Genomic DNA, 242,885 nt, shown 5'->3' with positions numbered 1-242,885 from the left:
CGTTAATTTTGTGTGGTCAGTTTGTGGTTTAAAAGGACCTGAGATATCAGCGATGTCAACTAGGACATGCTGTTACATCACCTTCATAGGCTAAATGGTTTCCTTTCTTTATCCTTGCAAGCTCAGCTAAAATTTTAGTCCCCGACTTGAAAACATATTTACATGTCATAGTATTAAAGTTAGGTGTTTGCTTAATTACCTGGAACCTGCCCAGCCTTAGTCTGGGTGTAGAAGGTAGGGGATGATGCCACTCAAGGAAATAGGGCTATAAAACACCTATGAATGTGCTGAATGCCTGGGTCTCCAGCAGACTATAGTAGCAGCAGACCTAAGCACACTGCACCTCAGAGGAATCTGTACCAATTGCTGTCAGTACCTCAGAAGAAAGACGTGTCAAGGGACTTCACTCACTATTGCATGTAGATATCCCCTGGAAAAGAAGCCACTCATACACAGCTCTCTAGATGACCTGCTGAACATCATCGCTGAATTAATTTGAGCCTCCTGCAGTTATGGGACCTGGAGCAACCAGAGCTGGAGCCTCATTAGGATTGGCCTCTGGGCTTGTTAGTTAAAGGGGAGGCGAGGTGTGGTGGTGTTACTATTTGAAGTGAAGCCACTGGGGATCGATGCTAAAAAAACCTCAAAGGGGGTGGGAAAGAATCTTGCCTCAGGCTGTTGATGATCTGAGCTGCAGCCCTCTGTTCAGGGGCAGGAGCGATGCAGCACACATCCTGCACAGCGTCCTTGAGCCTACAGAATGCCCCTGCAGCATCAAGATCTGTGCCCTGCAGATAACATGTTCCCCATCTTCTCTTCTGCTCCTCAGCCCTCTGAGACTTATCCCTGCCCTTGCCCTACCTCGATACTCTACACAGGTTCTCCCTCACAACAAAGGTAGAGGTTTCCCCAGGGTTTTACTTCAATATACTGTGTTGAGTATATCTAAGGACTGAGTCTCAGATGAGATGGGGGCTCAGGTTCCTGCTTGGAGAGCAAGAGGTGGGGAATTCAGCACCACCATGAAGTTGGCCTTTAGCAAAGTTCATATCTGCCCCATTCACTTCCCAGGCCAAGCCTAGATTTTTGTTGTGTTACCTGTGTCCTGGAACTTGCACAAGAGAAACTCTTTTGTGAACAAATCCAGCAAAGCAACCTGGTGGCAGTTAGATGCTTCCTTTCTGTGGATGGCTTACTCCAGAGATTGTATTTTTGCTGCAGGTGGGACAAAATCAAATCAAAATCAGAAAATCAGATTCATTTATTGCAACTGCTGGAAATACAACTTGGTGAGGGGCAGAAGCACCACTTCAGTAGAGTGTTTAAACACAAGTTTTTTGCTATCTATATTGCTGGACTGCCTAGCTGGAAGAGCCCTAATCCTGAACTGGATGATCTGTATATACAGAGTGGAGATGATCCTTGTGTTGCACATTTAATTGGCTAATTTTCAACAGGCATGTAGGCCCATGGACTTCAGCAGATTGGCGCATGTGTTCCAGTATTCCTCATTACCCTGTTTCCTCCGTGTTTACAGACATTTCCTGCCAGGCTACTTCACAGCCCTCAGAGCTGTCAGACCAGGTATGAATGAGGCCATAATGACCCATTTTCTATCCTCTTCTTTTTAGGACCAGCACTGAGAAACTTCAGGTTTTCTAGGAAACCATAGCCTCTTGTGAGCAAACCTTGGCTGATAGTACTTGTTGCTGTGCAGGTTACTGGTGGGGACTGCTGGGCAAACCTGAGCCGGAGGAGTTAGGAAGACACAGGGACATTTTTGAATATCTGCCTGTTTGTCTGAAAGGCAAACATAGAGTCCAAGAGAAACCTTCTGTCAAAGTTTTGCGCTGCTTATTTGCCCTTCCCGTGGACAACCAGACATCAGGGAGATGTTTCCTTGCTGCTCTGCAGGGCAGGACCCCATTCCCTGCCTGCCAGCCTGCAGCCCCCAAGCACTTCCATGTTAGGTGCTCCCCAAGCATCTCCTGTTAGCCTCCCTGGGCATCTCCACACAGTTAGGGAGTAGGGAAGGTCTGTGCATGGAGTATCTGCTTAAAAAAACTACAAGTGTAGGTCTAGGATTTGGCCTCGGAAATTTTCTTGAAAGTTTCCCAACCATGGAAGAGAAAAAAACCAAAGTCTGCCTTTTGAATCAATCTCACTTACTCTTGAAAATCCACTGCCTGAGTCTCGGCTCCTTCCCTGTAGCAAGTTACGGTGTCGTGCCAGCCCTAGGACATGTCCTGCCAACCCAAGCTCTGGAGCTCCTAAACAGCAATCCCCCAGCTGGGGATCTTTGACCCAGCAGCATAACGGAGCAGTTGCTCCATTACAGCCTTCCCCAGCCCAGAGCAGTTGGGAATATTATCGCCGTGAACGCACTCCTGTGTGTAGAGCAAATTCACAAGGATCTGTTGCAGTCATCAGCCCCACAGTGTGACAGTGCCAGCCAGCCTAAGCGCATTTTTAATTTCCCTCCAGTTAAATACACAAGCTCAGTGAAATCTAAGTCCAGAGGTTTTTTGGGTTTTTTTTTTAATTGTTAGACCATTTTTCCCTCCTCCCCTCCTCCCCACAAATAATGTGAGGTTTATGACCCCTGAGTAATGACTGTGGAATGCGCTGCATCCTACAGCCATCTCAAGGCATCTGGCAATGGGAATCTTCACAGCATGTCAAAAATACACAGATAATACCACTGTAAATAGCTCAGATCAAAACAAGTCAAATGTCAATGCTAATTTGCTGTCAAGTATATAGCCCAAGACCACTTCCTCCTGCAAAAAGAGAAACCCAGTTCCCAAGTGTGACTTGCTCCCCACCAAAAGAAGCTTGTTCTCCACCAAAAAGCTCCCCAAACTCTGAATGAACAAGAGTGGGGTTTTTTTTTCCCCCTTGCTGATTTATTTTTCTGTAGCTTTTGTGCCTGTCTGCTGCTGAGTCTGAGGCTGGGAAATGAAACTTCAGTTTTGCCTGCCATTTTTCTATTGTAAAAAAGGACTCTTGGGAGAGATATTTACTGTTTTCTATGGCTCAGTCAGAGGGCGAGAGAGAAAACTTGTTCCAGGAGTTCCCATTACAAAGCATTTTTTCACATAGGCTCACTTTTATTTTTTAAGGAATGGGAGATTAAAGAGCCGGCAGCACTGAACAGGAAGTTTGCTGTACGTCCAAAGGTCAGGTGGGTCTCAGACAGCCACTGGTTCCAGCTCTCTTTTATATACACACTGCAGACTAAAACGTGCATCCCGGACTGGATGTTGTCATGGTGGTGATGGGGGCCCAAGGGTTCAGGGGGAAAGAAAGAGAGGGGGAGCTGGAAAACGGCACAGCACAGCCTCTCCTTGGGCTGTGATTTCATAAGACAAAGCGCTGGGGGGCTGTTCAGCGAGCTTAAGGTATTCCCACGCCCCCACAGCTTTTTCCTTCCATCAGATATGTCAGCATGACTGCTTGTGGGGTCGCTCTCAGTGACATTCAGGAACTGATCTTGCTTAAAAAAACATTTTTTACTTTTTATTTCATCACACAGAGTTGGGGTTTTTTTTCCTTTTTTGAATGGAGTCAGTTCCCTGCTTTGATTTAAGCAGTGGCCTCACAAAGCAATTGGGCTGGCATGAAAAATGGGGTGGGCGCAAGTGGACAATGGGGTCTGAAGAAAGAGTTAGAGCAGAACACATTAAACTGCTAGGGATATTGCACACTTTGTGTCATGAAATCACAGTCTCGAGTCCATGGCAGAGAGGGCAGGTGGTGGCCCTCCCTTAGTTCCTTCAATTCCAACAGTACCATCTCACCTTCTATTACTAAGTAGTCAATTAAGAAGGGTATAATTGTCTCCAAGGCCTTCGAGGTTCACACTGCTGGAGTCAGATGTTTTTGCAAAGTCAGGAGTGTTTCAGCTGTCACCCCAGCATGAAAGAGGGAAGCAAGGAGGTGGACTAAAACCCACCTTCGACTTGCATCCTCTGGAGGAGATGGCTGTTCTGCTGGGAGAGTGAGCCAGGTGCAGACTGGCCCTGCTTGGAGAACCACTGTACTGGCATGTTATCCTGTGTCCTGAGTGTTCCGCTCGCTCCAGGACCGTGCTCGAGTGCGAGGCGATGAAATACCGATGTCTTTTTTTTCCCTTTGGGTATTCCTCATTGTCTTGTGGCTGGACAGCAAGTCAGGAGACACAAGTTCAATGGTTTCAGCTTTCTGAACTTGGGCAAGTCACTGAAATTCTCTACACTTCAGGTTTCCCTCATACCCTTTGTGGTCTGTTTTTGCCAGAGATAGCCAACATGTGTCCCATGGATCAATCCAGTCTGCAAGGCAGGTTAAGCCCCGCTAAGGCCTTTGATTGAGCAACGCATCAGCAAGCGTGGCCAGAAGCTTTTGCCTACTTCTGCCACTTGCCGTGATAGACTCTGGTCAAGAGGGGACAATGCAGACAGGGTCTGTGGGCCAGAGGGCTAAGGCTCACGTTGGATAGTTAACTGTAGAGAGCGCTGAAGATTTTGCATTGTCCTTGCGTTACTGACTCTGCAAGTGTCTTTGCTAAGCTAGAGAGTCTCCATCCCCTGTAAGGCTGGGGGAGTGACATCCTGAAGAAGGGTGTTAGAGTGGAAGGAGAATGGGCTGAGTTCTGAGAGCCATACGGTCTGTGTTAGGTTCGTGTTCAGGGCAGAAGATGGGATAGAGCCTCTGCTAGGCACGCTTGCCTTCGTGGGTATTATAATGTCTTTGCTAAAACTGTGGCAATATTGTTTAGACCTCAGTCCGGAGAAGATGGTCTCTACAGAGTAGAGCCCTTCTTACTGAAATTCGTAGTCTTCATAGTTGGCAAGAGTAAGGGGCTGGATGTAAATTAATAGTGCATCCCTGGGCAGCCCAGTGAAGAAACATCAAAAGGCAAGTCAGGTCTGGCAGGAGCAGACTGACTTGGAGGCTGACTCTCCTGTTGGGGTTTCCACGCTTGGGAGTAGTTCCATTATCTAGTTCCCGTTATTTGGGCTGTCCCAGCCCCCACAGCACCAGGTATTGGAGAGAAGAGTTGATGGCAGGACCAACCCTCTCTTCAGGACTAGCCCAGTAACGCTGCCAGAGGCAAACGGTGCTCCCCCTTGGGCTGACTCTTCTGGGTTTAGGCTAGCTACTTGCAGAGAAAACAAAATGCAGCTGAATCCGTTCAAGGAATTCATTGACAAATGCTTTGAGGTCTTTATGCGAACCTAAGTGTTTGCTGTGAAACAGGAGACAAGATAATAATCGGAACAGGTTTTACAATGAATGAACTGCTGCTGAGAAATGCCTACTTTACAGCCTTGATACTATGCTGGATGTTAAATGACTGCCAGGAGCAAACTCTGTGGTACCTCAGTTAGCTCTTACCCTAATTATCGTTTACAGAGGAGTCCCAGCTAGATGAATGCGGACTGCAATATAAAAGACTTAAGTAAGATTTATTGATGTGACTACATGAATAATTCCCCTTGCAATGATGCATTTAAAAGCACAGTTATTGTGGGAGGAGGAAAGCCAGTGTTTGATATTTTGAATCATTTAAAAGTGTGTGTTTTATTTTTATGTTTTGGCTTTTGCTGTTCCCTCTACCTGCCCCCCTTCCAAAAAAAAAAAAGAAAAACAAACAAAAAAAAGGTTTAATCCTGTTACTGGCCAGGTTTGTGAAACAATAGTAGGTAATTGAAAATGAACCTCTGCTGAGGCCAATAGATATTGGATCTAGTAAATGGTCTGCCATGGTGCTCAGGCAGCCCTGAGTACACCACTTCAATGCTTCAACATCGCTCCGAACTCTTGGCACTCAAAGTTTGGTTTTTCCGTAACTAACTAATTGTTCAGCTTCCTGAAAAGCACGTTTGTGCTCTTTCTCCCTCAGGAGCGATCCCAGCAGAGGACCCTCCGGAGAATTTTCCTGTGTTCTGCCAGTTCGAGTGACAATGGAGTTACCACCAGGGCAAGCAGATCACCCATCTGATCAGGGGAAAAGCTAGCTGAAAAACTGACCCTGTGAGGGAAAAACGAGTAGCTTTTAGTCATATCAGCAAGCCCGTCAGCCTCAACGTGCAGCCAACCTGTCGCCAGTGCTGACATAAGGGAAGGGGTGAGGGAAATTACCATTCAGTGGCAACGTGTTTTTAAATAACTTGCAAACACCTCTGGCAGTGCAAGTCCATAGACACGTAAGCTGAAGCCACAGCTGCTGCTCTCCTGCCAGGCAGCCCTGGCCCGTCCCGCTCCCGCCGAGGCCGTGATGGAAGAGTGCCCTGAGCCACCATGTCGGCGGGCACAGGGAGGGCTCTGCCCCATGCCCCGTCCCCGTGGTGACCGCACTGCTGAGCCACCTGAGTCTTCGAAGGAAATTGTAAACCATTCATCGAAGACTGGAGTCAAGAGTGAGCCTTCAGGAGAACATCTCCCTAGAGACAATCTTGCCCTAGTAAGGGCTAATGCTGCCCAAAGGATCCCTGCCTGTTGGGGCTGCCCCCGTTCTGCTCTTGCCACTGGAGTCACCTCCCTCCAGAAGGGATGTTCCTACGACTCTCCTTTCTCCACAAACCCTGCTCCCCTTATCTCATCTTTCTTTCCTCAGTCAGGCTGTTACATACGGACAAACATGCCCATTACCCTGCTTTATCTTTGCCTGGCAGACTCCTAGCAGTCTATGTCTGCTCCCACAGGTTTGGCCTTGCCCCACCACAGTTCCACCAAAGCAGAATCAGCCCCTCTGCAGGTCCTGGTATTCAACTCATTCTTCTCCTCATGGGGACACCCAGGAAGGTTTACCCAAAATTAACTAAACTAAATTTACTAATCACTGCCCCTCCCGGAGTTATTTTCCCCTTCCCTCCTTCTCCTTTTAAGCTTCTATTTATGTTCTCTCAGTTGTCACTGCCAGAAGATTTCATGTGGATACATTAGGCCTTTTCAAAAGGAAAGTTCGATTACAGCGATTTTTCTCCCCGTAGGACACGACAGCTTCATCGTTCATAACAGAACAATACACTATAACTTCATTATAGATGGCACGAAGCTGGCCTTGGTGGTTGAACTGCAGTAGCTTTGTGCTGAGAACGAAGTGCCACAACAGCGGTAGGATTTGGTGGGTGGCCAGTGAGAAGCAAGGAAAGAGCAGAACCTGCACTGCACAGGCTCCTGGGCAAGATCTCTTGATACAACTTCAGTACTGACAATCACCCATCAGCAGAAACCTCTTCCTGGTAGCAGGAACCCACATGTCCCCTTACTCTGTCTGTCTGTGGGGAAAGGTATGGTCCAAGATGGACCATATCCACTTGTACAGTCACCTTCCACCCCACATTGTCTGCTGTGGCTGCAGCTCTGTGCTTCCTGGGGACTGGCAGATGATGGCTTGAGTATACAGAGGCCTCGGGCATTGCTGGACACTCTTTGCTCCTGCCACTTGTGCATGAGGTGACTCACACCGTTCCCTAACTTGGCCGGTAGCGACCCTAATGTCCTGTGCCCCTGGGCGGCTCTCCCAGTTGCTCCCCCCCTCCGAAAAACCCATTTCTGGGCACCTGGCCTGCAGTGTGAAACAGCCTTTGTGTGATATTTTGTCAGCTACAAATAATTGAAAAAGGCCTACATAAAGTCCTAATTGTGTCACAGAACAGGCTCTTCAGTCATCCATCTTCCTATTAAACTTGTGAATTTCAGCTACTCAGCCCTGTTGGAGTTATTTTCCCCTTCCCCTCCTTCTTTCTTTTAAGCTTCTATTTATATTCTCTCAGTTGTCTCTGCCAGAAGATCTCATGTGGATACATTAGGCCTTTTCAAAAGGAAAGTTCGATTACAGCGATTTTTCTCCCCGTAGGACACAACAGCTTCATCATTCATAACAGAGCAATACACTATAACTTCATTATAGATGGCATGAAGCTGGCCTATTTAAACAGAATACTTAATGATAGTCGGGAAGGCAGGAGAAATTCAGCTCCACCGGTCTATGTGGGAAAAGGGAAACTGCATTTTTTGGTATTTACTGAGGTGGATTTCTTGACTCTTAATTAAATCTCTTTTCACAGGAACAAAAAAAAGAGAAGTGGAAGACTCAACTGACATGGGTGAGATCTGTTACCGGGTAGTTAATTCCACTTTGGCAGGTAGTTTGACATACTCTAACACCTAATATTAATAGTAGATGTGGGGGCCAGGGAGGAAACTTGGACTCCTCCGTAGTACTTAGACCCCACTGAAATAAACTGCAGTTTGTTGGTGCTTTCCTGTACGGACCACAGGTTCTCCTTCTTTTCCCTTTCCCTCTTCAGCTGCGCTGAGCTCAGAAGCATGCTCTGCGTATTGACTTCAGCTGAGTAGAAGTGGTTTAGGCCTAAAGAAGAGCTGCAGCCTGAAAAAAAACTCCTTTTTGGGAGAATGCCAGAATAAATAGCATTCTGTGGGCTCATAGTTGACATCAGACCACAGTTTGCGGTGATGATGGGGGAGGCTTAAAAAAATCGCAGTGAAAATGTAGCAAGACGTAAAAATTAATGTTTTCCCTTATTTTGATAAAACTCATTTTTCCTCTTGCCTGGGTAAGTTTTAGTGGTGCTGAAAGGCACCAGGAGTTTAGCTCTGTCGAGGCAAGTCCTCCACTGGCAGCTTGATATTCCACACAAGGTTTTTTTGTACCAAGTTGGGAGAGATTTTGATCAATACTAGCTTACTGGTAAAATCCGTAAGTGTGGATGAAGTTTCTAATATTTGTTCAGCTGAAAGCCATGATTTCCTATCCAATCCCCTCAAAAACTAGGACCATGGCTAGTTTTGTATCAGAAATCTGTATCAGAAACTGTTAGGAAGCTGATAGCCACGTCCTGCGGTGCCTGTGAGTGTTCCATGCCGAAATGCTGTGTATTGATACCCTATGAGGTCTGCTGGTGTGAGCGTCCCCATGTGGAGTTTGGAGGGGAGTGGAACAAAGGCGGCTTTTTACTTCTTTAACTGGTATTGAACACTGTCGAAGGAAAGCTGAGGGGCTTCTCTGGAGAGGGGAGAGGGTCTGAAGTGGAAAATAAGTTTAAGGAAGAAATGGCTCCAGGAGGAACAAATGCCCCGGCTGTTGAGCACACTGTCTGGTCAGTATGTCTCATGCTTTGGCCAGAAGAAGGTACTCTATCTGTTGGGGGAAAGAAAACAATTCATGCTATTAGAGTTCCCTGTAATTTGGTCTAGAAGCAGTTTGGACTCAACAACTGAAAAGGAAATGTCAAAGAATGAGAAGCCAAGAGAAGCTCATCAAAAAGACATCTGGTCCTGCTGTCCTTAGTGGGAAATCCCCCCCCTCCCTCCAGCCACCCTCTTCCCAGCCACGCTCTTTTGAAACAGTTAATGTCTGAGAGAATCCAAAACATTGCTGGAATGTATCAGCGATGAAGCTGTTGTATAGCTGAGCAGCTAAACAGCTCTGGTTTTGTTTGTGTTAGGGCTGATTGTCTTGCCTTTCATCGGTGAAAGTCAGAAATGGTTGGACAGAAGTCAGTGGAGCAACACCAGTGTAAGGCCAGTTTAAGCTGGGGGAGAATTTGGTCATCTCTCTTATGGCCAGAATTATGAAGCGCTTCACAGGGAAGCAAGAAGACCTCAAAAGGGACGTCCATAGACAGGATGCTTGCAAATCTTGTAAGGTGAAAGATTCATGTCCTGTTCTCCAACAGAGTATTCACTCCTCTTGCACCGAGCAGCTTTGTTTGCAACAACCATGCCATCCCAGACAGTGACCCATCTGCCTCTGTTTCTTCTGGCCCCTTCTTCACTGACGGAGCCCTGGTAGGCTCCCAGTGCCTTCCTGGAACCAAGGAACTAGCCTGGTCTGCTATAAAGCACCCATAAAGGTTATTTCTGGGGAAAGATGTTTCATTGCTGCTCATGCTCTTGAGTTGATAGCCTGGGATCCTTAACACATTTCTGCAGTAAGCTGTGTGGCAATGTCATTTATCACAGCTCCTCTCACAAAATCACGTTCCGGGGGCCTGGGTGGCCTAGGGTTTTGGAGTCCTTGATCACATGAATCAGGACAGTTGGTGGAGTCCAACTATTTAGACCTCCCTGGGCAATAAAGAGAGGCCTCAGTGTTCAATTTCCCAACACCAACTGTCCCTTTCATCCCCCAAATCAGAAATCCTGGAAGACAGGCAGGATTCAGCAGATCGCGGGCCAAAGACACTGGTGGGAGCTCCATAAACATACTGAACTCCTGTCAGTGTCTGCTCTGTGCTCCTGGCTAAAGGGAAGATCAGGGAGGACTTTCAAGAAGACAGGTGAGCTTGTGACTGGTGATCCCTCTTAACTAGTCCCAGCTGGGTGGTCCCACCCGCCTGCTTGTGTGGACATGTTCAGGTGGTCTCCTCCTTCCTTCCAGCTGCAGGTGCTCGCCATTTACCTGGTACTGCCTCAGTCTTCCCTGACTCTACTGTGGCCCAGCTTGGCTTTCTCAGCTGGGAGAAGAATCCGCCATTTTATTTTTCTACTGTTTCATCATGGAAGTTGGTCCAATAACTGTGAAAATGATACTAGGAAGAGAGAGATCATTTGGTCAGAAGCAGGGGGAGGAGAAAGAGACTTCTCCCTTTCAGAGACAGCAATATTGTTCTGCTGGCTCAGCTGTCCCTAGGTCCGCAGGCTTCATTGCTGTTCAGAGGGATCCACATAAGGACAAAAGTAATTCCCCCCCTCAAATTATGGCTGCATTACAGCCCAGCATTGTGGCCAGGGGTGTCAAAGTGAAGAAGACTTTGGCTTCCTCGTTCCTTGGCATTTTGCAGGACACAGCTTTAATCTCAGCTCAGATCTGTCACAAAACCCACCTCTACTCAGATCTCTCATGTCAACTGCTCTGAAATAGTTCTATGCCTGCTTGACCACAACTGTCCACAGAGACATTACACCCTTATCTAAATGGGTACCTCAGATGATATTTGGAAGAAAAGAGGACACCGGTGCACCACCATTGATCTGAGCACATCTCACTGCTAAACCTGGTCTGCCAAGCCATCTTCTTTCTCCATCTGTCCTCCAGGGACCTGCACACATGGAGTATTTGGCATGGCTCCCCATCTTTCAGGAGCTTAACAAGACTAAGTTAATTGTACTTCTGACTGAGCTTGGTCTTGCTGAGTAGACTCCTGAACTAGGTTTTCACAGCCTTCATAAGTGCATGGGGAAGAGAGAAAGACAAGCCCTGTGAAACGACAGATACCCTTCGTGTGTGGAGGAAATTTCTACCAGCTGGAATATTTTCCCCGAAGAAAGGCAGAAGCCTGACCACTATGGACTGCTGCAATTGGGATGGTCAACCTCTGGGAGAAAATACCCCAGAGAGCAGGTCCGCATAGTCCACGTCAGGTGTGATTCTTCGTGACAGTCTCCATCAAGCGTAACTTCCCTGAAGTCGGTGGAGGGCACCTGCACACAAGCTCTCATGGTAGGATTCCCCCCAGCTTTCACAACGGAGAGGTCAATAACTTTCACCAGACTTTGACTCATGCTCAAACCAGGGAATGAGCAAGTTAAATGCAACCAAAGAGAAGAAAGGCATAGCAAAGATTTAGGCGAATGTTAGACATTAAAGACTTTGCTGATGCAAAAGGTAAGTGTTAACATCAATGATATTAATGAAGCAATGTACACCTGCTTAGTGTCAATATTTGGGGAAAAAAGAAAAGCATTTAGCATCGCCAGTGGATAAAAGAGAGGATCAGGATCATGCTTCTGCACAAGGTATTTAGCAAATCTTTGTAATTTTTTATAGAATTTGTTTAGGCTTCTAAATTTATACTTGATTCCTTCTCTGTTTCACAGGAAGCGAAAGTGCTAAAATGACAGGATTTAAGGCCAGACAAGCAGAATCACATGAGTTGAAAGCCACAGCATGGTACTTGAGAACTTTAGCCAAAGGTGATAGATAATCTCACTACCGGTCAGACTGTCTATTAATACAGCATGAATATGCAAGGAAAAAAAGCATAAAAATGTGTAATCTATAGTATCATCCTCTGCACTGAAGGATAGGATGTCAGCCACATAAGAAGACTGGAACAGGATGAGCTTGGCTGTCAAGGCTTGTCACATCTGAGTCATCACTAATAATAAACATCACTAATAATCATCACTAATAATAAGCAGGAAAAAAGCAAGGAATACATAGGTACACAGGTAGATGACTGTTATTTTATTGGCTTCAGGAAGCTCCACTAGGAAAACCAGTTCGCAGGTATTTGCTCTAGCTGAGCACAGTGGCAAACATCTAGACTTCAGCACCAACAGTGGGAATGTGAATTCCTCGCACTAAGCAGGGTCTGAGTATTTCCCAGTTTTATTAAACCCCAGAACACAACAGCCTGTTTGAAAAAGAATATCCCAAAGTATTTTAGGTACTTCCTACTGCAAGAGGAAGGGGACAAACAGGAAGAACTTGTATTCCTCTGGCATTAGTATTCGTTCCATTGTCACTTGCCCAGCAATTGCCATGGGCCTAACCAGCAGTCCTGGGATTCCAGAGCATCCTTATCACGGCTGGGGAGGGAACGAAGGGACAAGCAGGGGATGTAAAGGCTCTGGGGCCTGAAGACAGGAATCACAGGTATCTGACGCCTTGATCTTTCAAATCATCTTTAATTAGTTTGTTTAACTGGTATTATCCTTAATTAGTCTCGCTGAGTTCAGAATGACTACTCACCTGCTTCGAGGTACAGGCACACTTCAAAAGTTTGCAAGATCAGGGCCTACTCTGCTAGATTTTGAAAGCTAGAGCCAAGAGGTAGCTGGAAAGAGCTCTAAGAGAAGTATTCCTACATGACAGATATATTTATTTAACCTGTTTTTTCTCCAGTCGTTGAGGACTGCTATCTGCTTGCTGGATCTGACAGTTCAGGCGTTTGGCTTGCCTGTCTTTTTGTGCGGTAGTTATGTACTGGCAAGAGACGAGACGTGCTCCAGCTTCAGCTTCCTTGAGCGGCAATAACCCTTTATCTAAACTTGGTCTCGTATGGGAAGTTTCCATGCGGCAAAAGTCACTTTCCGGTTCCACCTGACGCACAGATCCTCTGTGAGGTGTCACCCCCTTACTCAGATGGGTGTGTGGAAGTTACCTGTTTGTGAGTACTCCGAGCTCTTTAGGTGTGGGTTGATGGCCAAGAGCTCGGCTTGCAGAGCAGAGTCAATGTGCGAGGGGCTGCGTGGTTTGGGGAACCTGCCTGTCTGTCCCACTGCTCTCTGCAAGAAAAGGTTCGTTTCCAATGCAGGCCACACCACCATCTTCCTGCCCGCGCTTCAAACCCCGAGCCAGGCCCAAGCCCTGTTTTGCCCAGACCCCAAAGCCTGTGAGTCCCTTCAGCGTCAAAGCAGTGGGATGAGGATTAATTTCAGACCAACGTGAGCTTGGTGTGACCATCGTCCTTCAGTGGAAGGACTAGATGCCCACAAAGAGAGCCAGTGGATATAGCTCTGGTGAATGATGCAGAGCTGACTTCTGGCTCCTTATTTTTCAGCTCCCAAGGAGAGCGGTTGATTTTCTGGGTAACGGTTCTATCTCTTTCCACAGGAACAGTGGAGCTGCCCAGCCAGGTCAGACGCCTAGCCTCTCCTCTTGCCAGAAAGGCCTTGTAATAGGCAGGTATGGCTCCCTTGTCCCCACACCGATAGCTTAACCTTAATTCTGAAAACTTCCTCTGTAATCCTTGTGTACCTTGTCTATTGTAACTTCTGATGTTTTCATTATTGATATAAACATTAAATTCCTGCAGTGTCTCCAAAATACCGGCCTCAGGACAGACTGTCACCTGTGCCTTGTACTGAGGTCAGACTGGATGCCCACTTCTCCATTTGCTATTGTTTGTGCACTTTGGGCATGCTAGCTCTGTCTGCGGTGGTGGAAGTCAGGCAAAAATGTTACTGGCACCCAGGGAGAGGAGCATCTTCCTGAGAGACCTGCTCTATCCAGGAGACAGGTCCTACCCAGAAGCCTTAATGAGGCCGCTGGAAAGGGAGAGTGCAAACTCGCTGGCTCGGTGTTACAACCCCGGGAAGGTGGAAGGAGAACCCGACTTTTCAGCCTGCCAGCCCAGAGCAGGGCAGGAGGTGGGTCGCTGGCGGACTCCCGCCGGGGGTCTTAGCACCGGGACCACACACGGCTATTGCGGGACGACCGAGGCCTTTCTCTGGCCGTGCCCGGAGCCCCGCTGCAGCCAGAGCAAACACCGTCCCGCACGCAGGGAGCAGACAGGGCACCCCCGCCCCGGGCACAGCGCTGGGGAGCAGCAAGGGGCCCCAGGAGCCACCCCACGGCCCCAGCCCGGCACCCCAGGCACCCTCCTCCTCCTCCTCCTCCTCCTGTCACCGGCCCTAACCCCGCTCCTTTCCCCGGGGACCGGCCGCCGGAGGGGACCCACGCCGAGGGGGAGGATGCGTGCCCTGCCGCGCCGTGCGGGACAAGGCGGGGGCCGGGGGGAGGCCGGTCCCCGGATCCCCGACCTCCACCCCGGGCGGAGGTCCCCGTTCCCCCCACCGCGGAGCGCCGATCCCGGCCAGCTCCGCGGCTCCGGGGCGGGGCGGGCGGGGCGGGGCGGCCCGGGCCGGCCGGGGGATCCGGCGCCGCCGGAATAAGAGGCTACGGGAGCGCGGCGGAGCGGAGCGCGGGCAGCGCCGTGTCCCGGGGCCCATCGGGAACCGGCGGGCTGCAGCACCCATGGATAAATACAAAGGTGAGGCGGCGTCCCACGCGTGCCCGTGCCCCGCGGCGGCCCCCCACGGGGACTGCCGTCCTGTCCTGCCCTGCCCTGCCCGCCGGCGGCAGATGGGGGACCTGCGGGGGCGGCGCTGGTGGGGAAGGGTCTTGGGGGGGCGGGCAGACCGACCGACCCACTGACGCGGGACCGCTGCGGCTCGCTGTCCCCACGCTTGGGAAAGCGCGGCGGCGGTGGGTCAGCTCCGGTGGTGATGTTTCCCGAGAGTCGGACCGGGGGTCCCCGCGAGTGGGGCCCGAGCTCAGTTTCGGGGGGGGGGTGTTGTCCCGCGAGTGGGACCGAGCGGCGAGGGTCCAGCTCCGCAAGGGAGGAGGAGGAGGAGGCCAGCAAGTAGGGACGGGAGCTAGCTCCTGGGGGAAGCGATCTCCACGAGTGGGGCCAGGGACCGGGGTCCCCACGAGTGGGGCCGTGGTCGGCTCGGGGGGAGCGGTCCCCAGGCAGCAGGAGCACGGTCCTGCTCCGGGGTGCGACGTCCCCCTGTCCCGTCCCTGCCCCGGGCACTGGGCAGCGAGGGAGGAGTGGGGGACATCTCTCGGTTTACACCGTCTGCGGATCGGGACCTTTTTTTTGCCACTTAAGAGCGGCGTCGCGTTTTGTTTTCTGCAGCCGCTGAATTTGGCTAACATTGCCTGCTCCGTCTTTCTTCCTAAATTGCCGATCTGCATAGACTTCCCACCCTCCCAGGCTTAACAGGCACGACATTGAATGTCCTGCGGTCTAAATGCAAATAGGTTTGGTGGTTAGGGAGAGGGTAGATGAGCATCCTCCCTGCTTGCTTTCTGGCAGATCTCATCTGGGCTGGTGGTCACCCACGGCCCATTAATTGCCCCGCAATCAATGGCTCTGGCGCTTCCTGCGTGATGCTACTTGGCCATTATCACCGAGAATGGCTCATCTCGGATCTGCCGTGCTATGGGCAGCTCTGGGAGACTTCTCAAACTTCAGTGCACCTTGCCAGCTGAGGAGGGAGGAGGTGGGGTGAGGTGCCCGGGCATGGGACACTCAGACATGCGTGGATAATCTGCAATTTCTGCTCCTGCTAGCGTGTAAAAGTCTCCCCTGGAGGAGGTGGATCCAGCACTTGGGTAGCACAGAGGAAGTCTGCAGTAAATTTTACCTGTTCAGAGCAAGCGTGTCTCTCCTTGTAACTGCTGACCTCCTTATGGAGCTTGAACATTTAAGCGGGGAGCTTGGTACTAGACAAATATATTCCTGCCTGACCCCATTTGGACTTGTTACTATCAAACTGGTAAGGTTTGGTTAGGCCTCAGCAGATGCATTCGAGCTAATAGCCCTTGTTCCCTAATCCTCCTTTGGTGGGGACTTGATATGTCAAGGTATCCTATTGTGTGAAGTTAATTTTTGCCAGGACTGTGTATTTTTATGACTATGCAAGTACTTTAGTATTCTGACAGGGCTGGCACTGTGCTGCCTCTTGTATTTTCATCCTTTTCCTCCTTACAATCGGTACTTTACAGGCCTGATAAGCACAATAGTAACATACTGCAAAAGTGATGTTAAAGATTATATTACAAGTCAAATATTGTGTAGTCTTTTTTTTTTTTTTTCTCTCCTGGCAGGGTCTGTACAATTCCATTCAGTTCCAGTAGCAAAGCAGTAGATTCATTAAGATTCAGCTATGTTTTGTATATTGTCTTTTTAAATATGCACACTGCTCCCTCAGAGCAGCGGGGATGTGTTCCGCACATGTGTAATGAATAGCAAGTGCAACTGACTGCGGAGCCTTGCCAGTCTTTTTTGTGTTACTGGTAACGAATGTGCACGCGTGGGAGCGGGTGTGTGTTAATGAGGGTACCCAGGCATCTCCAGCTCTGCAGGGCAGCCGCAGGTGATGGCAACAGCTCGTTTAGTGGGTGGGAGGTGTCCCCAGTGTGGTGGGGTGGCTGGAGAGCCCTGAGGAGCAGGTGGAGAAAGCAGGCAAGTAAGTTGTTGTTAATAAGCACAGGGAATATGTGCCTGTTCTGGTGAGGATATCTTGTTGCTGCTGTGGCTGGTATGGGGAGTCTTCATTCTTGCCACTAGCTGGGCAGAGTGCTTGTGCAGGGAAAGCCTGTAATGATAGGGAAGGATGGATTCAAAGAGGGCTGTTGAGCAACGAACTGGCGCGCTGGGAAGAGGAATTTGACTACAAGATCTTTCCTATTACTTAAGAAAGGAAGGTTGCAAGCATCAGCAAACAGCAGCATTTCTTACCTTTAAACGCAGGCAGGGATGTGCTTTAATCCGAGCTCTAACCTGGCACGCACAAGAGGTGTCCCTCCTGCTTCAAAGGCAGGGTGAAGCAGCCCCAGGGATGTGGAGGGCCCGGTGGGGCGTGAGCCGGGGACGCTGGGACCCGTGGCCTGCAGGGTGGCACCCGTGGAGCGGGAAGAGCTCAGGCTGTTGGACTTGCGTGGTGGGAAGTGAAGGAGGGATTGTGAAACTCTCCTGGGAATGGGTTTCCTTTCCCAGCCTCTGCAAATGGGGTTGCAACGCCAGCTGCATAGGAGGACATTGTCTCTTGACTCTTGTTAGGCTATTAAAGCTCTGAAGGATGTGTGGCAGGGCTTTTTTTTTCTGCTGGGCCACAGTAAAGAGTGTCTTGCGTTGGTGAAAGTGCTGTTTAAAAATCCACCTTCTCCCTGCGATTTAGGAAGTATGGGTGAGGCATAAAGAGCAGCAGACCCAACAGCCCAAGGGGACAAGAGTGAGACCTGCAGGGGGCAGGTGTGAATGAGGGTGGTCGCTGCACCCACAGCTATGTAGTGACAAGGACAGAGCTGCTCATCTCTTGCTCCTCCTCTGTTCCCTGCAAGTGCTCTCCCCCCTCCTTCCCATGTGTTTTGCCTTTGAACGAGATATGTACAACTGTCCCATCTTGTGCTCCCTCTTAGAGTGGCCCTATGGCTTCTTGCCTACTCCTTGTCCTGCTTGTCAGATGTGGCTGGGTGGTCTGTGACCAGCCACCCCCATACCCCAGAGAGGAGGGAGGAGGTGCTGAAGGCACCGTTACTGATGAGGGGTGTGTTGGTGGCACCCTTGCTTATCTGCCATCCCTGTCAAGTTCTCTCAGACCAACCCCTTGTCACCGCGGTCACGGGTGGTTCCCTTGTGATGCAGCTCCATCTGTGTAGTCTAAAATGTCAAGTGGTGGGAGCCTTGAGAGGTTTGTAAGATTATTACTGTATTTTTAATGTGTTAGAGCTCTGTAATGGAAATCAGAGTGACTTGCAGCCCGGTTCTTCAAAGAAAGGTGTTTGGCGTTCTTGTTTTACTGTCTCTGTTGAGCAAAGATACAAGCTTCACATCTCTTATCTGAGGGTCTCCCAGGGCTCTGCAGGGCACCGGTAGTGTTTGCAGTGCTCCCCTAAGGAGACAAGCGTTGTTTGTGGAGGAGATGATGTCTTCTAAACAGAAGCCGACAGTTTAGTGTTGATAAGGATTAAAATGGTGACTTGGTAGAAAGATGAGGTGTTTGCTTGCTAGTTAACATGTTTTAACTGGGAGGGGAAAAGGGTGTGGGTCTGTTTGGCACTTTGGCACGTGTTCTTTTTAACAAGTTATTGCAAATACAAGGAGATATGCTTGAGATTAAACCACAAAGTGGAGACATGAATGAAGGATGTGAGCCCTGGTAACAATCTGAGGCCCTTTATAAACTCCTGTTAATCAGAGTCAGAAATGGATTGATTCATATTAACATGATCTAGGCTCTATACAAACACATGTGGTTTCTCCTCAGCTGAGCATCAACACAGCTGTTGTGTTTAGCTAATTGTCTTGGTGTAATTGGCAACTGGAGAAAACTGCCCTGTACCAAATCCAATACAATTTTCTGCTGCTTGGCTGAGCATTCTTTGCAATGCAGATGAAAATTAATGTCCTGCATAACTTCATAACATATACAGTAACTCTCACTTATGTGACAGTGACCCTGGTTGATTTTGGAGGAAGGAACGGACTCTGTTGGGGAATAGGCAGCAGGAGTGCAGAGTGATTTACTCAGCAGGGATTTAGGAGATGAAACCTTTTTCTGTGACTGAAACCACAGCCTGTCTCAATTATACATCTACCATGTCTACCCTACCAAGCCATCCTACACAGTCATCTGTGCCAGTATAATATTTCTGTCTCTTCTAGCACAGCTGCATTTCTTATGTAAACAAGGCACCTGAGGATGCTCTGAGTTGTGTTGGGTGCACATGAGCCTCTCCGGTGCTCTCCAGACCAGGACAGGCTCACTGCAGATGGGCATGAGGCTGTAGGGATGCTGGCTTTAGCCTCATTTGATGAGCAGTGATGGCCCTTTGGGGGGGGGGGGGGGGGGTAACTGCCAGGCCTGGGGGTGCTCCTTTTGCTACCCCCAAAATGGTCACTGGGGCTTGCTCCGTCTCCTGAGAGTAAGGGGCAGGGATCCATGCAGGGATGTGGGAGCAGTACCCCTGTCGCCCCGCCACCCCGGCATCTGTGCCCTGTCTGCATCTGCCAAAATCGCCAGGAGCCTGCTCCTAAAGCTAGCAGTGCTCACAAACCCTGAGCCTTTGGGCTCCTGCTTTTGGAGCGCTCCTGGCAAGGCATGAGCCCTTGCTTTTCTCTTGTGGCGTTGACTAGTGTGTCGGGCAAGTCTTGTTCCCATTCCTTCACGTACCTTTGCCGCTCCCCGCAGCAGGCTCTGGGCGCACCGTGCCCGGCCGGGGACCGGAGATGCCATGTGAATGAGTTTATTGTTCAGGGGGTTTCACTGATTGCTTTCATTGAACACCCACAGCCCAGGAACACGGGGAGTGTCTATGCAAAAATGCTTGTACCGCTTTATTTTGGAGGATGGCTGGCTCTTTCAGCTCCCAGCAGTGGTGACAGACTGGGGGCAAGCAGGCGACTGGGGGCAAGCAGGCAACTGGGCAGCCTGTGTTGCCCAGGCTCTGCAGGGCTGTGCACCAAGGCACCACAGGCTTCTAAATCTGAATTCTGGATGCCTGCTCAGCTGCATACTTGCTCAACAATGTTTCCGTCTCAACATACAGCACATGTGAAGGATTTAATGACTTGAGTGAATCTCTTAAGATTTTTATGGCAAATCCAGGACCTGAACAGCAAGCTCCTTAACCAGTGGCCAATGCCTTCCTGGCAACCATCCTGCCTGGATCAGGGGAAATTAGGGATGCTGTTCTCTTGAGAAGTCCCTATAAACTAATTTGCTGTATCCTCTGGAAAGGCAGGAATCATCTAAGGCAGGGAAGTGCATCTTCAGGCAGTAGCAACTGGAGAGCCCAGAGCTGTAGGGGACATCTTGGGGAACCAAAAATCAGAGGTGCATCTATGATTAAAGATGATGCAGAGCATGTGCACCTAGGACATAGGTGTTCCTCTCTGAAGCTGCCTGGCTGAAGCACAGATCCAGACCCAGCAAGTAAATTGGGATCCTGCAGTCACACAGCCAGTTTGATGACCTGCGTGTTGTTTACTTCATCTTGGAAGTTGAGTCATTTGTGCTTTTCTCTTGGGTTAGCAGACGAGACAGACGGGTCCAGTCTGTGCTGCAGACGGTCAGCAGAGCTCTGTGGGTCAGAGATGTGTCCGACGTGGCCTTGCCCCAAGGAGCTGCTGGTACAGGTGGCAACACAGCCAGTTTCTGGGCTGGAACTGCTTATTTGGCTCTGGTTTGGGGGTGGATAGGGAGGTGCCAGTGAACAGGCAAGTTCCCTGGCACCAGCTGGGAGAAGGCATTTCCACTGTAAGAGCTATGCTGCAATTTGAAGAAGAGGGGTTAAATTTGGGAACTTCTTGCTGTGTGCTACAGTGCATGGTAAAACCTTGTGTGAACTAGAGGAAGACTGTAAAAGTTCACAAAAGAAAAATCTGTGTAGAAGCGTTCAGTAGGAAGACACCGACCTCTCAGTACCCAAAGTTCTTACTTTTTTAACAAAACAAAACAAAAATTACTTGAATCCAGGGAGCAGCGCTTTAGGAGGAAAAAAACCTCCAAACCAAACACAAGTTGCTAAGGGTGGCCAGAAGAGCCGAGCCCTTTGAGAAGCTGCAGCGAAGCAGGGCTGGCACTGTGCCTGCATGTGCCCCTTCTGTGGGACTGAACCTTAGGTCTGAATCCGGCTTCCTGCACTGGCCACAGCCGAAAAAGAGAAAAATCAGGGCCGAAACCACCGAGAGCAGTTAAACTTGTGGCTGGTGGGCCAGGATGGCCAGCTGTCGCTAAAGGAGGCGTGAGCGTGGTAATTCCTGCTGGCAGGGAGGGTTTGGCTTGCCATTGCCCATGCTGCTGCAGGCTGGGGTGCAGCGGTGGAGGTCAGCTGTGGCAGTGCAGCACCCACAATGTAGCGGGGTGCTGCAGAGGGGAGGCCTGGGAAGCATGCTCGTTTGGTCTAAAGTTCAAAAGACAGGGGTCAGGACTCACTAAAATACTTCTTTTTCTTTTTTTCCCCGCTGACCTATCACCGCCTTCGTGGGCAAAATTCCATAGAAAGCACGGCTGAGGATGGTTTGGTGTATGGCAACATTGTCTTTGGTTATAAACAGCTCTGTCTGGAAGTAAATAGTCTCAGAATTATGGGGTCAGACTGAAACTCCCACATAACATACAGACTTGGCCACTTGCAATTTAATAAAAGCCAGTATTTTCCCCCCTTGGGTGGACTGTGCTCTGTCTTGCATAAAGATTTTTCTGATGTCTTTTTTTTTTTCTTTTTCTTTTTTCCTTTGGATCTGCTTAGGATAAAAGGGTAGTGCAAGGCTTAGAAAAAGCCTGGGAAATAGGGATCCACAAGCCTTAGCTGGCAGTTCAGCCTGTGGGCTTCTTATTTCTGAGTGTAGGAATCTCCTCCTGAGATAACCAGGAGCAGTAGCTGCCCCCAGCGGGGGTGATGCACGTGGTTTTTTCACTTGCTTTTGTGACTTAGGAGACTGAATCTTTTAAAAAATATCTTTAGATTCCCAATCTTGCTGATAATTAATGCACCTAGGCTTTCCAGAGTCAGCACTGAGTTTGGGGTGTAGAGGTGTGCAGCTAAGCAGTTGGGATGCTTTTTGAAGAAGTTTGTGTAACACTTTGGCAGCAGCGCTTTGAGAGCAGTGGGTCTGAGCCAGGAGATTCTTGCAGTTCATGCTCAAGCTGTTGCTTGAGCCCTTCCCTCTTGGACTGAGTTAGATGGGGAGCAAGTCTTGGGCTGCTGCGAGGAGGGGATCTCCTTCCTGGAGCCTGCGTGTGCTCCGAGGCAGCCAGCTCGGGCAGGTGGCGAGGGGAAGCGTGTGTGCAGGCTCCTGTGAGCTCAGATAAGGTATCTGCAAAGAAATCTCTGATCCAAAGTCCCTTCTGCAGATCTCATCATTGCTATTTGTCACCAAAGTATGACAACTACTAAGGCTTGGGAAGAAAGAGCTGGCTCGCAGAGAACACGAGTTGCACAAGGTTTTGCGATGTCACTAGTGGCTTCAGCTGAAAGTCTCTCCACAAGTGTGTGTGAAATGTGGAGCTTGCTTCTGCTGAGGAATGCAACCGAGCCAGCTGCAGCCTCACAGCCTTCCAGTAGCGCCGTCAATTTGTCATCTCTGGAATAAGCCAGTGCATGTGTCTGGTCAGTCCCAGTGCCAAACAGCTCCGACTTCTGGTGGTCCCGCTGTGAAGGAGCTGAAATCAGTAGTAATGCAGAGACGCTCTTTGGTGTCTGCTGCTAACAGGTATGCAGTTGCAGCAGTTCGGTGGCCACCACTTGCAGTAGCAAAATACCACAAATGCAGAAATTGGGGCTGCCTTTAAAAGCAGGGATGTGGCAAGCCCAGGCTTCTGCAGCAGCTTGTGACAGCTGGAGGCTGTCTGCCCCATCCATCCCATCAGCAGCTTCATCCCTGCTGCTTGGCTGGGGAGCATGTCCTGTCTCCTTTGTTTAAATCTGGTGTCTTCAAGGATCTTTTGTGTTTTATTGCAATCTCTAAAAATGTGCCATGTAGTCTTGAATGGTGGGAACTTCTGCCGGTTTTATTGTTGTACTTTTCAGACTTCTCCATCACCCTGGGGTATACAGAATCAGGCAGAGAGCTGGGATTGTAATGTACGGTTCCACATCTGCTATAGGATGGCCTGATCTTAGCAGCTGCTGAAGTATGATAAAGCCCTGCTCGAGAAGAGAACTGCTTAGACTAATTGGGCTCAATCTACAAAGCAGCTGAGATATCTTTACCTTGCTGTGGTTAGCTGGGCTGAGGGGTAGAATGTGCATCTATCTCACCTAGCCACAGCCAGGTTTCTGGTCCCTATTAGGAATTCATTACGTGTGCACGTGGGTGAAGACAGCTCTTTGGTAAAAGACGAGCTGTGAAATTGCATGAAGTGGGTCCGAGAGGCAGGCAAGCCTGGCTGCTGCCTGTGGTCCAGGAGATGTCCTCCCCAAGCCTGAGGCCACAGAAGAGCTGGCTGCACACCGAGCAGGGTGGCTTTCACTCCACTGTCTGCTGCTGCAGGGGTCTCGAGTCTGCTGGGCAGCAGGGTGGCTACGTGCTTTTTCTCCTGATTTTTTTCAGGCCATGTGGGTGGTTTGCCTCATCTGGGGCATGTGGCACTTGGTGCCTGGGGCTGTAAGTGTAACCGGTGCTAGGTCTGTAGGTGCTTTTGGAGTTCAGCAATCTCACCTGTCTCATTGAAAGATGGTCACAAGTACCCCAGAGCAGTGCAAAGTCACCAGTGAAATGCGTGTGTGACTGTTTTGGGTGGTTTTGGTTTTCCACCACCCCGGTATTTGTGCTGCCTGCTTACTTCTGTCCTGCTTCCCTGAGCAGCAGTGTCAGAGCCGAATGCGGTTGTCAGTGATGCTCAGCCTGTGCACGGTCGCGGTACCTCTAAAAGCCAGAGATCTCTGGAACAAGTCATCTCTGTATGGGATAAGGAGCAACCCAAATGTTCTGAGGTTTACAGCAGAGATGCATTCACCTTAATACAAAACCAAAAGGTCACGTTTCTTTTTACCGATAGGAAACACAAGTCAGCTACCATTTAGCAAAGCAATGCTTGTAAATGATTTACTCTTGAGTTAAGCATGGTATTATTTTACATAAACACAGGTTCTCATTACTGCTTCAACGTTATCCCATCTTCTCTCTTCCAGTCATATTATAGGATACATACACATCTATCCATGCAGTGTCTTTCAGCTTTCTCTAATGAGCAATGCTAGCTGATGATATCACCTAGTTGTCTAGATGCCATGTCAGTTTAATTTGCTGTAGCTAGAGCTTTGAAATTGTTCCCCTAGTGAGATGATACTTCTTGGAAATTAGGTTGCCTGTCAGGTGCTGAAAGGCATTATTGGATTGTTTGCTACTGGTTGCCCTAATGCAATACTGTACAGATCCTATAACTGATAAAAGTGTGTCAAACATATCAACGCTCGGCAAGTGTGGCTTGGCTTATATCTGAGTCTGTGTGAACTCTAAGGCCTGGGTCTAGGAAAATTCACCAGTTTTGTAAATCAGTCTTGAAGTGTATTCATTATGCTAACCTATACTCTTGATTTGTGGGATATCGAGTTGTAATTCTGTCTGTGATTCTGATCCACAGCTATTGAGACACTGTTAATGGAGTCCGTCATCTGAGTGTTTGGATCATGGTAGCTAGTCACACTTTCAGCTCAGCAGGCTCTTGATTTAATCACCTGTATATGCCAAAATACCTATCAAATCTATTTAAATGGGTTACACTGGCTTATACTGAGCCCATATAAACTGGCAATATATGAAGCAGAACAGACCTGGGCAAGGATGTAGTTGCTTTAAGCCTGTGTCTGTTAGCACTCTGCGCTAGTTAACTTAGTGAACATAGTTTTCGGATCAGGTTGTTCAAACAGATGCTCTCTGAGTGTAGAAGAGGTCTATTTCTGGAAATGGAAGTGGGAGTTGGCAGGGTGGGGGGAAGCAAAATGGCAATCAAAATTCCCGTGTGTTATCCTAAAGGCTGAATTCCCATGTCTGGCTGAGAAAAGAAAGAAATGCTTTCTAGACCCAGGAGGCTCAGCATTCCCTAAAGCAGAATGATTTATTTTTAATTCTGATAGTTCACTGGAGCTCTTAAACCAAAAGAGCAATGACAGTTTTATGATACTGCTTAGAAATAAATGCAGCGAGCTTTGGGCAGTGCTGAGGTTGAAAATCCTGGGGTGCTGTAGGGAGGGAGTACAGGTACGCGCGGCAGCCGGGCACCCTCACCGCCTGCGAGCCCAGCCCAGCCTGAGCACAGCTGGGCACAGCTGCTGGGGCAGCACCCAGAGGCAAGGTTTGACTCTGGCTGAAATTCTGTATTAAACAGCATGGGATTTCACGTTTGTGTTTCTTTGGACTGGCTACGTCAGCCTTCCTTCAATTCTTTCACTTAAATAATGACATCCCCCTAAGGTTATGTGCTGGTTTTTTGTTTGGTTTTGTTTGGTTTTTTTTTTTTTTTTCTTCATTTGCTACTGATATCATTTCAGCTGTGGTGAGTCTTTTATTCTTGTGGTGGTCAGTTACAAATCCCACAGGAACGTCAAAGCCATGGGTACCAACAGGAGCACAGCCAGGTGTCAAGCACAGAGAACGGTTCTTGTGTGAGAGGGTTTGAAGATCATACATAGAGTGTTCTATTAGTGCTGTGCATGTAATAAAATGGAGTATCCTTGCAGTTAACGTAGGCTGTTTACTGTCTCTTTGAAGCTAGCGTTACTCCAAAACCAGGATAAGAACTGTGGGCTGTTGTGTACCACTTCCAGATCACATGTTCTTACTTGCAGTTGGCTGCTTGGTGTCTCCATTAAGAAATGTGTAGGTCTGGAAAATACTCCAATGCTTTCTTTAAGGTATTCTTATAACGTTTAATTCTGGTCAGACAACCTCACACTGATGCTCCGGATTAGCTACAAAATCTTTGCAGTTTGCTTTTGTTCCCATGCTGGACTGAGGTTTTTGTTGGAAATGCTCTGTTTTCAGCATATGTTCTTGTTTTTCCTGATAAACACAAATGTCTGTTGGCCCACATTTAGAGGTGGTGGGAAGGGCCAAATTCATTCCTGGTGTCACTCCAGCGTAGTCAATGGGCTGACCACAAGGATCAGACTGGATCTGAGATCTAGACTAGGTTTACTGCAAGTTTTACCAATTTTTATTGACACATTACTTAACCATATTTCTGATGCAACTGATAAAGATGCATTTGACATGCCAGGAAATCTAATTTTAACATAACAAAAGCCGACTTGTGATAGAGGAGGAACGTAGAGCTGGCAACTCCTTCGCCAAACAGAAATGCTAACGGTTCCGGGTGCTAATAGCACAGATGTGGCTGACCCTTCCTCCAGACATAATTATTTGGACCATGAAAGATGAGGAGGCTCTACCGCACTGGAGACACACTTTATGAAAATGCAGCCAAATCATCTGCGGAGACCTCGGCAAGGGCTGAGGGTCCCTGCTGTCGAGGGCTGCAGAGCTGATAGTGGAGCCTGCACTGCAGCATAGACCCTGCCGGTCCACGGCATCTTCAACTTCTCTGATGCTTTGGGTTGAAGCCTTTTCAGCTGCTGATGAAATGGTGCTCCTGAGAGTGTTTGCTAATCCCAGATTCTGGGTTGGAATTTCAAGTTTTCTTTCAACCCTCGATTGTACAGTTGCCTTCCCTCATTCATACATTTGCTTTTTGTCTGTTGTTCCCAAACGTGCAGGCCTGCTGTACCATAGTACAGACAGAAGAAAGTAAAATATTCCATTTTGAATATGTAAAGGGAGCTGCTGCTTAGCACAGACAGAACTGGCTTCTAGATGAAAGAGTCAAATGCCAAACTGTTTTGTTTCAATTTGAGCAGGAGAAGCTTTGATCTAGAGGAGATGACTCAGTCAGTAGCAGGGAACAATTCTTTATAGTGAGTTTAGAAATAAAACCCGAAGATTTAGGCTATGATGGCTTTGACACGTCAGTCATGGTGTATATTATGTGAAAATGAAAACCATAACCTCTGAAATGAAGTGTGGAGGCTTTTCTGAAAAGGGAAAAAACACTTCTCATGTTGGTTGCCAAGAGTTTTCCTGAAGCCAGAAAGGACTGGGACTGGGGGAAGATCATTTCTATCGAGATAGGAATAATGAGCAACGTGGACAAACCGGGAAGGGGAAAGACTTCCTGCAGCACAGCTCAAGCCAGAGATGGGGCCAGGATGAAAAGTGGGATCTCCTGGCCCCAAGTCGGGCTCCGTAATCCATGCGTGCTGCCTCCTTTTCACCCTGACTCGATGCATCCCCTTTGTCACCGCTCGCAGCACTCTGGATGAGAAGGCAGATGTGGTCAGACCCCGCTCGGTCACAGGGTCGGCTCCAGTTGCATGGAGCAGGGATGGCCAGCTTCTTGCTACTGAGCTGCTTTTATCTGGAGCCAGGTGTCCGGACCCAGATCAATGCAGCTGTGTTTTGCGGCACCGCAGCTGACCGAGTAAACACAGCTGGACCCAGTCTGGGTCTTTGCGCCTGCCGCAGCGCGAATGCGTAGAGCGAGCTGTGCGATTTGGTTGGCGTGCTGCGTGGCCAGGATCCTGGGGATGTGGTGAAACTCATCTGGCTTGGTGCAGCAAGCTGTTGGCAATTCCCAGTACGAAAGGAAAGTGTCACTGGTGTTCATTATTTCTGCAGCTTTGTTCTATGTCCAGCCACCGACCTACACTTTGTTTTGTGCTGCTGTCCTCTATAGGCTAAGAACAAATGGGTATCTACCGGGAGAGGGACTCGGAACACTTTATTCTTTTTGGTGGCTGCATGCAGTAGGTGATGGAGACTTCTTTGGCACAGTTGCCTTGTGAAGTATCCTGGTGTCTAACAGTTTATTCCTGCTGAGAAGGATGGCCCAGCCCTCAGCCTGACAATCCCACCTCCTCGCCTGCACCATCTCTGGCACTTGTTCTCCTTCTCGCCAGCAGACAGCTACTAGCTTTTCACCAGGTTATCTTCCTGCTGGCTTGGCTTGCTGACAGACTGGGCAGCAATGGGAGCAGGAGCAGTGTGCTGGGGAGAGGGACCAGTCCATTGAGCAGCAAAGCACTGTCAAGTGGGCTCACTCAGGATGTCGGGGATGTGCAGGTCCGTCGGAGATGCCTGGTGACAGGGGCTTCCCTGCTCCGTGTTGTAGCCCTGGTCACAGGATTTGTTACAAAACGGTAGTCTGATTAGGTGGCCCAAGCTATGCAGGTATGGAGGTGATGAAATTAGAGAGGGAGAACATCCTTTAGCTCATCTAGTTTATCCGATGTTCCAGAAAGTGTGCATCTTCTGGTGTTCTCCCTATTTAGATGTGGAATATTCCCAGTGAGGTGACTTGCCTCAGTTCTCTTGGGGATCATTGCATGGTCTGGGAGGTCTCGTTATTCTTGTGGATGCGATGTATGAGGGCATCAAATTATTAGTATTGGATGTACACAATGGAAGAGTAAGATAACTTCCTTTCTTGGCATGGCAAAAAAAAAAAAAAAAAAAGCCATTTTCACTGATGCCCAAGAACAGCCAGCGCTGTGACGTGAGAACTGGAGAAAGCATGTCTGCACCAGGGGATGTACTGCGGGTGCAGCTACCCACATTGCATGCTGTCACCAAATCGAAACCGTGCCGGCTCTCGCAAGCGTCGCAGCCAACCTGCGCTCCACAGGCAGCGGCTGTCCTCCTGTAACGTCACCGCGCAATTGTTCAGGCTCGTGCACGTGTTGAGCGCGGAGGTCGTGCTCGGAGATGGTTCAGAAGCTGAAGCCTTGCAAACGAAGTGGAGAGAGTGTGGTTGGAGGGAAGCAAGGTCCCCACCGGGCGCTGAGCTGGCCGGCAGGCAGGCAGCAGGGACTACCTGTGCTGTGGCCAGGAGGGCTCTCTCCATGGCCAGGAGGGCTCTCTCCGTGGCCAGGAGGGCTCTCTCCGTGGCCAGGAGGGCTCTCTCCGCTCGCTGCAGCCGGTGGGGAGGTGGACGGGGCAGCCCTGCCTGCCTCTGGCAGGGCGTGCAGCTGAGGGACTGGCCTCTTGCTGGTCCGGAGCAGGGCTGAGGGATTGCATCCCTTCCTCAAGGAGAAAGGAGCGGGGTCACAGGCGCTTTCACCCTGGGGGTGTGCGGGAAGGAGGCGGCACCTGCTGCCCGTCCTACGGCAGAGAGGGCCGAGAGCTCCCAGATGTCACCAAATCCTTCTCTTCCTCTTCCAACTTCCCTTCGTACATACCATTATCGTGGTTTGTTTTCCTGGTGTGTTTCCAGGAACTGACACCATTTTCCAAGGCTTGCAGAGACGGAGGGAGGTTCTTTCTGTGAAGGCTTGAGGAACAGATGATTGCGTTAATTTTTATTTTTTTTTTTAAATAGCCTTACTGCGGCAGTGGCTCCCCTGCCACAGAGAAGACTTCTTCAGCCCAAGAATCCTTCTTTTAGATTGTGTCTTCCCCTAAATCCCAATCTCTTCAATAGAATAGTTCTGAATGTATTTTTAATGAGGCTTTACTGTCTGACTCCAAAGGCACTGTGAGAAGTCTCAAGCCCAGCCTTCTGCTCAGAGCAGAGCCAACACTGAACTCAGACCAGGTCACCTGAGGATTTGTCCGGTCAGGTCTTGAAAGCCTCAGAGGACAGAGCTGCCACCACAGATTTTCATGGAGGAATTTTTTTCCCATGTATCCAGTTGGCACCTCCCTGTTTCATTTCAGTTTAAGTCCACTTCTTGTTCCCCCACCATGCACCTCTCTGGAGAGCTGGGTCTTCTCGTTGGTGTCCTCATAGGTGTTGGAGTGCTGCTCTTAGCCCCCCCAAAACCTCTCCAGACTGTGCAAGCCGTGCTTAGCTGCCACTTGTGCCCTCCTGCTTCATATCAATTCCTTAGTGCCAGGGGCTGGATGCTGCTCATGCGGTTGTAGATGCTGTAGCCTTTCCTACAACTTTCTCAAGTTACTTATCAGGGCTGCTTTTGTATTCCTGCTGAACAAAGTGCTGATCTGACAAGAAATCTGAGCCTTGCTCTGCCAGGAATTGTACTTGTTGCCTACACCTGGACTCCTGAAATTTGGGAGGTAGGTGTGAATATAAATAAGATAGGGAAGGAGGATGGGAAGAGAAGTGTTGGGTGAATTTAGCCTGTTCTCTGACTAGTATTCTCAGATGAGATCAACATTGTACTTGATCTTTTAAACCTTAATCTACAGAAGGGCTGAAGTACTTCTGCTAACTTCAAGTATGTGAGTAGCTCTGTTGACTCTGGTGGAGGCTTGCATGGTTTCTTGGATTAGAGTTAGCATAAAGGTGGAAAATAAGTTCAGTGAAGCTGGAAAGGAAAAGAAGGGATATTGTAGGGATGCGAAAGGGATTATGTTTAATTGTGTCAACGGATATTAAGACAGAGCTAAACTGACCATGTCGTATAAACAGATGAGAAGCTGATGGACTGAAAATGCATAGCAGTTCTGGCTAATCCCAAGTAAACCTCCAGCAGTATATAGCATGGCAGTACAGATATACTCCTAGTTTCTGGTGGTACTTTTGATATTCTCATGCTTCAGTTTACTCCTGTCTTGAGTGTACAACACTGCCTTTACTGTAAAGCAATATTGTGAAAATTAATGGCTTTACCCAGTGGCACCATGTGAATGTTAAAGGAAGAAACCATTTTCTTGTGAGTAGCACTGGTAATGTGTATGTTAGCAAAGAGATTGGAAATGTGGGCTCCAGTCCTCCAGGAAATGGCCAAAAGGACCTGACCAGGGGTGTCACTGGGTGTTGTCAGGGTGAAGCCACTGGGAGCTTGTGATAGTTTTACCTCTTGACAGAAACAGTCGTGTCTATTGGGTGGACACACACAGTGAGAATATTCATCTACAGCTATAAAACTATAATCTTTGCAAACAGTTGCGGTTTTTTGCACAACTTCCTGATCTCATAAGATTGATGTTCATGAATTATAAATAGCGGTAGAAGTACCTGAAAACTTGGGTGCCATAATGGTTATTAACTACTCTTAACGTATGTTGAAACAAAATGTAACTTCAGTCCACAGTTGGCAGCAATCCTCAAAGCTATAGGAATGTCCAGTACTGCAGTATTGTTGTGGAGGTGTCTTTTAGACGGAAGGAAATTGATGTGATAAACGTTGTATCAGAAAACCAAAACAAGTCTGTAGAAATTTCTGCTTCCAGTGAAGACCATAATTTTTAAGTATAGGACGAAGAGATAATAAATAATAAATCCAGCAGGGAAGAAGGAAATCATGTAGCAACTGCAAAAGATCCAAACATATGGAAAATTCAATTCTATGGAGAATTAAGTCACTATTATGTAATCAGGATCAATGGAAATGAGCTGATGTCAGTATTGGACAGGCTTAATGCATGGCTGGAAAATTGTGTCCTCTCGGAGAGACCTGCTAATAGGAGTGGAAGCTCCATGCATGCTGCATTTCCATTAACCGTTGGGGTTTTTTTACCTAGGAGGGGCCTGATCCAAATCCAGCAGAAGTAAATAGGGTTTCCACTAACCTGAAACTGATTTGGGGTCTGAATCTAAAAGATCTGTAGAAGATGGCAAACAGCAAGAGCCTGTGGTGAACATCTACCTCGTACTGGTTGTTCGGGGTGAAACTTATCCCTTTGTTGCCATCTATCTGAGCCTTTTGCACTACGGGTTACCTGCTCGTCCCTCCAGGTAGGGCTACAGCGGCCCAGCAGCCCAGGAAAGCCCCTGCCCAGGTGGGGATTTCCTTCCCAAACCCCCAGCCGCAGGCTGGAAGGGGCTGTACCTGGCACCAGGAGGAAGGGGTGTCCCCTGTGCCCAGGGCATGGAGACTCCAGCAGTGTTGCACACTGATAGTGTTGCAAAAGTAGCCGAAGACCTTCTCGCCTTCTTATGGTGCGACTGTGGTCCCGTGAGACAGAGCATGTAGTGGTCAGGGAGTGCAGAGCAGCAGAAAAGCCCCTGCAGCTGCACCAGGTGTCCTGGGGGGGGGCATGCAGCCGAGGCACCCAGGATGGTCCTGTGCTTGGTTTTCTGTCGTGACAGGGCTTGACAGCAGCAGCAGTCTTGCAGCTTGTCCCTGAAAATAAGGCATCATTGGACTGGCAGCTGTGCAGGAAACACCAGAGCATGCTCTTTGGGGTGAGCACATTCTGGTTGATGTTACTGAAGTATCTTCCTTGAGAAGGAATGGCAGCGACGCATATATTCCTAGAAACGCATGTGTATGCTCTGGCTAGTGTAAGGGAGTATGCAATACAGCTGGGGAAGCACACCGTGTGGCAGAGCCTCCCTCCTGGAAGAGCTGCTTGGGTTCAGCACAATTTAGAGCAGTCTCACTTTGGCCATCTTGAACAGTGCTGGTTATTGGGCACTTTGGCCCTGAGGATCCAGCCAAGCATCCTTGCTGCTGATTTGAGAGCCAGAAGGAGGTTTTTTGGAGTGTGGTGGTTTGGGTTTTTTTCTGGTTTGTAAGTGAGGGTGATGATGGGGAAACAGCATGTAATGGTTTAGTGAGAAGTTCATGCTCTGGGTACCTTGGACACTGAGATAGTGATCAGGGCACTGCACTGTGACTTACTGAAGGTGTATTTTAGTGATGAGCATCAGCCATGTTAACTAAAAGGGTTCTTCTATTGGGAAGCAATGGGCTTCATGGGAGACTCTTCCCTGCATGAAATAGGCTCAATATTCTGGCGTGTTACTGTATAAGAAAACATGCCTCTGAATCAACAAATTGGGGAAGAATGTCAGCTGTTAAATGTTAGTGGCTGGAGCTGTTGCATGAAGTGAGCGTGTGGGTGGTTTAGAATTAACAGAGATGCCAGAGGTGGGAAGAGTAATGAGGAAGAGGAAGGGATGGGATAGTCTGATCTTTGACAGTTTCCAGTACAGTGAGAGCCTGAAGAGAGTGAGCGAAGTGAGTGTGAGGTCTCTAAGGCTGTCATCACGGGAGAGGACCTGAGCGGCTGAACACCTCACACTCACTGGAAGGGGGAGCTGCCATGTGTGCCCTTAGCTCTTTCCCTAGGCAGGCACTTCTGCTGCTTGCTTTATGCCTGCTCTCACAGCCAACCCACCCTCGGAACCAATTCATCTGGTCAACCTAGCAGGGAAAAAAACAAAAAAGAAAAAAACCCAACCCTTTTGTTGTTGCAGATATCTTCCACTGAATTAGAGTTGATATGGCTCAATGCAGGGTGTGATGGATACCGTTGCAAGCGCAAGGGAGGGCTGAAACTATGTTGACAAAGGTAGGGAAAAGAAAGAGGAGCACAGGGGTCTCTTTAGCTCTGTGGATTCCTCATTTGGAAAGCTTCTGCGTCCCTGAAACAACCTTGACATTTCCCACTGTGAACTCATGGAAGGGATATGGAGGGGGCTATGACGTGAAGAGAGCAAACAGACTTATCTTCAGTTCCTTGGACACTTCTGTGTTTCTATTAAGCTTGTTCAGCTTAGCTCAAGAAACATTTTCTGTGCTATGGAATAATTCCTCTTAAAATGGTGCTAGAGGGGTGAAGGCACCCTTGGCTTTGTGAGCAATGTTAAAGTGATTGCCCTGCAACTATGCAGATCCATTGAAAGTTGGCCAGTGTCTTTCCTGAGAAACAGCTGCTCAGAAATTTGGGAGGAAAAATATTTTATTCCTCACATTCTGGTGAACTTGAGGCTCACCAGCTGGTTGAGAAGCCTGCCAAGGCTCTGTGCTGTTGTGGAAATGTACAGTAACTGGGCATAAGTAGCTCTAAGCCCTTTTTGGACTTAAGTGTGAAAATATCTTAATGCTGGGAAGCTGTTGAATGTCTCTTTCAAAGTAGAAATAAATCAGAAGGGAATTGCTCTGTCTTTGCCAGCAAATAAACTCGTTCTGGGGAATTTACTGTCCCCATTTCCACAGCACCTCTTAGGCTCTGCCTGTTGGCTGGAGCTGTCCAAGCCCTCCAAGGCCCTCATGCTGTTAATGTCTGTTTGAAATAACAATATTCAACCTAAAACCCTGGTTCTTAAATTGGACTTTTTGACGGTTTGTACCCATAATTTGTGTTATTTCAGTCTGAGGACCAAATTCTGACTATAGTGAGGAAAGTCTCCCATTGACTTCAATGAAATTAGACTTTAGCCCTAGCAGGCTGAATTAAAGGAGAGGTGGACAGAAGATTTCTGTCAAAATGACTCTGCTTCAGCAAATGCAATTTCTGTCAGTGTTTTGGTCTGGTTTTTGGTTTTCTTCTTTTTACTTTTTACCCTGAGTAAACTGTTCTGATTTGCTTTTCTCAAGTCCCCACCCACAACATGGAGAAAAGTTTATATGAAGTATTTTTTTTTGACTGCTGTAAAGCAAGTATTTTGTTTGCTGTAAATCAAAAAGAAATATGTTTGCCCCAGTTTTAAAGCCTGTCTCTGGATGGAAAACTGGATGTTTTTTGGCTTAGGATGGAGTGGTGGTGCTTAGCAACAGCGACAGCCTTGTCCAGCCCAAATGTGTGCCCAAGTTGAGATGTTATGGTCCAAGTGGGTGGGCTGTGGATGGATGGGTTGTAGATGAGTAAATAACTGGCTGGATTTTGAGGCTCAAGAAGAAAACGGTGGTGGTTTTCACTCTGCCTGAAGACCAGTTACCAGCAGAATTTCCCAGGGATCTGTCCTGGGGCCTATCTCTATCTGTGACCTGGTGGAAGAGATAGATGCACCTCATCAAGGGGTGGATAGTTACGACCGAGACACTGAATTCAGCATAAATACATGATACTCGTATCATTAGGCAGCTGCCTTCAGGGTATGTGAGGAGGGCCCTTGCCTGCAGGGAATGGTTGAAGGCTATGTGAGCTGTATTTTGCCATTTTGTGAGAGTTCTGCGCAGGCATCCTATCTGGACAAAGCTGCTCTTCCCTGGGGCCAGGAGGTGCTCGTGTGTGGCTTTTACAATGGGACAAAGATTGCGGGGGCTGCAAGTGTAGTAAGGGATCTCCAGGTAGACTTCCTCCCTCTGGTTGGAATCGGCCAGTCTCCTTGTAGGAACCCTGTCCATTGGTGAAACTCAAATCAAGGTTTCTTTAACATAGAGTGACTTGTTCTCTTAGGATGAAGTTCAGGCTGCAAAAGGCCAGAGCTTCCTTGGATCTCGCCCAAGGCTTTAACAAAGCAGCGACAACCTATTTGTATGATTTTTGTATACACTATACAAAATTTCTGAACAAGATGTTCTTCTAACCCTATGAAAAGAAAGGCCAAGAGAGAAAGTGTGATGCACTAGTGGGAGGCATTCAGATGCTGCCAAAATGGTGTGATGTAACTTGATACGGTGCCAATGTTTCAGCTGTAAACTGAATGCAGGTGAATGCTGATTAAAATGAGCCCACACAATATCTCTCTACTGCAACTGTTGTTTGGTTTAAGGTAGCATCTAGAAATACAGGTGAGGGAAACAGATTCTGTCTGTCTGGTGATATATGAGTATTCTTATCTCTGTATTTTCATCCTAAAACAGAAACACAAACAACCCACAGATGTGCAATGTTACTTGCTCTTAATAACTATAAAAAGAACCACAGACACACCTTACTACTTATGTTTAGTTTCTGATGAGCAGACAGCTTGGGAAAATGTTGGCTTTATTTATTACAGCCTGTCATCTTACAGTCTTGATGTGTGTAAAACTCCGATAACTGGCTTGCTGGCTGAGGGGAGAGCAGTGGATGTTGTTTATCTTGACTTCATTAAGGCTTTCAACACCCTCCCATAAGGACCTCATAGGCAACCTGATGAAGTACAAGCTAGAGAAGCGGCCAGTGAGGTGAGGCAAAAACTGGCTGAACTGCCATGTTCAATGGGTTGTGACTGGAGACCTGAAATCCAGCTGGAGGCCAGTCACTAGTGGTGTGCCCCAGGGGTTGATACTGGGGCCAACCAACACTGTTCAACATCTTCATTAGTGACTTAGCTGAGGGGGCAGAGTATGTCCTCAGCAGTTATGTACATAACACAAAATTGGGAGGAGTGGTTGGTACACCAGATGGTTGTGCTGCTGTTAAGAAGGACGTCACCAGCCTGGAGGAATGGGATCTCCTGAAGTTTGTGAAAGGAGGGCAGACTCCTGCCCTTGGGGAGGAATAACACCATGCACCAGTACATGCTGGGGCCAACCAGCTGGAAAGCGGCTTTGCAAAAAAACCACTTGGGGGTCCTGGAAGACACCAAGTTGAACATGAGCCAGCAATGTGCCCTTGTGGCAACAGGCCAACAGCCTCTGGGCTGCGTTAGGCAGAGTGTCGCGAGTAGGTCGAGGGAGGTGGTTTTTCCGTTATTCATCCTTGGTGAGACACATGAGGAATGCTGGCTCCAATGTTGGCCTCTCCAGTACAAGAAAGATGTGAGCATGCTGGAACTGGTTCAGGTAAGGGCCATGAAGATGAATGGATTGGAACGTCTGTCACAGGAGGGGAAGCTGAGAGAGCTGTGACTGTTCAGCCTGGAGAAGAGTCAGTTCAGGGGGATCTCATTCGTATGTATAAATGCCCAGTGCGGGGAGTAAAGAACATAGGCAGGCTTTTCTCGGTGGTATCTGGTTAAAGGACAGGAGGCAACGGGCACAAACTGGAATACAGGAAAATTCTATTTAAAGGTAAGAAAAAGCTTTTTCCCTCTGAGGGCTGTCAGAAACAGGAACGGGTGCTCTGAGCAACGTGCTGCAGCTAGCTGTGCTCCAAGCAGGAACTTGGATTAGAGTCTCCAGAGGTGCCTGCCCACCTCTCCGACGGGAGTAGTGAACCTCTCGGTTGTCAGCACAGTGCGCAGTCCCTTTGAAGGGATTTCAGTGATCTGTGAGAAATCTGGGACGGAGCATGCATTACTCCAGCCCTAGCAGCTGCTCGTGCTAGGTACACCCTTAGTAACAGAGGAGGAACTTTTAAACAGAAGCGTATGTAAGCCGTCCTATGATGCTTCTCCATAGAGGCACAGTCTGTATCAGTCAAGGGAGTTTCAGCTTGCTGGAGCAGGGCCTGTGTTCCCATGACACAGCTGCGTGGATGAACACCCATCCCATTGCGCTGGATCTACTTTTGGCACACTCCAGGTATGTGTGAACTTGTGGCTCTTAAGCTGTTCTACAGATGAAAATCTTGTGTGTGGAGAGTGTACTGTCTGGAAAAAGAGGCTTTTCTGTGCTAATGGATTTACTGCCTCTCTGATTTCCTCGAAGCACTGCTAAATGTGTCATGCAGAAAGGTGGTTTCATCAACAGTTCTGCTTGGCCGGAGGGAAAATGCTCTCTATTTTATTTATATGTTTGGTTGGTTCAACATGAAGTCTCCCTTGGCAGGTCAGTCGCTTCCCAAGCACTCGCAAGCAGCCGTTTTCTGTTCCTTTGCCATGAGTGAAAGGTAAGCTTCCACCCCTGGCCAGCCATGGTTGGTGTGGGCAGAACTGCCAGCCAGGTTACCTTCCAGCCCAGCCAAGCACGGTGTTTGCCATGTCGATCCTCCTTGGCTGCCCTCTATTTTCAGAGGTCTGGAAGTGTCTCTGGGATGTTCCTCGCCAGAGAATCTGGCACATCAGGTCTCCTACACGTACTTCAGCTGGGCAGGAGGGACTTCTAGTGGAAAGGCACATCTGTTACTCCTTAAGAGTGACCACTGTCAAGGTTTCCATCCCTTCAGCAAAGCAGTTCTTAGCCAAAGGCTCGGTAATCTCTGATTTTTTTCAGGAGGAGAGGGAAAGGGAGTAAGTCTTCAGGGTAACTGATTCTTTTTTTAACTGAAGAGATTAGTTTTGTTTTAAATTACAGTATATTGAGTCAGTGGCTTGGACAGCCACAGCTGTGTTGGAAAGCTGCTGGAGGGCTTGGTTGGGCAGGATCCCACGTGTCTACTGTAGCTTCATGCAGGATGCACCTTGCAAGGGGCCTTGCACAGCTGCTCGCGGAGGATGCCGCATGGCTCCTGTGCTTGGCTTTGCTTCTCCGGTGGGAGCGTTCCTGTCGGAGGGTTGTGAGTCTGCCCAGCAAAACAAATGACATTGTTTTCACATGGTGTAAAACCGCTCCCTTCACCTTCCCCTGCACCGCTGCCTGTATCCCGGTTGTAAATCCTGAGGGGAAGCAGTGGGCTGAGTCATCTGGCGCTGCATTTGTATTTACGAAACAGAAAGGCTGGAACGCTGCAGAGGCTGGGAGGGGAAACCGATGCACAAAAGATCTTGGCCAGAGATGATGGGTTCCCCCCACGCTCCTTTCCTGTCCTCAGACTTGGTTGCTGACGCAGATTGCTAGGTTTCAGCTGTGAGGTGATCAATAGGAGCCGGTTCAAGAAAACCATTGATGAGGCATCAAACTGCCGGGCTGAATTTGCTTGCTTTTTCCTTGAAAAACCGCACATGTCAGCTCAAGGCTGGGACAGAAGCATGGAAAAAGGCTTGCAGAGGGAAGGGCTTTGAAGATTGGTGATGCTCGCAGCAAAGATAAGAGGACTGGTTGCGCTCGCCCCACAGCACCCAAGGTGACGGGGAGGCTGCCTGTGCAGCTCTGGCCATTTCAGCTGCTCCTTGCATTAACTGCAGCCTGCAGCAATGTAACTTTGGTCTCGCTCGCACAAGGGTAAGCGAGAGGGAGCACCAGGGCTGCTCCCGGGGCTGTTTTGGAGTGGGGTAGCCTGCTGCGGTGGGTGTGCAGCCTGTGCTGTGACACAGAGGGGCTGAACCTAGCATGGTCCCGCACCCTCAGGGTTAGCTTGTTGTTTTGCAGCCTTCCTACATTCCTTCCCGTCCCCTCTCCTCCTGGAATAACAAAATCAGAGCAGGGAGGTTTGGATTACTCTGCGGGGTCTCTCCTTCCTCCACCTTCTCTGGCAGCTGATCTCCTCTTAATGAGCAAAGTTGCCTGGGGATGCCATTTACGCAGGGGAGGCAGTTCCCCCCGCACTATTGCATTGATTTCACGTGGAAGCTGCATGTCCATCTTCGCTTGTGGGTGCTGCTATCTCTTTCCATGCTTTCCCTGGAAAAGCTGCTTTTCAGCAGAAGGGCTGTGTTTGCAAGCTTCCTCCTTCCTGGAAGGGGCAGGGCGAAACAGCTCGTGGTCCTGATGCTGTATGATGGGAGGAGGAGAAGTACAGCGGGGAGGGATTGCTCCTTTCCTCTCCATATATCCCACCCACACTCTGAGACCAGGGAGTTTGCTGCTGAAGCAAATGGGCAGGAAATGGGGAGTGAATAAAGGAAAGGGCTCCTTTGCGTGCTGCGAGTGCTGTGGGACATGCTGCTTGGGCCAAAGAGTCACTGCTGTTAGCCTAGCTTTTAGAAAGGGCTTGCTAACTGGATGTAACCCAAATCTGCCAGACCTCAAAGCAGTTAAGGCTGCATTGTGCCTTGTGGCTAGGCAAAATCAATCTGCACAGTTGCAAGAAATACAAAACAAGTATGTCATGGGCTCCTTGGGCTTGGGAGTCGTGCAGCAGCTGACGTGGAGCAGTGTGGTCTTGCAGGCAACACCTGGAAAGCCTGAGCCTGTCCTTCAGTGAGGCAGTGCAGCCCAGGGTGGAAGACGACCCTCTGTAAGGTGCACTGGCAGCATCTCAGTAGAGACTCGCTGTCCTATCTGGCTGGAATTGGGTGCCATGCCGAGACCCAAAACTTCCTATGCTGAGACCCCAAAATGCAGACCCAAGCCCTGAGCCCTGTTGGATGTTTCGCAGGTCGGTTGCTGCTGCTGCAGTGCAGCTGGTCCACTGTGGAGTGCCAGGTATCAATTCGGGCTTGCTGGCCCAATGGTTTCCACTACTGCATCTCTCTGGCTCCCCAGTGTCCTAGTCTGGGATTTGAGGCCAGGGGATTTCTGTTTGTTTGTTTAAGAATGTTTTATTCATTTATTCCTAATCGCATACAGTTCTCATCACTGCTCAGGCCGTGGCTTTCAGCTATCTTGAAATGAAAAGAAAATACATGTTTGTCTTCCAGCACCTTGGGAGCCAAGGGAAGCCTCAGCCAGAGCCAAGATGTAACGTGGCAGTACAAACACTAATATCCGATGTTCCCCCAGATTTGTAATTAAGAGCCGATGATTTTCCCAAGGTTACCAGAAGGACACCAGCCTACAGGACCCAGTTGTCTGGCTGCCATAACACTAAACCTGTTCCTATGGCAATGAGCTGATTGCTGTTGGGTTTTGTGCTGATTTCAGGGTTTTCTTATTCTTTAAATTTTTTTTTTTTTTTACAATGAGCGCTGCTACATATCTCCCTTTTTCCTGACACAGCCAGGATCTCAGCACAATTTCTCAGCACCGCAGCATCCCGTAAGGGCCGCAGGCAGTGCCAGGCACTCTGCGGGGACGTTGTGAGAAGCAGCCCTTTTCCCAGGGGTCCGTCAGTCCCAATACCATCACGGAGGTGAAGGGGGCCAGTGCAGCTCCAGTGGCTTCTGCGGGGGGCTGCGCTGGGGCTGCCGCTCGGTCATTTTTTCTCATAGTATTTTTGTCAGAGGAATGCACCTCCTGACCCGCTGCTTGCAGCTGCCTGGGAGAGCGGAGCGCCGGGAAGGGGGGGTCCCGGCCATGCTCCAGCCGCAACTCGCCAAGTTGCTCCTATTTTGGGAATGGGTGGGTGTTTCCAGGTCCCCTGGGTACGCGCTGCGTTTGCCTTCTCGCCTTTGTTAAAGCTACTTGGACAATAATGAGGACCTGGAAACCAGCCATAATTTATGATCTATTTTTTTATTAGGTAAGCAAGAGACAAAATGCATCCTGCTTACCCGCCTCTCCCCTTTTTGCAGAAGGGATGCCTGTCTGAGTGGGAAGCATGCGGGGAGGGCTGTGCTGGTGCAGGTACCAGGCAGGTTTTTTCACCTGGTTGGTGTTCCCAGGCCACACCTAGCATAGCGAGGGAAAGAAAAGGTTTTTTTGTCCTATTGAAAATTTGGATCCTGCTTCCTGCCTCTATTGGAAGGTGAAATGTGTTAGGAATGAGCACAGTGTACGTCTCAGGAATTCCTCTCTGCTCACTGATTGGGGTGCTTTGGCAGGTGTTAAACTGACTGCCAGTTGGGAAAGCACAGGCATGCTCCTGCCTGCTCCTGCCTGCTTTACTGCTGAGACATCCCTCCCCCAGCCTGAGCACGGGCTCAGATCCCATCACAGACTTGCTTAAAAGAGTTGTGTGTGCAAAGACGCGCCATCAAGGGATGGAGTTAACCGCGTGCTTGACTTTAGTTGAACCAGTGCCATAAATAGGCCAGTCACAACAGTACAGCGTTTTGTAAATGTCTGCCCTTCTGAGTTGCTAAAAGATGGGCTTATTAGTCATGGATTAAGGGAAATATATGAATTTAATACAGCCTTCAGATCACCCACCTACTGTAGTTGGTACGTGGAGGGGCTAGAGGACTTTGCTTCAGGTTACATCTAAGTCTAACCGCTGTGCTGAGGGGGGATAGCCATGGGGATGGCTCCCTCAGGGCTCTTCAGCTCCAGCTCCAGGTCCTCCCTCTGCTGCATGACTGCAGCAGTGTATCCCGGGCTCTTTGTTTCCCTCTTTTTGTGGGCATCCTGAAAAGTTTTTCTTCAGCACAGCTCCATCTGAAGTCCTTCTGGAAACCAGATGTGTGAGCTCAGCAAGATATCCTGCCTAAATATTTTCAAACAGAAGTTTAGGGTTGCCTTGTGACTCTTGGTTCGGGAGTTGTTTGTTTTTCAATGTTGGTTTTCGGTCTTGTGGCTATCCCTCTGCAACAAGGCCGGATCCTGATCTGAGTTTTACCAGTCGGACCAGGAGCTGCTCATACTGAGTTGGGTGGCATGAAGGGGAGGTGGAGCAGATTCCTTGTCCACAGGGCCTTCTGAAAGGTGACTGAGAACACAGCGGCTGTTTCCTAATCCGAATATCAGCACGGGGCAAGCCCTTGCAGAAGCTGCTGGGTCTCACCCCAGCAGGGTGTGCTTGCTGGAACCACGGTTGGCAGCAGGAGAAGGGACAGAAAGCAGGCAGGTTAGGACATCAGTGGGGATTTTCCTTTTGTAGTAAGAAAAAGGAGACCATGGAAGGGCTTCTTTGCAACAGTCTGTAATTTCTGAGACGGGCTGCGATGTGCAGGAAGAGGCTGGTTTGGGGGTTCCCAGCTGCAGCCCCAGGAGAGGGCCCTCACCGTGCACCAAAGCAGGTTTCCCTGTGGGATGCTGCTCCAGGATCCTGACCCCTCTGCCAGAGGAGAGAGCACTGCCTCTATGGGAGATGAACTTAAAAAATTTCCAACCTTCTCCTGTCACTGGGAGAGTAAGGGATTATCGGTAACACAGCTGGAGTTCGTAGGCCAAATTTATTGGTAATTCCCAGCTGCTTTGGGCTAATGCAAAAGGGCCATAAACCTAGTCTGCTAGTGCAGTTAACCAGGAGCTATAGGGCTTTGTAGCACTGCTCTGGGATGAAGCCGTTGGTGCTGTCCTGTTGAATCTGGCCCAGGGGAACTCTACTGGCATGAAAAAGTCTGATCCTTGCACTTACAGCAAGTAGAAAGATTTCTGCTGGACTCCCCCCCCCCAGCCCTGAAAATCCTGACCCATCGGGAGCTTGCTGGGTTTTCTTATTTTTCTTTTTTCTAAGTGAAGCTGCACAAAAATATTTTTCAAGAAAAGTTCCTCAGGTCCTGGCTGGTATTTCTGATCATAAACAGCCTTTGTGGTGATGGTACTGCTCAGGAAACCCAGGTCCCCAGGCCTGAGCCTCAGAGATCACTGCCTCTGTCTTGGGGGGGCTCCTACCCCAAGGAACAGTAGTAGCATGTATACGTGTATATGTAAGGGAATGACTAAAATGGGAGAGAGCAGCTCCAGAGGAACTGGTGTTTGGTCTGAGGAGGAGTTGCCTGTGGTGTTGCACAATCTGAGCTCGGTTTTGTCCTCAGTCCTTCCCATCCTAGAGGAGAGCCCCGGCAGCCTGGTGAGGTTATTGGCTATTGAAGGGTGGTGGATTCTGTCTGTCTTTTCTTAAAAACAAACAAAATCCCAAAGTTTGGGCTTTGCACTGAACATGGAGTGGTTTGTGGTTTCCCATTTCAATGAAGTACAGCTGGCATTTGTTTCACTTTCATCTTGGTTTTTCTCTGGTGTTTTGGGATCCCCAGAGCTGGACATCTGGATCTGATGTGAATTGGGAAATTTCTGCACTGTCTGTTTATGCCTGCATAAAACTGAAGTTTCCTGAGAAGAGGGCATCCTCTTAAATCCTCTTAATTAAAACTTTCGTGGTAGGCTTCAGTGGGGCTGTATGGATCTATACCAGATGACGATACAGTTCAGGTAGATAGCCATGGTGATTGCACAGCAATAATGTGATCTTCATGTATACTCTGAGCATTTCCATGCTCTCAAAGGAATGCTCCTTCTATATGTAACCCAATTTATTTAAACCCAACCTTCCCACTTCCAGTGCAAGTCCAAAGATCCAGGTAGACCTGCCCAGCCTGTTGAGCTGCCACAGCTAAGGAACACCCATTTCCAGCCAGTGACTGCAGAGGTGAGCATGGTGAGCAGTGTGTCCAGTTGCCTTTGATTCATGGCCCAAATACCCACATGGCTGCTTGCATATGGGTCAGGCTGATGTTACCACTGATACCTCCTGGAGCAAATTTTGAAGTGGTATCTTGTCTTCCGTAGCAAGATGCCTTTGCCAGTCCGCCGCTATGTCCTGAAATGTGGCACTGTTAGTAGACCTTCTTGTGATAAGTCTTCGTTCAGGAGTAGCTGTATTTGCACAAAGACTGTTCTGTTTCCCTCGAAATTACGTCAGGAGCTTGTGAAAGAGAGGCCCCATGAGACCTGTGGGGATAAGTGACATAGGGTGAAAACTTCTGTGCCTTTGAGATTATGGTTGGGTCCACAAGCCTGAAGCAGATGGGATCCAACACAGCTTGAACTAAATCCACAAAGAGCATTTGAACGCTGAGACAATTTTCAGTAAATACTTTGTGTTATGACATCCTGTGAGCTTCCTCAGAGTGTTACTGGAAGCCTGTTTAAGCTTGCCAAACTTCCAGCAAACTTTTTTCTTGCCCACTTGACAGATAAGCAACTCAAGTGCTTAACTTGACTTGCAGTGACCCACTGAGCTGGGAGTGGGGTGGTCTGGAGGGACCGGCTGCACCAGGTGCTGCTGTTGGAGCTCATTCCTTCAGCCTGACTCACCACATCTCACCTGCACCTGGTGAGACAACAGGAGCCCTGTTTGCCTTTGGAGGGCTGTTGACTCATTTTAGTTGTCTCTGTCACTGTCTGGATATGAACCGTCGAGCAAAAGAGTCTCTACTGTAGGGGAAAGGGTCAAGAAAATGGGCATTAATGCTTTCAGGTAGGGAACAGATGATGGGAGGAAATGGCCCTGGTGGAACACCAGCTTTGGCTTCACTCCAAAGCTGCAAAACTTTTGGCCTTGGATGTCATTGCAGACCTCTAGCTTTGGCTTTTTTCTTTCCCAGAATTGTTGAGCCCTCCTGGTGAAAGGGGCTAAACGTTGAGTTTGTTGTGAGCTGCTTCAGCTTGCTGAGGAAAACCAGAACAAACGTTTCTGCTGGTTTCAGCTGCAGTTTTGCTGTTGCAGCCTCTCATTTGTTTGAACTGTGAGTTCAAACCCTCCTGTGGCATAGCAGAGACCTCAAAGCAGCAGAAATTTAGCAAGCATCCTTGGTGACTGGAAACCACTGAGTTTTTTGCATTCAGTTTGATCTCTGACTAACATCACACCTCTCCAGCTAGAGCAGTGCTCCTGACCTGGCAGGTCAGTCACCGGCAGAGCAAGCATCAGTGCTCACGGACCCTGGAAGCCTTTGAAGCCTTTGCTGCAACCCCCCCCTGTGATGTAGGAAGATAGACTGTGCCATATACAAAACCAGTCCTCTAAGAAATGTCTTATCTCTGAGAGGTTTGCAGAAACCCTCTCCTGTTTGGGAATGATGAAAGCAAGACAGCTATTAATAAGCTGAAAAGAGAAATGGGAGCAGGAGGCATCTAGTTGTTGACGGTGGCATCTTTCTCATGTTTTCAACAATTGCAAGGGTTTTTTGTAAAAATGTTTTGAGGCACAGATACTCATGAAACTGCATTTCTAATATGGGCTAAGGAGCACTGGGAAAGCAAAAGAAACTTTTTTGGCAGCAGTTCATCTTAGCCTAGTGTACTTGCCCAATCTGTGTCCTTTTTAAATTCTAATGACTTCCTCAGGCACCACAAACACTCTGGCCTTGTCACTTCTCCTTTTGAAGTTTGCTTCTCATAATGCAGCCTTTTCTGAAGTGCTCCTGCTGTCAGTCAGCTAACTAGTCCAAAACACTCCCCCGCTTCAAAATCACTTAATTCCTTTTCAATTACAAAGAACATCTCTCCTGTTGCTGGCTGCTGACTCATGCAAGAAAGGTAGCATGCATGCCTTGTGTCAGCCAGGAGAGAAAGTTCCTGCAGCCACCTAAAACTGGGTGGAAAATTTGAAAAGCGAGGTGGCTGAGGTGGGAAGCAGAGCTCTAGATGCGGTGAGGTGTGTTAAGAGAAAAACACGTCTTGGTGAGGCCAGAGTCTGAGCATCAGTCAGTGCTGGGTGTGTATCTTCGCTGAAACTTAGGTTATCAGCCCCATTGCTGAAGTTTTGTGCTTTGACCTAAAATGCTGCCTGCGATGAAGGGTGAATATTGAAGCAAGTGCACTTTTGAAAAAGTCTCTGAAGTATTTAACTGCACGGTAGCCTTTCCCAGGTTTGCAGGACCAATTTATCAAGTGTTGCAAAAGATGAGTCTGCAGTTTGGCCCAGAGATACCTGAGCTAGCAGGGAGGCAGAGCTTGTGAGCACCACGCTGTCCCAGGACGCTGTTTCCAGGGTCTGAGCGTGCTCTCTGCATGGTGCCAGGTTGTGTGAGCGTGCTGGCCTGCTCAGGGCCAGGTGGAGATGCTGCAGCACTGAGGGATATAAGCTGTCATATGTATTTTTCTTCACTGAGCTTCCTTCCACTCCCTCCATTATCCCCCACTATATCTGCCTGCACCTAGCAAGGGGTAGACTCGCTGGTCCTCACTGAGGTGTCTTAGCCTGCATCAAGGATTTCACCTGTCTTCTGCTGCTTTATACCAACATGCAGCATTCATCCTCAAATGCCCTTTTGAGATAACACCCTGAGGATGCGGGTAAAACATGCTGGAGCATTGCCTCCGAAGCAATCTGGGTGAGGATGGATAACCATGGGTGGGGAAAGTACAACGTATTATTTTGTTGCTGAGAGGTTCCTATAGATCCAGTTTCTCTTCCACATCTCTGAAACCATCTCCTGCACTTTCCTTGCCCCCCAGGAGGGGGAATTTGAAGAAGCATGAGTTGGCATGTCTCACCTGGAAATTTCAGACAGATGTTATTCAAAATGGAAGGGAAATTTAGATCATACGTTTCTTGAATGCCATGGAGGAGCTGAGGAGTTTGATGGCTTGAGCAGCGCTCGAGAGCTTGGCAGCTCTTGTGCCTGTGGTTTTTGGTCTGCGTTTCGTGCAGTGTATGACCTGTGCAGCAGCTTACTCAGGAGGCTGTAACAGATGTCCCTGCTGAAGGCTGAGATGGAGGTAGTCGCTGCTCCCTGCCCTTTCTGTCTGGCTACCAGGCCAAACATTCCCCCTTGGGTAGTTTCTCATGTAGGCCAGTGTCAGGAGGCAGCAACTGTGGGTAGGCAGCAAAGTCCCATCAATGCCAGTGTGAGAGAAATTACTTCCCTGGGGTGACTGCCAGACAGAAATCTTGTTTGGGGGCAAACAAAATACTATGTTCTTCTTTTTAACTAAAGTCAAGTGGTGAAGGACTGGGTGCAACGATAAGTAGAAGCTTTTCAGTGGACCAGAAGGAGATGTGTGGTAGTTACATCCCAGTTGCTGTTTGAGGTGGGACAGCCCATGCTCCTTCCCCTCTGTAGTAACATAAGTGGATGGAGCAGCCTCCAGATAAGACTAATTCCAATCCCTTGAGTCAGGGGAGGGATTTAAATCCACCTCCACACCTCGGAGGTAAGGGTGAGAGGGCAACTGCCTAGTCTTTGGAGATCCAGCCTTCTCCCACCCCCTCTTTTTTTTATTTTCTTTTTTTCCTGAAACAAATGAGTAAAATCAAAATTACTTTATCTGAAAAAAGTCACATTTTTTTAATTGTTTTCAGTGAAACCTGCAACAAAATATGCCTAGCCCTAAAAATGGGGAGTGTTTTCCTAGTCATTTGTCTTTCCTTCACCTGCCTGTCTGCTTCTTAGAAAGCCCAGGCAAGCAGGTAACAATAAAACAAATGAAATTGCAACAAACCACAACAAAAACAATCCTCGTGTTTTTCCTAACCTGAGAAGGTTGAAAGGCTTTGTGGCTTTGTGCTCCCTGGCTGCCTCGGCTTCGCCTTTGGGGCTGGAGCTTAAGCGCAGAGCTGGTGGAAAGAAAGTCAAAAGTTGGAGTAGACGTTTGCAGTGGCAGCCTACAATCCCTCCCTAAGCAATATCCAAGATGTACTGCTCCCTAAACGGGTAGGCAAAGCAATGTCTCTGCCTCCTCTTTTTCTTCTGGGCTGTCAGCAAATTGAATGGCCAGCGGTTTTTGGTACCTTCTCTGCAGAACTGGAAGGCTGCTGGGTTGGCTGCGGCTGGCTGTTCCTTACCAGCTAGCCAGCAGTTGTGAGGATGTGTGTCTTTTTATGCCTGTGAGTACTAGAAAACTATCTCGAGGGCAGTTCCTGCTTGCAAGATGCTAATCATGTCCTTGATTGAATTGCTTCCAGTGCTGGAGGCAGAGCGGTGGACTAGCCAGGCTGCGCTTAGCGGTAAGTAAATAGAGAGTTCCTTTAAGTTATTACTTTCATTAAAAGCTATTAATTTGTTAGTGCCAACACTTAACTGTATTATGTTCGCTTTTTGGATGGAAAACACAGCAATGTGGTTTTAAGCGAGGACAGCGTGGCCTGCCCTAACTGCAGGGAGCCAGGCATGAGCTGCTGATCCCAAATCACTGCTACCCAAATAAGCCAGGTGGGAAGGGATCCTCAGCTACTAAGGGTGACATAAGTGTTCATTAGCGTGTAGTGCCAAGAAAAGAGAAATGCTAGGCCAGGCTGGTTAAATTACAGCCAAGCTACAAGGATGCCTCCGAAGTCTGTTAAGAGGGAGACGAAAGAGTCAAACGTGAGTTTAGAAAAGCTCCAAGGAAGCTGAATTTGCTGGAAGGGCTTGAACTTGTTCATCAGCAGTTTTTTGTCACAGATTTTCTGCTGAAATGGTAAATGAAAATAATGATCTAACTCTTAAATCTGTGATAGGATTAGTGATACCTTCAGCATATTTATGTAATGGGTTTCAGAGATTTAATTCAGAGTATTGTTCCCAGTCTGGATAACTGGCTCTCATTCATGTAAACAAAGTGCAAGACAGACAAAGAAAGAAAATCTTTTTTATCCGGTAAATGGTTGTTTTGCTGGTTTGAGAGCTGTCTTTCATTTCCCATGCCTCACAGTCAGGATAGAAAGGGAAAAGTTTTCCAATTCACATGGAAAAAAAGAAACACCAGTCTTTGTCCTGGTTCTCCGCTGCCTCAGCCCCCCTGGCCTCCTGCGGGGCCCTGCTGGGGAAGAAGGCAGAGGTGTGGTACGGTTGTCTTCTCCTGAGCCTCTTCTTTCCCACCTGTGCGTCTCCGAGTTTGACTTGCTGCTGCTCAGTGATGAGACTCAAGCCTTGGGTGCAGGTGGTGGCTTCTGCTGTGACCCTAGTGGTAAAACAAAGGTTTATTTCTCAGTCTTGGCAGCTCTTCTGGTGCTTGACGCTACCTACTGTACCTTGTAAGAGATTCCCCTGTGCAGCAAAGCAGCTGCGGGCAGTGGGACAGGTCCATCACCATGCGTCAAACCAAGAGCCGTCCATTAGGTAGGTCACTGCAAGTGTTCCTTATCTCAGTAGGTAAATACATGTCCATGGCTTCTCTGATCCCTACTCTACGAGGCTGATCATCACACCATGTGGGGCCTGGATCCGTACAGAGACAAACGGGAGCTCACGTCGTAACTCCTCATGCAATGATGTGCGGCTCCAGCAGTCTCCATGGCACTGGGATCCTGACCCTTTATCTTCACTGGTTCCACACTGGTTTGCACATTACTGCATCACTTATTCCAGTACACTCCTGGCTTATGAGGAGTACTGTATCACCATTTTTCCTCCAAGTATTGCCACCTGTGTTTTAGCAGGATGGATGTGTTTCTTTCATGCGGTGAATGGGACCTGTGTTGGAAGAGTAATGTGCCTGCAGCCATTGCATAAATTGGGTGGCTTGGGAGAGGCTCTCTTCTGAGGCTCTTCCCCATGAGTGACACTTGTTTTCCCCAAGACAGCCGATACTTGTTTTTATGAGTATTGGACAGAGAGGCTCTACTAAGAAAACATATTTGGGAGTTTCTTGGGCAATGTGGATTAATAACACAGATGCCAAATGGTACCAAAGAATTTGAAAACCCGTTGAGTGACGAAAGCGATGTTTGGGGTGTGAAGCAGGGCAGAGCCTCTGTTTCTCTGGAGCATCGCTGCAGTGTTAGGACAACATTGGTGTTTCTCCACAGGGCATATGTCTCAAAACAGCTCATGTGGTGCCCAGCTGCTTTGGTAATCCATAGCAAACAAGGGAGCTGCCTGCTTCTGGGAGGCTACTCTTCCACCCTGACTTCAGTGAAATGTCATGCTGGAGGTGTGGGAGAAGAATAAAGGTGGCATCTCCTGAATGTAAGAGTGAGGACATCCAGCCCTGTCCTCGGGTCACCTTCTGGCATCTGTGCCTTCCCCATGCTTGTGGGAGGGTGGGTGGGAGCTGTGGCCTCCTGTGGTGGCAGATGTTGGAGCCCTGCCGGGAGATACTGGCTGAGCACTGGTGACTCAGGGCAGGAGGGGGTTTGTAATTTGACCTCTGAAGTACTGCGTAGTCATTCCTAAACCTTCCCTTTCCACGCTTCTTAACCCTGAACTGAAGCTTAGGAAATGCTGGCTTGCTTTGAATCTTGTTAGGAAGGGGGGTGAGCTTTGGTCCTCGGTGATGTCTGTAGATTGCGGCAGGGGGGAAGTTGTTTTGGGGGAGCCGGTTGAGCAGATTTGTCTGCTGATGGTTATACACTGGCATTCCAGAGAAAATTTCTGGTTTGCACACTGCTGCATCAACACTGCTCAGTGCCTCAGCGGCACGCTCCCTCCCGATGATTAGGCTCCCAGGTTACCCTGAAGAGGATGGATAAGGACCACATGCAATGTTTGGAGAAGGGATTGAGCAACATTATTAAGAAAGAAATCTGGCAATCAGTAACAATGTTGCTGTAGGCTTTGCCAGCCTACCCTGATATACTTGTGGATACTTTCAAAACCTGTTTTTCCCCTGCACTAGTGCAGTAGCCTGGTGTAGTCATTCTGCTTTTCAGCTGTAGGAACAGAGGGCCAGCCCTGGCTGTTGTGTGCGACATGACTCGAAGAGCCCTTGCTGCAGAGGAAACAGCAAGGAAAAGACTGGGGACTCCAGGGCTGTGTGTCTGTCTTTCTTTCTGACCCCAGAGCTCTTGCTTTTGCTTTCTCAAACATAATTGCTTTCCCCTTCTGGTATGTTTCTATTGTTCGTTGGAGAAATGATGCCATTAAATCAACAGAGAATGGTGGGAAAATGCTTTGATATGAGGCCTTCAGTGGGTGTGTGCATGTGTATGTGTGTGTGCATGTCCTTTCTTAAAAAGAACAACACAAGCCTCTATGTATCTGGCAGCTTCCTTTAATTTGTTTCTTGCCTGCGAGAAAGAAATCCATCTACAAATATTTTTGGCAGTTAACCTTTTTTATTTGTATTGCAGTGGTACAAACTGCGGGGTGTTGTTCCAGGGCTGTCATTCAGCATAGTTGTGATAGTTAATTTCGTTAGGAACCTGTGTTTTCCCAGTTGCTGTTTCGGGGACATGGTGTCCCAGGCTTCCTTTTTCCACGGGAAAGAGGGGTGCTGTGGCCACAGGCTCTGGCAGGCATTAGGACAGCAGCGTGCACTCTCTTCTGCTGCTGTTCTGTAATGCAGAGAAGGATGGAAATGTGCTTTCCTCTAGACATAGCCCAGCAGAGTGATGAACAAGGATGATGCAAAGTCTGCCACAGCACTTTGACTACAATCATGCTCCCTAACCGAAGAGACTTGGCTCCAGGAGCCTTGGCAAAGACCTGAGCTGAGGTGCAGGAGCACGTGTTGCCACCTTCGTGGAGCAAAGACTGCGTTAAGGCATAGGAGAGCAAGGCTGGGCTGCGCGGGAGACTGTGGGATGCCTCCTTGCGCTGGGTTCGAGCAGTAGAGCCCCACGTGCTTGTGTCACGTAGTTGAGTTTTTTGCGTGTTTCTTTGTCTTGAGGACAGCTGTTGTATTTGATCAAACGCCTCTTAGTAGCCCCTTCCTGGCTATAGCTATGTGCTACATTAGATAGCAAACAACGGATGTCCTTTAAGTTGCAGGTCAGGTGGTCACCGACCCCCCCAGTGAAGTCAACCATGTGATGGAGAGGAGAGCAAAACTTCACAAGACAGGAAAAAAAAAAAACCACGCACCAATCTTAGCTGAAAACTGAAGTAGTAAGGGGAAAAAACAGCAAAAAGGACTGTGGGGAGAGAAGGGGATCAATGGTGGTGGCAGCTTTAGAGGAAATTATGTCTCTCTGTCACGCCACTGTAAGATTCAACTCTGGGGCTTGGCAGCAAACACGATTTCTGCTTTGTAAGAATTGTTGGGATTGTTTTCTTCCCTGCTAGGAAGGGAGCCCGCTAGGGCCTGCTTTTGGTGATATTTACCTTAGAAAGAGGACCCTCTTTAAAATCCTGCCCTGCCTGACTTGGTCCAATTTTTTCTAGTTGACAGTTATCTTGATTTGGTTTGATCCCTCCTTACCCTCTTGGCTGCTGCGCTGACGTTTCTTTGGTTGCTTCCCCGATGTTTTCCTAGCTTGGTCCTGCCCCAGCAGGAGTCCCTGTGTTACACAAATGATATGTGACCTGGTCCCCTGCACGGTGAGGATGCAGCACTTCTCAGGGTGACGGTCAGATCAACCGCAGGTCCCGGCACGGTGTTCCATGGCACTTTGTGATATGTCCCCGTTTGCTGATGCTATGTGCCTAGCTAAGCACCTGAGCACAGACCTGCAGTCTGTAGCCTAGTAAAGCTTTGGGGGACTGCTGAGTTTGGTGGGCAGTCTGCTAATACGGCATGCTACAAAGGGAAGAGGTGCTGCCTTCTCTCAGGTGTCATCCAACAAATTTGTTTGGCGGTTTGAGACCTCCGGTGACTCACCAGTTGCTCTGTCATGGAAAGACTGAGACCCTTTGCAAAGAAAGACATCACTGTATTGCCCTTGAAGTTTCGTGCATATGCCCTTATTGCATGTAATGAAGCAGTATGGCACTAAAATACAAGACTGCTCAGTAAAAACTCCTTACGACACAGTAATTTTCATGTTTTGCTTCTCTTCTCTCTTCCTTCTTTTTTTTTTTTTCCTTAATTTTTCTTGGATGCTGTTTCCCACCTTCCAGCGGAGGGAAGAGAAGTCTGTTGTTTGCTCAGCTAACTGAAAAAAAGCTTTGTGTGCATTTTCTGCTGCCGTTTTCTTAAAGTTCAGAGTTCCTAGGTTAGAGCTGCTGCTTCTCAATACAAGTCTTGTTCGAACTTCCAGAGCAGCCCACGCAGAGCTGCTTGGGTTCATCTGTGCAGTTCACAGCCCACAACGAACGAGACACATTGTTTGCCTCTCTCCTTCCATGATTCATACTTTGCAACAAAGACGAGCCTAATGTTCCCAACTTGAGTGTGAAGCCAGGCGGTACTGAATTTTAGGTACATCAATAGAAGCAGTCTGGGTGGGTTTTTTTTTTTTCTTTCTCTCCTCCTTGTGAGCACTCGTTATGTCTGTGAGTCAGACAACTTTGTGACAGCGGTCATAACTGTCTGACACTTGTCTGATTTAATAGGGAAGCTATGATAGAAGTTCGCCAATTTTACAATTTTCTTATCTTGAGGGATTTTAGCTTGTCTCGGGCTTGTGAATTTTGCCTTTCATTTTGTTTAATCTAGCAGTGATTCTCCAATAAGAAAGTTCACTATTTACCAGAAGCTTGGTGGGTTTTTTGTGGGGGTTTGGTTTTGGGGTTTTTTTTTTTTTCTTTCCTTCGATAAACACAACACTTCTCACTTTGCTGTGGGGAGCTTTTTTCTACAAATATTTATATATTTATAATTATTTTTCTGTGAAAAAATGGAAGAGTTTCAACTGGGCAACAATGGGCTGGGCTTTTTATTCTTTTCCCATGAAAAGCTAGAAGAAGGAAGGCTGGCCAGTCATTGCAGGTGCAACTGTGGGAAGTAACGCCTGTTTTCTGATGATCAAAACCAAGCTGGTAAACTTTAGTCCTCACTTGTCTGCTTTTTTCTGCTCATCACCTTGGGTGAATGCTGGTGGGGTTTCAGTGTGATGGGGCTGCTTCTTGGAAGAGCAGCCTTCTGGGGTTCAGCAGAGATGTTGGTTCTTCCTGGTGCTGTATTTGGGCGAGCCGTTCACCATGCACGTCCTTCCTTGCATTACGTGGCCCGTGTGTGCCAAAGCCAGCAGCATCCAGAGCGGGGCAGAGGAGCCGTAACTGCTGCAGACGGGCCGGAGCATTGCTGTACCCTTTTCCTCACTGCTCCTCTGCAAGACCCTGAAGCTGTCAGGATGGGTAAGGTTGGTTTGCCTGAGGAAGGATCCGCTTTGCTGTTTTGGAAGGTGGCCCCGTATAGGGGTCATCCAGCTGTTACAGCTGTCACCATCCACACATCTGCCTTTCCTCACAGCTGGGGAGAATGGCCTTCTCTAGCTGTCATCGTGGGCGACTTTTCCCTCTTGCAAAGGCCGACTGTTACTGTAAGACTCCAAATTAGCCAAGGAGGCCTGGGCTGGGTCCTCCCGCTCTGCTGACAGCGCTCGCTATTCAGCGGCCTGAATGCTGTCTCTGTACCCGCCTGTCCTCTCTGCACACTCATCAGCTGCTCTATTGATTTTAGCCAGGGAAGGAAAAAAGAAACCAGGGCAAGAAAGGAACTGCTTTCTGCCAAAGCAGCCCCTGGGGAATCCCAGTGCTGCCAGCTGGGGCTGGTCAGTGGGAAATGGGGGCCGAAAGGCTGCCATAGGATGTACTGCACGCAGGCGGCAGTCCGGGGAGCCTGGGGATGTGCGGGTACCTCAAGGAGCCCCGCTGCTCCTGCAGCCTGACGCTCGCATGAATCACGGCGCTACTATCAGTTTCACCATCTCTGGACTTTCCAAGGTTTTTCAAGTGAAAAGCTTGGCATGACACAGGCTGCAGGTATTTACCAGGTGCCTGATGCGTGCTGTTCGCCAGCAGCTTAGCCCAGCCCCCCCCAGGAGGGGTGAAGCCAGAAGTACCAAACCCCAGATCCTGCTTTCGGCAGGAAGGTGAGAAATCTCCCAACGCTTCGGGATCCAAGGAAGGGTGGTTTGGGAGCGAGATCTGCGGGCTGGGATGCAGGAAAGCTAGGTTGTATTCCTGATCTGCTGGAGAATACGCCTGTATCCCTGGACAAATCGCTTAATCTCTCTATGCCTTAGTTTCCTGTTAGCAAATGATACTCCTTATCTTTCACCTCTCATCCCAGTAGAGGAAAGAATTTGTCTTTTAGTATGTATCTTATTACAGTTCTTTGTCCGGTGGCTGGGGCCCCTCTACCTTGATAAAATAAATAATTGAATTTAGATTAAATGGTCTAATATAATCCTACCCAGTGGTTACTAAAACACTTGAATGAAAGTTCATTCTGAGCCTGTCTTTCCATTTCCTCATAAGGCCAAGACATGAAGTAATTAGATGTAGACATAGGTTGTTATTGTAGCACAATGACAAAGATCAGTGGTTATTGGTAGGAATGGCTTTTATAATCTAGTTTAATGGTCATTTACCTTTCGGTGACCTTGGTGTCAGGCAAAATTGGCAGCTCTTTTGTAAGGAATGTGCTTCCTCAATGGGGGCTTTGCAAGCTGATGCATTTTTGGCTCTGGCTTCACATGAACTAGGATAGGCACTGCTGCAATGCAAGAGACTTTCTGTCTGCAAAGAAAGGCCGTAGACTCCTGCCAAAAGAAGCCCTTTTCAGTGCTGTCCTACTGCCACTGAATTGCCGTTGAAACAGATCAGTTGTGTTTCAAGCAATTCTTTGCTTATTGCTGTGACCAAAGTTGCAACCTTCAAACAGAGAGAGTCTGCTGTTGTCGGAGGGCTGCCCTGGAGCTTCTGTAAAAAGGGAGGGAGAACATCTCTCATCATCCAGTTACGTGCATGCAAGAGGACCTGGTAGTTCTGGTTCTGGTAGTTCAGTTGTAACCCCCTGATGATTGTCCACTCATTACAGATGCAAATCAGTCAAGTTTTCCATTGACTATGATGCTTCTACACCTCTCTTCATTGTCTGTTTTGAAATCCTTGTGGTTTTTATCCAGTGACTGATGCCTGTGGCTATGGAGAAGAGCATGATATGAGCTGTGCTGTGCTATCTAATGGTACCCATATCTGTGGCCATGCTTTGTAAGGAGATGGAGTAGGTCATATCCTGGGGCTTGAGAGGACTGGATTCAGTAGAGGTATTCACAGTGACGTTTGGCTAAGTCTCTTAATTCTTCTGGGTCAACCTTAACCTTAGAGTTGATCTCCTGTTTTCCATTAAGTAGGCTGAATTTTTTGCAAGTGCTATGGAGGTATTTATTTGAGATGGTGCCAGAAAGATTACTTGAGTCACATTGTACTTAGGGGTTCACAAAGAAGTGCTATGAAAGTTGAGAAGAGTAATGTAGCTGTGGAAGGAGGTTTCTCAAAAGCAGCTCTGAGAATTGCACTGCCTTGTGAACTGGGCTTCTGTCTACTTCTGATCTCTCATGCTGCTGCTCACAGCTCCCAGATTTTGCGAACACGTTCCTTGCATCTGTAACTACTGCCCTGCAGAGCAAGCCTAGTTACAGGAATTGTCTCTTTATGTGCTCTCATTTCTAAACTGCTAAGATAAGGAGAGCAATACGACGTAGCTTGGAGGGAGAGCCATTTGTTTCGGGCTGCTTTGGATAACCACCAACCTGGTTTTGCCATGAGCATGTTCAATACATCATCACCACAGCATGATAGGTCTTTAGCTGAGATCAAGCAGTGGTTTCCAGCATTTGAAATTCTGAGATGGTTTGAAGTACATGGGCTCTCTGCTGTTTTTAGTCCTATTGACCTGCTGGGACCTGCTGCGATACTTGCTTGCACAAGTATCTTACAGACCCTCATTGTATTAATTCTTTTTACTTCTCACATTCATCACTCTCCAATAAGTATTAGCTTGTTCTCCTTCTGATATGAGAGAATAAATGGTCACATTCATTTCAATGGCAGTTTATTTTTGCAGGTATCAGGTTTGGATTGGGAATGTCCAGCTGAGATCAAAGAAATGCTTGCATAGAAGCAGATGGTTTATATGCTGCTTCTTGCTGAAGAAGAGCAAAATGAATCCCTCTTGAGTCCCTGAAGTCTGAATCCATTGAAGCCTGACAGAGTCTTTCCACTGACCTCTGTGGCCCCAGGATCGTGTCCTAAATGAGTTGCTTTGAGTCACTAGAAGCCTGAATTCAGCTTTGGTGGGCTGGAAAATGTAACCTACTGTATGGGCTGTGCTATTCATAAGCACTCAGCCCTGTGTGTGTGCTAGCTGTGAATGCCTGGGAGAAGAATAAAGTAATTTTTTGCAGTCATGGGGGTGGAGGAGGGAATGGGAATTATACCCCCTTCCCTGCAAACCCGGTATCGTGACATCCATGTGGGCAGCTGTTGGGAGCTGAGTCGCTTCTGAAGCTTCAAATTAAGGTTAGGTATTTTTTGTTTTGTTTCTTCTGATATCATTCCTGACACATAAATGTCCTATCCACCAGGCCTGACCAGCAGGAACTGACCTCAATTTAAACTTTCTGAAGTGGGCCACTGAAGCAGATGAGTGAGTATAGCAAGGCTGTGATTTACCCCAGTGGAGTTTCCTTAAAGAAGCAGGTTCCTTGAAGCTTGAGAGAAGCCGGTTATGAGCGTGTTTGACACCAAATGCTCACAGGTCATTGTTTAGTGATATCAGTGGCATCTACTATTGTTGTCAACCAATACTACCCGTTTCCTTACAGTTTTTGAAAAAAGCTGTTGTTTCTTGAAGTGATTCTTGCTTTCTCTGGGTTGCAGTGGATTATAGCTGGGCAAAACAGCAGCTAGCAAAATCATTCCAGTTAACACAGCATGATACAGGCGTTTTCCATTCCCTACTGGTCCCAAAACAGGCGAGAAGAGAATTAATTGGTGTAGAGGGTATAAAACGAAGTGTGAAGAACTACCAGTTGTAGGTTCCTCTGGAGCCGTTATTGATTGATCTGGGGTCATTAGACTGTTTTACAGTCAAGCTAGTGGAGATTAATACAGTTTGAGAGCAGTAGCGTGTTTTTCAATTAATGGCTAGCAACATAAACCTTTACAGTATAATTTATGGTTTATTTATCAGTCTTCTAACATGTATTCACCCAAGGAAGGGTTGCCTGGTAGCTAAAGATGGGGGAGTAAGAAGGTGATGGCTCTCTCCTGCTCTTACACAAATGTTCTTTGACCTTGGAAGTGGTACCACTTAAACTAGATATGCTTCAGGCGCTTTGCACTATGAAACCAAAATATTAACGCTTTTGTAGTTCCTGGGTGTGAAGTGTGACTCACAGGGTACCACGGGAGCACACGGCATGGAAATGCTGTAAGTGAAGGGAATTGCCCCAGTTAAATTCTCCATATGTCATGTTCCTTGATGGTGTGCTGAGGAGTCACAGCCTGGTTTGCAGCCTGGCAGTGGCAAACCTAAGCTTTGCTGCCCATCTGCCCCGCAGCTCCTTAGCATCAGGGAGCGATGGAGTGGGGTAGCAGGGGAGCCTCCAAAGGGGAGGAACAGCCCTGGCTGGGTTTTCCGTGCGTTTCCCACACACCATCATTCTTGTGCAGCGCTTCCTCTCTCTACATAATACTCTGTTTTTTCCTCCCTGGAACAGGCTCCTGCCACTGCTGCTAATTAGCCCATGATAAACTTCAGTGTGAACAAAAGCAAGCAATTAAATGCCTGTCGCTTCAGCGTGAGCTCCGTCAGAGAAGTGATTTGTCGGTGGCAGAGCTGAGTAGCACCTCCTTAGGAGGAAAACAAACCTATTAGCCTGGCTCAGCTGCCAGTGCTGGGGAGCGGCGTGTCCAAGTTGCTTGTTGCGGGTATGCAGGGATGTCTTTGGTATGGCAGGTTTTCCTGAGGTTGTCTGAGATGCTGCTCAGTCTTGGTTTTTCAGTTCCACGTGGTACGACGATCTCTGTGGTCACTACCCAAGCAAGATGGCTTGAGAAGATACTGAATTATGATTTATGGGGGGGGGGGGGGGGTGTCTCTTTTGGGGAGACACACATAAACATTTTCAAATTGTTACAGAGAGAGAAATAAGGAGAGGCTTGGAAAGAGGAAGCAAAAAGCAGGGTCTTTGGTAGATCCCGATCCAAATGAGGTTTGAATGATGTTTGCTGGGACTCAGGATGCAAGTATCAAGAACTTGCTAGCTGCTTTTGTGTAATCTCATGCCTAATGCTCAAAATCCCTCCAGGCTTTCCCCAGTTGAGCAAAAAGAATAGGTATTTACATGGAATTTACTGATGTATGAACAGACTAAGGGAAGCTGGAGGCTTTTTGGTTTTGGGACCCACTTTCTTTTCAAAACTAGAGGGAAGGTTCAAGCTGGAAAATGAAATATGAATTATTCCTGGGCAGAAAAATACAAAGGATCTTGGAAAATACAGAATTAATGTATGTCCTCTTTTGACATGCCACCCAACTGCTTTGCCAACGATTGTCCCTGTTGCTGTTGTAGCTCTCGAGCAGCTGCTCACAGAACTTGAAGATTTTCTGAGGATACTGGACAAGGAGAACTTGAGCAGCACTGCTGTTGTGAAGAAGAGCTTCCTCTCCGACCTTCTGCGGGTCTACACCAAGTCCAGTGGTATGGGCAAGGACAACCAAGAACGGGGTGGTGGGCTCTCGTGGGAATTGCTATGGGGTCTTGAAGCAACATTTTCTTGGAGGCTGGTGGGAAGGGGAGACATGAAAATTAAAAGGAGAAAATGAAACGGAGATTATTTTTGCAGTGACCTCAAATTGTTTATGTAAAATTACTATAGTTATGTGTCCAGCTTTACAAGCAAAGGATTCCCAAGATTCCTGATCCTTTCTGTTTTCCTTATTAAACCTTAAGTTTATTTAATCCACTTTGTAAGATACACAGGATGTACTGTTTGGCCAAGTTAATGTTTAAGTAGAAATTTTAACTTATGGAATTTCCTGACTATAAAGCATTTAATTTTTCTGCCTTTTATTATTGCTTGGGGTTTTTTCTGCACATTGCCTCAACCAACATGCTCTCCCCAAATGTACTGAGCAGAGACACGTTTTACATCTGTCTTTGTGGAAAAACTTAACAACGTGAAAGCAGCGGGTGGGTAGAAAGTTCACTTTTCCCTTTGGTTGCAGGTGGTGATGAGGAATATATTTATATGAACAAAGTGACCATCCATAAACAGCAGGGTGACCAGGAGAAACAAGACAAAGGTAGGGAGCTGAAGATTAATGGTTGCATCATGTCTAACGGGGTGTTGAAGGCACACGCGGTTAGAGCCTTGCTTTACCGGTGGAGGCTCATCTGGCAGCTCTGAGGGCTGAGGCAGTTGACGGTGTGGAAGGACTGCCATTTTCATAACATTCCCTTAGAAATAGTGGTCCTTGCCAACACCGTGGGGTTATTCCTGGAAGTAGCACTTTGGAGGGCGTTATTTTGGGATAAAAATGTTGCCTTCTAAGGCTCGAAGCTCCAGTGCCTGAAATATTTAAGGAAGCCCTCATGTTTCCTTTGGCCACAAAACAAGTCACTTCACCTCTTTGAGACCTTGAAAGCATGTCGTCTTTAGCATGTTGCTCTGCACTAGCCCAGAGGGCCCACGTCCTCACAACCTTGTGAGGCGAGTTCATGGGTGCAGCCTGCACCCTCACCGTCTGCGTGGGCAGAGCGCCTTCATCTCCTGGGGGATGCGAGAGTTCTGCAGTGTACAAGCCAAGAAATTAAACGTAGATAAAATATTCATTTAGATTTCCCAGCATTTGAATTTGTAACATGGCAAAGAACATAATTGTCTAAAAATGTTCCTGCTCTTTGAAGTTCCTCATAAAAGCTGGTTTTGATAATTGCATATAGTGAGATTATTAGTGACACGCATCTCCTTAACGCACACCTAGTCAGAGGCTGACCCTACCCCAAAGTTTTCAATCCAAATAGATGAGACAAGAGGATGCATCAGTGCAGCATGCTGTTGATGTGCTGGTCCTGCAGTAGTTATAGCTCCACTTCCAGAGTTGTTTGGTTTGGTTTTATTGTTTTGCGGTGGGGTGTTTTGTTTTTTTATGCTACCTGCAGCTGAATTTAGGTTAACTTCAAATACCCTTGAAGACAGGATGTCCTCCCAGATTACATGTGCAGCCCCAGTGTGATCTCCAGCCAGGGCCCTCTGGGTGATGCTGTAATGCTCTATAACAGGATTGCACAGCCTCCGGCTAGCTCCCAGCAGCTGAGCAGCAACAGAAATATCTCTTTATACAGGTTCTCATTTGTGTGAATAAAACAAGGCTTGCACTGATCCACCATGCTGAAACACGGGGGCAAATTTCAGATGATTTATGTCTAGAGTTGGTGCTTTTATTTCAGACTTTTCCCTATCAAGGCCATGAGCCTACCCGTTCAGTCGCTCCCTGTCGGACCTGGCAATTCTCTCTTTCTCCATTTTCAACAACCTCCCTATTCCAAGTAAAACTTCTGAGTTATTTGGAAATGCTGAAGTCGGTGAGACACATGCATGGGATCTTAGCCATAGCTGCAGCTGGGTGTACAGCCCTGATCCTGCCTCTGCAACTGGATGGAGAGGTCTGTGCCTGTCTGCTCAGTGGTGGCACCTGCAGGTTCAGGTTTAGCAGATGGAGGGGGCCCTGGTACCCACTGGTACTGGGGGGTGTGCTATGGATCTCCCGGTGATTATGCAGCTCCCTTCACCCCTTTATCTACTGCCGCTCTGTGCACTTCGTTTCACCGAAAGCCTTTGATGGGACATGGTGACCACACTGTGGCTGAGGCCAACAGGACCTCTCATGCCCTGCAGGGTTTCTTCACCACCATAGCTGTGCTCAAGTGTGCTCTAGCAGCACAGAGTGAAATGCTTTCCAAAGTGATAATACATCAGCTGCAAAAGTCCCCCCTCCAAACCTTAAAATATGCTATTTCTGCAAAAACCATATTTCACCGCTCACTGTATCTACTTCCAATTTCATCGGTAAGGATTTAAGCTGAACAGTACGCTGCTTTTGAGGTGCCTTTTTATGGCACAGTAATTGAATTCGCTGCAGTGAGTGATGAAGGCACCATCATTTACTTGATCTCATTGTACTTGAGGAACACAGCAAGCCTCCACCCTGCAAGTCCATGGGGCTCTTCAGTTAGCCAAATGCCATCTCAGTTGGCACAGAATGATTGAGGTGCAGGAGTCTGGGAGGTGGGACTGATGCACAGTGTAGGGCTCCCCGTGGTGCACACTGCGGTCCTTAGCCTAAATACCAGGAGACATTCACTTTTACAAAGAACACAGAGCACAGATAAGTAACAGTACAGATGCAAGTTTTAGCAGGCTTTTGCCTGTTTTTGCTTCCTTCCCTCTTCTAAGTTCTCTCCAAATTCCAGGTTTTAGAGACATCTTTATCAGAAGACACCTACAAAGTATTAACGCTTGTCTAGTAAGAAGCACTCCTTCCCTCCCACCCCAATAAGGAAACAGTCTGTGATTTGTGGTGCTGACGTGTGTAGCAGGAGAAGGAAGGGGTATGTACAGCACGTGCTGTGTGGGCTCTCCATACAGAAAGCGTGCATTAGGTGCTTGTCCCCATATGCTGAGCACAGCGATAGCTGCCCTCTGCAACCTCAGAACAGAAAACACCGTAACACCTCCCAGGGGTCTTGTCAGGATGAAGGTTAAAGGGGTGGTTCTTCCCGCACAGAGCCTGAAAATCAAAGCTCCATCACATCCTGCTTTGCTCCTCAGCTGGAGTACATGGGCATGTGTCCACGGAGGTGGGCAGGTTTCCAGCAGGGTGAGGACCGAAGCTGTGGTCTCCATCCTGTGCTCCAAGGTTGGTGGGAGGAGGATGAACTGCTGGTACAGAAATCAAACAGCGTTTTCCTGGCACAGTGAGGCTCAGTGGGATGATTGCTAGGTTTGCTGAAGAGTTGAGAACAGATGGCCACCACTTGTGAAGGGCTTGGCAGTGGATTTTGCTGCTGCAATGATTTCTCTTCTGTGGAGCTGAGCATGGGAGGTTCTGCGTGATGCAGGAGGATGCAAGTTGGCCTGTCTGTTTCTCCCTGCTAAAGAGGCCCCTAAAAAGTTCCCTGTGTGGACAACCATGAGTGAGGACATAATCCCCTCCTGGGGAGTAGCCCACTGGGGATTTAGGAAATCTCAACCTCATTTCTGGTGTTTCCAAAAGTAGCAATGGCCTCAGCAGCTGCTGTTGATGGAAGCTGTCTGCTCTGAGGGTGCCATCTCCTTGGTCCTTTACAGAAAAGGCCAACCACTTAACAGCAGCCTGTAGATATGACTCTGGCAGTATAATCATGGGGTATTTTGGTAGGTGGATCTCCCTACGATCAGTCTGTGTCATAGGCTCACCTGCTTTACTCTGGTTGAACCTTACAAGACATCCAGCAGTCCTTGCGGCGTGCAGACAGCTGCTGAGAGTTGGTGTCTATTGATCCACGGATCTCCTTGTCTTCCTGACTTACTGAAGTTAGCCAGTGCTGGTGACCAGGAGACCTGCGTTACAGAGAGTGATTTGTCACAAGAGATGTGTTTTGGGCTCTTGCGCCATCAGGCCAGGAGCTGGCTGCAGCATGGCAGGGCAGAGCTGTCATTGTGGCTTCCAAGCCCCAGACGTGAACAAAGTAATGTGGCTTTCAGCTTCTATTTTTAAAGCCCAGAAATATGCAGCAAAGTTCCTGCCCACGTCTTCTGAGCGCAGTGCTAACCGCTGCTGGGCACTGCGTGATGCCTTGCCGGTTTCTGTGTGTGCCCGAGCAATGTGGCTGGAGCATCAGCAGGTGACTAAGGGAGCTGGAGCATCAACTTGCTGCAGATTTTGGACCTAATTCCCTCACTTAATTTACTGGACTTGCAATATCTGGATACCTTAGCCTCATTTCTCCCAAGGTATTTGGCAAGAGACACTCTGTAAAAGGGGACTTCCCCTCTGCACAGTATAATGCCTTCAAAGTCCTTCATTTTTCAGCCATTTGTGCCTTGCTCCCACTTGTTCCTGAGCATTGCTGCATTGCGCTATCTCAGAGGTCGTGGGATTTGGGCACTCGTTTGAGGCCACCCAGGAGTTCTGTGGTGGGGGAAGAAGGACTGAACACAAGTTTTCTGAGCCTTCAACCTACCCTCCAGCTACTGAATCACTCTGCATTCAGCTGCTTGGAAAAATCTGTCTTTCCGGAGGCAGACGCAGATCGCCTGGAGCAGTTCTGCTGCCATATGCCCTTTCACATGTTTGGCCCGAGCTGCTTCAAGAGCAACTCTTCCTTCAATAGCAATTAAATTATTGTTGTTGGCTGGCTTTGATAAACCGTTGTGCAGCCCAGCTAGGCAGCCACCTTTGCAGTTCGATCTGGGAGCAGGGTGGCATTAGCTCCAGTTTTCTGGAAAGGCAGCAGAGGTGGGGACAGTCACTGAGCTGTCTGCTTGCAGCAGCAGGGATCAGAGCTAGCAAGGACTAAAGTGCTATGGATTTCCAGATACTGTGTAGTGTCTGCCCATGCTGCTTCTCAGGACCCTTTAAAGTTTCAGCAGGAGGTCTGGGCTTCACAGTTTTCCATCCAGAAGGATAAACATGCCCTAAAACCAGAGGCCAGCTCTTTTGCTGGGTCTCCTAACGCCACATTCCTGGGCATGGCCTGAAATGACATGGTGGCCCTGCAGCGCTGCCTGTAATTGTCACTCTGCTTCCTACTGAAATAGCACCTCGCTGTTCCTGCACAGCCCTGGGTAGCGAGTGCTCTGCTGGGAAACGCCACGTCATTGATATAATCGTGTTTCTGGCTTGCAGTGCTGGATCGGAGAAACTCCCTGACCAATGGAGATTCAGGATTGCATTCATCCCCTCCTCAGAAGAGCCTGCCGGACCTCCCCCCTCCAAAGGTATGTTTTGCACATCCTTTGCTTTTCAGTGCTTAGCCCTCAGCCTGGGGATCTGAACCCCTTGAGGCTTCGCTGTTGTTATGTGTTGTGCAGCATGACCAAATGGAGAGACCTCTGCCCATGTATGTTAGTGAGGCAAATAGTCCTGGTAAGCTTTATTTAAAAAAAAAAATTAAAAATAAAATACTCAGCTAGGGGCTCCCCGGTGTACGGGTTTCCAGCTGTACGTTTAGTTTTTATGAACGCTGCAGGGCAGTGTGTGGCTGGTGCAGGCACTGCGGCTGGCTGGTGGCCCAGGCAGGGTGGCCGTGCTCCGGGGTGGCTGGGCATCCAGAAACCCCTGTGGTTCCCAAAGCTCATGCACAGAGGGAGCAGGCAGCTGTGGGAGCCTTGGGCTTCCCGTGCGTGTGCAGGAGCACTGCGTGAAATGGGCTGCGTTCCCTGCCAGGGAAGCCTGCACCCATCGCATGGCAATCCAGGCTGAAAGAAGGAAGAGAACTGAGGTTTTCAAAGAGACAAAGGTGGTGATGGCTCTCAACTGTTGCTTTGGAAATCTCCCCTGAGCTGTAAAGCAGCTCTGCCTGGGCTGCTGACATGAACTTATAAAAGCCAGAAACCCTTCAGCTGCGGGGCGGTGGGGCTGTCCCTGGGCAGTGCCAGGATCTCGTTTGCTGGCAGAGCCCCGCACAGTTTGGTCATTAGCAGAGAAGATCAGATTTGCTTCCAGTTGAAGCGCCTGGTATTGTCTGTGCATTGGGTGACCGTGCTGGGCGTTATGTTGGTTGTACAGCCCACAAGTCTGCGAGGAGGAATCGCTGGCGCTGTAGATTTTCCTGTAGGGCAACTATAAATCTAGCCGACGTCCAGTTCACCATCAGCTTTCAGTGGGATTTTGTCTCTGTGCCAGCAAGCCAGCCCAGCTGTCCTTGAGAGACACGGGTCATCCTTGAGACCCTGGACGTTGCTGTTCGGTAGTTGATCCAATGTGGGAATCGCTGTAGCTGGGATTTTGGAATGTGAAAGGAAAGGAGGGCAGGGAGCGTGCATGGGGAGGAGGGGGAGGCATGGAGGAGGATGGGTGGTGCATCCATCAACCATAGAGGAGGATCTGCTCCTTTCCCAGGAAGGAGGACGTGAGGTGAGGCCCCAGGGCTTCTGCCTAGGAGGCTGTGTGGCTCAGCTGGAGTTAGCTGGAGGAGCTGGGAAAACGAGGGGGGTAGGATGGGATGCAGCTGACAAACCCTCGGACGCGGTGCAGTTGCCTGCTGGGAGCTGCTCTAGCCCCGGGGGGGGTCTGCCCACGCAGCCAGCCATACGGTGCTGGGGCTGGAGTCGCCTAGGAGCAGCGACCAGAGCAGGAATCGCTGTTTGGCTTTGGGTTTCTCAAAGCCGGAGGGGGTGGTGGATGTGGCAGGGAGGTGGGCAGGAGGATGGCAGTGTGGTGGAACGAAGGCATGACCGGGGAAGCGGCAGCTGGGTTTCCCCAAGGCATCTCTACTTGTGCTTGGTGCAGCCCAGCTTTGTACGGCAATGAGGAAGTTAAATGAGGGAATTAGGAAAAAAACAGTCTTGGATTTTAGCAGAGAAGGGTGCCTAAGCCACCCATCTTCTCCCTGTGCTGGGAACTACCTTCTCCCACCTGCGTACCACTGGAACTAACCCCCCTTGGATAAAGCAATCAAGTACCTCCTCACTGTGAGCATCTGAGTGTCGGTGAGCTGCTGGCAGCAAAGATGTCTGAGCATACTTTAAGGAGTGGGGCTGGGGAGACCTTTAATGTGGTCCCACATTAAAGGTGTGTGGAAATTGCTGCTGTGGGGAAATGAATCTTCCCTGTCCGTGTTGGCCGTTCCTGGTGTGGGCAGGAGCCATGGCCACCTGGGCAGTGGAGGAGGGAGCACAACTCCTTACACAGAAAGAGGGAGGTTAGGAGAGGACTCAGAGTACATCTGTTTTAGCTCTGTGGAGTTTTCCGTGGTTTGGTGACGTTAAGGCACCCTGTGGTGGTGTTCTACACTTGTCTTTTGAGGCACAGGAGAAATTTGGTGATGAAGCTCTGCACAGCAGATTGTTCCTGGTATTCACTGACACCAGCATTCAATGGGCAACCCAGCAGGGGTGGCCCAGCTGGATCCCACTAATTTCTTTGGATTTGTCCCAAAGCAACCTTCAAACAATGAGTCCTGCAGGCTGTGGCTCAGACATCGGTGACCTTTCCTCTGCGGTAGCCCTGGCAGCTCTGCCGCTTTCTGCAGCCATCCACTGAGAAAGTCACGGGGTGTGGATGCAGATGCCCAAGATGGTTTTATTTGCGTGCTCCGTTGTGCCGTAATGCAACAGGCAAATGTTCTGCAGGGGCCAGCCTGGGTTAGATAACACAGTGTATACTCTTTCATTTAAGCTAGAGACAAAACAACTCCACGCCTTTAAGGAAAGAGAAGAGAAAAAAATAGCTTTTTGGGGCAGCTGAGGTGCAGTCCCACCTAGTCCCTGTTGGCTTCCATTGTCTGTAGGAAACAAAACAGAGCAGCCCCTTTCCCGCCCCGCTCCTTCCCTGACACTTGTGGGATGGTGTCAAATAAACCCACAGCGTTTCTTTGTGTAGGCAATTTGTTTATGGTCGTAGCACAACGTGAGCTAGCTCCAGGCAGGAGGCCACCACAGATGGCAATTGCAGACACATTCCCTGGTCAGGGAAGGGATTAAGTAAAGCTTTGGAGTGGCTGGGTTTTTGTTTCTTTAATTTAACACATTAGGACAAGTTCCTAAACCTTTAAGTGTTTGGAGGCAAGTGTTTTCCAGCAGTGTGTCCTACGTGGCTCTGGAAAGCAAGCTCAGAGTCTGCTCACAGCATCTGGCAGACCCGCATAGGAAGGAGTTTTCATCCAAGACACTTGAGAAGTTTGCAAGGTTGGCAGAGCCACGGGCTGCTCACCCTTGTGGGAGCAGAGATGGGTGACTTTGGCCAGTGTGGTCAGGGTACCTAGCTCCCACAGGCTCAGCGGCATCCCCCTTCGTGGGCAGTTGCTGGCCAGAAAATCTTTTCCTTCAAAGCTTCCACTTCTGGGCAGCAGTACCTGTTGGTGGAAATATACAGGGCAGGATGGGCAGCTTCACACCTGCATTGGATGATGCTGGCATGACCTGCAAAGGGACTGATCTTGCCTTAGACTGCTCTGCAATGCTCGTGCCCAGCTGGCCTCTCTTCTTCAGGCCACCAGGAGCAATCATGTGGGCTGGCATGAAGGATCTTGCATGGTCCGTGACGTTCAACATTGCTGCCTCTACAGAGAGAGACCTGCTCTTCTGCCTGTCCTCCTGAGAGGAGTGGGGTTTTAGCCCTGCACGCACTGAACGTCCTATCTAGGATTTGCACAGGTCTCGGTCAGAAGCCAGTTGAGGTATTGTGAGCCAGATCATACCGTTGTCAGATGACCAGAGATGGTTTGACCTGGGCGAGGAGAGCGAACATCTCACTGGGGAACAGTGAGATCCTCCTGTTGGGTCATGATGGGAGATGGGATGCCACATATTTTGGGAAAAGCATAAGCTGTGTGCTCATCCTACTGTGATCGCTGGCTCTGCTGTCTCATGTTCAACAGCTACGTGAATTACTTGAAAAGTAAAAAGGTTGTTTCTTAGCCCCCCCCCCCCTTTTTTTTTTCTCATGTGTTGGTATTTCTAAAGGATCGAGGCGCTGGTTTTCCTGTCAGCCCTTGCTTGTGTTTAGGGAGGGGTTTGGCAGGCACCACAGGGATTTTCCAGCACTTGGACTCTTTTCAAAGACTTATTTTCCATCAGTGTTGTTTATCCATTTACTTCATTTTTTGCTGAGAGCACAATTAAAGATTCCTGATATAGTTCCTGAAGCAGAGATTTTTAGCTGTTGGTTTGCTATCAGTCAGAGACTTGGAGACACAACCGGCGACCGCTCAGGCTATGCTTGTCAGTGTAAAGCCAGGATTGCACCAAATGTTGGCCCTTCTGGTTCCCTGTTATGATAATCAATAGCACAGCAGATCATCTCCAGTTACAATGAGCAGCTTGTGGGGGTTGGTGCAGCGGGCAGAATTCCCAGTTCATGGTAAGGCCAATGGTTTGCAATTGCTGCTTTTGAGGAAACCTATGAGTTGATCTTCCTAGGGCTTTCAGCAATATTAAAGAAAATAACATTTATGACACAATTATACAGTAATTTTGAATAACTCCTTTAATTTTGAGCTGACTGTACACTGGAAACCCTCAGCAGTCTCTCTCTTCCCCGTCATCTCAACCAGTTTACGTGAAAATCCTGGTGTACATATCTAAAAGATATCCACTAGGATACACTTTAGTGCTAAAAAAAAAAAAAAAAGGATGCCCCATTGTTTTCAAGGATCTGTTTTTACCTTAAATCATCCTTATTTTATTTATTTATTCTGCAGATTCCTGAAACAAAACAACCTCCGGTCCCCAAGATCGAATCCCCAGAGGGATATTATGAAGAGGCTGAGCCATATGATGTCTCTGTAAATGGTATATCACCGCTAACTCTCGGGGGGGGAGGTTCGTGTGGGAGATGAAGGACTTGAGGTTTATGAGAACGAGTAAAGCGTGGACACTTCTTACAGCTTGTGTGACAAATTTGTTTTCTGATGCTGGTCACACTGATATTTCAGATCTAATGCTAGTTGGAAAGAAAAGGCTACTGAATTACTCAAATTGTTAACTGTCCTGTAGAAATAAGGAGCATGCCTGGGTTAATATAACATCACTGTAAAATATTATAAACCATTGGGGGTTCTCTTTGTCTTGATGGTTTTCTGGCAGATAGGCTGTAGTCAAACGTGGGTTTCTGTTCAGGAGTGAGTGGTGAAGCTGTGGTAGCTTGCATTCATGTCCTAGTGCTCTAATCATCCCTTTGGGGTTCAAAATCCATGACTCTCTTGGTCTGTTAGACGTGATAACCGTTTTTATAATTGGCTATTTATTCAGCTCTGTTTCTTGTGGCAGTTTAACCATCTGTAAACTTGATTAAAAAGCCACACTTAATGTGAGGGGATGGTGTGTGGGTTCCCTCCGCGCACACTCGCTCGCTGCCTGGGTCGGCACCTCCCAGCAGTGTCCTCAGCAGTGCCACCGATACCTGTCACCTGTGGGCTCCCCACGCCTTCGGGAGGAGACTGCTGCACGCAGGCTGAGCTCCCACATTCTCGCTTTTTAAGATGTAGTCCTGCATCCTTCTTTTGGTGAACACCCTTTGTGAGAGATTACTTTCCTCTGATCTGATAGCAGAGCTGATCTTGTCATCGCTTTATAATCCATTTAAGCCCAAATGAGACAGATTATATAGCTCTGCTGCAGAAGCAGATCTCTGCTCATCAGCCTTGACTGCAGCAGAGGTGGGTACGATAATGTACGTGGTGTGGGGCAGAGCTGAGGGGGGAGAGTCGAGGCAAGCAAAGAAGTGACAGTTAAGGGTAAAAGATTTTGATCTCAACCCTTGGTTGTTGAATCCGAGCTGCTTATGAGAGAAGCCGAGTCCTCTCCAGCGCCAGTGTGCACCATGGGGCTTTGAAGCTCCCTGGCAGGGGAGTACCAGCGGTGCCACTGTTGGAAGCGGCCGGGGCTTGGTGTATCCGAGCAGCCCTCGCTGCACGTGTGTACCGTGCACTCCTGGACAGCTCGTATCTCGGTGCGGGTTGCTGTTCTCATGAAGGCTTAGGATTTACAGTGCTAAACAAAAAAGGGAGATGTAGAAAGACCTTCGTTTCCCTGAGCCATCCCATTTTGGCTGCAACCGCATTACAGTGTTGGACAGGAAGATCGTGCCCAGCTCAGGTGGGAAAAGGTGCAGGCTCATCGTGGCTGGGGCGAAACATGCCTTTTGGCGTGGAGGAGAGGTCTCCCTAGCTCTGCCGTGTGTAGATAGGTGCCAGCTTGGTTTTGCCAAAACACTCTGGGCTGTTTGGCTGAGGTCAGGGCTGTGATGTGCGAGGTGCAGGGGGGTGAAGCCCTCCTGCAGCTGGGGCAGAACAGGTCCCTGCAGCCTCCTCCCCACAGGGGATTTCCAGTTGCCTGCGCTGCAAGATAAATAAACTTTTTTTCCCTGCTGCACACTGGGAAAGCGGATAACATGCTAAGAGCCATGGCATGTAAAGGCATACACCGGATTAGCTGGAGTACGGCCACGGATCTGTGTGCTGGGAAACCCAGGTTATGTTATCCAGGCAGCTCCATAAACTCACGTTGTATTCGGAGCCTTGGCTGGCAGGAGCGATAAGCACACACCCAGCTTAAACCTCTGCTTTTCCTTGGTAACCTGCTGCTCAAAGATGCAAATACACCCACCATCCACTGAAATCCAGGCCAGTCAGATGCCTAAGGAAACGAGAGATCAGAGCCCTGCAAAAAAGAGAGAAAAAACCCTGGTATGATTGGAGCACTGTCAAAACGAGGTAGTTCTGGGCGCCGATGGGGCAGTCTGTGGCTGCTATGAATAGCTGTTTGACTAGCAGGCTGGGTGTTTTACCAAGCAGTATCGCAGCTGTAAGTGGAGATAGGAGCCTGTGAAGCGAGCAGAGATGGGACGTGCAAGTCCAGGCAGTCCCTTGCCGCCGAGCTGTGTGGTGCCTTTGCCTCCTGTGACTGCTCCACCACCGGTCCCCTCTGCAGGCCCCAGCAGGTCCCTTCTTCTGCACAAACCACCTGGCGTGCTATAATGCCGATGGCTTTTAAGGTGGTTTGAGTGAGAAGGAAGGCAGCACCGTGTCACCGGGAATCTCTGTGCTTTTTGGCAACCTCCTGTTTGAGGTGGTGCCTTGGGGTGAGCGAGGAGGAGGAGCAGGGAGAGATGTGGAGCAGCAGGTATGTGGCAGGAGGCGGCTGCAGGGGCTCAGGAGAGGGTGAAGCGTGGTGTGCTGTGCAGAGGGGAGGTCGGGCAGTGACGCTGGGAAGCTGCTGGGAAGCTGCTGGGAAGCTGCTGGTGCCCCAGTTTGCCTTGAGATCAGGCTTCAAATCCCACGGCACATGGACAAACCTGCAGGTCTCGGTCCTGCCTGTTGGTTCAACAAGTACAAAACTGGGGGTCCCCATCCCTTTCCCCCCCTGCCTCGCCCGATCAGATGGCAATAGTACCCTGTACCTGTCCTACGTGGAGTGATGCTCATTGCTAGTAACTGCCTTGAGACCTTGGTGTGACCGCTGTTGCTAAAGGGCAGTCTGGACATGCATAGGTTTGCCCTGGCTAAAGATGCTAAAGCCTGACCCCAGTAACCCCCCAAACCCTCTGTGCTCACCCCCCTCTCCCCACAAGCTGGGTAGGGAAGGGGCTGGCGATCCAGGGAGCTGCTGGTGGTGTTTATGGCAGAATTGCAGCACAAGCCTTGGAAGACACCCATGTGTCTCCAAACAAATGGGTGTAGTGAAATCAAACAAAAATAGGAACACCACTAAAATTAGTGGGTGTACTGCCAAGAAAGGACATCAAAGCAAGCCTCCAGATGGGCTGAGGAGATAGAGGATTCGTGCAGCGTCAGAGGTGGGACTGCGAGGCACTGTAACAAACCATGGGTGAATTAATTAAAATGAAGCAGGCGGGCGAGACCATGGGGTCTCAGGGGTCCCTCTTTCATCAGCAGGATTCCCGCCCCTCTGGTGGGGATGCCTCTGCCTTTCATTTTACAGCTCTGGCAAATGCTGCTGCTTCCCTTTCCTCCTGGGCTGAAATGTGTTAAACCGTTATCATCCTCATCCTCGTCTGCATTTGCATAATTGAAGGGTGCGATAAGAAACAGAGTGAAAACGCAAGGGGCAACATGACTGCCAAGTGAGCAGTAATTATTCTGGCTGAAACAGCTCATCTGCCCTGGCTGATTTTAATTATGATGACGATGATTCTGTTTTAAAGGGAATTGCCTTGTTTGAGGGGATGGGTTGAAAACGTTGCCCCTGTTTGAAGTCTCACCGAATGGCATGCTCCTCCTTTGGCAGCAGGGACGGGGCAGCCTCGCCAGCCGAGGGGGGAGCGCGGGGCTGAGCTGGACTGACGCCCTTGTTCTCCACATTTGCTTATCTGTGGCTTTCTCTCTTTGTCTCCCTTTCTCTTTCCTTTTGACTGTGCAGGTCTTTTTGGTAGGCTTGCTGCGGCTGGACCCAGGCCAGGGTTGCAGGTTACTGAGGGCGTTATTTATGCCACAATAACGATGGGTATGGCATGCTTTCCAAACCTGAAGTGCCTTTTTTAAAAAACAAAACAAAACAGCAACTCGGTTTTAGCAAAGATGATCAGGTGCCTCCCCCTGGCATTGCCAATTACATGCATGGAGGGTAACCACCTCTCCCCTCTCTCTGCCTGTGCTGGATATATGCAAGGCGGCATTTTTTTGTGCTTTTCCCCGTGCTCAAGATGACAATGAAGAGAACTTCCCTAGCCTTTATTCCCCTGGTTCTGGTCACTGATGTGGAGCTGATATGTGGTAACGTTGGCTGTATTGACGAGTAGCCGTTCAGCGAATGTTGAAGCCGCTCCGCTCAGGCAGAGGCAGCTCTGTCGTACAAGATGGTTGGGGCTTCCTGCATCATGGTATTGATTTAGCTCCCTGGGAGGTTGTGGGAAGACAAACAGGGAAGCAGAGGTGGATTAAAGACATCCAAGAACGTGGCTGCCACTGATGTCACGGCAATGAGAGGATAAAACTGTGGTCTTAGTTGAAACTGCCAGTAGGTGGAAATGGAGACCTTGTACTGAAGTGCCTGAGCTGTATGACTTGGGATTGAGTGTTGTCTCAAGCCACCCAAGCAAGGTTTGTCCCAGTTTGCCAACTGCATGGCCTGGGAAATGCCCTTCCATCATGAGGCCGTAGCAGTGTCACTGGGCCAGCAATGGCTGCAGCTCTTCAGGTAGAGAAGATCTCATCTCATGAGGCACTTGTGGTTGTGTTTGATGCACAAAAGAGCAGCTAGGGCTCCCACTGAGAGCATGGAAGAAAAGTCTTACTCCCCCAGGAGAAAGGTGGCATCCTGAGACCTAATGCCTAGGTGAGGGACACCCAAAGGGGCCAGAGGAGCAGTTAGCAATAGCCCTGTGTTGGTAAGGAGGGGGATTTAGAAGATGAGGTTCACTTAGGCATCCTTGCTGCTGCATAAGGAAGGGTACCTAGCAGTGCAGAGGTTCAGCTTCTTGGTATTTCTAGGGATGAGAAACCTCAACATTTTTATTCCACCTGAATATCTGCTCAGGGTGCCTGTGGAAAGGGTCTGTGTAATGATAATGCACCAAGGGGTAATGTTTTCCCATAAAAGATGGACAGTCCAATACGTTGAGGGTATGGAGATGGTGAGCCAGTAGTGTGCTGTCAGCACCATTCAGAGACTTTGAAAGGGAGTATTTGCTTTTTAATGAGTTTGTTTAATTGGCATAGCTTTGATCACTTGAGGGATGTTAAAGTGAGATTTCACTGGGGGTGAGGCTGTAGCTTGTTACTGCATCTCAGTTCCTTTATTTTAAATACAAATAAACCCAACTTAAGAAATGCTCTTCAGTGAAGCTCCTAATGCTTTTTTTTCCTCTTTTCTGGCTGCTTTTCCTCTTTTTATTTTGCACCAATCTGATAATGTTACTTTTATGTGGATATCAAGATTTGATGATGTGGTTTAACCTGGCAGGCAGCTAAACACCACAGAGCAGTTTGCTTCCCCCCGCTCCTCCCTGCCCGCTGTGGGATGGGGGAGAGAATCAGGGGGAAAAAAACCTAAAATTTGTGGGTTGAGATAAAGACAGTTTAATAGGACAGAAAAGGAAGGGAAAAAGAATAACAATAAAAGAATTAGAATATACAAAACAAGTGATGCACAATGCAATTGCTCACCGCTGGCTGACTGATGCCCAGCCAGTTCCCAAGCAGTGGGCCCTGGCCAGCTTTTGCCCTAGTTTATATGCTGAGCATGACATCACATGGTACAGAATACCCCTTTGGCCAGTTTGGGTCAGCTGCCCTGGCTGTGTCCCCTCCCAGCTTCTTGTGCCCCTCCAGCCTTCTTGCTGGCAGGGCAGTATGAGAAGCTGAAGAGTCCTTGACCACTGCTTAGCAACAACTAAAACATCAGTGTGTTATCAACGTTATTCTCATCCTAAATCCAAACCACAGCACTATACCAGCTACTGGGAAGAAAATAAACTCTATCCTAGCTGAAACCAGGACAGATGAGAATCAAAATTAGATTAAATTCTGGTGAGAGAAACGTAACGATATTTCTCTGTGCTGTTTGGTAGGACAAGAATGCAAAACCCTATACAGATGCTGCCCAAATCTTACCATCTTGCTCTGTGAGCTTACCTTGTGAAGAGCTGTCCTGTAAACACCAGCAGAGCATTGCAAATTCCCCTGCAGCCAGCGGGAACATTTTCATTGTTTCTGACAAGTCTGGTAGCAATGCCCAGCTGTTCCTGTCAGCTGAAAACTCCAACAACCTACAATATGTTAGAGTGGGCTGCTGAAAATCCCAACTCATCCTAGTAACACAGCAATCCATTTAAGAATGAACATGAAAAACATGATTACTGTGATTTACAGTTAAGCTTCCAGTTATGACTAATTTTTGCTGCTGTAACAGTGTATTACTTCAAAGCCCCTTGCTGTCCCTTAGATGCCGAGTAGAGAGAGAGACCTGTTAGCCCAGAGAGGGGAAGTGGAATGCTGTCATCAATACAGTAGATCATTGCTTGCTGCATGGCCTTGCAAATACTGTTTTTATTTCTGACATTCAGAGGGCAAGGGCTGATTGTAGCTTGCTGTTGCCCTAAAAATTGTGAGTGAGTGTTTGGTTTGAAGTGGAAAGTAGAAAAAGCATCTTTTTGGGGGGAAAAAAAGCAGCATACATCAGAAAATGCCTAATGGAATGTTTTCAAATTTGTGGTCAACTAAGAAGTGTCTTTTGAGTGTTTGCTAACTGAGACTATTAGGCACAAAACATTGCAATGAGGTTAATATTGGGCTAGAAAGAAAAAGGATCTATGAGGGTTATTTTCCTATTGATTATCCTCCTGTAGCAGAGCCTCAAAAGACACGTCCCTCACCGAAGCTTTTGCATGCGTGAGCATGGCTAAGGCAAGCAATAGGCTCAGAGTTGTCCTAGAAATGTATTTAATGATAGAGCTTTGCTTTTGTTATAGAAGATGGTGAAGCCGTTAGTAGCTCCTATGAATCTTACGATGAAGAAGAGAGCAGCAAAGGCAAGTCAGCAACCCATCAGTGGCCATCCACAGAGGCCACCATTGAGCTGATGAAGGATGCCCGCATCTGTGCGTTCCTGTGGAGAAAGAAGTGGCTGGGACAGTGGGCAAAACAGCTGTGTGTTATCAAGGACACCAGGTTGCTGGTGGGTAGATCATCCACTCTCTGCCTAAAACAACCTATTTTCATGAGCTGGGGAGGGAAGTGGCACCTCGGGCCATGTAACTAGCTGGCAAAAACAAAGTACCTCTAGAAGCAACGCTTCAAAAACCATGTCCCAGAGATTTGGGAATTGCATTCCATTTTCAGAAGGCATGTGGGCATGGGGCTGCTGAGGGGGGCACAAGGGCACATTTGTGGCCAAAATCCCAAACTCCCAAAATGCCTAGACATGCTTTTTGGGGAAACTTTTTGAGGTGGTTAAGCAGAAGGGATGCTTATCCCACCGGCTAACCACACACTTGACCCTCTAGCACTACCTGTGAGAGGTATTTCAGACTATATATGCATGTATGTAGATGTACAGGTATCTCTATACATATAGAGATGTCCTGTGCGTAGTCTGTGTAGACATTGCAGCCTTGTAGTACCTATAGCACCTTCTTGTGTTCAGCGCACTTAATGCACGTCGTTGCACTGAGCCACTTCTAGGGATGAGTTCGCACCAGCAAGCGGGAGGGAAGGCTCCTCCTCAGCCTCTTACCTGCCCTCCCATCTTCCTTCCCCAGTGCTACAAGAGCTCCAAAGACCACAGCCCTCAGCTCGACGTGAATTTGCTGGGCTGCACTGTCATTCACAAGGAAAAGCAAGTGAGGAAGAAAGAGCACAAGCTGAAGATCATCCCCATGAACGCGGACGTCATCGTGCTGGGGCTGCAGAGTAAAGACCAGGCAGAGCAGTGGCTCAGGGTCAGTGGTGCCTTCGGGGCTTGCCCTGCTGGTGCTCCCGTGCTTCTACCCTGGCTCTGCTGGGAGACCGTATCTTATCTCAGTCCTGCCCTTGTGTGCTCTGGCTCCCTTCCTCGCTGCAAGCCCGTATACAAATACACCCCTTTATTTTTGTGTCCCGGGATAGCTTCTTCCCACAGCTCCCTGACGCCTTCTGCATGTGGGAGGCCGTGGAGGGACCTCCCAGCCCCGCTGCTGCGGCAGGAGGGACGTCTGGGGTGGGTGCCCGACATGAATTGGCTGAGGACGGGGAGATACAGCCCTTTCCCTGAGATGGCAGCAGAAGAAGGAGCCTTCGCGGAGCCCGGGGCGGCAGCAGGGCTGCGAGGCGCCGGGGCTGCCTTTGCTGGCAGCCTCTCCCCGGCTGCCTCGGATCCGGCAGTTTCTGCTGGCTGCCTGCTGCAACACCAGGAAAGTCCCTGGGGTCGCAGGGAGCCTAAACCGCGGCTCTCCCAGGCTGCTGCGGTTTTGCCTGTCCTGGGTGGGGAAGAAGTACTGATGCCGTTACTACAGCTGTCTCACAGACTGTGGCTTCCCCTTCTGCACAGGTAATCCAGGAGACCAGCGGCGTGCTGTGCGAAGGAGGCAGTGAAGGCAACCAGTACATCCCGGATTCGCAGCGTCTCAGTTACCCAAAGGTACACTTTGTCTCCACAGAGAGAACTAACACTTAGGCTTTTCTACCCTGTTTCTTTAATAAATAATAGTTGTAGGTGCAGTAATTTTATCTGAGCAGAGACTGATAGGAGTGTAACCAGACCCCGCTCTGCTGAAAAGGAGCATTATTGGAAGAATCCTAATTTTCCTTTGCAATCTTAATTTTGTTGCCCCATCTTCCCCCCAAAACTGACTCAGCATTGGGCTCCCCTCCACAGAGGGCAGCAGCCACTATCTCATCCAATGGGACAGTTGTGCTCACCAAGAGCTTTGAAAGGGACATAGACCCTTGGATGCTAGGCCTTGGGCCAGCCTCTAGTCCAGGCTTAGGTGGCACTCCCCTGGGAGCAGCTTGTTCCAAAACCGTGGGAGAAGAAAGAAACCTTCATAAGTCTCTGGTGGATACCAAAAATGGACCTTTTTGGGCACCTGGCCAGTTCCTGTGCCCGTGCCCTCCTCTGGGGACTGGCAAATGCCCCCACCAGCCAGGCTGCAGGGCAGGAGGCCGTAGGGTGGCACCAGTGGTGCCACCGTGTCACCTCGGAGGTGAGCCCAGCCGGGGCGGTTCATGTGCTGGATCTGCCCATGCCAGGCTCAGAAACGATGGGGAAGGCACAGCGTGAGCGGGCAGGTGGGGAGATGTCTGCGTGAAAGCATCTGCTGCGGAGTGGGTGGAACCTCGTAATTTAGGAGGGGGGAAAAAAAGCACTTGTGGCGGGTGCTGGCTGGAGGAACGGGTCACGTGCATCTGCGGAGCTTGTGTCTGGTGCTTGTTTACAGGTGGAGGTATCCGAGAGGTACTCTGCAGCCTCCGAGAGCGGGAGCAGCACAGACGGCCACCCGGAGACAGCCGAGACGAAAGATGGTAAAACCTCACCCTGGGAACAACAGGGAAACTGGGCCGTTGACCCTGCTTGTGGTGAGGGTTTCTGTAGCTTCTCCTGCCACCTCAAACTGACCTGATGCAGGGTGAAAGCTGTGTGTGAATTCACTGCCTGTGAATTTGATTTCAGTGCTTTTTCCTATAATGAAGTGACAGGTGGACGTTGGGATTTCTCAGCAGTTACAGAGTTAGGATAGGGCTTGAGAAACCTGGGTGTGATACCCGCCCTACCACAGAGATCCTGCATGACTCTGGGCAAGTCACTTTGGGACAGTTTGAGATGGCATAAATGCAACCTAAGTGACTTTTCTCAGAGATGTCTGCAGAGAAACTTGGAGTGCTTGTGTGAAATGCTGAGCTGTCTCCAATGGCAGAGTTATACCTTCACACTAGGGTATCTGAGTCTGGGCTTTAAGCTGCATTCCCCACCTATAAGATGGGGCAGGTAAGTACATTAAAAGAGATCTTCTTTAGAAGGGTGGTGGGACCCATCTATGTAACGGAGACAGAGAAAGAGAAATCCATGCTGAGGACTCACTGGTGTCACCCAACAGATGGAGCTCAGCTGCTGAGTCCCTCTACACTGGGACTTCATCATTTTGTTATGATAGCAGGAAGGAAAATCTGGACTAGAAAAATCCAACTTGATTTCTTACCAGGATTACTTGATGATTACACAGCCATATTCACACAGTGACTGATGTGCTTGGTAGCAAAGAGGCTCTTTGGGCATAAGCTTTCCCCCTCCCCACCTTGAGTCCCTCTTTTAGAAAGGAAAAGACTTGAATGCAGTAAATATTTATAGGTAAGGGTTTTTAATTCAATTCTTTGTAGTGTAAGAAAGTGAAGGGAGGTTGGCACCTGCAAGACCTGTGCAAACAGCCTTCCCACAGCTCCTGCTGCGACCGGTGTTTGGTCAGAACTAACCCAAGTTTAAAGCAATATAGATTAAGTATCTTCAGCAAATTACTTAACTGAGATTACTGGTGCCATCTCGCTCATCATCTCCCTGGGCTGTGGACTATTACAGCCTGTCCCTGAGTCACAGGTTTGCCCTCTGCAAGGGATGTGTGTGCCGCAGTGCTGCTGGGCGCAGGACGGCAGCACAGGCAGCTTTGGGGCAGGACACCCAGCTGGGACAGCAGACCGTGTATGGCTGTGAGCTGGGAAAGCCACGTGTATGTCTCTTTCTTTTCCGGTAGTTAAGAAGAAGGGCACAACTGGCCTGAAACTGAGCAACCTCATGAACCTCGGGAGGAAAAAATCTAGCTCCCTGGATAGCCCAGAGAGATCCCTGGAGACTTCAAGTAAGTGGCAGCATGAGCCCCTCTGCAGGGACTTTTCTCGGAGCTGGATCTCGGCGCGCAGGGCAGGATGAGCACCAGGCATCACTCTCCTCGAATGCCCATGTGCCAGGCTGTCCTGCTGGGGGAGGCAGAGAGGCCACAGCCTGCTTGGCCCATGCCAGTGAATCCATGCAGGTTGTGGTGCCTCCTACACGTTAAGGTGACTGTGTGGTTTACAAGGGCGGGCAATAGCTCGCAGGGCGACACAAGAGGAAGGACAGGTAATACCAGACATGCACGCAGAGGACATCTGTGCTGCTCGTCCTGGGTGTCAGCCCAGGGTGTGGGAGTCAGCAGGGAGAGACTTGTGTGGGTCAGCTGGTATTCACCATCTGGGATCAACTTTGTCCAACCGTCTGCAGCCAACTTGCTGCTCCAGACCTAACCTGAATCTCAAGGATCTCATTTTGAACAGATTTTTACCCTTTTCACCCTGTTTCATATGGATAGGACAGCTTGTCATTGTGCTCTTGCTCTTTGTCATTGCCTGTGGCTTTGTGTTGTGTGGTGATCTCGGAACTTACCCATCAGACATCCCCATGCACATAAATAAGTTTGGATTCCCTCTCCCCCTGGGGTGGAAAATGTGCTTAAGTAACCTGTTCTTGCTTGCAGGTTACCTGAATGTGCTAGTGAACAGCCAGTGGAAGTCCCGTTGGTGTCAGATAAAAGACGGTCACCTCCATTTCTACCAGGACAAGAACCGAAGCAAACTGGCTCAGCAGCCCCTGAGTTTGGCAGGTTGTGAAATTATCCCAGAACCAAGCCCTGATCATCTCTACTCCTTCCGCATCCTGCACAATGGGGAAGAACGGGTCATTCTGGAGGTAGGGTGCATATCTCCAAGAAAGCTCTGCTTTAAGTCATCAGCTTGGGTGTCTTAGTAGGCCTAAATGCCATTGAGGTCCTCCAGAGGAAACCTCAGTCCAGCAAAACAGAACCTGAAGCGTGGGACTTTGGTTCATCTGCCTGTGGTCACCTAGAAGGTGTTCCACCTCACTGGTAATCCAGGCTGTGTCTGATGCTGGTGCCTCCAGAGGACCATTCAGCCTTCATCTTAGGCACTCATCTTAGGATGGGATGAAGGGTCCTCTGGAGGTGCCCATCTCTCTCCACTGACTATAGGATAACCTTGGATGATTAAGTTATACAGGATGCATTTCAGATGGCTAATGTTAGATGAGAGGAATGCCACTTTAGGGATTTAAGTCTGTGGTTAGGAGGGACAGAGAACTTTGTCTTCTGAAAACAGAGTCCAAAAGCCACGGGTCATGCATCCCAAGTAAACTGATCACAGATCTGCCCCCGAAAGTGCAAGTGAATTCATCTCCATCTGTTACTTTCCTTTGCCTGCATCCAGAACTGTTTATCTCCTAATCTTAGTTCTCTCTGACGACAGCATGATTACAGTAGGAGGTGGACAATGTGAGCAATTTCCTGTATTTTTCCAGAGTGTGGAGTATTTATAGCTAAACAACTGACTTCGAGGGCCTGCCATGAAGTTTGAAGGTGTTTTTGTTTAGCTTCTGATTCAGGGTATGTCTGTGTCTAAGAAATTGTGCCTAATTACAGATGTGAAGAAGAGGTGCTGGAAAAATTTACATTTTGTGAAAGGAAGAATCTGTATTTTGTTGGGATGTCAGACTCGACGTACAGGCTGGCTGGCGGGCTTCCCAGGGATTGAAGTCTCTGCTAAATAAAACAGATTGAAAGTTTAAAATATACTTTCCAGTTTGGGATTCATGTGCCCTGAATTTTACTTTGTGCTTACTGCTCTAACTCCTTAAATCAAAGCAAAAGATGGCTGCATCAGCCCACTTCTTTTTGCTTCAGGTAGAAATCCCCCAATACTGGGAAGTGCATGTGCCTGTTTGCTAGAGCTGACTTCAAGGCACCATATTTAACTCTTCATTTTGCAAGATGTCAGACTGTTCACTGCAGCTGGGAATTTGGTACTGACCATGTTAAAGTGAGGGGCTCTCTTTGATGATCTCTGATCCCACTTCAAAGACTTCCCTTCCCCTCTCCCCTGTGCAAACAGCCCTGGAAGGGGTTTGGGCTCTAGCATAAGGAACTCGCAGGCTCCCTGATGTGCTTGGGTCTCCTTGCACATCTGCATTTGGCAATCCTATTGCTGCGCTCTGCTGGTGCAAAATAAAACCCGCATGCTTTCCTCGCCAAAGCCGGTTCCTGGCCAGCATCTCCAGCCCCAGAGACTTCTCTTACTCTTTGTAGTCGGCTGAGTTGATCACCATTGAAAGGAAAATGGACACTGACTAGAAATTTTAGGAAGGACTTAAGCAAAGAGCTGCATTCATGTATCTGCCAAATTTACAAAGCGGTCCATACATGGAGCGGTACTGCTTTCTTCTTTAATGCAGCCTTGCGTTTAATACAAATACCCAGCAGTTCATCTTTCCCCCTGCGAGCCCAGAGGACTGCCAGCATAGTTCCCGACCCAAGGCTAAGTCAGCATGAGCCTTGGGAGTGCAGAGAAACTGCTGTTGCAACCTGTCCTATCTGTCTGGTCACCTTGTAGGCAAAGTCCTCGGAGGAAATGGGCCACTGGCTGGGCCTCCTCTTGTCGGAGTCAGGTTCAAAAACGGACCCGGAGGAATTTACCTACGATTATGTGGATGCTGACAGGGTTTCCTGCATTGTGAGCGCAGCGAAGAACTCCTTCTTGTACGTTTAGCGGTAACGGGTGGGACTACGCAAGGCTGGTAGAAGGGAAGCAAGCTGGAGCGGGGGGTCCCTCTGCTTGCAGGAGGTTGGCTGCCATGGGAATAGGTGGTAAATTCACAGCTGCAGCTCAGTCGCTTTCTTTGGAAGCTCGGTGCGGGGCAGGAGAGAACTTGTCATTGTCTCACCATGATGCCATCTAACCTGAGCTGCAGCTTGCCACGGGGCTAGGGACACGTGCCCAGGTGGCTTTTGCAAAGGCAGGTTGGTGGGGTGGGCTTGGCTGGGGGGGTGCAGGGCGGTGGGCACCCAGCCACGCGGTTCACCGTGCCAGCGGGGCAGGGTGGTTGTGCTGCTGCGGTGCTGTGCCCGAGGGCTGGGCGAGAAAGGACAGAGCCGAGGGGAAATGTAGCCCCACTCTGGTGGGTGCCGCTTAATGGGCAGCGGCAGCAGTGATCACATTGCACGGCTCTACCTTCTCGTCTCCTGCGCGGGGCCGTGTGGCCCTGCCCAGACCCCAGGACCACTGTGCTCCGATGCCCCAAAATGCAGCACGGCACGGCCGCGCAGCGAGACCGATCCCTCCTGATTGATGGGCTGTCCTGCTGCCTGTTCACAGCTTAATGCAGAGGAAGTACTCTGAGCCCAACGCCTACATCGACAACCTGCCAAAGGGCAGGGTGCAGCAGGAGGAGCTGTACGATGATGTGGATCTGCCAGACCTGCCTGCGGTAAGATGCCCAGTGTTGCAGGCAGCTGCCTTGCTGCAGAGAGCTCTTGTGGAGACCATGGGCAAACATTTGGCCGGGGGGAGTCTCCAGCAGTGACGGGGGAGATTTTTCCAACAGCCATGAAGAGGATTCCCAGCCCCTGGGGCAATCCAGGCTTTTGCAGTGGAGCAGAAGTGAGTGCTGCAGAGGAGTCGCTAAGGAATGGAGGAGAAGTTTCCAGCAGAGTGTTGTAGGGATCCTCAGGCAGCTGGGATAAAATCTCACAGTTTCCATTCGCAAACAGCATGCATTATTTGGTGATAGGTAGTGGGTTGTTTGGAACCTAATCTATCAAAATTCCTTTTGATGCCTGTGAGAGCAAGTCCTGTGTGTAAGGACAAGAAAGATGGGCCATGCTGGGGATGGGACTGTTATCCTGGGAAAGGCAAAGAATCCGGCAGGGATTGCTGGATGTACAACAGTGTGAGATCCTTGTGTGGGGCTGCTGCTACCATTGGAAGGACCTATTGAAGGAGAGGAGGGGCCTTTCCTTCAGTACACTAAAAAGCCCTGTATGGAGTGGCTTAGGGAATGGGGTTTTAGTTCCTGTGAGGTTTATGGAAGATACTCTAGATTGCCGAGTTGATGCTGCTCTGCAGTGAGATGTTCCTGTACTTCTGGCTGCAGCAGATGGTCCCTTTTCAGCAGAACATTCTCCTTTTGCAGGAGGAAGTACCCAAGAGTGAGAACAAATTGGAGGGGGACCAAGACAGAGTGTACCTGGATCTCACCCCAGTGAAGTCCTTCCTACACTGTGCTGGCAAGAAGTCATGCCAGCCTTCACCCCTCAGCTCACCACCTTTAGAAAGGGCTGCCAACAAGGCTGCAGTCGAGAGCGCAGCCGAGACAGCCCTCGTGGCTAAGGAAGCTGAGCCCTGTAGTAAGGCGATGGAGACCTTGGAGCAGGTACCGTCCTGAACTGTGGTGTGGGGCCAGGCTTCATCAGTTCCCCCACCACCACATCATCCCACTTCATTTCCCCCCCACAGAAACACCCAGAGAAGCCAGAACCCGACGAGGCGCTGCCACGGATACCCGCCGTCAAAATCCAGACGCAGCAGCAGAACATCGCCTTCCCCCAGCCGGTCCCGGAGCTGCTGGTGGGCCCAGTGACGGCGGGCAGTCCCCAGCTGGTGCCCGCACACCGGCCCAAGATGCCACTGCCGGGTGAGTGGCCAGTGGGTCCCTGCAAGCAGGTGGGGCTTGGAAGGAGCTGGTGCGTGAGCTTTGCCCTGTGGTTCAGCTTGCCGCTGCTATACAGTAGCTTTACAGGGCCCAAAGGGCTGGTTGGTGACTTTCCAGACCCTCATTCGTTTTGTTTCCAAGCGCCTGAAGAGGTTTTCCCTCCTGGTTTTTCCCCTGGCTGAGCTTGGTTTGGTGGGTTGTGTTTCCAGCGGCAGCAGTGGAAACCAAGCTGGGCAAGAACCGGACGGAGGCAGAGGTGAAGCGGTTTACAGAGGAGAAGGAGCGGCTGGAGAAGGAGAAGGATGAAATCCGGGCTCAACTCACCCAGCTGCGCAAGGAGAGGCGGGAGCTGAAGGAAATGCTGGGGAGCAGCACAGGTAGAGCAGGGCAAGGGGTGGTGTGTGGAAATGAGTCAAGGTGGGACCATGGGGAAAGAGGGGGCAATGAACCTGGTCCACCTGGGACCAGGAGGAGACCTGGTGCTTTGAGCCGAACCAGGTAGCCCAAATTGCACTAGAGCAAGAGTTTGCTCTGTCACAGTCCCTCTTGAGGCAAAATATAAGGAAAATGTACAGGACGTGCCCCAGTCCTTGCTCCCCTCACGAGTTCCCCAAGTTCCCAGCTGGCACCAAGTTACCCCTCCCTTCACAGACAAGAGCCTGGAGCAGAGGCTGAAGGAGGTGGAAGAAGAATGCAGAAGGAAGGAGAGCCGGAGAGTGGACCTGGAGCTGAGCCTAGTGGAGGTGAAGGAGAACCTGAAGAAAGCAGAGTCTGGCCCTGTGACTCTGGGCACCGCGGTGGACACCACGCACCTGGAGAACGCAGCTCCCCGGGTATGTGGGGGGGCACCCCTGGGATGCGCAGTGGCTTTCTGGCAGCTGGGCTATTTCAGCCTGCTTAATATAATAATTAATAACTATTATATTATTATTATATGTAATCTTATACAAATGTATAGACTATATTTAACATAATACTTAAATAATATAATTATCTATAATATACATATAATAATATAATGAGGTAACAGCAGCAATGGGGAAGTGAAAGGGGGCTGGGGCTCAGGAGAGCGACTGTATTTCCCTGTGGGACCTTGAGCAACACCCTCCGGGGCCATGGATGTCTGGACCCAGCTCCTTCTGCACTCAGCTGAGCCAAGGGATGTTTTTGGGGGGGATTCAGGCATCTAAATTCCTTCTTGGGAACTTGGTTCCCATGAAATGGAGATGATCACCACCTGGGCCCTGCTCAGTACCTCTGCGCTTATCCTCAACACCCAAACACACCACACACACATACTAGTGGTATTTTGAAATTGGCATGTCACTGAAAAAATGTGCCTCAGTGCAAGTGGGATGTGACTGTGACCAGGAGATGGTGGGGAATGGCAGCACTCCCTTGGTAGTCTTGAAGTCATGACCATTTCTATTATTTTTATTGCAGATTCAGGTAAAAAGTGCCAGTCCAGCAAATAGCGCAGAGAACTCACCAGTCAACTCAGCAACGGCTTTAAAAAACCGGCCTTTATCCGTCATGGTGACGGGGAAGGGAACAGTCCTACAGAAAGCTAAGGTAATGTGCGAAAAATCCATCTGGGACAGCCACTGCTTTTCCCTTCTGGCAGTGGAGCAGACTGGCTGTAGTGGGACAGGGTTGTGGGGGGTCTTATGTCTGGGAAGGACCCTTGACTGAGCACCACTTGGAGCAGGCCAGCCTGGTTTTCCTCTGGTCTTTTTACCTGGGTTTGCCCTGGCTGCAATTTAAATGAATAAATGTGTGTATTGCTTATAACAGCCAAAAAACCTCAGGTACCAGATGATCGGGTTGATCCTGTGCACGTTACAGCTACTATGGCTTGGCACATATGCCTTTTGACTAATTTGCCTTTATTCCTTGGCAGGAATGGGAGAAGAAGGGAGCTAGTTAGAACCATGTTTTTCAGAGATGGACTAAAGACTGGAATTGCCCATGCATGGCCAAGGGGATTCAATCACCTGTAGGTGGAGGTTGGGTGTGCAACACAACCACACACCAAGTGCCTCCTCCATGTCACGCCAACTGCTCAGATGCAGCAATGGAGTCAACGGCTGCCGATGAGAGTTATCCCAAATGATCTTGCTCTTTCCAGACAAGTCCCAATCACATAGCTAAAACAATAACAACCAGTGGCAATCCTTGCATCAAATTCCTAACCCAGTTGATGTAAACAAGAATGTTACTGTACATAGGGGTGTTTTGTGTATTTCTACTCTGAAGGTTTATCAATGAGTTATTAAGGTTTCTATATTAGTGACAGTAGTGGGTTCAGAAGGGGCCTCTGTTATTCTTTATACCCCAGTGGTTTTCAACCTGTAGTGGCAAATTGCAGTCAACTGAAGTCTCACCTGTCTTGCTGCCAGTCATCGCTCAGCTGCATTTCATCCAGCCTTCAGTCAAGGGCAATAACCATGCCTGAGCAGTGCTTGAGACACAAATGAGAAGCACACAGCAGCCTGTCCAGGGGATTTTTTAATTCAGTGTCCTGATGCATCCCAGCATGTGCTTACTCCTACCAGGCTGCTGCAGATTTGCCAGAATATTGAGGAAGATCCCTGCTCACCTTCTCATGCTATAAGCTGTGTTACAGACTGATGTCACCAAGAGCTCTGGGCAGATTCAGTTAATTTTCTTGAAGATCTTTGTCTACTTCACCTGAGGACTTTGTTCTGAAGAAAAAAAAAAATAATCATCATATTTGAAGGTTTGTTAATAATTTACTGAAGGCCTAGGCCTGCTCAGCTGTTGGATGGGGAAGCTGGATCCCAGTGTATCCTTCAGGGCTTGCCCTTTCCCAGGGGAGGGGAGGTAAAGCTGTCCCTGTGCTCCTGCCCCAGCTGTGAGCACCACTTTGCTGATGTACAAAACACCACAGAGCCCACCTGCCTCTCCCCTAGCCAAGCTTTCCAATGAAAGATGTTGGACATTTGGGACCACTAAACTTAAAAGACATTGAAATTTGAAGGGGGTAGGGGGAGTTTCAGAAATCCATGCACCCTCTCCTCCCTGTACCCTGCTGTCATGTCTGATGGCCTGGAGGCTCCTCAGCCTGTCTCCTCTGATGGTCCTTCAGCCCTGGAGCCCAGGCTCAGTTGCTGTGTTGGCTGTGCCAGGGCTGCAGCTGTTTTCCAACCGTGCAAAGCTAAAGCAGCACTGGCACCCTGGCTGGGTTGTTCCTGGCCTCCTGCAGCTACACCGATGAGCAGCACCCAGAGCCAGGGTAAAGACAGACAGGCAAAATGTTCTGCCTTCCTAACCCTTGAAATCCTTTGACGGGCCTGAGACCACCTCCGAAGGGGTGTTCCTTCTTCGCACAAAGGCCCAACAGCCAGGGAGGAGTGCAGGGCTGTGACACCCAGAGCTGGCAGTGGCATTGGGGCGAGTGAGGATGTGCTGACAAGGGGCTCTGGGGTTGTTTGCCACTGCCACAGAGCCAGGGTGCAACAAAGAGCTTGGTCAGAGTATCCTGGAGGCAAGAAAGGTGACCTCACTCCCATTTTTTTTTAATTTGAAAGTCTCTGCTGCAGTGCAGATTGAAGAATTGCTAATCCCAGGCCTCAGGAGGAGTACATCAGCCCCAGCTGTCAGGCTTGTCCCTGTGCAAGGTTTGCACACAGGAAAAACTCATGCAAATAAACCACTGAAACTTCTGGTTCAGGACCCAGGGGACTTTCCAAAGCACAGGGAGGCTATGGGCACCATGAAGCTTTTGTTTTCACCCATGATGAGCTGGCAGGAGAGCCTCTCTACACCCTAAATATATGTCAAACATGCCCTTACTGTACACACTCTGCTGTCATCCTCCAGGAGTTGTCCAGACATTTCACAGTGGTACTGAGACAGCGATGGATGAGAGCAGCTCTGCTTTCCCCACCACAGCCCAGTCAGCTTCAGTGGTCCCACTGGGCTATCTCCATCAGGGGATGGTAAACATAGGCAAAGTCCTGAGCAACACACGTTCCCCAGACAAGAAATGTTAAACAATGTCTCTGCATCCCCATTGTTTTCCTAACTCAAGGCATTTCCTTTGTTGTAACTGTGACCTATAAAGTGGCGCTTTAGAGGGTTTTATAATAAAATGTTGAGTATATTATGTTACCAGTGTTTTTTCTTTGTAATGGGGCTTGTCCCTGCTCTACTTGCCAGTAGATTTAAAGTACATCAAACCCCCAACACTGTTTGTTAGTTACTACAACATTCCTTAGCTATGCACTCTACAACTGCAACGGACTACAGCTTAAAAAATTTAGTCCTCTATAGTGACTGCACCATCTACTAAAAAAAGTTTTGGACAGCTAACCCACTGAAAAATAGCAATAACCCTGAGAATTTGCATGAATACATGTAACAGATTCCTACCTGTATCTCCATAGCACAGTCCTCTTGCACAAAACCAGCAGAGAAAAATGCATCCACTACCTTCCTCTGGCCACTAGATAGCAACTGTATGCAATGCTTAGTGCCTGCTGCAGTCACGAAAGGGAAAACCAGGATGGGGTTTAGCTGGAAAGGAATAGAGTTACTAAAGAAAGTGGTTGAGGCCAGTCTTTACAGAACAGACACCCAGCCAGACACGTCTGTGAAATATCTTTTGGTGGCTGTACCACTACTCGCTCCACTCCCGCAGAAAGCTTGGGAAGGCACTGTAGCTACAGCACAAAATCCTGGGGAATGTCCTGCTCCCCCGCCTTTCCTAGTCCACCCATTGACACAAACCTGCCAACAAGCCCATCAGTGTCCTGTCAGCCTCTGAGCCCAGGAATCCCAAAATAATAACTCGATTTGGGATTGCTGTTTTGTGAGCTGAAGGGGCAGCAGCAGTTGCTTTTATCCATCCTCAACAGCACTGCCCATCACCTATGGCTGCTTTGTAACACCGCAGTGTCAGCTCCGGCTATCCCCAGCACACCTCTGCCTTTTGATCCCCATGGAGCATTGTGGTAGCAAACACAGCTGCCAAGGGGCACAGCAGCACCCAGATTGAAGAACTTGCTCACCCAAGCACAAAGCCCTCATGCCTGACACAAGTCAGTCTCATCCTACAAAATACCATGTTGAAGGATTGGGCCCAAAGACACAGCTATGTAGGGGAGGCAGAGCTCCTACTGGATATCTAACACACAATTTAATGCTTATTGTTATTGCTTTGTTAGTTATTCCCAGCATAATTCTCACCTGTGCACAATGCAGCCAGGCCACTATGGGGCCTGCAGTGTGTCACAAGCAGAAGCCCATATTCTTCTGGAAGGAAATTTGCTGCTACAAACCATTTTTCTTAGCAAGTTTCTCACACCTAAGTACACTCAGTTCTTGCTTTGGATACAACAGCTACTGGGGCACCCTGCCTAGCACACCAGGAGAGCTAGCGGGCACTTTGATTTTCAACTAAGACACAAGTGCCAGATTTTAAAGGAAAAAACTACCTCTTATTGGTGGAGAAGTTGACCTAAATGTTTATATAAGCTGTCTTGGGTATGAATCAAATTACTTCTACCAAAGAGAATAAGATTGCAGGTGTTTTGCAAGCTGAAGAAGCCAGCTGGCTTTAAGGGGAGCGTCAGCAGACCCGGTGCCAGTGCTACGGTACCTCCCTCAGGCTGGCCCTGGCTGTTGGTGCCCAGGCAGAGTGGCACAACGGGGTCCAAAGCCCAGCTCCCTGGCTGCAGCCTTTACAGTACAGGCACCAAACACATATACTCATCACAAAGAGGCATGGTTTTGCTCGCTGAGGGAAGGTAAGACTAAAGAGGGTGAAATTCACGGTACTTACTTAAATCCCAGTTTCTTAAAGGAGAAACAGGCTCTCCCCTGAAGTCAGCACATGGCCCGCAACCAGCCACGGCTCATCCAGCGATCCTACGGAGCGAGAATAATTCACAGCTCCCTTAGTAACGGCAGCCCAGACATCTAATGACAACCTGGCACAGACAGCATCCCTGATGCCAGACAGGATTAGCACTGGCTTCACAGGGACCCCACCTCCTCGGTGGCTGTGCTAGCCTCAAACATCGACCCAGCCTTAAGGGAATGAGCTCCCATCAGGTAAGTTCTCATTAAGTATTTCTGATTGAATCAAAGCAAGTCTGTGAGAGTGAATTGAATAAGGGATCATGTCAGAGACCCAAGCCCCTTACTCTCTCTTTTTAAATTAAAATTTGCAGGAGAAAGGGCCTAGAAATTAGCCAGGATCTTCAACTCAAATTTTTAAAAAGAAAAAGAAAACAGCTCCAACAACTGCTCAGCAGTGTCCTGCTTGCCTGTGGGATCAGCTGGTCTCTCCAAGAGCATCCCATATATCCTGATCTTTGTTATCAGCTTGGCTTTTCCCATCTCCTCCCAATGCCCCAACACCTCCTTACCTTGCAAAGTGCTTTGTCTTGTACAAAAGGAGAGCTGGTGGGTGCTGCCACTGCCAGAGCACATCTGAGCAACAATCCAAGGCTTCAGCAATCAGCCACATTTAGGAGGAAGGTCACAGTCACAGCACGCGTAGATCCCTGACTCACGGGGATCCCTGGGGCATTTTGGGCACTGAGACCTCAGTCAGACGCACCCGGAGGCTAAGGGCTGGGCTTAGGAACCAGCTTTCCTGAAACTCCTTCATGAGTTTCCAATCTTTCATACCGTCTCTACTTGAGAAACTGATGCACAGGGCTAGATGTATCCCATCCAGCATTAAAACGTTGTCTCCAGCATGAGATTTCACAGTCCACAATTCCTGAATTCCACAGAGAGGTTTGTCTGTCTGTGCTTAAAACCAGCAGGATGGTACAAACGCAGGGTTTGCCCCCCGTTCAGGACCCAGGCAAGCATCCTTTGTCCCAGTCAAGCCCATGCACTCTAAAAATGTACTTACTAGCTATGTGTTAAAACAAAGAGAACTTTTACAAACAAAGATTACACCAAACCACATTTGCCACAAGGCAAAGTCCTCAGCAGCACTGTACAAACTGTCCTGCAGGCAACAGGGATACAAAGAGAAGGCTTTAAGCACCTGTACAAGGCTAGGAAAGCACATCCCAGCTCCAGAGCTGTGTGCCAGACGAGGTAAATATGCTTCCATTTGAGAGGGAAGACTGATCGTGCAGAGGACAAATGCCTGTGAGGAGTGAACTAACGATGCTGTTAGACCAACTATAGCAGAGAAGCCACCAGGGAGCTGCAAACCCAACAGGGCAGTGAGGGTGAGAAGTCACAGTCTCTCTGACCCTTCATGCAACAGAGGATGCACAGGGAGGCCAGGGAGAGTTTTCAGAGCAGTCTGGCTGGAATCCAGCCAGCTCCATGGGCACTTCTGCACCATAAAACACAAACCACATCTTTGGTGTCAGCTGTGAGTCTGATCTAGCCCATTCTCCCTACAAGAGATGACTAACAGTTTTACAGCAGAGGCAATGCTTAGCTACAGCCATGCCTAAATAAGTAACATTAATAGATTAGTTTCTCTTTCTATCCCAAATGTTAGCTCTTCAACTAAGCCTCTATTTTGCTGTGCCTTAGGACACGGACAATCTACTAAAGTGACAGTGAAAAGAAAGAGGAAATTCTCCTTTCTCCTAGCCTTGTTTGTCCCACAAGGTATGACAGTGCTGCTCCTGTCTCAGTGCCAGCTTTCATCCCCAAGAGTGCTTTTAGACCATTCTTCTTTTGACAACAAACCTGCAGAGTAATTTGTGTCTCTCTTTGTACATCTAATGTTACTATTCAAACATGGGGCCAGGACATCTGGGTGAAGGGGTTTTTCTTCTTCTGGGAACAATAGACACTATTTTCACGAGTGCTGGCAGTCACAGTTAATGTCTCTGCCTCAGCCCTGTCCAGAGCTGCTCCTGCTCTCCCAAGGTGATGGACACCATGGGAAAGGCAGCAGAGAAAAACCCAACAGTGTGAACCATGGGCCCTGGGGGAGCAATTATGTAAATTTTACAGCTTCATGGGCAAACTGATCTGGTGATCCATCGATGCTGATGCTCTGAAGGATGCAGGCATGTGGCCAAACTGTCTTTGGAGACACATGAACCATCACAGCCCAGCAGAGGCCCAGCCTATGCTGCAGAGACCACTGCTGCGCCGGGGACAAGATCAGCTTAAAACAACGAGGGGAGGCAGAAATGCCATTCAGCTCACCCGTCCAGGTTCAGGCCAGGACAAGCACACTGTTCTCCCCAGCCAGCTCCAGAAGGAGAGCAAAGCAAAATGGCAAAGCTCCGAGACATGGAAACAGCACCAAAAAGAAGTGAGACTTGACCTGGAATGGGCAAAAAAGAAGGAAAAAAGAGAAAAACACACACTGGCAAAGGAGAGAGCAGAGATGTGGCCAGCAGCAGGAGAAAGGAAAGGGTGAATGAGATCTGGGAGGAGAGGTCCAGGCCTTTTCCTCCTCTGACCTGCACGTTGCCTGCCGTGCTTTGCTCCCAGCACCCGTGTGAAGCCGCTCAGGAGGCTGTCCGGGTCCTGTCCCCTCCAGGTCAGACTGTGGCTGGCAGGTAAGAGTGAGGCTGGCAGGGGATGAATGGAGTTAAACCTGAAAGCAGACCAAGGTCCAAAGACCAGCGGGACAGTACAAACCATGGCTCCGTCCAGAGCCTACAACAGACCGGGACCTTTGTTTGCAAATGGCTGGGGGATTGCCCTTACTCGGTGTCCTTGCAGCATAGGTAACTGGATTTGACCTGGGTCAAATCTAGGAGAAAAATAGTCAACGCACCTACTAAAAACAGCAACACACACTGACTGTCACAGCTTTGATTTGGAGTTGATAAATCATTAAATGCTCTTGCAAAACCAATCCTTTTCAAACCTCTCCTTATCAAAAATAGGTGGCTACCAAATGTCTATGAAGCTAAACCATATTCAATCACTCCAAATAAATTCAGAGAAGAAAGTGGCATGGACAACTTACAAAACAGAATAGAAGCTCGTAATCAGTTCTCCTTCCTCTTCCTCTTGTCTTTCTGCATGTAACAAGCCATTCACTCCAGCACCTGGCTGCCAGTGCGTAATCTATGTTATACCACTTCAGCAGGAGCTCCAGAATTGTTCAGACTTCTACATATTTTTAGGTTAACTCAAAGATCTCTCAAGAAGTCTGTTTAAAAAAAATAATCACACACCACTAGAATCTGGATGAGGAAATGCAAAATGCCAGTAATAAATACTTAAACACAAATATTTACTTCAAATAAAAAAGAAAGAGAGCACTGGGAAGCCCAGTTTGTGCAATGCAGGAACTGGGAATGGCTTCAGCACAGTCCCTGTGCTGGAGCAACTCAATCACTGTCAAGGACAGTGGTGGCTTCCTGGATTGTGCCTGCGAGTGGCAGTAAGCGTTCCTGGACAGAGAACTGGAGCACCCAGCACATCTGTGTCAGTGTCTCTGATCCACATGTCTTTTGGTGTGCCAGGGGGCTCTGGAGAAGTGCTGCAAACCGCTTGAACTCTGCTGCACGTGGGAGTGCGGAGGAAGGACCAGGGACCTCGGAGAATTGCCCCAGAGAACTCCTGTTGCGGAACAGAAACAGAGATGTGGGATAGGGGCTTTAGGACCAAGTCATAAGTTCACACTCAGTCCATTATGACCCAAAAAGCATCCACTTGGCCTTAGCTGACAGACATTAGAGGCCATGGGGTAGAAGTCAGAACTCCTGGACTCAGGTAAAGAGCACAATACTAGGGGGGAAAAAACACTTAATTGAGAACTTCTCACCATGGGCACAGGACCACCTCTAGGGAGCTAGAGGCTCACAACCTCCTGGCCATTGCTCCCCTGCTGAAGAGGAGGAAGGCAATGGGGAGGCTTTTGCACCATGGGAAATGCTGAAAGCAATAGAGGGTCACACTCCAACAGAGATAGCTCCCTCCCATTAAAAGGGAGCCAGAGCTTTCCACCCCAGGGGTCAAAGAGGGTTTGCTTCTTCTAGCAAGGCAGAGGGAAAAGAGGAACAGAACAGAGTGGAGGAAGATTACCAAAATTATTACACCTTCTTGGGGTCCCCTCACAGTCAACTCGCTTAGTAAATATGTAAAACAGGGCACAGCTTCTTGAGAGAAGCCCTTGTTCCCCTCAGCAGCCCAAACCTCTCCACTTTCCATGTGACAAAGGCCATGCCAGCACCAAGACCCAGCCACCAAACAGCTGTCCAAGAGTTACAGCCACATATCTGCTGGAGGGAGAGGTGGAGATGTGGGATCCGTTCAGAGGGGCTGGGCAGAATGGATGACATCTGCAGTGGTTGCCACCTGCTGATCCTTACTGCTCTCACAGTGGGGTCCTTCCCAGCCGTGGCATTCGCACCGGTAGCTCCCAGGCCCGAGGATGCATATGCCCTGGTTCATGCACGGGTTGGGTTTGCACAGGTTCACGGGGCTTTTTGCTTCTGCAACAAACACAAACAGAACAGCAGGCTCAGGCACATCCATCAGGAATGCTGTGAAAATAACAGCAACTGTATATTCCAGACATCAAAAAATGTCATCTAGGGTTAATGGGGTTGGAAAGCCACATTAACGTGGCAGAGGGCGCAAGCTCACAACCCTGTCTTGACACAGAGGACAAACTCCTCTGTGTTTAACCTAGGCAAGAGGAAGAACGGCTTTGCTAGATGTTCTAATCTGGAGGAGAATTTTCATAATAAAGCTTAAAAGAGTGGCATCATGTTAGGCTGCATATCAAAGAAAAGCAAAATGGATCATCTTCAGAGCTGTGCACTGAAAACATGAGCGCCTCTAAGCCCCCCACATCCAGACACTCCCAGTGCAGAGCAAGACACATGCCCTGCTCCAAGCAGTTTACAACCCCAAACACCATTGGAGTTTAAACCCCTTTGGCCTGGAGAGGACCTGAGTTTCCACCAGAGAGGAGCAAGGACAAGAAGTCAGCTAGGAAGCAGGAATGGCATGAATGGAAAACAACACAGGAAAAATTTCTGGGCTTCTTTTGTAGGAGGTTTGAGAGAAAACCCTGCAACCACAGCCCAAGCTGTTATTAGCCCTGTTCTTGCGCAGTATGTGACAGCTTTCCCAACCCTCTTAACACAGCAGAGCCCAGCTGTCAGCAGGGCTGGCAGTGTTTCATGCTGCCTTGCTGTGAATACATTAGGTTAAGTAGCAGCATCCCAGAGGGATTTGCTTCCAGTCTGCTGGCAACACCAATGCAGTGTTGGTAAGGGCGTGAAATTCCTCTGCTGAACAACTACGTGGTGTAGAGTCTGGAGCTGCTAGCCTTGCCCTTTGCTCTGCGGTAGAAAAAGCACAGAGGGAGTAGAAAAAGGGGGAGAAGGAAATAATATAAATTCTATCCCCTATCCATCAGGACGGCTGCTACAGCTTACCACACATTGTGCTCATTCTCCCTGTACAGATAACGATATGTGCACATCAACTCTCAAACTACACCCAAGATTGGCAAAATTATCATTGAAATTCAGTTTTTTGACAGTCAAATCCTAGATCTGAGACATCTCAATCTTTAGTTCCTGTTGATTTTATATGGAGCCAAGTTGGGTTCAACACCATTTTTCTCATCATGGGACATCTCAGATGGGGTCCTGCCTGACAGTGTATCCCCAGGGATGGCCACTTCCACTTTCATTGTAGTTTGGTAGAGCTGCTGGCAATGAAAGCTGGATCTCTTGGACACACCGCTCATCTTCGAGGTGCTGGCTGCTCCCCAGAGAACTTTTCCATAGTGCTCTGCTCCACATGCCATGCATCCACCACCTCCTCCACGGCTGCTCCACAGCATAACCTCACGGTCCCTGTTTGGGGGAATCATGCTATTCTGCCCAGATGCTGTTTCTCTGAACTCAAGCCTACTGTTAACACAGTATCAACTTAAACAAGCTTCTTGCACTTCAGGGATTATACCCTTTGATGATCACAAGAGCTTGTATTTCCATTAATCAGATTCACACATATTTAATGCTTGGGATCTTTTCTCCTAGACCCTGGATTGTTCCTTTCAAGTCTGTTTTCAGCTGAGCCTCAGAATAAATATGATATTCCAGGTGTCCAGAGGCAGGGTCTGTTTCTCAAATACTTGTATCATGAGTCATAAATTTTTTAAAGTCCTTTCACAGACAATGATTCTGTTATTGAGCCTTGGACTTGGGAGTAGAAGACTGAATGAAAGGCTTATCTTTACATCGCCCTTGGTCTCAGCCCATCTACTACAAACAGTGATTACCTGCACATGAAATGAAAGCAGCAATTCAGTCTCAGGAAATTATATGTTATTACCCTGACTCATTGAACCTTGCCGCCTCTTCCCCTTCATCCATGGCATTGTAGTCAATTTCATGGTACAGTAGATTGTTTTTATAACAACACAGCTGAAAATACCACTGCAATAGGAGCACATTGAAAAGCTCCAGGTAGAAACCGTCTGCAGAGCCTGCCAGGAGACCAGCTCCTCACCCCAAAGAGACGGCACTGTAGTTCTTTCTAACCCTGAAGGAGCCACGGGCATGCCCAGAGATGAAAAGGACCTTTGATTGTGCTGAAACTCAACATACTGCTTCATTTGATCTTACAAATGGGTTAAAACATAACAAAAGCAAATAGCTAGATGTTAAACTCGGACTATTTTGAATGAGAAACAAGGCATGGCATAGAAGAACTTTCGCCACCACTAATGCCTGCAAACCAGGGCTGCTATCCTTTCTGAAAAGCTGACTTCCATCAAACGCAAGCACTCACACTCAGCATGCAAATGTTTCAAACTTGGTATCAGGGTCAATTTTTTCCCAGCTGGAGACTGGCTCTCAGGACTCAAAGTTTTGAAGAAAGTGCACTTTTTTTTTTTTTCTTTTGCACAAACATGAGCTTTTACATGAATATTTGAAAAGTGTTCCCTCCCACTTTGGAGATAAGCATTTGGTCCTGCAAACAAAATTAATTACAAGTTGTCTGAAGGCCTCAGTTTAACTGTCTGCAGGCTTCAAAATGGGCAGATTCTGATTTTAGGATTAAATCTTGTGCAATACAAATAAAATCTTGAAAGCCTACATGATAACTTCAGTAGCGGGACACTAAGGAGGAACAGGATTAATAAGGTTTCAGACCCACCACTTTGCAAACAGCTGGGCACAAACCTGTTGAACAAGACAGCAGAGACCTCACTTGGGAACCAACACTGTTGGCTGCAGAAACGTGTCCCATTAAGCCCCCCCAGCAACGCTGCAGGGGGTACAGTAATGCGCAGCAAATTCTACAGGTTTAAAGCAACATCAGAAAAAGAGTAAACTTCTTTTTCTTTCAGGGAAGGCAGAACCTAGACCTGGCAGGGCTGGAAAGAGCCAGTCACGCTAAGCCCAATCTCACCCACTTGACTGAATCTTAGGAAAGTTGGTTCCTACTCCTATAGAATTGCTTTGGACAGTCACCAGATCTCTATGCCATAGTTTCCCCCTCTGTAAAATGTGAAAGATAGTATCCAGCTTACTTGGTAAAGCATCAGAAAACCTACGATAACAACAGCTGGTGGCACCAGCATAAAGAATGAGGATGGGACATTCTCTCACCTTCACAGATTCTTTCAGTGATAAGGTCTTGGTAATACTGCAGGTCTTCATAGGAGGAGATGTGGACCAGGTAGTTGGGAGACCCAGCAACCCTCAGCAGCGTGTCCTTCCGCGCGTCCCCAATGACAACCACAAACACCAAGATGCCATTGTGCCTCAGCTGCTGAGCTGGGGCAGCTGCATCCTCCATCCCGCCTCCGTTTGTGAGCACCACCACCACCTTGTTGACACCAGGTCTTGCTCCCTTCTGCACTGTCATCACGTCACCATAAATATGCAGCAAGGCACTGCCAGCAGAGGCCGAGTCCCCAAGGAAAGGCACCTGGTCGATGGCTTGGAGGACAGCTGAATTGCTTGTGTGGGTGTCCAAAGCGAACACAGTGTGAGCTTTGCTGCCATAGATCACAAGGGCAATTTGGGTGACATCGCGGTTGATGCTGAAATGCAAACAGCTGCTCCTGACAAAGCCCCTCAGCCGCAGAAAATTCTCCAGGCCAACTCCAGATGAGGCATCCACTGCAAATGCTAAATCAAGAGACTGCGCCTGGCAGCCTGGATAGAAGAGTGCAAACACAGTATTTTTCAGAATATATATGTAATCCTTTCTGACCAAAAAAAAGCATGGGGGGGGGAATGGTGGGAAAAATTCATCTCTGCTGATCACTGACTGTGAAGGGTGATCTACGACCCTTTCACACCAAGAGAGATCCATCATAAAAAGCAGTGATGGAAGGTTAGTCCCTGGATCTGTGACTGACACAAACAAAACAAGCACAGTCATACTTCTGTCCTTCCCTCCTCCCCAGTGGAGTTCATAAGAACTCCTCATGGCTTGACAAAGTCGTCCCACAATGCCCATATCACAGCCTTACCTTCAGGATTGTCCACACTGCAGATTCTTCTCTGCAGCTCTGGGATCCTGTTGAACAGGTCCTGGGGGTCTGAGTAGACAATTGTCTGCTTCGGACTGCCAGTCACTTTGGTCAGCTCTACTCTCATGAAACTGCTGCCTACACCGATCAAGAAGAGATCTCGGTCCCTCGCGTACTTAGCGGCTTCTGTCACCGGATCCTGGGACTTGGAGTCAGTGAGCAAGACAACCACACGTGGGAGATCATCCTGCATGTCTGCAAAGACTGGGGTGCTCCTAAAACCATGCTGTGCAATGTACTGCAGGGCTCTGCCTGTCAGAGTTCCTCCTCCACTGAAATTCAAAGCATCAATGCGCTTCATGAGACTGAATGCATCCTTGTGCTGGCCCACTTCAATGGGTATCCTGACATCATTATCGTACTGGGCCACCCCCACGTTCATTGGCGAGTCCTGGCCCATCACTGCTTGGAGGAACCTCTTGAGGAACGCCTTGTAGCGCAGGAACCCTTCCAGCGTGACCCCTGCCGAGCTGTCCATCAGGAAAAGGAGATCCACACCGCACTCGAGGCTCAGCTTTGGTGCTGAAAAGGGAGACAGCAATTTGTCATTTGCAGGACAACAAGACAAGCATGCTAGGCACCTCAGCTGGGGCCTGCTGGAAGCCCTGTGGTGTGGAGAAGGAACATCGTGTCCAGTAACCTAAATGGTTTGCCAGACATGTCATGAGCTGGAGGACAACTGTGCCAGAAGCGTGCTTTATTTTGGTTGGATGCCACATAAGCCTTTAGAGACAGGAAATATCTATGGGAGTCTGGGGGGATTCCTGAACTTTTGGATGGCAAACTTCAAATTAGAAATGACAACTCCACTCTCTTAGTACTCTGGGGAAAACACTCTGAGTTTCAGTATATCGCTAGGTTTACAGTTGGACTTGATGATCTTAAAGGTCTTTTCCAACCTATACAATTCTATGATGCTATATCATTTATCGGCAAAAGGAGGGAGTCCAAGCACCAGACCCTCTTCTGTAACACCCTGAGACACTTTAAAGTGGGAGCCTTGATTCTTGGGGAAGTAAGTACAAAGCATTTTCTGAAGATCAGGACCTTCTCGGGTTTCCTACACTGAACCCCCAAAATCAGGAGTCCCTCACGGGCCCATGTGTGCAGGGAGGAGACCAACAGACATACCTACGTGTCTTTCCCAGTTTCTCTATTCTGCTGCTCACATGGCACCTGCATTGAGAAACAAAGGCAGCCACACCAGGGTGAGACTGTCAGTATTGGTGCTCTCCATATCCACAAGGTTTCTAAGCAGCAAGACTCAGTCACTGGGCCTGACACAGTCATAACCAGCATGACAGAAAACTCAGCCTGTCTTCTAGAGAAAAGCCCAAAGGCTGCAGCCCAAGCCCAGTCATCCCTATGGCTGTGCAACAGGCACCACAGAGGCAGGACACAGCCAAGAAAGGAGGAGGGAGAGCACGGGTTCACACCTACCGCAGTGGATGTCTCCTCCGTACCCCAGTGGGCAGAGGCAGTGGTATTTGTCCAGTCCCTCTGGGACACACGTGCCCCCGTTCTGGCATGGCTGGGAGTCACAAGGGTCTAAACGGGACCAGGGAAGGGAAAGACAGGGAGTCAGCAGGGAGCCTGCCCCTTCCCATCCTGTGCCAGTGTGAGCATCGCCGTTAGTGGAAAAGAGGCCACACCGCTGCCCCTCTTGCTGTGGAGTTTGAACTAATGCAGGGCCACGTGCACCCTCACCTCCATGGCAATTCCATTTTGGGAGGGCTCTCCAACAGGCAGTGGTGAAGAAAGCAAACCAGGCTGTGACCTCAGTTCATTTGCTTTGGAATAACGTCAATGAAATTACATTCGTGTAAATACAGAATTGCTAACGGTCATGCAGCCCTGCCAGATTTACACCAGCAATGAAGGGATCAGAGTCTGGCCTGCTGCTTAGACAATGTTGTACTGACAAAGAAAATAAAGCCACTGTCACCTGAACCAGCCAAAAGGTGGGGTTAAGGGCAGAACTGAAGGGCCATAGCTACTTCCACAGTCACAAACCCAGGCTGGCAATCAGCAAGTGTCAGCTTCCCTGCTAAACTGATGATGTTCATGGTACCAAGTGAATGAGTGGAGGCATCTCACTGCATACTCCCCTAGCTGGAGAGCAGTGACTCCCCGCAGGCATCGGGAAGCAGTGCAAGCCTCTGCCCCAAGAACATGAGCAGCTGAGGATTAACTGGCTCCTCAAATGGAAGGAGAAATGATGGGGAAATATTTTAATCCAAAAGAACTCTGGTCATGGATACCCCTGAGACAAAAAAAACCTGAACATAGTATCAACTTCTTGTTAAGGATCACAGTCTCTCACTCAGAACAAAATTTTTAGAAGTGAAAGTAAACCCCATCTTTTTATTCTTTAGTTATTACCTTTCCTGCTATGTAAATCAAATTTTTAAAAAGGCTAAGTCCTACCTGGACATACAGTTCGGAAGCATCTGGATGAGTATTTTATCAAGACTCTCTTCCATCTGAAACAGGAAGAATAAAACCTATCATGAATGTAAAGATTAACAAGGTATCTTCAAGGCTGACTTTACTGTGTTTTCAATGGAACAAATTTTCCTTTGAAAACGCAATTTTTCAAAACAAGTATTTCAAAAGAAAATGTCCATTCTGAGTGGGGCGGCAAAAGAAAAAACATCATTTCATCAAATCTACTCTTTTCGTTTTTAATTCTACTTTAACGTTTTCCATTTAAAGATTATGGATGTATTTTTAAGGCTACAAATTTTTTTTAGTTGCTAGAGAAGAGATGTTAAACTTTTTGCTCTAAATCGGAATGAAAAGAAAATTCTACAGCAGTGAGAATTTCTTATTCAATATTAATTCTAGCATGTAACTTATCCAGCTGTAACTAGTGGACAACCAAGGTTTAGACTGGGAAGAAATCCTCAGCCCTCAGCTGTGCCTGCCAGTGGGATTTTTCAACTTCCTCCCTCATTTCCCTGCCCTAAAGTGACATGAAAAAAAAACACCAAACCCTAGAGCAGAGGTGTATATTTGCCACACGTAAGGTGGCAGATAACATTGGTTCCTGACAGTGAGATGATTTCTGCATTTTTTCATCCCTGTTAATGAGGTTTCTATTTCTCTAATACCTGCAGCTTTACTATGCCACTGATTTTTCCAGTGCTCTGCATTAGGGCTGCTCAAACTTGCAGCAACTGTGGCCAAATCCATCACTTTGGGGATGCCACAAGCAAGCCACAAGCTGCTCTGCTTTCCCATGTTGGCTCTGAGGTACAAGTATCTGGAAACACTCACAGACATTAGGACATGTCTGAAATTATCCATACAATCATTCCCATTATATCTATGCAGCAGGCCATCAAGGCACAGTCCAGATCTGGGGTGATTTTCAAACATTAATCTGAATGCCTGGTATTAAAACAAACACATGAAGCATCTCTTCAAAGGAAAAACAATGCCCCCTACCAATTTCTGTATGACACCACTTTCACTCGGCTATTTTTATCAGCAAAGAGCATGAAACTGCCTTGCCCTTCACAGCTCATTTTTAAAGCATTTCTCCCACTGTACTGACTGCAGTGACAATATTATTTGATGGACCTGACAAGCTTTATGGGTTTCCAGCTCCAGCGTCCTCTCCCTGAGCAAGAGGACATTTCCCTCATGCAATTCAATGCCATTGACCTGACAAGGCAGCTCTTTGTGTGCATCCTAGTTTTGGCACTGCTGCACTACGACTTGGGGGTACTTTCTGCCAGTCACTGAAGCCTCGCCATAGAAAAGTCCTTCCTAAGCCCCCCAGGGCAGCCAAGCAAAGGAAAAAAAGGAAAAGGGGCTTCTCTAAAAGAAAGCAAGCCTGAGTGGCAAAAACAGAACTAGCACCAACACAGGGAGCCAAACCTAGAAACCCTCTGCAGCACAGAGCTGGTACACAGGTGTAAACTTCAAAGCATCTCTGTTCAACAGGTAGGAAACTAATCCCAGTTCCATTTATAGTATTTATGGTGCTCTTGGTCTAATCATCTTCTGCTTCTTTGTCTCAGCTCCTCCTCCTATCCTTTGCTTCTCAGATCAGCCAATGGTCAGAGCAGGGAGAGCCTCCTGCTAGGTCTAGAGGCTATGTTTGTATCAGTCTTCTGAAGGATCTTCATCCCAGTAAAGAGTCAAGGTCAGATAAAAGCCTCATTACCGTGTCTCTCATCTTCTCTCAGCCCCACACACTTTTAGAGATGCAGGTGTCCAACTTACCTGTAGAAAGGGCACAGTGACACACGCACTGCATTTGGCTGCTTTGAGCCTTTCCAACACATATAGTTTCCAGCTAGCTCTTTCACAGTCTCCAGGGTCCTGCGTTCACAAGGGTGGGATTCAACTTTGCAGCCTGTAGCAAAGAACAAATGCAAACTAGGATCAATTGCCTGAAAGTACAAAGTCTGTGGGAGTGGAGCACCATTCTGGAATGGGTTAGTCTTCCTCAACTACCTGCCAACAGCAGACCAGACAGTACTTCAGAGACCCTCCATGAGACCCCAGAAGAGAAATTTTTTGTCAACAAGCTCACCAACCTACCCCACTTTCTGGGGTGCTCACTATTCATCCTCCTTTGCTTTGCTATAGAACTTGCACTGCTGAGTTCAGGGTTCAGTGACAACTTTTCAGCCCCTCTGGTGCCTTCATCGTTCATGTACTTGATTTTCTGCTACCTCTGGACAACTCTAGTTCTATCTTTTCTATCTCTTGCAAGCCCCTGGTGGCCTCCCCCTTAACACACAGCCAAGTCCATTAGAAGATTTAACACAACTGTGTTGATCCCTCTATCCCCCACGACATGAACAAGGACCATTATTCCCATTTTCAGAGGTGAACTGAGGCACAGAAAGATTTAGGATCCTGCAGCTTGGAGATATTTGGAGAGGTAGCTGGCAAGCATGCCATCCAGTCTGGGCACTAGCAGCAGCTTACTTCAAAGTGCAACTCCTGCTAATTCCCCTGTACGCTTTCTGACACTGCCTCACCTTTCTCACTCAGTGACACGGTCCAAGCTCAAAGCATGGGCATGAAGGTGGAGCCAGGACGGGGGTTACCTGGAGCGGTGGCACTGCAGACAGAGCCGGTGAGGGTGCTGTACAGGCCGTTGGCAGCATCGTCGGCATCTCCAGCAAAGAGCACGTGCTGCTCAGTGGGCTCACTAGCCAGCACGTGCAGCTCCTCCCACCTGCCGAGCAAGGCAGGGGTTCAACCGCTTAGTCAACCCCAAAGAACTGAGTATCAAAACACACCCTGCGCAGCAAATGAGAGAGCTGATGCAAAACCATGACACCCTTCAAACAGTTTTCAAGATCCTGGTGTGTTTAGTCTCAGGCAGTAGCATACCTCTACTCAGTGGAAGAGCCTCCTTCACCAACTCTGGTCCTCCTTCTACACCAGCCACCAAATTAGTGTTTCCTCCATGCCTGTGTTATGCCACAAATTCCCCTTTTCTCTTTCCAAAACTCATATCTAGCACAAGACCATCCCTCACTCACTAGGACTTGCCATTTGCCTAGCTGGGCCTCCATTTCCCACTCCGTGGAAAGTTTCCTACCTTGGAAACTTGATTCCCGCTGCAAAAACTGTGATGTGTCTCTCCTTCACCTGCATTGCAGGCATTGCGGTACTGCCCTGGGACTTTCCATCCGAAATGATGATCAGGACTTCAGGGACGCTCGAGTTTCTGCCACCAGGGAATCCCTTGCGGAGAATGTACTTCAGAGCCTGACCTGTCTCTGTGCTCCCACCTCTAGAAAGAAGGGAGAGAAAACCAGAAAAGCAGAAATCAGACCTTCTCCTGCTATTGAATTTACCATTTGATTTTCAAATTTCCACCCTCTGTTAACGGGGAACTTAGCATATTTCTGCCTGTTGCCACACAACACATCCACAGAGATGTCTAGTCCTGTCATTCTTGTCATCTTTCTATCCATAGGTCCCATCTACTCACACTTACCTCCCTCCAACCCAGAGTGGTCTCCAGAAGACTTCTAACGCACAGCAGAGTGTTTCTGCAATTAGAGCAGGAACCAGAGCTCTTGGATATTTGAGTTTTATTTCCAGCTTCAACAAATGTCTCAACTGCTTCTGTTTTTCCATCTGAAAATTGCAGTCCCTTCTTTAAGAGTTCCGTGGAAAAGCTGTTTTACAACAACCTCTTGTATTCCAGTCAGAAACACAGTACAAGTGGGCAAAATGAACAAAGACCAGCATTTCATAGAATCATAGAATCATTTAGGTTGGAAAAGATCTTCAAGATCATCGAGTCCAACCATCATCCATGCCTACTAAACCATGTTATGGAGTACCCTGTCCACTCGCTTTTTGAATACCTCCAGGGATGGTGACTCAACCACTTCCCTGGGCAGCCTATTCCAATGTCTGACAACCCTCTCAGTAAAAAAATTTTTCCTAATATCTAACCTAAATCTCCCTTGCCTCAACTTGAGGCCATTTCCTCTTGTCCTATCTCCAGCCACCTGACAGAAGAGACCAGCACCCACCTCACTACAACCCTCCTTCAGGTAGTTGTAGAGCGATAAGGTCTCCCCTCAGCCTCCTCTTCTCTAGACTAAACAGCCCCAGCTCCCTCAGCCGCTCCTCATAAGACTTATGCTCCAGGCCCCTCACCAACTTGGTTGCCCTAAAAGTGGTTTCCCTTCTCTTGACGCATAAACGTGCTATAAATTTTTGTCATGTATCATCCCTTTCCCTCCATGGGACCTTCTGCCATTCTTAGACCAAGAGCTGAGGCAGGGAGCCGTGCGTCTCAGCTTGTAACTGAGAGTCTGCAGTCCAACAGTGTGCAGAGAGTCCTTGCCTTTTTCTACCTGGTTGATCTGCAGGTTAATCCGATTTTCTACAAAAAGTCATTTGTCCATCCTGTAGTAAAGCTCCTGAAAATACAAATGCTGAAAGCTTCTTAGTGTATCCCTGGAAACTCAGAAGGACTGAACACAAGGCACGCTTTCTTCAGGGTTTCACCCGTACCTTTTACATGAGTAAAGTAAACATTAAGAAAAGCCACCTGGTGCTCCCATTGTCTAAACCCATGCTAAACTCAGTTAAAAGCAATACTTTCATCTGCTATGTTGCTTGCCAGCAGCACTGGTATGATAGAGAAGGTGCACCAGCCACTGACGTTCACACAAGCTGTACCCGTCACTTCTCATTTTGGAGACAGGATCACCTGGAAGCAGCACAAGGCCATTTAAAATGTGGCACAAGTTATCCGCCTCAGCTCATTTGTGGCTCAGATGCCAAAGCTGCCTTATTCCTCATACTGCCTGCACTGCAGTAGTGTCCTGAAGTCCTGGCAGGGCCTGGGAGCCCTTGGGGCTGGGGTTTGTGCCATCATGGAGCTTGCCTGGGGGTCTCTCCTGTCAAAAATTTCTTACAATACATGTAACTCAAAGAGTGGGATGAAGACAGTCCTGCCATCTTTTGCTTACGAATGAATGGGATATCACAAGATGAAGGGCCAGACTTGTAAAAGCGTCAGATGATCCCATCTGAAAACCCGCACATATCCATCCGCTCCAAAGAGCTGACTGATGGGATGCTCCTGATGAGAAGTCGGCCTGGGGAGCAGGACGGAGGGGTGCGCAAGCTGACCTCCGAAGGAATGAAAACTAAGTGTCATCGTGGACAAATATGAGAGAGGCAGATTTGAGTGCTGATCCTGGGTCCTTCCCCCAAAAAACATCTACTCCCTCTTGCCTGGCCCCGCAAAAGTAGTTTCTGGTAGCGCAAGGAACCAGCCACCTCTGTATTTTGGCAGCCCTTGAATTCTGCCCTGGAGAAGGGAATGTTTCTGAGGCAGAAAGCGATTAGTTCAATACTCAGCAATCCTCTCAGTAGCAAAGTACTAAACCCACACCCTGCCTCAGATGCCAAAGGGAGCACATTCCAGCGGTGACACATGCCAATGGTGACATAAATCGGCAGGTAAAATGGGCTGCTGCTAAGCATTAGGGAATGGCAGACATCAGGCCTTGCAGCTATGCAGTAACTCCCAAGGAAAAGCAACCTTGAATGCCATATTAGTAGAAAAAAAGCTACAGCTTGCCAGAACAGCTTTAGTCAAAGATGCCTTAGAAATCCTGAGACTCATTTCTTGTGAGATTATTAAAGAATAAGATTTGCTGACTGCTGGATGCCTCCTCAACCTAAGAGCCTGATTGCCCTGGGTTATGGCCAGTGTCTTCACAGTGCTAGGGTCTCTTTGGTGATGGCATACTGGATGTGAACTGGGAAGGAGCCCCTCATTGCAGAGGGTGCTGAAAATAAAGCAGAAGGGAAAAAAAGGGGAGTGCTATACATACAGAGAGGTCTAGGAGGGGAAGGACAAGGTGTGGGTATTTTTATGGGCTGCACATTTACTCTAGTTGTTATTTCTTGCTAGTGAGCTCTGTGGGGCAGGGACTGTACTCCTCTGCTTTCAACACTTAACTTTAAATGACTGTTAGAGATGCCTACTCAAGAGTGGGCTCCATGTTCTGTGAACCACGAAATGTCATCAAAACTATATATAAAATCATTATCTCTGTCAGGCTGAGGCAGGAATGACTACACCGTGAGCCAAACACTGAAGTTCTATTTAAGTAAAAGCCATGGGTAACCTATGAGAGACCTTGGAGACAAGGTAGGAGATGTTCTCACCTCTGTCTCGCAGGGTGAGGTTTGGTGGACTGTGCAGCTGGATCCCAAGGTGGCTGGGTGAAATCAGCTCCAGCTGCCCCAACTCCCTATCTGCCTCCCACACTCAGAGACTTAGCCTACCCAGGCACACCGGCCCCTGCTGCTGGCCACCTAACACAACCAACTCTAGCTTCACATCAACCACCTACGTTCCCCACCCAGTCATCACCAGGCTAAGACCTTGCTACAACACAACACACTGGACAAAAGCCTTTTGTCCCCTGGGCAACCTACACTGCAAATTCTTCAGCTGTTGTCGCCAGCTTTGATCCCTGCCTACAACACATTATCTCTTGTTGTTGTTGGAGGGCTAAACATTTGCTTATCTCAAAGGGGTAAATCCTGCATGGACATAACTCTCCCTTTTCCTTTCGTGGTAGTTCTCCATCTGCACAATGCGAGAGGTCTGTAATGTGCCGTCCCCAACTGGACATTTGATACCAGGGAGAGCCCAGCTCACCGGGAACATGATCCAGACCTGTTGATAATTAAGCCACTAGATCAGAGAATACATTTCCAGCTGTCTTCTAATTCTTCCAAGGAGCTGTGCTACAAATCACTTCCTTTGATTGCCTTTTAGGGCTGCTTTTATTGCCATCCAGAGCAAGCAAAGGGAAACAAACCACAAGTGTTACTCCTTTCTTAGAGGCATCATGTTCTCCTTCGGCTGCGTTGACACAAACATACCCCATTTACTTTCTGAACATCCATCCTTTGCTTTAGTACCTGATTCCTGATTTGCTTGTTCTAGAAAAGCATTTGATCATGCCCAAAGTCATTATTTTCCATCTACTCTCTGATTTTCACAGAAACTTTTTAATTCAGTACCTGCCAGGCCTTTTTGCTTTGAACTTCTTTCTTTAGGTACTTCCTCCTCTGCACTCCACCATTTCAAAACATACTCAATGACTGTGTGTTCATAGCATGTCCAAATCTGCCTTTTCCTGACCAGATGTCAGCAGATGTCAGATGCTTCAGTGAAAAGTGCTGTGCATGAGGGAAAATATATTGTGCATAGTCAGTCTGATGACTAAATCTTGATGAACCCAGTAAGCTGTGCCCACGTGAGCCCTGAGTATTAGAAAAAGTTAATAAAGAGTCTCTGCACCAAAGCTCATTAAATTCAGTTTCTTATCAATTTGCATTTTGAGGTTCACCATTTTTTGACACAGCAGATGTGTGTTTAAGGCATTACTCCAGTAAGGATTTTCTGAAGCTGAAGGAGATCTGGACTTTACCTGCTGCCTTTCCTCAGGAACAGCACTAAGCAGGTTTCTCTCCTGCAACCAGCCATTGACTTGTACAAAAGAAATTAATAAGAAATGTAGCTTCTGAGATTACCGCCAAATTTGGTTGAAATTGGCCAACGAATTCAAAAGCTATTTAGGTGGGATTCACAGAAAGAGATCACAGTCTCCAAATAAATCACAAAAGCTTCACTTCAGTCTGGTGCTGCCTCCTTCCAAGTGCTCTCAGCTCCGTGCCTGGAGCACAGGGCTGAAGTCCGGAAATGCCTCGCTGGCCAAAGGCTCATCAGAAGCACATCAAGGAGCCTCTCAACCAAGATGTTAAACACCAAGTTTTTTCAGAAGCCAACTGGAATCCATTTGTAACTATTTTATCTACTTGGAAATGTCAGCTTTTCATTTAAACTAGATGAAACGGCCAAGCACAAGGTCATTACTTCTGTTTGATCTGTCAGCATCCATGTGTTGTCATCAAAGAATTTCAGTGCCAGACACCAAACACTGCTTCACTTTCTCGGCTCCCACAGACTTTCAAGCAACAGCCAGAGAGGAGGAGTGTATCTTGTTTTCTGGCAAGTTTTTCCTGTAACTTTACATGAGAGGTTTTTCTTGATTTGATAAACTTATCAAAAGCAATACAACAAAACTCAGGCAATTGATCTTGCTTGAACAAGTCAAAAGTGATCACATTTGCTTGCAATATGTACAGCATGCCGAGAGCAGCAGACATTCATGAGAAACGTTGAGCTAACCTTTAGTCCTAATGCAGATCACCTAAAGAAAGAGTAGATACCTGCAGGCCATACTAGTATCTCATCTATCATCAAAACAAGTGTTATTTTGGGGTGGTTGTCGGATCCTTTGTAGATCTAAATGTATTTCTCCGAGATGAAAAGTTTGGATTTTGAGTGCTTCTTTGGGCTTCTGGCTCCATTTCCTGAGGTCGTGGGAAGACATCCAAGTCTTAACATTCAGGAATAAAAAAGGTTTCTGTCTGAAAGCCTGATCCTCCTCTTGAATTCAGCAGACACACATGCACAGATATCTAGGGACCAGCAATTCATCACTACCTCATAGGACAAAGTACACTGTAACCACCAAAAAATGAAGATGCAGAATGTCCTGCCTTTTCGCAGCCATGTGGGAATGCCACACTTGCTCTTCCCTGGAAGGATTTAACCCACCACCTGGCACAAATGGCCAGAAAAGCCTGCCAGAAGGGTCAGGGAAAACTCTCCCCTATTTACCACATTATAGTGGGACACTGACAACTTTCTCCCCTATCAACTTTCACTGACAAAGACAGACCAGGTTGCATGTTTTTAGCAGACTGTGGATTATGGACCACAGACAGTGTTCGTCCACCCCCCTCCCTGGGGGTGACATGTTGGTGTATGCACAGCAGAGGCGAAGATGTCTGGACCTAAAAAACCTCTCAGTCCAGAGATCATTCATAGCCCAGAAAAAGACAAGAGCTGTAAAATAAGCTGACCTGAACACAATCCTCTTGATTCTCTCTTTCACTTCTTGTTTGGTTAGATACGAATCCAGTGGGAATTCAAGATGGGGAGTTGAGCTAAACTGTATCATTCCCACGCGGACCTAAAAGAAAAGGTTAAAGATTATGAAAGGGGCCTGTCAGAGTTTTAGTCTTTTGATCAATTTACAGATTTGGGAAGACTAAATTGTATCGAGACAAACTCTGTTTTCCGTGTTGAGCCACTGGCACTCTAAATGAACTTCAAAAAAGAGCACAAACCACAGCATTACCTATACAGGCTATAAACAAGGCAAAAAAGTTCATCTGCAAACAATGGGAGCCTCTGCTGCAGTTACAGGCAGCTCAAGATCTATATTTATCCATTCAGAGCAGCTAGTAGCCTCAAGGACAGTAAGTTTATAAATAACACCTTTTATACCAAGCCATTTATACCCTGTGCAGGCAATCTTTCCATTACTAAAAGCAGCTCCCTCTGGCATTAAGCACAGTAGGCAACACAAACCAATTATTTTTCCACTACCTCCTCTAAAACCATTTTCTATAGTTGAAAATGCTTGAAAATGCAAACAGACTAAATTGTCTGTATTGGGCAATACATCCAGAATATTTCACTGAAGTCATACAAGAAGTCTTATGGAATGTGACAGCTTCGAAGGTGAAAAGGCTACTGATTTTCAATCCAGTCTATGTGAGGATTAAGAGGAAGACTAGGGGAAGAATAGTATTTTAAAAAAAAACAAACCAGCCCACCAAATCTGCAAATATTAAATGTTCAAATTCTTTTGCATAAGCCTACATTGCAGTTGGTTCCTAGATGCAAGTCTCTACTTTCAGTCAATTTAGTATGAGCGACGAAAAGGGGATGCCCATTTAACCTGAGCCACCTAGCACACCTCTCAAAGCCTTGCACACACACTGTGACTCCTTACCGTCACTGCCCAGGCTGCGGAAAGCTTCCTGTGCTGTGTGGCTGTAAGCCGAGATCTGAAGGGTGAAAGATTTCTTAGATGAGAAAATGATGGAGAGGAATGGTGATTTCAGCTTCCAAAGGACCCTGCAACAGGGGCAGAGCAGCAGCTTTCGAATTTAGGGCCTGGAACAGTGGTCGTGGTTGACCTGGAGGAGGTTTTCAGGAGCCTCTAAGCATCCCTGCTGTGGGAACCAGGAGCAAACACAAGACCTGCCTCTGTTCCTTTGCTCCCAGACCTCTCTGGAGAATCAGACATGGACCAGGAGTCCTCAAAGCCACAGCAGCAGCCCAGACCCACTCTCTGTCCTGCCTCAGGTTCCTCTTCCTGCTACACAGAGACCTTGCGTCCCTGCCACAACCTTCCCAAAGACCTGACATTTATTTGGAAAGGCTCTGGCAGGCAATCAAGCACAGCAACCATCCCAGCCTGCTCCAAGGCCCCCTGGCTAGGAGAGCGTGATGTGGGACTGGATGCGCAGCTGGAACTGCAGCTGGGTCTGGCTTGAAATCCCCTCAGACGAACCCCGGGATGTGTCGTTCGGGGCCAGAGGTGCCTCAAGGATGGCTCCAGGAGCAGGTAAGACCTGAGGGAGCCCAGACTGTGGCTACAGTAGCACAGCTCCCCTCACTCCTTGCAGACACATGGCACCCAAAATTAGACTTTGATTTGAGCCAAGGTCCAGAATAGGAGTGGACAAGAACTTGGCATAGCCACACCTGTCCCTTTATTGTAGTGTGTTTTATACTAGGTATCTGTAAATACCAGCTGCGTGGACTCCAGCTGGCCAGTTCTGTGCTCTCTGGTGAGTACCAGCATTAAGCGCACTGCACCACTAGCAGATGGAGAGCGTGGTGATATCTTGGAGATCTACAGCAGCTTACAGATCCCCAAACGCCTCAGTATATAGCTAGTGCCTTGCAATGAACTCCTTCCCTTCTGCCCTTTTGGCTTATTTTGCAACAGACACCTTCTAGGAGAAGCAGAGCAAGCAGACTGTATCACTTACCTCTGTACAGAATGGTGATTAACTTCCCAGAGACTAATTCTGCAACTTACCAGGGAAAAACAACAAAAAGATCCAACTATTTTAATCTATGAGCATACAAACCAAAATAAAAATTGGTAAAAAAAACCCAAATCATAATCTTTAACCTGACAGGTTGTGTCTTTTCTCAAGACCAAATGGAACCGCTTAAAATCTGTGAAGAATCAAGAAGTATCCTCCAACCCCACTGCTTTGCAAACCTCCACTGCATCTTTCTGAATAGATACTGTGACCCCATGGTAGCTGCTAGGCTGAATTTTGCCATTTCACTCAGCACGTTATCACTGGCCTTTCCACACATCACCAACCTGCTTGCAACTAAAATGAGACATTCCTGACACTCACCCTGTCTGGATGGATGTCCAAGGCATCACAGAGCTTGCCTGCAAAGTGCTTAGACCTTTCAAAGCTTCCTTTGCCAATGCTGTAGGAACCGTCCAAGAGGAAAAGGACATCTAACGAAGCAGAGCACTGCATCACTAGGAGAAAAAGATACACGCTGTGAAACCGCACTTTATTAGTCTCAATCTCTGGAAGCAGACAGCCAAGAGCAGAAAATCTAGACAAATGGACTTGCTGAGGACAGACCAGGGCAGCTCAGTGTTCACAGCCCAAAGCCCACATGCACTCCTGCTCTGGCCTGCAGCAGTGCCAGTTCAGCCCTCACAGCCTGCAAGACTTTCACCTTAGATTTCAGGTCCCCAGCCTGGATTTGGCAGTTCAGTGAAAGCATGGGAGCAACAACTCCATGAGCCAATAAAGAGATATCATTAACCGCAGAGAGAGCTACTCTCCCAGCGAGGACACGGAGGGGTGAGCAGTGGGGAGAGGCGGCCGTGCCTGGCAGAACCTGCAGCCTCTCCCAGCCCAAGGCACGGACATGAATCCGGGAGGCGTTTGCAAAGCGAACAGAGTCCCGCAGAGCCAGATGTGTTTCGTCTGCAGCACATTTTTCAAGACACGCTCTTATTTTTCTAAACACAAACTCTCCAAACAGCTCCAAGGCTCTGACAGAAAGACTTTTCACAAAAATCTGCCTTTTTATCCCACCTTCAGAGATGTGTCCTTGCATCACCTCTGCCTGCATGAACATGACTGCTCCCAAGTACAAGTTTCCGAGATGCTTACACTGCAGTGGAAACCCATAATTTCACTGACAAAAATTAAAAAAAAAAAAAAAAGGTAGTCTGCAGACTCTGAAGAGACATTTTCAAAGCATTTACACAGAAATTTTAAAGTCACCTCTGCAGCATTTACCAGAACCAACTTCAAGGGAAAATGAATCCAGAAGCTCAATACAGGCAGCAAGCACACCAACCTTTTAAGAGCCCTTTTGACCCATGCCCTTTCTCTATCCCCATTATCATCATCATCATTTTATTATCACTACTTTTTTCCAAATCAGTCCTGCTAGCAAACCCCTGTATTTATAAACAGGGTTTTCTACTACCAGATTATGAGGGATTGAAAGTTGTAAAGCATTCCCTTTTGGGTCACTGGGTTTTCTAATAGGGCAACCAGCCTTGCCCTGGAGCACTGTATTGGGGACGAACTGGAGCACAGCCTCTCTGCCAGTGCCATCCCAACTTGTCAGCCTTGCCCTCACAGACCATATGAATGTGGAGATGCAACAACCCGGGTACTCGCCCACAGTCACTGACCCCAGCTGCCTGCCCAAGCATGCACAGAGAAAACTCCTGTGCCCCTATCCCAGTATGGGCTCAGCACAGAGAAATGGTCTTCAGGTTGCTCTGGAGTTCAGCGCTACAAGGAACGGGGATCTCTGTGTTGCAGCTGCAGCAATGCAGCTCTTACAGAGACTCATAAGCTGGATGTCTGCAGCCCACCAAAGGGCTCTTGGTGATGTGCATCAGTGAGAAACATCCAAATACAGCATATCAGGATGAAAAGTCTGAGCTGAACACGTGGTGCTATGGGATGGGGCTGGAGGGCAGGCCTGGCATAGGAAAAAAATGTAATTTATCACTTGACATGCAGACAATAGAAAATAATGGCTAGCAGGAGAATGCGTGATACAGTTTATAAGTAACTGACTGCATGTACGTCGTCAAGGCATCTTTAGGGGAACAGTCTGCTGGCCAACCGGAGCCCAGTCATCCCTACTCACCACATCATGGCTGGTGCTGGCTTTACAGCTTGAACGAATCAGCCACATGAGAGGTCTGATCGCAAATCAAGTCTGTAATTAAACACGGCTCCTTAAATCAGGATTGCTTGAAACATGCTCTGAAGGAACTGACAGAAACACCAGCTGGTTGGCAAATACACAATTTAGGAAAAGCAGAGTAGGTCGGCATCCCAGAAGAGCTAAAAACCAATGAGGGGAAAAGCCGGGCTAGGGCAGAAGCAGCCACATTGCTGTGCTTGCCAGAGCATTGCTGGGGACTTCACGTACTGAATGGGGTCCAGTAAACAAAAATATAAATTAAAAAAAAACCAAACTGAGAAAAACAAAGAAAGAAGGAATTCAGAAAGTAGACGACTTGCTTTAAAAAACAAACTTACACTGGCCAGCAGCTGAGATCTTGCCAATCATCTCCTGGTCAGCATGGATTTCTTGTACACTCAACGCCAGCAAAACTGTGGGATCAAACAGATAATCACGCATCAACACCAGAAACTGCCTTTAAAAAAAAAAAAAAAAATTACACACAGGCTTTAATCTATAGCAGCAAAAATGCTGTTTTGCTGTGTAGATTTCACACTCGCAAAAAATAATTTGTTGACACAGCACAGCAGCGTATCATCTATAGGAGGAAATTCCTTCTAGCAGGGACACAGAGAGCACGAAAAATGCCAGGGACCTGACTCCAGCACATGGGAGGACAGTCCCTCTGCTCACCACATGCAGGGATGCAGCATGGGAACAAGAGGCTAGGCTAGGCTTAGGCTCCAAAAATTACAGTCATAAGCACTGGAGACACCAAATAATTGCACTGGAAAAATTTATGAACTTTTAATATCATAGTAACATCAGCTTTTCCCATATCTATTAGACACTTCACATACATATCAGTCACATGTGTTTAGACTCTCAGAAAAGCTGTTTCCCCGGGTATTATTTTCTCCCCTTCTACATGAAACTATGTTTCAGAGGTTTATCTGTAAATCTCCTGGAGAGGCACTGATTCAGCTCTTGTTCCTGGGATCGAAGAACTCCAGCCAGAGACAGGGAAGCATCTGAGACAGAAAACGCTGATGCAAAACGACAACTTGAAACGTACTTTGTGGAAGCAGGAAAATGCAGATGGACACAAACGACAAGAGGCTCATGGTGACAAATCTGAAAGAGGAAAAAAAGAAGAAAAAAAAGAAGAATATTAATCCAATTCCTAAAGCTGGTTTCTTTACCTGCAGCTGATAATCTCTCCTCACTGGTTGTCTGATGTGAAGAGTTCAGAAACATTTGGTCTGAGGGACAAAAGCAACTCCTACCCTGGGGAGAAGGGTGGGAAACAGATAGAAGGAAAAAAAACGTGAAAACGAGGGAATGATAGAAAAGAAAGTCTCCCTACATACTCAACTCCTTTCCTACCAAAACCGGAGAGAGCAGGCTTCGCAGGGGAGGGAAGGATTGCCCAGCCTCCCCTCCTCTCCTTCCCTCCATGGCCACCTGGACCTCTACTCTCCTCCGTCCACCTCCTTCCTCTCCACTGCATCTCCCTCTCAAAGCCAAGTCCCGCCAGGGCCCCCACCACCCTTCGGCAGCCAGTGGAGAGCCAAACTCCGGGGGTTCATCGAGCACAGGGCAGAGCCGTGTCCCCCCAACCCCACCATCGCTGGGGGCTCTGGTGGAGACGTCCCTGCCGTGGACCACAGCAGAGAGGGACCTGTCCCGCGGGGCCTGCCTCGGCCAGCGCTGCTGCCCATCCTCATCGCTGGTCTTCAACAACACTCAACCACGGGCTCTTCCATGCCTTACATTTTCCGAGGACTGGCTTTCTGGGGAGACGTTTTTATGTATAACTGTCCAGCAAAGTCAATTTTCTGCTCATTTTTCCTTTAAAATCAGCAAGACTGCCATCACATTGTAGCTGGACTTCAGTAATGCTTTCAAGCACACCCAGATTTAGACCAAGCATGTCTGGCAGAGGCCATGGCCTTGTATTTAAAACACGTATATTTATTTTTTCTCCAGATTAAAAGCACTGAGTGCACTCACTAGAGCAAATTTGACCAGATTCACGCTGGGTCTCTGCCTCTCTCATTGCAAAAGCAGACTTTCTTCACGTAGTTAAAGACAAATAAGTGCACTTCTTGAAAACCAGCTCTATTAACCAATTGTTTTTCCATGAAAATAGAGAGGGCTTTTGCTCAGGAAAGACTTGTCTCTGCAGCAAATGATATATTTAATAAGCAGCCAGGAAGAACTGATGCTTGTTAGCGAAATTGCCAAAACAGGCCCATTCCCATCACTCCAGGTGCCAATTCTTTGCAAGCGTAATCTGGCAAACCTTACAAGTCAGGGCAGCAGGAGTCGGGAAACAGCTTCCCAGGGTGCCCCATGGGGCCCCCACGCTGCCTGTCCCAGTCCAACCTTGGACTGCTATCGCCCTCAGACACATCTCTGTATATTAGCTCCTGCAGGAAGGAACATTTTTAATCAGAGGAAGGAGCCAAGAGGTGGTTCCTCTCTGTCTTATTGTTTGGCCTTGGACTTAATGTTCAGTGCTGGTGTCTCGCTTTCTCAGTTTCCCCAATTTTTGAGACTGGGTGCCAGCACCCCCTGTGTTTCCATAGGTGGGAAGACCCTATCAAAACACGGCTGTACTCCCAGGGACACATAAAACTTTAAACCCCAGGACACAAGCCAAGCTTTAAGCAACAGAAACTTCTCCTCTGGGCAAGCTTTTCTCTTTAGGAGCGGGTGAGACACCTGAAGTGATGGGCTTGTCTTGTACTAAAGCATCAGTCTCCCACCCTTCCCTCTGCCAGGGGAACCTCTAGCACCCATCCCAGACCCATTTGCTCAGAGCAGGGGCCCATTAAGCCCATGCAGCTGCCTGGACTTTACACCCCTCGCGTCAGACAAGGCAAGGTACCTGTGGCAGGCCATGCTCAGTTACCTGCATGGGTCCATAATGAAGAGGGGATTAAGGAAGCGTCATTAGGGATTATAGACACAAGAACACTCTGTGTCTTGCAATTCTTTACCCAGCTCCAGGTACTTTACAAGCATCACCCTTCAATGCATCCTCCCAACACCCCCACCAGACTGCCACTGCCAAATTAACAGATCACAAGCTTGCTTAAGTAAAGGGAGGTAAACACAAAACATGACCTCATCAAGGAAGCCCTTGTGTCCCTCAGTAGCTTCAAGCCCTGGCACATGCCACGGAGGTAAGGTCATCCTTTTGCCATGCCCTGAGGATATTCTTTCTAGGAGCTAATTCCAGAGCACACAACACCCAAAGGAGGACAAGCCTCTGCTTGCAACCAGATGTGACAGGCAGGGTTAGATTTCAGGTTGTTTTCATACAAAACATTGACAGGTCGAGATGTTTCTACAACTTGGGTCTTATCTTGGACTTAAATCAACTAATTCACAGGATGAATTCTTTGCCTTTCAGCACAGCTAGACTCTCAGCAGCAGAAATTAAAAGAAAGCTTCATCCTCACCCACTGCTCATCAGCATCAGCCCACGATTAGCAGCAGCCTAGGAACTTTAGACAGCAGCTTTGCTGGGGGATGGGGTGGTGAGTGAAGGACCTTTTCATTTTATCTTCCTGGCCATTAGGAAAGGGAATTTCAAAAACGTCTGCATTAGTACTGAGTCAGAAATAATCTTTTTTTTTTTTTAACCTCACTCAGTCAAAACTCATATTGTTTGCACCCAGATTCTCACTTGGCCACACAAACATGATGATAATTTATGCAAAGCTAAGTAAGAGTGTAACCACGTGTACCTTATTTGGAGGAGACAAGAGAGGGGAGAGAGAGGCAGAGGGGGGAAAAGCTCTTCTTGACAAGTATCTTCCCAACATGTCCCTCACCATCTGCAAAATATCTGAGCTTACTTATTCTTACTAATGAGACAGAACCAAACTGTGATCTGAAAACACAGTGAACCCAACACCACTGGCCACCATGGATGTGGAACCAGGTCTGACAGCACAGCTGTGCCTACAACAGGGCAAGCACCTGGCTGAGAAGGGATCCAAAAAATACTGTGGGCTGGTGTCTCTGTAAGAAGGGGAAAGGCTTGCAGCTGATGTCATGTACCTTGCCAAACTTGCCTGGCACGAAACACCACCATGAGATGCTATCCTGCGTACACCCATACGAACACACCCCATTTTTACAGACTGTTACCACAACAGTTAATATCACGTACACTACTTTGGGGCAAATGTTACTCTTGTACTGGGACAAGTAGAAGATACTTAAAAGTGCCAGTCGGCTGCTTTAATTAATTACCACTTCTTCTCATCTCAGAGACCTGGCTTGCAACAAAAGGCATTTCCAGCTCATTTTTCAAACTGTCCCCCTTTTATTTAACAGTAGGGGAGAAAGCAGAAAAGATTATGCTGCATATTCATTAAAGCATATTTTTAACAAGCCAAGTGACCCCATCACTGCAGTTGTAACTCTGTGGTTCCCTTCAGCGCTGCGCTGTCTGCTGAGGAGGACGTGGCATCAGCTTGCTGAGGGGTGTCCCTGCTAGGGGCTTGTCTGACGTTTAAGCGTAGGGAGGGAAGAGAGGAGGCCAGTTTTGCTGCCCCCTCTTTCAGTCTCCCTCAGCCTGTTTTCCATAAGTAAATGTTACTTTTTTCTTCTTGCCCAGGTTTGGAGGCAGTGGGCCACCTCTACTGGGAACTCCAGGAGTCCCCTCTGCCCAGCCACCGGCACTGCCCCGGCTGGGGGCAGGTAACGGTAGGAGCCAAAACTGAAGGGGGGAGGAGGAAGACGCCAGGGAAACGTTTAACTTCTCTTCAAAACAAACATCACAAATTTCAGTCTAAAACTTTTGGCAATATTTTTCTCCAAGTGATAAACAAGATTAAAATTCCATAAGGTGTTCTGCAAAACCAGCTTGTTTATTCAACCCCGCTGGTTCTGCAGCAAGGCACAGTTTTGACAGGCTCTTTTTCCCTGTGCAATAAAGGCTCCTGTATATAAAGAGACCTTGATCTTGCAGCACTGCTCACATGGGGTACCGTCAAAATTGACATACTGCAGATCAGGTCCTGTATGACCCACAAGTTATGGAATAAAAGACACTTTTCTGACCCAAGAGCTTGTGCTAAACTTATTGTGTAGTTTGTTCTGACAAAAGCACTCATGCTACTGACACTGCCTGTGGCTAGAGCAGCGGGAGTGTCTCCATGAATGCCTCATCTTTTTTATCTTTTGCTGGATGCCACATGCAAGACCACCCAAGGGAGCCAGAGCCTGCCTCAGCATTGCAAGCACTCAGCACTTGCTCGCAGCAGCAGGCAGCTAGTGCGGATGCTGGGAAGAAACATTTTACAGAGCGGCTGAGAGAAGTGGTACAGTGATCTGCAGGAACTTGGTGTCTTAGGACAAACCAATGGCAGCATAAGAAAATAAATATGCAAACAATATACTTATATTGAGGTTACAAAAGAATGCAGATAACTTGGTCACATACCCTGCCAAGAACTACTAATTCGAGGCTATGGGTTCCGGTGTAATTACTGTAATTGTCCCCTGTTGCCCCTCTGCCCTCAGCTGTGCAAATCTAGGAAGGCTACAGCTGGGTGCCTGGCTCAGGGCCTGACCTGCATTGCCTTGTACCAGCCAGAAACATCCACACCTGAGGTGGATCAACTACTGATCTACCTACACCATGAGTAGGTGTGAATGGTTCCCAAAGAATGAGGTGGGTGAGGATCATGCTCCTTGCGCCAGGCAGCTTTCTTGTGCATACCAGCAAGACAACATCTCTCTGCTTTATTCCTTAGATATACCACCATACCACACAGATGCCTTTGTCCAAAAGCTTCCCAGAGGGACAGGAAGACCTTAGGTTTGTCACCTCATCTTACAAGACAAAAAACCTCTGTTATTTCACTTGGTGGTATCACTGTCCTGAGAGCCTCCCCTGCAAGTGTCCTCAGCAGTGCTACAAGGGGTGCTTGCTGTCTGCAGCAGCAGCAAACCACTGGCCAAAGAGCATCAAGCCGGTTGCTAACAATGCCAGGCCTCAAGCACAGGCACCTGCTAGATGGCTTAGGACAAGCCTCATAGTACCAAAAGCAGAAATAAGGACTTAAAGATTGCTATGACAAACCTCCCTCTTGAGGAAACAAAATTCTCATCTGCCTTCCCCATTCACCCCATACTGCAGAAGAGGAGAAATTCTACCTTTCCAAGCCAGTCAGTTGCAGTGATTACCTACAGCAGAGGCTGGAGGGAGAGGGGAAAAATCCTTTTTTGCCATCTCTGGTATTCAATTTAGCTCTCAGAACGTGAGGTAATCTATCCTCATCTCAGCACACATGACGCCAAGATGTTCCTGATCATCTCATACCCAGCCCCTTTTAAAAAACAAACTCCAGTTCACACCTTATCCTCCTGCTGCATCTCTGCAAGCCCCAGGAACAAGCCACAGCCTGATAATTTTCTCCATGGCATCACCCTGCAAATACATACAAGCTGTTACCTGCATGTGTTCTTAGAACAGTGGTCCATGGGCCCTTCCTAAAGGAGCTTTAGAAAGTGGGAATCTTCCACATGTTTGGGTTTTGGGTTTTTTTTTGTTTTGGTTTGGGTTGTTTTTTTTTTTCAGAACGGGGGCTGGGTCAAAAGAGATTTTTTTAAGCCATTCCATCTACTTATTCCTCTTAGAGTCCTCCTAGAAGACCCAGAGATCTTTAGGAGGAGACACTGAAGATGATGTGGTTAACTTCCCCAGCACACAGTGCATGAGGAGTGGGTCAGCACACCAACAGCCTCTCCAGCACAGCCCTCTCTGAAGAAAGCGGGAAAACGTGGTTGTATGTGGGACTTGTCTCCTGGTAATGCGTCATCTTCACTATGCAAAATAAACAAACAAAATAGAAGTCAACTTAGCAGAAGCTCCCATGAAATCACTTACACAATTTCCAGGTCACATTTTCCCATATTCCTTGCTCACAGGAGCATGAATTTATAGCACAACTGGGAACCACCCAGAGAGTCCTCTAGCCATTACACCACATCAGGAAAAGCCGCTATTGTGTGTACTCAAAGAGAAGAGCTACTCTAGTTTCTTCAATGAAGTACAAGTGTCTGGGCATATTACAGATATCATTCCAGGTCCTTCAGTCCTTGCTTGATCAAGACTTGATCAAGTTGTCTTTGTGTCTTCTACAGAAGGGTTTTCATTAAGGACATGAGACACAACCCGTCTGAAATCCTGCCCTGGCAAGTTCAGCACTTTCACCTGGCCGCACCCCAAAACTGCTAGAAACAAGTCAATGAAAGCATTACGGCATGGGCTAGGTCTGGTTTTCTGGGTGGTGGGGTTTTTCTGTGATTTTAAAAACCCAGCATGGCACTATTTATTCGTTACAGTGAATGAATTCCTCCCTTGTTCAAGACGAGTCTGACCCAATCCCCGTTACTGAGTACGGCAGCAAAGCTTGTGCTCTCAGGGGCACCGTGCAACCGGACCAAAGACAAAACACACAGAAGCTGGGGCTCAACTCACCTCTTCTCCTGACCCGGGACGGGACCTCGGCTGAATAACGGGGCTTTTGGGTGCCTTCTACCACCCCCTCCCTTGACCCTGACCGGCACACGGGCTTCCAGTTACCTGCCGCAGAATCGGTCTCCCGCCGCATCCCCCCCCCCCGCAGGAACCAAGACGGCTTCACCGACCCGGCGCTTCCCCGCAGGACCGCCCGCCGGGGGCCAGGACCTCTGCTCCGGCGGCGGCCGGGCCGGGACCCCCCCCGCCACCCACCCGAGCCGCCCCGGCAAGACTCACCCAGGCGCAGCCACCTACTCGTCCCGCTCGCCAGCCGCCCCCCCCGTCTCCCGCCCATGTGCTTACCCGGGCTCCGCGCACCCCGCCGGGCTGGGAGGAGGCCGGCAGAGCCGGGGCAGCCGGAGGAGGAGCCGGGCGGGGGCTGCCCGCCCCCCGCTGCCCGCCTCCTCTCAGCCGCAGGGCCGGGACGGAGCCGCAGCCCCCGCCGCACACCCAGCGCCCCTGCTTTCCAACGTGGTCCCTAACGTCCAAGTCAGGGGTTTAAGATGATAGCAACTAAAAAGGGGAGGGGGAAGGGGGGGGAAGCGGTTTGAGTTGCGTTTTACCTTTTCTCTGCAAGACTTGCGTAGCCCTTGTGCACCTGATGGGCTTGTGAGCAGCCTCCTTCACGCTTGGATTTATATCGTGTTCAGCTGCGACAGCCTCTCCTCCTCCTCCATCACATCCTGCCATCTACAATTACGATCTGGGGGAAAAAAACAAACCCAAGAACACCCAGATTGCTCTAGGTTACATTTAAGAGGGACACCATTGTACCGGCTCATCCAATAAAGTACAGCTCAAAGTGTCAGCACCTCTGGAGCACTCTTTCTGGTGCGAAGCTAACACGCCTGGCAGCAACACAGAGCAGAAGTAAACCCACGAGCTGCAGGTTACTCTGCACCAGCAGCCGTAAAGTAACTTCATTTAGGAGTCAACTTTTTTTGGACAGTATTTTCCCTAATGCTTGTTTTTCCACAGAAAACTATTCTCCACCTGTGAGTGAAATGTACCATATTCACACCTACTATACCTAGAGGAACTATTTAGGGGGCCCGTTTTAAAAGTTACAGGGGGTGGTGTTGGTTCGGTTTGTTGGGTTTTTTTTACATCTGAAGATGTGCAACTGTAGGAGCAGAAAAGAACTCTACAAGTTAATATTTTTTGAAAAGTGTTAACTTCATATATTTTAGAGTTATAAATAGCTACATTTTCTAAGAATAAACTGGGATTTAATTATGCAATAAGATTATTCTGCTAACAGAAGCTATACTGAAGCAGCAGACCCCATTCCTAGATCAGATTTCCTTATTCTGCTTTTTACTTCTTTTCTCCAGCAGGACATTCAGTGCCTACCATACTCGCCCTGTAAACAGTCCTTACCCTTGAAAGCTGAGCAATGCAAGAATTCCACAGCAAGAATCATAGAATAGAATCATAGAATTGTTTGGGTTGGAAAAGACCTTTAAGATCGAGTCCAACCATCAACCCAACACCACTATGCCCACTAAACCATGTCCTGAAGTGCCTCGTCTACACATTTTTTGAACACCTCCAGGGATGGTGACACCACCACTTCCCTGAGCAGCCTGTTCCAATGCCCGACAACCCTTTCAGTGAAGAAATTTTTTCTAATATCCAATCTAAACCTCCCCTGGCACAACTTGAGGCCATTTCCTCTCGTCCTAGAATAAGGACACAAGATGAGCTGTGCCATGGGCATGCAGCACCCAGACCTTGCTCAGCTGTTCTCTGTCCTGCAACAGTCTGACTGAGAGTGAAAGGATATGTAATCCAGCTAGGTTCCACCCCACCACACACCCACCACCAAAAAGCAGCTCCCACAATAAAAGCCGAGGAAGAAAGCAGCACCAGAGCAATTAATTTTAAATACAGTGGCACTACAGGATGGTCCAGCCTTAGAGCATTTCTGTGTTACATGATAGGGTTACCACAACACAGCTGTTAAAACCCTGTAATTCTAAAACATTAAGAAGATCACTGTTACTGTACTTTCAGCCCTTCCCTACCAGGTAAATTTTAAGAGATTACAGTACTAACTAATCTAAATCAACTCCCTAGCTGTTACCTTGAATTTCTTTTTAGATGGTAACGCAGTTCTCGTGAGGGAACAGTAACCTGGCTGGCTACCAAACAGGGCCTGGCATAGCCGGGCAGGTGCTGAATCCCACTTTGGAAGTTCTCCCTGGCCCATCCCAAGGGTCAGCTGTACTGCAGGCAGAAGTAGCAGCTGACTACTGTGATGCACACAGTGTGACTGAGCAATGCTCTTATAAATAAAAAAGTACCTTCAGAAAAAGTAGAGATACATTTAGGAGGGGAGAAAGTGTCCAACCCACTTGTAGTAAGAGTTTGAGAATAGACAGCAAGACCTCAAGAGTCCAAGCCTCAAGACAGTATTGACTTTCAAAAGCATTGTACTGCCTTAACCTGACAGGTTGAACCAGCATCTAACGTGCAAGTACTGGTACTTGCACCAGACTGAGCACGTGTAGTTGAAGAATATCTTACACATCTCTTCCCCCACAAAACTAAACACAGATCAATAATTTTGTAATCTCTACAGACAAAACACTCCCTTGCGCCTACCTCACAGTATGTAGTTAGGAATGGAACGCAACACCAAGTGCTGAACAATAAATAAATAAAAAATTTCAGTTGAACTCAATGAACAAAGTATAGCCTAGTTCCTCCAACAGTGATTCATAAATGAAAATGATCTTTTAAGGCTTAAAAAAACCTGTTGCTTTTCAGTGCTATATAGTTTTTATTAAATTTATATTACTTCCCTTTCAGAAGTGCTATGTTATTCTGGAGTTCCAGTTCACTTTTGTTTTTCTTCTCCAGAGAGGACGGAGGAGAATTGAGAAGTTTTATTTACCAAGGACATGGATGTTATAGTTTAAGTGTTTCTTATAATAACCTTTGTTCAGATATAAATCACACATGAAAATTTACTTTGAAATTAATTCTGTAATAGCATTTAGATAAATATAATCCATAGCTGATAGTTTATCACTTCAAGAACAGATTTCTATTACAGATCAAAACTAGCAGAGAAAAACAAAGCAAGAGGAACCCAAGGCTACATCAAGAAGTCCAAAAGGTTTCCGTATTTCTTGCTTGATTTGTCCCTACATCAATGTTCCCAAAGATCTCATATGAAATTAAGGAGTGGACTGTCTTTGAACCATATGAAGTCTCTTACTTCCCCTTTCCTTCCACTGTCTAGAAGGATTACTGCCAGATACCTTTGTTTTGCACCATACATACATGTCTAAGTGAAACACCAGACACTGCCTTCCAGGGGTTTTTGCCCAAGCAGAACAAGCAAAAATCCACTTTTCCTTTCTCCTGCTTATAAAGCATAGGCAAAGTGACTGCTTTTGACTACTGCAGTCCAGTCAAAGTCATCTTCTGAAATGCAATGGCTAGTTGCTAGGAGAGGTGATATGTGAAAGTGAACAAAAGCTGTGGGAGGACTAAAGCATCAGCGAGTTGCTTTGCCTGTGGGCAAATGCTTGTGAAAGTCACACTTGTCCTAGGAAGTCAAAGGACACTTGAGACGGCCACAATCTTGGCTGAGAACCCGGGTCACAAAAAGAACCCTAGAGACCCAAGTGCAAGAGTTCATCTAATTATTATATACTGCAAGAATATGAGGCAACAAAAACTAAGAGACAGCAAAAAAATCTGAGGCAATTTAAGTGTAATAAATCATTAAGTCAAACAAAAATATTTCTCTTTCACAACAAGTTTACTCTCAAGATCCTTCCAATTTGCACAAAGCCCAAACTTAAAATATATACTTCAAGTGGACAAAAAAAGCTGACCCTGAGTTTCAATAACCAAATACCCACTGTGCTCTATGAACAGTAATGTGGCTCCTTAGTAACATTGCCACTGGATTAGTCAGAAACGACAATTAAGTATCAACTACATTTTAGAGAAATACTGAAAATCCGTTAATAATTTGATTCAGTATTTTTGTCATATCTCAGAACAGGACTTTTCTGTTATGATGTGAAAAAACTTGATGGGGTAGAAATCCTGACAATGTAGCTACAGACAAAACAGCTGTAATACAATTTACTTCAAAACAATATTCACAGATGCGTATTACACAGTGTAAGTGTATATAAAGAACGGTGCACATTTAAGTGTTTACTGATTTTAGAGAGAACTACCTATATGCAGTCCAAGATTCAGCCTTTAATGATACTGAAACCAAGTTTATAAAGAACAATTTTCAGTCTAACTTCAGACCGGAAATTAAGTTGAAAGAAGACTAATCAAGATAAGATACAGTTTTTCAAGTAAAATTAATGGCACCAAAGTTGAAGTAAGCTTTACGATCACAATAATTTCAAATGTAAGTTTGCAGAATAGACCCGCAATGCAATGGCCATTCCATAAAGTTATGTGCATTCAACAGCAAAATAAAAGCAAAAAAGCTTAGCAGCACACAGTGGTATAACACAACAACAGAACAGAAAATTTAGCTTGCAGCTTTGAAATTCTTCGAGTTACGTACTCATTTCACAGTAACAATCCAAGCATGCAGACAAATACAGCTACGTAAACAGCAGAATTTCTACAAAGCGACTCTCATTTTTAAGCTGATGAATACACTTGCTCTTCCAAAAAAGGAATGGCAGCAACCTGGTATACATACAAATGAAACTGCACATGTCAGAGATTTAGTGGTCCAACAGTTTTTTCATTTCAGTGAATCCATCTGCATTGCCATACTTGTTTAAAAGGAAGAGTAGGATCTGTTCATGCTTTTTAAGCTGTGGAATAAGAAGAAAGAATTAGAAATATACAATTCTTTTTAAATTGCTGATTTCAGATTAGGGTAGATCCTAAAACCACAGACTCGGCTAAGTCCCATATTAGTTCAAAGAACATGCAGATCCTTTCTGCTGTAAAGTCTCCTGGAGGGGCAAAAAGCCAGCAGAACTGTAGCTGACCTCCCCCTGCCCCCCGCCCTTTTTTTTTTTTTTCCCTGAAGAAGATACAAAGTTCCTTGACCTGAATTGATAAAATACTCAAACTAGGACTGAGATCAGGATCTTAAATTTGGTTATTCACAATGTCCATTTCCTGATGTTTTCAGTTATATTGGAATCTTCTGTCTTCTCTTCCTCCGTTAGGAGACTTTAAGCCGAACTCACCCAAGTAAGGAAGGATGACAGAAAACAGAAAGTGACCAAATTGAAGTCAGAAAAGACATTAGCTAGATCAAACCGAAAGATCACAGAAATATAGAGGGGGAGGGGAAAACAAGGTTCAACAGCCTACCGTGGGACAGAGAAATCAACGACATTCAGGAACAGCATAGTTTTACTGCCTTTCTGCCACTAAACTGCTGGTAACTACGCTTACTCTGAAGCGGTAAAGGTCGAAATGACCTTGCACAGCAATGTTATTTTCCTACCTCCAAAATATCATAGTGCATATTTTTGCTTTTGACCTTGCTGCCTCTGGCTGGGGAGAGAGGGGGAAGTTTGAACCACCCTTGAAAGGGGTTTGTCTTTAAAATTCAAAATTTTGCTCATTCCTCTGACAAAGATCCTCACTTTGAAAAAGGCTGATGCATCTTCTCTGGTATACTAAATTACTAAAAGTAACTTCTAAAGTTCTAATTTTTCCATAAATAGCCTAAGTTAAAATAAAAAATGAGAAAGCTTAAAACCAGAAAGCTTTCAAAGATTACAGGAATATGCTGTAAGAGACACTTTTTTTTTTTCCAAAAGGAGGGAAAAAAATAAAAACCCTTGCAACTGGCAAACACTGTACAAACTCAGGTTCTCAGCCCTAGCTCCCATGACTGAAGCTGTGGCACATATTAATCTCTGCTACCTAGAATACACATGTAAGAATTTTCTTACATGTGCAGCTCTATCAAGTTGTATCCACAGCAAAACATAGCCATATTACTGAAAAAAATCCAGCTGCCCTTTGTCCACATAACACAGTTTATGCAAAACACTGCAACTACCTTTACACAACAGACAAAAGTAACACTCCTGAGCCTTCATACTCTACCAAAAAAAAAAAAAAAAAAAAAGAAAAGAAAAAAGAGCTGTATGTGTGTCAAAACAGACTAATGAAGTCTGTGTGATCTATACACTATCCTCTCCCAGTTTCAGGGTGCTCTAATTATTACTATGTATAAAACAACTGAGAAAAAGTGTTGGGATATTCACTTTGCTATCTTCAATGTTTTCGTTAGCTATTATCTCCCTACTCCCATTTGCTTCCCACATAGGGTTTCTTTTAAATTATGGAAACGTAAAAAAGCAAGTATTGCTTGGACTGATTCTTACTTGCACTTTTAATTCTGTGCAGCAGCATTTGGTCTCACCTCCATTGCCTACAAAAAACAAAGCAAGTGAATAAGCAAAATACACAAGGACACTGCTTGCCTAATTTAAGAGGTGACGTGGAATTCTCTAAGATTTTTAGAAGGAAAAGTCACTTAGGCATCCCACATGCCCACAGTTCTTCAAATTAACTACGTACGTACCTTGATGTTCAGCATGTAATTTTTCAGCATTGCAGGATTTGACCAAACCTTCCGTTACCAGTTTGTCAGCTACATTCAGACTACTATTTTCACAAAGTTTCTCCACTGTTACTAAAGTAACATTTCCATTAATCCCTTTCACTGTAATTGTGACATATTTATTCAATAACATTTCTTTCAACTTGTCAAGGAACAATGGAGACCACTCAGCTTTCTCTATTCCTGCAGGGGGAAAAAAAAATTACAATCAAGTTTGTTCTACAAAGAATTCCTTTATGATATTACTCGAAGCTTACATATAATGCTATTATTGTTTTTGAAAATATGATGCTAAAGTTTTCAGTATAAATACCTTAGATCTACAGACAATTATTTCTAAAACAGCTTTCACAGTGTTAACCAGTATACTATTTCAGCAGATCATCATGTTGTTTATCGGTATTAAGGAATGAACATTATCATCAGAAGAGGTACAGATCTATAATATTCAAGAAAACCAGTTGGCGTTTTTTGGGGGTGGGTTTTTTGGTTTTTTTTTTTGTTTTTGTTGTTGTTGTTATTTTGGGGTTTTTTTTACCTGCAAGTGAACATATAATTGTCTGAAAAGGCAGCTTTAAGTAGGAATCCGTGATTGGCAGCACCTCTGAAAGTGGTAAAGTTTCTGTGTTCCCATAGTCTGCATATAGTACTTTCACTACAGACTGAGAAGCTTTTAGAACAAGAGCTCTGTACCAACGGCCATCACCTGAAAAGATTAGGACGAGAAGAATCACATGTGAAGTACCATCTTATAGACACAGCTTATCCCGAGAGCAAGAATCTGTATAGTTTTCCAGGAATTTTTAAATACTCTGGTATATACAAAAGGCCACTTGACAAGAAGCAACCCCATAGAACAAGGGAATAGTTTCTGATTGCTGTATTCATAAAGATGTAAGTGTTGCTTTCAGAATTTTGCTCGAATTATACAGATTTTTACTACAATACCATTTTAAGGATGTCTGCACACTGTATTTCTAGCTCCTTATCTTTGTTTTCCAATGCATATTCCCTCACAAAACATAACCAAAATTAAAAAGAAAAAAAAATAATCTTCTTCCTCAATTATCCTGAAGAGCCATTAAAAAAAAAAAAAAAGCAATGGAAGTTAAAAACAACTGTCCAACACTTAAGTATACTCTTGTGGTCTGCTAGTTTGTTTTTTTTTTTTTAATTCATCTATCCTGTTTTCCATGAGCTGTTATCTGATCTAGCACCCAAGTTCATTTTCAGCACTTAGCCAGATCTCCTGTAACAATCCACATGCAGTCAACATTTAATATTTATGAGTCAACACTACTTTTTTTTTTTTAAATACTGAGCTAATATATCAGCAGACTATCCCTTCTTCTGAAAGTTTAAGACAATAAATTAAGTTCCCTCACTGTTAAGAATACTTTTGACTTGAAATAACAGTTCACTAAGCCTGGACAGCCTGTTAGGCTAACAAGACTGAATGATCAGTTGTCATAGCCAGTGTCACCTCTCCATGCTCACACAAAGCAACAACAAAAAAACACCCAGGCACCCACAAACCAGAAGTGGCTCTGCAGAGATGCAAGTGCACTATTGCTCTGCCATGAATTTTATGCCCCTGTAACTCAAACAGAAACAAATTTCAGTTTAAACAGTAACTAGCTTGCTTTCTTCTTAAAGCTCCATATATTTCGCAGGGCACAACCTATTCCTTATTTTCTTTCCCAGACTGTCAGACAGCTTCTTTGCCCTAAAGATGCATCCAGGCTATTCTTTGTAACAGAATTAAGAGATCTATAAGCACTTTAAAGTTGGTGGTTTTACTTTTTCTAAAGCAAAAAATGAAAGTTGGGTATTACACTCATCAAGGAAATGTAAGAACAAATGATTGCCTCACCTGAAAACCTTGCACAACAGGCTTCACCCAGTTTTGGTTTGAAGGGCTGGTTCTTACAAGATTTACAATAGCCTTCTAGTTCAATCAACTGCCTATGTAGCTTCTCTCGATCTACAGAAAAAAAAACATTTGATAACTAGCCACATTTAGGTATAATGAAGAGCATACTTACTTTTAAGCTCCCCTGCTCCCACCTTTGGCATTTTTTTATATTTTTCTACTATCCAACCTACATTTCCACATGGTTCAGTTAGCTATAGGTATTCATTTTATTAACTAGCTTGCAAGAGTGACTTCCCACTGATGCTAGAACAGCGAATGCTTTTTCTTACCTTTAGTTTGAACTGGCACAGCATAGAACAAGTCTGGGCTTACAACTTCTGTTACACAGACAGATACAGTTTCATCTATAGCCAATTCAATCAACTTCCAGTGCCCAAGTGAGGTTTCTAACAGAAATAGAAAATTCAGTGTACCACTTTCATCCAAGCACATACATATAAGTAACTGTTATGGAATATCTTTTTGAATTTGAGAGACAACTGCATATCTTCATTTCAAGAAGAGCAATCTAAACCAAGATAATTCTTGCTTAATTTGCTGTTCATAACTATTAGCATATAAGAGTAGCTAAAGTAAAAACACCTCACGAAAATAAGATACTGGAAAGTAAACATGTGAAAAGTTTCAGTTGTAGCAAATTTGTAATTTTCTACTATCAAATATTCAAATAGCATTCATTTAAGACAAACTCAGCGATTTTTATCTTTCTCTTTTTGTCTATAATGCCACCTGCAGGGCAGCTTGTGTTTAACTGTAAAAACTGAAAATATAATCAAAACTATGCATGTTTATTGTTGATATTAACTAAACAGCAAGATCATGGTTAAAGGCTGGAATACTGAAAATTCTTGTTCAATCTAGAAGTTACCATTTGTTTAATTACCTTTTTTGTCAACAGACTTGTTTGGAAAGTTATTTTTATCTTGTAGAACTTGCTTTACAGCCAATTTTTCAGAAGTCAGTATCTCATTGATCACTTTTGGATGACCGGTGGAATTGTCAATAAGCTCTACACCGGCCCCATCTCTGGAAAGGGAAGTTACTCTGGCTTGAAGCTTTATTCCTGCAGTGTACATACGAAATCTTGCTGTAGCTTCTGGAATCCATTTGCTCTTACCAGGCTTTATACCTAGGAAGTAGGAGAACTGTTCAAAATACCTCCATTAAGTGACTTTCTTCAACATTATACTTTCCTTAAAAAAAAAAAAAAAAATAAAAAAATCCCCCCCCTCCCTTTTTTTTTTTTAAAGCACAACTTGAAATACCAGGGCTATTTTTACTGCCTTAGGGATACACATTGTACTGCATCCTGTTAACTGGTCTCCCTCTTCCTCCTTTCTTCTAAACTAACACATTTCCTCAGCACTCCCAAGTTGTTTTCTACGTTTTATGATATTCTACCATGTAAATCCTTGTGGCTTAGCACAAATAACACTGTTAAGACTGTTTATGAATCAGTTTAATACAGCCTTTTTATTAAAGGAGCAGAAAAACAAAAAAACCCAGCAGAAGACACCTGTTACCACAGTTTTTATTTTTAAACCAAGTAGGCTACATTAGAAAGAAAGAGTAATTCTGTAGAATTGAGTGATTTGGTGTGGAAAAGGAAGAGGCAGAGAATTGGTAGAAGACTGAGAAACAGCAGTACAGTGCCAAATTCTGCAGGAATCAAGTGAAACATCCCTACAGAGAACTGAAAGGCCAACTTGCTTCATAAAAACAGCTGAGCTCCTTTGCCTGCAAAAATTTTGAGAAATAATTAAGTTGCACAAAAGCATGTTTACTCCTAGCAAGGCAGCAACCAAAAGCTAGTAAGCAGTACAGATGAAGCAGAACTAAACGACAAGTTCCTTTTGACTGATAAATCAGTAAGTAACCTCCAAACAGATGACTCCACAGCACTGTCAGGAGCTCAGGGAAGAGGCACCATCTTTCTGTTAAATGCCAGTCTGCTGTGTAGTAGGGCTAAAACAATGGCTCCCACTATTTCCAGAGGCTGGAAGCAACACAGATGTTTATTATAAAAACACCCCCACCCCCAAAAAACCCCACTCCCCCAAAAAACAGAGTTCTGTGAAATATACCCTATCATTACCTCCTTCCCTCAAAGCAACAAATCTCTAAATGCAATAGCTCTTTTAAGAGAAAGAAGCCATAAGAAGATTCACCTGAGAGCCAGCATTTAATTCCTTGAAATGGAAGTTTTAGGAATGAGGATGAGATCTGCCGTATTTTATCCAGTGGTACTTCCTCAACATTTCCATAGTCCACAAAGTACACTTTAACAGTTCCATCTGAAGTAATGTTTTGCACCAAAGCACGGTACCAGTTACCATCATCTAATTTTAAAAAAGTTTTTTTAAAAAGATTACTTCACACATTTAATAAAAATTTACCAGCATTTATTTTTTAGTAAATCATTCCAATTCTTTGCTATCCTCTTCCAATGCAAACTATCTGCTAATTTTCTTTTTCTTTGCTTTATGTTCACCCTGTAAAAACAAAAAAAAAAATTTTAGTCTGTTACTTACCAGAGAAAAAAGCACAGCAAGGTTCTCCATTCTGAGGCTTAAAAACATTTGGTGGAGTTTTCTGACAGTATTCAGACAATGATTTGTTAAGTAAGTTTAGAGCTAGTAACTCTGAAAATTAGAAAGAAAAAAAACCAAAGACAAGATGAACAAAATAAGCTGACTTGAACTCTATCAATACTGTTTGCTGTATAGCTTACTTATAAAAGATTTGATGAGAGATTTCTGTGAATTTTAAAAGTTCACAAAAAAAGAACTGTTGACACTGAGTTAACTATCTTACTAGACAGACTTATTAGCAGGAAGAGGCAAGATAGCCGATATTTACTGACAAATTAGTTCAGTGTGATAGCAAAATGACCAGCAACTCTTCCTGCTAACCCAACAAGCACCCTTCACTCCAAAGTCTAAAGTATATTTTACAGCCAGATAACACCATGGGAATTATCTAGTTCAGCCAGTGCATATGACACATTATGGGATCTCACCCTGCTTGCTTATTTTTTTTTTTTTTTTTTACATCAAGTCCTTTAGCCTGCTCTATAACATCACTTTTAAGGAAGAATTTAGTCATATTTTAAAGGCAATAAGCCACGAAGAATCTATACTATCCCTAGATAAGTCAAGGAATAAACTTCCCTCACTTTTTAAAATGTGCCCTGTATTTTTTGTTTGAATGCATTTAGTTTCCACTTCCAACCACTGAATTTCATCATGACCTTTTTCTAGCAGGTTAAAAAGCCAGTGGCTATCAGAAGTCTTTATATATGCAAATAGAAGATTTTTTTTTTTTTTTGAGCTTATCCAAGAGGAACTCAAGTCTCAAAACCTGCTTTTTCTCATTTTCATGTTATTTTATCTCTTTTGAATCTTTGTAAGTTTTTATAAATTAAAACAGGACAGACTACTCGAGGAGAGCTCCAGTAAATATTGTATGGGCACAGGGAACATGTCTCTTATTTGCTATCTTTTGTTTAGATATCCTTTGCCTAGGTTACAGTAGCTTTTTTCACTTTTCTCTACATTCTTAGATTAGGTTTTATTCAACCGCTTAGCTTCAACATTTTCAGATTTCAGTCTCAGAGTCACTACATACCAGGATCCAATTTCTTCATCATTCCACTTATATTCTTAGATCAAAAAACCTCAGAGGTAAGCCTTGGTGCTATAAGCTCACTTGAAACACTAATGCGTTAAAACTATAATAAGTGACAAATCAGGAAGCAAAGAAACTATCAGCAAGAAGAAAGGTGAATAAACTTACCACTGTTATTTGAAATCTGACAGTAGAATTCTCCAGGATTGTACAGCGTACACACTACGACATCTACTGTTTGTTTAAGATTTAATTTACTCCACTTGCAAATTCTTTTGTTTGTCGTGTCCTCTAGAGAGGACAGAGGAGAGAGAAGTAGAGGAAGGAAGAGAAATTATTTTAATTTTTACAGGAAAAAAAAGTTATACATCCTGAACGCTCATTTCTTGTTATAAATAATCCAACAGACTAATTACTACTGAGAGCCTCTTTGCAGAATAAAAGCAAGTAAGAGAAACGTGCCAGTTGCTTGATGTATTCAATCATTACTGAGAACAGCAAGCCATAGATAAACAGGGAAGAGTAGTTACACAAAGAAGTACAGACTAAGTGGCAATAACCTGAGCAAGAGGCACTCTGAGGAGCCTTGGTTCCTGGGAAACATGCTAGGGGGCACAGAAGAGGGAAACAGCTGTCACTGAGAGTACTGAAAAGAACAAAAAGATTAAGGGAAGGAACAAAAAGATTAAGAGAAAGAATGGTGGCAGAAATTACCACAGTATATTATACTGAAGTACCTGAAAGAAGCTTATTATTTGACACAAGTTGTAGAATAGATCATGTGAAAACTACATTATGGCACATTGGAGAAGCCATCGTTTCCTCCATTAGTGTATTATTAAATCTTCCTGTAGTTTTCATAGCTGCTAAGTTTGTTACAGCTTGTAGCAGGCAGCAGAAATACTGTCAGCCTTTTAAAGACTTGAGTCCAAGTGGCTGGCCTCTGACTTTGGTAGACCTTTCCAGTTTTAAGTGTTTGGTTTTGTTCCTGAAAATGAAGCTCAAGAAAGTTTTGAGCTTCAGGGATGGCCATGCTGAGATGCTGTTCCATCTGTCCAGTATTGTGTCTGACAGTAGATTACTTTAGGAAGTCATATTGCCTACAGGCAAAGAAAAAACCCACAAAACAACATCCCCCCACCCTGGGGAGGGGGAATCAAAACAGGGTCTCAAATCTTCTTTATTTTCAGTGGAATACAAGACTGTCCTCCACGCTGTAAGCAACTGCCAGATCCCTACTGGCAGGGAGAAAGCACAGTTGGCATATCTTGAGAAATATGCTCAAATAAATAGAAGCTGGTTGAATTTTCCACTCCAGAAGGAAGATTCACAAGAAAAATAAAAATTAACAAACGGCTCAAAGTTTAGAGAAAGCCTTAGGATGCTTAACAACTGTGAAATGTAATTGTTTACTCTTTCATGTGATGGTGAGATTTCTTCTAAGTAGTTCTCTAAACCAAAAAAATGCATTGTTTCTTAATTTCTGGCTAGTTAACTAAAATCTACTCTTATACCATGCTGGATCCAGCAGTCACAGATTTAATCACTAAGTTTAAATAAAGCAAACAAGTTAATGAGGAATTATTTTGCAAGTTGACAGAGAAATGTATCTGTTGAAATTTCAATATAGAAAGCAGAAGTTTTAAGACATGTACGACAAAAGTTGCTAATCTGTTTAGAACCTGGATTCAAAAGCTCGCACTCAGTGTGAGAAATTAAAAAAAGGTGAGAAGTAACCAAGAAACCTAGGAAGTACAGAACAGGTCCAGGATGATGGCCATAGATCAAAGTGTGTTTGGATATAACCATGAAAGTTACTGTTCATTTGAATTTTATACAAGATTCCTTATCCTTCTGAACAAAGGTAAGGAATAACCATGTTCTGGCCACGAAGCATCTAGTGAGGAAGATCAAAATTAAGGGATTTGGACATAGGCTTGACAAAAAGACTTACCCATTTTTCAGTACAGACAGATCAGGAGAGAATATATAGTTTTACCAGACACAGGATGGACAAGAGAGGCTTAACATGCTTCGTATGAGAGAAGCTAGGAACCTTCCCACAATACAAAGAAATCTGACATAAAATTTGAAAATCTCTCAAATTGAAGCTTTGGTCACTAAAAATGCAAAAAAAGGCAATTTAGGCATAGCCTTGAAGTTGTATAGACTACTGGAATCAAACAAGTTTTCAAGGATCAAATATGTGGGTTTAGGTGTAAAATACAGGACAATGAAGATGAAATACTATTTGAGCTAAAGGACAAGGGCATAAGAACAAGCAGGTACTAACTAGTCATATTCTACTTCAACTGGAAATTTTAAGACTTCTAACCAGAGAAGGTAAAATACCAGTATGGTCTTCCAAAAGCAAGCAATTGCAACTTTGTTATGGATGCACACACACATATATATATATACACACACGCACATACAGACACACAAGCAAACACACAATTTCTTCATGGCAAAGTTGCCATGGCTAAACTTCAGAGCCGTGAAGAAGGCCAGACTTCATGAGCCAGACTGGAAAGCTCTTACCAGTTAAGAACTTGCATTCTTTGTACACACTCTAGCAGGAGGTTAAATAAAGCCAGTTCAGCAGGATGTGCTTGTACTCACCATTTGCTTGCTTAACATTACTCATTCCGATTGCTGGTAGGGCCATCCTCAATTCCTGAACTGCACAGCCTTTCTCTATGAAATGGCTCGATATATTTATTACTGGAGTAACTGATGCATCTACAAGCTCCACCACAGATTTGTAACTCTCTTTATCCACTACTTTTACTGTGAACACTTTGTCTTTCACCAGTTGGTTCATAAAACAAATAGCTTTTGAGGTCCAGGCTCCTAATGGTGGCTTTACACCTAAAAAGTCACATAGTATGGAAAGGTTCCAAGGACAGTCCAAGTCTCAACAATATGTGGAAAGGTACAACAACACTGTTTAAAACAATAGATTAAGCAGCAGATATACCAAGTAACTCACCCCCACTCCTTATGCTTGTAGCAAGATTCCAACCCCAATTATTTAGATTCTGAACTTTTGTAGTACTTGGATTTAATAAAAATCTGTCAAATATCATGTATAACTAGTCTACTATACAAAGAGAAGCATAAATTCAGATTTAATACTTCCTTAGCAAGAATGTCTGTAAGAACTGTCAGTCTTTGCACCTCATGACTACAACTTAGTTTTGAACATTAACATTGGCTGTGAGATGGTATCTGCTACTATAAGCTTCTTCCTCCTTAAACGTTTACTCTATGCTACTAAATTTATTTTTAAAAGGCAAGTTATAACCAGAACTTTATAGTAACAGATTGGCAGAAGTTGCCTTCCAGAAAGATATATTTTATGCAGCAGTAATCCTTGACTCTTATCATGAAACATCTTATCTGATCACTTTTTTGTGTCCATGTTGTGTTTCACACCTTTCTTAGTCTTAGAATACCCATTATCAGCCATAAGCATCATGATTTGCCCCAGAAAAGAGATTTCTTTAGGTCACATTCCATATGCATTGGTTCCATCTCTACACACAAGTTTCATGTTTTCCTCCAAAGTAAGAAGCTAGAACACTGCTCTGAACTTTACCAAAAATTTGAAAATCAGGTTAAATATCAAGTATTGTAAAGGAAAGATAGACATCAAGTATTCTAAAGGATGGGTACTGAAGCAAAGTGGGGGGACTATCTTGCATAGTGATAGAAACAGAGAAAATAAACAGTTTCCAACAGCAGGTTAAACAAGTATGCCAAAAAAAGATTATGATCCTGGCTGGAGACAGAAGAATGAACTAGGAAGCATCAACATCCTTTCCAACTTCACAGATTTCACAAGTGTACAGAGAGAAGTCTACTAGTAGTTTCACTAGATTTGCCCCAGGGGAGAGGAACAGATACAGTTCTGAATTTCAAGATATAAAATGAAAATTTACCTTCCCCTGCATTGTTAGAACCACAACAGATTTAAGAATTCCACAAATCCAGTAGGTGACTGAATTTTGCTTAGAACAAAAGCACAGGCAAGACCTAACAGGTATGTTAATATAACACAGTTTTCCAAACATACAACTGCAGGTCACCAGGTACATTAGGAAAGATTTGTCACGTTTTGTAGATATGCTACAACAATTAAGAATTCCGGAAATATCTCCATCCTTCCCCATATTTCAATATAAGATACTACAGGTGTGATTGTTACCTAACCCCACTTATTTTGCCTCTATCCAGTTTGAAATAGCTTATGTATTTCATACCTGCCAAGGTACATCTTATGGCTTGAGCTGGCAAGTCCATTAATCTTGGAATCATAGGACGAAGTCTAGTCAGTGGAAGGACTTCAAAATTACCATAATCTATGTAGCCCGCCAAAACAGTATCTTCAGAAACATATGCTATAACAGCAGCACGATACCAAAGATTGTCTTCTACAAAGGAAGATACAGATGTTCATTGTACTTGCTTTTAACTTCTGAGAACAGAATCATTTTTGGGGCAGACCAATATATCAGGTCAATATCAATATATCAATTCTGACCAATATATCAATTTCAACATAAAACAGCAGCACTACAGTTCACACAAACCTTCACAAAACCCTTACGGATGCAACATTACCACCATCACCCCTGGTATGAGTTGAGTGTTGCAAACTTACTCTTTCTGTAAAGAACATCCCCCTGCCCCCAATACATATTGCAACAAAGAATTGACTACATTATGTGGCTGTAGTGCTTAAGTTCAATACATTTAAACAAACAGCAAACAGTATGTCAGCTGACCACGATGACATGCCATTCAAAGGCCACACAGCAGATCTAAGTATTTTAATTCAACTAAAATATTTGAGAAATAGAAATACAAGCTTTCTCAAGTTTATCAAGACATCTGAAGTACTAACTGATAGCTTTCCCTAGCTAGGCACCTGGAACCAGTGCCCACTCAAATGCCAAGAGAGCTCATTGACAGTAATAGCTTTTTCTGAACATGCAAAAAAACATTTATTTCAGCTTATCTGTTCAGTCCCACAGCTAATTTATTCAAAGTAGCAAAACCACAGGAAATGGAAAGAAATAAATGACCAGAAGTGTTTATCAATCACATGAAGTTACAGCAGCAACATTTCTGACCAGAAAAAAGGCCTAAGAACAGCAATGTGTGGAGTTTTTTTTCTTGTTGAAAGCTGGATGAAAAGGAGAATGATCTGTGAGGAAGAGACATTCATCTTCCTACTGCACTCAGGCAAACAGGACTTCAGATTCTAATAAATAAAAAGTATTTCTTTCATATAGACTTACCAATTCCTAGCACAAAACACTGCTTTATGCAGAATAGTAGCCTATGTTTAGGCAAGATTCAATTTTGTCATGAGACTTGTAGAAACCTGACATCAGGGATAACTGTCAGGTGCAAACTAAGTTATGAACATACGGTTCAGGACTACCAGGTCCTGGTTAAATAACATTTTGAGAAGTCGTCTATCAGAGCAGCATCGTTACATTCAATCCCATTTCTTCTGTCCCTTTATTGGGGTCTAAAATTTCAAGCCTGTATTTATTTCCAGCCACAGGAAATAGTGCTCACCAACCTATAAAAAACCAAATTTCTTCATGGTGTCTTAAAAAGCTCCTTTATACAAAAATGAACCCAGTGTCAAGAGTTTGCTCAATGAAGGGACCATTGTATGGTCTTTTTTTAAACTAGTATTTTATAGATGTCACCATTTGCTATTAATAATTTTTTAAAATCACTACCAAATGCTATTCACAGCTAAAGCCAGACACAAATAAAATAAACTCTATATGAAACATTCCTAAACATAATTATAAAATGTGTTTATATTTTGTAATAAAGTGACATAAATTAAGAGTCATATTTTCACCCCATTTTTACCTGTGAACTGGGCACAGCACACATTTCCAGCAGCAGGACGGAAAGCTGGACTACTGGGAAATCTGTCACAATGTTCATTAAGAGACACTTGAAGTTCAGCAAGTTGACCTGATGTTAAAATATACAGGTTTTGGAACATATGCTATCTTGTAATTATTACAAAAGTACACAAATCTTAAGTTCAAAGCCTGGAAGAACATCTTGTAGTACAATGGAGATTATTTCACATTATGTTTAACATAATGCCAAATAGCGATGAGACTAGAAGTCTTCAATCAGCAAGATCGAAGAGAGTCCTCAAGTGAGTCTGAGGAATCACAGCGGTAAAGAGAATGGACAGGGAAAACCAGTCTCAGACTTTTTCAACACAGGAACAAAACTGAAGCCAGTAGGAATTAAAACCAAGCTAGGAGAGGCATGCTAGAAAGAAACCAAGGAAGACAGCTTTTAAACAACAGGCAGATGACGAGTGTCACTTCTTGCCAAAGGACATGCTTATGCTATGAGTCTACCCAGAATTAAAAGGCTGCACAAGTACACAGAGAAATCCACTGTAGGAGATACGCCAGACCACATCCAGCTGCAAAAGCCCTTTTAGCCAGGAAAAAAAAAAAAAAAAAGAAAAAAAAAAAAAAAAAAAGGCTGGCTCAGACAGCTCTAGGAAGACACAACCCACAAACTTACTCTGCTCTTATTCTCCCCAGACTTCTATCTATGGGCGCTGTGGGAGATGCACCAAAAGTCCATGCAGCCTAGCACTCTGGCCCGCTGTAGTGTTACTTACGGTCTTATGTTTTACTGTATTAGAAGACACCAAAGCAGTATTAGGCACTATTACCTGCCCTTCTCACACTCAGATATTCTCCCCATACTATGTAACGAAGAATTTCAGTCCACGCACCCAGCCTATAAGGAAACACTTCCCTCCAGTGGTAAAGCAACAAGGCATCATAGAAATAAACAAAGTAATTACAAACTCACACACATTTCTGGAACACATGAAAGAACATATTTAACATTAAACATTTGTGATACAAATTGACTTCAGATTACTAAAATCTATGCCACACCATCCTTCTACTTTGCACTACTCGGACTGCCCACAAATTATCACCTTACAGGTTCATAAGCAATATTAACAGGTAATGCTGCCAAAAACATCCTCTACAACACCATAGCTCTTAACTGACTGAGGCATGGCCTAATGCTACTGGGAATCACCATTTCAGGTCAAACTACAAGACCAGCAACACCTCCCTCCAGCCACTCTCTACTGAAGAGAAAAATGTCATATCTTACAACCCATTTTCAATGCATCACTTACAGGCGCTGTGTATCTGCTGACAGAAAAATTCTTCTGGATTTTGAACGCAGGAAACCACACCAGAAAATGCATCACCGATACGTACAGAGACACACTCTGCAACTGAATTAGCACAGTGAAGAAATTCTTCATCTTCAGGTATTTTTTCTTTACTTCCCTTAGAATGGTTGTCTAACATTGTACATTTAAAAAAAAAAAAAAAAAATCAAACCACCACAATAAAAACAAGAGGTTACTGATCAAAAGCTAGATGACTTTGAAACATGCAGCCTCACCAGCCAGGATTCAGACACTTAAAAACTGTGCTAAATTAAACTACAAAATTTAAATATGCTGAAGCAGTTTATTCTTTTTGCTGACTCTTTGGACTTTGAAGGCTCCTGTCATATTATCCATTAAATCAATGCTCATATAATCATCACTAAACAAGTACTTTATACTATTAAAATGTGCTGTCACTAGTGAACCAAAGGAAGCTCCACTAGCCAATGTTTTTAAGTAGGAGGTGATGCTAGTGAACAGCTAGAGTATTTACTACATGCAGAATATCATGCAACACAGGAAGACTTAAAATACCCCAAGTTTTTTCCATCTCTTAGTAAGAACTTTGGTTGGCTTGCTTACCTCTTGGAGTATCTGCCCCTTTGACATTACTTCCTGGAGTTAAATCAGACCTCATTTCTAAAGGCACTTTATCTAGGCAGTCTCCTAAAACACAGATGTAAGAAACAAAGTAATTTACTATACAAGACAGTCATAATTTAGTTTTATTTCAGAACCATCTTCTGAGCCTGACCTATATTCCTATCACAAGGTGAGAATATTCTACTTATTTGTTGAGCGCTTAATATGCTTAGAATGTAAAATAAAAGCAGTTTCAGAATAATTCAACTGCTTGAGTTTTCTGAAGACATTCACAGCTCCAAGACTGACTAAATAAAATGAGCAAAGCAGCAACAATCAACATTTACTCATAGTCACTAAAGACTGTTGGCTGAAAAACTGGTTACAGCTTTTCACACAAGGCTTCACAACTTACCTCCATATTTACAACACTGAGTATGCAATGAGTTACCAAGATTTACAAAGAAATCTTGAGTTTCTTAGCTACCACATATTCCATTTCTGATACATGAAGCAGTATTCCAAGCTTTCAATATAATTATTTCAACTGAAAATCTGAATACAGATTTTTAAGTTGCTTGTAAGCTCATGGAATAGATGCGTGCAACACTTCATGAATGCAGTGAGATTTTTGTGATTTTCTCTCCAAGACGTTGGCAAGTTACATTGCTTTGCCATTAGTGTACTGTAAAGCAACCAAATATGAAACGTGCCCAGCACAACCCTGAATCAATTGAATTTACACAGGACTAAGGTGAACCATCGTTTTATAGATTGCAGGGACTATGATGTGGAGATAAGGTTCCTGCACATCAGGAATTTTAGCAAGCTAAAATGATCAACCATCCCTTCCTTCAAAGTCTCTGTGGGCTGCATATCAATGAAAAGAGCATGCTCTTAGCACTATATTGTTCTTGCTTTGCAGCCAGAAAAAAAACACAAACAAACCAGCCCTCCAAATAATGACAACAGGCACACCTTCTGTGTATTGATCTGGTTCTACAATCAAAGCCACACCCCCAGCTCAACTGAAAAATCTGAATTCAGACTCCTCAAAGGTCAGGTGCTCTGCTTGTCTATTCACTGAGGCTTGCTAAGTTAGAAATATAAACGTGCTTAGAGTTCTCCAACTAGATACAACAATATCCAGTGGTTGCACTTTCTTTGGGATACCTTTTTAGTGAGCATGTACAAAATATAACAAAAGCTGGTAAAATCCTTAGGGGAACTAGAAACTGATAATATAATTTTTAAAGAGTTAAAAATGCATGAGATAAAAGGAACAATGTGGTCCCAAATTTGCATCCATCTATTAAAACAGAAAAATAAACAAGATAATCCAGAAAATGCCAAATTTATTACAACTCTACTGGAAAAGTAACCTTACTAAAATTTAAGATTATTAAGCATAACAAGATATTTCAGGTACAGACATTTTAAATGACCTCTATATGGAAAGGTGAAACAAAAGAAAATTAAAAAAAGAAAAAAAATCAAGGGGCAGGTTGGGAGAGTGACAAGAGAGAGGAGAACAAAAGAAAAAAATCTCTTCTTTTAAAGATATTGGGCAGGGGTAGGGGGAGGGAAAGTGAACACGTAAGACTTATCAATGGTGGTGGTTTTTTTTTTACCCACACTACCAAGTACGTACCACAATCTGGAAGAACAAAATCTACAGCAAAACTCAACATCATTTCTTCCTCAAATACATCAACAACAGTTACTGAACAGTGCTTTCCCACAAGTTGGGAAGAAAAGCTGGTGATGTCTTCATTCCATCCTTTTGCTTTTGGATCATAATTAGCAAAGGAACACTTAATGGCCTGGAAAGAATTACAATTAGAACAAGAGGGGATAAGGGGTTGTTTGCCCTGTAGAAGAAGTGACTAAATAATTAAGGCCCTCAGAAATATCACCTTGCATATTAAGGTTAAAGCTGCTGTTGGAAACTGAAGCGCTATCAATTCAACTAACTTCTTTACAAGAGAGTTAAGAATTAGGAAATTAAGTTCAAACTGTAAACTACCTTTCCCCCGATTCTCCTGCTATTTATGATGTCTTATGTAAGGCATGGTTTTATCACACATCACATCTGACCACAGGTGCATGTCCTAACTCGCCCTCAGCAGACACCAAGGGCTTTAAGCCAAGATTAAAATCTCTCAAAATCTTTTATGGACCCAGCAGAGTCATGTGAACAAGCTATGAAAGACTACTCCAATAGCGGCTAGTCATTGTTGTCACTGGTTGGAAAAACGCTTCTCTGCTCTTCTTTGTGCATAGCTAAACATACTAGTCTAACTCACAGATTAAAGCGAGACCATCTATTTTGTAATGGAAGAAATCACACAGTGTGGCAATGAACTCAGACCAACAGCTGTCTTTATGCCAAACAAAGTCTGCCCAAACTACGAGTGATTTTTCATTACTGCATGAGACCAGATTTGAATACACAGGCGAAATGTTTCCCCTGCTGTCCTCTAGCATATAAGGGACATGTGGACCTAACCGCCCTGCAGGGTTTATCAGCTCAGAACCCAAGAATTCTGGGACTAGGAAGAAAAAAGCCAGGCAGCCTTCCTGACTCCTATGAAATAGCTAGGAAACATTTCAGAAGGTGAACTTAGCATAGTATAGCAGTTTTTATGCATCGCTTTCACTGACCACAAAATACTGTAATAATGATAGTTACACTGAGACACGAGTTAAACTCATTTCAGAGCTATTCATTTAAAATACCTCAGCTATTGTTAGGAAAATAGAACTCACACAAGGAGGAAGCAACAGTTCAATGTCTTCGTGCAGAGCTTTAATCCAGGAGAGTGGAATATTTTCTTCATTTCCATAATCTATATAGAATACTTGTGCTTTCTTTTGCAATATATCCACATCTTTTACCAGTGCTCTATTCCAGGTCTGTGCAGGAACAAATGATAATCTTAGTAAAAACACAATGTATTTTGCTTTACTTCATCAGGTTTGTTTATGAACAAAGGCACTGACCAATTCTGAAGCGACTCAGATGAACACAACTCACTGTAGTGTTAACTGCTGTGAAGATAAAATTCTACTCCTATGGATCTTGGCTACCATACAGTAAATCAAGAATCTGCTAACAATGGAGGAGAAAAAGGGGAAGAAATACAAGAAAGGGGTGGGAAGGGAAGCAGGAACTAGATGTGGCTATAGAAATGCAACCAGAAAACTCAGGTCAGAAATTAAGTAAGAATAACTTCCTTAATTAAGCAGAGCTGTATTCCAAACTGTTCTAACTACAGTAGTTTAAATTCGCTAGGAACACACACAGCCTTCAAGCAACAGTAGGACAAACAGCACCTACAGGGCTCAAGTACATAAACACACAGAAGTGAACTTTTTAGAGGGGAGAACAAAAAAATCAGTACCTTAAAATTTGAGTTCCAGGTGTTACAAAACTAGTTACTACCACAATTCCACCACAACAAACTGATCTCTAATTAGCAGCCTTCACTGGCAGAGACATAAAAGCAAAACATGCAAAACATAGGCTCAACATAAAATGGTTTTTTTATGGACATTCAGATGTTACCTGATCCAAAGAACACCTTGCAACGCAGACTTCCCCTTTGATAGCAATATGTTGCTCTTGAATAACTGTGTTAGCATAACAGTCTTGCAGTTTCACAGAAAGTTTACTGATCTGGTCTAAAACTTCTGGAGAACTCATCTGTATATAAAATTCACTTGGACTCTTGAACTTTGTTACTATACCCTAAAGAGAAAAGCCATAGCAGATCATAATTAAGCAAGAAGAACCTACAGTACATTATTCAGGACCAGTGTTCATTTCAATAAATGCATATACCTGATTTTGTTCTTTTGTTTTGAATCTAGCAGTAGTTAACTGCAGGGAACAAAACCAGTGATGTTCACCTGCACCGAAATAATCTTCCTTACTTACTCCTCCCCAGCCCCACTTGCATTTACTCATCTTTATAAAAATAAAGGAATTTTACATATGAGCAAAAAGAGACAAAGAGCTGAGGTGACACAGAGCTATTATGCTTAACAAGGCTTCAAATGCAACCTAACAAAGCATTGTAGGAAACTTCCAAAATAAAAGTACCTGTACTTCCATAGCTTTTTTGATCTCTAGAGTCTGGAGATCTGAAAGCATTATCTTCTTCATGTGCTCTTCTGTCTTGAGAGAATCCACAGAAATTGAATTACCCTATTTAAAACAGGTACAAGTTAAGTTTAAATGGAGTTGTTCCACTGTAGCTCCTTGTAGCAACAAACAAAAAAAAGAACTTTTTATCATTTCAAGAAACATGTAAAAAGGTGCTTTTGTTGACTTTCAATAAGAAGTCTTACAGACTTTGTATGACTCTTGAAAATAAATATTATCACAGAGATACACTGAACAGACAATGAAAAACAAGTGCTGAAGTCTCACACGTTCACCTTTTCCTTCCACATCTGTTTTACAGGACAACTCAACTATATTTCCTGCTTACGGTGCTCTCATAAATAAGAGCAATTGAATTCTACCTGTTTCCTTGTAGCCTTAACACCATAGACTAGGTTATAGCTGCTGCTTTAACTGTTGGCATCCATTTTTAAAAAAAGTCTAAACATTTAGTGCCTAATGCACACCATTTGTGTCTGTGACATCCTAAAAACATTAGAAAAATAACCTCATACACATCCTTACCAAAAACCTCGTTTCCATTTGGACCAACATACTGCAGACAACGCACGACGAGCAAGACTACTGTTGCAACTGCCAAATTAATTGTTTACTTGCAACAAAGATCCTTCTAGAAGATTCTCCATAAAAACACCTCTCTCAGAACTATTAAGTGTTGTTCAATATGCAATACAAGTTCTTACTTCCGCAGAACTTACTTGAGTTTCAGAAGATGAACCAGGGAAAAATAAAACCTTCTATTATTTAAAAATAAATTGGCTACAAATTCTTTATTCATATTGTACATCCTCCTGATATAAAGGTCCCTCACTATCAGTTGATCAGTTTTATTAGAACACAGTCACAAGTACACACACAGCAGAAACTTAATCAGGATGAACTAACATAAGTCTCATGATGCAAGATGAAGCCTCCTTTCTAAACTCCTTCAAAAAGTTAAACAGATGAATGAGCTACTTCAAAGTAGTGCATGACAAAGGAGTTTTCTTGTACAGTGCAAACATGAGGCTAGTTGGAGGTTTGCACACCTACTCGCTTTCACAAGTATCATCCTAAGAAACCATGAAGACAGCAAAAATGATCTCCTGCAGAATAGTTCATAGGAAGACTACAGGAAATGTTTGGCTGAAAGTAGACCAAGAGAGGCTTCAAAACATTACAAAGGAGAACTGCATCACGTTTAATTCCTGCTACAGCAAAGAAACAAAAGCTTATCTGCATCTGTTACTGTACAATACTACATTGAATGTATTTCTCAGATAATTTACAAGGCTCCAAGCATCAGCTCATGACCTACGCAGAAAACAAGACACCAGAAATTTTCTGAATTGGATGAGCTACATTTACAAGCTAAAATATTTCTCTAGCAACATCATACATGTTTTGATTTTTAACTTTTTCACAAGTGTTTTTTCAAACAAAAAACTAATTATCTGATAGTGTTGCTAAGGACTGTAGAAGTAACACATTTTTTAATGCTTCTCCCAGTAACTTTTTATTTGAAGCACTGATCTTTCTAAAAGGAGTAGATTGTGATCTTTGGAACTTGTTCTTTTCCTGTACAGATTAAATTAAGCATATTACAACTAGCTCACAGCAGACCCATTCAAGACATAGTGAAAATTGTATTCTATACCTTAAGATAAACTCCCTTCTCAGTTTCAGCAGGTAACTTGCCTCCATTGTTACTACTTACACTGTAATCAAAGAAAAAGATATTAATTTTGAAGAATCAAAAAGAGACAAGTAGCATTCATAACACCTACTTGCAAATAGAACAAAAAGGCTGTGTTCATAGTATATGGGTTTTGTCAACCCTTATTCGTCCTCCAAGAAAATGTAGGATTGCAAATTGTTTAGTACCCTGTCATGCAACACCTGGTGTGTTTTTCCTGATGCCATCAACAAAAAATACATTAATTTTGATTAAAATGGAGAAGAAATTTTACACTGTTGTTGTAGAGTTCTCCTAACACTGTATTCCCAAGCCAACCTTAAGAACTATAAAATCGCAAAAAAAAAAAAGTTGCTGTATCAGTTGAATACATAAGCAATATCCAGATAACATATATGACAGATTGTCCCTGTGTCCCCCCCATTCAGTCACTGTCACAAAACTTGTGGGAAAAAAAAAAAATCTCTCATAAACTTCGATTAAGGACACCTGGTTGCAGATTCACTGAACTGCGATCATCACTCCTTGCTAGAAATTGTCAGCTTAAACAGTCAGTCACTCCCCTAAACTGTTCCAAAGCCAGCCAGTCAATTTGTACCAGTTCACAACTTAACGGTGCTTACTTTAACTGAAACAGATCAGAGTGATCTCTTGAACTTCTAAACTGGCATGTCAAAAAGCAATACTGAGCAGCTAGAGAATGGCCTGGCTCAGACAACTTCTTCTAATTGGAGCTGTACTCATCAAAGATAAAACAGCCATGAAGTTCACTGAGGCTACAGTTAGATTCAAAGGGCGCCTCTTCAGAGCCTGTTAAATGCAATCCATTAACCATGCCACTGCTGAAAATTACAGTCTCATTTCTCCTCCCTTCCCTACGTCATCAACAGCAATAACAAAGTCATGTGACAAGCTGGTATTCTTCCTGCATCCTCACACAGGTCTGACACAAGTAAAAATAATGCTTTTGCTTTAAGTCACACTATAGAACACCTTAGGTACTCCAACAATACCTTTCAAGTCACCCTTCTGAAGCAGCAGAGCTGAGTTTTCTGACAAGTATGAGATAATGCACTACTAGCCCAAGAATAAGCAGCATATTTTACTGTAATAGTGCCTTTACACGGTCATTTAAGTTGTATTGGGAGGGACATTGTCGTTCTGTAAGGATTATTTGGCAGAACTTTTAACAAACTTACTTCTCTTTAATTGGCTCGCATACAACACTATGTGCTGGCCAATCCTTTTTCTGACAATCTGCAGAGCAATAGTATATTTGCTTGCATTGTGAACATCTGAGGGATCCTAAAAAATAAAAAAAGTCAGAGAGAAACATCTATATCAGAAGAGACAACAGCTCTTAAGATACAGGCTCCACGTATTATTTAATAACTGCTTTACGAGACGGTTCCACTACAGTACTAAGCACATACAAATAAGTATTTGTATTCACATATAGCTATCAGACATTACTGCCCCAGATGTCTCAAATTCCTTCTATATTTAAGAAGGAAAAAAAAAAAAATTTTTTATTAAGGAGATGCTCTCTTCTGTTTATCAGTTCCATAACTCCAACTACGTTCTGAATAGTCACTACACTTGCATCTGAGAGATAAAAACATACATCCATTTTAAGACATGTCTGAGCAAACCTTCTGATCCAGTTTCACTGATAAATATACTATGCATCACAGACTACAGGACAATAGGCACTTACCAAACAGACCACAATAATGGCAAGTCCTCCTTTGAGGGGGTAATAGTAACGAACTGAAGAGACTCTTATCATAGCCAATAGAGAAAACATTCTCAGAGGAATATTGCAATTTCTTCGGCTTCTCATGAATCAAATCAGAATGTGGCACCTGTGGAAGAAAAATTTTAAGTGATCCTTACTAGATAAAAAGCTGCCCATTAAGGTAGAATATTCTAATATACCAAAATGTAACAAAGAGAATCAAAATTTCAAAGTTCTATAAAGAGCAATACATGCTGATCATTTCTGCTATCTAGAAATGCTCAAGAGTATTTGGGGCAATTATAAAGTGCAGTAACTCACAGTATTTCCTTTATCAGCTGCAGTTGTCAACAGCAAGTTCTCTCTACCAGTTATGCCTTCCATGGAACTTCCTAGAAGCAGAAGTATTTGCAAAGGGATCCCATTAACAACGCTAATGCATGCCTGTGTTATGGAGTATTTGCAGTAAGACACAAGGCTCTTATCTACTCCTACTATTCTGCTACCATGTTTGAGCAAATGGAGATGCTAGGACCATGACACCCTCTGGAAGTCACGTCTTGTTATAACTCTGATTCTATGTTATTCAAACTTACCATCATTGGTATTATGAAAGCAACAGTTTCACCGCTCTGTGCTTATCACTCGATAAGTCTTAATGTCCTCCATCTATAAATTTGTTTCAATTAGTGCTGTTCAGCATGTACAAAAAAATTTACAGGATTTCCAATATCCATAGGGCAAAAACTCAGAATAGGCAATTTTACAGTAGCTGAAACAGTACAAGTTTCTTTCAATACTGTTGAACATGTGGCCTATGTTAAGTTTATACTTATGCATAGTTTTGTCACATCAGCAAGTATTCAGAAACAAAACACTCTGAAACAAGAGATTTTGACTTTCCAATGACTACCTCGTAAGCCTTGTGGTCTTCCCAGTGAGTTTATTCTTTAGCAAACAACTCTTACAAGACAAACATTCAGCTAAGCCTGCATACCAATATACTAGGAACTATGTTTTTATAAGTGTGCAACTCATTTACGTACAAAAAATTTGTTTCAGTTGTAGGCTACACATGCCATTCGGAACTTTTTCCAGTCTGGAAGGCTTATTAGCCCAAGATCTCCACTGAGCCAACATAAAGCTTACATGGCCTTTTTTTCCCACCTGAAAGCAAGTTAATCTTGTAAAAGTTGCCTAAGCTAAAACTCTTGCCTAACCTGAAATCAAATTTCATGAACTCTCCAAACCCAAGATGGCTGCATACCAAGCTATCTCAGATCTCCCAGAATCATCTCCCCTCCCCCCCAATTTGGAGTGAAAGAGAGAACATGGATCAGACAGTCCTGAGGCACTGATGAAGGCAAGAAACATTGCTGAGGGAACTCCAACTCCCACCGCACATATCTGTGCCAAATTCCCTAGTACTCCAATTATCCTGTTTTTTCAATTATCTGAAACATTCCAGCCCACACAAGTTTGGATAATTAGGAGTTAGCTGTATTTATAAGCCACACTCATACCGATTATGTTTATTGATAATCAAACATATACACAATTACAGAAGAACAAAGTCAAGATACCTTTGTCAAGCTTTGGACAAAGGCTCTCTTGTTGCGCTTGTGATGCAATTAAAACTTTCTGTACCGTTTCTACACTTGGCAAAAAATACCCTGTATTGTTTGTTCACAAAATGCCGGGTTTTGTTAGGTGTTTCAGAAACTCAGCCTCGAAATTGAGAGCTTTTACACTGGAAGTTGGCACCTGTGATTCTGCTGCTTTAACCTCCATGACAACTTTATTACATTTGTTCTTCATGTGAAGCAGTTCCACCATCATGTAAATGTCCACATCAGAGTATGAAGAAAGCATGGATTTAAAGATTAATTCAAGCAGGCACACAAATTAAAGTATTTTTAAGTCATGTTCTGAAGGTGTATTTAAGCATCCATTTTGGAAGGCTAATTCTCGACTGTCTATTTCTATAATCTGCACAATAAAAAGTAAAATACTTTCTACATTAAAGATCTCAACAACAAACACTCTCAACAACAAACACTCCAGATGAAACGACAAGAAGTCCTTCAGGAGATGAATGCACTGACAAGCAGCAGTGGCCGTCACCACCTGCACATTAAGTTTGCCAGATTCACACGAGATGTGTCTCACTCTAGATAAATCGCCCCTCCACTGAAGCATAAGCTGCACGCACCAGCTCCTCCTGACCAGGAGCGCAGCCACAGGCCAAGAAGGCCCGAAGCCCGGGGACAACCACCAGCTTCTGAGTGGGCAGAGTCGATGCCCGAGGGGAAACTACGGCACCGGGCTCTGCCAAAATGAACTTTTGGCACCTGCTTTCCAAACGTTAACAAGCAATATAATCACCTTAGATATAAAAATATTCTCTTGCTACACGATGCAGGTGAAATCAAATTAAAATGAACTTGCAAATAAAGCAGAGCAGTCTTTGAATTGACACTGCAGTCAACTCCACCACAAACGAGCTTTCACAACCGCAACTGAGTAGTGCCGGTATGTGCTATTTTCATTAACCCAGATTAAAATTAAACATCCCCACCTCACAGCCTCCAACCACGGCTCGGCGGGCGCAGGCCCCCCCCCGCCGCCCCCAGCCCCCTTCCTCCCTCAGAGCAGAGCTCTCCCCCGGCTCGCTCGCTCGCCCGCCCGTCCTCCGCCGCCCGAGCTGCGCCACACGGGAGGCCGCGCCGGCACCTCACTCGACGGCGGCTGGAGAGGAAGCACCAGCCCTCACAGGAGAGAGGCGGCCCTCACAGGAGGAGAGAGGCGGCTCCCGCCGTCTTCCCGCCGCCGGCGCCACACTCGCCCCGCCCAGCAGGGAGCCCGCTCAGCGCGCGGCGGCCCGCAGGCGGGGCGGGGCGGGGCGCGGGCACGTGCTGCCCGGGCGGTCGGAGGCGGGATCCGGCGCGGGCCGTTGCCTACCGCTCCCCGGCTGCGCCGCCATCTTAACCTGAAAGGAGCGGCCAGGGAGCACCCCCCCACACCCCCCGGCTTCGCGTGTTTTAGAGCGACCTGTGTGATTAAACGACAAGTAGAGGGGCTGAGGAGACGCCCAGCTGCGGGCGGGGCAGGTGGGTGGGCGCCTTAACTGGCACCTGCTCATCAGTGCCCTGCTGGTCGTGGTGGCTGGCTGTGTGGTTTTTGCCTGAACTATGGCATGGCTGTCAGAGCCCTGGCCAAAAAACGTGTTAGTCATAAATTGTACTACACCTGGCGTGTTGCAAGAGGCTGCTTTTATTTTATTACTCTAAAGCACTAGTGATTTTCTCAGTCTTCAGCAAAATTGCATGACAGACAGTGAAACATCCATGGTTGCACTAGTAACCCCATGCATTCCTTGGGGATCCATGTACTGTACTGCTCTTAGTGACACAACAAGATGAAAACAAGAGTTACAAAATACTAGCTACAGAGAGCAATGAGTAGCACTGTCCTTAGCTCTTAATTTCAGAAAAACCTACAGGTTATACTCACATCTCTGACTCTGCCTGAGCAGCCTTGGGCTTCTCCTGACTTGGCCTGTCAGTGCTTCACAGCAGCAGGCATGCCTGCACCTCGGGCCAAACGTTCATAGTTCAGCAGCAGGAAAGGTGTATAGCTGCTTTCTGTAATTTCTCCAATAAAATCAAAATTCTCTCAGGACATCAGTTAGACAACCTTGTTTCATACAACTTCAGAAGGTGGCTGTGTGGTGGGTTGACCCTGGCTGGACGCCAGGTGCCCATCAAAGCAGTTCTATCACTCCCCCCCCTCAGCTGGACAGGGGTGAGAAAATATAACAAAGAGCTTGTGGGTCGAGATAAGGACAGGAGAGATCACTCACCAATTACTGTCACAGGCAAAACAGACTCAGCTTGGGGAAAATTAACTCACTTTATTACAAATCAACCAGAGTAGGGTAATGAGAAATAAAACCAAATCTCAGAACACCTTCTCTCCACCTCTCCCTTCTTCCCAGGCACAACTTCACTCCCGGATTCTCTATGAACCCCCCCAGCGGCGCAGGGGGACGGGGAATGGGGTTTACAGTCAGTTCATCACACGTTATTTTCTGCCACTTCATCCCCCTCAGGGGGAGGACTCATCACACTCTTCCCCTGCTCCAGCGTGGGGTCCCTCCCATGGGAGACAGTCCTCCACGAACTTCTCCAACGTGGGTCCTTCCCACGGGCTGCAGTTCTTCACGAACTGCTCCAGCATGGGTCCCTTCCACAGGCTGCAGTCCTTTAGGAGCACACTGCTCCAGCGTGGGTTCCCCACAGGGTCACAAGTCCTGCCAGAAAACCTGCTCCGTGGGCTCCTCTCTCCACAGATCCGCAGGTCCTGCCAGGAGCCTGCTCCAGCGCGGCATTCCCATGGGGTCACAGCCTCCTTCGGGAACCCACCTGCTCCGGCGTGGGGTCCTCCCCGGGCTGCAGGTGGGTATCTGCTCCACCATGGACCTCCCTGGGCTGCAGGGGGACAGCCTGCCTCACCATGGTCTTCCCCACGGGCTGCAGGGGAATCTCTGCTCCGGCACCTGGAGCATCTCCTCCCCCTCCTTCTTCACTGACCTGGGGGTCTGCAGGGTTGTTTCTCTTACATGTTCTCACTCCTCTCTCTGGCTGCCGTTTCCGTCTGTCCCAACTTTTTTTTCCTTCTTAAAAATGTTATCACAGAGGCGTTACCACTATCGCTGATTGGCTTGGCCTTGGCCGGCGGTGGGTCCGTCTTAGAGCCGGCCGGTATTGGCGCTCTCGAACACAGGGGAAGCTTCCAGCAGCTTCTTACAGAAGCCACTCCTGTAACCCCCCCCGCTACCAAAACCTTGCCACACAAAGCCAATACAGGCTGTAAGATCTATGCAAGAATGATGAAATTTGATACATCAAATTGATACATCTGTATTCTAAAATATTTGAATTTTGCCCTGCAGCCTGGAAAATACATCATTTCATCTTCCATTTCCAACCTATTCTCTGCTTTCATTTGTCCTTTCTCCTCTTTCTTTTCTATACAAGGTGTTTTCCCTTTCCTTGTTTTGTTTCCCATTCTCATGTCTCTACCTACACTGGAAAACATAGTTCATCCTCAACACTGCTGCAGTTATGCTACTACTTAGACATGCTCTCAGGTGTTTCCAGTGCTGTGCAATTAAACTTTCACCAAAATTAAATTAATCTGGTCTATTTTAGTGCCTACACTTTTGTACTTATTATTAAAGTGTATAAAATCAGGGATGGATTTTATTCTTACACATTCTGTGGGGCAGGGAATAATTATCTCTGTTCACAGAGAAGAAACTGAAGCACAGCTATTTTGCCTTAAAGTAATTTGGAATCGGGCTGTGATGGCATTTCAGTCTAAATCTTCCATGTTTAAGTCTAGGATCCTGTCTGCCAAACTATTGTTCCCTGCTGACCATTCTCAAAAGAAAAGGGAACTACACATCAAAGGTTTGCTGAGTTTTTGCTAGGTGGTTTAGATACTCCCTACCGAAGTCAGAGGAAAGACTCTTCCTGGCTCCAATGAACCTCCAGCCCTCAGCTGCAATCTGAGTAGAAGCTGACTGTATGGGAGGCTGCTCTGAAAGCAGGAGGGGAAATTAGGTAGGATTAGGTGGGATTTCAGGAAATCTATCTGCCAAGATGCCCAGCATTGCATATCAGAGTAGGCACAGTTGCACACAGAATGATGTGGGGAGATGGGGCAATTATGATCATACAGCCTCCATTACCTCCCTGCACCTTGTTCCTCTGTCCCCAAGATTAGCCCAATAATCCTCGTGCCTAAGCAGCACTAATACTAGTGAGGCATTAAGAAATACTTCTCTGTCATTCAAACCTCTCAAAAAAAGAAAAAAATTAGACTGTGACTTAAAATATCCACGTTTCTATTACATTTAGCTGGCTAGCCATTTCAATCCCCCAGGCCTGCCGAATCAAAACAATGCTGCCAGTCTGAACAGTCTTTTGAAATACACTTAATTAACACTATAGACTGTGCTGGAAGTATATTGACAGGATGCAATGAAAAGGAAAATCAAGTATCCCACTGGAGACAGGACTTTATCAGCATGTGAACTGGCACAAAGTTTTCTTGCATTTAGAAGTTGCAAAGAATGATTGAGTCAGGGCAAATGTTGTTTTCATTGTTTTTGTTTTTTAAATGTCAGTCATTTGGGACTTCCCATGTCTCAGGATACAAGAAAGGGCAGGAAATGACAGCAGTAAAATTAATTCTAAAAAGAAAAAATAACAGGTCTGGCTGCAGTGGTGGAAAAAGATAAATGTGAAGGAGTGTCAGAGGTAACTGGGGAGAGTGTTGTTAGCATGGAGGCTGATCAGGAGCAACATCACAGGAGCTGCAGGAGGTTGATGTGGCTCGCCTGCAATTTTTAGCGAGAGCTTTGGGCTTGCCTACATGTAGGTTCTGTCGTAACTCTACCGGTGTATCATTAGCTCTAATTTGTAGGTTCTAAGTGCCCAGGAACAAGCTGGGACACCACTGTGCTACATGCTGAACAAAGGACAGTCCAAACAACATACAATGAAAGTAGGTTTTTCCAGGTATAACTTAGTCAGAGGACTTGCATAATCACAGTCACACTTGGGATTTACCGTGCATAGATTAGACACGACCGTGGTGGCAAGGCCTTAGCACCGGGACTGCAGCTTCAGCAGAGATGCTGTTCCTACCTGACACAGGGAGGGAAGACAGGGCGCCTGGGGCTTTGTGGATGGTGCTCCCTGAAGACCCCTGGCAAACCGTGCTTGCTTAGAATAAAATACTTAGACAATGAGAGTGATTCCTAATGAAGAAGGTAATAACTCTTTATGTAGTCTTGCCATGATGTGAAATGCAGGAATCAAATCAGCCTGCTGTAATTACATTATAACAGACCAGCCTTCTGACGACTGCGGAAGATGGGAGTCAGGCAACCTGGACTCTGCTCCCAGCTCCTCCTCGGCCATGCTAGCCATGGCCCTCCAAAAACAGTGGTCCCAGAGGAGTGGGGGGTATTCAGCACATATGCTGTTTCAGCCACCTTGTTGTTCTCCCTTGAAGTGGAATTGCTAACACTTTTTTAGTTGAAGGAGAAAGCATAGAATTGTAAGCCCCTTCAGTGGGCAAAGCTATAAAAATGCTATGTGTAATTAACAAATATCAGCTGGAAATTGAGCAATTACATGAACTCTTGCTTTTCTTCTTCTTAGATAAGCAAGCACAAGCCAAAAGCCAGAACTACAACCTTTTGAAAATATGGGCCAAATTCTTCTTCTGCCTCTGCAATGCAGGCTTAAGTCTGCAGCAGAAGTCTGTTGTGCATGACTGTCTGTATTTCAGATGATAAATTCTCTCACTCAGAAATTGTCTTCCTCAGCATTTGTACATGCCAAATGAGAGCTATGGCTGGCTAACTAAGAGTTACAGTAATTCAGTCATTCTTATTTAATATGAATGCAGACAGTTTGGGGAAGGGGCACTCTCAATGTCCTGTCATTATCCTTCCCTAAGTATCTGTGGCTGCCTCCTGGAGAAAAAATACTGTTAGATGAAAATTTGGCCTAAGCACAGGTGTTACAAGAATCAGAACTGTCTGACCATCAGTGCTGGGACTAGAGTCATGGGGAGTCTAGCTGAGTACAAAAAAATCCTTTTTGCCTGCTTTTAAGGAAGAACTCCACTAACCAGGCTCAATTTTCTTAACCTGGTTTCAGTCCTGCTGAAAAAAATGTCCAGAATAAAAGGTGAAAATCAGCTGAAATTCTGCCAGGTCTGGTGGGACCCACTAAGCCACACATTATTAACGTCAGTGGGACTGCAGAAAAAGTATACAGCAAAGCAGAGGCATAAATGTTAGAAGGACTGGGGCCGGAGTACAGTGGTGTCTCTGCAGTTGCCTTTAAATAACTGGAAGAGAAGATGAAATAAGAAGTATTTGGGCACTGAAGTGACTGTGTTACAGAGCAGCAAGGCTGGGTGAATTTTGCCGCTCAGGTGCAGAACAGGAGCTGGAGTGGCAAAGGAGCATTTCTGAAAGTAAAGCTTAGACTTGGGCTGCATGGCAATTAGCAAATGAGTGTTGCATGGCACAGCTTTCTGAAAATGGAAAATTTTTTGCTTATCTCTATTCCACACCTGATTTTTTATGTATTTTTAGCAATATGGAATACACAGCATATTATAAGCAAAGCAAGGGCAAGATTTTTGCCTTCAAAGTATTATTTGGAGGTTAAAGCTGAGGCCACGAGTTCTTTCCACAACCTACTTTCATTTATGCTCTCACCTAAGTAATGTTTTTAAAGACATGTGCCTTCATCTGACCCCTATGCTGCTTTAGAGGTGATGGCTAGGATATTGTTTAATTATTGGAAGCAGTATTATCTTTCCCCAAATAATGAACATGCAAAGGTTTATAGATATGATAGCTCTGAATGGTTTGTACATTGATTTTCTCTAAGATTCCAGTGTTGTTTTTAAGGATCTGTAAAAAGGTTTCAAGGGAACATTTTCTAGGATCCCAAAATTTGCATTTGTGGCTCTGAAATTCCAAATGCCTGGAAAGAATAAGGAGAAAAACACCTTGCTTTGAAATAACGCTTCCAGTTAATGTTCGTACATAAAGTTATGCAACACATTCTATTTTCAAAGTCATCCAAGGTATGAACCGAAGAAATCATCGCTGGGTTTTATAGGTATAAAGCATATAGGTATGCATATGGTTTTATACATATATAAAAGTAAATTAGCCAAAATAAAGGAGCAATCTGATCTAACATCAAAGTTAGCCGTGCCACGAGTAGAGGATTGGACTAGATACGCTCCTGAGGTCCCTTCCAACCCAAATTATTCAGTGATTTTAACGTGCTTTTCTATTGTCATGTTTAAGAAGTTCCTGCAGGAAAGATGCCAGTGCCTAACTCTAGCTGATCTGCTATAGTAAATGCAAGTGTTTTCACTTAACAGCTTGTTTGCTAAGGTAGTTGTTTCAATTTATTTTTTATGAAATAAATAAAATAAAGTGGCATTTATGGAGTGCTCTGGATTCCAAAAAAGCTTTGTGTTCCACCGAAAAATTGCTGCTCCCAGCACTGAAACGTACTCCAGATTTTTGACGCCCAGCAAATTTTTCACATTTTTTTTAATCCCGTCAGAATAAGGCGTGAAGTACCGGCAGGCGTTAACTGAAGCTGGACTCTGTTTATTACCATCGCTGGATTTACTCTTAGATGGCATGTGGGTGCAGAGGCTTTTGACGTCGTGTGTGGGGGTTAGTTCTGGAAAAAGTAGATGTTTATTTAGGGAAGAAGAGACTATATTAGTCATTACTTGCGTGCCAATCTTGCAAAAAGGGGAGGGAGGTACCTTTGTGACCATCTCTCTAAAAACTGTTGGGGTGAAGGATTCCTCCTATATGGCAGCGGTCTTGGGTAGCACCACAAAATGCCCGACACGAGATCCGTTGCCCAGAAAGGTAGTGTCTTTAAATAAGAAGAGAAAAAACCCCCACCACCTTCCCGGTTGAAGTAATCTTGATAGACGCTTTTCTGAGTGGTCTGGGGTGTGGAACCCAGCAGCTTCAGCTCCCGGAGCTGTTAGCACCTGCAGCTGAGGTCCCGTTTCGTCCCCGTCCACCTGCCTGTCGTCAGCGCTGGGCAGCGGGCGAGGGAACGCAGCAGCGGTCCAAGGGAGAGGGGAAAGGCGGCCAGAAGGGTCCGGCCGTCACCGCGGGCTGCTCCGGGCTGATCCAGACGGCTCTGGGACACCCGCAGGGACGGAGGCGCTCCAGCCTCTCCGGGCCACCGGGCTCCAGCGCCGGACCGCCCTCACCGCGAACACGCGGGGGGGATTTCCTCTGAAGAGGCAGCGAGGGTGAGACCTGGAGAAGAAGCCTGCTCGTCCAGGTCGCTGACGGGAGCGGCCGTTCGCCCCATCGCCCCTTCAGAACGGCAACGCTGCAGGAGCCGGCCGGCGGCACTCCCGCCCCGCGGGGGCCGCAGCCCGCCCGGGCCGAGCCGGGGGGAGGACGCTGCCCCCGCCGGGCTCCCCCCCCGGCCCCGCCCACTGCGGGCAGGCCGCCGGGCTGGCCCCGCCCCGCCCCTCCGCTCCCGGGCTGGAGCACCGCCCGCCGCCGCCATCTTTGTTGATGTGTCAGCTCGCCGGGACGGTGGCGGCCGGCGGGGCGTGCCGCCGCCATGGGGGAGCTGCCGCCTGCCCTGCCGGCCTCTTAGCGAGCGGGTGAGGGGCCGCGCCGGAGGGCGGGCGGGCAGGCAGGCAGGCAGGCAGGCAGGCAGGCAGGGCGGGAGCGTGGGTGCTTGCTTGCTGCCGGCGCCCCTCAGCCCTGCGCGGCCCCGCAGGCGCTGCCGGGGTCCCCGAGGGGGCGGCGCGGGGGCACCCGCGGCCGAGGCGGGACGGCTCGGCGCTCCCCGGCGGGCTCGGCGGTGCCGGTGAGCCGTTTCGGCCGCCTCCCGCGGCGTGCCGGAGTCAGCGGGAGATAAAACCCCGGGCGGGGGGGACACGACGCCGTGGCCGCCCCGGCCTCGCAGGGGCCGCGGGGGCGGAGGGAGGCTTCCCCCGGGTGCCCTGACGCGGCGGGGGCCGCTGCGAGAGGATCTGCGTGTGCAGGTGGGGGCACTTGGCTGGCAGCGGTCGCGGCAGGTCTGTGGGTGAGGCTCAGGTTCCGCAGGGAGGAGAGGGGCGAAGTGGCATGAGGTCCGGGGCGGGGGGGGGGGTGTGAAGTCCTGCCTTAGCAGTGTCTTCTAAGTCAGGACCTCCCGAGCGGGCAGCTTTGTCTTCTGTGCTGGCTCGTAGTCTCTTTGTTTCTTGCCAGGTTTCTTCTCCACGTTATTAATTAGGTTGTCCTGTTTCGTTGGTCGTGTGTTGATTTCACTTTATGGTTAAATAATTAGATAACAAAACCCAGCAACTGTTACACCAGTATGAAGGTTATTTTTTAGAGCCGGCCACAGTGTTGCGGTAGAGTATGTGTCCTTGTTTTTGCAGGTGGTATTTGCAAAAGCTGCTTGCCCTTCTAGGTTTGAAAGCAGGAAGCTTTACTGCAACTTCAGCGAGATGATTATGATGTAGGCTTGCGGATTTTGGCTCTTGTCCTGGAAAATAGTCTGCACAGGTGAGTCTGATACGTGTATACTTCCAGTGAGACTCTGTGCAGACCAGGAGAAGATCTCTTGTGGAATTGAAATCTGTATGTAAGATTAGAAGTACGGTAGTCTGGCTTTATTGTTGATTTACTTTATCTTGTAAAACTGTTTTTCAGAAGTTAAAATGTTGCAAGCAGAATACACTAAAAAAACCACATGTGACCAGTGTCCCCGTATGTTCTGTTGTATAAGAAAATTGTTGAAACAGCATGAGCTGCAGCTGCATTTTTATATCGACTAGGAAGTGTAATCACTCTGATTACTCTTTGGCATGAATGCTTATGTTGCCATTGACTTTAGGAGGAGGTGGTTAAGCTCTAGAAGTATGAGAAACTGAAAGTCTGAAGATGTTTCAAGAGACTGTCAGTTTGAAATGTCATCCATTTTATGAAAAAAAGTAAACTTGTTCTGTATTGTCTTCGAGTCCTCTTCTTTTTCTGAAATTCTTCAGTCATCCTTTCTTGCCTTGGCTTTGAAACAATATTTTCTGTCGTTCTATAAGACTTGATCTGGGGTTGTTGACAGATTTTTGTTAATATTGTGAGGGTCACTATTTCAAAGTGTTGAGAAAAGGACTGAAGGACCAAATACCAAGAATGGTTTCTTTGGCCCTAATTAGCAGGGATGTTGCTTATCACTACCAAGGCTAATATTGAATTTCCTGAAGCTGGCTTTTTAAAGAGCTATGGAAAAAAGCAAATGCTTTTCTGGGTGCAGTAGTGTTACCAGGCAGGACAAATATGTTAAATCAGTAGCCTGCAACTTTTGTTAACATGTGGGCTCCAGTAGTTGGCAATATCCTGTACTTAGTTCTGAGTTGGCTTGTTCTGAACTTACTTTCCTGTTGCCAAAACCAAGAATTACCTGTAATGCTTTCCAATATTATCTCCGAGTTGTAGACCAAGACCCTGCTGCCTCACATTGAGGGGGGGGAGGGTGGGAAAAATCTCATCAGAAACAAATCAGTGTCAGAAGAGAGAAGAAGAGCAGAGTTGAAGGTTTGATGCTAAAATTCTGAAAGGTTACAGTAGTGCTGTTTGTGGTATTTTGTCGGTTGCTGAGTGGTGTAGGTGAGACTGGTTTTCTTTACTTAGAAGAGTAAGAGTTGTTCTGTGCTGAAGACACGCTACTAGCAGGAGATTACAAGTCTGTGCATAAACCCTTAAGTATCCAAGTCTCATTTGAAGTTCACAGTAAAAGGATGCTCTTGCTAGTATATTGTTTTCCCCAAGACATGAGCTTTGAACCTTGGGAATAGTATGACAAAAAATAACACTTTCAAGGTGTACCCCATGACTTGTGTTGTGGTGGGAACAAATCCAGTCCCTCTTGTTAAACCTTAACTGATGAACTTCATTTTGGAGTTGTGCTGTTACTTGACTCTGTATGTGGAGTTAATATCACCATAATATTAACTGCTTACATGAGATTGGTAGAAAACCTAGTGGTGCCTTGAAGGAATTCATACAATATTGTTCAGCTATCTAACTCGTGACATAAACAAACAAAAGCAACAATAAAGTTTGAGTAAACCTTGTCTTCTAATGTACTTGACTCGTTAAAAGAATTGATAGTAATGCTGAGCTTTGCACCTTGACACTGTATGTAATCTGTGTTTATATAAAGTCAGATTAAAAAAGAGAAAAATAATTGATATAAGTATTAAACTGTTAAAAGCAAGGAAATCCTGAGAGTACCCACTGTGTATATGCACCATTCCACTCCCCTCCCTTCAAGCACGTGCATCAAAGCAGGTCTTTGTGTGAGCTGAATCAGGGAGCTGTGTCAAGTTACGCCTGGGCTGGAGGACTCTGTGTCCCGGTACACGGCCAGTTTTACCACTTGTACTGTGAGTCACAGTTGTCCTATCTGTATTGCAGTCCTCTAGCTTTTCTGTGTAGATGGGACCATGTTATGTTCCATCTTCCTTCTCGGCAGTACTAGGTGATACCCCAATAATCTTTTCTCTAAATTAGAGCAGTATCTTGTATTTGGTCTTGGGCAAAAGTGAATTAATATTGGGAGAGCTAGTATAGGTGGGACTAAAGTGTGTTTCTTTTGTTTCCTGTATGTGTGATCTGTAAATACAGGAAGGCCATCAGTGTATGAGACTTCATGGCCACCCTCTCTGTTTTGTATGGAATACAGGCAGTGGTGATCAACTTAATCTCTTCTTAAGCTGTTCTTTTTCTGACTTTTTCTTAGATGTTGTGATGCTTTTCATTCCAGTTCATCTCTTTTATCGTTTCATCACTTCTAAACTTAGGTGGCTTGCTGCTCTGATTACCTCTATGTGTGGAGATGTAACCAAACACATTTCAAACAGTCCTTCTGGCTTCACGTTTATACATCTCATGTATATTATGTAGATTATGTAAAATACCTGGTTTTCTGGACCTTTCTATCTCAGTCCCTTTTTATTTAGTTGAAACCTTTGATTTGTCCCTCTACACAGCTGGTATACAGTAGAGCTGCTTTTTATATCTTTTCATGTAGAACAGAACTTCTTTAGCTGAATCCTCATTTCTTTATAAACTTCGGTTGAAAATAGAATTATCTCTAGGATTTAAGTTTCCCTATTTTGCAGTGTTATCTGGTGGCATAATGCTTAGTCTAGGAAAGCCATTTGTGATGGAGTTCTTATCTGTATTTTGCATGATATCTTTCATAAGTTGGGTATTAATTGGAAACAACAGGAAATTTTCTTTTGCTAGTCAATGTGGTGAGCAGTAGACACAATTCGAGGATATTTTGCTTTAGAAAAAGAAACATAAAACCTTACGCAACAAGTGAAGTAGAAAGGTGTGTTCAGTCTGTCCAGATTAGTTTAGGTGAAAGTATTATTAGGACTACGCTACAGCTAACTGCTAACACAAACTGTAAAATTTCTCTTCCATTTTATTTTTAGTCTTATTGTCATGTAAATTTTTTAGCAAGAGTTCTGGTGCAATGGCAGGTTGGCACTGACTTGGAAAAGCATTTTAGTTTGCTCAAATAATGATTATTGTCTAGTAAAGACGTGAGAAGTTCTTGAAGCGATGCATCTTGGGTTTTACAATGAACAACACAACTATAAGAAGAAAAAAAAGTCATGCCCCAAAATCAGTTTTTTCTTCAGCAGTCTTGTTGGACTGTCATTGTACATGTGAGAGCATGTAAGCTGTCCTGCAGCTTCATATCTTACCTGAGTGTAATAGGTTGGAAATTAAACCTGAATTGAAATGAAGTGGCAGTTCCTGTGATTTTTAACAGTTGTCCCGTTGTTAATGGTTACTTTAATGTATCTGTCTTAGGATAATGTGTTTAAAGGTAATAGAAAGTACTTATTATTTTATTATGATTCATCTAAGATTATGTTTCTAATAGAATATTTTGTAGCATGATATTTAAAGAAGAGGAGTAGTCCGTTGTGGAACAAACTGTTCAGACAAATAAATTATGGTCTTCCTAATAAATGCTATGGCATTTGTGAAGCTTTTTTGCATGTAACTCCAAGTCTTTACTGGTTGCTTCATACATGTGGGACTTGTCATGAAAACTCTAAAAATCGTTATAATTCTCTTCAGTATTCTTCAGCCAGTAAATCCTAATTAACTCTTTGAAATAAAGTCCATCTCCAGTGTTAGACTGGATTATATTGCATCTCATGTTAACACTTGAATTTGCATTTGAAGACTGGCTAAATCACTTGTACTCTTTTTTGTTGCCCAGGAACCTGCAAGAGGGAAGTGGGTTTGTAACTGAACTGTTCAAAAGGTGCTGATGTGCAGTTTTTGCTTCTCTTGGGGGAGTATTCTGATGAACATCAGAACTTGCATCAAGAAAAGCCTTTTGACTGTTGAAACTTCGATCATATGGCATTTCATTTCATAGATGCATGAGTTGAAACATAAGGCAGTATAAAAAAATCTCTTTGCCAGAGCCTTTAGTCTATACTGCAATGATTGGGGAAAGAGCCAACACATTATTGAAGTATAAATGATAAATGTGATTTTGTTAAACTTATGTATTTGTCTTTGCTTCACGAGCTTTAGTAGCTGCTTACGTGAAGAGAGGTGCTTCTGAGTTGGGATTCTGCTTGAGTGTAATGAACGACTTGTAAAAATCAGTCTGTGGATTGGAATTTAATATTACATGTGCTTAACATATGAGTGAATAGGAGGCAGAGTTGTTTAAGTTGATTATGCATTTGCATGTATACTATCGTGTCATATTACTCCTTTTTAAAATCACAATTATTGTTGAATCACAATTTCCAAGGGATGAGTGTGAACCTGCCATGTCAGGATAGATATAGGACACTGCTGATCTTCCTTTATATGAATTTTTGATAATCATGTCAGAAAAAAGGCACATTTTGAAACATATTGCTCAGTATTTCTGAATTAAAAGTCAGTCCTCAGTTGCATGCGAAGTAAATGTTAGTTTCTGTCCTAGCAAAAAGAGCTGAAGTTTCAGCTCATGTCCAAGTTGTGTATTTGCTAAAGAAGGGGAGCTTCTAGTGCTCAGTGCTTTTACAGGTCAAGACATGGAACAGTGTAAGACATGTAATGGAAGTTTCATTTGTAGTTGAGTCTGGGAGAGCAGTGTATGTCCATAGGTGTGTCTGGGCGTGTTGCTGAGAGCTTTAATTTGTAGTTGGAGGGCTGGAGTAATGGGAGAGCGTATTACAATGTGACTTGAGGTGTAAGTGTGAATCTTCAAAGTAACTGGAAAATGCATGTAACTTCCTCTTGGAAATTCACAAGACTGCATTTTAATTTACTATTGGGTGATACAGAAAAAAATTCAATGTTTTCTTCGGCAGCTATAATTCCATGGGGGTAATGCTTCTCACTTTTAAAAGAAGTCTGTCTTCCAGACTCCCCAATTCTAGATTTAGCTGTTCGTTTGAATTTTTTTAGTAGCCTTTTTGTGTGTGTGTGTGTGTCTTGATTTTTTAATTATTATTTTTGTTATTGGATCAGCTTTGAAAGATTGCACAACTTAGTTGATAGTATTTATATCTTCAGCTATAATGCATATCAATGAACAGACCTCTTGATGTTTGATAGCTAGAGTAATGAAAGTAGGGGAAACAGTTTCTGGTATCTGTTTAGACCAGCTAGTTTCAGGTGCCTCAGTGCTCACTTTGTTGTCTGGAGAATTGCAGGTGAACAAACAGGGCAGTCATCATGAAAGCATTACATTTTTAACTGGTTTAACTGAGGTATAGATTTTTTTGTTCATCTATCACCTGGGTTATATACAGAGATAAAACCCACAACTTTCTAAATATGTAGACAAGCTGTACATCCGCTTTCCTAAATCCAGCTTTGCCAAAACTGGAATGATTTGTACGTGTCTGCATCTGGCACCTCCAGTATCAGAATGAAGCTATTCTTTCCTCACTTGCTCCCACAACATTGGGATCTGCTAGCAAAAAAAAAAATCTGTGTAAAAAAAATAGATCAAATGAGCATTCTTTTGGTTGAATTGGAAAGGAGGACACTGAGGAGCAGAGGTGTTTGTAAGATAAGTTGGAATCTGGTACAGAGAACAGTAACACAGCACCTGAAATAGACAGCCGGTTATTTGAGTTATGTAGTGCTGCCCAAGTCTTCTAGTCTAGGACTAGGAAAAAGAAGTAGTGATTTGCTTTCACTGGGCAGGTTGAGGGTGTTAAGAGTAAACCCCTTTTCTAGCTATCTTCATGAGAAGCCGGCCAAAAGGCAAGCAGTGCCACTTCTCCCAGTAACTGACAGGCAAGCTGCACGCTAAACCTGAATTGCATAGTAAAGGAGATAAATGAAGTTTAATTTACTTTAGTTTGCTGTGAGTTCAGAAACCAGAACCAATATGGAAGGTTAGTGAGTACTACAGAGCATTTGAGGAGACTATTGCTTAAGGGTGTTTACTTAGATTATGATGAATTTCCAGTGGAGCTTATCTTGAGAAGATGTCATCTTGAAAAGCAAAATAAAGAGTAACAGCAGCAATTTTGTGAGTTATTGATCCAGTGCAGTTTGAGAAAGAATCAGGAAGTACGGATCTCAAATTACAATGTAAAGAGAATTGCTCTGAAGCAATTTCAAGGGGCTTCTTTTCTAGTTAGGTTTTTTCGTGTAAACATGTGGACTTTCCTTAGAGGTATGCAGTGTTTCCTTAGCAAGTTTAGAGCACAGACTGCAGTGGCAATGCAACTATATGAGTGCTGGGTGACATCCAAATAAGAGTGGTAGGGAGTTCCAGGAACTTGGGCTGCTTGTGTTGGTGTCACCAGATTCTTTTGTCACTTAGCTGCTTGCCTGGCCTGGTCATGGTACTTGGGTCCCTGCTGACTGTTGGGGTCATCTGCCCATGAGCCATGGAATGCTTCATCACTCCTTTCCTTGTCCCCCACCTACTCTCTGGAATGCATCATATCTGTATTACAGCTTTGGGTCATTTTGAGACTTTGGTCTATTACTTAAAGGAAATTTGAGTACTGTGCTGTGACAGATATGAAGTGGAAAGGGAAAGAGGATGGCTTTCTAAATTTAAATAGTACCTCTATTTAAAAATGAGCTTGTTTCATGTCCTATAAAACCTGTCTGGATGCTTTTTACATATCTGGAGGAGAAGACCATGCATGGTCTTAGCTGATGATGTGAGAACTGTGTTTTCACTATTTTGTGGATTGCATGAATACTTGTTTGGAGAGTAGGTGATTCCCTCTTCATCAGTGACTCTGCTACAAGGTCTCACTTAAGGAGCACAGCTATGAGTGAAGAACATCTACCCAAAGACGATGCAAAACCCATTCCTGTTGAAAGGAACTGACACAATTGACTGCTACTGGCCATTATATTATGTAATGCATGAATATGCCTGGTGTCCAGTGAACTGCATTTACTGTATTAACGTCTTGTTACTGCTCCCCTTTCAGAAGGTTTTGTGCCTCAGAGTCACTTACCTCAATGCTCTTCACTTTCTTTCAAAATCCACCCTGGTTTGAACAAGTTTTTGTATATGCACATACCTGTGAAGCATTAGTCCCCCCTTGCCTTTTTTGCCCCATTCTCTGCAGTATGTTTAAGCTTTGTAGCTTAAATATATTTTTTCTCTTATAGCAGTGATTTTTATTTCTCAGGACCTTGACAGTCAGTCTCTTTGCTTACAGAACAAACCCAGGCACACACTTCTGTCATTCTTTAATCTGTTTATTGTAAAAGAGCCCCATTGTGATAGTTACTAGGTGGCAAGGCACACACTTTCTTTTCCCTTGTTAGTGAATTCTTCTAGGCAGCTACACCTCAGAAAAAGCTTCCTATAGTTGTCATTTAGTGTGTTTAGATGTCATCTCGCATGTATTTTGAAATGGGTGAAACAAAGTCATTTCCTCCTTGACTATTTACATGAGCGTTGATAGCTTGGGTCAAGCTATTTTATGAAATTAAATGCTAGCATTAATAGTGCATCTGCTTAGGAAAGTCCTTTGTAGTCAGGGATTTAAAAGAATCATGTTTGTGCTCCATAAGAAGATTGAAAAGACAGGCAGTTTGAAATGGCATAATACTGAATTAAAATGTACCAGGTTCTCAGTGCATGCCTGTAATAACAGAATAGCAGGCTATAGCTGGGAAAGGATGTGTTCCTAATTAGATCTGTGCAGACAGTAGGAAGCATATAGGGAATTGCTTTCATCATGAATTACCTTCTAGTGGCTGGGAATTAGCAGTACTGGAATTGGGGGTAAGATTTTCAACTGGTATAGTGGGTAACCTGACGGACAGCCAAAGGATGAGGGTGTCAACAGCCTCCTTAAAAACTAAAAGTGTATGTACTTTTCAGCAGAGGAAGGAGGAGTATTGACTGTTAGAGAAACTGCTTTTCTCCATGCCAGTGAATGGACTCTGAAGTGAGAATTTACTCTTAAAGCATGTATGGAAAGGAACAACTTTGATATTCCCCCCCCCCCCGTCTTCCATCTTTATTGCAGCATTTTCATTCACTTTGTAGTGGGTAATGGGCAGAAAGAGGGGAAAGAAAAGAAGAGAGAGGGAGGGAGAAAGAGCTTAAATTTTGATGTTAAAATGATAGGCCTTAGCTGTCTGCTACTGCAGAAAAGTACAGGGTTCTTAAATTTTCAGACAGTGTTCTTCCAGTGAAGTTGAATAAAGGAGTTAGTGTGGTGATTCAGTGTAGGTATTGCTTGAAATATATTTTACTTGTAATCTGTTTCTAGAGTTGTACCTGTAGAAGCTATCCGTTCCTGGCTTGTGTTCTGACATCTGTGCATTTGATGTCATGTCTAACAGTATACTTGGAAGAGTGATGCTAAACCAAGAATAATTAAAATTACTTTGTTACCGCATGTGAAAATTAATTCTCATAACCTAATTTATCAGAATGTATAGTTGTATTAAAATCAGAATTTGAATTGAAGGAGCTTTTAAAATTAGTGGCATGTATCTTCTAGCTGTTAATTGGCTTTTTATTTCTCCAGGTAATTGCTATGGTATTAGTGCAGGAACTGAATATTAATGTTTGATCACATACTTTCTTATACAGTTATTTTATGTAGTTTAATAAATCTTGGATTAATAAACAGTCAAATTAGCATTCAAACATGATATCAATGGCTCTTCTGGAAATTCTGTTTTCATTTCACTGTAAAAATTATATTATAAACAAGTACCTAATTGCCATAATTCTCATAGCAATGATGTAGTACCATTATTAGAGTTTTTTATTCCAGAAATCCAACTGACATGATGCAGCATAGTACATACTCAGCTTGCAAGAGTGAGACCAAATCTTACATAAGAAAAAGTTACTTGACTTATCCACTTAGCAGATTGATTTAGTAGAGCAAGAACCTTTGTCCTAGATTCTGGTAGTTTGCAGAGCAGGTCTATACTGTTAAAATAGCTAAGTATTAAACACTATTTGACTTAATTTTTAAGTAATTTTAAACCTTAAGATAGATTACTTGCGGACAATAGAATGTAAATGGAAGTACCCAGATAAATCCTAGCAGCTTGTACATTTTATTCACCTGCAAGTTTTACCTTTTTTATATGCAGTGATTCTTCAAGATGTTTTGTATGTTTGTAACTTCGTATCTATGAATGGGGCAAGGGCTGAACAAACACTTAGGATGACTGCTATTGAAGGTAGCTAGAAGAAACATTTTCTTCTTTTTTTTGGCATGTTACAGGACCACGTATCAAGGTTTTTGATGTTCTCCCTAGATACTCAATACTTATGTTGTATCAGATACTTCACTGAAGAGCTTAAATGAATGATTGTCATATTTGTTCTTATTTTTGTCATTTGATTAGCAGTTAATAGAGGATGTTTCTGTTGTGTAACAAAGTAAGTGAATAAAAAAGATACTATTTCCTGAGTGTTTGCTTTCCCTTACTTACCTGTGAGACATTTCTGCCTTAAAAAGTTGGTGTGCTGTCCACTTATTGTATCAGCAGGCTCTGGTCTCTGCTTTTGATTCCAGTCAGTTGTGCTATCAGCAATTTAGCAGATAAGCACATCTCAGTTATAGTAGTGTGAGAAATGGTTGTAACCCTTGCCTGTACTAGCCTTTAATGTTGTCTGTCCTGTGGCTGCAGTTTAACTCCTTCTCCAAGTACTAATGTAATATTTAAAACGGACATAATATGTGCTGATGCAGATTTAAAATTTTTATGAGTACCATGGGATGATGAGGAACAGCTATGCATGCTCCTTGCTTCTCTGAAGAATGCATCTATGATGAGAAAAAGTGTCTGTTTAAAAAAAAAAAAAAAAGGCAAAGTTTTGTTTTTGAAGGGTAAAACTTGTCTATATTCTGATGTATATATGCAGAGAGGTGTTTTGTTTGCTTGTGCAAACTGGGCCTGTGGGCCCATTATTGCTGTAAAGGAAGCTTGGCTGAGCTGTGTTCCTGTTGCTCATTCTCTGCTACCCACATCACCAGGTTTTGAATTGATGCGTTTCCACTTGCTTTGCTTTGTATTACTGCATTGTGGGGAAACACAGATGGCTGTCTCCTTAGCTTTACAATAGGGGCAGGAATGCAGGGAAGGTGTGTTAGAGTGTCAAATTAATTGTGAGCTGTAAAACAGAGGAGGAGGAGGACTGGTCAAACCAGTCGTGCGAGTGCTAAGAGTCCTGTCACAGCAGCAAAAAGTGTTACAAGTCAGTGACAGAAAGCTTTTCACGTGCCACACTAAATGTGTGGCAGTTTCACAAGATGGCTTGTTATTCAAGGTATGCAGGCAGGCAAGCTTGGGCTGGGCTAATCTCAAAATGGTACTTTGAGAAGTTCCTACCCTGGGCATTTTTAAGTTGACTTGGTAGTGATTGCATTCTCCTGTGGCATAGGCAGCAGAAGGGACATACACTGTGAGGGTAAGACAAACATCACATGGAAGGGACTGAGGAGCAAGACACTTTTGCCATACTGTTCAACCCTGAGGAAGGAGCAGAGCAATTCGTTGAAGGTAGAAGCTTTATCAAAACAGTGCAAGAAGGTCGGCCAGTGCTCACCTGGCACTTTGCTATCACTCAAGATGCTGTATGCTGATCTACCATGATTTGCTTGTCTGACGCATTAACAAGGTTGATCTGCTTGAGTCAGGATTTGCCTTTTATGATTGCTTTTGACGCTTTCTGAAGAAATCATAAAAGACACTAAGCTATTTTGTTTTCCTAGTGCAGTATTTTGTAAGAGAGTGATATTATAACCTTATTAATTCCCTGATTTTGGGAGAGTCAGTTACAAGGATGGGTAAGATAATAGAAGACGGATACAAAACCTGGAAAGACATGGAGCTGCTATCAAATGTGTACCTGGTGTCCAAGTATTATCTGGGACTTGCTGTATTTGTATGTTTGATGTGAAACAGTCACGTCCTGGCAATGTTGATTGTTTCAAGGTGTTTTCACACAAACCCTTTTGCTTACAAAGCAGTAGCCTTTTCTTTAGTTTTCTGTCTCTGGCTTTATAAAGGAGGTATATGCTATATTCAGTTGCCTGAGGTAGGCACAACAAACTTTGGGTATTCAAGAGACATTTGAATATCAAGATGAACTTGCATTGACAGTTGTTCCACATGATTTCTTTGGATATTTCTGACATGAAGATAAATTGTGATCCTATGATGAATTATTACATTTTATTTCTGTTTAAAAGTTAGTATTTAGAACACAAGTACTATCCAGTGGCAGTAGGGAAAAAAATCATCTCGGGTTGTGAACAGATTGAGATAGATTTGGGCAGATAGAGCTAAAATCGAGTGTATTGGAATCGGAAAGGCTGTGAACGTTCTTAATGTGGTAAATTATATTCTGGGTACCACTGGAAGTTAGAGTAGGTCTGCAGGGAACACTGTATCATCATAATTTACTTTTCATGCTTTAACTGATTTGTATAGTCACTATTCAAATTCCCTATGCATTTGATAGAAAACCTACGCTTTATTTATGATTGATATTAAGTGTAAGATATCATGGATACTGAGTTGGTGGCATTTTATTGCTCTGTGACTAATCGAGTTATGCAAATAATTGTGTTTCTGCTTCCACATATATTAATCTTTCTCTCTAATACCAATTCACAGTATTATTTACAGAAGAAAGTAACACAATAAGATGAAAACAGTATCCTTCCCAAATGTACTGTCTTAACTGGGCTGTGTTTTTTCACCCGTTGCTTTCATATGAAGAGAAATACCATCCAGTTTGCTGACTGGACTGGAGATTTTAGGTATATTAACTAAAATGAATGTTCACATATCTGATTTTACCACTTCTTTTCTTGTGGCAGTGGTGAACTGTAGCATCTGGGCAGTGATGAGCAGCTTTGAGGCAGTAATACATCAAACAATAGCACATTTTTGGGGTTTTGTAACACTTTAGAAAGGACTTTAGAAAAGGCTTAAAATGAGCCCAAAACCCCCTCTGATCATTCCAGAGAAAGTGGTAGCAAGAAGTTAGACTAGAGTAACCGCTATAGAAAAAAATTGTACCTCAGCTTTATACCAATACAGTCTCTTTCTACAGCTGAGTGTGTGGATTATAAACTACCTGTAACAAGAGGGAACAGATACTAAAAGGTGAATTTCTCTTGCCTTTTAACTGAATCATTTGCAAATTATCTTATGGTTAGTGACTGCGTTAGATGCACCAGTCTCAAAACACTGTCTTTTTTAACAGCTTTTTAATGAAGTAGGTACTACTAGTGTGTTCTGCTACTATCAAACTGAATGGGTTTTCGTGCAGTTATGGTCATTCTCTTTGCTTGCAGATTGAGATTGTCAGTAGGGGTTCTTTCTTTTGTTTGTTTTATTTTAGAATAACAGTAGTACATTGTGAACTTTCATTACTAGCAGAAGTTATCAAAAAGTGGATAGGTACCAAAAGAGCAATTGTTTTGGCTGCACAAACCAAGATGGATTTGTTGGCTCTAGTGTTGACCTAAGCATAAATCCTTTGAAGGAAGGGAGAGTCAGGGATTTTATTAGTATCAGAGGAGATCTGTTTGTAAAAAGGGGAGTCATTGTAAATGTTTCACATTGTATATAAATTCATACGTTCACCATCTCTCTTTTCATTTGTAGCTTTCCTTACCACTTGCTTTCTGGTTCCTATTGATTTGTACTGGTTTAGGGGCTGTAGCATTGAGTTTTTTTGCTTTGAAACCAAAAAGAAAAAGTGGTTGCTTGTTACTTAAACATGTGTAATTGTCATTTGATGACATTTGATGATTTGTGACTGTTGTCTAGTCGTGATATGTTTCCTTTCATACTTTCAGCCTTATGCTCAGTTTTCCTTATGCCTTCCTCTTGTTGATTAACTGGCAGTTGTAGCCCAACTGTTGGTTTCAGGTACTAGTGGTAGGTTGGTTGTTTAATGGTATTTCCTGGTAGAAACAGCTGGGCTGAGGCTGCTGCTTTTTTTCCTTATCTGTTTTTTAGACCTAATAGTGAAAGGTGATAGTGGTAACAATTAGTCACAGACCTAATGGGATTCATGTATCCCTCTGTTTTAACAATGTAAGCCTCAGTACTAAGTGTTGGTTAATAAGGCAGGACTCTGGAGGAGCGGAGCCAAGCAGCACAAAGGGTTTTCTTTCAGAGTCAAAGTGCAGGGCCTGCAGCGTGTAGCTGAATGACTTGGTCTGTTGTGACTGTGTAAGAGACTGCTAAACAAATGAGAAAGCAAGTATGAAAACAAGCTTGATGTTGCAAGATGGAAGTGTTACTGCTTCCTTTGATATAATTGTTGGAATAGCAGAGTGGAATTTATAAATGAAAAAATTCCCTTGTTTTTAAATAGTCTAATTTATCCAGTATCAGGGGATAGGGTTGCATCTAAAATTTATGACTGCTGTAATGATTTCCTGCTAACGGAAATGATATAAGGGCTTCTTGTGCTTGCTAAAAATGCCAGCAGTCTTTCCAGACACCTGATCACCTGGGATTCCTGCAAAAGAAGATACAGCATTATACTCAGGCTCTTCCATAAGTGTTCTGGCTCTTTGGATCTCAATATGGTGTCCTTCTAGTAGAACACTTTCTACATAGCTTTTCGACTCCTCAAATGTTTGCTCTGCAAGCTACTTTTTGAGAGCACAAATGTGCTGCAGACCATCTGTGCTCTTACAGCAAGGGATTTTGGCTGCTTGAAAGCAGATGGGAAAAGAGACTCTCACCCCCATCCTCCCCCAGCCCCTTCCTTTAGGTTGCTGGGTACAGATACATTTTGCTGTATGGGTGGTGAATGAGGACATGATGGTAAGGAAGTTGAATATTCTGGCTGGATAAGGGAGTCACCCTATGTTGTAAAAATTAGTAAGTCAAGATGTTGCTTTCAAATCATGTATAGGAAAATGAAAGCTGTAAGGCTCTAGATTCTTTGTTGTTGTTGTTGTTTTTATTTTATGTCTGAAGTGTTTTTCAGAGGTGACTACTTGGAATTTTTGTGGATTTAAATGATAGAATCATTAATTCTAAAAAGCTCTGCTTTTTTTTTATTGTCTTGGCATTTACTATCCCACTACTTCCTGTTTGCCATCCTTGATTTCTCACCTTCTTTTAGAAAAACTTGTATTGAAGCATTTACTTAAAGTCAGGCTGGAAGATCAACAACTTTAGACACTTACATATCTAAATATTTTTGCCCTTTGAATTTTAATGTCCAGTAGCCTTTCTTCCCCTCTCTGTCTCTTTTCATTTTGATTTTGTATATAATATGTTGTGTAATGTGAATTCTACTTCTAGAGTTCCAAAGGAAAATGATGGAGGGATATTTCCCAGAAATGCAAAGCATGGTGGAGCCAGTCAATCTGTCAGATGATGCCTCTTCCAGGTTCCCAGATAATAAGAAGTCTGATAAAACATCTGGAATGAAGGACTGCTCAAGCATCAGTTATACTGGAGATGATGCTGGTGTCTTGGAAAGGGAATCAAGGTTGTTGCCCTCAGACCAGGATTCAACAGCTATTGGTGTAAGCGGCAATGGGGACCTGGCAGAAAGACAGGAGCAGCCATGTGGAGGGGCAGACTGCTGTGCCAATACCTGCTCTGAAAGAAAAGTAGAAGGCTCCACAAAACCAGAACATTTATCTAGTGAAGAATTTGAACAACAAGATCCAAAAACTAATCAGACAGAACAGTCATTAATGGAAATATTACAGGACCTAAGGGAGGAGTCTGACTTTGTGAAAAAATCAAGTGATAAAATCTATTCAGAAAGCCCTTACGACACAGACTGCACAAAGAAGCTTATTTCCACAATACATCAGACTTCCTCACAGGAGGATTTGCTAAAGGAAATAGAGTCTGAACTCTTATCTACAGATTTTTCAAAGGAACGAAAATTCCCAAATGGTGTGCGGAAGGGTGAACATGCCTTGGCTATGTTTGAAAAATGTGTGCAAGATAAATACCTGGAGCAAGAACAAACTATAAAAAAGTGAGTATTTGAGTATGCTCATCACAATTGGAGGTGTGTACTGAACAATTTGGTTGTGTGTTGTGTACAACTGCATACAACATTTTGGTATAAACAAGTAGTCTCTCGTGAGTTGTTATAAGGACAGTTAATGAGCTTTTTAAATTATGTTCTTTAACTGAGGAATTATTTTTACTTGTGGTATGTACTTCTAAATAAAAATGTGTCCTTGGATCTCTTGATTCTTGTGGAATTTGGCAGCAACTGAATAGCTAACTGTTCAGTTGAATAGCCTGCCAATGTCTAGAATTACTTAAATGCTGTAAAAGTAATGGTGATATAAAAATAGTCCAGGATTCATTCGGTCCATATATGTCTTTGGAGAAATGAGTCTTTGTAATTACTAACTCCTGCAATGTGCATTTTATTTATGAATTTGAAATTGCTTGTTTCTTTTTCAAGTAGTATTCAGTCTCCTGTCATAATCCAGCAAAGTTGTTAATCAGTTGAGAGCTATTCTTTGAGTTGGAAGTGTCATATATAGATAAACTACTGTCTTACCACATTTTATAGGAGGGCATTTGAAATGCATGGCTTCTAAACTTTGCTACGATAAACTGGGCTTAATGGTTCTGCCAGGCAGTATGCTACATGAAGAATATTTATATTCATCAAAAGCCAGTTCATTGCTTGATTTCTTGATTCCCTACTTGGCATTTCATATTCTGTTACCCCTTTAGAAATGTTTTTTGCTAACAAAACGTAGCCTCTGACTTCAAATTTATTCCTGCTTGCAGAGCTGGAAATGAGTGTCCTACTCTTCATATAAGGCACTCTGATACCATGGTATGGGAGGACATCAAAGGGAGGGAAACCAGGCAGAGGGAGAAGAGATGCCCAAAAAGGAGAGGAGGGAAAGTATTCTCTTGCATCTCACCAGTTAACCTTTGACAGAAATCATAAATGTGAGAAAAGTCAGTTGATGACAGGAAAGCTTGGGAATGCATAGTTAAGACATTCATTAATTACGGAGGAGGAGTGGGAATCTGAAGTGGTGGGTGTGTAGATGGTTGTCATTCCAGGAGATCATAAGTTAACAAGATATTTGTGTTTTACTTGTTTACGGTAAACTAAAAGGCAAGTCACTGGTTTTGGCTATGGACCAATTACTTTTTAAGAGACAAATGTTTATATAAATAGATATATGTATATATTATGTATACATACAGGAAGTTTTTTTATATAAGTATGTCTTTGGTATCTTTTTTTTGCCAGCTGCTATCCCAGCTGCACCCTTTTGATTCTCGGGGACTCACCTCAAGTGTAAAACTGCTGTGGAACATGTTATGTTTGCTCCAAAGGGCTTTCTGGGTTGGGTTGATTTTGTCCCTTAGTTTACGATCAGCAGAATTTCTTGTAACATGGCTCTGGAAATAGCCCAGTTGTCTCCTGTGATCAGATCTAAGATATATAGGTGAGCAGCAATTGTGTGAATGAAGAATTTGTAATCCTGGAATATTCATTAATGGATTGAAAACCAGAAGTGCTAAGCTCTCTTTCACTGATGGTCTTGAATTCCTTGTAATTTAGGAGACTAGTTTGTTTAGAGAGGGTTTTTTTCAAAGGAAAGGAGCTAAAGATGAAAGTGTATGTGTAAAGGGATATTTAAATATCTTGTTCAGGTAAATGCATGCCTCCCATAAATTCATGCAATTAGTGGCCTAAAATATCCACCATCTAACTGTATCTTCAAACATTTAAATACATTTGAGACTCTTGTTTATTCACCAATTCTGACAGTGTAACTTCTGAGTTTTATGTGTAACTAGCTTCTGCTGCTGTGCTAGGAGGTCAAACTAAATACATGTCAGCTTCAACTCAGGCTGCAAACAGCTGAGCTGCAAAGGAGCAAACTATTGCTAAAAAATTGAACCTTATAAGGAGTATAAGCATGGACGCTATTGTAGTTACATACCTACTTAGGACTTAAAAAATCAGGGTTCCATTTCTTACCAGGTTGTGAACTTCAAGGGCTACTCTGAGCAATCCATGAAATGAATACAGTATCTGTGTTTTCAGACATTTGACTGGCAGAGCTGTCTGACTGGAAGTTACTGTCTTACAAGTACCTTAAAATTATTAACATTTACAGTTCTGTCATTGCATAGAGGTACCAAGTGTCTCATGTCACCATGGGCCGTAACAACCCCAAAGTGCTGGAAACAAGCAATTTCCTCACAAGAAAGATGCTGCTTGCTGGTTTGGAGTTAAGTTTCACATGTACAACATAATTCTGTTTTGTTTTTGTAAGGCTTTTGTGGATTTCATTAGTGTTTCTGGCTGTAACTCCCCCCAAAATTTGCAGATCAAAGAGCAGAACCCATATATCTCAAAATTAAAAACAAACAAAAAAACCCAGTACTAATGTACCTTGTTTTTAATTTCTTTTTGTTTTTACAGATTGATTAAAGAAAATAAAAAACATCAGGAACTGATTTTGGAAATTTGCTCAGAAAAGGACAATTTAAAAGATGAATTGAAAAAACGAACAGAAACAGAAAAGCAGCACATCAACATTATTAAACAGGTACAGATAACAAAACAGAAATGCTGGTTAGTATCTCACCTGTATACGATGTCACTATCGCCACCGTTTAACAAGACATCCTTGGTAGCATAAAGGAGAAGGAAGGAATACCTGTGTTTATTATCCTAAGCTTTTTAAGAAGATACATCTGCTCTTCCATTCCAAGAAATATTGATTGGCTAAAAGCATTTAGTGTCTTTGGATAAACTGACTTTCTAGATTCACATCACTTAAGTGTTCTGTATCTGGAACAAGTCAAGAGAGTTCCTGTTTCGTGGGTTGCCCTGGTAGGTGGGTTTTGTGTACTTTGGCTTCCTGCTGGAGACAGTGCGTGTTGAAGGCCTCTTAGACCTTTTTACAAAAAATGACATATTCAGTCTTTTATCCTGATAGGATGATTTATTTCTCTTACACAGTCATAAAGGAGATCTTTTTAATTTGTCATCTTTATCGTCTGTTAACTGCTGTGTCTGCTAACAGAAGTGGATGGGGGTGTAGTTACAGTTGTTACATATTAACAAAATGTGGAATGTGTATAGAGTGTGGAGCATATTAACTGTGGTCTTGCACATTATTTTGATATTATTGGTTACTATATACAGGCATTTCCTCAGTGAATTGTTAGAACCATGACAGGCCAAAGAGGAGCATAAGAATGTGCATTGGTGTAGGCTGGTTTTAGTGTGGGAAGAAAAGGTATCGCATCAGGTGTCACTGCTTGTCTGTTACAAAGTTATCTGCTCATGTTCCACCGGTTGGTCAGCTTTATAAACTCATTACAGATTACAGCTTAGAAATCTGGCAAGAGATAGCATTTAAAAAACTAATTTCTGTTTGTCAAAGTACTGGTGATACTACCCTCGTTGTCCATTTTCTTTGTTAATGTCTGCATCACACAGAAATCTGTTCTCAAAGCAGTGTGTCAGGCTTGTAGTGTTCCAGAGGAAGGTATTCACATATGTAGAAGCTTAGTCTGTCTTTGGTTAATTTCAAAGAATCTTTGAAAATCCATGATGTGATTGAAAATGGAATTGAAAAGTCTTATTTTTGAGCTACAAATTGGAATTGCATATGCCTGAATAAATTGGTATGAGCAGCTTACTTGTTCTTTCTTGTCTGTATTTCCATGATAGCACTGTATGATTTCGTGAAACTATATCATGCAGCAGTTGCTTTATCCCATTCTGAAAACAAATATTTGTGAAGGAGTTTGTTTCGGTTTCTGGTCAGATAAGTAGAATCTGTGATTACACGCTTGCAAGTGATTTTAGAAAATACTGGTTTTCAGTGTTATACTTTTATATTGTAGTTGGATAGCACCTGGAGTTGTAAGATACACTGCAGTGAAACACTTGAGCTTTTTCATTTGTGATGCGAGTGTTTTATTGTTACGATTTCTGAATTAGTGTTTTCTGGTAGCTTTCAAGTAAATGAAAGCTTGGCTGCAGTCACAACTGTAAGCAAACTGTATGTGCATGCTTGTATGTGTAAAACTTTTTTTGCTTATGAGCAATGATTCATTTGCAAAGCTGAACAGGGTATGATCAATTCGTTTGTGGTAACAGAAGCATTTTAGGTTGTTCTTGCCTTTTATGTAGCAGTTTGGAATTGCGCAAAGATGTAAGATAATGACCCTGAGACCTTGTGTACTTTTTTATACCCCACCCATGCCCCCCCAAACCAAACCAAAAAACCCTAACCTTGGTGAATTGGCTTTCCCCTGGAACAAGAGGATGGTCATTAAGGCACAATTTGAACAACCTTTGGGCAGCATTACAGCTTATGTAGCCACCACTTGCTCTTGCACTAGTGCTGCTGCTTCTTGTACTGGACTTGCATGGCTGTGAAGTGAACGTGCACTGGGAAGTGTTCCAGTTGAACATTGGTAATTACTCTTCAGCTGGATCAGGTCTCTGACTTCATTCACTAGGTGGCTAAAAAAAGTGCCAGGATAATGACTAAGGTCCTCTTTATTTGCTGTGTTATTTTTCAATGAATTAATTCCTAGTCCAGTTCTGTATGGATGCATGATTGCTTTGCTGGCATGGTGGAGGATATGGCACAGGGATAGCAACAAAAGGGTGGAAGGTAAAGCAACTTCAGATAGCAGCCAGTTCTGCTCTGGCATCTCAGCATTTGCTGTCAATCTAATTTTTTGTGTAGTAAATTTCTATGCCTCATGTTTACTTGGTTTGATGCATCTTTAGTCTCACTGAAGATGAGAATTGATATATTTCATGCTTGTGCTGTAATGCAAAGCTAGATCTTGATATGGATAGTTGCAGCTTGAGAAGTGTAAAATACAGGTAAATATCTGTTGAAGCATCTAATTTTGTGTGAAATGTTCCTGCCTGTACAAGACATGATCAAAGTCGTATTTTCCCTATAATTATTTCATAATGTTGTCTTTTAGCTGGAAGCAAGAATGGAAGAGCTTAATAAAGAAGTGAAAGCCAGTAAAGACAAACTTTTAACTCAAGATGCAGCAGCCAAAAATGCTATTCAGCAGTTGCATAAGGAGATGGCCCTTCGAATGGAACAGGTAATAGAGAAAACTATTATTGAACATCTTATGAACAAACTTGGTTCTTGTAGGAAATGCAGCTTCAGTTGTTAGATCACTAGGTAAGGCAAAAATTTCCAAAATTGGAACTACTAGCATGCAGTAGCATTTTTGATAACTGGCATCACTGAATTTATAAATAGCTGTTAACATTCTAGAGTGCCTGATAACTCTTTTTAATGTGTATGTTTATATGTATGGGATTCAGCCCTCAAGGAAATCTCATTTTCTTTGCCTGTAAGCTGATCTTGATTCAAAAGGCGGTAAAAGCTGGCAGTGGCTTTTTTTCAGGCAGGCTATCACAAAATTAATATTTTTCTCAACTCAGCACAAAGCTCTTATTTTGTCTCATGTATTACTGAGAACTGAGATGGTTTTTTTTTTTTCCTTAGTATCATATTATGCCAAGTATTTTCTCTATTGTTTAAACTCTAAAGCTCAAACTCTAAAGCTCAGTGTCTGATTCTTTCTTTTATTTGAGGCTGAATTTGTTAGTGCTGAGGCAGGGGGAATCTGTAAAAATAAGCCACTGAAAATAAGCCATTGGATAATGATTGTGCAGTTGGCATGTGGATAAGGGAAGACAGAGGACTGGTATTGGGTATTTGCAAAATTATTTTGTTACTAAAACTTAGCAAATACACTTCTTTCCTTCTGAAACAACAAATTATATCCCAAATTACTAATGCATTGATAACTCATTTGAGATGTTTAGCTGTGAAACTGCAACTGCTTAGATATATATTTACTGTTAGAAGTATGAGTAATTCTAGTACTTAAGTGGGATCTAACCATTAGTCTTTGCAAAACTGGAGCTTTTGAGTCCTACTTTGTTATGCTACTATACTGCAATACTGAAAATATCCAGTAGCATCTTATAAAAGCTAATTATGAAATACAAGATTGATTCATTCTATTTTAATATTTTTCAAGGCAAACAAGAAATGTGAAGAAGCACGCCATGAAAAGGAAACAATGGTGATGAAATACGTCCGAGGGGAGAAGGAGTCGCTTGACCTCCGAAAGGAAAAGGAGATACTTGAGAGAAGAGTGAGAGATGCAAACAAAGAAATAGAAAAACATACTAATAAAATCAAACAACTTTCCCAGGAAAAAGGAAGATTGCACCAGCTCTATGAAACTAAGGTGCTCTAAGTATTGCTGTATGGCTTGAGTGAATGATTAAAAGCACTATCAGAACAACCTTATCACTTGTTTGCTATTGTACTTGGGGAAAGAAACCTGTTTTCATTTGGGTTTGCTGTATAGCTGTGAAAACCCCTTTCCTTCAAGGGAAGGGGAAGAAGTTACTGAGTTCTCATTGTCATCTTTTTGAAGTTCCTTTTAATATTTCCCTGAATATTAGTTTGTGAAACATTAGGGTTTTTTTTGACAAAATTGAAAAGACTGCTTGTTGCAGAGCCTGCATTTTGAGGGAATTTCTAGCTTGTTTGGATTTTTTTTTTTTTTAAAAGGCTGTAGGGTTTTTTGCTATTTTTCTGTTTTCACTCTGTATTTTCTCTTTTGTACTACTAAAAATTGGTAAGAAAGCAATAGAATTTTTCAGGCCCAATTCCAAAAGTTAGCCATTCTTTTTTAGAAGCCAGTAAGAAATTCCCACCAGCCTCTTCCAGGTCTTTTGTATTGTGCTTCATAGCTGTGCTTCACAATTTTATTTCATGTGAAAGATGCAAAAATTGGTAAATAGGGTTCAAACTTTGATTTGGGCCTCTTCTGAGCGATTGTACTATGCACAGAAGGATCAGAAAAATACACCTTAATAGAAGTCCTAAAAATTACGCTTCTGAAACAAAAAAATCACCTCAGTGTCCTCTCTCACATGAATGGGAAGTGGCAGCTTGACTTGAGGTTTCCTAAACAAAACTTAACATACTATCTATCTTCATAACTCCTGAGGATTACACTAGACCCTTACAGGAATTCTGCTGCTTTAAACTTTTTTGGTAAGATGAGCCTATTACTTCAGAAACACAATTTGGAAATTTGGCTTAATGCAGTGGTTTGTGGGTACTGGTATAAAACGTTTTGCCAGCAATCTGCTTCTGTTAACATCCTTTCTTGGCACGGGTTAGTGATTTGACTTGCATACGTTTTGCTGTCAGTGCTCACACTAGTCTGCACCTGTATAGCTGGTAATACTGACCCATTGGTGTCACAATTTTTTTCTGTAGCGTTGTATAATATATGACCTTACCACTTTGAACCTGTGTTTCCTTATCCTTTTGCCAAAAAAGAAGAAAAAGAGGACTGTGCAGCTTACCCAGGAGATACTTATTTTAGATCAGAACTCTAGACTGTGCTTTGTCTTCTAAGAGATATGTAACGTTAATGTATACTAACAGTAATGCAGCCTTACCTTGCTATTCAAACCAGAACAGTAACGTTTTTTTTTTTTTCACTGGATTATGGGCTAAAGCATTATCAAGCACTCTCAAGTATGTGCATGCTTTTGCAAAATTCAGGCATTAAGGAAAAAAAAAAACCCTGCATGTGACACTTGAGCAGGAGTCTTGTAGAAGCACTGGATGATTTAATCCATAAAATAGTATCTATGAAATCTTCTTAGGACGGTGAAGCCACTCGACTCAACAGAGAAATAGAAAAATTGAAAGAAGAAATCAATTCTCATGTTATCAAAGTAAAATGGGCTCAGAACAAATTGAAAACAGAAATGGATTCACACAAGGTTAGTGAAGTGGTACTGATATTATGACATGAAAATATAGTCAGAGGAATGTAGTTGCTATACTGTTTACTTTTTATATAGTATTAAAATCTGTTTCTGAAGTGTTTTTTGTTTAATTTGAATACCTGCAGCAAAAGTCAGAATAGTGCTCTTAAAGATACTGATACTGAAATGGAAATGTTGAAAGGATGTGAGGGGAGAATGTATGGGGAGGGGATTCTGTTTAATCTGGTGATGAACTTTTAATTTTATTTTTTTTTTTGTATGAATTAACTCTCTTCTTAGTTTAGTTTTTATGTGATAGAGTTAAATCTATCATCTGAAAATGTGCATGGCACATAACCGAGAGATCCTTTTGTTGTGCTTTCAGTGTTGGAACAAACGAAATTGCATAAAGTAATAGTTGAATGGAAGCAAGAGGAAAAATAATGCTGGACATACTTTTTTTTTGTTGTTAATTCTTTCCATACTGAAATAGGAAACTTTTATTATGAGAAATGCTTTTCCCAGATTAAGTTAGATAAATATGTTTAAGCCATTATTTATTACTGTTTTTGTAGGAAACCAAAGAACGCCTCAAAGATGCAACGACAAAATTAACTGAAGCAAAAGAAGAAGCAGACCAGATAAGGAAAAACTGTCAAGAAATGATAAAAACCTATCAAGTAGGCACATTTTCTCAGGAGGTGAAATTAGTGTTTAGCACCTGAGTCGTCTTTTCCTCCCTTTCTGTCTTAAGCTGTATCAGGGAAGAATTATCCTGTGCGAGGTACAAAGCTGAGATGACTAGTCACTGGTTTCTTTACTTGAAAAGTTGTTAAATAAAAGGGAAAATGTATGTCTTGATTGGCATGCAGTGTGGGGGTTTTTCTTGGCATATTCAGAATTATGTACCTACAGAAAAGACTCAGTGATATGAAAAGCCGTCTGCTCATCAACTAGAAAGGGGAACATAAAACTCTAAAACTCTACTTACGTTTCTTCAATCCTTTTAGGAGTCAGAAGAAATTAAATCAAATGAATTGGATGCAAAACTCCGAGTAACTAAAGGAGAACTAGAGAAACAAATTCAGGAGAAGTCTGATCACCTGGAGGTAAATATGTGGTGTGTGGAGACAACACAGCTGGCAACTTAGTAGTTAAGAATGCCATGAGTTTCTAATTTTGAGAATCTTTATTTTAAGCTGCTTCAAATTTTTGCCAGACATTTTTCTTTTTGGCCTAATACTACATCCCAGGTGTCTGCCTCCAGCCCTGCTTTTTGGAGGATGTATTTAGCTATTACCTTGGATTCACTTTTTAAAAACAAAGTTATGAGAAAAGTATGATATAATGAGGATGAAATAACTGCTCTTTCATTTATAAACGTGAACGTTGCTGTAATTTAGAGCACAAATTCAGATGACAGGCAGGCCTTTCTCTGACCAGTATTTTGCCAAGCTATATGGCAAGGAGAGACAAGGAGCAGCCTCTGTTCCATATAGAGATTTGCTAGGCCAAAAGCTAAATTCTGTAGTGATTTAGTACCTGCTCACAGCTGATATGTGCGTATGCCATCTTCAGAGTTAACCAAGCGTCAGTTTGCCTAGAACTTTCCCCAGGGGCTGTTGTAGCATAGATTTGTACACCTAAAACCAGAAACTTGTACACCTGAAAACAGAGTGTGTAATCTCACTTTTTCTTCTCAGCTCTTCTGAGAATAAAGAAGCTTTTAGGCTTGGCTTTGCTTTTTGAATAAGTAAAACAAACCTTTAGGGCACCTGTTCTGCCTTAAGCCATCTCAGCTGTTGTGGTGGCCAGCATTGGCCTAGATGTTTTTTGACATCCCAGGAGATGCCACTGTCCATTTAGATATCTCAAGGAGCTTCTCACTCTTTAAAAAGGTGCATCATGCAAAAATAAAAGAACTGGAAGACTTGAAGAGAACATTTAAAGAAGGCATGGATGAGCTTCGAACACTGAGAACAAAGGTAATGTGTGCTGTGGTGGATTGCAGTGGGGATAAAGGCGTAGTGTTGGGTTTTGGAACAAGACTATTCAATCTGTATTTTTATGTCTTTCGGAATAAACTGTGATTAGAGACTGGCTGGCATGAGACTAGAAGGGATACGTAACTGTTGACTTTGGGTAGCCTTTCTTAGGGAGTATCATTTGATCCATAGTACAACAGTGTTTCATGGTATGCACCTCATTTGTCTGAAAAGTTGAGAGAAACGTTTTAGTAAACATCTTGTAAAGGTAGTAACTTTGGAAAATGAGAAATACTTGTAAACTTTTCCTACCTGTGAGACTAGTCTTGTAGAGTTCGTACATGTGACCTCTGGTGAGGAGTATATGCTATCCATAACTTCCGAACAGTCTATAGATTAGCATGCCAGTCCCTCTATCCAGAGCAGGGATTTAGCTCAATAGGACCTTACAAAAAGGGAGGAAGACATAGTAAGGGGTTGGTCTGGTAACTGGGGAAAGATGATGTCTTTGGATCCTGGTCCATTAGACTGGTAAGTGTGAGTCTTTGGACAAAACTAATGTTACACTTGTTTAATATGATTTTTTTTTTTTTTGGCTTTCTTTTTTTGGTCTTTATTTTTCTGACTGTATTTGATGTGAAATACTTGGGATATTGTTCTAAGCTACTTGGAACCACCAAAAAGTAACACAGGAGCTTTGTACAGCAATCTAGACATTTGATCAGAATAATTCAGCTCTGAAGTTTGGGAGCATAAATAGTTTCTGATTTTTTCTATTTAGGTGAAGTGTCTAGAGGATGAGCGTTTAAGAACAGAAGATGAGTTATCCAAATATAAAGAAATCATTAATAGACAGAAAACTGAAATTCAGAATTTGCTGGACAGAGTCAAAACTGTAGATCGTCTGCAGGATCAACATCAGAGGTACAGCTATGCACTTTGAGGAATGATTTAAAAGATTATCTGGAATGTGGAAAGTTTTTCTGTATTGAAATTATTGATGCTTTAAAATGTACTGTAATTTGAAGAATCCATGTCCTAATTTAAGTGTTTTTCTAATCTAAATCAATATTGCTAGTACTGGAGATAATCTTGGTAGCCTCTTATAAGACGAGGGGATTGAGATGGATAAATCTAATTCAACATCTTTCATTATTAGAATAAGAAGTGCTTGATTTCCGGCATACTCTATAGGAAGTTATGTCTTCTAGGTGTCAGCCCAGTGCTTGTTTTATTGAAAGATTGGGGAAAAGCAACTAAGCTGGAAAGATTGATTGCTGCAAAATTGTGATGGATGAATGAAAGTATTTAACAAAAAGAATTTTATTTATTTGACAGAAGCTGCATTCAGCTAGTAGGGAGCACTTGTACTTCTAATGGACTGGAATTCATTCTGCTGTGTCAAAGTTTGCTCATTTAAGAATGCAAGGGAAATAATCTCAGAGAAGAGTTGGGTTTGTGGACACTTCAGGAATGTCTGAACATAGTCATGTTTGTATATGGTACATACGGACTAGAATATATAAATGTAATCCACTTCACTGATTCTAGTGGCAATGCATAAATGGAGATAGACAAATGTCAGATAAGCAGAACCACCCATGTGTGCCTCCTGTGCTTTCAAACAGTTCTTACTTATCATTGAAAAATATTTCAGTGATTATATGCCTTCCTCAGGGTTTAGAGAATGAAGCATTTTCCATTTGCTGTGTGCTGGTCAGCTGTATTGGCACTGTGTCATCAGGCTTTCTAGGGAAACTGCAATATGTTAGAGACAACTGAAGCTTACACTTTGACCAATAACAGTTATTTTTCACTTGGGATCTTGCCAAATGAATTAAAATGACTGTGATCACAGTGTGAAACTACAAATGTGTTTTTCCAATTATCTTTTCCTCTCAGTAATTGAGACATGTTTAAATAGCTGTTTCTCATTCCTATCTAATTTGGATAAATTTTTATTTTAAGTATCCTTCCTGTACGATACTTATCCCTACATCAAGTTTCATATTGTCTTTTATTTCTCTCTTAGAATGACTTTAACATGTTTCCAGTACTCCTTAGAATGTTTGATAAAGTTGTGGAGTCTCAACCAGAGATTTAAAACTTGGACCAGTAAATTCCCGTTACCATCTATGAAAAAGAAATCCTGGAATCTTGACCTCTGTTTTTCCTATTGTTGTGTAAAATAAATAAACTTACAGCCTTTCACTTTCTTGGAAGCAAATGGAAGGAATTTCATCTTAATTCACACAAAATCTTACCTGTTTTCTTGATGAGAATAGAGGAGGCAGATTTCTTTAGCCTAGGGAAGAGAAGACGGAAGGGAGGCATCCTTGAATGTGTGAAAGGCCATTATAAAGGGAATGTTCAGTTATCCTTGTTCACTGGAGGAAGGATAAAAGTAAAGAGTTTTGCAGGAAAGATGATTTTAGATTGAATGCTGGGAAGAACTTTATAGCTGAGCTGGATGCTGATTACCTCCAGTGTTGCCTGGTCCCCTTCATTGGAGAACTTTAAGGATAAACTAGAGGTCTCTCTTTAGGATGGTCTAAACATTTAATTTTGTCTGGTTCAACCCTGACTGTTAACTAGAGATTTCTCCTGTCATAAGGAAACAACATAATTTGGAAATGTAAAATAGAAGCATAGCCTTCTGGCATAGGTTTTTAAATGGGAACTATAGGTGAGATATTTTGCAGTGTAAATGGCTGAAAAAAATCAGTGGTGCAGTTGTTCAGTCTTAAGTCTTCTGAAAGGTGGACTTAGCCTGAAAAAGACTGTAAATACAGGGTGCAATACATTTGATGTTATCCTTTGGTAGTGCAATGCTAGCTAACTTCTGTTGTCATTAACCGCATGAACTCCTCATTTTGGTAGCTGGAAGCATATAATTTATAGTAGTGGAGTTCTAGTAGAATTTACTTACTTAGTTTTGCAAAATTATAGTTCATTTTCAGAATTATTAATTATTTGGATTGCCTGAGCCTCACCTCTACTTGAAGAAACATGTTGATATGGGGTTGTTGACTTAAGGTGAATTGAGCCTCCTGGTAATTACCCTGTCTGACAGGGAATTAAATAAGATGTGTGCCCTTGCTTTGTATAACTTTAATTTTATTTTAGAATTTGATTATACACACTCCCTGTGAGAAAGAGAGGTGAGGGGTTTTCTGCTGATGTTGGAACGTAAGGTTTTAGAAAGGTGTAGAAAATCCTATGATTGAAGAACTAATGAATTAATATTGCAAGAGCAAATGAGGAGGACGTTTTTAGTCCGTAACTCTTTTAACAGCTATTTAATTTTGGAATTAATTTAAATCACTTTCTCTAAAATGTTGATCATAACTGAAGATACAGCCTTTCTTACTCAAATGGATTGCAGGTGATAGATCAAATGTCTCCTAATGGGAGAGCTTCAGTAGAAACAAGAACTTGTTTTGTAGAGGATTGGGGGAGGGATAGTGGAGTAAGACAGGTCCTTTGAATCGGAGCTGCACTGCTTGGATAAGGATGTTTCAGAAGTCACTGTACTGCTGTCCTGGAGAAGCTCAAAACTGAGTATTTCCCTATCTCTTAAAGACAAGTCCTCTTACAGAATGACTGCCTTTGTTGGGTTTGCACACCTTCCTCTTATCTACAGCATCTGTTTTTGAGGGTTTTGTTTATGCCCTATACTGAAGCTCATGAAGTTGAATACAGAGAGATGATCTTCCTTGTGGAAGCTAATGACTGCATGTCCTTCTGCATGTGGGTTACAATTATCTGTCAATTTATCACTGCGATATGTTACGAAATGGAATCTGCAAACTCCCTTGGCATTTAAAGCCATCCAGTGACTAACAGATGCCCCAGGGCCATTAATTGTTCCTCTGCCTTATTTGGTCTTGACCTGAATGCTTTTATTTCAATAAGGTTTCATATCTTTAAGCTCAGGTTATCCCTAATAAGATACTATTGTTTTGACAGAGATGAACAAGAAATCAATGCTTTAAAGGAAGAAGTAGATGGTTTCAATTCTCTGATAGCTGATCTCCAGAAGGACATTGAAGGTAGTCGGAAAAGAGAATCTGAGCTATTGATATTCACTGAAAAATTAACCAGTAAGAATGCACAGCTTCAGTCTGAAAACAATTCCTTACAGAGCCAGTTGGATAAGCTTTCTTACAGTGAAAGAGAGCTGCAGAATCAGCTGGAATGCATTCAACAGACTAAAGATGATCTGGTGAGTATGGTGTGCGGCTTCGTTTTTGCACTAGTAAGATGTCTGTTACCGATAAAGATGTGGCACATGAATTCCACCTTGTGCCTTTACTTGATTGCAATTTCTTGTTGAGTTTGCCAATTTGATAGAATAATAGCAGCGGGATATGAACACCTGGTGTTTCTAAGGGGAAAGAAGTCCTGAGGCACACTGCACTGGAATGGAGTGTTACTGTGTTGCTCTTCATGGGAGTATAGAGTTATTCTCTGTGCAAGTGTCACTGAAACAATCAAAAGGTTGTAATTTGTCTGTGAAATTTATTACTATAAACTGTTTCTTAGGTCCTGTTTGTACTATGAGATTAATGGCATTTTTAATATACTTAGTGTGTCACAGAAGGTAATGTGACTGCACTGTACAGTTCTGCCTGGCTCTGTACTGTATCATGCAGATGTTTTGGAGATTGTTCAGGAGTCTTACTGCAGTGTTGCACTGTGCTGCATATTCATTTGCAGTGGTAGTGTTTAGCCTAAATAATAGATGTAAAATGTGAATGATTCTCAGGTGAAAAGTGCAGAGTTAAGGCTGTTGAGCATACAGTATGGTTAGGCTGGAATTTTTTTGTATATGGCTGAAAATAAAACTACAATTTCAGGCCACCAAGTTACACAAGGAGGAAGATCAGCGAAAGCTAGAGGTTGAGACACTACAGGCTCAGCTAGCTTCAGAGCAGAAAGAACTAACAGCGCTGAAGACCCACGTGGATGAACTGAAAGATGAACTGGCTACCCAGAAGCGCAAGCATGCAGCAAACCTGAAAGATCTCACAAAGCAACTTCAGCTAGGTTGAAATTATTTTCAGATATAATGAGTCAGCCCCTTCTGTAAGCCCCTTCACAGTGTCTGGTAGAGACTAGGGTCCTGTCTGCGTATGCCCACTGCTTGAGTGTAGCCCTTCAAGCTCTCCCTGTCCCTAAAGAGAATGAGAGTGAACAAGCAAGTTAGATCTCGTGGAAACTGCAGTTACAGGAAACAGGCCTTAGTGTCAATTTTCAGTCTTAAATACATTTTAAAAGTTATATTTAGACATAAAATGAAAGATTTATTTCAAAAGAGCTTAGTCTTTGTTACCATGTATGTGACTACCGAAATGTCACTGTGGGTATATATGGATCCTGGCCTGTGTAGGCGTATATTCAAAAGTTGCTAGAAGTTTCCTAGTTGCTGACTGTACCAAAAATTGCTGGTGACAGTTATTTTTTAGTATATTAAACAGAGCACTTCAGTTTTTAAAGATGGATGTGGAGAGACTGATGAGTAATTTTGTCAACAAACAGAAATCATTAAATACCTGATAACGCATATGCTCTGAATGCAAATAGATTTGAATATAATCAAATCTGTTTGAAATGTATTTGAAAGAAGAGATCCTGTTGGTATTGTGCAAGACAAGTTCCATGTCTCTTTTTGTACATATATGAACAGCTGTGCACTTTCCCTCTTGATCCCTACTGAATGAGTGGTGTTTCTGGCACAAGTACTACACTGAGCTCTCCATAGTGATATAGTTATGAGATCCAGGAACAGAGTTGTCATTCTGTCATTCAGTACTTATTTACATGGCAGTCCTAATCAAAAGTAAAATCAAATTTAAGTCTTATTGTTCCCAGTTACTCCTATGTACGACATTACCTGCTTCAACTGGCAACTGCTGCAGGGTGTAGGGATCATGGTGGATGTTGCATCCAGGTGCTTCATGGTTGTATGCAGGGAGAGGAGGGGGGCTGTTTGGTTTTGGGGTTTTTTTAGTTGCTACTGTTACCTTTCAGTTGTCACACCATGTTAAATTGGTGCAGATCAGAGAGGACTGGAGTTTTTGTATGTTGTGTAACACTATGATTTTTGGTTTTTAATCTGCTATTGGTAACCATAATTATGTTATACTTTTAGCACGGAGGAAATTGGATCAGATGGAAAATGGTAATTACGACAAAGAAGTAAGCAGCATGGGGAGCCGTTCCAGTTCATCAGGTAATGTAGCACATAGCAGGGTGGCCAAAACAATCCTTTGATCTTAATAAGGTTGCCATGGTGTGCTGCCATGAGCCTTGCTCTTTCTGTGGTTTGTGCATATGAAGTGTGTGGGCAGCCTCCCATTAAAGCTGACAAAATAGCCTTTAAGCACCAAAATGCACTTGGCTGAATGCAGTTGTAGGTGCTTATTCTTATTACAAGATTAAAGTTTAATGTTTATAATGTCTATATATTTTGGTTCTTTTTAAATGCCTACCTTTTGTATTTTGTTGCTTTTATGTTTGGAGGAAGCTTGGAGGACTCCAGTTTATAGAGAACCCCCTTAAATGCTGCCAGAGGCAAAACAAAAATGAGCAGTGGCTTCCAACATTGTTTAACTGCACTGTTGACAGTTGCAACTGTGTAAATGATAAATCAGTTAGCATGTTTAGAGGCATCAGTGTATTTGTGTAAAATTCATTACTTTCTATCCAGTTAGAAGTGGTTATCTGTTTTCTTCCTCAGTATCTTTGGGTTTGTCATGGTTTAACCCCATCTGGGAACTGAGCACCACGCAGCCACTTGCTCACTCTTCCCACCCCCCCTGCTGGGGAGGAGAATCAGGGGAAAAAAAAGTAAAACTTGTGGCTTGATATAAGAACAGTTTAATAACTGAAAGAAAATCAAATATAATAATAATAATAACAATAATTGTAATGAAAAGGAAGATAACAAAAAGAGAGAGAGAGAAATAAAACCCAAGAAAAGACAAGTGATGCACAATGCAATTGCTCACTACCCACTGCCCAGCCAGTCCCTGAGCAGCAATCAGCCCCCCCTGGCCAAGTCCCCCCAGTTGATATACTGAGCATGATGTCCTATGGTATAGAATATCCCTTTGGCTAGTTCAGGTCAGCTGTCCTGGCTATGTTCCCTCCCAACTTCTTGTGCACCTCCTCGCTGGCAGAGCATGGGAAACTGAAAAATCCTTGACTTAGGATAAGCACTACTTAGCAACAACTAAAACATCAATGTGTTATCAACGTTATTCTCACACTAAATCCAAAATACAGCACTGTACCAGCTACCAGGAAGAAAATTAACTCTATCCCAGCTGAAACCAGGACAGGGTTTTAAGTTGGGTTAGTTCTGTCAGTGTCCTGTAATCTCACTGTATGAGAGAGGAATACTTGGAGAGAAGAACAGAAAGAAAAGAAAATACTTCAAGCTCTTAAGTGATCAGTGCTGCAGAGTGTTTATACATTGGGCTTTAGTCAGTCTGTACAGTTTTCACAGTGTTGTAATTTTAGTGGACTCTAAATCAGGTATGTTTAAAATCAGCTTAGTATTGTACAAAGCAATATTAATGAATATGAAGGTACTTATGCAAGAGTAAGCATTACTGAAGTAAGCACACTTATGCTAAAGGAGCTATGCCCATGCTAGGGGACTACACTGCTGTGTCTCAGCATGAATCATTTAAATGGTATAAGGATTGTTTATATAAAACCCCACAAACATATAAGGGAAACTGACATTTTGAAAAAAATACCCTAAGCTACTGAAATGTAATGAATGCATGCACTGCACTAGCAGAGACATTTTACCTGGTATAAAAGCAGAAAGAGCTTTTACAAATACGTATGTGTTGGCAGGGTCCCTTAATGCGCGCAGCAGCAATGAAGATCGGTCACCTGAGAATATTGGATCTTCAGTAGCTGTGGATAGCTTCCCAGAGGTGGACAAGTCTATCTTGGTTGAAAGAATTCTAAGGCTGCAGAAGGCACATGCTCGAAAAAATGAAAAGATGGAGTTTATGGAGGATCACATTAAACAACTGGTGGAGGAAATCAGGAAAAAAACAAAGTATGTTCTGAATTCTGTTCGTACAGTTTTTCAGTGTTGAGCTGGTACACTAGACAAGTATTCTGGATTTTATGCAAGACAAGTAATTGTCTAAATGGAAATATTTAAAACAACAAAAATATTGCAGTGAAAGTAGATCTCAAAGGTAGGATTAGTCTTGACCTTTTTTTTCCCTTATCTTTCCCCAGCAGTTACAGTAATTGTCAAGCTGTTTATTACTAAAATTTTTCAGGAGGAATAGGCTGGTGCAAATGGTTTTTTGGTAGCAAAATGGTCACCAGGTGGCTGATTTGAGGTGGACTGCTGCCACTGGCTAACAGAAGAGTCCATTCTCTGCATGTGCTTAAAAGGGTGCTGATTATAAGTGTTTGTTTTGGAAGGAGAATTTACATAATTCCAGATGGTAGTCTGGCATGCATACCAAACAATGTGTCTGAGCCAAAGGTGGTCAGTATTTAACATGTGAGACAGGATTTCCGTGTAAGTGGAATCTTCTCTTACAGGATGATGTCTGGAACTTCAGTTAGGAGGGGAAGAAATTGTGGCATATACCTTCCTCTGGAAAGTACAGTTGTCTGTTAAGTTTAGCCTTTGCTTAACGAGCCTATTTATGCCCATCTGGTACCATTTCATAGAACATGATCACAGCTTGTAAAGACTCTTGAGCAGAGACTTTGTAATTTTTGTCTCATCTGTAGAAAGCTTAAGATTACCTGTCTGCAGTCTTTCAGCAAAGAAAAAGTAGAGGCATTTTTTAAGTACCTTTTTGCTCCAGTAGCAATATTACTTTCTCAAAATACTTCTAAATATGTAAACCTTGCGCATTGTAGTGACTCAGCTTACCAGCATCTCCCATAGCACTGTTGGTATCCCAGGTTTTCCTCTGACCTAGAAATTGCAGGAGTTGATTTTTACTGCCTTTTCAGTAATACAGTACTGCTTGAAAATAAAATTACTCTTATGTCAGGAATCTGAAGTTACTTCCATGGCTGACTTTTCACAGCCTTGTAATGCTATATTTTTAAAATTATTTTTCCCCCCAGAATTATTCAGAGTTACATTTTGCGGGAAGAAGCTGGAACGCTATCATCAGAGGCCTCTGACTTCAACAAAGTACACTTGAGTAGACGGGGTGGGATTATGGCATCTCTGTACACATCTCATCCTGCAGATAGTGGTCTCACGTTGGAACTCTCCTTAGAGATAAACAGGAAGCTACAGGCTGTGTTGGAAGATACATTACTGAAAAATATTACGTTGAAAGTGAGTAGCTATGCCAGTTCTTCCATGCGTTCTTGTGGTTCTGAAATACTGCCTTCAAAGAGATACAGGCTGTTAAAAGGAGGAGGCTTTTCAGAAGTCAGCTGGTTGTGAATTGGTGCCGCTGATAGCATTGGCTTAATCAAAGAGTTATGTAACATGATCCGTGCTGAACCTCCGTTTTGGGACCCATGTAGTATCCTGCACTAATGGGCTGCTTCTTGAAATGAGTTCTGGGCTGCCTGTGCATTCAGTGGGGAAGGGCCTCTCCATGCTCTCCCCAGTCACATGGAGCCGGGGACATGGGCCCTACATGCTCGCCCTGTGCCAGTAGCTGGCTACCCTGTTGAGCTATTGGGAATGATGGCAGGCTGGAAAATGTTGTGCAGGCTGCCAGCCGGACTGCAGTGTTCTGCAGAAGTTGGAGATCTCTTCCTGTAATTATCGTTCCCCTTGAACGCTGTCTAGGCAGCCTGTAGAATATTAGTAACTGCAAAAAAAGACTTGCTGAGAGCTTTGCATCCTTTATGGAAATGAGCTTGGTTTTCTCCAACTCTGTCTAATCATTTGTGCTTGTTCTGGATACTTGAAAGTACCAACCTGCTGACATAAACAGTAATTTTAACTTACTAGTGCGTTTTGTGCTGATTGGCTCATTTACCCTGTATAGCTTACCCTATCCTTTTTTTTTTTTTTTTTTTTCCCCCCAAAAGGAAAACCTTCAAACTCTAGGAACAGAAATAGAACGGCTTATTAAACACAAGCATGAACTGGAACAGAGAATAAAGCAGACATAACTAAAACTTTTATGGAATAACCAACATGAAGATGCAGAAAAGGCAGGTGCTACAGACCACTGTTTTTTACATGTTTCCTGAAATTTGATTGCCTGCCAGCACAAGCATCCGGTATTTTGCATATACAGCCTTTAACCATACAGGCTGTCCTTACTCGTGTGAGAGATCTATGGGGTTTGGCATCAGTGTGGTTCTGTCTACTCAATACCAGCCTGAGGTGCTGCTGAATTTTACTACACACTACATTTATCTAAAACTTTTATTTGAAATGACATACAGATGCTTTGTAGTGCATATTATGTTTTGAGTGAGTTGCAGTGAAATTTTAATTTCTGCCTGGTATAATTAATCAGTCTCTTAGTGATGGAGCTTGAAAAAATACAACAAATTCTGTCTTAGTTGCTGTTGAACATATCCAGTGTTAATGAGCCTTAAGGGCTTTCAGACATTATTTCTTTTCTTCCATATTATTTGTGATATTTAGGTTGATTAAGCATTTTTGACATACGCATGGAAAAATGCTTTGTAACAAAATTTTGGTTTAAGTGGTGGCCATGATGTTGCATATTTTCTGCTTTAGATTAACATTCAATGGTTAGTTTCTTTATCCAAAAGAAGAGAAGCAACAGTAAAATTAAGGGATTAAGAAGCTTTCAAACTCAGTTGTTGAGTATATATAATTGAATCAAATGTCAATTCAATAAATCCTGTAAACCCTTGATCTTTAGACATACAGATCTAAAGAAGTCTGATATCAGATAATTGGTTAGTAAAGTTCACTGGCCTTCTGCATAACTAACAGCATTTAAAAAGTAGGAGTTTTAACTGCCCATTGTTACGTATGTACAGGTAGACATCATGATTGCATCTGTTTTCACGTGTTCAGAAAATCTGTTTTCAAAGGCAAATGGAAGCTAACTAAATTTTCTCATTAACTGTGGCTAGACAAGCTAGTGAAAGTAATAGTAAGAAATAGGAAATATATCTAAATGGGATTTTAATCTATTGGCTGTACTGTGAAAGTGGCACAGAAATCTGTACAACTCCTTAATTCTACTGTTGTGAAGAATTAGTTGGTCAAAATGGCATGAACTGAGAACTGTTATTCAATCCTTCAGTGTCTGAGAGGGTGATGGAGGAAGAGTATCAAGGTGACAAGATTCTGGTTAGTCATGACATCATGTTCATATTTTAATTCCAGGATAAGTAATTTACAGGATTTGAAATATCTATTCCAGCAGTAAATGCATAGATTTCTGTATTTATTGCCTTTTGACCAAAATGAATTCACCAGATCACAGTGTAAATATGTACTTTGGGTTTTTATTAAATACTTGAACTTCCTATTATCATGAAAAAAGATTCAATGTACATTTACAATAGCAATGCTTCAGCTATTTTAATTAGAAAGGATACTTGGGGGCGGGGGGGTGGGACATGGAATCTGTCTTACCACAGGCACCATTTGCATCATTCACAAAACAAGGGGCCTGAATCCAGCAGCACACAGGAGGATAATTTATCAAATCATCTAGGTGACTTAAGGGTGTGTACTCATTTTCAGGTGCCACTGAGTCACTTGAGCTTTGTAACGAACCAAATTGAGCAAAAGGGCCTGATTTGGTTTGAGTAGTTTGATTCAAGACAGTGAGACTTCCTTTTTACTTTAAAGATAGGCATCTGTGAAAGTCCTCCTGGGATCAAAACCTGGTTTGTGGTTTAGAGAGCTTCAGGAGTCTTGGATAGCAGGTCCCTTCAGTGTCAAAGGATTAAGTATTTCTTTAGAAAGGGAAGGTGGAAACAAACTACTTAAAACCTGACCGAGCATTGTAGAAACTGTGAGCCTTTAATCTGGGTGGGTTTTTATACATATATTTTTCTAATTCCTGAGAGCAATGGTTATCTGAAATGTTAGGGAATTTGGACCAGTCCAGTCATGGGACTACCTCTGCTTTACTGTTAAGTGATGTGAAGAGGAAACTACCTGGCTCTGCTGAAACAGATTTGTCACCAGCTTCCAGGAAGTGAACAGGCAGTTATTCGTGACTGAACTAGACCTTCTGCTGAAAGCATTTAGAAGAATTTGCATGTTAAAACATAGCTTAGCTCTTGTATGTTTGTGTTTTCATGCTTTAATGTACCAGATCTCTGGATATTTTCAAGCATTCAGCTGAATGACTCCAGTATTTTCGATACCATGTTAATACTGTAATCATTTAATGTATGTTCTCCAGGTGTACAATGTGAATGAAGGAGAAGTGTGGATGCAGATGGAATAAGTGCAATGACATTGTGGAAATTCTTATTTCTTTTTGGCATGGTTGTTTCTCCTTTTAAGTTATTTGAGAAACCTAGTTAGCTGTCCTCCTGCCCTGCTGGAAATGCTGCTTCCTCTCTGTAGCACTAGTAGCTTCTCAGACTTTCCTTGGTTATGGAGACACACAAAGCAGCCAAAATATTACATTGTTTATTGTGCACAGTATCTTCATGGACCAAAGTCATCTTCTGCGGGCATTATTTTAAACATACCTGTTATAGATGAAAATTTCATTCTAGCTCGCACAGTGGCAAATGACTCTCTATCCAGTAAGCCCAAAATGTGATGAATGCATGACGGGGTCCGCCAGCAACTTTGCTTAATAATGTTGCTCATTTCTGAGAGGCAGTGGGGTATTAGCCATAAAAATGTTGCTGGCAAGTCATCTGTCTGTTGTTTCCATAGGGTAGATTGTCAGGAGTGTAATACTGTCGGTGCTGGTGTTCACAAGAACACTTCTGTGAAAAGGTGTGCTTCTGCGGGGCGGTTCATACAGGTGAGCACCAGCTGGTGCAGAGTGGGTGCAAGGCTTGCATAGCAATCGCATTTCACTTACCCTTGTTTTGGAAACTTTATATTATGGACCTGAGATTGAAAACTGTCCTTAGATAAACTGAATTTTAGAGAGAAACTGATAAACTAATTTTGAAGGCAGCCTGGAGCAGTTAGCTACATACCTGTCATTGAAATTCAGTGTCCATTAGACATGTAATTGCCACAGGCTGCTTTTGAAAATACCAAGCTTGTAGCTAGTTGTGTCCTACAGGCTTAAACATCTGTTTCTTAAATACTCAGGGTGCTCTTTGAATTCAAACATCGCACATCCAGTTGTTGTTAGAGGCCCTACAGGAAAGCTGCCTATGCTTTTCCACCCCCTGTTAAATCCAGCACTGTCATTGTCTAAAGCCAGACCCTCTGAACTGAAGAATACCATTTTATGCTATAGAAATCACTCGTTTTCTGCCATATAGACTTGTACAATATTTTTTCTTTTAGTCTCCGGAAGACAGTGGAGACCGATTTGTTTCTCAGATAAGTTATCATCTTCACTTGCTGGCATCACCTGCAGTATTTCCAGCTACTAAAACTGAAGTTATACTGTCTTGAAATATTTTTCATTACAATATTTTTGTTCATAACTTAAAAAAAAAAAAAAAATTAAAAATCAGATCTCTGGCTTCCACTGAATCGAGTGTAAAGCTGAGTGCCTTCATGCTGCAGAGACCCAAATCTAGGAAGGGGTTCAGAGAACAAGGCCTGTCTGAATTGGCCTCCTCCACCCTTCCCGCTGTCAATGGAACCGGCTGTGATGGTAAATGTCAGCAGTAGGTGGCACTAGAAATCAGATTTACCGTGTCTCCACAACGGCCTGAAACCTGTCAAAGGGCAGACGGATGCGTTGCAGGGGGACCTGGGTGGTATTTAGAGCTTTTCCCAGATGGATGGGGGTTTCCTTCCCATTTTTGTGTTCTAACTGAAACTATGTTGAATCTTCCAATATATGTATGTATGTTGTCTGAATATACACAGAATGTCTATTGATTTAATTTTGTAGATACCTGTTTCTGTATAAAGTTTTTGAAGATATCACTATACCTTATGTATATATTGTACTTTGAAATAATAAACATACAAATGTATGAAAGTCTGGTTTGGGTCTGTGGTTTGTACCATTGCTTATTTACTGCTGCTTAACTCTGGATTGCGCCGATAGCTCTCGGTAGAGGCCTGTGGTGGTGGCACCAGGGTGCTGCATGTTGTGTGGTCATCTTCAGTGAGTGGGAGTCTCTCCTCACAGTGCAGAAATGTCCTCGTGATGCTTGTAAACAAGTGCTCTGGGCTAAAAGCAGCTTAATTGCCAGCAAACTGTTCTTGCCAGCACGGGTGTTGGGAGGGCACCATAAAAGCCCCTTCTTGTTTCCCCTCAAGCAGATATAACTATATGATATGATCTGCAGTTGGAGGCATTGCTACTACCCACAGCTTGGCAGGGCGATGCTTGCTGCCAGCCCATACTTTTCTCTTGGGCTATCTAAACAAGAGATGGCAGTGCATCTTTGCAATGTACCTCTGGTACTGCAGGTCAGCTTGAACAGCAAAGCCAGGGAAAACAGGGCTGCACACCTTTCATACTGTCATCTCTTGGAAACAGGGGTGAGACTTTTCTGTCCTAAGGACAGGTGATAGGTGTGCTGCAAGTAAGTACTGCTGTGAGCTACTGCCAGTCCTGGTAAGTGGCCTTGATGCTGGAGTCCTCTTTTCCCTTGTGTCGTGTGAATTTGACAACCCCACAGTCCCAGTAGCAAGGGCTGGTTCCCTTGGCCAGAGCTCCACATTGGGACACTATTTGCTTCTCTGGTTTATTCCCTTGCAGAGATCTAATTTAGCTTGTTTTTTAGCCATGATATTGTTTTTAAAAAAAAGAAAAAAAAAAAGTGATGCTGTCAGGTTGCTGGCAGTTCATTGTGGCTATGCTCATGTTAAAAGTCTGGGAATCAGATTTGTATGTGTTGTCCTGCCCTTGCAACCTGATTGTAGAGAGACAGAAAAAGGGAAAAAGGAATGCCATGAAGGGGATAATTTATGGAGTTTATTCTAGTATCTCCCAGAGTACCTTCAGTGAGACAAGGAGGTGTCCTATTTTCTTGAATGGCAAACTGCCACTAGCTTCCTAGGATCAGGGTGAGGGCTCCCAGTTAAGTTTGCTGGTTACTGTTACCTGTATGACTCTTTGCTGGAATTGTTTTGCAGTTCACAGTTTTTCTTCCAGCTTTCCACTGATAGCAAATACAGCTCTTGCTGACAGATGTGACCAAAAATCAAGATTTATTTGTGCTCCCCAAGTACTTAGCGCTGCTGTTAGGAAACAACAGCCTGAAGCTAAACTTCCTCACATACAGATCTTGGCTTTGGTGGTATTTGCAAGTAGCCATTTGGTGAACAACTTCCCACCCCCATTTTACAGATAGGTCTGTATTTGAGGCTGACACGGCACGACTGTATGTGCAGCGGAAGGGTTCTCACAGCACAGTAGCGTGAAGTACTTGATCCTGAAGCAAGCCAGTCTCATACTGGTGCTGTTGCGTAATGAATATATAACCCAATGCTAGCAGTTTACTTGTCTAGTTGACTGCAAAAGAGGAAATCAGCACTGCTATTTTTTTTCTCTGCTCTATTTTAAGGGTTTTTTTTAATGGAGAAGTATGGCTGGGTTTTTGTTGTTGTGGTTGGTTTTAGGCTATTTTGCATTAAACCACAGTGGGTCGGTGCCAGATTTTGCAAGATTTTTGCATGCATAAGTGTAACTGTTTCAGTAGAATAGTGCTGCTGAACAAGTTGTTCTCATCTAATGTGTATAAATATGCTGTTAAATGTGTTTGTTGCTGTTCTGCTCTGGTGGATGCCCTATAGTCAGGAAATCCTCTGGCCTTCAGGTTTTGCAGGGCTCCATACCACATGCATCTCCCCACTAATCTGAGTGGGGCTGCTCTAGTGCCTCAAGTGAAGCACCTTGCTGACTAAAAGGCTGAATCCATTCTGGTCTGAATGCCTATGGGCTTCTTAAGAAGCTTCTATTTAAAAAGTAATCCCATGTGTGTGGAATAAGGAAAAGCAGCAGATGAAAGCACGGAGAAGTCTGCGAGCTCTAACCAAAATGCTGGTGTTTTACACGAGGTAGGTGAGCACAGCCTAGCAGCCACAGCCATTCCCTTCGGGGTGGCTGGTGAGTCCTTAAATGCTGCCCCGGGCCCTCCAACCTGCAGTTCTTCAGAACTTTGAAGATGGAGGTGGCTCGAAGCAAGGTGTGAATACAGGGCAATGTTTTTCAAGCTGTGGTCTGCAGCCTGACGGAAGGGCTTGTGAGGCTGCACTGTGAAAGCAGCTGGTTAAAAATGCTCTGAAAATGATTAGATCTGAACTCCAGTCAGTGCCTGGCACAGGGGAAGGGAAGAAGGTGAGAATCCCTTATATCAACACTGTGGGTAAAAGCAGTATATGGCCAAGTTACGGGCTGAAAAGACAAGCCTAGGGCCGGTCAGCCTAAACCTGTTTTGTGGGTCTGCAAATTCCCTGGAAACTTTGGCAAGTCAAAGAGGTTGAAAAACACCGAACTTGGGCTCAGAGCTGTGACCTGTTAATGCAGTTAAGTGGCTTGTACTAATCAGCTGGTCTGGCTTCACCTTAGTAATTAGATTATCAGAGAAATATTGATTAGATGGACTGTGGAAAATGTTTAAGGTCTTCACCCTTCTGGAGAAGTGATCTTCAGCCATAAGGTGAAATGAGAAATCAAAACGAGCTGCCGTCATCTTGTCGTGGGCTTAACATCAGGAGTGACACAGGCTGCTGGCAACCGTGCTGGCGATGCCCTTTCGCTGGTCCCTTCCCCTTGCCATGCGTCTGATCTGGCCCTAGGGCTCAATCAAACCGGTGGGGATGGCCGGTGTAGGGGACAGGTCTCCGCTGCGGTGCAGATGGAGACAGGACTGTCCTGGGGTGAGGTTATTGCCCACAGCTGTCCACCTGCTCCCAAGCTGTTATTCAACAGTTGAAGCAGCTCCTGACACACTGCAGGGAACTGCTCAGCCTTTTGAGGCACAGCAAGGAGTACGTGTTTTCCCCGGCAATGCCATGCTGTGACCTGCAGCGTTTCAGAGGTGGTTGCACAGCTCCCGTGTCCTCCATGCTGCGGAGACGGATATCTCTGAGTGAGGCGGGATGGCTGGCAGCAAAACCCTCCAGGTGAACCCTCCCCCAGGATCCACAGCCCCTTGTTTCACTTGGCTTTAATCAGACATTTCTGGACTCTAGAAAGATCCAGCTGGAGCCAAGCAGGCGTTTCCCATCTGCAAGGACTGGCGGGGAAAGCCTCTGCTTCGTAAACCAATCTGGTGAAGCAAGCAGCCATCGATCTGGGTACCCGTGGCCCCGGACGCCGTGCTTTGAAGCCCTGATGGTTTTTCTTGGGCCATGCAACCCCGATACCAAATGGATCGAGATGGGCTGCCGGCAGGGAATGACTACCACACTGGGACTTCAAAAATGTAGGTGCACCTCTAAACCAGGACCTGGCAAAACACGGGTTGGATCAAGTTACCTTCACTCCTCAGGCAGGTGAAGCCCTTGGAAAAGAGATGTGACAGATTTGGCCGTAAGCCTGTAGCACGAGGCTTGCAGATTACATTTTTTTGTTACCTGAATTACGTCAAACCGTTTCCCTCTCAGACTTTCCTTGCAATCTTACAAGGCTGCTTGTTGACAGTGAAAGACCAGTCAACTATTTCAAACAGATTTGACCTTGCCTGGGTTGGTGACGGAGCACAGACCTTGCTGGTAGTGGTCACCTTGTAATGCCAAATCCGCTGCAGCGTGTCTCTCATTGAAGACAATGTTTAGGCAACCGCAAGCCATGCCAAGGCACGGTGGCGGGTGCGCTCCCTCCCATCCCACTGAAGGAGAGCGTGATTTAGCTTCCCTTGGCTTTGGTGGTAGCTGAAACAATAGGAATGTCCCCAAAGGCCAGGGCTCACAAGCCAGCAGGGTTTCTCTAGAGAGCAATAAATGGAGGCACTTACGTTTAATTAATTGTGTATCAGAGCAAACACTGGAAAAAACCCAAACCAGCCAACCAAAGCAGCGAGTTTACCACTGACTGGCTGCGGGAGGCTTCTGCCAAGAAAGCAGCCTTGGATCAGAGAGCAAGGAAGCGAGGCCCTTCCAAAGGGTGACTCAGAGCAGCCTCGCAGGCTCCTGCGCTGGCCCCCCGTCCCCGCTGCGCTGGACCGGGGCAGGGGGGAGCAGCTCCCGGCCGGGCACTGTCCTCTGCGCGGGCACCTTGCGACCGGCGAGGAGCCCGTCTCAGACACAGCTGCCGGGGAGGTCAGCTGGGCTCCTGATCCCTCATATATGTATATATACAGATGAAAAATTAATGTATTTTCCAACATGAGATGGCTCCTTTGATTTTTCAGTCTTCTGGCCACCAGGGACCCAATGCATGCAACAGCATAGGGATGTTGAAGGAGCTCCTGTTCCCTTACCAACCTGCCAGCTCTTCAGCTAGGGCAAACCTTTGAGCAGGGACAAAGTCAGCTGGAGTAGTCGAGGCAGGACTGGAAAAGGAGCCGGTCTTCCCTGGAGAGAGGCCAGACTTGGCTTTGTTAGCTGAGGCTGTGAAGGCAACCAGAAAACCCAGCTTGTGCTGTCAGGAAGGTGGAGCAGACCCTGCGATGAGACTTTTGCTCGTGGGACTTTCCTACCTGCAATTTGCCCGTGAATTGAGGAATTGGGCTGGTCCGTGACACATTGCGTCTAGGCCTGAACAAAGACTTTATTTCATGAAAACATCATGCTTACAAAAAAATTCCCTGGTTCAGTTTGGTTTTGCGCCCTTGATGGGTTTTAGAGGAAGGCAAGCTTGGGCTGGGCACTATTAATTACAGCTTCAGGGAAACGGTCTAGTCGGGTGTGCAAAAGCAGCAAGAAGAAGTGGCGTGAGCAGCCCCTGCGTCTGCTTCCCCCTGCCCAGCGCTGCCTTGAGCTCAGCCCTCGCCGGCGGCTCCTCTGGGCACCTCGGGCTGGGGGGAGCTGCCTGTCCGCAGTACGCAGAAAAGGCTTAAAATCAATGTACAGGGGAGAGGAAGGGGCTGGGAACTGGCTAGTGGGTGAAAGGCTAAGAGATGGGGCTGGGGAAGAAATATTTTTTTTAAAACAGGCCGTCCTGGCACAAGAGCAAACCCTGCTTGCATCACGGCCTCTCCTCCGCAGAACGAACTCGGGGTGCTGCAAGCCCAGATCCGGAGCGCAGCTGACAGCATTATCTTAACTTCTCCTTATTTAACCCCGGGGCATCCAGAACATGCACTTTTGAGTGGATATGTATGAAAAAGAAACAGAAAAGTCTGGCGCTCTTTGCCAACGTGGCACAGAAATGGCTTGCACAATTGTATTTACTTTGGGGGTTCCTTCTGGGACGCGTCTGCCTGTGCTGGGCTATGTGTCGGCTCCCAACCCCATCAGTTTTCCCTTCCCCTCTTTCTTCTCTGTGCTTCTGGGAGTTTGCTGCCTGTGCAGGAGCCAGGGACCCCAGCCCCTGCCAGACCTCACTCAGCTCCGTGATTACTGACATTGCATTTCCACCGAGGAGCAGGACACGACGGCAGTGCAGGGAGTTAAAGCTTGCGCTTCCAGCACCACTTTCTCGCAGAATAATCGCTGGGTCAATTTTTTTCCTGTTTCTTCCTACATCTTATGACAAGAAGTCATGAGGGCAGCATGCTGCTTGTGTTTCTAGCTTGCTACTAGGTTCCTGGAGGCCAAAAGTTTGGTGAATTTGCTCTGTGTGGTGGGAAGTATGGCACATACCATATTTGCCCCCAGCATACGGGGCTATTCTGGGAGCCAGCACTGGGCTTGCTGGGGCCGGGCGCTGCGGCCGTGGCAGCTAAGAGCTGGGAGTGCAGGGGCAGAGAGCGCAGAAATAGCAATATGTGGGCAGGGGGAGAGAAAAGGAAGATGCAGATTCTAACGCAAGGCCTTTATAGGATTTCTGATGAGTTTAGAGGAGAAAAAGATTGTTGTTGGGGGGTGATTGCTTTGTTTTTGTTTTACAGAAAGCACAGGCAAGAAATATAATTGGTAATATAAGAAAACACAACTCTGTACTGGCAAACTGTACATGTCCGGTTTGACTGTCAGCTCTTACAAGAAAGAGAAAATTGTGTTATAATAGTATTGGGGATGAAAAACGTGAGGATTTGAATGAATCCACTAAGAGCCCTGCACTACTGTTGTGGGAAGCTGGAGACACCTTGAAAGCAGAACTGCCAGGAGTAAGGAATGGGCTTTGCTAAACAGCCCAGGATAAAATACAATCCTAAATCCATTCTGTTGGGAGGGTGTGCATCCAGAGAAGGACAAGCAAAATGTAACAGTAGAGCTGTGGATGCAGTGGCAAAAAACATTCAAAAGTACCTAGTTATCTTTCACAGATCCTTTGAAATCCCTTTGCACAGCTGCTGACAAAGGTCTGAAAATGATTTGTGCCAAGCATGTAGGTCTATCATGCTGGGTAATGCTGCATCATCATTTCCTGATGCTCTTGTTTTCCTGTCCGTATCCCTCTGTTGTCCCGTGTGAAGGTTAGAGCAGAAGCACTTGGGGACCAGGACCGTAGGGTTTTGCCGGTGCAGAACCAGCACAAATCGTTCCTGATCCTTGCCTGGATCTTTTAGGCACTGCTACCAAAAATAACAGTTTAAAGATTTCATGTAGTATAAAGACAACTTTAATCCAAGATAAGTACTGATGTATGAAAATTGAAGGGGAAGAGAAATTGCATTAGCTGTTGTGAACAAGCAAGGAAAGAATTGCAAAACAAGTACTTTGCAGTTGGGATTTGCAGAGGCAAGCGCAAGGTGCACGAAAAGGGAAATGGACTGTACAGCTAACAAGTGTACATGTCTGCAAAGATGCCCTAACTGCAATGCCAAGAAAATCAAACCTGCAGCCAAGAAAAACACCATTAAAATGATGCAATGACATAATCTAAATGCTGCTAGTGGAATCTAAATTACACACAGAACAATCAAGAAGGAAAACACTAACAACATTTGTGTGTGTAACAGGGATGTAGACCTCACAACTGGCAGGCAAGAGAAGGACACAAAAGCGGGCACAAGCAAAACCAGTGTTAGAACAGAGGGGCCCGATGGGGCAGATGTGGCTACAGCTGCTTTCCCTCTCACTGCGAGGCAACACACCTTCTGAACAAGGGAGGGACTCAACCTTACCAAAAGCATCAACCAGGTCTGTCCCTGAGGGGTGATACTGAAGTGAGCACAAAGACTGCACGCTCAGGTTTGTAAATTTTTAACTAATTAGTTTTAAATCCACCACACTTAAAAATTCCACTAGAACAAACCCACCTGGTGAGCAGAGCAAGCCAAGAAAGCTGCAGCTGAGCACCAGGACGCTACATCTTTCTCAAACAAAAAGCTGGATAAGGACATGATTAGCATTTTTTAAAAAAGAAGGAATACACTTCACCAAGAGCTTTGAGATCTCCAGTCAAGAGATATCCTACCTGTAAGATAGTACTGGTGGTTGCACTGCAGGTGGGACACAGATGCAGGGTATCTTCTCTAGACTTCTGCTCCGTGAGTTTTATAGGCTATGAAAATTTTGTGGTGCCAGCACTACTTGTACTAGCAATGCAGTCAGGTCATAGAACTAGACATGAGAAAATGCAAATGTAGAACCACACAAAAATATAAACATCCTGTCTCAGACCCAACCCTATATTTTGCTAAAAAGCACTGAACAAAAATGTCTTTATCAGGGTGTCAAAGGCATTTTATTCACCCAATACCCTTTATTAACGGGATGTGCTTCTGGGATATCTACTGACAAGCAGCATTTATTATTCACACTTCACAGCTTCATCTGTATTTTAGACTTTAATATAAGCAACATGGTGCAACCCCTGATAAGCGGGAGAGGGGAAATGCATGCACAATAGCAGATGTTCCCATCAAAATCTCAGTTCCTCTTAATGCAAAGAGGACCTACAGGACACAGTGTTGCTAGGGCTCAAATACAAACATCCTATTCAATGAGCACCCCCTCAAACTGGGAAGGACGGATTGTCTGGTGTTTTTAAACACAGCCCTCAGTTACCACGTCCTCAGAAACGCCTGGGCGACCGCCGGTCTCGCCCTTGGACCGGGGAAGCGGGGTGCAGATGCAGACTCATTCGAGGCCCTTTGTGGTGGACCCCAGGCTGGACCCACGACGCTGCCCTCGCCCCACGCACAGGCAGCAACTCAACAGGGAGGTTCTTGGCAAAGACCTTTCCCTGTGAGCCTCCAGGTGGGCTCAAACCCACAGACAAGTCACTTCACACCCTGCCCTGCCCTCCTCTCCCCCCCTAAAATGCCTCTGCCTACAGCTTTGGGACCTACGGGTCTGCAGGCGAGAAGGGAGAAGTAGCACCCAGGGTCATCAGGCTACAGAAAGTACCCAAGAACAGCAGATGAATTTTAACGTCCCAGCTTCGAGCAAGCTTGGCCGTCAGCTTCAGGAAGTCTTCGTCGTTTATGCAGAGGAGGAAGCAGATGGAAATCACAGAATTAATCTGATCTGAAGAGACTGTGTTCTGGAAAAACACACGTGTCAGGCCCCATTACTCAAGATTGCAAGCGCAGGGACAGGATAAGCCACGCGTGGCGTGCAAGCCTGAGCACGCTGGATGCCGATCAGTGGCATCAGCTGAACCGCGCGTTCCCTCAAGCAGAAGGCCCAGGTCAGCTTTGGACGCGGCTGCGGTGTGCCCCAGCTGGGTGGGCTGGCGGTGGGCAGGGAGCCATCCCTTCCCTGCAGCGGTACCCGGAGAGGATGGTGAGATCAGAAATAACCAGGGGGAAAAGGGAGAAGAGGAGGATCTGGAAGGGCAGCTCTGGGCCTCTCCAGGGACGGAGATCCCCACGTGGGAGCTGAGTCCCATGGGAGACGCAAGTCTCCTCTTCCCAATGCCCCACAGATAACACGTGTGAGCTCGGCAGCTCGTGCTGCGTTTAACATCACGGATAGTGATGCAAGCCCCGCTTCTCACTTCTTTCCATTGCACAATAAAAGAAAAACTACAAGGTGATAGCTATGGTGACAGCTGTAACTACCCGATATGGAGCCGGGGCTTTGCAGCGCTCTGGGTTTTGTGCAGAGGTTGGCGGAGGTCGCAGCAGGCCATGCTGCATTCCTCTCGCTTTGCCATTGCTCTTAAAAACATTGAGTTCAAGGATCATTTATTCTGAGCTCCGTTCCCCATGCTGCAGACACTGACCCTGGAGGCTTTTTAAAGGGGATGTATCCAGTCCCTTTGGCTAAATTTGCATGTGAGTCCTTGCAACCAGAAAGTCCACCTGGTCTTATAGCTCACATTTAGCATGTTTGCAAATGCAAACGCAGTGCAGGAGAGGCTCCAGAGCTGGAACCTACCTACCACGGCCAATAGGCTCCTCATCCAAGGCTGCCACCAAATTGGCAGCTAAAACTACTCTTGATATGCACTTGTTCCTCCTGTAAATGATATTGATGGCTTGGTAGAGAAAGAGTTCATTTGAACTTACCCATGTCCCCCAAAGCCAGACACGATATTTTGTTCTGTGACAAGCAGACACAGGACCTCTCCATGATGCCTTGGTGTCATCTCCACACACTCTGCCCCAGCCGTGCTGCAGTGCCAACCCGGGACAGGGTTTGACTTTTGTTCTCAATGCAGAGGAACCCCGGAGCAGCAGCTTTTGGGAAATCAGAACAAGAGACTGGTCTAAAGGGGGCCGAGGACATGTGTCCCACCATGGTTTCAATGATACTGAAAAGACAGGCCAGTGACCAAGTATTGAAGTAGGTTGGGGAAGGAGGTTTGATTTCCCCTTTCAAAATGGGAGAACATTGCGGACCACAAAGCCTTGCAGACCATGGCAGGGTCAAATGCAGAAATGTTCCTCCCAGCCCTTAGTCTGGCACCATGGTGTGCCTGAGCAGCGCCGTGTTTCTACATGGACTCAGCTCAGCTCCGAGGCCAAATGCTGCACATGCAACGGAGCTACAAACTTCAGAACAAAGCTAAACGCCATGTACACATTTACCACCCTTGTGCTCTGAGTATAAATAGGCTATGCATTAATTCACACAAACAGGCTGATAGGCTTCTAACACGGTTTGGGTCATGGCCTGTTGGGCAGTTGTAACTCAGGTGTACTTTCTAGCTCTCCCTTTACTCATGCGAGGAGCTGCCTTGGTCCATAGCTGCCAGCCCTCCAGCGAGAAGGGGTGTTGCTGCGAGTCTGAGATATGTTAGACAAAGGAAACGTGAAGAAAATTCCTCCGTTTATCCACAAGGCCCGTTTCACCTGGCAAACTCACGTTATTTGAAGTGCCACCTCTGCACTGGTGTGGGCAGAGGAGGGAGAAATGGTGCTTTTCACTGTCGGGTGGAAGGACATGCAGTCCAGGGCTGAGGCCACCCCTTCTCCTTCTCATCCCAGGCTGTGGTCCCACAAGCGTTCAATATATTGCAACCAGCTAATATGGGGTGATGGGGGCTCAGAGAAGGGCAGTGCCAAGATGCTCAAGTGTCTTCTCCCATTTGACATGGCTCAGAGGATGGTCCAGGGTGCAAAGGGGGTTAGCGAACACAGGTAGCCTCTCAGGCTGCTCTAACCTGAGCACCTGCCTCTTTCTCAAAGCAGAAGTATTTTGTAAAATGCAGCCACTACTTGAAGTGAGCCCACAGGCACTTTCAGATAGTCGTCATCACAGTCTGGAAGTAATTGAACAGTTATTGGAACAAGTGCGTCATGAAAGGCTTTCCACCCCCATTCCCCCCAGCACCACTTTTGGATCCCATGATTTCTTCCTTGTTTAAAATGATTCAGCAGTAGACTCTCAGATAGTCTCCGTCTGGTTAAAAATAGTTGCTTGCCTCATAAGGCTTTAGCATGGTACTGTCAACTGTAAAATGTTCCACCTTCCAAAAAAGTAGAGTGAAAAATGAAAGTGATCTTTCACACATCATTATTCTCCGCAGTTAGAGCTCCAGAGCTCATTCCAAACCCATCAAAGGAGGAGAGGCGAGCTGGGAGGGCGGGCAAGCAAGATGCTCGTGTTACTGCCCGGTGCCCTGCGGGTCCTTGTGAAGTTTTGCCCCCTACACAAAAGGAACCAGGCTGATGGTTCACTCGTTTCCCAGAACAAAACACTAGTGTATTTTTGAGAAACATTTATTTGTCAGATTTCTGGAATGCAAGAAGAGCTTAGTCATTGCAGCTGGATGTCTCCTGATGTCAGAGGAACACACTCCAGCAGGAAACCAGTATAGCCCAGTTAGCTGAGCCACATTCCACAGCCAACCCATAATACTGGGGCAGGAGAGCATGGGAGTCCGAGAGCCCATCAGCCATCTCACAGCTCTTGTGCTCTGTAAGCACGCAGATCACCGATGGGCCGGTGTGACCGGCTGTCCTTGACTGCATGTGTTTTGGGGAAAAAAAGGGTAATTTGATTGCAGTAGTGGACAAGGTGGGTTATTTCACTTGGCTTTCTGTACTGTTTGAAGCTTGAAGGTGTTTGCATTCGGGCCCAGCTGCTGGAGGGCGTGCGGTGGGAGCCCTCTGCCACAGAGGTGTCACAGGGTGGTGGTAGTGAGGCACAGCAGAGTGATAAAGGGAACATGCTTCAGGTCCAGCCTACAGGGAGACAGACGGCGCTTCTGCAGTGCCCGCAGCCAGCTCCTGAGGCTCCTGCCCGAGGAGGGAAGCACAGCACAGAGGGAAAGGCTGAGCTACAGTTTGCCCCACGGCCCCATGGTCAGAGGAAAGAGCCACTTGCAGTCCGCAGCTGAAGTGTTCATCATGGCTTCTCCCATCTGCTGAGCAGCAAACAGCCTTGGTGGTCTTCACCTGCTCCCAGCGCTGAAGAACTTTGCAGGAGCCAGAGGAGATGCACAGGTGTCCGTCGCTTTTCACTGCACACTTCACAGCATCAGAAGCTGGCTTGAGAGGCTATATGACAAATTGTTGGTTAATACCCACACTAATCCATTTTTTCCCTTAGAGTTGCATTTGCCTTGCATGCCGAGGCATCCTCTGCTCTTTTGCTCAAGGTGATATGCTAAATCCTGCTCCCTGGGCCATGGCAATCAGCTATTGCTGGAATACGATCAAGCCGCAGATGGCAGCTGTGGGAATTGCAGAGACTCTGCATTGCTGAGCATCACGGTCAAATCCTGGCCAGCATCAGTGGGGCAGGATTTGACCACGGAGTCAGATGTCCCACAAAGACCTAAGCGAGCCAAGTGCTGCAGCCTGCCCATGGGGTGCTCTCAGCATCTCTCTCTGCCCCCAGGCAGCACTCTCTGGTGCTGCTGCTGTATTTATGAGGTCCTGAAGCATACCTGTCACACCGCCTCATATCGATGACCCTATTGTAAGCATTTGCTCTGGGTCACTCTTGTCAAGACAAGGGATGAGTCTAGAAATTAATTACTGCTACAGAAAATGAGTGCTTTGAAGGAGTGCAGAAAAGGTCCAAGTTTTCTAGCTTTGCATGCCTACTTGTGTACCAGACCCCAGAAAATAGCTGTGTTTATGGGAAAGGACGTTTTCACATGCCAACAATTTTAATGCGCACCAGGCCTCATGCAATTTTTCTTTCTATTTACAATATTATGTATTTTATATGATAAAGTTTGAAGTGTGGCTTTTGTGCATGAATGATACAGTTTCCATAATATTTTTTCATATGCAGAGACATTTTGTTTTGATCTCATGGGGCATGAGTCAACTCCTATTTGAGGCCACTGGAGTCCTTCCAGTGACCTTCCCGGAGCCTGGCTAACTGGGCAGCCAAAGCCTGACACGTTGTAGGTGCGAGCTAGCATGACCTGCCGAGGCTCAGGGCAGCTCAGCAGAGCAGGTCAATCAAAAAAAGCCTAGGCGAGGAAACTACGCCGATAGCATTCAGTGTGCTTGGTGCAAAAACAAAGTCTCTGCCCCAGAAAGTTTGCCCATTCAAAGCAGGTGCCAAGTCCCTTAATCTCAAAGCTGCAGGAGTCAGGGTGAGCTATGGGACTCATTGGGCTGAGCTCCTTGAGTGGGACAAACACGACCCTGGACTGCCTGGATTACACCGGCCAGGTCCTGCACCCCCACAAAAGCAGCAGCCCTGTGGACCTGACTTGGCTGCTCAGGAATGGTGCCTGCATGATGATGCACAATTGCACAGCAGAGCTGGGTTCATGCTCTAAGGGTGCTTCCCATGAAGACCCCCGAGACCCTCCATGCAAGTGTGGGATCCCACACAAATTCGGGCAGCTGCCCATCCAGTATGCATGAATTTTATTCCCGCTTCTTAAGGACTGTTGGAAGACCAATTGCTTTTTTTGGTAGGAGCAAGTTTTGATGGGGAAATGTCAGGTTCCCCAATTCAGCAAAACCCTGGCAATTTGCCTCAGCTCAGAAAGGTGCCCCTGTTCTTGAAGGCCAGCAAGGAAAAGAGCACACCCAGACTCTGTAAAACACACATCAGACCCCAAATGAGCAACAAACAGGTCATGCCCACAAAGCTACTCATCGAGCATCCTCACTGTTTACGCGGCTTTCATCTCAATAGCTCTGTTATCGATGAAGAGCTAGCGAGAGGTGTTTGCGCCACGATGCTCAGCACACAGCATTTCTGCGGTTGCCCAGAAAGCGGTCAGTGCTGTCAGTCAATGGCATTATGGGGAGGTTCAGAGCAAGAAGTCAATGAGAAAGGTCCAGCAGGTGGTAGCCTCTGCCTGGCTCTGCTGCCAGCTCTGGCAGGGACGAGGGACTGTTCTGCAGGACGCAGGGCTGCAGCCGGCATCTGCATGGGTGGCTCCTCCACCGCCACCGGGCCTGCTAAGGAAATGGCACATGATTTGGAAATTAAGCAAAATATTTTGTGTTTATGAAACAGCTCCTAAGAGTTTTAAAAAGGAACTAGCAGTGTTTACACACAAGCTGGATGGACTCTAACACGGTGCATGCTCTGTTATGTCAACTCCTGCACCTGCATAAGATATTTTTAAAAATCCCCATGAAATGAGGGAGCCAAACAACGGCGTGAGTCTAATCAGCCCCATCTTGGTGCTCTCACTAGAGCCGCATTGAACGTTTTTGCTAACAGAGCTGGAGGATTATATGGAAAATCTTCTCTCCAAAGAGCCTCTGTTCAGGTCTGAAGTTAAGGCTGGTCAAAAGCAGGGAGTGGAGCTGCAGGTGAGCTGGTGTTGGAGCAGCCTGGGTGCAGAGCCCTGCTCCCGGGGCTGACGGATCGCTCCCAGGGAAGAGGGGAGACTTTGGAGGGAGTCCAAGCCTTGCAGCACCGCAGCTTGCTGCCGGCGCAGCGCGGGAAGGGCAGAGCAGCAGCTCAGCTAAGGGCACCTCGATCCCCTCTCAAGCAAGGAGGAGACTTGCCCAAAGAAGAATGAAGTCAAAAGCACATTTTCTTGTGCTTTCCCAAACTACCAGGATTACCAAATGTGCTTTTCACTGGGCGTTTTTGTTTTCTACACCAGAAAGTTTCTGGACCCCTTCTTAGCAACACAGGTTCTCCGTTCTCTCATATCACTTGCAGAAGGTCCTGCCTGGACCGTGTTTGGTTGTAGGATGACACCAGGATTCAGTCCCTAAAAGGTTATTGACCTGGGAAGAGAGAGTTTCTAGAATTTAAGGGCTGGGTGACTTCTTGGAAACTGCCTTATCAGCACCGCTACAAGCTGGAGCTTTAACAACCCTTCCTGAGCTGCACATCTCTAGTTCCTATTCCTACAGTTTGGTATTTGTCTCTGTACACATATGCTTATTTTGCAATTTGTTATTTAAAACAGCTTTGGGCCAAGATTGCCACAAAACCATGAAGCCAAGCTCAATTGCTTTGCTGTTACTGAAATTGGGTGTCAGCTAAGTCCTGAAGCAAACCAGTAAAGGGGAGCAGACGTCTGTGCATAGACACTGCGTAAGGGCTGGTGCCACGAAGTTTACGTGTCATCCTCCTTCCCTGGTGGTGAAGGGAATTGCCCGGGGCAGGGAGGGGTGTCAAGGGCTGTTATCAGCAGAAGCAAAAGGTGGTAAAACAGGAACGGAGAAGCACTGACTTTGCATAGCAAGGAGGGTCACCAGGGCCCACGCTGGTCTCCAAGAGCAGTGGAGGAGGACTGAGAGGGGATGGATGCGTGCAGCACTCCAGGGATTTAAAACAAAACCTGACGATACATTAAAGTCTGCTGGAGGCATGAGCCAGCGCTTACACAGGGACAGACTCGCTCTGAAGTGTCACAGGGAGGGGCTAGGTCACCGTAAACCCCGGGGGGGTCTGCAGTGCCTCAAGCCTTCCCCGCCAGTGCCTTGGCCCAGGCCAGGTTTTGGGGCGATGCCGCTAGCTGCCGCAAGACCGGGGGTCTCCATCCCACTCACAACGCGTGGGCTTGGGGAGGCATTTTTCCAGAAGAGCTGTAGAGAGCACGGGCTTTGCATCTGGGATCCGGCTCTCGTCCCCGAGGGGCACGGCACAGATCTGAGCGAGGACCATAGGAGCCGGCCAGCGAATCCCTTCGGCGCCGACGGCTCACGCGCTGCCCTCACCGGGGCAGGCTGCTCGGCAAAGCTGGCATCTGCCTTGGAAACAAATGTCCACAGAGCCACGGACGCACAGCACCAGTAACTTCACCTCCTGAATCACTGCTGTGATAATCCTGTTTGCTCAGTCTTAGTGACTGAAGAGAACCATAACCAAGAAAAACAGCAGGATTATCCTCCAGCACCTGTTTCCACTGAAAGGATTATCGCAACTGGCTGTGCCGGACGATGTCCTCTAGGTCACCATGAAAGCAGCCTGAGCGACATGGCAACCCAGCAGAAGGAGACCTCTCTCCCCTTCTGCATGCCCCTTTCCCAGGTATTTTAAGCACAGCAGCTGGGAGCTCCTCGCAGATGGAGGCCAGTCCGTGCGGATACAAGCGTCGGTGTTTGCACGTCTCCAGCACAGACTTGCTCTCCAAATAGCATCATCTCTTTGACTGTCTAACAGAAAGGCAGCGTGAGAAGTATGGGCTGTAAGCTGTGGGGCTCAGAAGATAGACAGCAGCCTTAAATCACTTTGAAACAAGTTGTTTTTCCTGCTCATCATTCCTTGTACTTTTGTTGTTCAAGCCCAGGATTTGGCCCACTCACCTCACAACATGTAAGGGCTCTGTTGTGCTGCATTTGCATCCACAATACAATGGTAGCTGAAGTAAGAGCTATTTTACTGCAGAATGAAAATGTTTGATTGCAGAAAAAGAGATCTTCCTCAGAGCTGTTTACATGGGAAAGCAGGAAAACCAGAGAAAGCCCAGAGAAATTTTGGAGGGACTCAGCTCATCAATGGATGGTTAGCTCAGGCAACAGGAATGCAGCCCTCTTATAGATGGAGGGCTTCTGTTTGATCTCACCTTCCAGACACGAAATCTGTCCCACTGTGCCCTCTTGGCTTTCTTTTGGGATCACCTTGAATATCAAGGTTAGCTCAATTGCCGTGAAGTTGCCACCAGGCTTTGCAGCAGCGCCCTGAGGGCGGGTTCTGCCACCGGTCTCGAAGCCTGAAAAGGAGCCTTTGGAAGAGAGGAGGGATGCTCCGGAGGGGAGGAGGTGGCCACCATCTTCACACCTGGGGGAATGATTTAAGTAGGGGAGTCTGAGCGTAAAAGAAGTCCCGTGTGCCGCTGGAGCCCGGGGACAGGCCCCTCTGGTCCTGGGCCGTTGGACAAACATGTGATTCCCTGAAGCAATGCTAACGTACTGCTGTCATCACGCTGCAGTGGTGTCACAGAGGGCTGGGAGCTCAGGCTCCCACCAAGCCCCTTTGCTCCCATTGTGCCAGCACCAGAACAAGTGTCCTGAGCCCCTTCAAGGCAGGGTATCTCCTGGTGGTGGTAACTTTTAGTCCCCCATGGAGCTGCAAGGAAGGCACAGTGTCCCTTAATGGTGCAGAGAGGTGCTGTGACTTCCCCAAGGCCTCTGTGACACGAGGTAACGCCTCTCTCCATCATTCTTCTCAAGAGCATCCTCTCATCCCTTAAGCAGAGGCCTTGGTGAACGAATTACTGCAGTCACAGATGGTTTTTTCTATAATGGAATGTAACATTAAGATAAATACTGGAGCATGGAGACAAACAAAGCAAAAAAAATCAGGGGAATAATCCTCAGCTTGTAACGATTTTTGCAAAACATTGTCGAAATTAGGTTTTATTGGAACAAAAATGTATTTATTATATCTGTCAACACTGGAAAATGATGTTTAAATTAAAACTTTATTTTAAACCCTAAAGATGACCCAGAAGTGATATGATATTTATAAATAGCTTATCATACACCACAGTATAAAAAGTACATTTATCCTCTCGCTATTGAGTCAAATTAATTGTTATATATGAGATGGGAATTAGTTTTACCCTTCTGACTACCAAAACAGAGAAAAAAATTAAAACCACAGGGAGGAGAGGAACAACAGGCCACGGGTCAGTCTCCTGTGAAAAGGACCATAGGAGAACAGTCCCCATTGGAAAAGCCCACCCCGATGCCGAAGCTTGTCTAGATCTGGGCCAAGACTAGGCGGTACCAAGCAGCAGAGACCTCTGATCCCCGCCGTTGTGCACAGGATTTCAACCTCTGATGCGCTTAAAAGCTGTTCTCAAGCACTGAGCCAGCCAGGTCCCCATTTAAACTCGTTTACGCTGTGGATGGGTGGCTCTTTCCAAAGTCTTCGCCCTGTTGTTTTTGGCCACGGCTTTGACAGGACAGCAGGACTGCAGACGACTTCTTGTGCCAGCTCAGCTTCAAAGCAAGAAATGTCCTGTGGCCCCCATACCAAGCCTGCAAAGGCTCTTCTGACAAGGCTGAATAACATATTGTATAAATTGGGCATAAGACTAACTGTGCGGCTGTTTTACCCAGCCAGGAACCTCCACGGGGCTGCTGATGCTGGTGCCCCTGCTGTGCGCTTCCCGTGTTCCCAGTGCATCCTGTGGCTCACGTGCTGTGCTCAGCTACCTAAGGGCAGAGCCCACCTGGGTTTTTAGGGGTGCTATCTGAGATCTCAAGCAGCCCCACTGCAGCGGTGAGGATGCCTCTGCCAGAGGAGACCAGTGGCTTACAGGTGGTGAGGGCTGACACCCCCTCCTCCCCGACCCAACAGCTGGGATTTAGGGGGCCTGTTACAAAACCTCCTGTTTATCAGAGAAGGGATTAGAAATATTCTCCTTGGATATTTTGGTCTTTGAACCTCAGACAGAGGAGACTGCATTCTTTATCCAGGCTTCATTAATATCCCATAAAAAAAGACAAATGTTCTCCTTTCTTGGGGCCAAGCAGAGTCAGTGTGCTCTGCTCTGGTCGTGGCTGTGGCTACACGTGTGTGGGATGGAGACGATGGGCTGCGATACGGCAGCGCAAATGCAGCCCGTTGGGATGCTGGCTGGCTGTAGACCATGCAGCAGCCCAGGCCTGCCGCTCCTGCATGCAATGCAGAGGCCATCACTGAAGCAGCAGGGAGCCAAGGAGGTGACCGTGGATAATGCCGCGAAGCCGCCCGGAGAGGGGAGATGGGAAGCCAGTGGGCAGAGCTGAGCCCCGGCTGGTGGGAGGCTCCCAGTGGCAGCGGCCAGGAGCTGAACGGTGACATGGGGAGATAAGGCTTTTGATGGATGGACCTCAGAAGGTTTGAAGGTTTTTGTTCTGTTTGGATAAGCAGTCAAATATTCACGCAGATAAGCTTCAGAAATGCATCTGATCTGAAGGCCTATCTTAAAAAGCAGGGCTGGAAATAGAACAAGAGAATTCCTCCGGGGCTTCGGTGGTTCCTGGGCTTTCCTTCGCCAGCACCAGGCTGTCCAGACCCACCCATGCAAGCAAACCCACAGTCAGGACAGCTCTAACAGCCTGACCCTCCCTGAACCTCAGGCATTCAACTGTGCCTAGGTACCAAACTTACTCACAGCCTGGGGGCTAGGGGAGATGGTCCTTCGCTTGGTCACTCTCTGCACTTTGTCATCTGGGTCCACATAGCTGCTATGGGTGGTTTAAAACATTGTTAAGGAAACGCCCTTGTTAACATTTGTGTATATCTTAACATATCCGTTGGCACAGAGTTTATATAACATTGCCTGGCGCCTCATCACCAGCAGAGTTATACCTACATCGAGCATCTCACTGTGTGCAAAGATCTGCAATAACCTGCTGATGAATGGTTGCTGGTGGCAAGACCAGACAGCAGCATGGATGATCTTGGCAGACTCCTGCCCTCCTCGTGCACCACGCTCAGACCTAGATGAGGGCTGCAGGCAGCACTGAAGATGGCCAGCTATTATCCTGCAACTTTAAATCACAGTGCTTGAGTGGAGTGCTTTTGGAGAGTGCATCATTTCCTTGGAAATAAATTATAATGTTGTACTTTACTCCAGCGAGTTTCCTTGTACCATAAGTTGTTTAAACAGTTTCTCATTATGCGTTTCCCATTTGGACAAAAAACAGACCAGAAAGCCTGAAGCACCAAGGCTGGTAGGAAAACGGAAATCCTGCTCCGACCATCCGAGCAGGCAGAGAGCAGCTCCCCAGCTCTGGGCAGGCGCTGGCGGGCCCAGCGAAGGTTTGGGGCAGGAAGGTGCAGGCAGGAGCAGCAGCACTTTCTGGCTCTGCAGAAAGTCCTGAGGTGACCCAAACACCTTTCAGGTTCACCTTTGAACAAATATGGCTCCCAGTCAGTTATGCAGGGTTTCCATCTGAGCATCCCCCTGCTTTGGGATGCCTCAGGGAGGACCCAGGTCCTAACCCCACGGGCAGAGCAGCAGAGGGCTTTCAGCAAGCCCAGGGAGCCCACCCCACCTAGGGTCAACTAATCGCTTCCCCTTCCCCTGTGTCCCTCCCCAGGCTTCCCGACTTGCTATTTATATCTTTGCCCTAACGAGTCCCCCCATCCACCCCCTAGCTTTAACCTCTTCCTTGCCAAGCGGTGGTTGGAGTTTACATGAGAAAGTTGTTTATGTTATATAGCTTTGTAATAGTTTCCTCCTACATCACCTCCCTTCCTTCCCCAATAAAATTCCCTACGGCGCGCTCGGCAAAGCCCGTAAACAAAGGAGGGGTTTGGAGACCCAACCAGGTTTTGGTGAACCCAGTGGGGAAACAATGGCTCTCTTGAAGGACGTTAAAGCCTGAGCTCATAATAGTAGGAAACTAGTGTCCACCCTAAGTAAGGAATTGCCTTCTTGCAGCTATCTAGCATAAAACACAATGTCCACACGGCAGGCCACAAGTCATCCCTGGATGAAGGGGGTTAACCCCGCATGTTCTCCTCACCGGTCAGGATGGCGTTGATGGTAGGAAACCGATGTGTTTGCTAAGCTCCAAATACTTGAAGTTGTGACAAGTGAGCAGGGAAGGGAGAGCGCAAAAAGGCAGCAGTGTTTTGAACTCACCTAGATTGATGAACAGAAGCAGAAGGCAATGAAAATCCATTAGCCTGACTGTTCCCTGCAGAGGAAAAACAGGCACACAAAATCCAATTCATTATTCTCTTTCTTATTTAATGCTAAGTAAGTCATTGAACTTTACTACTTGATCTATCCATTTTCTTTAGTAGTAGGGCTGCAGGAAATCTTTCTCTTCTCAAAGGGGGTTTCCAGTTTCTCACTGATATCATGTAAAAAATACTTGGAGTGTATGAGTAAAAAATAACCGCATTTCAAAGGGAGCTTGAGCCATGCAGATAATGATAATTTTTCTCTTCTGAAGTGCAGAACCGAAGAGTGGAGGTCCCTGGGAGCTCGGAGCACCATTGTTCTTCTTCCAGGCCCTTATCTGGAGACAGGCCCTGCGATAGACTGCGATGAGGCCACCGAAGGGATTATCTGTTCAGAGTGCTAATGGCATGCATTTGACAACATCAACCATTTAATTTATGAGGTGCCTCGTAATGTAAAGGCAAAGAAATCCATACCATGCAAAAGCCCAAGCACATCCAGTGCAATTAAAAAGTATCTGATCAAAGCCCAGCTTGCTCTACAACACAACTTTCTTAATTATGGCCACGCAGAAATGTTCCACCTTCCTAAAAGGCACCTTAGCACGTTTTGTACACTGATGGCAGTGTTATATAACGAGAAATATATTAATGGAAACTATCCAGCACTGAAATTATTCCAGCCTTTTTATCACTGCATTCCTTGCTTCCACATAAGCGAAGTGTGCAGGAATAAAAGTGGTTAAACACCATCCGCCAGAAGACACGCACGATGGGGATTACTCACAAATCACTAACAGCTCAATTGTGCCCATCAGTGTTGGGATGCACACAAAGACATTTTGCAAACAGAGCCGCTCTTCCTGGGGGATTATTTTTCCACTGCCCGTGGCTCGTTGCCATGTCACCCTCTTGCAGTTGGGGACAGCTTAGTGCTGTCACCTGGTACTTGACTTGCTCTTTCAGCTCCCTTGGTCCAGATCGCTGCCAGAAGTTGAGGAGTCTGTCCCACACTCTTCACTGTGGTATAGTTACCCAGTGGATAATCAGACTTAAATCATGTTTTCTTCTATCGCATGAATATTTGTGCAAAACTAAATTTTTTCTCACTTTTCACATGCAATGAGAAGCTTAATGGCTTAGTCATTAAGCTTCTGAATATAATATTCAGTGTGGCCCCTGAAGGGAGGGAAGGTTTAGGTGGTGAGTCTCACTTTTCCAATGCAGGTCAGGCAAAACGACAGGCCAGAGGTGCTGGTCTGGGTCTCAGCTTCTGCAGCATCACCGCCAGACATGAGGTTTGTGATCACAGTGATGGATCCAAATCCAGGCTGCAACCAAAACATGATGTCAGCCCCGTTGCTCTGCACGTTCCCATGCCCCTCGTGCCATTACCTGTGTTCATGCAACCTGCGTGAATCAGCTGAAACAAACCTTTTCTGGAAGGGCTGGTTTTCAGCCAGGGGAGCCCATTGCCCACCGGTTGCCCAGGCAGCAGTCCCAGTCCGGGCAGCGGGACATGCTATGGAGGGCAGAGTGCGAGCACCAGCCCTGGCTTGGATGGGCTGATGCTGAGAACCACAGACATGCGTTCACCCCATTGCCAGCTAGCTGGGAACCACCTGGCAGTGAAACAGGAACAAAACCTCTCCCGTGGATGCTCTGGAGGTGGTTTAGAGCGGTGTTACAATACCAGTTGTTACTGGCAATTACTGCAGCAGCAGCTGCCTTGCACTGAGTATTACATAAAAGCTCCGAAAAGCCCCAGTATTTGAGGCGAGCTGGTTTGTGAGCAGATCGGATGCTCCTGTGTCAGGATCCGGGATTTCAGGGGCAGCCTGGGTGCACTGGTGTTGTGGCTGTCCTAGTCTGGTGATGGAAACCTGCCAGGGTACCAGCGATGCTTCAGACAACAGGTCCCCCCGTGGCCCCTCCTGCCTCCCTCTCCCCTCCGCCGCCGTACCCCAGTAAGGGTAGCTCCGTGCCAGGGAACACAGCCCACACCACGCTTCGTGTCGTAAGCCAGCTAATTGAGATTTTATTTGATGACTCCCAAGCGAGTGTTTAGGGGAAGGACAGACAAACAAACAAAAAATCCCTCGCTGAAGGCGGGCTCTGCGAGCGGGCGAGCTGTTAAACAATGGGAGCTTTGTGGGACGTCTCCCAGTTTACCTGCTCCAGTCCAAGAGGAAGCGCTCCTCCCTCCGCAGCACAATGACGGTGGGTCGGCAAGCCCCAAGGGGGGACACAGGCTGGCACACACCTTTGTGTCGCAGGACACCTCTGGGGTCCCCTCTGATGCTCGGGCAGGTGAGAGGGGGGCACGTTATACACCCAAATGGGAGCAGAGGGAGGGTGGCTGGGGGCACCATGAGCTGTCCCCAGGGGTGACTGGGGCGGACGGCGCTTGTCCACCACCGTGGCTTGCACAGGGTGCTGGTGGCATCTGTAACTCTCACTGGACCAGTCAACGAGGGGCTCTTCATCCGTACGTAGAAAATTTAGCCCAGAACATTGTTCTCCCTTCCCGGCTAGGAAATCGTGCCAGGGGCTTCTCTCAATTCCTTCTTCTTAACAAGCACTCTTGAAATTTTGGCCACAAAGCACTGTTTAAATCTTACCACCTGGCAAATCTTTTGTCATGAGCTATTGCACCGTCCCTGCAATTTTTCCTTACAGTGGCAGGGTATTCTGCAGTCCCACTTTGAGGGAGGGCAGGTGACAGGCTCTGAGGGGGCTGCAGCACTCGCCTGGCCCTGCAGAATGACTTGTTGGTAGCTGAAATATTTATACACCTAGCAGCTGCTGAGATTTTGAGCTCTTCAGTGGGTCTGATTGCCTCTTTGGTGTATACACTTAAATCTGCCTTTCAAAGCACTGAGCCAACGAGCTTAAGACCAATTATCAAAACAATTTTGCTAGGAAGAAGTCTATCATGGCTTTAAAGAGACACTGGGCCAGGCATGCAAAGGTACATCACTGCCTAGAGACGCACAACAGTGGCTAATGGCTGGAGCACTAGTAGAAAATCCTCATTTAATCTCATTAAGGACAACAGGATTCAGTGCATTACACAGGATCAGAGGGGAAAGGCACACCATTACGTCTGAGATGTGCTGCTAACCATGGCAATGGCAAAAGTCTGGGTAAACTTCTGTTTCCTCCTTCAGGTTGTGGACCTGGAGGTCAGGACTCATTTCCTATTTGTCTGGCACTTTTGCACTTTGGTGCAGCTGGTATTAATAACTCCGAGCATCAGCCCTGGAAGGAATAGGTATGACCAAACCCAGACACTGCCCGGCATCTGGTACCATTCACGTCTGCATGCAGACTGCTGCCGGGGCACGGCTGAAAAACTCGTGCTGCTGGGTGCTAAGGACAAGCGAGCACAGACGTCCACAAAAAACGTGGGAGCCGAGTGGGCAGGAAAACAAAACGGCAGTTTGCGAAGCGAACGTGCGTACCAAGCTGCCAGTTTTCATGAACCGGGAAGCCGATCGCCAGTTTACGTAACAAACCCAAACACTCTTGCATTTCCAGCACGGCGGGCTCGATTCTGTCGCTGGTGTTTGCAGGACGGAGCAGTGACTCAGGGGAGCGGGGCGGCCGGCAGCTTGCACCAGCACGCCCGGCACAGCCGAGGCAGCGCGGGCACACCTGCACCCCGGGGTGCCACGGGGCACCTCCTGCTTGGCACCGCGCAGGAGGATGACGGCTGCGGGATGCGGGAGGCTCCAGGTCCAACTGGAGCCCCGCAGAGGGGAGGGGGTGATGCTAAGAGGGAGGTTTGTGTCCCGGGAGCCATGGGTGGCCAGGGAGCTGCGCGGCTTTACGCCGTCTGAGAAGCGGCTCGGGTGTGCTTTAGTCTGCTGCTGTTAGCCAAAAAGAGTAAGAAAAACTTTTAGGGATCTTTGGGGCATGTTTCAGCTGCCCGTCCCTTGGTGGCACGGTCCTGTATGGAAAGCGTCTTACCTCTCACACTTCTTAACCTGTGTTTCTACAGCGCATCTGCCTGGTGCATCCCTATCCAAACCAAATAAAATAGACTTTACCAGTAAGAGGCAACACCTATAGCATGGCCAAAGATGCCCCAGTTTTTGCTGTTCGCAATGATAATCCCGGGTTTGCTTGCCAGCATCACCTTTTTTTACCCTTTTCCCATCTTGGTCACTTTTTCAAGCACAGTTTGACAGCCTGAAGTAACTGAATTGCACGAATAAATCACCTGCTGTTACCACAGCTGCTCCTCACGGATGGGCAGGCGTACAAACATCTCAAACAAAAAGCATATCGATTTCTTCTGTGAGACGATTATCACAAATATTGTTGATCTTACATTATATGTGGTTGTTTATATAAAGAGAAAGACTCCTTACTTCCTCCTGGGGTGTTTGGGAACTTGGCAGGCTCTGAAAGCAAGTCAGTGGTGCATAGGATAATGCTCCTTGCGGGGAGTGTGCTTAGTGCTGTTGGAGGAGATCACATTAGTGCTTTTGACACGATCAAACAGAAAGTTCCAGCTGAACAATGAGTTTTTAGGACGAAAAGTGAAATGTTAAGAAGGTGTGTACATCTCCGTCAATTTGCTTCATTTCGCTTGTTGATGTGGCGGTAACAGAACTATTTTTAGGTATAATCCTTCAAAGAGAACATGACTTCTCCTTTCTGATTAGTACAAAGCTGGCTGCTAGTCAAAGGATAATTATTTCCCAACACATCACCTAACACACACCAGCAAACAAAACACTCATTATTTGAGCTATCCCATGTTAACTGTTGTTTAGCAGTTAACGTTTTCTTGACAGCTTTGAATAGGACTAATTGCTCCAGCTTCATTAGCAGAGGTCATTTACTCCTGGTAACAATACTTTTCTGGAGATAGTCTCTCCTATAAGATTAGATTATCAGGTCAAATTCTGCTCCCAGTGGCAATGATGCCTGACCGCGTTTGGCCTCAAGAAAGTCTGCTCTTTCGGTTCATAGCTACACAATTTCCAGCCCTGCAGCTGATATATTACATAAAGGAAGTAAGTGCACTCCAACGGACGGGAAATTACAATAAATTAGGAAAGCGTGCAGCATAAGGAAGGTTTGCAAAATAGCCACTTAAAAGTTATTAATAAAACCGACTTCAGATAGGGTTTGGGGGGGGGGGAAGCTGATAAAAAAGTTGTCCTCATACTTGAAAACACGTGCACACCCAAAAGGGAAAGCAGCGTTTGCAGAAGAACCGGTGCGTGCTGTATCACAAACACCCGGCTGATGCTGTCAAATGCTGTGTGCGCCATGGGCGCAGTTCACAATTTTAAGCCATGTTTTTTGCACATAGTTTCATTCGTTCACCAGTTACCGCTTGGAGCTACAGTCAGTTGATGCCGAGGGTCACGGCCTCAAAGCGCAGTGAATTTTCAGGAGTGCTTTTGTGCAGCTCTCACCGGTGCGGAGGTCCTTCTGCAGCCACTTCGACAGCCCGCTGCATGTCTGAAACATCCTTAACTTTCCTGAACACAGGGAAAACTCAAGCCAGGGTTTCCACCCAATATATTCCCATTTAAGCACGTGGAGAGATGCAGCCTTCTTTTCAGAAGTGCTGAGCAAACACTGCTTAGCGTGCAGCCGGCGCCTTTGAGAATCAGGCATCTTGCACGTGGAAGTCTCAGGCACCCTCGCCAAATAATTTTGGTCCTGGCAGACACAGGACGTTTTTCTCTGAGTGGATTTCTGTTTTACCTGTGTCTCCCTTCGCTGCAGGCCTGCGGCTCTTTGCTGTTACTTTCCTGCCCACGTACGTGTGCAGCCGCATGCCTACCACCTATACTTTCTGACCTGCAGCTCCAATCGCTAATCCATGTCTGGTTTTTGTCAGAAAAAAATATTCATCGTGAGTGTTTGACTCACTGCCTCCGGACTATTTCAGCTGCCCTGTAACACTTTTCAGAGTATCCTTCTTCACCGCGGAGAACAGCCTGTTCTGAGCGTGATCCACGGCAGACTGCTCGCCAGCAGCCTCCCCGTCCTCGCACACGTGCATGCCATATGTCCTGCTCTGTCCGCACCGTTACTGTGCCACCGTCTTTTTGCACCGTGCGAGACGGACCGGCACCCGCCATCCACGCTGCCAGGTGGATTATCTTAGCTGTCTACGAAGGGACACAACGTGCCCGCCTCCAGACCCTTCCAGCAGGTCCTCGACTGGCTAAAATTCAACGGCAGACAAATCCTGACCACTTTGCTCACACAGCGGGGCCTACGGAGGCCGATGGGCAAAACTCATCCTACCTTTCACCTTCTCAATGCCATTACACTTGTCTAGGGGAAGCATGACCCAGCACAGCTATTTGGCAAAAGCCGAGCCGGTTCTGGCCAAAAATTTCCCACCAAAGTCAGACCCTGTTGAGCCAAAACTTTCATCACTTTTTAAAATCTAAGGACACGAGCGTTTGGATGGTTAAAATTAAGTATGTGAACTGATTTATGCGATCCCCAATGCAGAGGAGGAGGGCACTGCTGCCTCCCCATCCCATCCCGATCCCGACATGCGCAGCCAACATCTCACCGCAGTTGCTGGCATCAGACATTGCCATCCCGTGCACCCTTTTGGTCCTGCTGTCTTTGGTGGAATCGCAGACAAAAACAGATTAAAAAAAAAAAAAAATCACTTGGTGGCAGAGCCTACTTCACTTAGCACCTGGTCTGATGTCACCCCGGCATTTTAAGAAGCCCATTTCACTATTATCAAGGGAGACATCATTAACTGCAGCTCACACCGAACCCCAGTAACATCAATGGAAAAGTATTATTTACTTCCCTGGTCCCTTCATTTTGCCCTTGCATAAAAAGTGTAACTTGTTTGAGGTTTTTTTTTCCTCCCTGAAAATACATCATTAGAAATGGCAAAGGACAAATTCCTTAACTTTTAAAACAAAAAAAATGAACAAATGGTTTCCAAAACAAACCGTTGACCACCACCCTAAAGAACTCGCTTTGGGAAGTGCTCTTCCTGGGAGCTGATTTCTAATTTAACTATACTTTTGAGTTTCATAAAGCTAAAAACGGCTTCACTTTCATTCGGCACTGCCTTCCTGTTGCTCTATGTGCCATGCATTCACTGCAGTAATGAAAAACTTCATGAAACCACAAGGATACAGCGTACCTTCATAAAGCAATAAAGGAAGACAATCTTTTGGACCAGGGACGCAAACCTGCAGCCCTTCTGTTCACAGTACCTCCTTACTTGGATCAGTCCGCAATATAACATTCAGTTATCATAATCTGGCCCCCAAGGAATATGTGACTGTCAGCAGCACACTGAAGCCACACTGCACATGACCATTAGCTTTATGATCTACAAACTAGGTAGTTTTATTTCACCCAGTGACACAGAAAAGGTTTCAGTGGCGTTTAAGTCTGTCCCAGAGTCCGATCCTGCTCCAGTTATGCCCCAGCCATTCCCTCAGAGGTTAACTCCTTTCTTACAGTAAGAGGGAACCAAAGTCTGGAGTCCTGTGACCGACTGCCTGGCTGCCATCTCCCCTTGCAGGGCACGAGCCTCCTCCGGCTGCTTTTCGGGCAGGGGTCTCTCCCGACCTCCATGCTCAGCACTGGGACCTGGTCCCGCTGAGCGCACACCACCCACCTCGCTCGGGCAGGATCGGGCCCACCATCAGCACGAGGTGGGCTTACTTGTGGGGTAGCGTGTACCGCATATGGAGATTTCCTTCTACTCGAGCCCATTTTTAGCTTTCAAATTAAACATCCTCTGTAATCTTAAATATTCTGGTCTCCTGACTCCCAGCTGCGTACTCCTAACAACAACAACAACAACAAAAAAGAATATATTCTAGAAAGGAACAGTTACAGAAAATGAGTGTATTCATTATCAGAGTGGAAACACCTTGTCTTTAGCCATTAATTTTAAGGGAAGTCAGCAGACCTCGGTGCAACAGGAACACAACCTTATTGGGTTTCAAACACGTTTTTTACAATACTGTGTCAGGAAAAACCATTAGATAGAGTTGTATTGGTAATCTGAGCCATCTTTGGAGAAAAACAAATGCTGTTCTTCCCATTATAGGTAGGTATTGTTTCGAAACCTATAGAGACACGCTTGCTTGTGCTGCAATGGTATTTATTGCACATAGACCAATTACTTACACAGTAGTAAATTGCACCAGAGTATAAATATGTTATAAAACACACACAGAGAGGAAAATGGAAATGACACACAAGTGCTAAAATAACAGCAGATTCACGTGGGCATTTGGAAATAAAAATAATAAAGTCTCTTAAGATATTTTAATTTATAATATGGATATATTTACAGTACCTTCATAAACTAATATAGAAAAAGTCACTCTCTCAATCAAACTGTAACAGATCAGACAAAACCAGAAATCGGTTTCAGGGTCAGCGTTATTCAAACCTCCCTTTCATTTTTAATTTGCGTGTGTGTACGTGTGTGCAAGTAACATCTTCAAATAACATTACGACTCTTAACACTGTGCAAAAAACAGCTTTGTCGCCATTTTCAAAAAAATGTGCAGTAAATTTTTGTTGTTGCCAGGATTTCCCCCCCCTCCCCGTTCATCCATAATTACAATGAACAAGCCTCAGAAGGCTCCTCGCCACCCACCCCCCTGTTCATAAAATACTATTAGTGGTATGTAAATATGCTGTTTAATATAAACATGGCCTGTTTATTCCCCTGTACAATATGCACAGTTTGAGGTAGAAGTTTCTCAGCCTGACTGCTATTGTCTGGCCGAAGGAGATAAGCACAATAACTCGCTGCTTGCTGATGCAGAGGGAAAAAGCACGAGAGCGTGGACTGGGTTTTTTTTTTTACCCCCTTTCGAAATATACCTGTGCTCCTCATTCATTACTCATTATTTCTCTCCATCGCTACTCTGTGGAAGAGGGGAGCACAGCTACTCTGAGCTTAAAACTCATCTTGCCCGCGGGGCCGTACTCTCCGCCTGGAGCACCTGCAGCACGGACCCTGCGCCTCCCCAAAAACTGCCCGGTGCTGCGGGTGAGGGAGTGAAACCTGGGGTGTCCGACAGCCCCGGGCGAGGCGGGGGACGGCTGGGACCCCCCGCCGCAGCCAAACTCGGCGGCCAAGAGCCGGCACCTCCACGCTCAGGTTCAACCACCGGCACGGTCCTGGGACAACTCACCCGAGTGAACCACAGCCCCTTCCGAAAGCACTTCTCCTAAACATAAGCTGGCTATCTTTGGGACGGGCTGTTTATTTTCTTTGTTCTCCGGTCAGTGGGTTTCCTGTTTGCTGTAGTTTCGGATGAGGTATGTCGTACACGAGTTCACCTGTTTTTATTCCTAAGTAAACAGCCGCTCTCTCCTCGCTAAGACAGGGATGAGTTTGGCTTGCCATTAGCTTTACCACCAGGCAGCTGCCGGGGATTTCTCCGCTCCCGTGTGCCTCCCTGCCTGCCTCTCCCCCTGCCCCGGGCCCGACGTGGCCCCCCACGCCTCCCCCCTATACCTTGGACTCCGAATCGGACGTTTTGCTATTTCTCTCCTCCAGGCTGGACTCGCTGCCGCCCCGCGTGCCCCCGTTGCAGTCGGACCAGGTCCCTCCCAGGCTGCGCTCGGGGGACCCAACGGTGCTGACGAAGCCCCCGGGCAGGCGGGCCAGCTCCCCGCCGCCGGCGTGCAGCCGCCGGTCGGCTTTCCGCGGGCAGCAGAGCAGCCTCTTGAAGGCCTTACGAAAGTCAGGGCTGCGGCAGTAGATGATGGGGTTGAAAGCGGAGTTGGCGTAGCCCAGCCAGTTGAAGAAAACGAAGAGCCAGTCCGGCACCAGGTCCCTGTTGAAGACGTTGACGATGTTCACCAGGAAGAAAGGGAGCCAGCAGAGGGTGAACACCCCCATGATGATGCCCAAAGTCTTGAGGGCTTTCTGCTCCTTCATGGCCATGATGCGGGAGGTCTTCCGCTTGCTGGCTCGGCCGTTGCCGAGGATGGGCTGGTGGTGAGGGTGAGGGGGCGGGGGCGGCTGCGGCTGCTCGTGGCTGCCGTAGAATCGGCCCTCGCACCTATCGATCTTCCTAATCTGCTCCTTGGCCTCCCGGTACACCCGGAGGTACACGAAGATCATGATGAGGAGGGGGATGTAGAAGGAAATGATGGACGAGGCGATGGCGTAAGCCCTGTTGGTGACGAAGTCGCAGCAGCCCGGGTCCTGGTAGCACTCCAGCGCCTGGGGGTCCTCGTCCCGCCACCAGTGCATCATGATGGGCAAGAAGGAGACCAGGGCGGAGATGGCCCAGACGGTGCAGATGATGCCCTTGGCCCGGCCCTTGGTCATGAGGCTCTGGTAGCGGAAAGGCGAGGTGATGGCCAGGTAGCGGTCGATGGCGATGACGCACAAGGTCTCGATGCTGGCCGTCACGCAGAGCACGTCCAGGGAGGTCCAGCACTCGCAGAGGAAGGATCCCCAGAGCCAGGTGCCCCGCACCACCAGCGTGGCCCCGAAGGGCACCACCAGCAGCCCCATCACCAGGTCGGCGCAGGCCAGCGAGGTGATGAAGAGGTTGGTGAGGGTCTGCAGCCGCTGCGTGCGCCCGATGGCCGCGATCACCAGCACGTTACCGGCCACGATCAGCAGCACCACCAGAACCATCAGCAGGCTCATACCCACGGCCCACTGCTGCGACAGCAGCTCGGCGGCGGCGGCGGCGGCGGCGGCGGACAGCTGCCTGCTCCCGCCCGCTGCCGCCGTCACCCCGACGCCGACGGAGCGGTTCTGGGGGCCGCACTCGCCCGGCAGCCACCCATCGCCCATGGCTGTGCGGGGCGCTCCGGCCGCCGCACCGCGGGCAGGATAAGCGGCTCCGCCGCCGCCGCCGCCGCCGCCCCGGGGCTGCCGCATGGCCCCGCGCCGCGCCGCGCCGCTCCGCCGGCCCGCCCCGCCCCTCCGCGCGTCACCGCCCGCCCGCCGCCAATCGGCGCCCGGGGGAGGGGTGTGGGGGGGAGGAGCCGAGCCCAGCCGCCCCGCCCCGCCCGCGCGCTGCCCGCGCCCCGCCGGCAGCGCGCTGCCTGCGGTCCTGCCTGCGCCGTGCCAAGCAGCGGACCCCCCCCCAAACCCCGCACACCCCCCCCCCCTCCCGGGCCACCCACCCTGCCGTAGGCAGGGTGGGTGGCCCGGGAGGGGGGGGGGTGTGCGGGGGGGTGGGTTCCTGCCCGCAGGGTGCACCAGCGCGCAGCGGCTGCCGGTGTCTCGGTGTACCCTCCGATGCTTGGGTAGGAGGGGGCTTGGGGGCAACGGGGAGGTGGTCGGCAGGTGTAGCAGGGTCCAGAATGGGGCTTGGGAAAAGGCAGGTTTGTAGCCCAAATATTGACCGGGACCCTGGGCCGAAGCCAGGCTGCGTCACACCGCCCCCCCGGCAGTCCCAAAGGCAGGTGGGCTTTGAATCCCCAACGTTTGGAAGATGGCGTAAAGGCCGAGGGACACAACTCATGCCAGAGATGCCCCGCACGCCTCCGTTGCCAGGCACAGCCGTGCGAGCTGCTGGAGCAGGTGCTCCCCCTCTTTACACCTGGAAAGCGTAAAATACCAAATACCGGCACGGTCGGCATCATTCTCTGTTGGAAAGCAATGGACAGCCTCCCGTGGGACATCCCCATCGGGGACAAGCCCCACACTTGCAGCCGCCTGTCACCAGTGTCTCCTGCCCCAGCCCGGGCACCCCCAGAGACCACCTGGCCGGGACCCCACGTAAAACCTTCTGGCTTAAGGGGTGATGCTGCCAGCTCTGTGCAGGGACCGCGGCTGTGGCTTGTCCCAGCATCTCCCCGTCGCCAGTCCTCTTCGCTCCGGCTTCCCTGGCCCTGCCGGACCAAGCCACTGCAGGGCTGGGAGGTGGAAGTCCCAGCTCCTGTTTCTGGCTTTCCTCTGTTGCATCGGACAGGTCTCTCCGGGCTTTTTAAAATGCAGCCAGTGCCTTTTACCCAGTCTGGTCAAACCACACTAAATCTAGGGACCGCTCTAGGTCTTAGTACTGTTATTTGGTGATGAGCAATAAAGTACACGAAGCATCCCGGGGCCGTAATGCCCAGATAACAGACTCTGAGCAAATCCCTGCCCAGCTCCTATCCACTTCCATGAAAGCTGCTGCTAGGAACTAGTTGGGCTGGATTTTCATTTACTTGCTCAGCCCTCTATTCGGCTCCAAGGCTGGAGGATTACTCTTGGGTGCATTTAACTGTTTTACTCCTCTTTTAAACCTCTTAAAATAATGTGAAACAGCTGTTGGGCAAATGAGAGCAATGTCCCCTCTCTCCTTTTTCTTAATCATCAGCATGTCTTACAGCAGCATCAAACATTCCCCACAGCAGTCTGGGAGCAATGGGAAGGCACAGTTATTTTTTTTCCCCTATATATATTTATTCTGCTAAGACCGCTCTGCTGTTCCAGCTGGACCATAAAAACCCCTTCCAGGCTTAGACTTGATTTACAAGGTCACAACCTGGGAGAAAATTATTTATTTATTTACACGCTGTTTATTTAACCCTGACTAAAGGCCACACACCAGCGCGGACCTGCTGCTTGGCAAACCATTCCCTCCTGTTCCCATGGACCTTGCTTTGCTGCTTGTCGTCTGCTGGACCAAAGCGTGACCCTCTTTGGTGGGAAGGGCGGGAAGCATGGCATCATCAAGAATAGAGGGAGACCTTACGCTGAATAAAGAGCAGAAGGACTGTGGCTGGGAATATTTGTCCAGGACTAGTATCTGTAATCCTGATTTAAAAAAATAATAATCTGAAACCAGGCTAGGACAGTGGAGCTGTGGGATGGAAACAATTTTTTATTTTCTACATCTAGCTGGAACACTTAAAGTAGGTACGAGCCCTGCGGTGCATCACTGCACCAAAGCATCCACAGCTGAGATGCTTGGCTGAATTTTGTGAATGTGCGCAGTCCATTTTAGCACAAAATCAGCCAGACAGAAATCTGATAAAATCTTAAATACTTTTCCCAAGATGCCACTGACAGCGGGAAGCAGTGTTGGGGGTACCGTATAGCTGTTTTTCTTGCTATTCCTGGAGCATCATCCATCTGTCATCTATTCAGATCCATTATTGCTATAGTATCTTTATACAGTTAATAAATACTGTAACCTAACCAAGTGCCAGGTCTTTGCCTATCAAGCTGTCCTATCAGATCTCCAGCTGGAGATCTTCATCCCACCGTAACAGAAGATAAGCTTAAAGGTTGGAGAAGTAAAGGAAATTACTAGCAAATATGCAACAAACCAGAAGACACATAATCATGTGTTGCTTCCCAGTATCTTTGTTGGTTCAACAAGCGTCAATCTGGAATGCCAGATCAGAGCTGGAGCCAGAATGTCTTTGGGAAACAATGCATCTCCAAAGGAAAAAATAAGCAAATTTACGATTTCTGTACAGAACATCCCTCTGGCCCTTGCAGCACAGAGCAGCCAAATAATCACTCTAGGCTTAACCCCTTTCAGAGCCTTACCTTTTGCAAATCTCCTTTAACTCAAAATTTCCTTGGGTTTTTTTTTGCATTTCAGACAGCTTCTTAACATGATTTTAATATAGCTCTTTGTTTGCATATTCTTTAAGGATGTCAGGTCAAGAGAAGTGCTTCCAGAACTGAAATGGTTTGTTTCTACTTGCTCTCCAGATCACAGTTTTTAATGAGCAACTAATTTATTTTTTCCTTTGGAAGTCATTAAAAAAAAAAAGAAGCCCAAACTCTCTGTAGTTATTAGGACAGATCGGTCTTATATTGCATAGAGGATAATGGATGGATCTGATGAAAATCAGAATGTATTGCATTTGAGGAACCCTGTTGGCATGAGCTGTGAAGCTTCAACATTTCAGGAACTGAAGTGGGTTATCTAGGTATATTTTTAAACCCAGTCCTTTGAGATGCTTTGCACAGCTTCCTGCTTGTCATCTTGCCTCTCTCTCTCCATGCAAAACAGATTGCAAGATGAGCGTCCTGTTGCATGGGTATGACTCTACATACACAGCGCTGCCCTGGGGAATGTCAGCAGCAGCAGCAGTGGGGCAGGAGACTGGGAATGGGGCTGGGCACTGGGGCTAACCCCTTCCTTCGTTGTCGCGGTGGCTAGGGCAGTGGATTTGCTGTTGCCAGCTCTGCATCCTGGGGACAGGCAGGGGACTTGCTGCTGGAGACCATCCCTGGATCTCCAGGGATGCTCTGAGCTCTGTGTACCACGTCTTGGCACTCTTACGTGGCCCGTGAAGTTGGCTGGAGAGGGACGATTTTGGCAGAGAGGTGATGAATGTTTAAAGAAGGATGGTAGGGTTAGGAGACGAGGAGAGTGGAGAGGCAATTTTAGCTTCTTGGTACATAATCTCTTAATGTAGTTGGAGGAAGAAAAAATTGTCAGGGAGGGAGAGGAATAATTTAGATGAATACAAGGAGGTTTAATGAGTGGTATTGTGATGAAAGGGAAAATGTGGTATGAATATCTGCAAGGGCTTTTAGGATGTCAATCCCATTATGTTGCCAGGAGTAGCAGTGGATGTCTCATCACTTGGGCCTTTATAGTTAGGTTTGACAAAAGTCTAATTCTCAACTTTGGATCAGATTGCATCATGTCTAAGATCCGAACATTTCCAGCTCTTACTTTTAGCTTTAGCATCGTTTCTTACCATATCTCAGCAACTTGGGTCTTGACAAGTAACCTTCAGTTTTCCCCATGCAAAGACAAATAAATTCGGTCATCTTTCCTCCTGGGTAACCAGCTGGATTTAAGGAAGCTTTACTGGAGAAATGAAGTGAAGGAACGGTTTCTCTGTGGCTGTGAGGCTGGCGTGGGCAGAGCAGAAAACTCCTGTGGGCCAGCAGCTGGGATGAGCGGTTGCCTGCCAGGCGCAAGGGGTGACTGTGCTGCTGCTTATGACCCAGAAGGATCTTGTCTTCCTTGTCCAGCCTTGGTCCAGTCATGCCTTCATTGCAAGCAAATTCAGGCACCACCATTATTAACATAATATCCTCTTAAAATATTAACTGTTTGTTCTCTTAAGGCGTTAGTCAAAGCCCACTGAAATGCCTGGAAGTCTTCGCATTGACTTCAGTTAGCTTCATGTTATTGTCATTCTTTCTCTGGAGAAAAAGGGCTACACAAAAGCAAATCAAAAATGCGTTTGCTGTCCCTTTTTCTTCCTCCTGTCCTCCTACATCTCTTTGTAAACTTTGCACACATCTGAGAAACCATTTTGTGTTCGTTACCTGGACAGTTTGACTAAAACCTGAACTGAAGGGAAGCAGATGAGAAACAACTCTGCAAGTCTTCATGTGAAGTGATCAGGCTTCACCCTCTCCGTGTTGTCCCAGGAAGAAACTGTCACTTGGCTCTATTCACAGTGGACATTTGTTATTAGAGAAATAGAGACATGATGGAACATTGCCACAAGATCCATGTCTCTTGTTTTTAAAATAAATATCTTGGCTTTGACTTGACGTTTATTTTCCATAAATGCCTCGGCTTCAATTTGGCATTTCAGCAACAGCGGGAGGCTGTTATCCTGTGACAACATGCAATTCCATTGACATTATCTCTTGATTACACGTGAAAGTGCGCCAAATACTGTATGTAGTTGCTTTTAGTTAAACAATGCCATGAAAATATAAACCAAATGTATTAAATAACAGAAGTGGCCATACTTTCCAGCCCTATATTTTGCGTGTGACACCATAATTACATGAGGTACGCTATGTAGTAGTGTGTGCTATGTTAGTAAGCACACTCTGAGTTTGACTTAGGGGGTCCAAAGTAGTGAATGCCTATTAATTCCTGTTGACTCGAGGGCTGTGGTTGATGTGTTAGTTAGCATGTACAGTACCGGGTGTATCAACATTTTGAAAAGCTCTAAACCAATCTGAACACACACAGATAAGTCCTGATGCTCTGGAATTCCCTGCCACAGTAACTCAACCCTTGTTTAGAGCATTTTTTCATCAGGAGACCCTTTTACAAGCATGCTGATTAATTAGTTCCTGTCAGGTGAGAAAAGAGATGCAATGACTACCTGTCTTTCTGTCTCTCTCTCATACAGTGAGTAAAAAGATGCTGCAGAACAGCCAAGCCAAGGCCGCCTTCTCTCCTGAAATCTGTGTTGTGTTGTTGCTAAAAAGTTAAAACTCAGGAAAAGGCCCAGTTTGACCAGTGAGTTCAACTCAATTCAATCCTCGCAGAAGGACTGAGGACTCTTTTTTTCCTAGTGATCTTTAGAAGTGCCCAGATTTTAAAGATCCTCTGATTTCCACCATAGGATTGAGGCCAGGTCTCCATTTTTCCTGTATTTCATGAGAATGTGATGCTTTTTATAATCATACCCACAATTTTAAAGAAGTGTAGGGCCCTGGACTGAGGTCTCATTAGGGGAGTGAAGGAAGGGGCTGTTGTGATTCTGGAAACATGTTTCTTTCCAAAAATGGGCTTGGTCTTGTACGTGCAGAAGTTTGAACTGGGAGTAAAACTTCTGGCTCATGCCAGGTATATTCATTTGTCATACAGTAGCTTAATACAAGAAGAGTTGCACCGATTTATGCTAGTTGAAGAGCTGGCCCTTTGTCTATCTAGCTGATAGTTTTCAACATTCCCTCCCCCAGCCTCACTCCATCCCTCTCAGAGGAGGTCTGTAGTTGAACTTTGAAGTATCTCACCCAGGAGAAATTCTTATTTTGCCTTTCTTGGTAACACTTTGCCATCTGCATGATCTAGACTGGCTGTTGCTGAGTGGGCCCTTGACTGATGTCCCAGTTCAAAGAGTGCTTTTACTGTTGTGTTACCATTCACCCTGCAGGAATGAATTCTCCTTGGGCAAAAGCAATGTTCAAACTTTGTTAAGAATGAGCCAGGTTTGGTGTTTCTGGGAGCAGAGTGTTCTTTTCCTACAGATGCAATTTTTGTAAAGTTAATACCCATAATTGTTTGACAGAGGTGTTTTATTTACAATCTGGACTAATATTAATCTGGAGCAATAATAATGCACTTAATAATCCAGATTATAGCTAAGACTTGCCTTTAAATGCTCAGTTTGCCAAGTGTCACTGTCTGCATGTCCCTATACCTTCTTGACAACCAGACTCCTAGGCAAAGACACTGGCACTGTGAGAAAAGCCTGACTAAGGCTGCCTCTTTTTTTAAGCATCAGCGATTCCTTTGAAAGGGGTGGTGAAATATTTTACGGCAGGCCAGAAAACACTGTGGTGGCCAGAGCCTTTGTTTATACAGAGAGAATGTGGTCGGAGACCAGAGCAGAGGAGTGATGACTAGGAGTCCTCTGAGATTTTAGTCTATTCCTGCTTCAACGCATACTGGCTGCAAGAAGTTGCTTTATTTCTCCATCCCGAAGCTTACCCATCTGTAGGATGAAAGTTGCATGCTTTGGGAAATATCATCTCAAATTTTAATTGGAAGAAAACCCTACTCCTTTACAAGCACCCACTGAGGTGTGGACGTGAGGTGCAGTGAAAAGGCACAGTGACAGTGATTTGGTGTCAAGCAACATGCTGGTTTGTGAAGTGTGTAAGTCAAGAAGCCATTTCTTTCTCCTTCACATCTTGGAGGACTAGAGCATGTAAGCTAGTGGCTAGAACATGCAAAAAGACTAATTCAGATGTCTTGGGGTGGAACCAGCATTTTCAGATGTGTGGGAAATCTGTATATGTGTTCTGGATGGCAAAAGACTGACTTGAGCAGCATGGCTGGGGGTCCAGCTCCAGCTGACTGTGATTGTGGGTGCGTGGCTAAGACTGATTTCGATGTCTGGGCAGCCCAGTGTTGCTGGCTGAGTGTCTCCAGATGTAAGACTGAGGCTTTGGATTCTGTAGGGAGATGGGTTAGGGCTCCCACTGGGAGAAAATATATTCTGGTTTTTTTTAAAAGCAAGAAAAGTCAATTGCAGTTCATGCTAACTTAGGGCAGTACCCTGGGAAAGAACTCTGAATAGCTGAGACTATGTCACAACATGTGAAAAAACGGAATGGTTATTCCTTTTTGGTGGCATTAAGAGTGCCTTTTGAAGCTTTTGGGGGATGCTGAGTTGCAAATTTTATTTTTCAAACCTGTCTTTCAGGCAGTTCATAATGTTCAGTGACAGGCTTTTTCTAAGTAATGGTCCTCCTAAGTTGCCTTGGTATCTTTTAAGCCAACTTTGATTTTTTTTGGTTAAGAGGAAAAACAAGTCTTGCCTTAGATTTCATAAGCAGTTATCACTGCCTGTTAGCATCCATCTGTGGCCCTGTGTGTCCTCTCAGCTAGCTATCAAATACACAACACTAACCTGCCATGCCACATACTCAGGTAGATATTATCTTTACTAGGCATTGAACAGAGCAAAGCTACTTTAAAGTAATATGAGGGGTGTACCCCTACAAAAAGTGTGGGGATCCTGACTGCTTTTATTTGGTGCAAATAATCATAGGATTAGCTAAAAGAGGAAGAAACAGCTGGATGCATCAGTGTTAGATAGGGGGCTTGCAGAGCCACGTGATGTTGCTATTAAGTAACATAAGAAAGCCCCAAAGCTACCAGTTATCTTAAAATAATTCCTCCATGGAAATCTATTGCAACAACTTTGGTCTAATTCTGTGGGGTTTTTTTCCCCTAACCTGTTGCTTTGGACCTCTCTGATAAATGCTTTTGATATCGGGTTCTGGAAACTGCTGGAAAAGTTTAACCATCCTTAACATCAACCTTAGCTCTAGTCAATGCATGTCATTGAGTGAAAACTGCTGTGGTTCAATTGTCACAGAATAAATGGTCGACTTGCTGACTTGCACCTACCTCAGGTCTGGGTGAACTAGCCTGCTACCAATTAATGTACTGCCCTGGTTGACTTGCAGAGCACCACAGTCTTCTGGCAAGTGGGAAAGGAGAAGTATTGGAATCTTGTTGTAGCTTCTTCTTCTAAACACAGTCGCTGTGTTTAAGCCAATGCTTAAAGTAACGTATCTGCTTCCGCTAACCTCTTTTTACTGGCTACGAGACACCTCTGCTGACCATTTCTTGGTGGCCTTGGTACTGCTGGTTTGGATTAAGCTGTTTGTCACCTACACATGTTTTGCTCTTCAATAGTTGCAGACCAGGGCATATACTTTTTTTTTTTTTTGTATCTATCTACCATAAAGTCATGCTGAGATAGTGATAAATTGCCTCACTGTTCACCAGTTTGCTTATTGATTTGTAATAACAAATTAAATTATGATATTCCGGCTCTGCAGGTAATGGCATATTTCTGATGGCAAATCCTGTTTAGGTACCACCCATTGGGAAGTATCTCTTCAGTCTGCATTTAGCACCAGACACCTGGTATGATAAGGTGATGTGCTCAGCATTCCCCAGTTTCCTGGAGGTAAAGTGGATAAACATGTGCTTTGTACTTGTGAAAATCTGGCCAGAATTTAAAGGCATATAACTACATCTTGCAATAAAATTATCATGGTGTTAAAGTGCAGCTACAACTAGAAATAGAGCTGAAGTGACCCTGGGTCTGGCTTTGGTCTCAATGTCTTTCTTTTCATCATAACTTATCCCAAAGTCTTTTTTTCAGCTAAATTGCTCTCCTGCATCTAAACCCCTGTGTTGCGTAGGCATCAGAGTCTGACAATAATCTTGTCTGACTATAGTCTTTGCTCAGAAATTTGTATCATCTGATTTTCTCTCTCTGTTACAGACTCCATAAACTCCCAAACAACAGACCACGATCCAGATGTCAGGCCAGTGTTGGCAGCTCCAGTCCATCCCTACGCCTTTCCTGACAAGCTGTCCTGGTGTTGCCAAATCGCCAAAGACTTCAGGGCTCCTTCAAGGATGGTGAAGCCACAACACTGGTGAAGTAATAAGGTTAATAATCTTAGGTCTTAAACGTAAAGAGGTGGCAGAGGGGAGGCTCTGGTCCAGCCTGGTAGCGCTAGATCAGATTCCCAGGGGTTTGGGGAAGATTGGAGGGTACTTAAGCCCTTGCAGGATCAGGCCATCAGTGAACACTGCCCCTGAAAATTACAAAGCCTTCTTGGCAGACTCCTCAAGCTGTAATTAGTTTAAATTATTTTATGAAAGAGGAGGGAAATGACATGCAGCATTAGTGTTAGTAACCTCCTCAACGTGCTGTCTCTTCATGGGGATGTCCCAAGTAGAACAAAATGCATTTCTCTTGAAATGACATTGCCTTTGACAACAGATCACAGTATTCGCCACCTTAACCATTCTACCCATTTTTATGCTTAGAAAAATTGCCCGAGTTCTAGAAAGTATATCTTTTCGATTAAAAAAGATGCAGAGAAAGGGGTAGTCAGTCAGTGTGGGTAAATCACCAAAGTTGTAGTGACTTCACTGGAGCTTTACTGGAGGCATTTAACATAGCTCTGCCAGTCCTATGCTTCTCTAGTTTTGTTCAGTGTCTGATGAAACAAAGTCGTTCTTGAGTCCTATCTCAATTTTCATTGTAAGAGCCTAATTTTGAATTCAGCTTAACTAGACCTCCTTTTTCCTCCTCCTCTTCAGTCAGCAAGACATCTAATAATATACAAATATCTCACTGTGGCTTCAAGCTAAATTCATTTATGACCAAGTGACATAAATGACACTTGCAAGAAATTCTTGATATACCTGCTGCTTATATACAATGCCTTTGGACAAAAAGGGATATTAACCTTTTTTTTTTTTGAAGTTTTCTCTGTTAGCTGTTATACTTAATGCATATAACTCCCTCATATCTGAGTAGCAAAAACCTACACCTGCCAATAAATTCATAATGCATTTGCAACAATGCCGTAATTGCATCTAATAAATACTCTCTCTGCCCTCACCGGGCTGTTGTGAAGCTCAATAGCTGTGAACCACTTTGCAGTCCTCATCTGAAAGGTCTCCTATGGACAGAATAATATTACTGTTTTAAATAGCAGAACTGTTATAGAGACACCTCTGTGTTCAAGCTGTTCTTGACAGTAACCACAGGCTACTCACTGCAGCCTCGAAATCTGAAACTGCTAAGCTTGTAGTTAGCTTAGCTATTCTCACTCAGCAAACACCTTGTTCCTTATGATTTATTTATCCCTTTATTCTGCAGACTATCCAGGAATGAGATTGAGGGGGTTTTTACACATTAATTATTCATAATGATTCAAGGAGTTTGTTTATGCAAACGTATTTCAGGCCACAGGCTCTCTATGAACTCTTTGCCTTCCTAATTGCTTTGTGTATTTGCTGTTCATCATGTGTTGTCTACAGAACTCATGGATAGCTGCAAACCATATCATGTGGCATTGCTTTTGTTCTCTGTCTGATGAGTCTCAAACCCAGGAAAGGCATTTCTGGAAGGCACAGGAATGCTTCTGACATGAACATTAGGGCATCTTGCTGTTTTTCAGGTCTCTGCAGCTCTCATTCAACTGTTTCTGAGATTGCAGATTCACTCTCATATTTTTGGAGACTGGGTTGAGCAGCTGGCATCGCTCTCAACTTTTTACTTCAGTTGCTACTAGCAGTTGTACTACAGTGAGGTTGGTGGTTTGAGTGAGATAGGAAAGTGACTGAATCTGGCACATGGTAACACGGGTGCCCTCCTGCAGACCTAAACCAGGCTAGTTAGGTCAAAGTTAGGAGGGGAATCAAAGGGACAGACAGGTTAAATGACTTTCCCAGTGGCACCCAGAAGGACCGTTGCAAGGTCGGACTGCAACTCACAACTTCAGCGTCTCCGTCGGTGTTCTGTCTGTGGGATTACTGCCTACCGATTCCACTGACCTTCTCTTTTTCTCTTTATACCCATTTCCTGCTCTTATTACTCTTGGCACCAGTTACTGCACCATGAAAAGACATTCTTGTGGGAGTAGGACTAAGAGGGTAGGGCCCTTGTTTCTCTCTCAGTGAAAAGGTCTGATAATCCTGACATGCTGTAAAGTCTCTGGGGAGCGGTGACCGCTCTTACACAAGCATCGCAAGCAGGAGTTACATGCAAGACATAAAATAATCCCTCCACTCTATTGAAAATAGAATAGCAAATCAATGCCTGGCATTAGTCTACTGGCAATGGCTGTGTCCAGATTTGGGTGCCAACTTTTAGAAATGTGTGAGCCTAGTGGCATGATCCCAAAAGCAAGCAGTGAGAACAACCAGAGGCCTTGACACTGTGGCTGGAGTAGAAAGACTGAAAGAACTGGGTTTGTTTACTCCAGAGACATCACTAAGAGGACACAATGACTGTGTAAAATGTTCATGCAAAGAGGAAGGGAACAAACTATTCTCTGCTGGATACAGGACAGGAAGGAATGGACATACATTGCAGCGAGAGCCATTTAGGCTGCAGTGGAGACAGCTGGACTCCATTCTGGGTTGCCTGGGAAGGGAGTAACTTTGTGCAATTAAGTGAGGTCTCCAGGTTAGGAGCATCATCGAATTTTAGAGTTTAGACTTCTTCTATATGTAGTAAAGAGAGATGTTAATTCTGGCTGTGCTTCAACTCTCTTTGAAGAAGCTTTTATCTCTACATTGACTAGTGAGGGAGCCCAGTTTCCTACATAGCCAATTCATTTAATTGCCTCAAGTTAAATGGGATGTATCTGGGCCTCAGTGACTTGCCTTTACCCTCTGACTCATCATCAGACCCTGTGGGTCCTATGTCAGGGTCTCCAGTTTCTGCTTTCATCATTGCTTTTCAGTTTCCTTGCCGCATTCAGCAGCAAATCTTTGCTTTACAGAAGTTTGAACAACCTTAGCATAATACATATTTCTTGTTCTTCAGGATGGTTAAATATTTGTTTACTGCACCAAACTGTTTAATGAATTGCCCTCTGAATACATAAACACGATTCTGAAGGCTCTAGCAGCTAAACCATTTCTTTTCTAAAATAATTGATAATTAATAACATTTTACCCAGTGGGTTTTATTCCAGTGTAAGTGCTAAAAAGCCAGATAAAGGGAAAATAGATTTTAGTCTCAGTTTTCAAAGATTCTTTATAAATATGATCAAGTAGAGTAAAAAACTAGAAAAAATACCATGGCAACTTCCTAATAATCTGACTGTCCTATCAGGTCGGAAGATGTAACATTAAAAAAAGTCTATCTATAACCCCATTACTGTGGACTAAGGCAGTATTGGGGAATTGTCTTAGGTTAATTAACACCAAACACTGTTTTGTAGCAGTTCAAAGATCCCCTCCCCGGAATAATCATACTGGCCTAAAACTCTTGAGATTGTACATTTAGAAAAACTGAGGTCTGTCTTAAATGCTCTCTGTTTTTTTGTTCTTTGGTTTTGTTTTCTGAGCCTCTGGGGTGTGCTTGCTTTGT

At 45.5% G+C, this 242,885-nt stretch overlaps 5 protein-coding genes across 15 annotated transcripts; 2 read left to right on the top strand and 3 right to left on the bottom strand.

Moving 5' to 3' along the window:
* The first annotated feature begins 14,613 nt into the window (after window positions 1–14,613).
* On the top strand, window positions 14,614–86,545 carry AFAP1L2 (actin filament associated protein 1 like 2). 4 transcript variants are annotated; one of them, XM_052799639.1, is made up of 20 exons: window positions 14,614–14,732; window positions 58,725–58,853; window positions 59,381–59,458; window positions 64,046–64,137; window positions 68,562–68,652; window positions 72,241–72,324; window positions 75,293–75,495; window positions 76,079–76,258; window positions 76,846–76,935; window positions 77,735–77,819; window positions 79,040–79,144; window positions 79,799–80,010; window positions 81,723–81,868; window positions 82,485–82,596; window positions 83,302–83,541; window positions 83,625–83,802; window positions 84,030–84,197; window positions 84,472–84,653; window positions 85,264–85,392; window positions 85,721–86,545. In XM_052799639.1, the coding sequence occupies exons 1-20, from the start codon at window positions 14,717–14,719 to the stop codon at window positions 85,745–85,747; spliced, it is 2,547 nt and encodes an 848-aa protein (XP_052655599.1). In that variant the 5' UTR covers window positions 14,614–14,716; the 3' UTR covers window positions 85,748–86,545. The 4 variants fall into 4 exon arrangements, with proteins under 4 accessions (XP_052655599.1, XP_052655598.1, XP_052655601.1 ...); XM_052799638.1 differs by having other exon boundaries at window positions 75,290–75,495; XM_052799641.1 differs by lacking the exon at window positions 72,241–72,324.
* A 6,469-nt stretch (window positions 86,546–93,014) lies between these two features.
* VWA2 (von Willebrand factor A domain containing 2) lies at window positions 93,015–120,406 on the bottom strand. 2 transcript variants are annotated; one of them, XM_052800049.1, is made up of 14 exons: window positions 120,339–120,406; window positions 115,033–115,091; window positions 114,314–114,388; window positions 112,133–112,266; window positions 109,763–109,872; window positions 103,878–104,072; window positions 103,378–103,508; window positions 102,542–102,674; window positions 100,736–100,791; window positions 99,749–99,856; window positions 98,249–98,830; window positions 97,377–97,928; window positions 94,110–94,232; window positions 93,015–93,357 (listed from the first exon to the last, which is right to left on the bottom strand). In XM_052800049.1, the coding sequence occupies exons 2-14, from the start codon at window positions 115,079–115,081 to the stop codon at window positions 93,224–93,226; spliced, it is 2,382 nt and encodes a 793-aa protein (XP_052656009.1). In that variant the 5' UTR covers window positions 115,082–115,091; window positions 120,339–120,406; the 3' UTR covers window positions 93,015–93,223. The 2 variants fall into 2 exon arrangements, with proteins under 2 accessions (XP_052656009.1, XP_052656008.1); XM_052800048.1 differs by lacking the exons at window positions 115,033–115,091; window positions 120,339–120,406 and adding an exon at window positions 115,160–115,239.
* A 4,810-nt stretch (window positions 120,407–125,216) lies between these two features.
* On the bottom strand, window positions 125,217–159,131 carry TDRD1 (tudor domain containing 1). Its single transcript, XM_052800024.1, has 24 exons — window positions 158,645–159,131; window positions 149,431–149,501; window positions 149,089–149,236; window positions 148,571–148,676; window positions 147,333–147,393; window positions 145,613–145,717; window positions 145,076–145,258; window positions 144,277–144,423; window positions 143,159–143,330; window positions 141,508–141,591; window positions 140,884–141,054; window positions 139,560–139,667; window positions 137,924–138,094; window positions 136,281–136,529; window positions 133,827–133,949; window positions 132,563–132,673; window positions 132,200–132,370; window positions 130,915–131,160; window positions 130,301–130,417; window positions 129,969–130,079; window positions 128,634–128,801; window positions 128,057–128,278; window positions 127,857–127,903; window positions 125,217–126,317 (listed from the first exon to the last, which is right to left on the bottom strand). The coding sequence occupies exons 2-24, from the start codon at window positions 149,491–149,493 to the stop codon at window positions 126,225–126,227; spliced, it is 3,177 nt and encodes a 1,058-aa protein (XP_052655984.1). The 5' UTR covers window positions 149,494–149,501; window positions 158,645–159,131; the 3' UTR covers window positions 125,217–126,224.
* Window positions 159,132–159,237: 106 nt separating this feature from the next.
* Window positions 159,238–199,137, top strand: CCDC186 (coiled-coil domain containing 186). 4 transcript variants are annotated; one of them, XM_052798545.1, is made up of 17 exons: window positions 159,241–159,369; window positions 160,135–160,261; window positions 174,536–175,229; window positions 177,669–177,795; window positions 180,209–180,337; window positions 181,292–181,504; window positions 182,946–183,065; window positions 183,626–183,751; window positions 184,061–184,159; window positions 184,949–185,035; window positions 185,817–185,959; window positions 189,005–189,260; window positions 189,895–190,084; window positions 191,190–191,270; window positions 192,908–193,118; window positions 194,162–194,381; window positions 195,092–199,137. In XM_052798545.1, the coding sequence occupies exons 3-17, from the start codon at window positions 174,550–174,552 to the stop codon at window positions 195,173–195,175; spliced, it is 2,766 nt and encodes a 921-aa protein (XP_052654505.1). In that variant the 5' UTR covers window positions 159,241–159,369; window positions 160,135–160,261; window positions 174,536–174,549; the 3' UTR covers window positions 195,176–199,137. The 4 variants fall into 4 exon arrangements, with proteins under 4 accessions (XP_052654507.1, XP_052654504.1, XP_052654505.1 ...); XM_052798546.1 differs by having other exon boundaries at window positions 159,243–159,369; window positions 160,167–160,261; XM_052798547.1 differs by lacking the exon at window positions 160,135–160,261 and having other exon boundaries at window positions 159,238–159,369; window positions 183,626–183,730.
* An 11,149-nt stretch (window positions 199,138–210,286) lies between these two features.
* On the bottom strand, window positions 210,287–230,395 carry ADRB1 (adrenoceptor beta 1). 4 transcript variants are annotated; one of them, XR_008236950.1, is made up of 4 exons: window positions 229,072–230,387; window positions 219,526–219,580; window positions 215,246–216,178; window positions 210,287–211,054 (listed from the first exon to the last, which is right to left on the bottom strand). XR_008236950.1 is itself a non-coding variant. In XM_052799493.1 (3 exons), exons 1-3 carry the CDS (start codon window positions 230,368–230,370, stop codon window positions 216,129–216,131), a joined length of 1,404 nt encoding a protein of 467 aa, XP_052655453.1. In that variant the 5' UTR covers window positions 230,371–230,387; the 3' UTR covers window positions 212,056–216,128. The 4 variants fall into 4 exon arrangements, 3 of the variants coding, with proteins under 3 accessions (XP_052655453.1, XP_052655454.1, XP_052655452.1); XM_052799493.1 differs by lacking the exon at window positions 210,287–211,054 and having other exon boundaries at window positions 212,056–216,178; XM_052799494.1 differs by lacking the exons at window positions 210,287–211,054; window positions 215,246–216,178 and adding an exon at window positions 217,460–218,119 and having other exon boundaries at window positions 229,072–230,386.
* Between the last annotated feature and the right edge of the window lie 12,490 nt (window positions 230,396–242,885).

This window comes from Harpia harpyja, chromosome 10, assembly GCF_026419915.1.
Source record: "Harpia harpyja isolate bHarHar1 chromosome 10, bHarHar1 primary haplotype, whole genome shotgun sequence".
NCBI lineage: Eukaryota > Metazoa > Chordata > Aves > Accipitriformes > Accipitridae > Harpia > Harpia harpyja.
This window is presented reverse-complemented; position numbering and strand designations above follow the sequence as displayed.

Excerpts from the sequence above, each read along its gene's own strand:
- AFAP1L2 (XM_052799638.1), top strand. Across the intron at positions 79,145-79,798 it reads GAGATCCCTGGAGACTTCAA|GTTACCTGAATGTGCTAGTG; the intron begins GTAAGTGGCAGC and ends TCTTGCTTGCAG. Across the intron at positions 81,869-82,484 it reads GCAGCGAAGAACTCCTTCTT|CTTAATGCAGAGGAAGTACT; the intron begins GTACGTTTAGCG and ends GCCTGTTCACAG.
- VWA2 (XM_052800048.1), bottom strand. The coding sequence starts at position 115,214 with ATGTTTCTGAACTCTTCACATCAGACAACCAGTGAGGAGAGATTATCA. Across the intron at positions 109,873-112,132 it reads TGGACATCCATCCAGACAGG|GTCCGCGTGGGAATGATACA; the intron begins GTGAGTGTCAGG and ends CTTTTCTTTTAG. Across the intron at positions 104,073-109,762 it reads ATCAAGAGGATTGTGTTCAG|AGGTGGGAGCACAGAGACAG; the intron begins GTCAGCTTATTT and ends CCTTCTTTCTAG.
- TDRD1 (XM_052800024.1), bottom strand. The coding sequence starts at position 149,493 with ATGGAAGGCATAACTGGTAGAGAGAACTTGCTGTTGACAACTGCAGCT. Across the intron at positions 130,418-130,914 it reads CAAGTCTGTTGACAAAAAAG|AAACCTCACTTGGGCACTGG; the intron begins GTAATTAAACAA and ends TATTTCTGTTAG. Across the intron at positions 128,279-128,633 it reads AATTATATGTTCACTTGCAG|GAATAGAGAAAGCTGAGTGG; the intron begins GTAAAAAAAACC and ends TTCCCCCTGCAG.
- CCDC186 (XM_052798544.1), top strand. The coding sequence starts at position 174,550 with ATGATGGAGGGATATTTCCCAGAAATGCAAAGCATGGTGGAGCCAGTC. Across the intron at positions 177,796-180,208 it reads ACATCAACATTATTAAACAG|CTGGAAGCAAGAATGGAAGA; the intron begins GTACAGATAACA and ends GTTGTCTTTTAG. Across the intron at positions 180,338-181,291 it reads TGGCCCTTCGAATGGAACAG|GCAAACAAGAAATGTGAAGA; the intron begins GTAATAGAGAAA and ends ATATTTTTCAAG.
- ADRB1 (XM_052799492.1), bottom strand. The coding sequence starts at position 230,370 with ATGGGCGATGGGTGGCTGCCGGGCGAGTGCGGCCCCCAGAACCGCTCC. Across the intron at positions 219,581-229,071 it reads CGTCCGATTCGGAGTCCAAG|GGAACAGTCAGGCTAATGGA; the intron begins GTATAGGGGGGA and ends TTTCCTCTGCAG.